The 288,358-nt window shown below is 40.4% G+C and overlaps 1 long non-coding RNA gene across 1 annotated transcript; it reads right to left on the bottom strand.

The window, feature by feature from the left end:
• Positions 1-150,432: 150,432 nt before the first annotated feature.
• On the bottom strand, positions 150,433-278,166 carry LOC134758677 (uncharacterized). Its single transcript, XR_010134116.1, has 5 exons — positions 278,052-278,166; positions 277,757-277,908; positions 152,249-152,381; positions 151,366-151,485; positions 150,433-150,512 (listed from the first exon to the last, which is right to left on the bottom strand). It is a non-coding gene; the product is annotated as an uncharacterized lncRNA (long non-coding RNA).
• Between the last annotated feature and the right edge of the window lie 10,192 nt (positions 278,167-288,358).

Genomic DNA, 288,358 nt, shown 5'->3' with positions numbered 1-288,358 from the left:
AAAAATATAGGCATAAAAAATTAAAAAGCTGTAGGAACCCCCCTGGATTTTTGAATATAGGAATAGCAGCTTCAAATGGTTGGACTGTATCCTCTCAATAAAATGTAACTGCCTACAAAGGCCCTACCTCACTGAAGGTCTTCTTAAGCCAATAAGAATTTCCTTGTGTTAAGGGAAGAGTGGTACCCATAAGATGTTCTATTTTAATAAGAAGAATTTTAAAAGCCATTGAAAATTAAATAATATTCTAGAGCAATGTGGTTGGCATTTGTGACAGGAATAAGTATCACATTATGAATAAGTCTTGATAGAAAGCATATGGTACTTTCATATTCCTCTATTTGCAGGGCTGTGTAAACCACATTTTCTAAGATTGAATAAGGTCTCCTATCTGTAGTTATTCAGGTTATAGATGCACAGCCTCACTCAGCTACATGTGCCCAGATTAATACATGAAACAGAATTTTAGAATGTACCTATATCATTGAGTTTTCCCCACAGCTTTTGTGATCATATCTTTTGTTGTTTTTTTTTTACTTTTGAGTCCATGGTAAGAACAAGTTCTCTCATTTCCCTTGGTTACTGAGGAACAAGGTCTATCCCACTGTCCCATTTCACTACTTCTCTACCGACTCCCACTCCAGACTCAACTGCTTTCCTATTTTGTCTCCCTAATACCCCTAAAATAGATGTGCCCCTTACCCTGCTTTCTAAACATGGATTCCCTGGTGACAAGCCTGAATTGTCCTAATTTCTGAACTCAAAGGTTCCCCCAGAGTCTCAAATTTACAGTTTCTCCATCTAACTCACTCTGTACCACCACCACAGCACAAACTGTACAGTGTGTTACATCTTCCATGGTTTCAGGATATTTAACAAGCTATATAAAAGTCTACTACCTTTTGACATATACAGCACAATTATACCAGAGCTTTTACACTTTTCACACATGTAGATTAAGGAGAATCATAGAACTGGATATCTTTAGAGTCTTTAGGAATTCTTGCATGGAACCACTAAACATCAGATGCACCTAAATTATCTTAGGATTTTAATTTTACTTTCAACCGTCTAATAACACAGGACAGGCATTCTGGGGAAGAGTGCTTTGGAAGCAGGTAAAAATACAAGTTGTACTTCCCAAAACTCATAGGTACTTACCTTAAAAATTCTCTAGTTACTTTGAGGTGTGAGTAAAGATTTTGTTCCAAAATGAGATTTTTTAAAATAGCATTATTGAGACATAGGCCATACAATAAGCTGCACACATCTAAAGTAAAGAAGTGCAACTTAAAATCACAATGAGATACTACTTTACCTCAGCCAGAATGACCATTATTTAAAAATCAAAAACAATAGATATTGGCATGGATGCAGTGTAAAGGGAACACTTACACATTGTTGGTGGGAATGTAAATTAGTACAACGTTTATGGAAAATGGTAGGGAAATTTTTCGATAGTAGATCTATCATTTGTTTCCGTAATCCCAGTACTGGGTATCTACCCAAAGGAAAAGAAGTCATTACATAAAGAAGACAACAGGCACATGCATGTTTACTGCAGCACAATTCACAATTACGAAGATGTAGAATTAACCTAAGTGTCCATCAACCAATGAGTGAATAAAGAAAAGGTGATAAATATATTCACACATACCATGAAATATACCATCGAATAGCCAAAACAAAGAACAAAATAATGTCTTTTGCAGCAACTTGGATGGAACTGGAGGCCATAATTCTAAATGAAGTGACTCAGGAATGGAAAACCAAATACTGCCATGTTCTCACTTATAAGTAGGAGCTAAGTTATGGGTAGACAAATGCATATGGAGTGGTATGATGGACATTGAAGACTCAGAAAGGGGGAGGAATTTTTAAAAATTACCTATTGGGTACAATGTACACTATTTGGGTTATGGGTAGAGTTAAAGCCCAGACTTCACCACTATACAATTCATCCATGTAGACAAAACACACTTGTGCTCCTAGAGCTATTGAAATAAATTTTCTTAAAAAAAGAAAACGTAAAAAATAACAAAGTATAAAACCATCAACACAATCAAGATAGTGAAAATACCTGTCACACCAATAAGTTTCCTCATCCTCTTCTCCTCCTTATCCCTCCGTCCTTGTCCCTAGGCAACTACTGATCTGCAAGAGAACATTTTATGGAGAGAACACTACTCTTCCATTAATACTTGTAAATTTTTACTGCCTTAAGAAGACCTGCAGAGAGGTAGGGCCTTTCTAGGCAGCTACATTAGAGTTTTATGTAAATGGAATCATACAGTGCATATTCTTTTGTGTCTGGCTTCCTTCAGTCAGCAACACTGAGATTCATGTATGTTGTCATGTGTGTTAACAGTTCATCCCTTTATATTGCTGTGTAGTGTTTCATTGTGTGGATAATATCACAATTTGTTTTTCCATTCACCTTTTGCTGTACTTTTGGGAGATGTTTCCAATATGGGGCTCGCAATGTTTAGACTGTTGACATCTAACCAAGAATATTGATTGGTTTCTACAAACTAAGAATATTGGTTGATAATTATCTTGTAATATCTTTGTCTAGTTTTGGTATCACTGCAATGCCGGCCTCATAGAATGAGTTATGGAATAGTCTCTCCTCTGCAACTTTTTGGACAAGTTTGTGTGGAATTGGCCTTATGCTTCTTTAAATGTTTGGTATAATTCACCTAAGAATTATTGTCGCGGATTTTTCTTTATGGGAAGATTTTTACCTACAAATTCTATTTCTTTAATATACCTAAGGCTGTTCAGGTTATCTGTTTCTTCTAGAGTGAGCTTTGGTAGTTTGTGCCTTCCACGGAATTTGTCCATTTCATCTAAATTACAAAATGTATAGTGATAACAGTGTTCATAATATTTTCTTATTATCCACTTAATATCTGTAGAAACTATAGTGATGTTATCTCCCTCATGTTTGATGTTGGTAACCTATGCTTTCTCTCTTAGCCTGGCTAAAGGTTTAGGAAGTTTATTGATATACTCTCAAAGAACTGACTTTTGGTTTTAATTACTTTATTGTTTTTATGTTTTCTAGCTTATTGATTTCTGCTTTAATTTTTATTCCCTTTTCTCTGCCTACTTTAGTTTTAATTTGCTCTTCTTTCTCTAATTCCTTACAATGGAAGATGAGGTTGTTGATTTGAGATTTTTCTTATTTTTTAAATATAGGCATTAAGTGTTATACATTTCTTCCTGAGTCCTATTTTAACATTAGCCCACAGTTTCTGATATGCTGTGATTTCATTTTCATTCAATTGGAAATATTTTTTAATTTTCATTTTGATTTTTTTGACCCATAGGTTATTTAGAAAAGTGGCATTTAGTTTCCAAATATTTTTTAATTTTCCAGATAATTAAATGTCTGCTTTAATTGTGTTATGGTCATAGAATATACTTTGTAAGACTTGAATCCTTTTAAATTTGTTGAGGTTAGTATTATGGCCTAGAATATAATCTATATTGGTAGATGTTCCATGTGCACTTGAAAAGAATGTGTATTCTGCTCTTGTTGGGTGGAGTGTTCTATAAATGCCAGTTAGGTCAAGTTAATTGATAGTGTTGTCAAGTCAACTATACCATTGCTGATTTTATGTCACTAGTTCTATCAATTGTTAAAAGAGAGGTATTAAAATCTCTATGTGAATTTTTCTATTGTTTTTTGCAGCTCTATCCATTTTTGCCTCATACATTTTGAAGCTCTATTATTAGGGGCATACATATTTAAGATCTTATGTCCTCATGATTAATGATCTCTTTATCTTATGAAATAATCTTTTTTATCCGTGGTGATATTCTTTTCTTTGAAATATGTGTTTTTATATTAAAATAAGCAATCCAGCTTTGTTTTTTTTAAACTAATGTTAGTATAGTATATATTTTCTTTCCATTTACTTTTTTTATTTTTGAGATGGAGTCTTGCCCTGTTGCCCAGGCTGGAGTACAGTGGCACAATCTCAGCTCACTGCAACCTCCGTCTCCTGGGATCAAGTGATTCTCCTGCCTCAGCCTCCCGAGTAACTGGGATTACAGGTGCCCACCACCACACCCAGCTAATTTTTATATTTTTAGTAGAGACAGGGTTTCACCATGTTGGCCAGGCTGGTCTCGAACTCCTGACCTCAGGCAATCTGCCCACCTCAGCCCCTCAAAGTGCTGGGATTACAGGTGTGAGCCACAGTGCCCAGCCCCCATTTATTTTTAACCTATTGTGGCTTTATATTTAAATTGTATTTTTGGTAGGCAACATATAGCTACTATGTATTAAATTAAACTTTTTATTTTGAGACAATTGTAGATTTACACACAGTTATATGAAGTAATACAGAGAAGTCCTTTGTGTGCTTTATCTAGTTTCCCTAATAGTAACATCTTGTAAAACTACAGTAAAATATCATCCAGGATATTAACGTTGATATAGTCAAGACACAAAACATTTGGTTCACCTCAAGGCTCTTCATGTTGCCCTTTTATAGCCACACTCGCTCCTCTGCTGCTCTAACACCCTCTTCAGCCACTGGCAACTACCAATCTATTGTCCATTTCTATAATTTTGTCAATTCAAGAATGCTATATAAATTTACGGAATCATAGAGTATACAGGCTTTTGAGATTACTGTTTTTTTATTCCATGTAATTCTCAGGCTAATGTGTGTAGCAATAGTTCGTTCCTTTTTATTGCCAAGTAGTATTCTATGATATGAATGTAGCACAGTTTGTTTAACCATTCACCTATTAGTGGACATCTGGATTGTTTCTGGTTTTTGGCTATTACAAAGTTGCTATAAACATTCATATACAGATTTTGTACGAATATAAATTTTCACTTCTCTGTGATAAATGCTAGGAGCACAGTTACTAGGTTGTATGAAAAGTATATGTTTACCTTTTAAAGAAACTGCTACATTGTTTTGCAAAGTAGCTGAACCGTTTTACATTCCTGCAAGCAATGTATGGGTGATCCAGTTTCTCCACATCTTTAACAACTATTTTTTAAATTTTAGCTGTATTGATAAGTATATGATATATATTCCAAATGTTGTACTAGTCCTTTGTCAGACATGTGGTTTGCAAATATTTTCTCCCTGTCCATTGCTAGTTTTCCATCCTCTTAATAGAGACTTTCACAGGCAAAAAAAAATTAATTTTGATGAAGTCCAATTTATCATCTTTTACTTTGTTTGTTTACTTTTGTACTTTTATTTTTGTATGTTTATCTTGTATCCTTTGAACTTGCTGCATTCACTTATTAGGTCTAGGTGTTTTTATGCAGATTTCTTGGGATTTTCTACACAATCATGTCATATGCAAATAGGAACAGTTTTAATTCTTCCTTTTCAATCTGTATGCATTTTATTTCCTTTTCTTGCCTGACAGCACTGGCTAGAACTTTCAGTACTAGGCTGAATAAGAGCTTTTTGTTCCTGACCTTGGGAGAAAAGCATTTAGTCTTTCACTATGACGTATAATATTAGCTGCGGGTTTTTTGTAGATGCTCAAGATGAGGCAGTTCCCCCATTCCTATTTTTCTGGGAGTTTTTAAAAATTAATCATTAATGGGTATTGAATTTTGTCGAATGCTGTTTCTACATCAATTGAAACGATCATATAATTTTTTACCTTTAGACTTAATATGATGAATTACATTGATTGATTTTTGAATATTGAACCAGTTTTGCATCCCTGTTAGACTCCACTTGATTATATAGTATAATTCTTTTTTTTACATATTGCTGAATTTGCTAATATATTCTCAAGGATTATAAAATCTATACTCATGAGAGATAATTGGTCTGTAGTTTTGTTTTGTTTTCATTTTTTTGGTTTGTTTTGTACTGTCTGTGTCTTTTTTCAGAATAAAGCTAGCTTCATAGAATGAGTTGAGAAGTACAGTTTTCCTTTAGTTTCAGGAGGCATTGGTTCCAGGACACATTTTCTCTCTCTCTCTCTCTCTCTCTCTGTCTCTCTGTATTATTTTTTATTGTTTCTTTTTTTAATTTGTTTCAAATATTTTTGATTTGTGATTGGTTTAACCTGCAAATGCATAACCTGCAGATAGGGAGGACCAACTGTATTCCCCCAGTAGAATTTTCCAGTGAAATCATCTGGGCCTGGATATGTCTTTTGGGGGAATTTTTAAATTGATTTTTACAAAATCAATTTCCTAAATGGCTGTAGGGTTATTCAAATTATCTATACCATCTTGGTGAGTTATAGTAGTTTGTCCTTTTTGAGAGATTAGTCCATTTTGTCTAAGTTGCCAATTTTATGGGTGTAGAGTTCTTTGTAGTGTTCCCTTGTTATCTTTTTGATGTCTACAGCATCTGTAGTGATAGCCTCTGTTTCACTGTTAATATTGATAATTTGTGTTTTCTTTTTTTCTTTGTCATTCTTGCTAGAGATTTGTCAGTTTATCTTTTCAAAGAGTGAGGTTTTCGTTTTATTAATTTTCTTTATTTTCTGTTTTGAGTTTTACCCATTTCTTTATTGTTTCTTTCCTTCTGCTTGCTTTGAGCTTATTGTTTTCTTCTTTTTCCAGTTCCTTAAGGTGGGAGCTTAGGTTATTCATTTGAGACTGTTTTCTTTTCTAATATAAGCATTTAGTGCTATAAATATCCCTCTCAGCACTATGTAAGGTGTGTTTCTCAAATTCTGATATATTTTCATTTTTATTTAGTTCAAAGTATTTTTTAATTCCTTTGAGACTTCATTTTTGACCCACGGATTATTTATCAGAATGTTATTTAGCTTCCATATGTTTGGAGATTTTCCTGTTATCTCTCTGTTATTGAGTTCTAGTTTGAGTCCATTGTGGTCAGAAAACACATTCTGTATGATTTCAATTGTTTTAAATGTGTTGAGGTTTGTTTTATGGCCAAGATATGTTCTATCTTAGTATATGTTCCATTGACTCTTGGGAAGAGTCTGTATTCTTCTGTTGTTGAGTGGCATGTTCTCTGTCAATTAGATGCTGCTGGTTGATGGTGCTATTAAGTTCTTCTATGTCCTTGCTCATTTTTTGGTCTGGTTGTTCTATCTATTGCTTAGAGATCGGTGTTGAAGTTTCCAGGTATAATTTTAGATTTGCTATTTCTCCTTTCAGTTATAACAGTTTTTGCATCACATATTTTGCAACTTAGTTGTTTGGTGCATACACATTTAAGATTGCTATATCTTCTTGGTAGATGAACTTATTTATCATCAGGTAATGTCAGCTCCATGCCTTCAACTCAGAGAGTGTGCCAGGTTCTTCCTGGCTTCACCCTCCCTGCACCACAGCCTGCAAACTCTCTTAAGGCAATATTCTGGGGCAACTGTAAGCCTACCTCATTGTTTCCCATCTCTAAGGGATCACTATACTTCATTGCCTGATGGCCAGTGTCTTGCAAACTGTTGTTTCATAGTTTTTTCTGCTTGCGGGTAGGGCAGACAAAAGAGTGAGTTGCTAGACATAGCAGCGTAAAACCAAGTATTCTTATTCCATCTTTGGCATTAGCCAAAATCTCAATGTATGTTCTAATGGTCTTGGATGTGGTGGCTTCCTTCCCTGTCCCCCTATTTCATGAATAAAAATCTAGGAAATTCAGATATTCAGAAAGCTCCAGTTGAATATCATGAAAAAGGAGTTAGTCCAACTTTATATTACAGTTCATTTATGAAGTCAGATCTCTCAAATAAGGCTCTGAAATTTTCTTTTGGGGGCCACATTTTCCAGCTTCTCTGAGCCCCATCATTTCCTACATATCAAATATCACTTTTGATTAGTGACTAGAATTGATTAGTGACTAGAATTCTTCTCTGAATGTTTATCATTAACAGACTAGTACTAGTGGGGAGAGTAGTTTCCTTACCCAAGGATTTAGGGAAGTGGCCAGAAGATATCATTACTAGCTATCATTATTATACATCATTTCTAGGCATTAGATGACTTTTCCAACCTTCTGGTGGCTTTTTCCCTAGTAGATCTGGGGACAGGCCTTTATGTAGGTACTGAGTGATACTTAATTCTAAGTACCTTTAAAATAAATGAATCATGTATACTTATAACCTGAACTTTACATTAGTATTCGATTTAATAAAGATGCCTCTGTAAGGAGAGTGTCACAATGGCATTAGTCCCTACCCCTCTGTGAAACTTGTATGAGTGCGGTATAACATGATAGGGACATTATCCATTTTTGTCAAGGGTTTCTAAGATATTGTTCATACCAAACTTGAGACCAGTTGACTCAAATTGTGCAACAATTCCTCTTTTTCTTTTTTAGCCATAGAATATAGTTGATGGAATTGTAAATACTAAATACTGTTTTCAGTTTGTACATAAAACTCATCTTTTATTTGGTCTCTGAAGTCTTAGATTAATCTTAAACAATTGCTCTTGACAAGTAGAAAATATTTATGTCCAAGAAGATCTAACAATCCTAAACATATATGCACCTAACAACAGGGTTTTGAAATATGAGGAAGAAATTGATATAACTCAATGGATAAATAAATCCACTATTATAGTTGGACACTTCAACATCCCTCTTGTCAAGTAATTCAGAGATGAAACAAGCAGAAAATAAGTAAAGATAGAATTGGCTTGAACAGCATTATCAGTCAGCTGGACCTAATTGACATTTATACACAACAGAACACATGTTGTTCTCAAGCTAACCTGGAACATTTATCAAGATAGAATACATTCTGAGCCATAAGACACCCCATCATAGATATTAAAAAAATGGAAATCATGCAAAGCATATTCTCAGACCACAATAGAATTCAACTTAAAATCAATAAAAGAATGATAGATGGAAACTTACTCAAATATTTGAATGTTAAACAACATACCTCCAAATAACACGTGGGTCAAATAAGAAGTCTCAAGGAAAATTTAGAAATATTTTGAAAATACAGTTTATCAAAATTTGTGAGATACAGAAAAAACAGTGCTTAGAGGAAAATTTAAAGTATTGAATGTATATATGAAAGAAAAGAAAGATATAGCATCAATATCCTAAGCTTCCAACTTCAGAAACTAGAAAAAGAAGAACAAATTAAGCCCAAAGTAGGCAGAAGAGAAGAAATAGGCTGGGTGCAGTGGCTCACACCTATAATCTCAGCACTTTGGGAGGCCGAGGAGGGCAGATCATGAGGTCAGGAGATTGAGACCATCCTGGCTAACATAGTGAAACCCCATCTCTACTAAAAATACAAAAAATTAGCCGTGCGTGGTGGTGGGTGCCTGTAGTCCCAGCTACTTGGGAGGCTGAGGCAGGAGAATGGTGTGAACCCGGGAGGCGGAGCTTGCAGTGAGCGGAGATCGCACCACTGCACTCCAACCTGGGCGACAGAGCAAGACTCTGTCTCAAAAAAAAAAAGAAAGAATAAAAATTAGAGCAGAAATCAATGAACTTGGCAAGAGGAAATCAATAAAGAAAATCAACAAGACTAACACCTGGTTCTTTGAAATGATCAATCAAATCAATAAACCTCTAGCCAGGCTAACTAAGAAAAAAAGAGAATACATTAATATAAGAAATAAAAGATGGGTCATCACTGCTGATTCCATGGAAATTAAAAGGTTAATAAAGGAATCTTCTGAACAACTCTATGCCCACGTATATAACCCAGATAAATGAACCAACTCCTTGAAAGATACAATCTACCAAAATCCACACAAGGAGAAATACACAGTTGGAATAGGCCTATATCTATTAAAGAAATTAAATCGATAATTAGTAGCCTGCCAAAACAGAAAGCACCAGGCCCAGATGGGTTCATTGATAAATTCCACCAAAAATTTAAGAAAGAAATTATACTAATTATCTATAATCTTTTAGAGAAAATAGAAGCAGAAAGAATACTCTCTAACATTCTATGAGACCAGCATTCCACCAATAGTGAAACCAAAGACACTGAAAGAAAGGAAAACTGCAGACCAATATCTCTAACCATCTCTCATGAATACAGATGTAAAAATCCACAACAAATTATTAGCAAATAACACCCAATGGTGTATAAAAAGAATTATACATCATGAACCAGTGGGATTTATTCCATGTGTGGTTTCAAAAATCAGTTAATTTAATTCATTACATCAACAGGCTAAATAAGAAAAAACGTGATTTTATCAATAGATGCAGAAAAAACATTTGAGAAAACCCAAAACCCATTAATGATTTTAAAAAAAAAAAATCCTCAGCAAACTAGGAATAGAGAGGGACTTCCTCAACTTGATATAAAACATCTACAAAAACCATACAGCTACTGTTATACTTAATGGCGAGAAGCAAGATCTACCCCTAAGATCAGGTAGGAACAAGGCAAGAATGTCTGTTCTTACCACTCCTATTTAACATCCTACTGGGAAGTCCTAGCTGATACAATAAGATAGGAAAATAACATAAAATGTATACAGATTGGAAAGGAAGAAATAAAAATGTATTTGTTCATAGATGACATGACCATCAATGTAGAAAATCCCAAAGAATCATCATCAGAAAACCCTGAAGCTAATAAGCAATTTTAACAAGATTGCAGGATACAAGGTTAATATATAAATTGCTTTCTTATATACCAGCAGTGAAAAATTGAAATTTGAAATGAAAACATAATGTCATTTACATTCACACTAAAAAGAAAAAAGAAATCTGTAAAAATAAGCACAAAATTTATATGAGGAAAATTGTAAGACTGTGATGAAAGAAATCAAGGAAGATAACACATGGTGAGACAGTTCATGTACATGGATAGGAAGACTTAATTTTTTATTTTTATTTTTATTTTTATTTTTATTTTTACAAACATCTCCAGGCATTACACCTTTCACCCTGCAGGGAGACATTGGCATCTCTCCCTTGGACTCTAAGCTTTTTCCCACCACTGGATCTTTGTACTGGCTATTCTCCCCTGCATGGAAAGCTCTTCCCCTTACCTCCATTTGCCTGCTTTCTTCTTTTCATTCAAATGTCTCTCTCCTTCTCATAGAGATTTTCCCTGATCATTCCCTCCCAGTCTCCTTCCCTGTTACTTTCTACCAGACTATTCTATCAGCTTTCTAGCCAGTAGCACAAATGGCTCAAAACCTTGAACTTGAAGACAGCTCCTCACAAGGAACCACATTATCTCTGCCTTCCTGTCCTTAAATTTTCGTCTTCACTCACTCCCTGAAGCCACAACAGCTTCTGTTGCTCCTCCTAAGTGCCAGGCATCCCCAGCAAGGCCTGCACATTGGCTGTTCTTTAGCCTGAGCACTGTTTTGAGACAACCTCTGTGAACTTCAGTGTTTGCTCAGGTGTCACCTTCTTAATAAAGGTTCCTCTAACTCCTCCTCCCCTGTGCTCTATCCCTTGCTAATCTATTTTTTTCTACAGCATGAATCACTTAATTATCAACATCATTCCTTGCTAGTCCCCTACCCAGCCACCTCCTTCAGGCCTTTAGAATGTGAGCTACTCCAGGGCAGGAATTTTTGTTATCTTTTCTGGTGTCTCCTAAGTGCTTAGAAAAGAGTTTTGCACACAGAAGCGCTCAATAAACACTTGAATTACTCTGAAATTACCCAATATATTGATTTACCTGTGTCTTTTGTCATTCCAGATTGTGAGCCCCAATGCAGGGTCTGGTTCAGGGTGCTATCTACTCACTGACTGTACCCCACTGTGGTTGCCCCCAAATCCAGAATGCCAAAGAGCTGGAGTAAACTTTTCCTATAAAAGCCTTTTTGAATTGCTATTAAAAGGCCAGACCACAGGCTACTCCAGACCCTACTAGTCGACACCTATCACCCTAAATGTTTTAACATGTCAATTCTTCCCAACTTGACCTGTAGATTCAATGCAACCCAATCAAAGTCCCAGCAAGTTACTTTGTGGACATTGACAAACATTCCAAAGTCTACACGGAAAGACAAAAGACCCAGAACAACCAAGACAGTATTTAAAGGAGAAGAACAGTCAGAGCACTGTCACTATCTGACTTCAAGACTTACTCGCAAGCTACAGTAACCAAGACAGTGTTGTATTGGTGGGAAAAAAAAAGACAAATATTTCAACAGAACAGTAAAGAAAACCCAGAAATAGACCCAACCAAATATAGTCAACTGATCTTTTACAAAGGAGAGAAGACAATCCAACAGAGAAAGGGTGGTGATTCTATGATCACACTTCTATTGATATGATAGATCATGCAAATGATATAAATCAGTACTTAAAAATTCCTTCTTTCTGTCAATACCTGGTGAAAATCTACTAAGTAATGAATTTTTAATAAAAGAATAAACTCTTTTATTTTAGTTTCCTAAAAAATAATTTATCTTTTAAATGGCAAGTTAGACAATTAAAATAAACTAGACTTCTTATGAAGTCCATTGATTCCAGGTCTTTAGAGAAACTCAACCAATTTACAATCAGAAAATCTTTGCAACCACCTATGACCTGGAAGCACCCCCACACCCACACCCGCCACTTCATACTTCAAGTTGTCTTGCCTTTCTGGACCAAACCAATGTATATCCTACATGCACTGATTGATGTCTTACATCTCCCTAAAATGCAAAAAAAAAAAGCTGTAGCCCAACCACCTTGGGCATATGTTCTCAGGATCTCCTGGGGCTGTGTCACAGGCTTTAACATTCCTATTTGGCTCAGAATAAATCTCTTCAAGTATTTTACAGAGTTTGACTCTTTTCATCAATAGACTTTATTAAAATTTTAAAAACTTCTCTGTGAAAGATGCTATTAAGAACATGAAAAGACAAGCCACAGACTGGAAGAAAATATTTGCAAAACACATAAGGACTGATAGACAAAGAATTCAACAAAGAACCCTTATAACTTAACAATAAGAAAACAAACAACCCAATTGAAAAATAGGCAAAAGTTCTGAATGGACATCTCATCAAAGAAGATATACAAATGGCAAATAAGCATAGAGAAAGATCCTCAACACAACATGTCACTAAGATATTGCAAATTAAAACAACAATGATAAACCACCACACAACTAAAACTCAAAAACACTAAAACACCAAATGCTGGTGAGGTTGTGGAGCAAGAGGAACTCTCATGTATTGCTGATGGAAATGCAAAATGATATGGCCTCTTTGGGAGACAGATTGGCAATATTCACAAAACTAAACATACTCTGACCATATGATACAGCAGTTTTGCTCCTTGGTATTTACCCCAATGAATTGAAAACATGTTTATACAAAGCCCCACATACAAATGTTTATGGCAGTTTCATTTTGTTTTGTTTTGTTGTGGGAATGAGGAGGACTAGAGAGACTACGGGGTGAAATAGTAGGATGTTTATTGAGTGCACTTAGACTTAGCAGATTAACATCCAAAAACTGGGCCTAGAACAAAGACAGCACCTGACTTTTATACACACTTCTAAAAGGGGGTGGGCCAGCTTGGAATTAGCTTATAGTAGTGCGTAGTGGTGTGAAAGCAAGGAGACAGAGGCAGAACAAAGGCAATTAATCAAATTGTGACAGGTTCATAACTCAGGATTACATGCGACTCTTGCTATGCGGTCTAGATGGCTGTTATCCAGGCTTGCTCTAGTGCCTTGGACGGATTTATCTCATAACCTTTGCTATGGCACCTAGATGGCTGCAGCCTAGGCCTGCTCAGACATGTCTTATAACTTTCACTGTGCTGCTTAGATAAAACAGAATACTTGAAGTTACTAGTTACAGAAAACAGGAATCTATAAACTCATAAGTTTACTCATATCATAGGGGAAAGGGAAATTTGTTTTCTTCTCCGTATTTTGAGGGAGTGCTGGGAGAGTCTCTAGAGCACATTCCTTTGAGCCCTGGCTTCTTTGATAATGTTATTGAGACTTTGCCTGGGTCCAGGCTTTGCCTGTTACTGCCTTTGGGATGAGTCAGCCTAATATAGAAAGTTTGTTTTTCTCTTTTTAATTCTATTTTTTCTTTTTTTCTTTAATTTCCTGCCTCAGTTTTTTTTGAATTATAAGTTTTATCTTTATTTTTTCTTTCCAGCTTTTTTTTTAGGTTCCAGGGGTGCAGGTGCAAATTCATTACATGGGTAAATTGCATGTCCCAAGGGTTTGGTATACAGATACTTTTGTCACCCAGGTAATCAGGATAATACCTGATAGGTAGTTTTTCAATCTTAACCCTCCTCTCACCCACCACCCTCAAATAGGCCCCAATGTCTATTGATCCTTTTTTTGTGTTCATGTATACTCAATGTTTAGCTCCCACTTATAGGTCAGAACATGCAGTATTTGGTTTTCTGTTTCTGCATTACTTTGCTTAGGATAATGCCTTCAGCTCCATCCATGTTGCTGCAAAGGCCAGGATCTCATTTTTTTTTCAGTAGCTGTGCAGTATTCCATGGTGTATATGTACCACATATTCTTCATCCAGTCTGCGGTTCATGGCATCTAGGTTGATTTGATGTCTTTTGTTTATAGCAGTTTATTCATAATTGCTAAAACTTGAAAGCAACCAATATAGGTAAATAGGTAAACAAACGGTGGTACATCCATACAATGAAATCTTATTCAGTAATAAAAAGAAATGAACTATCACACTGTGAGGAGACATGGAGGAAACTTCCTAAGTAAAAAAAGCCAATCTGAAAAGGCTATATACTGTAAGATTACAACTATATGACAGTCTGGAAGAGGCAAAACTGTGGAGACAATAAAAAGATCAGTGATTGCTAGGGGTTCCGTGGAAAGAGGTGAAGAAAGGATGAATAAGTGGAGCACAGGTGATTTTCAGAACAGTGAAACTATTCTATATGATACTGTAGTGGTAGATGCATGTGATAGGGTTTTTGTCAAAACTCATAGAAGTGTATAATACAAAGAGTGAACCTTAATGTAAACTATGGACTTTAATATTAATGTATCAAGATTGGCTCATCATTTGTAACAAGTGTACCACACTAATGCATGATGTTAATAATAAGGGAAACCAGGAGGTGTGTTTGGGTTGAGTGAGTATTTAGGAACTCTCTGTGCCTTCTGTTCAATTGTCTTTTAAACCCAAAACTTATCAAAAAATAAAGTATATTATTTTTTAAAGACTTTATATTGTTTAGAGCAGTTTTAGGTTCACAGCAAAACTGAGTGAAAGATACAGAGATTCCCCATCTATTGTCTACCGCAACACATGTGTAACCTCCCCAACTATCAACATCAAGCACCATAGTGGTATATTTGTTACAATCAATGAACCCACACTGGCTCATCATCATAACCTAAAGTTCATAGTTTACATTAGGGCTCACCTTTGGTGGTATACATTCTATGGTTTGGACAGATGTATCATGCCACGTACTGTATTCAGCCTTATAGTATGATATAGTTTCAATATATGTTCCCACCAAATCTCATGTTGAATTTTAATCCCATTTAATTTAATCAGCATTGGGGAATGTTGCAGGGGGAGCCTGGTGGGAGGTGTTTTGGTCATGGGGGAAGATCCCTTCTGCTTGGTAGTGTCCTCACAATAGTAAGTGAGTTCTTGCAAGATTTGGTTAAGTGTGTGACACCCCCCTCCCACTCCTTCTTGCTCCTGCTTCCTCCATGTAACATGCAAGCTTCCTGCTTCACCCTCTAACATAAGTAAAAGCTTCCTGAGCCCTCCCAAGAGCAGACGCTGATGCTATACTTCCTGTAAAGCCTGCAGAACCATGAACTAATTAAATCTCTTTCTTATAAATTACCCAGTCTCAGTTATTTCTTTATAGCAATGCAAGAATGGCCTAACACAGAAAATTGGTACCAGGAGTAGGACATTGCTATAAGGATACCTGAAAATGTGAAAGCAACTTTGGAATTGGGTAACGGGCAGATATTGGAAGAGTCTGGAGGGCTCAGAAGAAGACAGGAAGAGGAAGGAAAGTTTGGAACTTCTTAGAGTAGTTAAATGATTGTGACCAAAAAGCTGACAGTGATATGGACAGTGAAGTCCAGGCTGCTGAGGTCTCAGAGGCAAATGAGGAACTTACTAAAAACTGGAGCAAAGGTCACCTTTGTTGTGTCCTAGCAAAAAACTTGGCTGCATTGTACCCATGCCCTAGGGATCTTTGGAAATTTCAACTTGAAGTGATGAGCTAGGGTGTCTGGCAGAAGAAATTTCTAAGCAGCCAAGTGTTCAAGGTGTGGCCTGGCTGCTTCTAACAGGATACACTCAGAGGTAGGAGCAAATAAATTTTTTTAAATTGGAAATTATATTTAAAAGGGAAGCAGAACATGAAAGTTTGGAAAATTTGTAGCCTAGATATGCAGCAGAGAAAGAAAAAGCTTTTTGGGGAGAGAAATTCAAGCAGGTTGCAGAGCAACCACTCGCTAGAGAGATTTGCATAACTTAAAAGGAGACAAGTGCTGATAGCCAAGACAATGGGAAAAAGGTCTCAAAGGCATTTCTAAGACCTTCACAGCAGCCCCTCCTATCATAGGCTCAGAGGCCTAGAAGGACTGAATGGTTTCATGAACCAGGCCTAGGGTCCTGCTGCCCTGTGCAGTCTCAGGACACTGCTTCCTACATCTCCTCTGCTCCATCGTCAGCTGTGGATCAAAGGGACCCCAGTACATCTCTGGCTGCCACTCCAGATGGCAAAAGCCATGAGCTTTAGAGGCATTCATGTGGTGTTAAGCCTGCAGGCCCACACAGTGCAAGAGTAAAGGAGTCTTAGTAGCCTTTGCCTAGATTTCAGAGGATGTATGGGAAAGCCTGGGTGCCCAAGCAGAAGCCTGCCACAGAGGCAGAACCCTCACAGAGAGCCTCTGCTAGGATAGTGCCAAGGGGAAATGTGGGGTTGGAATCCCCACACATAGTCCCCAGTGAGGCACTGCCTAGTGGAGCTGTGAGAAGGGGGCCACCATCCTCCAGACTCCAGAATGCTAGGTCCACTGGTAGCTTGCTCCCTGCACCTGGAAAAGCCCCAGGCACACAACAACCTGTGAAAGCAGCCATGGGGGCTGAACCCTGCAAAGCCAAAGAGGTAGAGCTGCCCAAGGCCTTGGGAGCCCACCCCTTACACCAGCATGCTCTGGATGTGGGACATGGAGTCAAAGGAGATTATTTTGGAGCTATAAGATTTAAGGACTGCCCTGCTGAGTTTTGATCTTGCATGGAGCCTCTAGCTTCCTTTTTTTGGGCCAATTTTTCCCTTTTGGAAAGGAAGTGTTTACCCAATGCCTATACCCCCACTGGGTCTTGGAAGTAAATGGCTTGTTTTGATTTTACAGTCTCGTAGGTAGAAGGAACTCATCGTCTGATGAGACTTTGGACTTGGACTTGGGACTTGGGACTTTTGAGTTGATGCTAGAATGAGTTACATCTGGGGGACTATTGGGAAGGCAATATTGTATTTTGCAATGTGAGGACATGAGATGTGGGGGCTAGGGGTGGAACGACATAGTTTGAATATATGTCCCCACCAAATCTCATGTTGAATTGTAATTCCCAATGTTGGAGGTGGGGCCTGGTGGGAGGTGTTTGTGTCATGGGGGTAGATCCCTCATGCCTTGATGTTGTCCTTGTGATAGTCAGCTCACTCGAGATCTGGTTGTTTAAGTGTGTACCACCCCACCCCCTGTCCCTGTTGCTTCTGCTTTTGTCATGTGGCATGCAAGCTCCCTGCTTTGCCTTCCACCATGAGTAAAACCTTTCTGAGGCCTCTGAGAAGCATATTCTGGTGCTATGCTTCCTGTACAGCCTGCAGAACTGTGAGCCAATTAAACCTCTCTTTTAATAAATTATACAGTTTCAGGTATTTCTTTATAGCAATGCAAGAACAGCCTAATGCAAGTATCATACAGAGTATTTTCTCTGCCCTACAAATGTTAATTTTAAAAACTGTTTCTGTAGAAAAAAAAAGAAAGAACTGAAGTAGAGGAAACAGTGATTCTAAGTCTGCCCCAACTTTTCCCGCACTGTTCATGGTGGGGAGTGACCATCCAGACAGAGGCTTCAATTATCTCCAGTGTTACTCAGAAGATCACGGAGCACAATATCCCAATACACTTGTTGCCCATTTATGGTTTGGATCACAGAAGATACATTGGGAAATTTTGCGCTAAGAAAACAAGATAGAGAAAGTTAATTTTAGTTATAGTTTCAATTATTTTTGATTGTGGAAAAATAATGCTGTATGCTGATTAATAAATTTGGAAATAATTATTTCTATTGCTAGCAAGATGTGTTGAAACTGGAATGCTCAAACAATGCAGGATTCAAAATAAATTGTTATAGGCTTTTTCTAAAACAACTTTATCCATAAGTGTGTATATATTATAGGTGTGCTTTGTAAAATATTATATATATTTATATTCAATAATTTGATTATTGGTAATTTATGCTATGAAATGAATTTGATGGGTCAAACTATACAGACTGCACAAAGATGTTTATTACTGCATTATTTATAATGACAAAACATAGAAATTATCTGAATATGTATCTAATAGCAGAATGATTAAATAATGTTTTTGCAGCAATTCAGTAAGATATGTTACAGTCATTACAAATCATGATTAGGACATTTGATTATAGCCAGAATTATTGTTACTAATTATCATTACAATTAGCTCAACATAGCACTATACAAAAGAGAATGAATACAAAATCTTCAAACATTACATTCTTTCCATCTAACCTCCATAGCTTTGTCCATGTTCACCCTATTGCTTGGAGAAAATGAATGATTGTACAAATACAAGTATGTAAACATCATGTGTGAATATGCAGAGACTGGCAGCTCGTTGAAATTGAAAGGCCACATGATGAGAGTTAGGATTTTCTTTTTAATTTTTAAATTTCTACTGTTTGCATAATAAATAATTTATCTGTAAATAATGAGCAATACTTTGCCTATCCTAATTCACTGGGGATTTAAGAGACTTGAAAGCTTATTCTTGAGCAGGCATCATGGCATGACCACACGGGCAACAAATCTGAGAATGGAAGTACTTATCCATATAGTTCAACATCCTGACCATTCTCCCTTCTACCTCCCTGATAATCACTTTTTAAAAACTATATAGAGAATTGAAACAGATTTCTTCCTTTAGATAATTGTCTCAACTCTCAACTCACTTGCGTAGTTAAAATCTGTTACAGAAATGCTTCTCAAGCTTTAATTGTACATGAATCACCTGGGGATCTTGTTAAAAGGCAGACTTTGATTTGGTAGGTTTGGGGTGGGGCCTGAGATTCTTCATTTCTATCAAGCTCCCAGATGATGCTGATGCTGCTAGCCCTGGACCATATTTATGTAATAAATAATATAGCATTTGAGTAATCTACTTATCTAGTGAATCCAGATAATTCATATACTTATATGTGTGTGCATATGTATGCATATATATGAGTCATATACTTAAAAGTATGCATATATATCACATATATACACACATATACACACTTTATGTATACATTTATACATACATACTTTATATATGTACATATACAAATATACATATCTATACATACAGACTATATATACATCTATAAGTATATATACTATATATACATATACACACACATACATAAAGTATTCCATCAGGTTTGACCATCAACATGAAGCAAATTATGGCAAATGGCCAGTTTACACTGTAATTTATACTATACAGACTGACTAGTTTCCTTAGTTTTCTCATCTTTGAAACAAAGATGATAAAACAGTTGGTAAGTTACCTGCTATTTCTAGATTCTGTGAAGGAAAAAAAGAAAGAAATGGAGTGTTGAGTTTGATCATGCTTGGCAGAGGCATGACTTGTTTAATGATAGAAGCAAAACCTGGTCGTAAATGTTCAAAAAGCATCAATAAGCTCTAGTAACTCTTGCTGATGGAATTGACATCTAGCACTCTTCTTACTCATAGACTATGCTCGAAAAATATTTGTTCAGTAAATGCCACATGAACAAATTTATGAACACCTACAGCCTATGCTACTATCTTCAGCTACTGGCTGAAAATATTATTTTTTTCATGGTGTTCTCAAGTGATAAACCTGATTAACTTCAAATATGATGATAGTATTCATTTTTGTGGAAAATCTTAAATCATCAAGATGCTATTTTCTGTGACATAGTATTTGAATTGATGACATCTTCCAGAGTCAGTCAGTAGCTCTCAACAAATCTTATTTTCCAGACACTGTCCTCAGCAAAAATAATACTGAGAGGTCAGGGTACATCAATCTGCAGGGCGTAAAAAGGCGGCATCTGAAATACTCTTTTCTCACTTCTTTCTTTGCATAGATAATGCATTGCTTTCCCCCACTGAATAGGGATTGTTGCCATAGTAATGTTTTAAGAACACTCCTAGATCAATATTAGAACTGCAGAAAGTGTCTGAGATATTCCATGCCATTTGTGAGTCTAAAGCTATGTCCCCACTTTTGTTTATTTGCTCAACTGTAAACTAAAGATTTGAGCAACTCTCACAACTGGTCAGTTCTGTGATGTGAAGAATTAGTCAGTCAACCAACAAGTGTCCTGTGAATGCTCCCAAGCAGAGGATTATGCTAAGCATTAAACAGTAACCAGCAATGTCAAATGCAAAGGCTGTGTATCTGTCAATATGGAAAAAAAAATGCAGTGTTTACTGCACCAGAGGGCCAGGATCCCAGCTGTCCCTTAAAATGCACACTTTGATTTTTTTTCCATATTATATTTCAAAGCTTCCCTAAGAAAATTAAATATGTTTCTCTTTTTATTGTCCTATTCATCTTTAGCTTCCCATCACAATTCCCAACTTGCCCACATAAATAATATCTCAGTACCACACACTGCACAAAATATGGGAAATGAGTTGCAATTCCTTACATTACAGAATGTTTAGAAACATTCGGATGGTTTAGAATCAACAGTTAGAAGGAAATAAATATATATGCCAAGTATGTGTCTGCTTCCTTCTGTAACAAAGCTACACATACACAGGCAGTGCTTTTTATGCCACAAGGTAGACATGTATTCCAAAGACCCCATTAACTTCAAGTGCTGTTACATAAATCTCCTCAAGTTATCCCAGTAATGAATGTCCTTCTGAGGAGCTGGGTAAGAAGATGCCTGGGCTCCAGCTGCAGCCCTGCTTCCAGCCGTGTGACCCTGAGCAAGTCATTTCACCTTGCTTGAGCCTGGTTTTCCATGTTTAAAAAAGACAGAACTGTACTTCCCAATCTGAGTCTCCGTCTGACTATAAAACCTGTAGCACCATGAAACAGAGTCAAATAAGGGGTCCCTTCATCCTTCTTTGGTCTTTTGCTCCACTTTCATATCCCTTGCTGATATAGCAAAGTACTCAGTATCTGTTCTTATGGAAGTTTGGCGGCAAACACACACCATCTGTCGAAAAGATTGGTGGTGGCTCACCCCTGTAACCCTAACAATTTGGGAGGCCAAGTCAGGTGGATCACTTGAGGTCGGGAGTTCAAGACCAGCCTGGACAACAAGGTGAAACCCCGTCTCTACTAAAAATATAAAAATTAGCCAGAAATTGCTTGAACCCAGGAAGCAGAGGTTGCAGTGAACTGAGATTGTGCCACTGCACTCCAGCCTGGGCAAAAGAGAGACAGACTCCGTCTCAAAAAAAAAAAAAATTAACTCAGTGTTTTCCCAGTCATGCATATTATAGGAATGAATTCAAGGATTCGGTCTGGAAGAATGAGGACACTTGTTATTTCAAATTAAGAATATATAATTTATGGGAGGCCGAGGTGGGTGGATCACGAGGTCAGGAGATCGAGACCATCCTGGATAACATGGTGAAACCCCGTCTCTATTAAAAAATACAAAAAATTAGCCAGGTGTGGTGGCAGGCGCCTATAGTCCCAGCTACTTGGGAGGCTGAGGCAGGAGAATGGCGTGAACCCGGGAGGCGGAGCTTGCAGTGAGCTGAGATCACGCTACTGCACTCCAGCCTGGGCAACAGAGTGAGACTCCGTCTCAAAAAAAAAAAAAAAAGAATATATAATTTATATATACACATATGAGTTTAGAAAAAATATATAGGTTAGGTAACTGAAAGATGAGCATTACCAAGTAATTGGTCAAGCTGTCTTAATTTTTTATACAACCATATTTAGAAATAAAATAATGCCCTGATATAAATGGCTTCTAACTACCTGTCCTATATTATTCCTCCATTGTAACCATGAGTGAAATTGCATAAAGTTAATCCATTGACCTGTAAAGTCAGGTTTGCCCTCTAAAATGCAAGCTATTCTCAATATAAACAATCCTTTTTGTTTAACTATTTGTAACAGTCATTTTAGCTATATGAAAAGTGCTTGAAGTGTACTCTTAGAATGCCAAATTATAATTTAAATTTAAACATTATTTGGCATAGGGTTGACTGCCACTCAGTGAATTCCTGGTTATCTGCATTGTGGCAAAATGCTCGTCTGCCCAGGTAAGTGAAAATTGACTATATTTTTAGTACTGTGAAATTTCCCTTGGCCTGCTCATTGTCTCCCACACATCTCTGGGAATTTAACCTTTCCTCATCGGGATCTATTTCTTTAGTTGCAAAAACTCCAGAAACAATCTTATGTGGGAACCCTAGATATCCAGATGTTAGAGAGAAGTAGTGTTATTACATAAGAGGTGTACTTGGGATCTTTCTATTTACACAGATTAAATGGAATGAATGGTTGTGACAACTTCCATCATTGAACACCAGTATACTGTTCTGGGACCATCAGGAAACATAGCAGAATGAGCTGACATAAGCAGGTTACCTCCCTGCATCACCATCTTACACCCCGCTCCCAAAACATAGAAATGCTGGATAAAATAGGACAACACCACAATACAATTTTACTACAAGCCAAGCACAAAAGAATGGTAAAAATGCAGGAAGCAAAAACAAAGGCAGACGCCAAAGTCAGAGCAGCACGCAGTAGCAGGGTGATGCAGCCACAGCCCATAGGGATTGAATGGAATGGAGGCCCTTGGGACTGCTGATTCAAGGGCAAGAAGTTCAGCCTAGGCTCTATATGAGGCTGGGAGCCTACCTGGGCCTTGGGCATGAAGGTCAGAGCTGTGAAGCACTGCCTTCTCCAGGGAAAAGGAGCCAGGAAAACTCTCCACAAGTCCAGGAAAGCCTTGAAGAAAGTTACTGTCCTTCTGGGGCCTTGGGTTAGAAAATAGTCACCAGAAATCAAAATCCCAGTTCTGTGACATATTTGGGTGTATAACTTGAATTTACATCATTTGCATGGTAGGGAACCTCCAGGCCAAGAAACAAGCCCAAAAAGTGGCCCAGGATCACTGGAACCCGAGAACCCAGAGAAATAAACTGCAACTGAGGGCATCTGGGAGGTTTCTAGGAAATGTGGGCGTGGAAGGATAAACAGAATTTCAATAGACAGAATTAGGGGAAAGGTGTTTCAGGTGGACACCTACCTGTGCAAAAGCATATGAGGGAATATGTGGCCTAAGGTAAGAAATCTGTGAAGGAGTAGAGTGAGAAAAAAGGCTGGATAAGAGGGGCAGATTAGAGGAATAAGATGATCAACTTTTTTATTGTGAAAATAGCTGGTATTGTGCTCAAGCTGATTGCGAATGTCACAATGTGTAAAGCTAATAACTAGGTTTATCCCTTTCCACTCGATAATGAGCAATATGAATAATGAATGGTATGAATGAGTGAAAGGGTTGCTTAATACTAGCTAACCTCCCCTGAGTTCTCTTGGCCAAATAATTCCCCACAATCAGATAAATAAATCCTTGGTGCTACTTCCCTAGAGCTTCCTACACAGAAGGCCAAATGAGAAGTAGTTCAGTTTTCACATAATTTGGTGCATTGGTCCTTGTTACTTCCAATTTGGGGCCATTTGCAACCATTGTCTAGCAGGTCTCACTCAATCATAAAGTCTCTCACTGAATCTCGGTTTCAGCTGCTTCACTAATTGTCTTTTGAGATCTTCTCTGGGCTCTCCCTAAAGAAAATTTCATATAGTCTACATGGCTTATACTTAAAGTCAAACCATACCAAAAGAATTTCTAAATTAGGAAGACATGAAGCTTGCTGTTTTGCATGATGTGGTGTCACATGAAAACAATTTTTTAATAGAAATCATGGTTAGGCAAACTTTTCAATAAAGATCCAGATAATGAATCTTTTAGGCTTTGTGGGCTATATACAGTCTCTATCACATATTCTTCGTAGTTTTTTTCATTTGCTTTTATAACACTTAAAAAGCCTAAAAACCAGTCTTAGCTCACAGGCCACACAAAAACAAGCTAGGGCCAGATTTGGCCCACTGGCTGTAGTTTGCTGAGCCCTGATATAGATTAATCCAAGGAATACAGCATTTTTGGCATTTAATTACAAAGAAGTCCGGAGCTAGCATGAGTGAATGACTGAGACCCTGAGGGATGGCTGTTGGAGTGCTGAGACCAGCTGAAGAGAATGTTAAAAACACAAGACCATGCTCGCCTGAACAACCAGAGCATCCATCAAAAGGAAATCATTTTCAAAGTGAAATCATGCTTGCATGACGAACAGCAGAATATCAATCCAAACAGATGTGTAGGAGGCAATGGAAAGTCAGAACCACGGAACAGTAGATTATTTAAAGCAAATGAAGTCAAGTGCCAGAGAAGATGTATAAAGGAACCCAGAATGGGATTTTAAGGAAGATCCTACCTCAAAACAAAACTACTCTGCTACACCACCCTTCAATTTCAAGTCATTTAAGACTAGGTAACCTCCTGTAGTATAACTCCTATTATAAACTAACACATAAAATATAAAGCTATTATTCTGGAGAAACAGAAGAGAGATAAGGAAGTAGGGGAGATAGAAGAAAGGCAAAAAGAGGAAAGGTAGGAGGGTGTGATGGTAAATTTTATATGTCAACTTAACTGGGCTATGGGGATGTCCAGATAGCTGAAAGAACATTTCTGGGTATGTCTGTAGGGGTGTTTCCAGAAGAGATCAGCATTTGAACTGGTAAACTGAGTAAAGCAGATGGCCTTTCTCAATGTGGGTGAGCATTATTTAATACACTGGGGACCCTGAATAGAAGAAAAAAATGGGGGAAGTGGGAATTATCTCTTTGCTTAAGCTGGGCATCTAACTTCTCCTACCCTCAGACATTGGTGCTTCCAGTTCTCAGGACTTGGACTGGGTCTCCTGGATCTCAGGCCTTCCAGCTTAGACCAGCATAACATTATTGACCTTCCTGGGCCTTCAGTTGGCTGATGGCAGACTGTAGGACTCCTCAGCCTTCATAATCCTGTAAGCCGATCCCTCATAATAAATTTCTGTATATCTATAAATATCCTACTTGTTCTGTTTCTGGAGATCCCTAATACAAACGGGAAAAGAAAGGAGGGGAGAGAAAGAAAAGCCAAGGGAAAAGGGGAAGAACAATAACATAACATTTAATAAATCTTTTTTTTTTTTTTTTGAGATGGAGTCTCACTCTGTCATCCAGGCTGGAGTGCAGTGGCGTGATTTCGGCTCACTGCAATCTCTGCCTCCTGGGTTCAAGCAATTCTCTGCCTTAGCCTCCTGAGTAGCTGGGATTACAGGCACCCACCACCACGCCCGGCTAATTTTTGCATTTTTAGTAGAGACGGGGTTTCACCATCTTGACCAGGCTGGTCTTGAACTCCTGACCTCGTGATCCAACCCCCTCAGCCTCCCAAAGTGCTGGGATTTCAGGCTTGAGCCACCACGCCCAGCCGGCATTTAATAAATCTTTAAGTATAAAGTAACATGTGGCATCTGTTTTAAGCCTAAAAACTCTGACTACAAAAAAAAAAAAAGTACTATCTTTTTTCTTTTTCTTCATATATGTCCCACAAGAAGTTGACAACTTGTTGTCCAGGATTAACCACATGGCCACACCCAGCTGTGAGGAGGGTGGGAAGTATATTTCAGCTAAGCACATTGCCTCCTCTGATAAAATCAGTAGAAAAGGGATAATGATGTTGGGTTAGGCTATGGCAGTTCTTGCTGTATGGAGCTAATGTGACTTTCACCTTACTGTGGTTATTGGAATATTTTTCAGCCAAGTCAGGGATCTGAAAACACAGAAAATTTAAGGAGCATTCAGAGCCACAGGTATGTAATTGGCCAAAGCATTTTGGAGGATGGACATTGGTAAACACCAGTACACTAAATAAGCAATAGAAATAAATGTGTGTAAAACACACTACCCTTTTAAGCTATCCAGAAGCATATGATACAAACCTTGAAAGAACAGCAATGGCCTTCAACTAAGCAAAACATAATTTATTAGAGGTGAGCTCTTTTGAAATGAAAACTATTTAGAAAGTTAATATTGTTAGACTGGGAAAAAAATATTCCAAAACACACACCTGAAAAAAATTTGTACCTAGATTATCTAAAGAACTCTTAGAACTCAGTAATTAAAGGCAAACAACCTAATTTTAAAATAGGTAAAAGATTTTAATAGACTAAAAAAGAGATGCACAAATGGCCAATAGTTACATTAAAATATACTCAATATCATTAGTTACCAGAGAAATGCAAATTAAAACCACAATTAGATACCACTACATCCTCACTAGAATGGCTATTAGTAAAAAAGCTGACAATACCAAGTGTTGTCAAGGAGGTAGAGAAACATGGAACTCTTCATGCTGATGGGAATGTAAAAATAATACAGCCACTTTGGGGAACAATTTGGCAGCTTCTTATGAGGTTAACACACAACCCAGCAATTCTACTCTTATGTATTTACCCAAAAGAAATGAAAATACATGTCCAAAAAAAGACATGAACATACACAGCAGTTTTATTCAACATTTCAAAACATTGGGAAACAATCCAAATGTCCATCAACAGGTGAATGAATAATGAAATTTATCTCACAATTACAATCCAACAGCACTAATGTTCTTTTAAAATCAATGTATCATGGTATATTCCCATAATGAAATTCTCCCAGCAAGAAAAAAGAAGACAACTGCATTCAATGACATAGATGAATCTTGAAAACATTACACTTTGTGAAAGAAGTCAGGCACCTAGATACATACTGATAATCCCATTTATACAATTCTAGAATAGTTAAAGCTAATCTACAGTGACAAAAAGCAGAGCAGTGGTTGTCTAGGCTGGGAGTGGTGGTGGGCAAATTGACTGCAAAGGAGGCCAGTGGAATTTTTGGAGATGTTGGAAAAGTTCTGTATCTTTATTTTGATAATATTTATGGGTGTATAAATTTGCCAAAACTCATTTAAAAAACATAGGGGTTTTTTTTGTTTTTGTTTTGTTTTGATTTTGGTTGAGATGGAGTCTCACACTGTTTCTCAGGCTCCCAGGCTGCAGTGCAGTGGCGCGATCTTGGCTCACTGCAACCTCTGCCTCCCAGGTTCAAGCGATTTTCCTGCTGCAGCCTCCCGAATAGCTGGGACTACAGGCGTGCACCACCATGCCTGGCTAATTTTTGCATTTTTGGTAGAGACGGGGTTTCACCATGTTGGTCAGGCTAGTCGTGAACTCCTGACCTCTGGTGTTCCACCTGCCTCAGCCTCCCAAAATGCTGGCATTACAGGCATGAGCCACCATACCCAGCCTACATAGTTAAAATTAGATTATTTTATTGTAAGTAAACTATATCCCAATAAATTGATTTTAAAAGAGCATTAGTGCTGTTGCATTGTAACTGAGATAAAAGTGGTGTTTGTATGATAAAAAATCGCATTCTTGGAATATGATTCATTAAGTAATTGATTCATCAAATGAATTAATCCTTGGGTCAGAATCAAACATGTTCACCAAACACCTGCTGTGTGGTAAAAATCATCCTAGTGCTGGGGATTAATGGATACATGACATAGTTCCTACCATCAATGAGCTCAGTCTCATGAAGGATGTGGGCCTATAGACAAGTAATGTCCATACAGGGTAATGGGGACTGTAATAAAAGTGAGTACACAGTGCAGTGAGTGTTCAAAGGAAGAAACCACCACTTCTGCGTGAGGTAATTAAAGAAAGCTTCACCAAAAAAGTGTTTGAGTTGAGCCTTGAAAGATGAGTGTGAACTTCTCAGGAAGCCCGGGGTGGAAGAATGCTGAAAGGATATTCTGCCCATAACCAGAAAGAAGCATACTGAAAGCATACAGTTGAGAAATAGCTCCATGCAACAAAGTTTTGGGGTGGATCTTAGGCTTTGTGCAAGTGATGGAGGGTGGTCCCATCAGAGAGGACCTTGTGTGCCATGTTAAACAGTCTAAACTTTGTCCTGCATGAATTGAAAAACCAATGAAAGGTTTTAGCAGGAGAGGGAGGTGGTTAGATTTGCATTTCTGACAAGCAAGATGAATGGATTGGAGGGGAGCAAGTCTGAAATGGGGTTCAGTATTGTTAATTTTTTAAAGAACTGGACTCAGTTGTTAGTCAAGACAGCAAGAACAACTTACTTTATCAGAGCCCACAGTGCTCCACATGGCCTGGCCACTGCCCTACTTTCCAGTCTCCTTTCCCCCCACTGGCCTTCTTACTCGCTGTCCTCTAGTCACACTGGTCTCCCTGCCTTTCCTCAGACATTCTTGGTTCATTCCTGCCTTGGGACTTTGCATTAATGTTTGTTTCTGTCTTGCTCTCTGCTTCCTTCTCATGAGCCTGCTCTGCATTTAAATGTCACCTCTCTCAGAAAGCCTTTCCCTGATTTCCTGGTCTAATGCTTCCTTCTTTGCCATTCACTATTTATTACTTCCCTATTGGATCTTTTTCCCAGTGTCAAGAACTGTGAAGAGTCTGAGATATTACCCTACTTGCAAGTTAAGAACTTGGCTTGCCACATTATCTCATGGATGCCAAGACAAGACACAAGACTCTTGGGTCAGAAACAAAGGGCCTTATTACTCATAACACAACAAGTAATCATGAGCTTTATGTTTGTATCAGTACTTCTTGCTATCCAAGTTCCAGGGGTAAACAGTGTGACCCAGAGAGATACCGCACACACAATGGGTTTGTCACAGCTGAGGAACCTAGTACTTAGGGAAGTTTGATCTTTTATATTGGATGGTAAACAAACATACCCAGCCATATTAATAATTATTTATTACACTGGACAGTAATCAAGCCTACCCTCTGCTCCAGAGAGATGCTAGCTTCATCTTCCAAGGCTGTTTGCCATACAGACATCCTTAAAAATATAGTCTAGAACAAAAGGGCAGTTTGTGCCCTTTTACTTATAAGACATGCAGGAACTTGAGAACCTTGGAGTATTATCTCCCAATAATATCCAACCCTCATTTCTACACTGGTTTTTTTTTGGTTTCTGGTGAATTTTCCCAAGAGTATAGTGCTCCATCAGCTACTGTGTACAAATTGAGCAAGAACAGCTGGGATCAAATCCATTAAATTTGTTTTATACCATATTTACTTAGGTTACTATCAACAGAACTCCAAGAAAAAGGATAAGACCAACTGGCAGCATAAATCTCAGCCATGTCCTACTATTGTCCCAGACCTAACCTGCTGAAAAATCATGTAAGTCATCAGGGTCTACATTAGAAATCTAAACGTAGGGCTAGGGCAATTTAAGTTTTCATATTGACATTTGTACTTAGTCTGAAGCATCAACCCAAGTATACCAGAATGTATTGGCAATAGCACAGATTTCACCATGGCCCACAGGGAAGAAGTTTAGGGTAATTCTCAGCAACCATTCTCAGCCCAGTGAATTAAGGCTGACCTTAATGCCTTCCAGGGCCAAAGTAGTATTTCCTTAAACACTTGAAGGTCTCTTATGACTATCCATAAGGCGCAAGTCACTGTATTTTCAGGAGAGAGGCACATTAATGCTGGCTTCCTCCATCAGTGAGGAGCACAGGTTGACAGTGGCCTCCAATGTGGCCTTATAGCCAACTGGCAGGTCTTGGGGTGCCCAATCTAATTGGAATAACTTATGTTACTCTTAATTTTTGGAAAGACTAGCTGAGAGCAATCAGTCCACCTGTTCTAGTTTTCCAAATCACCAGTCATGTGGCATTCATAGGCCTCATGGAATGACCCAGAGGTAGAAAAGACATCCAGAGGTGACAGGTGACACTTTTGCAGGGGAAGTGAACGAGCTAGGGCAATGCCCTACTGTTTCTGGTAGACTTCTCAGAAAGTTTGAAAGGAATAATGATCAAATAGCAGTTGGAATCATCTAAAGCAGAAATGTTTGCAACAGTTTAGGAGAGGTATGCTAGGTGTTTTCCTTCATGAGGAAGGCTCATGGGGTGAATCTAAAAAACAAAGATTATTAGTGCCCCTTTCCTCTGCACCCTCAGGTCTAAAGTATTTGTATTAGTCTGTTCTCACACTGCTATGAAGAAATACCTGAGACTGGGTAATTTATTAAGGAAAGAGGTTTAATTGACTCACAGTTCCACATGGCTGGGGAAGCCTCAGGAAACTTACAATTATGGCAGAAGGGGAAGCAAACCATTTTCACATGGTGGCAGGAGAGAGACTGAGTGCCCAGCAAAGGGGGAAGCCCCTTATAAAACCAGCAGATCTTGTGAGAAATCATTCACTATCATAAGAACAGGATGGGGGAAACCGCCCCCATGATTCAATTACCTCCTACCAGGTTCCTCCCACAACACATGGGGATTATGGGAACTACAATTCAAGATGAGATTTGTGTGGGGACACAGCCACACCATATCAGTATTCCTTCCCCAGGTGCTGGATTCTTGCTCTCCCTCCACAGTCTCAAAAATCAACGTGTCCCACTGCAATAGCTACAACATCCTCTTTTCTCTAAATATCCCAGATCTTTCATCTGATGGGGATCATGTATAAGAAGGAAAAGGACACTTTTTAAAACTTATAGAGATCTACAATGTTCCCTACTTTGGCCTGTGAGCCACCTGCCCCCACAAAAGGGAGACTTAGCATGCAGCATACTCAACTAAATTGTCATTACCTTACGATCTAGGCCCACATCAAACCAGCAAGAGAATCCAGGTGACTGAAACAGAATTAAGCTTGAATTTCCTAGGCCACCTTTTGGCCAGGCTGCTAACCAAAGAGTGTACCAACCAGATTGGCCTGTGGTTGCCATTAGGGGAACAAAAAAGTATCAGGCCCAGGAAGCGTCAGGACAGAATCCAAAATTTTAAAATAGAGCTATACACTTCCCATTCCTTTCATCATTGACTGTTACCCAAGAAGTTGCTAAAAGTAGAAGATTCCTGTCTGGGACAGCCGCATTAGTGATCAACTGCCTTGCTGAGGGGTGTGGACCAGAAACAGTTAAGGGAGGTTGTATTAGCTTCTTAGGGCTGCCCTAATGAATTATCACAAACTGGGTGGCCTAAAACAATAGAAATTTCTTCTCTCACAGTTTTGGAGGCCAAAATCAAGGTGTTATCAGGGATGTACTTCCTCTGAAGGCCCTAGGGAAGGATCATTCTTTACCTCTTCCAGCTTCTGGTAGCTCCAGGCATTCCTCGGCTGGTGGCTGCATAACTCTATTCTCTATCTCCATCTTCACAGTCTTATTCCCTGTCTGTGTTTCTTCTCTTCTCTGTTATAAGGAGATTTGTCATTAAATTTAGGACCTACCTGGGTAATTCAAAACATCTCATTTCAATTTGCTGAATTTAGTTACATCTGCCAAGACCCTTTTTCCAAATAAGGTAACTTTCACAGGGTCTGGGTATTAGGACATGCAGATATTTTTGGGGTGGATTTAACCTGACACAGAGGTATAGTCAGAAATCTTTCTGAGTCAATTTTTGAGGAGGCCATTCCAATACTCAACAATACCACATGCCTGTGAATGGTACAGCATGTGGAAGGACCACTGGATAACTTAAATATTATTAGCTCATTCTTGAGTGGCTTTTGTGATAATAAATGTATCACTATCAGACTGCAAATAGTATGGAAAGCCAAACACATTATGCATATTAGTTTCAAGGGCCACAACAGTGTGGCTGGAGTCTGTTGACCAGACTGCAACAGTAACACTGTAACCTGAAAGAGCATCTACAGCAGAGAAGCACCATTGATAACCCCAACAGAGGAATCAAAGATCCAAAGTTGAATGCATATCAATCACCAGTGCATGGAAGGCAGTGTGGCAGCCTACAGCATGAGACAAATGGATCAGCTTATGGCAGGATTCACAGGTCTGGCATGCAGTGGCAGCCTCAGAAACACTGAATCCTTTACTTTGTTCCCAGTCTGTGATGGTGGATGTATTGCCATGTATGGTATGAGGATGGATTCCAGCAGCAATGGTAGCAATCCAAGCTGTGCAGGCTTGATCAGCAGTTTGATTTCAGTTGATTTCATCAAAGAATAGGTTCTTATGATGAATATTTACTTGAGTGAGCCTGACTGTTCAGTTAACACAGTTCATGATCCCAAAGAGGGATATCTCTAAATCTGCCAGTCTTTGGTTTTCCAGGTGGCAGACCAAGTAGCTAGGCCATTGGCAACACCCCAAGAGTCAGTAAAAATATAACAGAGTCTGTCAAGGGGAATATTAGGCAGAGCTGTGGGAAGACCTTGAGTTCTGCCCCACCGATAGGATCAAATGCATCCATTTTGCCTCTGCATAGCTGAATAGCTATAGCAGCTCACTGGACAGTACTGGATTTCAGCTTTGCCAAACCATCAGTGACTCAGGCCCAGGCATCTGTAGCAGGAATCAACAAACTTTTTCTTAAAGGCCCAGAGAGTAAATATTTTAGGCTTATGGGATGTGTGGTCTCTTTTGCAACTACTCAGCTCTCCCACAGTAACACAAAAGTAGACAATACATTATGTTCTATCCACGTAAAGAAAAAAATAAAAATAGACAGTACAGGAATGAACGGGTGTAATTGTGTTTTAATGAAACTTTATTTGGGGATACAAAATTAATGTACAAAAAGCAGTAGCATTCCTATACACTAACAGCACCCAAGCTGATAGCCAAATCAGGAATGTGGTCCCATGCACAATTGCCACACACACAAAAAAATACCTAGTAGTACAGCTAATCAGGGAGGTGAAAGATCTCTACAATGAGAGTTACAAAACACTGCTCAAAGAAATCAGAGATGACACAAACAAATGGAAGAGCATTCCATGATCATGGATAGGAAGAATCAATATCGCTAAAATGGCCATACTGCCCAAAGCAACTCAGAGATTCAATGCTCCTCCTATCAAACTACCAATTACATTCTTCACAGAATTAGAAAAAGCTATTCTAAAATTCATATGGAACCAAAAAAGTGCCCAAATAGCTAAGGCAATCCTAAACAAAACGAACAAAGCTGGAGAAATCACACTGCCTGACTTCAAACTGTACTATGAGGCTATAGTAACCAAAACAACATGGTACTGATACAAAAACAGACACATAGACCAATGGAACAGAATAGAGATCCTAGAAATAAAGCCACACACTTACAACCATCTGATCTTTGACAAAGCTGACAAAAACAAGCAATAAGGAAAGGACTCACTATTCAATAAATGGTGCTGGGATAACTGGCTAGCTATTATATAATACATGCAGAAGATTGAAATTGGACCCCTTCCTTACACCACATACAAAAATTAAGCCAAGATGAATTAAAGACCTAAATATAAACCTTAAAACTATAAAAACCCTGGAAGATAACCTAAGGAATATCATTTTGGGCATTAAAAACTGGCAAAGATTTCATGACAAAAATGCCAAAAGCAATTGCAACAAAAGCAAAAATTGACAAATAGGACCTAATTAAACTAAAGAGCTTCTGTACAGCAAAAGAAACTATCAAGAGTAAATAGGTGATCTACAGAATAGAAGAAAATATTTGCAAGCTATACATCGGACAAAGGTCTAATATCCAGAATCTACAAGAAATTTAAACAAACATACAAACAAAAAACAATTAATCCAATTGAAAAGTAGGCACAAGTGGGCAAAGGACACGAACAGACACTTCAAAAGAAGACATACATGTGGCCAACATGCATATGAATAAATGCTCAGTATCACTAATCATTAGAGAAATGCAAATCAAAACCACAATGAGATATCATCTTACACCAGTCAGAATGGCTATTATTAAGAAGTCAAAAAATAACAGATGCTGGCAAGGTTGCAGAGACAAAGGGAATGCTTATACACTGTTGGTGGAAGTGTAAATCCATTCAGCCATTGTGTAAAGCAAGTGTGGTGATTCCTCAAATAACTAAAAACAGAACTACCATTTGACCCAGCAATCCCACTACTGGGTATATACCCAAAGGAATATAAATGGTTCTACCATAAAGATACATGCACACATATGTTCACTGCAGCACTATTCACAATAACAAAGAGGTGGAATCAACCAAAATGCCCATCGATGGTGGACTGGATAAAGAATACATATACACTATGGAATACTATGCAGCCATAAAAAAGTACCAGATGATGTCCTTTGCAGAAACATGGATGGAACTGGAGGCCATTATCCTTAGCAGACTAATGTGGGGACAGAAAACCAAATATTGCATGTATTCAATATAACTGAAACTAAATAATGGATACATGGATACATACAGGGGAACAACACACACGGGGGCCTATCAGATGGTGGGGTATGGGAGGAGGGAGAGATTCAGGGAAAGAAAAAAAACTATCAGGTTCTATGCTTGGTACCCAGGTGACAAAATAATCTGTACATAAAACCTCCAAGTCATGAGTTTACCTATATAACAAACCTGCACATGTATCCCTGAAAGTAAAATAAAACAAATTTTTTTAAAAAGAATATTTTTAAATGCATGTTCCCTCATATGCTTCTTTGCACTGTTTACTTTTATCATGAAAAACATAGTTTTGTTTTATTTATTTAAAAAAAAATGAGTGGCCAGCCTGCAGGCCATAGTTTGATTGAGGGCAGAATTCTGTGAACAAAAGGCCCTATTGAGCCAGTGACTTTGTTTCAAATGGTAGAATAGAGGAGATAGTTTCTCCCAGAGAAAGCTGCCAGTTTTTCATGTGAAGCTGAGATGCAACTGGGGCCAGGGTGCCTGCATTCTTGAATATACCATTTCTATTTGAAAACAAGGGTTACTGGGCTCTTCATAGCTCGTTACCAGTTGAGTCCAAGTTGACCTACCCCACAATGAGAACTTCAGACTGGAAGTCCAAAAGTCTCCATGAATTAGGCATTCGATGTTGACAAGAGCCAGAGAGCAAGTTGTTAATAGCTGCTTTTCAAAAGAAATGTACCTGGTAGCTATGTCAGTAAGGTAACAAGACCAAAATCCCAAGGAGCACCTCTAGATAAAGGCTGCCTCTCTTTACCAGAAGTTCCCATCAGCAAAATCATCAGTCATGGAGATTTGTAGCTCACAGGGGTAAAAATAGACTTCTTGGTGGTGGTGGTGATCATTGTTGTTGCTTTTTTTTTTTTGAGTCCCATTTACAGGGTGCTGATTTTCAAGTTACCCCATGTACAGGACCAAGAAAAATGCCCAAGTGAGGCACATACTGTCTCTAATAACCAAAAAAAGTACAGTAAGGTGCTGGGTCTTCTTTTTGGTGGTGGTTGGCTACAGGCAGTAGTTTTTTTCTTGACTGATGGAGGGATTGAACATTGTGAATCCATACATGGTCCCAAAAACCTTCACTCACTGAGCAGGCCTCTGAATTGTGTTAGGATTTTCAGCCACCCCTGCTGGCAGACATGGGATAATACCACAGTCAGGATCTTCTCAGGCTTCTGACTTGCTAACCAGGAGGATATCATCTGAATAGTGAAAACTGGGCATCTGAGAATGGACACATTCATGCTAAATCCCAAATCACCTGCTGGGCGCAAATATCAGGATGGTTTATCCCACTAACACTTCTATACATTAGCCTCTCTTTGATCAGGGGAATCCCCTCTGGCAACTTCTGGGACAGGGAAGTATGGGAATATAAAACATCAATTCATACTAGAGATTCATCCTATCCACAAGGTCATGTTAACTTCCCTTCCCTACTGTATATCCAACCCACCCCGTCACTTGGGACTTTGGGGTAGGTTGTCTATGTCCAATAGAACTTAAAAGTTTGAGGTCCTTCCCTCCCCAAGCTTTCCCAGCATATTAAGATAAGTGCATAAGGCCTCCAGTTGCCCTTGGGGACAGGGAGACCTTGGCCCAGCCCCAATCATCCTTCTCTTTGAAGCAGCTGAGGTCAAGGTCAAGAGAGAGGGAGAGATCACAGAGGTACAGAGGAAGAGAGTGATTCTGCACCGGAAATCAAGGCTTTGTATTTACTTTCAGTTTTAAGCAGTCACAGTGCAGTGCAACCAAATGAACTTCTAATGACTTTAGCCTGTCTAAATCTCTGCATCTTCATTGCTGACATCGTTTATTTCAGCATCACTGCCTCGGTAGCTATAGCCATATTGTCTTTTGGCTCTGGCCACAGGACTTGCTGCCTCATTGTCACTATAACATTTCTTCTTCTTCCCACCTGAGGCAAGCAAGCAATGTCAAAAACACTGTTCTAATTGCTTGTTTTATTCCTACGCCCTTTACTTGGCCTTAAAACATATATTAACAGGCAGGACCATGGAGACCCTTACGAATCCCCCTACAATCCTTGTTCACCAATTGGATAAGAGTGTTATCACTGGATTCTAGAAAATCCTTTCATATTCCTGAACCTGGCCCATATGGTACTTATCCTTTCTTTTTCAGAAAGCAATGTCTGTGTCAGCATCTCATATTCTCACCAAAAACTGCTGAGAACTACAAAGGGTCTGAGGTTTTACCTGCTTGCAAACTAACAAAGTAGCCAGCCATGGTTTCATGGATGAGGCCAGAAAACACTAGACTCCTGGTTCAAAGATAAAGCACCTTATTAGTCACAACACAGCAGATGGCATGAGCTTCATATTTATGCTGCTTCCTTTTGCCCCTCAAATTCAGGAGTGATCTGGGGAGGGCCTTCATGAATGCTGCACACACACTGGCGGAGGAACCATGAGCTCAGGTGTCCCAAATCTTTCATACTAGACAGTAAGCAAACCTACCTACCACCTGCTCCTGAGGGGGACACTATTATCTTCCAAGGCTGTTTGCTATACAAACATCCTTGAAAAGACAGTTCCAAACAAAGGGACAGTTAGAGCCCCTTCTCATGAAACGTGCAGAAATGCAAGGCACCCAAGTAGAATTGTCTTTGAGCATCCAATCGTCTCCACTTGATATTCCCTCACTTGTTTACTTTTTTATTTGTCTTTTGCTCCCACCAGAACATAGCTTTATGGGATCAGGGACCTTCTGTGTGTTGGTCTCTGCTCTTCCCCTACCATCTAAAGCAAGACTTGGCATATAGTAGAAGCTCAGTAGGTATTTGTTGAACAAATAAATTTCTCAAAATCTTACTTGTTTCTGAATACCCAGCTTAGATGACCTGTCTTCAGAGGAGCCATACCAGATGCTGTCACTGAGATTTATTAGTCAGGCATTTGAGCTTTCACAATGCTTGAACTTTTGGCATGGCACTTGTAATTGGACTTGTGTTATGGTTCCTTTTTTTGAGACAGAGTCTTACTCTGTCACCAGGCAGGAGTGCAGTGGTACAGTCTCAGCTGACTGCAACCTCTGCCTCTCGGGCTCAAGTGATTCTCCTGCCTCAGACTCCCGAGTAGCTGGGACTACAGGCACGTGCCACCATGCCCAGCTAATTTTTTTGTATTTTTAGTTGAGATGGGGTTTCACCATGTTGGCCGGGATGGTCTCGATCTCTTGACCTCATGATCTGCCCACCTCGGCCTCTCAAAGTGCTGGGATTACAGGCGTGAGCCACTGTGCCTGGCCAGTTCTTTTTTATTCATGTTTGTCTGGCTAGATTGAAAAACCCTTGAAGGTGGGGATGGAGTCTTATTCATAAGGCTGAGACTAGGGTGAAGCAACTAAAGAACCTCAGCGCAAAATTTAAGGAGGTACCCTCAAGCACATGCAAATGTGCCCTACACACTTTGCTTGCCTGACCCTAGTCTAGTCCTGCTTACTTGTCTTCACATCTTCAGAGCCCACTAAAGTGGCTCTCATCTAATAGATGTTCCACCAGTGTTTATTCAGTTAAAATGAATAGGATCACTAACTGAAAGTGTTCGACAACCATTTGCTTAGTACGTAATATTTGCCCTTTGACCCTTTAGAGGCATGTTCACCATTCTCCGCCCTGCTTTGTGCCACAGAAGGCTGACCTGTGTGAACTGTATCAAAAGGCACTCTTGCCTCTAGCTTCTAGTTGGATGTGGTCAGTGGGAAGTCCCAGTAGAAATTGGAAGGGCAGAAGGAGGATGATTTCAGGGCCCCAGCTCCCTTGCTGCAAGGTCACCTTGGATTGGCTATTTCCTCCAACAAAGACACAGCTCCTGTCAGTCAGACCTCTCTTACAGGTACAGTCACTCTCTTCAGGTTACAACAGTTGCTCCCACTCCTTGCTCCTTCATGCCTAAGACAGGTGATGCCTCCCCATTGTGTCTGCCTCTGGAATGTATTCCTATACCTTTTTGTTTCCCTCCATTCTGACTGCATCTTTTTTACATAGTTCATTTATTAAAACTCTTTCAGGCCAGGCACAGTGGCTCACGCCTGTAATGCCAGCACTTTGGGAGGCTGAGGCAGGCAGATCACTTGAGCCCATGAGTTCAAGATCAGCCTGGGCAACATGGCAAAACACTGTCCCTACAAACAATACAAAAAAAAAAAAAAATTAGCGGGGTGTGGCAGTGTAAACCTGTAGTCCCAGCTACTTGGGAGGCTGAGGTGGGAGGATCACTTGAGCCCAGGAGCTTGAGCCGGGGAGGTTCAGGCTGCAGTGAGCTGTGTTCATGCCACTACACTCCTTCCTGGATGACAGAGAGAGACCCTGTCTCAAACAAACACACACTTTCAATTACTTCATTTGATACGCTATTTTTTTTTTCCTATTGAGACACTTAAAGAACACGATATTGGACCTCAACAGATATTTTACAATAAATATGGGGAAAAGCAATGATAAAATATATCACTTAATTTTTTAAATATAAAAGATATCATTTTAAAAGAAAACTTGACAGCAACTATATGGTATTTTATTGGTTTCAACCAAATGAATTTAATTTCAATGGATCATGATACCTAAAATTGATAAAGTAATAAAATTAAGCCAAAGGGAAACCAGTTTGAAGGCTGGGAAGACTGATGATGTATTATGGATAATGAATGCTAGAGGGTGCGGTATTTTTATAATTCACCTTTTTGTCATTAGTAAGTTAATCGCAAATCTATGCACCAAAATGAAAATGCTCAATCAAAGGAATACATAAAGCCTTAGATGACTCCAAGAATTACTAGGGCATAAAGACTTAAAAGAGTCTGAAAACTAAAGGATGCCTAGGTAAAATAATTTCAATTATCTTAATGATTTAACAGCGTAAGTATGAACATTTCTTGATAACAAAATGGCATTAATGATTCTGGCTGGCAAAAGAAAAGCTTTAATTTACTAGAAAAGGGTTAAAGTTGATATACTGTTTCATCTGGGAAACTCAATTACTGAAAAGCAGAAGAGCAAATTGATTAATAGGTGGTTTTAACAATGGTTTCATGCTTTGGTCACTACAAATAGAGGGAGGAGTGATGGAAATCCTACTAAATTCATAACATCTTAATAAACCTAGAGGATTTTGGATGCTAATAGCAAGTTTATTTTGAGATGGGACTGACATTTACACTAGATTTCATCTCTTCTAATAGTGCCTTTAAAAAAAAAAATCTTTGAACAAAATGGGATGGCAATTCCTTAACCCTTTCATCCCTGGAACTAATTACCTAAAGAAAGAATATGATTGTGTGTTAAATTCTAAGCTTATTTAGAAGATGCAGCACAGAATTGAGTAATTATACAGATAATTGAATCCCCAAGCCTTTCTCTTTACGCAGAGTCTAAATAATTGACGCAAGGATGAATTATCCAGATTCATTATCTCATTTCTGGACTTCATTTTAGTAATTACAAATTAAAATTCAGCCAACATTTATTGAACAGCAGCTGATTCCAAGATTTTCCATATGCTGTTCCAGTTAATCTTCCTAGCACCTTTGTAGTGTAGGTGTCATTAATTCCATTTTACAGATGAGGAAGCTCAGATTCAGAGAGGTTTATAACTTGCATGGAATTGGATTTGAAACCGCATCCCCTTACTTTAAGTCTGGCAAAGTTTCCTTTAAACCACGTGGATAAATAGATGAGAAATGAAATTTGATCATGGTGTGAAAGCCACATATTCTGGGAAACAATACTAGCCAGGGGATGAGTTTGCTGTTCTGAAGTTCTAACTGAACATGCCTTGAACATTTCTGAGGATCCTGTCATCAACCACACTGGGAGCAGAGCAGGACTAAGTTTACACCCAAATTGATTTGTTTTCTTCATCAGTTACCTCTCACTTTCTCTGGAAATGATTTATCTTTCCTACCTGATTTTTGAGTAGAGGAAACATTATGACATTAATTGGTCACCAGTTAAACAGTGACTCATGATTTATGTAAGGAATATAGAGCTTTTCCAGAAGACTACATTTCCCTTTGCCAGTGTTACAGAAAAACATTTCGTCTCACATATAGAAGATCAAAACTCGGAAAGGGAACAAGCATTTAAAAATCCAGTGCCTGTGGGGAGGAAAATGTATCCAAAGAGATAATCCCTCAGGCACTTACTCTCTCTTATTCACCAAGAAAAGAATGCACACGACTGAAAATATATGAGAAAACTGAAAGAAGCAGGAGCTGGAGAAAGCCATAACAGAATAGCTGTTGTCTAGAAAAGAGCAGTTGGTTCTTGGTTGGTAAGAATACCAATCGCATTCCAGTGGTATGTGACTTAGTAGAACCAAAATAAGTGACATACTGGTCCAGAGAGAAAACTGCCCCAGGTCTAAGGTGTTAGGAGAAATGAAGAGCTACAGAATGTATTCAATGAAACATGACTTTCTTTTGCATTTTCCCCTTGATTTGACTTTGTACTTCACACTTCCAGCCTTCTACACATTAAACAATGAAATGAACTTATTTCTAGACCCTCCCTCAGGAATCCACACAAAATCTATCTCAGGCAGTGCCCAGCAGAAACCAACCTGTATAAAAGCCCAGAAAACCCCAGCAAGATTTTTCCCATTTTTTATCCCACATCCCTCCTCGCCTTTCTCAGTCCATACATTGTTATAGCCTCATTAAGAATAGTCTTGAGTAAAACCTACACTTTCATTTTTTTCTCCAAGAAACCACTAGAGCAAAACTCATACAAAGAAGAATCAAGCAGTCTTTTCAGATAAACGTATTAGAAAAAGGCAGTTTCTATGTTCACTCATTCATTCCACATTGTTTTAGCAGTACCTACTCATTTCCAGCCCCTGTGCCAGGTGCTGGGGATTTAGAGGAACGATGTGATCTGGCTGTCAACCTAGATGAAGAGACAGGACACACAGTACATTGTAGTTAGGGTACCTCACAGATAGGAACGCCAATCTAGGATAGCACAAACATAGAAGTTTTAAAACTTTATTATCTAGAATATGCTGTTGCATGATTTGTTGATGGTGTTTCTCGCAAATAAACGGGTTACAAATGCAACACTGTGGGCTCTGGCCAGTGCTGCAACCCTCCCCCTGTCTATAATTCTGAGGTTACTTCTGGACAAACTGTAAGTAGTCTTTGTTGTCTGGGGTGGCTTAAAGGGATCTGAGGGATGCTCCATTACAGTAAAGAGATGTTCTCTTTACTTGAGCAGTTTCCAGGTGAGCAAACCTTTGACTCAATTGTCAAAGCCTCTTGCTAAGCCCCTCTAAATATAATGAGCTTTTTTTTTTTTTTTTTTTTTTTTTAACAGAGTCTCACTCTGTCACCCAGGCTAGACTGCAGTGGCGCGATCTCGGCTCACTGCAAGCTCCACCTCCTGGGTTCCCGCCATTCTCCTGCCTCAGCCTCCCAGGTAGCTGGGACTACAAGCGGCCCGCCACCACGCCCGGCTAATTTGTTATATTTTTAGTAGAGATGGGGTTTCACCTGTGTTAGCCAGGATGATCTCGATTTCCTGACCTCGTGATCCGCCTGCCTCAGCCTCCCAGAGTGCTGGGATTACAGGTGTGAGCCACCATGCCCGGCCAATGATCTCCTTTTTTTTTTTTTTTTTTTAAAAAAAAAAAAAAAAAAGCTGTTTGGTGGGGTAACTCTCAAATCAAATCAAATAAGAAAAAAATGCACACGAATATTTAACATTGAATGTATTCTCATTTGTATCATATGCCAAAGGAGGTATCACAGGAGACGAGCAAGACGCCAAGTTTTCCCTTTCGTTAAACTTGCAAGAGTCCTGTAAATGGCAACTCTTGAGCACAGAGGAGAGGGTTTTCTCTTCATTTCCTAAATAGTTTTTCCTTCTGTTAGGCTTTCAAAGTGGAGAACGTAATCGCTACCAGTGCTATCCCCCATTTCCCAAGCGTTGGCTCCTTCGCCCCTGGAGGGAGGAGGAGCCTGGCGGGAGAGGAGGGGAAGCAGCGGAAGGGTCTCATTCAGCTTCTCCTCCGGGAACCTTCCTCCTGCTGCCGGGATGGCAGGCGTGGCAAATAGGGGTATTCTGCTGCCTCTTCACCACCTTTTCATTCTACTCTCCCTGCCTTGCAAAAAGTCACAGAAGGTCACCAAGCACACAATCCATCATGGCGTTTTGACAGAATACCCGCAGCCCTGCTGAGGGAAGACATGAGGTCATTAAGGGCTTTCAACGCAGACGAGGAGGAACCAGATTATATATGAGCCAAATTACTTATCTCTTGGCCATGAGGGATATTAACGTTAAAATTAATTTCCTAAAGGCTATTGCAGAATCGTCCTGTCTGGGCACCTTGAGAAGAGAAGGGGTAGTGTCTGTCTAATGCTAGATGGTGGGAGAAGAGCTTGGGAGGAAATGGCATAGCCCCCACTTTTTCTTCCAGCCTTAGACTTCTATTAAACTTCTGTTAGATACTGGCTACAAAGTGCATTTTGGAAAGTATTAGATTTGAAGTGAAACAAATTGCTGGTCATTTACTTACACTTTGATCGCCTTTGGGTATACACCAATTGTTGATGAGAAATAACAAAATTAATGGAAATCGTCACTGAAGAGAAATCTCTACCTACCTTTCCTCTCCCTGTAGGCTTCCATAACTGAGAGAAACAGTTACCAGATTCTGCTGGGGAAAATACAGTTAAGGCATAAACCAAGAAGAAATGATGTTGTAAGTCAGTGACCCTGTTTTATCTCCTAAACAACCACAACCACACTCAACATTTCAATCGACTTAAGTGAAAACGTGAATTGGGCCCCTAGTTCTCATTGATTATTCACACTGGGAGACAAATCAGCCAAGAAACCAATTGAATTAAAAGGCTGAACAAGATAAATAAAACCTGGGAACAATCCTTTAACACAGACAGCTATGACTCAGTTATGAACGCTCAGCACAAAATGATCCTGAGGAGAGAGAAATGACAGTTATCATTATTATCGTTAACATTATTAGTTGCTATTATTACATTTTATTAAAAACTCATAAAAAATAGATGTGCCATTGTAAAAATTATGTCAAGAACTTAAAACATAGCTAGAGAAAAAAGAAAATTTCAGGTTTTCATGATTGTGCTTAAATTAATGTTTAATACATCCTGCTAATTTAATTTTTTTTTTTTTTGCTTGTGACTCAACTAAAAGACTAAAAGGATTTTTACATTTTCAGAACAGGAAGATAAAGAAATTAGGATGCTGCAGCAAAATAAGCAACATTCTAGTTGATAATTATCTATCACACAGTATAGTAACTTTTAATTAATTTTGTCACAGTTTAATTAAAACTTAAGTTTTATTTGATCAGATCTCCAGGAAGCTAGTGATTCGCATTTGCATTGTGCTTAGAATGCACATTTTCTTCACCTCCTGTTATCACCAGGTAATTCAGTAATGATTGCCTGCGACTAAGCTAGGCCTCCATATCGGTCACAAAATTTATCACCTCACTGTAGAGTGACCTCTGCTTGAATCTCCTTAGGTTTCTCTAACTTGTTTTATTCATGAGGCACTCTTGTTCCAGGAGGCCAAATACAGTTATCAGCGGCAAAGGTCAGCACCTGTCTTTAGATAGTCTCATAAGTCAGTGGCTCTACAAGGGATTATTCCACAGCATTATACATCTGGACTGAATGTACAGGAAAAACAAGGAAACAAGGAAAAGCAAGGCATTTCCCTTTCCCTTAAAAAGGCTGTGATCTGGTTTAGGAAATCATGTTCATCTCTTATCCCCTCACAAGTGCCTCCAGCTAATCTTGCTGCCTTCTAGCTCCTACTCCCTACCACAGATCTCCCCAGCATCCTTCAATTTGATCAACATCTTTCTACAACCACTTTGATTCTGTCACTCTCCTCAGGAAAGCCGAGTCCAAATTCTTCAGTCACCAGATTGCACAACACTGTGGCTGCATTACATAAATCTCTTCTGCAGCCTCACCCCTAATGCCTCACAATGAAGCTGGCTCTGGCCATCGTCCCCACCTGAGCCACCACCTCCCCTCTCTGTTTAGTTACATTCCACCTGTACTTCAAGCTCCAGTTCACCTCCACAAACTTGCCAGCATATCCTAGCCCTTAGCTCTCTCTCCCTTTCCTATTCATGGGACTTTCTGCGTCGGCAAAGATTTCATTTAGCAATCAATCTTCCAAATTAGATCATTGGCTTCCTGAGCAGAGGCCAGGATTTACACCTTCTTGGTTATCCCCAGGCCCTACCCCAGCATTATTTTTTCCTCAACAATTGTTAGTAAGTCATGATGGACAGTGATAAAAGTGGTAAAGAATTGATGGTGTAATACCTTAAAACATTTTTAATATGTCAACATGCACAATCATTATATATTAAAATTACTTACATCTTGCCTCTCCCTACTATACTATATTTTCCCCAAGAGTCTAGATCAGGTTGTCTACTTTTTTGCTTTATTCCAAATGCCTAGCATAGCACTGCACACATTGTAGAGATTTATTAAATAGTTGCTGGTTTAGTTTAATTAATTTGATATAGCTGACACAAATATCTACAAAACCAAATATAAATATCTGTGCCACCACTAAATACTATAAGTTAATTGCTATTCTTCAGCAATTTTAGTAGATTGTCCTTGTACTGACACTTCACTTCTCAGTCTAATGGGTTATTTATTTAATTAATAGCTTTTGCCCATTAGGATCCATTAACATATCAAATTGTTTTCTCTGAGTCTTGCCAAAAAATAAATTGTACGTGTTACTCTATGACTCTTGATTGTATTATTTTAACATCTCTTTGATGATCTACGAGTCCCTAATTAAGATAACAAATTAAATATACAAAACATTAAGTTTATAACTCCTTTGTGAAGGCAAACCTAAATATGAATTTGCTGATATTTTAATTTTTTTTCTAAAGTAAATCAAGGTAAAGTAAATCAATTTGATTTTGTAGGACTTTGTCGTGCATAAACAACAAATACACAAATGCGCAGACACACTTTGGCTAATTCAAGTTGTGTTTCCAGGAGTTTCTGTGATTTAGTTTCAGGTTGTTTATTTGCCCCTTAGAATTCTTCTTGGTTGTTGCTTCTGGCACATCAGAAGATGACTTTGGGTAATATGTCCTTCTTAGCTGTAATAAAGTGCTGTGCTGGAATCAAATCGGCTTCTACTTCCTACAAACTGTCCATGCTCCATTGAGATGGGAACCTGCTAAGAAAACAGAAAGCTAAATAGCAGCAGGCAAAATAAATCAATGTTCAAGCTTACCTAGTAAGCAAATGAACCAAGCCGTTGCCTTGAATGTGGGCAGACTGAACTTAAAATGGCTGCTATGAGACACTTGGAAGAATCTGATGTCGTTTGCCCTATTTCTTAGATTTCACACACTGAAAGACTTCCTTTTATCTTGAAGCAAACAAAATAGACAAACATGAACAAAAGTAGACCATGGTCTTATTTTTATATGAGACTTAAATGCAGTCCATGGTCAGGTATCTTGCCATCTCTGTTTTACTTAGGACCAGATCGTTTAATGAAATTATTGAATTATTAAAGAAGCACTTCTCACCAGCCCATCCGTCATTGTTTAGGGATTTATATTTCACAAACAAAATCAATAGTCTCGTGAGGACATTGCTGCTTATATTGCAGAGTAACACCATCTGTCAACACTGAAACTTGGGAATTTTTTCTATGACTTGCTATGGAAGCATCTTATATGCAGAGACCTTTAAAAAAAAAACTTTTTACGAGTGCCTCTTAACTACACGAAATTTGACATCTTTAATACTCCAAAAAAAAGGGCATAAATAATGAAACTCACTGTAACATTCTCAGCAGTCAAAGCCAGAAAGGACGCATAGTATTCTTACCATCTGGGCCAGCCACAGGTAGGAAATGTCCACTGCAGAAAACTGCAGAATCTCATTCTTCAAAGGACCAACCCACATGCCTCTACGCACACCCACACACATACATGCATGTGCACGCTCTATGTGCAGAACCAAGACTATAGATGAAAGGTCCAAGGATACATAATCACATTACCCATCACCAGTTTATTTTCTTACTCCAATGCCAAAAACCATAAGGAGATGTATATATCCCTCAGTAGGAGCAGAGAAGGTGACTTGGGAGATAGAATTTTTGCTGAAGAAGTGATGTGCAAGGTTGGAGCCAGTTCTGGTTGTAAAAATTCTCAAAATGGTAGATGCTGTCCACAGAGGTTTTTGTCAAAGACCACTTGATGACAAGTTCTTTAAATTCTACTGTGTCATTCAAGATAAGAGTGTCAGATGTTTTGGGCATTAGGTTTGCACAGCTCATCCCTATGAAAACATTTTCTACTTTTTCAACCAAGGAAGTAGGTTAAAGAGATTCTCAGGAAAGAATTCTTGGAAAAGAATTTCTTTGCTCCATTGATAATTTGTGGAAACCACTTTAGGTATTAGAGCACTGTGGCTTCAGATGGGTTTTAACAGATATTCCGAAATCTCTTCATTTTGTTTTTTTGTTTTGTTTTGTTTGAGACGGAGTCTTGCTCTGTCGCCAGGCTGGAGTGCAGTGGCGCCATCTCAGCTCACTGCAACCTCTGCCTCCCAGGCTCAAGCAATTCTCCTGCCTCAGCCTCCCGAGTAGCTGAGATTACAGGCACGCGCCATTACACCCAGCTAATTTTTGTATATTTAGTAGAGATGGGGTTTCATCATGTTGGCCAGGATGGTCTCCATCTCCCAACCTCGTGATCCACCTGCCTCTGACCTCCCAAAGTGCTGGGATTACAGGCATGAGCCACTGCGCCAGGCCCTCGTTTTTTTGTTTGTTTTTAATATTAATGGATGCAGGGTCTCACTATGTTGCCCAGGCCAGTCTTGAAACAAAATCTCTTCTAACAAAATACAAGTGTATAGGGTAAGATGGTGTCCATCCTTTAAACTTAGTCATTATACTTCTGTCTTTAAAGAAAAAAAAGACTTAACGTTCTCAAACTACTCAGACCTAGTCAGTACACTATACCAATGTTAGTTAGCTGTAAATTATTCATTCTTTTTTTTTTTTTTTTTGAGACGGAGTTTTGCTCTTGTCGCCCAGGCTAGAGTGCAGTGGTGGCGTGATCTTGGCTCATTGCAACCTCCGCCTCCTGGGTTCAAGCGATTCTCCTGCCTCAGCCTCCTGAGTAGCTGGGACTACAGGCACGTGCCACCATGCCCGGCTAATTTTGTATTTTTAGTAGAGACAGGGTTTCGCCATGTTGGCCAGGCTGGTCTCCAACTCCCGACCTCAGGTGATCCGCCTGCCTCGGCCTCGCAAAGTGCTGGGATTACAGGCATAAGCCACTGCGCCTGGCCAGATTATTCATTCTTAATGGATGTCTACACTGTGTCAAGGCACTATTCCAGATCTGATAACACAGTAATAAGCAAAACAGACACAATACATGCCTTCGCGGAGCTTCATTCTGGTTGGGGAAATGGACAACAAGTACATTAATAAATAAATAAAAGACTGTCTGACATTGACAAATACCACAAATACAATGAAACAGGCTAATGAGGCAATGGCATTCTGAATTCAGATAACACAAACAGACAATAAAATTTCCTTGAGAAAAAAATCCATGTCCTACTTATCCTTCTTAAGACCCCTGGTATCTAATGCAATGCTTGATATTTGGTAGATGTGCACTTTTTTTGCAGTTGAATTAATTCTAAATGCAAAAATAAATAAATAAATAAATAAATAAATAAATAAGACATCGCTGAAGCAAGAACTTTGAAATAAAGGATTAGAAATTCACCAATAATGCTTAAACTCTTTTGCAGTCAAATTTCTAATACAAATGGCAACCTGCACAGGAAAAGCACTCAGAGTTGCTCTCTGCCAAAGGATGGAGCTTCCACCCTTCTGATCAGAGCACTGCACGAAATGCTCCTAGTCTGTCTTAACTGATGTACTCTGCTCCCTGGAAGGAAGGGGGTACTGGCTTCACTTTGATTCAGATTTATTATGGCAGGACATACAATTGCTTCATTACTGCTGGGACTTGAGGGAGATTCAGAATGAAACCCAGATGTTAAAAGCCATTTGATGCTGAACTCTCAGCCATACCTCCTGAGGGGTCAACTGAGACACCAAGTGGAGAAAGAAGTCATTCTCTCATGGACAGCAGGCTGCTGAAACAGTGTCCCTTCCGACTGGCCAATCAATGGCACATTACAAGAACAGGCAAAGAGAGGTCACAGGTTCCAGCAGGAGGTGTTAGGTCATTTATTTATTTCTTTAAGTTGTTGGTTTAGTTCCTCCAGACATGTCTATTAGAGAAAGAAGGGTAGGATTGGTTTTTGTAGTTTGTATTTGTGATAAAATTCTGTATTTGAGTCACACTGGTCTCTGCCTATTTATAATTATTTTTTTAATGCAGTGTCCATACAGCAGAAATAAAATTTGTAAAATCATTCATTAGAGTAGTATTTACATTGTACTGTTAGTAGAAATTGTTTATTTACAACTTAGATTTTCTATTTATTAGGATCATTAGTAGGAAACAACATTCTCACTTCTACAGGGCAACTTGATGTCACAGACGGAGCACTGGGATCTGAATTTCTATCTGAGCTCACTCATGCACTGGCTCTGGGACTTCTGGCTTTGTGGTCACATCTGAATTTTGGCTTTTTCCTCTCTTAGCAGAATGAGCTTGGCAAATTACCTGTCTTCCCCGAGCTTCCACCACCACCTCCATAAAATGAGGATGACAATATGTACTTCAAAGTTTTTATGATGACTATTAGCATCATAAATGTCATCATTTATGTATCACCATGTCATCATATGATGCCAATATGTATTAGTTTGCTAGGGCTGCCACAATAAGATGCCCCAGAATGGGTGGCTGAAACAACAGAAACGTATTTTCTGACAGTTTTGGAGGCTGGAAGTCCAAGATCAAGGTCCTAGCAGGAGTGGATTCCTCTAAGGCCACTCGGCTTGCAGATGGCCATCCTCTTGCTGCTTTTTCATATGGTTGTCCCTTGTATACTTGTGTCCCTGGTGTCTCTTCCTCTTCTTATAAGGACACCAGTCATATTGGATTGGGGCCCCACCCTAATGGCCTCCCTTTAAATTCTTGCAAGGACTTGTCTCTAAATATGGTTAAATTCTGAGGGGTGGGACTGCAACATACGAATTTTGGGAGGACACAATTCAGTTCATAACATAATGTTTATAAGGTGTATAATAAATTAGATTCCTTTCCTTTTCCCTTAATTTTACAAATTGGCCTAAATCAGCAGGTTTCAAAGTGTGGCCACAGATCCTTGAAGGTCAACAAGATCCTTTCGGGGGATTTGTGAGATCAGAACTATTTTCACACTAATATCAAGATGTTATTTGCCTGTCAGGGTTGACTTTTGCACTGATAGTGCTAAAGCAATGGTGAATAAAACCACTGGCCCCTTAATACGCATCAAGGCAGTGGCACCAAACTTTGCTTATAGTCATGGTATTCTTCAATATCATACACTCGTAGCAAAAAAAAAAAAAAAGGAAAAAAAACACCAGTTTAACTAAGAGTGTCTTTGATGAAGCAGTTATTGATTTTATTAAATTTCAACCCTTGAATACACCTGTTTTAAATATTTTGTGTGATGAAATGTGGTGCACACATGAAGTACTGCTTCATACCAAAGTACAACGGTTGTCTCAAGGAAAACCACCTGTGTGGCTGAGTTGCAGCTGACCTAGCCACCTTTGTCACAAAGCACCAACCAGTTTTCTGTTAAGACTTTCAGACTTACAAACTTTGATCTGAGGAAGTTTAACTTGCAGACAAACTATGATTATTGAGACTTTGGTATGTAATGACATTTTCTTGAAAATGAACTAAGTGGACCTCTCAACTGAAGGGAAACAAAGAACCTGTGTTTTTCAGTATTTGTCCTAAATAATAAAGTGGGAGCTTTCAGGTAAAAATTAGAATTTTGGAAACTTGTATCTGCCACCATGAGATTAACAGATTTCCAAAGTTTAAATACTTTCCTTACATGGCTGGTGGTGATATTAAAAAATATGATTTTTTGCCAAAATTTGGAAGCTCTGCATAGCCCAGCGAAATAATGTTTTCCAAATAATCAATGCATCCTTTTACAAAATGAGGCATGGGTAAAGAAATTCATTCAAAGTGCAAGGTAGACCAATAGATTTTAAAGTGAAAGTTCATTGATTTCGTTTCATAATCTATATTATTGAGCTTTGTTGCAGAACCAAAGAAGAATATCTACAGTTTTCTAAGATGATGAAAATATGCTTCTTTTCCAAGTACCTATCTGTGTGAGGCCAAATAGAATGGTTCTGAGTTTCCTCCCCCTACCTCTAAAAAATATTGATAACTGCTAGCCTAGACCAACGTCTCCCAAGGCACAGTATACACACTGCTGGTCTTGCATAAGATGGTTCTAATAAAAGCACACATAAACTTTTTAAGGTTTTTATAATTGCAAATTTACTTTAATTGATTTTGGCAAATTATACTGGTTTTCCACTTTATAGTTTTACAAAGCTTTCTTTTTTCATACATTTACTTATATTAAAAAGTGAATTTAATGGAAACATGCAGATATGGTAAAAATGGTGGCAGTTGTATGTGAATGACTGACGTATGGGAAGCTCTGGTCCCAGGATACATTTTCAAAAGCATGTATTGCACTGGGTTATTTTTTTCTAACTTGGGCCTTCTCACCCAACATTTTTATTTTTATTATTATTATTTTTTTTTATTATACTTTAGGTTTTAGGGTACATGTGCACATCGTGCAGGTTAGTTACATATGTATACATGTGCCATGCTGGTGCGCTGCACCCACTAACTTGTCATCTAGCATTAGCTATATCTCCCAATGCTATCCCTCCCCCCTCCCCCCACCCCACCACAGTCCCCAGAGTGTGATATTCCCCTTCCTGTGTCCATGTGATCTCATTGTTCAATTCCCACCTATGAGTGAGAATATGCGGTGTTTGGTTTTTTGTTCTTGCGATAGTTTACTGAGAATGATGATATCCATTTTCATCCATGTCCCTACAAAGGACATGAACTCATCATTTTTTATGGCTGCATAGTATTCCATGGTGTATATGTGCCACATTTTCTTAATCCAGTCTATCATTGTTGGACATTTGGGTTGGTTCCAAGTCTTTCCTATTGTGAATAATGCCGCAATAAACATACGTGTGCATGTGTCTTTATAGCAGCATGATTTATAGTGCTTTGGGTATATACCCAGTAATGGGATGGCTGGGTCAAATGGTATTTCTAGTTCTAGATCCCTGAGGAATCGCCACACTGACTTCCACAATGGTTGAACTAGTTTACAGTTCCACCAGCAGTGTAAAAGTGTTCCTATTTCTCCACATCCTCTCCAGCACCTGTTGTTTCCTGACTTTTTAATGATTGCCATTCTAACTGGTGTGAGATGGTATCTCATTGTGGTTTTGATTTCCATTTCTCTGATGGCCAGTGATGATGAGCATTTTTTCATGTGTCTTTTGGCTGAATAAATGTCTTCTTTTGAGAAGTGTCTGTTCATGTCCTTCACCCACTTTTTGATGCGGTTGTTTGTTTTTTTCTTGTAAATTTGTTTGAGTTCATTGTAGATTCTGGATATTAGCCCTTTGTCAGATGAGTAGGCTGCAAAAATTTTCTCCCATTTTGTAGGTTGCCTGTTCACTCTGATGGTAGTTTCTTTTGCTGTGCAGAAGCTCTTTAGTTTAATTAGATCCCATTTGTCAATTTTGTCTTTTGTTGCCATTGCTATTGGTGTTTTAGACGTGAAGTCCTTGCCCATGCCTATGTCCTGAATGGTAATGCCTAGGTTTTCTTCTAGGGTTTTTATGGTTTTAGGTCTAATGTTTAAGTCTTTAATCCATCTTGAATTGATTTTTGTATAAGGTGTAAGGAAGGGATCCGATTTCAGCTTTCTACATATGGCTAGCCAGTTTCCCCAGCACCATTTATTAAATAGGGAATCCTTTCCCCATTGCTTGTTTTTGTCAGGTTTGTCAAAGATCAGATAGTTGTAGATATGCGGTGTTATTTCTGAGGGCTCTGTTCTGTTCCATTGATCTATATCTCTGTTTTGGTACCAGTACCATGCTGTTTTGGTTACTGTAGCCTTGTAGTATAGTTTGAAGTAAGGTAGTGTGATGCCTCCAGCTTTGTTCTTTTGGCTTAGGATTGCCTTGGCGATGCGGGCTCTTTTTTGGTTCCATATGAACTTTAAAGTAGTTTTTTCCAATTCTGTGAAGAAAGTCATTGGTAGCTTGATGGGGATGGCATTGAATCTGTAAATTACCTTGGGCAGTATGGCCATTTTCATGATATTGATTCTTCCTACCCATGAGCATGGAATGTTCTTCCATTTGTTTGTATCCTCTTTTATTTCCTTGAGCAGTGGTTTGTAGTTCTCCTTGAAGAGGTCCTTCACATCCCTTGTAAGTTGGATTCCTAGGTATTTTATTCTCTTTGAAGCAATTGTGAATGGGAGTTCACTCATGATTTGGCTCTCTGTTTGTCTGTTGTTGGTGTATAAGAATGCTTGTGATTTTTGTACATTGATTTTGTATCCTGAGACTTTGCTGAAGTTGCTTATCAGCTTAAGGAGATTTTGGGCTGAGACAATGGGGTTTTCTAGATATACAATCATGTCATCTGCAAACAGGGACGATTTGACTTCCTCTTTTCCTAATTGAATACCCTTTATTTCCTTCTCCTGCCTAACTGCCCTGGCCAGAACTTCCAACACTACGTTGAATAGGAGTGGAGAGAGAGGGCATCCCTGTCTTGTGCCAGTTTTCAAAGGGAATGCTTCCAGTTTTTGCCCATTCAGTATGATATTGGCTGTGGGTTTGTTATAGATAGCTCTTATTATTTTGAAATACGTCCCATCAATACCTAATTTATTGAGAGTTTTTAGCATGAAGGGTTGTTGAATTTTGTCAAAGGCCTTTTCTGCATCTATTGAGATAATCATGTGGTTTTTGTCTTTGGCTCTGTTTATATGCTGGATTACATTTATTGATTTGCGTATATTGAACCAGCCTTGCATCCCAGGGATGAAGCCCACTTGATCATGGTGGATAAGCTTTTTGATGTGCTGCTGGATTCGTTTTGCCAGTATTTTATTGAGGATTTTTGCATCAATGTTCGTCAAGGATATTGGTCTAAAATTCTCTTTTTTTGTTGTGTCTCTGCCCGGCTTTGGTATCAGAATGATGCTGGCCTCATAAAATGAGTTAGGGAGGATTCCCTCTTTTTCTATTGATTGGAATAGTTTCAGAAGGAATGGTACCAGTTCCTCCTTGTACCTCTGGTAGAATTCAGCTGTGAATCCATCTCGTCCTGGACTCTTTTTGGTTGGTAAACTATTGATTATTGCCACAATTTCAGCTCCTGTTATTGGTCTATTCAGAGATTCAACTTCTTCCTGGTTTAGTCTTGGGAGAGTGTATGTGTCGAGGAATTTATCCATTTCTTCTAGCTTTTCTAGTTTATTTGCATAGAGGTGTTTGTAGTATTCTCTGATGGTAGTTTGTATTTCTGTGGGATCGGTGGTGATATCCCCTTTATCATTTTTTATTGTGTCTATTTGATTCTTCTCTCTTTTTTTCTTTATTAGTCTTGCTAGTGGTCTATCAATTTTGTTGATCCTTTCAAAAAACCAGCTCCTGGATTCATTAATTTTTTGAAGGGTTTTTTGTGTCTCTATTTCCTTCAGTTCTGCTCTGATTTTAGTAATTTCTTGCCTTCTGCTAGCTTTTGAATGTGTTTGCTCTTGCTTTTCTAGTTCTTTTAATTGTGATATTAGGGTGTCAATTTTGGATCTTTCCTGCTTTCTCTTGTGGGCATTTAGTGCTATAAATTTCCCTCTACACACTGCTTTGAATGCGTCCCAGAGATTCTGGTATGTTGTGTCTTTGTTCTCGTTGGTTTCAAAGAACATCTTTATTTTTGCCTTCATTTCATTATGTATCCAGTAGTCATTCAGGAGCAGGTTGTTCAGTTTCCATGTAGTTGAGCGGTTTTCAGTGAGATTCTTAATCCTGAGTTCTAGTTTGATTGCACTGTGGTCTGAGAGATAGTTTGTTATAATTTCTGTTCTTTTGCATTTGCTGAGGAGAGCTTTACTTCCAAGTATGTGGTCAATTTTGGAATAGGTGTGGTGTGGTGCTGAAAAAAATGTATATTCTGTTGATTTGGGGTGGAGAGTTCTGTAGATGTCTATTAGATCTGCTTGGTGCAGAGCTGAGTTCAATTCCTGGGTATCCTTGTTGACTTTCTGTCTCGTTGATCTGTCTAATGTTGACAGTGGGGTGTTAAAGTCTCCCATTATTAATGTGTGGGAGTCTAAGTCTCTTTGTAGGTCACTCAGGACTTGCTTTATGAATCTGGGTGCTCCTGTATTGGGTGCATATATATTTAGGATAGTTAGCTCTTCTTGTTGAATTGATCCCTTTACCATTATGTAATGGCCTTCTTTGTCTCTTTTGATCTTTGTTGGTTTAAAGTCTGTTTTATCAGAGACTAGGATTGCAACCCCTGCCTTTTTTTGTTTTCCATTGGCTTGGTAGATCTTCCTCCATCCTTTTATTTTGAGCCTATGTGTGTCTCTGCACGTGAGATGGGTTTCCTGAATACAGCACACTGATGGGTCTTGACTCTTTATCCAATTTGCCAGTCTGTGTCTTTTAATTGGAGCATTTAGTCCATTGACATTTAAAGTTAATATTGTTATGTGTGAATTTGATCCTGTCATTATGATGTTAGCTAGTTATTTTGCTCGTTAGTTGATGCAGTTTCTTCCTAGTCTCGATGGTCTTTACATTTTGGCATGATTTTGCAGTGGCTGGTACTGGTTGTTCCTTTCCATGTTTAGCGCTTCCTTCAGGAGCTCTTTTAGGGCAGGTCTGGTGGTGACAAAATCTCTCAGCATTTGCTTGTCTGTAAAGGATTTTATTTCTCCTTCACTTATGAAGCTTAGTTTGGCTGGATATGAAATTCTGGGTTGAAAATTCTTTTCTTTAAGAATGTTGAATATTGGCCCCCACTCTCTTCTGGCTTGTAGGGTTTCTGCCGAGAGATCCGCTGTTAGTCTGATGGGCTTCCCTTTGAGGGTAACCCGACCTTTCTCTCTGGCTGCCCTTAACATTTTTTCCTTCATTTCAACTTTGGTGAATCTGACAATTATGTGTCTTGGAGTTGCTCTTCTTGAGGAGTATCTTTGTGGCGTTCTCTGTATTTCCTGAATCTGAACGTTGGCCTGCCTTGCTAGATTGGGGAAATTCTCCTGGATAATATCCTGCAGAGTGTTTTCCAACTTGGTTCCATTCTCCGCATCACTTTCAGGTACACCAATCAGACGTAGATTTGGTCTTTTCACATAGTCCCATATTTCTTGGAGGCTTTGCTCATTTGTTTTTATTCTTTTTTCTCTAAACTTCCCTTCTCGCTTCATTTCATTCATTTCATCTTCCATCGCTGATACCCTTTCTTCCAGTTGATCGCATCGGCTCCTGAGGCTTCTGCATTCTTCATGTAGTTCTCGAGCCTTGGTTTTCAGCTCCATCAGCTCCTTTAAGCACTTCTCTGTATTGGTTATTCTAGTTATACATTCTTCTAAATTTTTTTCAAAGTTTTCAACTTCTTTGCCTTTGGTTTCAATGTCCTCCCGTAGCTCAGAGTAATTTGATCGTCTGAAGCCTTCTCTCAGCTCATCAAAGTCATTCTCCATCCAGCTTTGTTCCGTTGCTGGTGAGGAACTGTGTTCCTTTGGAGGAGGAGAGGCGCTCTGCATTTTAGAGTTTCCAGTTTTTCTGTTCTGTTTTTTCCCCACCTTTGTGGTTTTATCTACTTTTGGTCTTTGATGATGGTGATATACAGATGGGTTTTTGGTGTGGATGTCCTTTCTGTTTGTTAGTTTTCCTTCTAACAGACAGGACCCAGCTGCAGGTCTGTTGGAATACCCTGCCGTGTGAGGTGTCAGTGTGCCCCTGCTGGGGGGTGCCTCCCAGTTAGGCTGCTCGGGGGTCAGGGGTCAGGGACCCACTTGAGGAGGCAGTCTGCCCATTCTCAGATCTCCAGCTGCGTGCTGGGAGAACCACTGCTCTCTTCAAAGCTGTCAGACAGGGACATTTAAGTCTGCAGAGGTTACTGCTGTCTTTTTGTTTGTCTGTGCCCTGCCCCCAGAGGTGGAGCCTGCAGAAGCAGGCAGGCCTCCTTGAGCTGTGGTGGGCTCCACCCAGTTCGAGCTTCCTGGCTGCTTTGTTTACCTAAGCAAGCCTGGGCAATGGCGGGGCGCCCCTCCCCCAACCTGGCTACAGCCTTGCAGTTTGATCTCAGACTGCTGTGCTAGCAATCAGCGAGACTCTGTGGGTGTAGGACCCTCCGAGCCAGGTGTGGGATATAATCTCGTGGTGCGCCGTTTTTTAAGCCGGTCTGAAAAGCGCAATATTCGGGTGGGAGTGACCGGATTTTCCAGGTGCTGTCCGTCACCCCTTTCTTTGACTCGGAAAGGGAACTCCCTGACCCCTTGCGCTTCCCAAGTGAGGCAATGCCTCGCCCTGCTTTGGCTCGCGCACGGTGCACGCACCCACTGACCTGCACCCACTGTCTGGCACTCCCTAGTGAGATGAACCCGGTACCTCAGAGGGAAATGCAGAAATCACCCGTCTTCTGCGTCGCTCACGCTGGGAGCTGTAGACCGAAGCTGTTCCTATTTGGCCATCTTGGCTCCTCCCCCAACATTTTTACATATTAATGATTATCATGAATGTGAAAAAACATTTTAAATGGTCCATTTTCAAGGCATGATAAATCTAAGTACTGGCTGCCAGCCTGTGGATGTAACAAACCGCACATCTCGTGCACCTAGAAGGTCACGATAAGTGAAGAGAATGTAGAGGAGGGGTCAGCCCTTAAAAGGGAAGAAAGTTTCATTATCGGGTAATCGAAACTTAAGCAGGGAGGGGGGTGGGGTATACCTTATAAGGGGGATCATGAAACTTAGGCAACATCCGGGAAGATTGTAACCCCACAGTACTCAACCAATGAGGAACTAAGGGAGGGACTTGCATGCTAGGAGATAAATTACCTTCTGTAACTGCCCCGGATGTGCCTGCCTACCAAACACCCCATCTTGCAAGACCACCATTAAAAGTCTTGCTTTCGCTGTTCTTCGTGTCTCTGAGTCCATTCTTTGGGTTTGGACAGGTCAATGTGTGTTTCTCACAATGAAGAAACAGAATTTACTTACAGTACAAATTATTCTCCATCTCATTCAGACCACAAAGTTCTATTCGAGGCCCGGATAATTAGTTTGATTTAGCTATCTGCAGTAACAATTTGAAGTCTCCAATTCATTCTGGATTTTGTAGACATAGTTCTCATTACACAGCTGGTAACATTACTTGATGAAATAGAAAATATTACTTATCAGTTCTTTTACTTTAATCTCATCTTCTGTCTACAAGCTATGTGAAGCCCTAGGCTTCCTTTAAATTAGAAAACCCCCCAAATTCATGCTGTATGGACAATGACTGATACCTCCATTCACTTTCTAACTCCATGGAAAGTGGTTCAGGAGCCAGTCTTGAGAAACAGGGTAGTTCAGGGAACAGAGTGCTGAAGGCAGCATCTGGAGATTTGGGTTCTTCCCATGACACTGACCCAATTTTGCATTGAGGCTTTGGGCAAAACTCAATCTCTCCGGACCTGGCTTTCTGTATCTGCAAAACAAGGAGTTGAACTAAATAATTTTTCAGTTCAAACATCCTGACTCAGAAGAGGGCTAGAAAGAGCTTGTCAGGGAGCCATTTCTCTAGGGGACTGCAGAGGAAAGGGAGCATTCAGCCCCTCAAGAGGCACCACTCAGGACACTGAATGCCAGGCTCTGCCTTTTGCAGACATGGACTCCATTTCCATTTGAACGGTGTTATTTTATCTTAATCTGTTACTCTGCAGTGGCACTGAAACTTAATATAATTAAAAGAAGGGGGTGGACATATTGAATGGGTGGCAAGGCGTGGCTGCCTGAGCCCCAGGAACTGTGAATTCTAATCTTGGCTCTGCTGCTGTCTCAGGACACATCATGTACTGTTTCTAAAACCTAGACAGCTTCTGGACAACATCGTTAGCCTATCTCACAGGACTGTTGTGGGAAATAATTTGCAAAAATAGCAGTGTAAAACAGTTTGCAAAATTAAGTGCTAAACTGAAACTTGGGCAACATGCTGAGTATTCCTATTCTGTCCAGCTAACTAATAAATATAAATTTGCTATTAGTTGAAAAGTCCTTAAGAATATAACTACTTAATCAATACAACACCAGCAGCCTGACAAATTAGCATGAAGCCACAAGCCTGAGACCTGCAAGAAATTAAATTGGTGCTTAACAGAAATTGGACTGTGAGCAAGATAATTTACGGAAATTTAAATTTCAACCCACAAAACCTGAACCACATTATACACTTTTAGGTCTAGGTGCACGTAATGGCTAGGTCCACATTGCTGTTACACATATTACAAGCAAATGTGAGAAGACAAACAAAAATGTTTTGGGGAACCCAGAAATTTTTTAAATCTATCTGCAAAATTGACATGCAAAATATGCTTTTATAATGAATTTTAAAAGATACTTTACAAATTTTTTAAAGTTGCTATTATTGCTCTAAGTAAATTTGTCTTTTAAAATTGTTTCATGGCTGGGCGCGGTGGCTCACGCCTGTAATCCCAGCACTTTGGGAGGCCGAGGTGGGCGGATCACGAGGTCAGGAGATCGAGACCATCCTGGCTAACATGGTGAAACCCCGTCTCTACTAAAAATACAAAAAAATTAGCCGGGCGTGGTGGCGGGTGCCTGTAGTCCCAGCTACTCGGGAGGCTGAGGCAGGAGAATGGCGTGAACCCGGGAGGCGGAGCTTGCAGTGAGCGGAGATCGCGCCACTGCACTCCAGGCTGGGTGACAGAGCGAGACTCCGTCTCAAAAAAAAAAAAAAAAATTGTTTCATTTAAACTAGGGAATTTAAGAATTAAGAACTGGAGAGAAAGAGAAAGAAAGAAGTTTATTTTGATGCTCATTTCTCTTTCCTCTAAGTCCTATACAAGCAATTGAACAAGAGACTTGCAAAACTGAGGTTGACAAAGGTGTGTGTGTGTACATGTATGTATACACACAGAAGTCAGGAAAACAGCTGGAATGGTTGAGTTGTGCTAGACCTCTCCTGAGCATTGTGGTTGGTCATTCCTCTGGTGGGTCTGTTTTTCTGTTTACCTTTTCTTGGTCATAAAAGCTAGCCAGATCTTTAGGGCAGCCTCCTTAAAGGAAGTGCTTCGATTCTGGCATAATGAAAGGTCTGAATAAATGAATGCTAAGAGTTTTTGTCACCTCTGTGTTCCTGGGGACTCCCCGTCTGCCAGCCTAACACGTCTTGCAAACTTACCAACAGTCTGTCCCCCGAGGGCCAGCAGAAGGTTTCCTTGATTGCCCTGTGTTCTTTTGCTGGATGCAAAGGTTTAATCATGGTCAGATTCCCTTGCCTCATTTCCATGGAGTTAAACTAAATGACAATCTGGCACTCCATCTTGTCTCGCAGTCAGCAGGAAATGGCAGATCCACGGAGACTGATCTGAAGGGAAAATAAACTTTTTTGCTAGAAGCAGCCAACCCAGACATTTCTTATTCCACAGGTAGTCGATAAAGTATTAATGACTGCAGAGATTTGAAAGGCCCCAGACAAAGAGGCTATTCTAGGCTTTCCCTTCCTGGTTTGCCCTTTAGATCACTTTGTATCTATAGGCAAATGTAACTCAAGAAACAAACTCCAGAATGAGTTATCCCAAATGACACAAAGAGAGTAGACTTCCTGTTTCCCATTATTTCACTGTAGGGAGCTGAAAAACAGCAACTCTTTGCAACTTTCAAGGCTATGACAAAAGAAAAGAAAACTCATGGCAAGAGGAGAATGAGAAAGAGAGAAAGGAGAATTAAACTTCCCTGATTATCAAGTGGAAATAAGTCAAACAATGATACACATGCCAGGTATACTCACAAAGCTCTCTGTGGAAATCTTCATTCCTTTATGGCTGTTAAGCAGGATCATTTTAACAGCTGTTTCTTTGACATTACTTATTGGCATCTAAAAATATGCCAGAAGCTGTAATGCAGGCCAGAGATGAAACTTCCATTTTTTCCAAGTGTTTTTTTCCCCTTCTGTTTTGAAACCTAGTAACCAACAAATGACACATTAATTCCTTGAGCAATGAAATTAAACGAAGTAGGATTAATGTCCACTTCACTAAAATGAATCAAATGAAATAAATATGTGATTGAAACTTGTCAGAATTAGAGAAAATAACCTGCTTATATGCAATTTTTGAAATGAGCACCTCAGGCACATTTAGTGAATTTTGCTGGAAGAATGTGAAAAACGAATAGTTCTCCATGGAATTTCTGTTAGATGGTCTCTAAAACAGCACCCTGATCAAACCGTCCCTCTCCCATTAAAAAAAAAAAAAAAGTCAAAGCCAAAGGAAGAATTCCGAAAAGTTAGGAAACTGAATGTTTATTTTTGCTATTGTTTTCATACTAAATAGGAACATGAAAGAAATCTTTCACTCCGCAGCTGCATCTAATTTAAAATGAAGATCCCCAAAGAGGAGTGAAGAGGATGTGATGAGGAGCAGTTAAACATGGATGCTAATATTTTGTGAGGCATCTGGTACTGTTCCACCACCTAGAATTCTAAGAATCAAATTAGTAGATTCAATTCTGCCAAAGTTATCAAATTATTTGTCCAAAGGATTGTGCAAAGCAGGCCCCTCCCTACCAACATCTGCTCTACCCATCCAGTGAGGACCAAAGACGACCATCTATTTGATTTGTGGAGACGGTACGTTTCACCCGTTGCTGGTCTGGCTGAACACTGCACCTTTCATCATCAAAGTCCTCAGTTATTGCATGAATATGCAGAGAACAGTAATAAACTACTTCATCTTTAGGTCCATATAGAGATAATTCAAATATTTGATTTGAATTGTAAGATACTTACATATTTCACAAATATGTTAAAAATGTTTTAGCACCTGTGTCACCATTTTAAGTGAACACCCAAGAACCTCACCAGCAAATAAATGAATGTAGTACTTTTTTGGGGCGTCGAGAGAACACAAAAGGAAAAGTAGTAAGGGTTTTCTTACTACTTGTTACATTCAGAGCCTTTTAATTTGTTTGAGAAATATTATTTAATACTAGAAAACGTGGTAATCCTATCAAGTCTGACTGTCCATCCTTGATGCATGTTGGAATCAGATGACAGACAATGGGCAAAATCTGTTAGGCTAAAAAGCTGAAAGGAAAAGTTGCCAGGGATTTTACTTGCCAATGTCTCGCAAGAGGTAAAGAACGAATGACTATTTATCAGTCTGGGATATGTGCAATTTGGCTTTTGCACATAGGAATTTCTCTTCCCTCCTACCAAAATGAAAACTGGAGTTTGAGGGTGCATTAACCATACTGGATTCAAAGACAACTGACTGGAACCTGACCAGCGAGGATGTGGCTGTGTAGCTCAAATTTATGACGGTGCATCTGCTGTGAGTGGTGTCTTGAATGGAGGCCAGGCCCTCTTCCGTCAGCCGCATCCATATGCTACGCATGTGTTCACTGTACGCACACTTTTTAAATTTAGCTCTTGTGGGTACATGTTCTACACTTTCCCCCTGTACATGATTTTTTAAAAATATGCTTTAGAAAATATACACAATCTTTTCAAAGTCTTTGCTGACTCACTGGGGGTTCTTTTGAATGTTTTCCTTTTGAAAGCCTTCAATTTAGGTAGTCAAAAGTGTGTGACAAAAGCCACCCTTAGTCTACTAAGATTAAAATCTACTGCTCATTTTAAAATAGCTGTTTTGTGATGGCCTGTCAAAAAACTTCTTTTTTTCTATCCAGAAGCAGACTACAGCTCTTTCTGATAGACTACAACATGGTGAGAAAAGATAGGAAGACAATCATCCTGACCAGTTTGGGCCAGTTTATGTGTTAGTCTTCCAAACATCTTGCATTTTACAGTTTAGTGACAGGACAACACAGGTTTCAGTACTACAACTGTCAGTATGACTGCCTCCAAAGTGTCTCCCTTAGGAAGATGGAGATTCAGACATTTCCGATGTAAAAATTCAAACAACTATGTTGTCCATTAGATTAATTTCCATAGCTCCTTTTTCTAATGTCTCAGTTGTGAATCAAAGTTATCACCTGGGTCAGGCACTCCTGGAACAAGATTGTGAAATTGGTTGGCTGCAACTTTCCTGGAGGCTTGTGTTTTCATCTGACTTTTCGTGATTATATTTTATCATCTTCCTTGCACCTTAGAAAACAAAAAGGCATTATTATTGTGGGTGTTTATAAATATATTCCTATTTAGCACTTTTTTTTCTTAAGATGGAGCCTCCCTCTGTCGCCCAGGCTGGAGTGCAGTGGCGAGATCTTGGCTCACTGCAACCATCACTTACCGGGTTCATGCGATTCTCCTGCCACAGCCTCCTGAGTAGCTGGGATTACAAGTGCCTGCCACCACTCCTGTCTAATTTTTATTTTTTAATTTTATTATTATTATTTTTAGTAGAGACAGGGTTCCACTACATTGGCCAGGATGGTCTCGAATTCCTGTCCTCAAGTGATCTGCCCACCTTGGCCTCACAAAGTGCTGGGATTACAGGTGTGAACCACCGCGCCCAGCCCCTATTTAGCATTTAAATGCATACTTTCAAAATGTTCAATTTGTACTTCCCTTGATCCTGAAATCACGGGTTCTATTTTTCTTTTTCTATAGACAGATAAGATAGACAACTATGCTTTCATTTTATTATAATTCCTGGAAGGCCAGGACAATGCTTTTTTTCATTTTGATTTTTTTCTTTCTTCTCTTTTATCTTACTCTCTTCATGACATCTATAGTCTTATGCACACAGAAAGCATTCTTTTTTTTTTTTTTGGTGAGACAGAGTCTCATTCTGTCCACCAGGCTGGAGTACAGTGGTGTGATCTCAGCTCACTGCAACCTCTGCCCCCTGGGTTGAAGCGATTCTCCTGCTTCAGCCTCCCAAGTAGCTGAGATTATAGGCACCTGCCATCGCACCCAGCTAATTTTTGTATTTTTAGTGGAGACAGGGTTTCACCATCTTGGCCAGACTGGTCTTGAACTCCTGACCTGGTGATCCACCCGCCTCGGCCTCCCAAAGTGCCGGGATTTCAGGCATGACACACAGTGCCTGGCTAGAAACCATTCTTAATTGGCTGTGTTTCCCTCTTCTCTTATTACCAAGCATAAGATTTGGGAAACAATAGCTTCCGAAGTAGTTTTCATCTAATCTCTTAAATCATTAGAAAAATGCACCCAATAATACAATGTGAAATACAGGATTTACATTTTTAATATATATTTGGATACTTATCTCCTCTGAAACACCCTTTGAAAGACAAACTACCTCAAAGTTTTCGAAGTCATTCTTAGCATTATTGGAAATGTTCACACTTTTGGAATGGTTGACAGGAAAATAATTGGATGACAGTCACATAATTGATTAATTCAGTAAATTCAGCCTGTAAAATAAACCAATTTGGGATATCATATGAAACGAAACATCTAAATATTTCACATTCAGCCAATTAGCTTACCATCAAATAGCCAGCCGTGAATTAAAGGAGAAAATAAATTATCCCTGAGAAATGGCTTTGTACGGTGTATTTCCACCTGTCTTCCTTGAGGAAGGGTAACCCTCTAATTCAATCTAGCTGATAGCTCTAGGTCACTGCAGTTGATCAAATGATAAAGAAAAAAAAACCATTAAGGGATTTTACCCAAGGCTGGGAATAATTTAGAACTAACACTCTGAGACTAGAGTTTAACACAACACTCGCTCATGAACCTTTCTTAAGGCTACTATATGAATTCAATCATTTTCAAAGAAGCATTCAGGGTTCCATGAAACATCACATGCCTGAGAATCTGTGAGTTCCTGTAGGGTCTAGTGACTCCTCTCACATTCTTCCTACTTCATACACAAATTCATGGTGCTCACATAAAAAGCCCTGGACCTCCTCTGGTCTTGAAAGCAGCCGTCCTGCTGTGTATTCTCTTTTGGTAGAGGGTTGGACACAGTTACACTTCACTTGAAAATCTTACTCAGCTAGAAGGCAGTCATTCAATTTCTTCAAACACCCTCTAACATGTGGTCTTATCTCACATCTGGTTCAAAGTTAAATTTCTTTCTCCTGCTAAAGGAAGAATATTATCACTTCGTGCAAGCCTTGTCCCTGTAATGGCTCCATCTCCAGCCTCATCCAGTCACTGAATCCTGACTCCTCTCACTCCTAAATTTCTCTCATCCACCCTCTTCTCTCCTCCAGGCCTTCTGCTGTGGTCTGATTTCAGACCTTCCTCACCCCAGATTACCACAATACCCCCCTCCAGCCTACTTCTCTACTTCATCCTCCACACTGCTGCCAAAAGGATATTTTTAACTTTCAATTTTGAAATAATTTTAGACTTACAGAGAAGTTGCAGAATCAGTACAGAGTTCCCATAAACCATTCATCAAGCTTTTCCTAATGTTAATAGGAAATGTTTATAATCTCTTATATGACTATAATACAATCACTGATTTTTAAAAATGAATATTTTTCTTTGAAAATTCATAATTTTATACATTTGTGAGGCACAATGTGATGTTTTCATATATGTATACAAACTGGAATAACTAAATCCAGCTAATTAACATATCTATCACCTCACTTATCATTTTTTGTGGTGAGTCATTTTTTAATTTACTCTTAGTTACTTTGAAATATACAATACATTATTATTGATTCTAGTCTCCCTGCTGTGCAATAGATCTCAAAACTTATTCCTACTAACTGAAACTTTGTACCCTTTGACTAACTAACAACTTCCCATTTTCTCCCCCATCCCGGCAGCCTTTGGTGACCTTCTTTCTACGCTATGTCCAGGAGTTAGACTTTTTTAAGTTTCCACCTATAAGTAAGATCATTTGTCTTTCTGTGCCTGGCTTATTTCACTTCTCATAATGTCCTCCAAGTTCATCCATATTGTCACAAGAGAATTTCCTTTTTTGAAAGGCTGAATAATGTCTCATTGTGTATTCATACCACATTTTCTTCATCTGTGGATCCATTCATGGGTACTTAGGTTGATTCCACATCTTGGCTATTGTAAATAATGCTGCAATTAACATGGGAGTGCAGATATCCCTTCAACATATTGATTTCATTTCCTTTGGATATACACTCAAATATGAGATTGCTGGATCATATAGTTCTATTTTTGGTTTTTGTAAGGAGCCTCCATACTGTTTTCCATAATAGCTGTACCATTACATACCCAACAACAATGTACAAGGGTTCCCTTTGCTCTGCAGACCCACCAATACTTGTTATCTTTCATCTTTTTGATAACAGCCATTCTAACATGTGTAAGGTGATATCTCATTGCGATTTTAATGTGCATTTCCCTGATGATTAGTGATACTGAGCATTTTTTCATGTACCTATTTGTATGTCTTCTTTTGAGAAATGTCTGTTCAGGTCCTTTACCCACTTTTTTTTCCCTTTGAAAAAGAATTAACTTTTAAGTTGAGGGGTACATGTGCAGGTTTGTTACATTGGTAAACTTGTGTCATGAGGGTTTGTTATACAGATTATTTCATCACCCAGGTATTAAGCCTAGGACCCATTAGTTATTTTTCATGATCCTCGTCCCTCCAAGCCTCCACCCTCTGATAGGCCCCAGTGTGTGTTGTTCCCCTCTATGTGTCCATGTGTTCTCATCATTTAGCTCCTACTTACAAATGAGAACATGCGGTATTTGGTTTTCTGTTCCTGAATTAATTTGCTAAGGATAATGGTCTCCAGCTTCATCCACGTCCCTGCAAAGGACATGATCTCATTTTTTCATATGGATGCCTAGTATTCCATGGTATATATGTACCACATTTTCTTTATCCAGTCTGCCATTGAGGGGGGCATTTAGGTTGATTCCATTCTTTGCTATTGTGAATAGTGCTGCAGTGAGCATACACATGCATGTGTCTTTATAAAAGAATGATTTATGTTACTTTGGGTATATACCCAGTAATGGGATTCTTGGGTCAAATGGTATTTCTATCTTTAGGTCTTTGAGGAATCGTCACATTGTCTTCCACAATAATTGAACTAATTTACACTCCCACCAATAGTATATAAGCGTTCCTTTTTCTCCACAACCTTGCCAGCATCTGTTATTTTTTGACTTTTTAATCATAGCCATTCTGACTGGTGTGAGATGGTATCTCACTGTGGTTTTGATTTGCGTTTCTCTAATGATCAGTGATGTTGAGCTTTTCTTTATATGATTGTTGGCCCCACATGTATGTCTTCTTTTAAGAAGTGTCTGTTCATGTCCATGGCCGACTTTTTTATGGGTTTTGTTTTTTCATGTAAAGTTGCTTAAGTACCTTAGAGGTGCTGGATATTAGACCTTTGTCAGATGCATAGTTTGCAGAAATTTTCTCCCCTTCTGTAAGTTGTCTGTTTACTCTGTTGACATTTTATTTTGCTGTGCAGAAGCTCTTGTCTAATTAGATCCATTTGTCAATTTTTGCTTTTGTTGCAATTGATCTGGAGTCTTCATCATGAAATATTTGTCCGTGCCTGTGTCCTAAATGGTATTGCCTAGGTTGTCTTCCAGGGTTTTTATAGCTTTAGGTTTTATATTTAAGCCTTTAATCAATCTTGAGTTAATTTTTGTATATAGTTTAAGAAAGGGGCCCAGTTTCAATCTTCTGCATATGGCTAGCCAGTTATCCCAGCACCATTTATTAAATAGGGAACCCTTTCCTCATTGCTTGTTTTTGTCATGGTTGTCGAAAATCAGATAGTTGTAAGTGTGCAGCCTTATTTCTGGGTTCTGTATTCTGTTCCACTAGTCTATGTGTCTGTTTTTGTACCAAAACCATGCTGTTTTTGTTACTGTAGCCCTGTAGTATAGTTTGAAGTTGGGTAGTACGATGCCTCCAGCTTTGTTCTTTTTGCTTAGGATTGCCTTGGCTATTCAGGCATTTTTTCAATTCTATGTGAATTTTAAAATAGTTTTTTTCTAGTTCTGTGAAGAATCTTAATGGTTGTTTAATAGGAATAGTACTGAATCTGTAAATTGCTTTGGGCAACATGGCCATTTTAATGATATTGATTCTTCCTATCCATGAGCATGGAATGTTTTTCCTTTTGTTTGTGTCATCTCTGATTTCTTTGAGAAGTGTTTTGTAGTTCTCCTTGTAGTGATCTTTCACCTCCCTGGTAAGCTGTATTACTAGGTATTTTATTCTTTTTGTGGCAACTGTGAATGGGAGTATGTTCCTGATTTGGATCCCGGCTTGACTGTTGTTCAGGTATAGGAATATTTGCCCACTTTTTCATCAGGTTATTTGTTTTCTTGCTATTGAGTTGTTTGAGTTTCTTATATATTTTGGATATTAACTCTTTATCAGATGTATGGTTTGCAAATATTTTCTCCCACTCTGTGGGTTGTCTCTTCATTTTGCTAGTTGTTTCCTTTGCTGTGCAGAAGCTTTTTAGTTTATTATAGTCCCATTTGTCTATTTTTGCTTTTATTTCCTGTGCTTTCAGAATCATATATAAAAAATTATTGCTCAGATCAATGTTGTAGAGCTTTCCCCCTATGCTTTCTTCTAGTAGCTTTACAGCTTCAGGTCTTATATTTAGGTCTTTAATTCATTGTGAGTTGATTTTCATATATGATGTGAAATAAGGATCCAATTTCATTCTTCTGGATGTGGATATCCAGTTGTCCTAGCACCATTTATAGAAGAAGCTGTCCTTTCCCCATTATGTGTTCTTACCACCTTTGTGGAAGATCAATTGACTGTAAATATGTGGACTTATTTCCAGGCTTTGTATACTGTTCTGTTGGTTGATACCTGGTATTATTCCAACTGTTTGGTTAAAATAGCCTTATAATATATTTTGAAATCAGGGAGTGTGATGTGCCCAGTTTTGTTCTTTTTACTCAAGATTGTTTTAGATATTTAGGGCCTTTTGTAGCTCCATAAGAATTTAATGACTGTCTTTTTCTATTTTTGCGAAAAATGATATTGGAGTTTTGATGGGGTGGCATTAAACTTGTAGATTGCTTTGGGTAATATAGACATTTAACAGTATTAATTCTTTCAGTCTATGAACACAGGATGTCTTTCCATTTATTTGTGTTTTATTCAATTTCTTTCAGTAGTGTTTTATAGTTTACAGTATACAGATCTTTTTTTTTTTTTTTTGAGACGGAGTCTCGCTTGGTCGCCCAGGCTGGAGTGCAGTGGCACTCGACTCACTGCAAGCTCCGCCTCCCAGGTTCATGCCATTCTCCTGCCTAGGCCTCCTGAGTAGCTGGAACTACAGGCGCCCGCCACCACGTCCAGCTAATTTTTTGTATTTTTAGTAGAGATGGGGTTTCACCGTGTTAGCCAGGATGGTCTCCATCTCCTGACCTCGTGATCTGCCCGCCTTGGCCTCCCAAAGTGCTGGGATTACAGGCGTGAGCCACCGCACCTGGCCAGTATACAGATCTTTTACCTCCTTGCTTAAATTTTCCACCCCTAAGTATTTTTGTGGCTGTTTTTGCTATGTAAATGGGATTAATTTCCTTTTCAGTGGTTTATTATTAATGTATAGAAATGCTACTGATTTTTGTATAATGATTTAGTATTCTGCAGTTTTACTGAATTCCTTTATCAGTTCTAACAGTTTTTTAGTGGAGCTTTTAGGGTTTTCCATACATAAGATCGTGTCATCAGCAAACAGAGATAAAATTTTGCTTATTCTCTTTCTATTAGAATGTCTTTTATTTCTTTCTCTTGCCTAGTTTCTCTGGCTAGGATACCCAGTACTACATTGAAAAGAAATTATGAGAGTGGGCATCCTTGTCTTATCCCTGATCTCAGAGGAAAAGCTTTCAACCTATCACTGTTGAGTTTGATGTTAGCTATAGGTTTGTCACATATGGCCTTTATTTTTGTTGAGGTACATTCCCTCTGTACCTAATCCATTATGGTTTTTTTTTTTATCATGAAAGGATGCTGAAATTTTTCAAATGCTTTTTCTGCATCTATTGAAATAATCACGATTTTTATTCTTCATTTTGTTAATGTGATGCGTCACACTGATTGATTTACATATGTTAAGTCATCCTCATATCCAAAGGATAAATCCCACTTGATCATGGTGAATGATTCTTTTAACATGTTGTTGAATTCAGTTTGCTAATATTCTGTTGAGTATTTTTGCATTTATGTTCATCAGGGATATTGGCCTGTAGTTTTTCTTTCTTGTAGTGTCCCTATTTGGCTTTGATATCAGGGCAATACTAGCCTTGTAAAATGAGAAGTATTCCATTCACTTCAATTTTGCAAAAGAGTGTGAGAAGGATTGGTATTTGTTCTTCTTTAAATGTTTGACAGAATTCAGCCATCTGGTCCTGGGCTTTTCTTTGATGGACATTTTTTATTATTGATTCAATCTTCTCACTCATTATTGTTCTGCCAAACAATAGACTCATTATTGGTCTGTTCAGGTTCTCTATTTTTTCATGATTCAGTCTTGGTACATTGTATGTGTCTAGGAATGTATTCATTTATTCTAGGTTATGCAATTTGTTGGCATAGTAATTTCTTATAATCCTTTGTATTTCCATGGAATCTGTAACAATGTCTCTTCTTTCATTTCTGATTTTATTTGTTTGAGTGTTCTCTTTATTTCCTAGTTAGTCTAGCTAAGGGGTTTGTCAATTTTATTTATCTTTTCAAAACATGAACTCTTGGCCAGGTGCAGTGTCTCATGCCTGTAATCCCAGCACTTTGGGAGGCCAAGACGTGCTGAACACCTGAGGTCGGGAGTTTGAGACCAGCCTGACCAACATGGAGAAACCCTATCTCTACTAAAAATACAAAATTAGTCAGGCATGGTGGTGCATGCTTGTAATCCCAGCTACTCGGGAGGCTGAGGCAGGAGAGTCGCTTGAACCTGGGTGGCAGAGGTTGCGGTGAGCCAAGATCATGCCATTGCACTCCAGCAACGAGCGCAAAACTCCATCTAAAAAAAAAAAAAAAACAAAAAAAAACCTTGTTTTTATTCATAAACCTATAAACCTATAAAATGAATAAAACCTATTTTATTCATTTCTGCTCTGATCTTTGTTATTTATTTCCTTCAGCTACTTTTGTGCTTAGTTTGTTCTTCTTTTTCTAATTCCTTGAGGCATAACATTAGATTATTTATTTGTGATCTTTCTTCTTTTTTGATATTGGTGTTTATTGCTATAAATTTCCCTCTTAGGACTTCTTTTGCTGCATCCCATAAGTTTTGCTGTATTGTATTTCCATTTTTATTTGTCTTTAGGTATTTTTACAATTTTCTTTTGGATTTATTACGTGACGAATTAGTTGTTTAGGATAATGTTGTTTAATTTTCACATATTTGTGAATTTTCCAAGATTTTTCCTATTATTTATTTCTGGTTTCATGCCATTGGGATAGAAAAAAGTTCTTGATATGATTTCCATCTTCTTACATTTGGTAAGACTCATTTTATAGCCTAACATAAGGTCTGTCCTGGAGAATGATCCATGTTTGCTTGAGAAAAATATGTAATCTGTTGCTATTAGATGAAATATTCTGTACAGGTCTGTTAGATTCATTTAGTCTACAGTCTAATTCAAGTCCAGTGTTTTCTTATTGATTTTCTGTCTAGATGATCTGTCCATTATTGAAAGTGGGGTATTAAGTTCCCTAGTATTATGGTATTGCATTCTGTCTCTCCCTTCAGATAATATAGTAATTGCTTTATATATTTTGGTGCTCTGATATTGGGTGCACATATATTCACAATTGTTATGTCCTCTTGATGAATTGACCCCTTTATCATTATATAATGACTTTTGTTGTATCTTTTTACAGCTTTTGACTTATATAAATATAGCTTCCTCTGCTCTCTTTTGATTTCTATTTGTGTGAAATATCTTTCCCATCCCTCCACTTTCAGTCGATGTGTGTTCTTACTAGTAAAGCGAGTCTCTTTGTTGGAAGCATGTAGTTTTTTTTTTTTTTTAATCTATTCAGTCATGCTATGTGTTTTGATTGGAGAATTTAATCCATTTACGTTCAGGGTAACTACTGATAAATAAGGACTTGCTACTACTATTTTGTAATTTGTTTTCTGGTTGTTTGTAGATTCTTTGTTTCTTCCTCACTTGCTGTTTTCCTTTGTGGTTTAATGGTTTTCTGAGATAGTATGCTTTGAATTCTTTCTTTTGATATTTTTGCAACTAATATGCATGCTTTGTTTGTAATTACCATGAGGCTTACATAAAACATCTTATAACAGGCTATTTTAAGCTGATGACAACTTACCTTTCATTGTATATAAGAACCCTACACTTTGGGGGAGGAGCCAAGATGGCCGAATAGGAACAGCTCCGGTCTACAGCTCCCAGCGTGAGCGACGCAGAAGACGGGTGATTTCTGCATTTCCATCTGAGGTACCGGGTTCATCTCACTAGGGAGTGCCAGACAGTGGGCGCAGGTCAGTGGGTGCGCGCACCGTGCGCGAGCCGAAGCAGGGCGAGGCATTGCCTCACCTGGGAAGCGCAAGGAGTCAGGGAGTTCCCTTTCCCAGTCAAAGAAAGGGGTAACGGACGCACCTGGAAAATCGGGTCACTCCTACCCGAATATTGCGCTTTTCAGACCGGCTTAAAAAACGGCGCACCACGAGACTATATCCCACACCTGGCTCGGAGGGTCCTATGCCCACGGAATCTCACTGATTGCTAGCGCAGCAGTCTGAGATCAAACTGCAAGGCGGCAGCGAGGCTGGGGGAGGGGCGCCCGCCATTGCCCAGGCTTGCTTAGGTAAACAAAGCAGCCGGGAAGCTCGAACTGGGTGGAGCCCACCACAGCTCAAGGAGGCTTGCCTGCCTCTGTAGGCTCCACCTCTGGGGGCAGGGCACAGACAAACAAAAAGACAGCAGTAACCTCTGCAGACTTAAATGTCCCTGTCTGACAGCTTTGAAGAGAGCAGTGGTTCTCCCAGCACGCAGCTGGAGATCTGAGAACGGGCAGACTGCCTCCTCAAGTGGGTGCCTGACCCCTGACCCCCGAGCAGCCTAACTGGGAGGCACCCCCCAGCAGGGGCACACTGACACCTCACACGGCAGGGTATTCCAACAGACCTGCAGCTGAGGGTCCTGTCTGTTAGACGGAAAACTAACAAACAGAAAGGACATCCACACCAAAAACCCATCTGTACATCACCATCATCAAAGACCAAAAGTAGATAAAACCACAAAGATGGGGAAAAAACAGAACAGAAAAACTGGAAACTCTAAAACGCAGAGCACCTCTCCTCCTCCAAAGGAATGCAGTTCCTCACCAGCAACGGAACAAAGCTGGATGGAGAATGATTGTGACGAGCTGAGAGAAGAAGGCTTCAGACGATCAAATTACTCTGAGCTACGGGAGGACATTCAAACCAAAGGCAAAGAAGTTGAAAACTTTGAAAAAAATTTAGAAGAATGTATAACTAGAATAACCAATACAGAGAAGTGCTTAAAGGAGCTGATGGAGCTGAAAACCAAGGCTCGAGAACTACGTGAAGAATGCAGAAGCCTCAGGAGCCGATGCGATCAACTGGAAGAAAGGGTATCAGCAATGGAAGATGAAATGAATGAAATGAAGCGAGAAGGGAAGTCTAGAGAAAAAAGAATAAAAAGAAATGAGCAAAGCCTCCAAGAAATATGGGACTATGTGAAAAGACCAAATCTACGTCTGATTGGTGTACCTGAAAGTGATGCAGAGAATGGAACCAAGTTGGAAAACACTCTGCAGGATATTATCCAGGAGAACTTCCCCAATCTAGCAAGGCAGGCCAACATTCAGATTCAGGAAATACAGAGAACACCACAAAGATACTCCTCGAGAAGAGCAACTCCAAGACACATAATTGTCAGATTCACCAAAGTTGAAATGAAGGAAAAAATGTTAAGGGCAGCCAGAGAGAAAGGTCGGGTTACCCTCAAAGGGAAGCCCATCAGACTAACAGCGGATTTCTCGGCAGAAACCCTACAAGCCAGAAGAGAGTGGGGGCCAATATTCAACATTCTTAAAGAAAAGAATTTTCAACCCAGAATTTCATATCCAGCCAAACTAAGCTTCATAAGTGAAGGAGGAATAAAATACTTTACAGACAAGCAAATGCTGAGAGATTTTGTCACCACCAGGCCTGCCCTAAAAGAGCTCCTGAAGGAAGCGCTAAACATGGAAAGGAACAACCGGTACCAGCCGCTGCAAAATCATGCCAAAATGTAAAGACCATTGAGACTAGGAAGAAACTGCATCAACTAATGAGCAAAATCACCAGCTAACATCATAATGACAGGATCAAATTCACACATAACAATATTAACTTTAAATGTAAATGGACTAAATTCTCCAATTAAAAGACACAGACTGGCAAGTTGGATAAAGAGTCAAGACCCATCAGTGTGCTGTATTCAGGAAACCCATCTCACGTGCAGAGACACACATAGGCTCAAAATAAAAGGATGGAGGAAGATCTACCAAGCAAATGGAAAACAAAAAAAGGCAGGGGTTGCAATCCTAGTCTCTGATAAAACAGACTTTAAACCAACAAAGATCAAAAGAGACAAAGAAGGCCATTACATAATGGTAAAGGGATCAATTCAACAAGAGGAGCTAACTATCCTAAATATATATGCACCCAATACAGGAGCACCCAGATTCATAAAGCAAGTCCTGAGTGACCTACAAAGAGACTTAGACTCCCACACATTAATAATGGGAGACTTTAACACCCCACTGTCAACATTAGACAGATCAACGAGACAGAAAGTCAACAAGGATACCCAGGAATTGAACTCAGCTCTGCACCAAGTGGACCTAATAGACATCTACAGAACTCTCCACCCCAAATCAACAGAATATACATTTTTTTCAGCACCACACCACACCTATTCCAAAATTGACCACATAGTTGGAAGTAAAGCTCTCCTCAGCAAATGTAAAAGAACAGAAATTATAACAAACTATCTCTCAGACCACAGTGCAATCAAACTAGAACTCAGGATTAAAAATCTCACTCAAAGCCACTCAACTACATGGAAACTGAACAACCTGCTCCTGAATGACTACTGGGTACATAACGAAATGAAGGCAGAAATAAAGATGTTCTTTGAAGCCAACGAGAACAAAGACACAACATACCAGAATCTCTGGGATGCATTCAAAGCAGTGTGTAGAGGGAAATTTATAGCACTAAATGCCCACAAGAGAAAGCAGGAAAGATCCAAAATTGACACCCTAACATCACAATTAAAAGAACTAGAAAAGCAAGAGCAAACACATTCAAAAGCTAGCAGAAGGCAAGAAATAACTAAAATCAGAGCAGAACTGAAGGAAATAGAGACACAAAAAACCCTTCAAAAAATCAATGAATCCAGGAGCTGGTTTTTTGAAAGGATCAACAAAATTGATAGACCGCTAGCAAGACTAATAAAGAAAAAAAGAGAGAAGAATCAAATAGACACAATAAAAAATGATAAAGGGGATATCACCACCGATCCCACAGAAATACAAACTACCATCAGAGAATACTACAAACACCTCTACGCAAATAAACTAGAAAATCTAGAAGAAATGGATACATTCCTTGACACATACACTCTCCCAAGACTAAACCAGGAAGAAGTTGAATCTCTGAATAGACCAATAACAGGAGCTGAAATTGTGGCAATAATCAATAGTTTACCAACCAAAAAGAGTCCAGGACCAGATGGATTCACAGCCGAATTCTACCAGAGGTATAAGGAGGAACTGGTACCATTCCTTCTGAAACTATTCCAATCAATAGAAAAAGAGGGAATCCTCCCTAACTCATTTTATGAGGCCAGCATCATTCTGATACCAAAGCCGGGCAGAGACACAACCAAAAAAGAGAATTTTAGACCAATATCCTTGATGAACATTGATGCAAAAATCCTCAATAAAATACTGGCAAAACGAATCCAGCAGCACAACAAAAAGCTTATCCACCACGATCAAGTGGGCTTCATCCCTGGGATGCAAGGCTGGTTCAATATACGCAAATCAATAAATGTAATCCAGCATATAAACAGAGCCAAAGACAAAAACCACATGATTATCTCAATAGATGCAGAAAAAGCCTTTGACAAAATTCAACAACCCTTCATGCTAAAAACTCTCAATAAATTAGGTATTGATGGGACGTATTTCAAAATAATAAGAGCTATCTATGACAAACCCACAGCCAATATCATACTGAATGGGCAAAAACTGGAAGCATTCCCTTTGAAAACTGGCACAAGACAGGGATGCCCTCTCTCACCACTCCTATTCAACATAGTGTTGGAAGTTCTGGCCAGGGCAATCAGGCAGGAGAAGGAAATAAAGGGTATTCAATTAGGAAAAGAGGAAGTCAAATTGTCCCTGTTTGCAGACGACATGATTGTTTATCTAGAAAACCCCATTGTCTCAGCCCAAAATCTCCTTAAGCTGATAAGCAACTTCAGCAAAGTCTCAGGATACAAAATCAATGTACAAAAATCACAAGCATTCTTATACACCAACAACAGACAAACAGAGAGCCAAATCATGAGTGAACTCCCATTCACAATTGCTTCAAAGAGAATAAAATACCTAGGAATCCAACTTACAAGGGATGTGAAGGACCTCTTCAAGGAGAACTACAAACCACTGCTCAAGGAAATAAAAGAGGATACAAACAATTGGAAGAACATTCCATGCTCATGGGTAGGAAGAATCAATATCGTGAAAATGGCCATACTGCCCAAGGTCATTTACAGATTCAATGCCATCCCCATCAAGCTACCAATGACTTTCTTCACAGAATTGGAAAAAACTACTTTAAAGTTCATATGGAACCAAAAAAGAGCCCGCATCGCCAAGGCAATCCTAAGCCAAAAGAACAAAGCTGGAGGCATCACACTACCTGACTTCAAACTATACTACAAGGCTACAGTAACCAAAACAGCATGGTACTGGTACCAAAACAGAGATATAGATCAATGGAACAGAACAGAGCCCTCAGAAATAACGCCGCATACCTACAACTATCTGATCTTTGACAAACCTGATAAAAACATGCAATGGGGAAAGGATTCCCTATTTAATAAATGGTGCTGGGAAAACTGGCTAGCCATATGTAGAAAGCTGAAACTGGATCCCTTCCTTACACCTTATACAAAAATCAATTCAAGATGGATTAAAGATTTAAATGTTAGACCTAAAAGCATAAAAACCCTAGAAGAAAACCTAGGCATTACCATTCAGGACATAGGCGTGGGCAAGGACTTCATGTCTAAAACACCAAAAGCAATGGCAACAAAAGACAAAATTGACAAATGGGATCTAATTAAACTAAAGAGCTTCTGCACAGCAAAAGAAACTACCATCAGAGTGAACAGGCAACCTACAACATGGGAGAAAATTTTCGCAACCTACTCATCTGACAAAGGGCTAATATCCAGAATCTACAATGAACTCAAACAAATTTACAAGAAAAAAACAAACAACCCCATCAAAAAGTGGGCGAAGGACATGAACAGACACTTCACAAAAGAAGACATTTATGCAGCCAAAAAACACATGAAAAAATGCTCATCATCACTGGCCATCAGAGAAATGCAAATCAAAACCACTATGAGATATCATCTCACACCAGTTAGAATGGCAATCATTAAAAAGTCAGGAAACAACAGGTGCTGGAGAGGATGTGGAGAAATAGGAACACTTTTACACTGTTGGTGGGACTGTAAACTAGTTCAACCATTGTGGAAGTCGGTGTGGCGATTCCTCAGGGATCTAGATCTAGAAATACCATTTGACCCAGCCATCCCATTACTGGGTATATACCCAAAGGACTATAAATCATGCTGCTATAAAGACACATGCACACGTATGTTTATTGCGGCATTATTCACAATAGCAAAGACTTGGAACCAACCCAAATGTCCAACAATGATAGACTGGATTAAGAAAATGTGGCACATATACACCATGGAATACTATGCAGCCATAAAAAATGATGAGTTCATGTCCTTTGTAGGGACATGGATGAAACTGGAAACCATCATTCTCAGTAAACTATCACAAGAACAAAAAACCAAACACCGCATATTCTCACTCATAGGTGGGAATTGAACAATGAGATCACATGGACACAGGAAGGGGAATATCACACTCTGGGGACTGTTGTGGGGTGGGGGGAGGGGGGAGGGATAGCATTGGGAGATATACCTAATGCTAGATGACCAGTTAGTGGGTGCAGCACACCAGAATGGCACATGTATACATATGTAACTAACCTGCACAATGTGCACATGTACCCTAAAACTTAAAGTATAATAAAAAAAAAAATTAAAAAAAAAAAAAAAAAAAAAAGAACCCTACACTTTTATTCCCTCCCCTCCATCTTCTATAATATTGATGTCAAAATTTATGTCTTTATGTTATTTGTGCCTTAACAATTTATTTTAGCTACAGTTTTTTAAAAATAGTTCTGTCTTTAACTCTTACAGTAGAAATTAAATTGGTCTATACTCTACCCTTACAGTATTAGGATAGTCTGGATGATTATACATTACTTATACAATTGAGTATTTTTACTTTTACCTGTTTTATTTTATTAGCAGTCTTTTATTTCAACTTAAAGAATTATCTATAGCAACTCCTATAAGGCAGGCCTAGTGGTGATTAACTCTCTTAGCTTTTGTTTATCAGGAGAGTTTTTATTTCTCCATCATTTCTGAAGGATAGCTTTTCCAGGTAAAGCATTCTTGCTTGGTAGTTTTTTTTTTAACTTTACCACTTTGAATATGTCATCCCACTCTGTCCTGGCTCGCAAGGTTTCTGCTGAGAAATCTGCTGACAGCCATATGGGACTGTCTTCAATATTATATGTTTCTTATTTCTTTCTGTTTTCAGAATTTTTTTATGGTGTTTGATTTTTGATAGTTTGACTATGATGTGTCTTGGTGAACTCTTTTTTGGATTGAAATTTATTGGAGACTTCTGAGCTTCCTGTGCCCAGATTTTGTCATCTGTCCTTAGATTTGGGAATTTTCTGCCATTATTTTATAAAATATTCTTTTGGGGCCTTTTCTCATTCTAGAATTCATATTAGGCAAAGTTTCGTTCTCTTCAACAAATCTCTAGGATTTCTATTTGTTTTTTGTTTGTTTTTACTGTTTTTGTTTTTGGGGGAGGGGATCAAACTTCTCATTTTGCTCATGAATGTTTTCAAAATTTCATTGCATTTCTATTTGTATTTTCTTATGGCTTCCCAAAGAATTCAGAAGATTATTCTGAATTATTTGTCAGTCATTTCATAGATCTCCATTTCTTTGAGATTCATTATTGGAGCTTTATGAGTTTCTTTTGATGATCTAATATTTCCCTGGTTCTTCAACATCCTTGTGCCCTTGCATTGGTATCTGCACATTTGAGGACATGGCCACCTCTTCCATCCTCCAGGTGTCTTCAGTGGTGATAGACCTTCACTATTTATTCTAGCCTGGGATTGGATGCAACTCCAGGCAGGCAGACCTTGCTGTTGGGTTCTCTAGTTGGGCTGAACCACTGTCTGTGTTCTGAAGTTGAGCAGAACTACTGGATGTGCTCTACAGTTTGGTGAGAACAATGGCTGGATTCTGATAAGGTGGGGCTGCTGACTGGACTCTGCAATTGCCTCTGATCAGCCTGGGTTGCAGGCTGTCATCCCTGGCTGGATGACATCACTGTTTGTAATCTGTAGTTGGACAAGGCTGCATCATAAGTTCCAAGGTTGGGCAAGGTCTCTGGGGTTGCTGTGGAACCACTAAGGATGAGCAGAGCCAGAGGCTATGCTCCACAGATATTCATGGATATACAGTTGCCTTGTAGCTTCAGAGAGCCTTGAGCAGAGCACTGAGGCTTGGTGGAGTTAATACTTGGCCACTGGGGTTGAGCAGGACCAGAAGTTTCTGCTTGCAGACCTGCGCTTACCTCCCAGCTAAAGGATATTTTTTAACTGAAATCTGGTAATGTTATTTCTTAGCTTATAATCCACCCATGGGCCTCCAACACCTTCCAGATATATGCAAACTCCTTGGTATGGCTATGGGGCCCTCCACAGTCTGATCCTCTCACCTCTTCAGCTTTGTCTTCCAGTGATTTTCTATTTGTGGTAGTTAATTTACAAGTCAACTTGATTGGGTCAAGGGATGCTCAGATATTTGGTTAAACATTATTTCTAGCCATATTTATGAGGGTATTTTTGGATGAAATTAGCATTAAATCAGTAGACTGAGTAAAGATTACCCTCTGCATTGCGAGTGGGCATTGGACATCGCTTAATCTGTTGAGAGATTGAATAGAACAAAAGGGTGGAGTAAGGGAGAATTTACTCTCTCTTCCTGGCTGCTGAGCTTGGACACTGGTCTTCTCCTGCCCTCAGACTGGTACTTACACCACTGGTGCCCTTTGTTGTAAGCCTTCAGACTTGGACTGGAACTACACCACCGGCTTATCTAGATCTCCAATTTCCAGACGACAGATCATGGGACTTCCTAGCCTCCATAATTGCATGAGCCAATTCCTTATAATAAATCTTTAGATAGATATAGAGATAGAGATATACTAACAGTAATGTATATACATTATATATATTATAATATATGTAAAATTTCCTATTACTTTGGTTTCTCTAAAGAACCCTAATGAACACTACCTGATCTCTAGTCATGTGTAGGATACTAGGTATATGTTGTGGAATTTGTTCTTATTCTTTTGGGCCTTGGCGCATGCTTGCTATTTTCTCTTCCTTGGATGTCCTGCATGCCACTCTATGCCCCTACATTCCAAACCTTCCTAGTTTCATTTGGCTAACATCTACTTGACCTTCAAGACCTGACTCTTTCCTGTTCTCTGATACCCTTAGCACCTGGGCATCTGTTTATCATAATATTTGTCACACTGTCTTATCATTTCTGCTCACCAGATTCTTTTCTGTACTAGATTCTATGCTCTAGTATCTAGGGCAGTAGCTAACACATAAGGAGTTTTCATTGTGCCTAAAGCAGGGGCCAGCAAACTATGGCCCACGTGCAACATCTGACCCTCTGCCTGTTTGGTAAATAAAGTTTTATTGGACCACAGCCATGCTCGTTGATTTTTGTATTGCCTGTGGCTGCTTTTGCACTGCAGCAGCTGAGCTGGGTAGTTGAAACAGAAACCATATGGTCCACAAAGTATAAAATATTTATTATCTGGTCCTTTCCAGAAAAAGTCTGTCAACCACTGATCCAGTGGATAAACCAGGAGTCAATTATATTTAATATTTTATATTTGATTATCAATGGCAATGTGTGTTAGAAATCAATAGATTTGTTAAAAAGATACCTTTTTCCGGGCATTAATAACAATCATCATAAATTTAAAAGTGGAAATTGGCAAAGATGTTTTAAAACAACAATTCCCTGTAAGCGTCCAGGGAAACAGTCACTCACACACTGCTGGTGTGAGTGTAAATTACTACACTATTTCTGGAGGGAAATTTGACAATATATTTCTAAAGTATTAAAGTCATGCATAAAATTTGTTCCAGAAATTTGAATTTTAGAAATTTGCCCTAAGGAATAATCAGAGATGTACACAAAGATTTATGTCCCGTGTTCATTGGAGCATTATTTACAATACTGGAGAAAATACACCAGCTAAATACCACCTAAATAGCTAGCAAAAAAAAAAATGGTTAAATAAATTGTACTCTATCCAGAGCCTGGGAAATAAATGTAGCCATTGCAAATCATGCATAGAATACTTTTCAATATAGGTAAATGCTCATGAAGTATTGTTAACTGGGAAAAGCAAGTTTTAAAACTGTCAGTATGACATAATGCTATGTTATTATTAAAATATATATAATACATGCATCGAAACAAGCAAAAAAGATGAAAAGAAACATGCCAGAAGGCTAACAGGAGTATCTCTACTATGTCTGATATTTTTTGTTGTTGTTCACTTCTGAATTTTCTATAATAGAGTTTATTGCTTTGGCAATTATAATCTTTTAGAAAGAAAAATGGGCAGTTCCCCCATTCCCTATGATTTGGATGGGTTTTCACACTTTACGTTACAGAATTTCGAGAAAAGAAGGCAAAACTAAAAATGCTGTGGTTGAACCGAGGTCAGGAGCTCAGAAATGCCTTTTTTCCCCCAATCACTCCCACTCTCAGGGAATCAACCAAGAAAAGGGATAACATCCCCTTAGGTTGTCAATATTAGGGTAATTTATTGCCTGATGCTAATATAATGAAGTTTAAACAAAAATCAGTGGCAAAAAAAGGTTGAAATGTATAAACTTTTGGGGATACAAGGAGTAAAATGAATTGTCCACATAATTTCAAGGAACCAGATTTATTGATTTTTTTCTCCCCTATTTTCAGCTGGATATTCAATATCATGTAGACATGATCATTAATAACAGCCTCACCCATAGGTGACCCTTTGAGGGACACGGAAAATTAGAACCTAATATGCCAAACAACTGCAATGAATGGTGTGTGTGCGTGTGTGTGTGTGTGTGTGTCTGTGTGTGTGTGTTGTCAGGGTTCAGTGGGAGGAATGGGGAAGTAATATGGATACAGATGAAATTTTTTAATTAATAAATCTGTGGACTCAAGTTTTATGTCTGTGGGTGATTTGCATAGCTTTTATAAAAAGACATTGGTGGAATAATTTGTCACTATTTTCCAGGACCCTCAAGTATTTCCTGATTTGCCCTAAGTTTACTCTCCGCTGCTCTAGCCAGGCTCCTCACATTGTCTCCTATGCCTTGTTTCTTGCTATACCCTCCCTACTTCTCCACCTCTTTACTTAAAAAAAAAAATTGCTTGTGGCTGTGACCTGCTCATGGTCAAGGGCAGGAGTTCACCTGAAAACTTGTTAACAGAGGATTTTAAGGGCAGTGAAACTCTATCGTATGATACTATGCTGGTATATACACATACATTTATCCAAGCCCATAGAATGTACAACATTAAGAATGAATTCTAATGTAAACTATGGACTTCAGATGATAATGATATGTCAATGTAGGTTCATCAGTTGTAACACAGGTACAAATAGGGGATGTTGATAATGGAAGGGGCTATGTATGTGTTTGGGCAGGCAGTCTCCATACCTTCTTATCAATTGTTGTGAACTTAAAACTGCTCTAAAAAAAATAAAGATGATTTTTAAAAAAGAAAGAAAAGCAGATCCCTAAACCCCACTCCACAAATAGCAAATCAGAATCTCTGAGGCCAAACCCAAGCATCTTTATCACCACCCAGCTCCCCAGGTGATTCCCCTGCATATTAAAGTTTGAGAACCCCTAGCTCAATGAGTGTTAACATTTCCAGGTAGATCCATTTTTGATGAGGCTTTGGAGAGATAAGATAACTCAACTTAAAAACATAAACGTAAAGGCTAAAATTTCAAGGACTGGTGAGCAATATTTTTTTAGGGAGGGGGTTGGTATCTTTTAGCTTATCCTCCTACCTGTCCCCTAAAAGTCACATCTCCTCTGCCTTAAGATGCTCTGCAGAAGTGATCATTCTCTTATTATGATCATTTATGGGGGAGAATAATATTGGTCCAAGGGTGAATTAAATATTAAAGCCACAATAATTGTTAATGTCTTTAAGAATTTTGCACCCTTGAAGTACTTGAACATTTCAATTTTTTCTTGTTTTTAGTTCTAAAATATCATTTCTAAGTCTCACAGGGATTTTTTAAACTATCGCACTTCTTTATATTTCTGAACTTATTTTTTAATCAACACTTTTCAAAAAATCTTTTGATTGAAATACTGCCTTGGCTGTGACTGCTGATTGGAGTTTTATTTTTAAAACTTAATTCAAATGAATGTGCTACTAGCTGGAATAGGGTATGACATTAAGTTTAAAGAAACTATCCTTGTTTCTTTAGTCTGATATGTGGTGATGGGCAAAAATGGTTCTCTTCTGAGGGAAAAACGTCTCTCATTTTCCTTTCATATGCATGCATATCCACATCAATTTCAAGTGCAGTAATTATGACTGAAATATCTCTTCAGCCTCAGTCTACATTTCTGAGGGGGAAAAAGTTGAACATATAATGCGATATTATTTTAAATTGCCAGCAGAATCTATTAAATATTCAACTGCTGCACAATAACCTCTATCTAGCCACCATCTTACTTATTCTCAAAGGTTTCAAAGGTGATCTATCGCTCTTCATGAATATAATGGTTGACAAGGTACAGACTGCTGAGTTTGATCTTAATAGAAGTTGAAAGATATTCATCAGACTTGAGCCTCTCTAAGGTTCCACAGTAGATAACAGAATTGTGAAATGCTACGTTTGAAAGAACAAAGATTGACAAGCTCACAGCTATTCCCATTTTCTTGGTTCAGAGGACATTTTGGTATTGCTCTGATGGAAACATCCCTGCAAATGAGGGTCTTGTAAAAGCTCTGCCTAATAAACTGTAATGCTTTCAGACCCCCAGGTCAGATTGAAGCACTACAGTTTCTGTTGCCATATAAATGTGATGAGTTGTGATGGGAATTATAAATTCATCCTTGCTGAAGATACTACATAAAATGGGTTCTGCGTGTGTGTGTTTGCATGTGTGTGTGTGTGTGTGTGTGTGTGTGTGTGTGTGTGTGTTAGGGTGGGTGATCATTAGAAGGATGATATTAAAAAGGAATGAAGGGGCCCAAACACTATTTAAATGAAATTTTATAACAAATAGGAACTTTAAAACATTATAGACCTCTATGTGTCAAATATTTGAAGAAAGTGTGTGTGTGTGTGTGTGTGTGTGTGTTTGTGTGTGTGTGAATTGTTTAAAAAATTAACAAACACCCTCTGGTCTTCCATTAGGAACAAGAAAGACAATTTTCTGATTGGTTTGTCCCTAGATATGTATATACTGTGGGCGTTTTTTTTTTTCTTTCAAGCCCTTTACATAGAGCCATCAACTCTTGGAAAATTCTGGTGAAGTGGGAGCAGTTAGTCCTCTAATGTGTATACTCAATCCAAAATAAAATTAAATTGGGAGTTTCTATGCCTTTCTAAAATTGAGCAAAGTCAGGAGGTGAGGAGGAGGTGAGGTGGGGGTGGTAATGGGGGGGAATTTAGAACTCTGACTCTTCTTTGAATGCATTACAGTCTAATGTGTGCCTGCCAGCAACAGCCCCGGAGCTTGAAGGAATAACATAAATAACTCTCGAATACAAACTCAAAGTAAACTTGACAGACGGGATGCTGGGCCAAGACCAACAAGATTAAATTTCATAGGATATAAAATCCTACATTTGGTTTCAAAAAAATCAATTAAGTAACCATAGACTGCAAGAGAGTTGACTAGGCTGCAGCCCAATGGAAGAATATCTGGGACTTACACTTGACCACACTTTAACATGAACTAATATTAATGTTGAGATGGCAACAACTTACAATTTTATAGTAGTCTACAGTTGGCAAAGCACTTTTGTATACATGATCTCATTTGATATTCCCAAAGATATTATGGGATAAATATTTTAATACCCAAGCACAAAGATTCAGAAAACTAAACTTAGGGAAGATAAAGAGCCTGATCCTGAATAACACACCTAAAAACCCTGCCTAGAAGGCAGGATAGGCCACTAAAATGTATTGAGCACCTAATATGTGCTGAGTCCTTTATAGATGCTATCTCATTTAAAACTCAAAACAATGCTGTAATGTGGTAATTGTTGGTTCCAATTTATAGATGAAAAAAATCAAGGCACATACACTTCCTTAAGCTCATAGTAATAATAAGAGGTTGAAATGGACTGAATGATGTCCACCAAAGATATCAGGTTCTAATCCTAGAACCTGTGAATATTTTCTTATTTAGAAAAAGATTATCAGAAGATGTGATCAAGGCCAGGCATGGTGGCTCATGCCTGTAATCCAAGAACTATGAGAGGCCAAGGCAGGTGGATCACTGAGGTCAGGAGTTTGAGACCAGCCTGGCTAACGTGGTGAAACCCCATCTCTACTAAAAATACAAAAATTAGTCGGGTATAGTGGCACACACTTGTAGTCCCAGCTACTCGGGAGGCTGAGGCAGGAGAATTGCTTGAACCCAGGAGGCAGAGGTTGCAGTGGGCTAAGATTGTGCCACTGCACTCCAGCCTGGGCAACAAAGCATGACTCTGTAAAAAAAAAAAAAAAGAAGAAGAAGAAGATGTGGTCAAGTTAGGAATCTGGAGATTAGGAGATAATCCTAGTTTATCAGGGTGGGCCCTCAATGTGGAACAATCACAATTGTCCATGTATGTAAGAGAGAGGCAGAGGGAAACTGGACACCACACATGCAGAGGAGAAGGTAACATGAAGGCAGAACAGTGAGAGACACAGTCACAGCCAAGGAATGCCAACAGCCCTCAGAAGATGGAAGAGGCAAGGAAGGTATTGTATCCCCTCCCAAAGCCTCTGAGAGAGGAGAGCCCTGCCGATACCTTAATTTCCAACTTCTGACCTCCAAAACTGTGAGAGAACAAATTTCTGTTGTTTGAAGCCACCCACTTTGTGGTTATTTGTTACACAGCCCAAGGAAACTAATTCAGAGGTAGAGGCCAAGTTAAAACTCATGTTCGCTAAATCTAAAATTCATGTTCTTTGTATTCTGTAGATGCCAGGGAAAGAAGATTGTGAGGAGGGGGAGAAGGCTGAGGAAAAGGGAAGAGGCTAAAAACTCTCTCCAAGGAGGATATCCAGGGCAGAAATATGGAAAATAGGAGTGCTTTACACCTCTTTCTAGCAATCAGTCCCCCACATTTACAACTAAAAGAAGGAGAAACAGGACCCAGAAGATGAGCCTCAAAGACAAAAGGAAAATCTCAAATTAAATATGAGTTCAATAAATACATGTAATTTTACAACCATAGGAGAAGAGCAAATGAACAATAACTAAGAGAAGAAATCCAACAACAAACAAGTGAAAACTCACAGTCAAGGGTAAACTAGCATACTCGTGGTCTCAAACGAGACCTAAGGAGAAATGGTAACTGTAAAAGAATGAGGCGGTGTACCAAAAGGTGCCAGGAATGCTGGGACCACTATAGAGGAATGAAAACATCACCTATAAGAAGAAACACCGCAGAAAAATAAAGAACTAATAACGCATTCACGGTATCAGCACAGACACTCCTAATAAGAACAAAATTACACAGACAGATGTCAACACAAGAAAAGATGATGGACTTAAAGAATTATTTTCATGTAGAAAGAGATTCAAGCCAAGACAAATCATTCAACTTGTTCTGTTTACTTCCAGAGGTCTCAACCAGACTAACAGGAGAGAAGTTACAATAAAGCCACTTTGGCTCAATAAAAGGAAAAAATGTTAAATAACCAGAACTTTCAATAATGAAGTGAGTCTTCTTGTGTGATGGTGATCTCATTATAAGAAATATGACAGCAGAGGCTGGGAGACCATCTGTCAGGGATGCTATGGACAAGATTTCAGCATCTCCACATCTTAAGGTCTCTTCCAACTGTAGGAATCTATGGCTTGAAAAAATATACATAAATTATAAAAATAAGTCATAAAAATGATTAGAGGACAACTGATTTTGATGATGTTTAACATTTCCCTAAAGAGAATGAAATATAACTTAAAACTAAATGTTTAATTTACCCTTATAAAACACAATGGTGGCTAATCAAAGTTCTCCAATAGATACATAGTTAACATATTTCAATGAAATTTAACCTGCAGATAGAGATTAAACAGCTATTCAACTACACTAATGGAATCTAAATTTTGCAGAAGCATTAGAAGTCAAAGTACAAGTCTTTCTTGGCTAGCAGCACCTGAGAATACAGTGAGGAGGTGGATTCAGGTGGGGATTTGGAGAAAGAGGTTGGAATTAAAAGCCAGAGGCACCACTTCCTAGCTTTGGCTCATGGCAAGGCATTAAGCCCCACTGAACTTCAATATCTTTGATGTTAAATAGAGATAATAATAGACATCCTAACTCACCAGTGGTTGTAAGAATCTTATGAGAAAGTGAGTATGAAAGTGCTTTGTAGGACATAAACAGACACTTTTCAAAAGAAGACATACATGCAGGGCCAACAATCATATGAAAAAAGCTCAACAACACCGATCATTAGAGAAATGCAAATCAAAACCACAGTGAGATACCATCTCACACCAGTCAGAATGGCTATGATTAAAAAGCCAAAAAATAACAGATACTGGCGAGGTTGAAGAGAAAAAGGAGCACTTATACACTGTTGGTGGGAGTGTAAATTAGTTCAACCATTGTGGAAGACAGTGTGGTGATTCCTCAAAGACCTAAAGATACAAATACCATTGGATGCAGCAATCCCATTACTGGGTATGTACCCAAAGGAACATAAATCATTCTACCATAAAGACACATGCACGTATGTATTAATTGCAGCACTATTCACAATAGCAAAGATATGCATGGAATCAACTTAAATGCCCATCAAGGATAGACTGGATAAAGAAAATGTGGTACATATATACTATGGAATACTATGCAGCCATAAAAAAGAACAAGAACATGTCCTTTGTAGGGACATGGATGGAGCTGGAGGCCATTATCCTTAGCAAACTAATGCAGGAACAGAAAAACAAATATCGCATGTTCTCACTTATAAGTGAGAACTAAATGATGAGAACACAGGGACACATAGAAGGGAAAAACCCATACTGGGGCCTATCAGAGGATGGAGGGTAAGAAGAGTGAGAGGATCAGGAAAAATAACTAATGGGTACTAGGCTTAATACCTGGGTGATGAAATAATCTGTACAACAAAACCACATGACACAAGTTTACCTATGTAACAAACCTGTACATGTACTCCTCAACTTAAAATAAAAGTTAAAAAAAAAAGAAAGTGCTTTGTAAATAGTGATATGTACTCATGATTACTATAGGGTCTTCAAAGCCCCATTATCCTATGATACTCTTATAACCCTTATAATGGCCTTAAGTTGGGATGGCCCCAGTGCAGACCCTATGACAGGCATTTGGATGCGAATGGTTTTTTTGGATGGTAATCCCAGGCAGCACAATTAGAAGAGCTGGAAAGCGAGACAGGGAAGGAAAGAAGTCAATACAGCATATGTGTTACCAAACAAACTACTACTGCAGATGACTGAGGTGCAATCCTACTAAGGACTGCTGGGAGTGAGGCTACATAGAAGAAGGGGCACAGTGAGAGAGCTGAGGTCCTGTGCCACCAATTCCCATTAGTGTTTCCTCGAGGTCTACTCCTGAGACACTAGCAGCCCAGGCTTCTAACCTCCCCAGCTCAGGCTGAGCACGCTCCAGCAGTCAGAGAAACTCCTCAGGCAAAAAGTCACAGCTGCCTACAGTAGAAGGCACTGAGCCTTTGAGCTCCCAATGTAAGGAGCCCAGGGGAATGTGCACAAGCCATCAACAGCATCCACTCCATACTCTTTTCTTCATTTTGAGAAAACTAAGGCACAAATACTTTCTAAGACTTGGCTATAAGTACATGATTGCAAATTAGAAAGATACATCCCAACCTAGTGAGCTAACTGGGACTGTCAGATTTCAGCTTTCCAGTTCATCAGAAGTTAGTGGTTTTCTTAAAGGCCATGTTCATAGGAGTTGACAGTATGACAACATTTTGGCATTTTTTAGATCAAGGGAGCATCATATTGATAAATATGGAGATAGGAGAAGTGTAAAAAAGACTGTTAAAATCAACACTGAATGGTAAAGAATAATGCAAATATTTATAAGAAAAGTAAGAAGGCATCAATGTTCAGATTCAAGATGCTCATCAAGCAAAATTTCCTAAGCCTGTCTTTCTCCACCACTACCCGGATTCCTATCTCACTGTCTTTGGAAATCCATAGAGGTGATTTCACCCATGCCAGGTTCCACTCTTCCTTTTCCAGGCACGTCTTACATCACATTGTCCTGCAGAACATAGTTTTCTCTCTTTTCAGGGCCAGCCCTAACCTGCCAGAGACAGCATGCTAATCCTCACTTATCTTGGTTGTAAAGTCTAATCTGTTACAGCACTGGCCTGTCAGTCAGACTTCTTAGCAGTACATGGAGTGAGATTCGGTTCAGCAATGTACAGTGAGGTATGGGACCTGGGGATTCCTTCCTTCTGAACGTTTTATGCCATTGACTTCCAGTGTGGCCTTTGAGCAAGTCATTTAACCTCCTTGGCTCAGTTAACCATACGGAAAATGAACATGATAATATCTCACAAGGGTATTGTGAGATTACTTAATGTTTATAAAGTGCTTGGGAAATGAAAGGCCCTGAATGGGCCTAGCAATGTCATTAATCATGTGGCCAGTTGAATTCAAGTAGGTGGAATGTTACAGAACTCTTTACTTTCTGGATAATTTCATTGCAATACCTCACAAATCATGAGGCTTAACTCTATGAAAATTTAGACAATGAATTTCATGCCGTAGTGGAGGATTTAGAATTTTTCTAAACACTTGCTTTTGAATTGCCTTTTCATAGACGTTGTTTCTTCCTCTCTCAAGAGCAGAAAATTGCTGAAACACTCATTGCTTTATTTCAGGAGCTCTACTTCTTTCTCAAGCACAGTGGGCCTTTCCTTGTCTTCATTTCTCTATCACTTTGTTTGTTTACTCATTCCACAAATGATCATTAAGCCCTAGCTACATTCCAGGTACCCTGCTAAAGGCTGGAAAAACACAACTAAGACATGTTTTCCACATTGGAGGAGCTCCCAGTCCGGAAGGAGAGAAAGACATACAAACAAATAATCATGAAGGAATATGAACTCCAAAAAGCTATGGAAATTCAAACAAGTTTTTATACTACCTGTCAGGTAGTCAATGAACTGAAATTCCCCTCCAGGAATGATTTCCTCCTCAAAACTCACACTTGAATTACATGAGATTGCACTAGCTATCCTGGTTCTATTACTATCATTGTTCTCCCTTATCGGTTTGTTTTTTCTCTTTAATAAGAGTAGGTATTATCTAAGGTTTTATACTTGGTTTCTCCTCTGTCTGTCTTCCCTTTCTCAGTATAACATCTATTCCCTGATGTCAGTTATTGTCAGTATGAAGCTCTAACTCTGACCTCTCTCCTAAGTTTCCAATTTACTTGAAGATCCTTAAACTCGACATCACCCACACCAAATTTACAACATTCCTAACACTGACTTCCTCTGCTTGATTTCTTGAATTCTCTGAATGGTTCCACGACTTCCCTTATCCATGCTTTAAACCCAAGCATCACATGAGACTCTTAATTCTTACTCATCCTCACATCAAAATGAGCACATATCCTCTCTGTTTTGCAAAGGGTAGAAGATGAAGTGAGCCTCAGAAAATTCAAGATCTCTCAGATACTATCTTCCACTGCTAGCACCTCCCATCTACAATCTTGCAATCTCCTCTCTGCTATCCCTATTGTGAAGTTCTCCTTTTCCCGGGCAATCCCTATAGGCTAACAATCCAAAATTTCTTTAGCATTCTTCTATTTATATGACTCTTCTGCTCAAAAGTATTGATTGCTCCCCAATGCCTGCTAACTTAAGTCAAATTTCCTCATTCTGGGACTAAGTACCTTTTGCAAAATAGCCACAAACTTGTTTTTCAGCCTCCTCTCCCACTACTTCCCCATACTAGGCATAAGATGGAGCCTGGTGGATGGTTGATGGTTTCCAAGTGGATATCCTCTTAGTCACCCCTAGATCTTTACACACACTGTCCCTCCTGCCTGGAATATCCTTCTTGCCCATCTCTGCCTAGCCCATCAAGGTCAATCGCGAACATTGCCACTTCCACACAACACCTCTTCCTAATCCCCAGTTACATTTGGCTGATTCTCCCTTCAAACCTCCAGAACTCTTTTTTGTTCACATCTAATGGCATGAATTTTGCCCTTTTTCTACTCTGTTTGCCTTATCCCCTTCCAGATTGAAAGCTCCTTGAGGAAACAGAATGTATCTTATTCCATCTTCATTATTACCCCCAGCACTTAGAACAACACTTGTTGAATCAAACGAAATTAATCCTAGAAACACCAGACTTCTTGCTGTTGCTTCAACTACTCTTCATTTACATAAATGGGCATTGTTCTCCAAAATATTTTAAATACAAGAGCTGACCTCATTATTGCAAGGAAAAAAAAGCAACAAAAATCTCTGCAGTGTCTGCCTTAATAATATTAACATTTACTCCCTATTTCAATTAAACCATGAAACAATTTTTTGTGTCACTGAGTCTGTGCTGTTTGTTTACTGCTGGAATACAGAAATCAATAAGACCTAGTTCATCACCTCAAAGAACTCAGAGTCAAATGGGAAAGACAAACTAATAAACAAATGCACTGCAACACCAGGTAATATGTACAAGACTAAAAATATGGGCAAAGCATGGAGGATGGAGGCAATACCTTAATCAAGGGGATCACGAGTGTTAGAGAAAACACACGTAGATGGAGCCAGAGTTGTCCCAGAAAGTAAAGAGGGGGAGACAGAATTTCATGCATTTGCATCTGCAAAGGCCCAGGGGCATGACATAATACAGTGTCGTAGCAGGACTGTGGCCAATTCATTCCTGCTGCCACATAAAATACATATGGCAGTGTCTCATGGGAAGAAGATAAAGAAGTAGTTGGTAGCCACACTGCAAATAGCCCTTCATACCTTACTAAGGAGTCTCTATTTTTCCTATAGATGATAGGGAGCTGGTAAAGAGTTTTAGGAAAGGCTAAGATTCTGACACTTAAATTGGATTTTCTTAAAATTGACTCAATTCTGATTTTTTAAAAATACTAGCACTGGCTAGAAAAAGGAGGTCAAGCCAAGATCTGGAGAAAAGGACTGCATTTTCTGAGGAATATGTATGCTTAAATTTATATTAGAATTTGTATGTTGAGGGCCCATTTCCCGGTAAACCTACCTTCTACAAGAGCTGCGGCAGCAACAGTGTGGAGAGCTGATATGCACGAGGTAGTTATTCCAAACATTTTTATACATTATCTCATTTAATACACCCAACAGTCATAGGAGGTTCACTGCTCAGAGGGAGAAACTGAAACCCAGAGGAGTCCAGCAGCCGTCCAGGATTCCCCACCTAGTGAGAGGGAGATCGGGGAGGAGGGGGCCCCCTAGGTAGCCTGCGTGTCACAGCTCCATGCAGTGCTGCGAAAACTGCGGAACATATCTGCGCCTTGTTTGTTTTCCTCTTCTTTTTAATGTGAGAACAATTATGTTTACTATGTACTTCAGAAACCGGTCCTGCAGCCCAGTGTTGATAAAGAAGGGCTCTGAGACAGGCGCTGCTAGCACCGCAAAAGCCTTCCGGCTGGGAGGGGCTCCTTGCTACTCAGCAGAGCGCCTCGCGCTGTGGAAAAGAACGCGATTGTTATTCAAAACAAAAATATTCTTACCAGCACTGAAAACTACATTTACAAGTTAAGCACACGTTTTCTAAAAGTAGAGAAGATTCCAGGAGGGAGGGAGCATCTCTCGCAGCCTGGAGGGAGGAGACATCTAATTGCCTATTCATGAGGGAGCCGGTCTCTCAGGAACTGTAACATTTCCAAACAGGCTGTGCAGAGAATGGCAGCGACTGTGAAAACCGCAGGTCGCTGAATTCAAAACCTTGATGTAAACATATACAACACAAATCTCAATGCTCGCTTTTCATCAACTGCAGAATCTGTAATGTTAGCACTTTGGATCTTATATTGTGAGCTTTTGTGTACGGGTGCATGTACACTTACAGGCGTGGAATTCACGTATGTACAGTCCGAGATATTAATGTAATAAGAAAGGTTCCAAAAACCACGTCTGAAAATCTGCTACATTACTTTGGAGTCACAAGTCACACACATGTGTGCATGTTCATGCATGCATGTGCACACCTACACACACACACACACACACACAGAAAATACACATCTCTGGCTTTCTCTATTTGGGGGTGTGGAGGTGTAGAGTAAATCTCCCCTCTCTTCCTTGTATTTTCCCTCAAATTGCCCAAATTTTTGTACCTTTGAAAAAGCTCTGGGTCTCTGTGTTACCTTTGTACCTTTACAAAGGAAAGAATATGTCAGAAATTAATTGAACCAAACCTGCTGCAGAAAATGGACCTGTGCCTTGCACGACAAGATTCTTGCCTCCTTCTCAAATTTGAAATTTTGACTGCCTAAAGTTGTTGTGTAATGGAACAAGAATTCTAGTGAGACTAAAATATCTGCATAGCCACTTCAGTTTCATCCTGTTCTGTCTGAATGTAGAAAAAGCTAGCACTCCTCTACGTGAAGCTTCCCCAAACCCACTGCCTTCCATTCCAGGCTCGTTATAATGAGGGTCAAAGTGAGCTCAAGAAAGGTGCCATGTGTGAAATGGTAAAATGCTCTAAGGTACAGCTCCTCATTCGCGAATATGGTTTTGCAGGGCAAGGACAGGCATAGGGACTGCCAAGTTTTGATGCTGGGTAGGTTTCTAGGACCCTTATGCAGGGGGCGTGGAAATGAGGTTCTAGGGAGAGCCCAAGCTGCTAACTGGAAAGCTTTGAGGTTATAAGAAGTGAGAATGATAAAAATGATACCCTCTAGATTTGGAGATGACAAATGAAGGTAGGATGGTGCCTTGGGCACAGACATAAGGAGCTTGAGACCATGCCACGCTTCAAAAGTGAGAAATGGCTAAATTCCATTAAGGATCGTGGAAACTACACCATGATTTGCTAAAAGAAAAAAAAAAACTCAGCTGGCTACGTATTTTAAGAAACCAAAAGTTGCTGCATGGGACTAGCCTAAAAAGAGAAGTCAGGAGGTGAAGAGGGAGAAGGCAATGATCAGTTCAGGAAATAGTGGAGTGTCAGAAGAAAAGCATCCTTTGGAGACCTGAAAGCAGGGTCAGCTTTTCAAGGATGATCTAAGCTGATACTGGAAAAAGTTAGTTTGAATGCCATTAAACATAATCCAGTGGCTAGGATGTAAGTGGGCTCCTGATGTGAAGAAGAAAGAAGTCAAAGTTAGTCTATGAAAGTAAGCGGCTTAAGGGGCCCCAACCAAGAGCAAAAGATGCCCTTGATCAATAGCTAACATATGTGCCTCCAAATCAGCTCAGTGTCTCCATCATGTTTTCAAGGTATTAGCCACCACTGACAAGCCAGGTATCAGTGTGGACACTTCACACACACTGGCATGAATACCAAAAGGTTTGTCTACACTTGAATTTGATGGGGTAAATTCCAGTTGATCTAGTGACTGCCTGTGCAGTGGGGCTCAGAAACCTCAGGGGGCATGGGAAGAGATTGTGTGAGGCAGTCAGCCCACTTTGACTCAGAGCCAAACCCTCTCCACACTCAATGTCTGCGTTCAAAGCCAACCATAGCAAGCAGGAGGGCAAAGGTCTGTTGTGTACCTCAGTACTAAAATGTCTTGCCTAATCCTCAAGGGACACACCAGTGTGATAGTGTATGGATTTCTCACCACCCAGAATCAATTCTTGGTCATTTACTAAGGACTGGGAAATATATAGCTCAGACAAATTAAATCCAGAGTTAATCTCAAACCTCTTATAAGCCAGCAGTTACAAATACTTGCTGACAAAATCCTTCACCAGAACTGTTTTGACAAAGGCAAGTTTCCTCTGATCCCCTCTTTATTTCATTCCCTCTAAGAAGATTTACTAATGAACTGAGCAAAACCTTAGCAAAGGGTAGAAGATGAAGTGAGCCTCTAAAAATTCAAGTGCTGGGCCTCACTGGAAATGAAACTCTGTTACAACTTCCCTCCAGAACTTGAAAATTAATTATGGTCATTTTTAAGGAGGATCAATGTATTAGTTCATTTTCACACCGCTATAAAATAAAGAACTGCTATAAATAAAGAACTACCTGAGACTGGGTAATTTATAAAGAAAAGAGGTTTAATTGGCTCACAGTTCCACATGGCTGGGGAGACCACAAGTAACGTACAATCATGGCAGAAGGCAAAAGGGAAGCAAGGCATGTCTTACATGGCGGCAGCAGAGAGAGAGAAAGAGAGAGAGCAAGACTGAATGGGGAAGTGCCACTTTTAAACCGTCAGATCTCATGAAAACTCACTCACTATCACAAGAACAGCATGGGGGAAACCACCTCCATATCCAAGCCCCTCCCACCAGGTCCCTCCATTGACATGTGGGGATTACATTTCAAGATGATATTTGGGTGGGACACAGAGCCAAACTATATCAGTCAATTAGTTAAGAACAGAGTTAATCAATTAGAAGGTACTGTGGCCAGGTGCGGTGGCTCACACCTGTAAGTAATCCCAGCACTTTGGGAGGCCAAGGCGAGTGGATCACCTGAGCTCAGGTGTTGAAGACCAGCCTGGCCAACATGGTGAAACCCATCTCTACTAAAAACACAAAAATTAACCAGGTGTGGTGACAGGTGCCAGTAATCCCAGCTACTTAGGAGGCTGAGGCAGGAAAATCACTTGAACCCAGGAGGTGGAGGTTGCAGCTAGCCGAGATTGCACTATTGCACTCCAGCCTGGGTGACAAGAGCGAAACTCCATCTCAAAACAAACAAACAAACAAAAAAGATTGCACTGAGCCCCAGAGGGTGCCAGACACTTCTGAAACAGGGCAGGTGTTGCATCCAGGACCTCTCTCGCACCTGAGTCAAGTCAACAGGTGTACAAGATGATTTTCCAATGCTCAGCCATAGCCCATCTCAGTAAAACAGTAGACACAGCAAAGTGAGTCTTTGGCCTCCCCCCTCAACTCCTCCTACATTCTTGCTCTTGACTGAATGTCAACAAATCTTTCCAATGTTTCTTCTTAACTAAGGTAATTAGAATTCAAGGTGTGATCCCTCCTGGGAAGGGGGAAAATGTGAAATCAAAAAAGCTAGCAGGACCAAAATAAAGGCTAAAACAGTGGGCTGACAAGCAATGGAGTTGATGTTTTGAAGTAGAGGTCCTCAATTTTACCAGGTAGACAAGGTTGACATGACCCCAGCAGCTAGGATGGAAGAGAGAGAACCCTGCAAGAATAGGCATGTTGTAAGAAGCTCACTCATCACTCCCCTCCACATCATGGGTTTTTTGGAGGGGAGCTTAGCAGGTAGTAGGCTGGCAGTGTCCTCATCCCACTCAGCACAGTGGGAAAGGTGTCTCCCATCCCCTAGTGAGACCTTTGTGAGATCATTCCTAACACTTAGTCTCAAAGCATATACATATTAAAGTCAATGTTAAAATCATTTCAGATTGATTAAGGACACACTCAATTGACAATGCTCTCTGTAAAACTTTGTGCCACTGGGTGTCAGAACCTATTTCCTGCTTATTTCAAAACCAAACCCCAGGTGTAGCTGCCATGACTTCCACTGAATTCCAATTATTTCATTTTGAAAGATGCCACCCATGAACAGTACATTGGGAACCTCACTTTGAAGTTAAGACTTTTCTAAACCATGCTGGTTTAAAATCCCAGGGAATTCCTTTTTGCAGCAAAGCTCCTAGGGTGTTTTTACACAAGGAAATGAAAAACTAAAATTACAGTATAAGGTATTCAACTGATTTCCCTAGGGGATTTTGGCTGGGAAGAAATACACTACCGTGAAAATTTTATCTATCAGAGGCTCGTAAGATTCATCTCTTTCACTCCTAAACCCACATAGGCTGTTCAAAAACCTCAGATTTGGGGCATTTTTGCTTGCTATTTATTATTCAGAAATAATATATTTTATTAAATTATCTATGTTTTAACTTATTCGTTTTAGATGTGCTCATAAGCTTTTTTGCTTTGGTATGAGTTTTAATTCTTTTTTTATAAATAATCATGTCCATGGTACAAAATTCAAAAAGCACAAAATGAGACACAGGAAAAAGTAAGTCTCCTTACATCTCTGTGCCCCAGCAGCAGAGGCAACAACTGCCACTATGTTTTAGTGTAACTTCTAGATATATTCCAAGCATTTCCAAATATAGACATATATGTAAAAGTGGAATTTTTTTTTTTTTTTGAGATGGAGTCTCGCTGTCACCCAGGCTGGAGTGCAGTGGCGCCATCTCAGCTCACTGCAAGCTCCATCTCCCGGGTTCACGCCATTCTCCTGCCTCAGCCTCCTGAGTAGCTGGGACTACAGGCGCCCGCCACCACGCCGGGCTAATTTTTTGTATTTTTAGTAGAGACGGTGTTTCACCGTGTTAGCCAGGATGGTCTCGATCTCCTGACCTCATGATCCGCCCGCCTCGGCCTCCCAAAGTGCTGGGATTACAGGCTTGAGCCACTGCGCCTGGCCAAAAGTGGATTTTTTTTTAACATAAATGATAGTATATTATACAAGGTGCTCCAAATCTTACCTTTTTCACTTAGTGATATACTTTAGAGCACACCCCATATCAATATATTATTTTTAACTGCTGCAGAACACTCCATTGTATTACTATACCAAATTTCATTCAATTAGTCCTTTCAGGATAAAAATTTAGGTTGTTTCCAATCTTGTGATATTACAAACAATACTGCAATAATAAGTCATTTAACAGAAGGTGAGCATATCTGTAAATGAGCATATCTAAATATAGAAGTATAACTGCTGGGTCAAATGGTATGTTTGTTTTTTAATTTTAATAAATATCATAAGTTGCCTTTCATAGAGGTTACTACAACAATGAATGCCTGTTATTGTGTATTTTCAAAGTGTATTATCAATTTTTTAAAAAGTTTTGCCAGTGTGGTAAGTGAAAAATAATATGTCATTGTAGTTTTATTTTGACTTCTTTTTGTTTAAATGAGGTTGAGCTCCTTTTCATATGTTGTAGAGCCATTTGTATTTACCTTTCTGTGAACTGTCTTCATATCCTTTACCTAGTGTTCTAATGGATGTAGAATCTTTCTCTTACTGATTTATTAGCTCTTTACATGTTAAGAAAATCAAGCTTTTGCTGAGATAGGCTTTCAAAATGTTTTACCAGCTTTTCATCTGCCTTTTTATTTCTGTAAACCAACTTATGTTGTTTTTTGCCACACATAAATGTTTGATGTTTTTCAACAGGATTTTAGAAGTATCTTAAATGCTTGAAAAATTACTTACCAAATAATTTTTAAATATCATAGGCTTGATATCTATCTTCTTAGACCAAGACTAAAAGTTCTACATTACACCTGTATTCATTTTCTGTATTGCTTAACAAATTACCATAAACTTAGCAGCTTTAAACAATTCCCATTCATTATCTCAAATTTTGTTTTCATCAGGAGTCTGAACATGTCTTACCTGGGTCCTCTGCATAGAGTCTCACAAGCTGCAACTAAGATGTTGGCCAGGGCTGGGGTCTCAGCTGGGGCCTCAACTAGAAAAGGATTTACCTGCAAGCTCATCAGGTGTTTGGAGAAGTCACTTCCTTAGGGGTGTAAGATTCACGGCAGCTCCATCTTCAAAGTCAGCAATGGAAAGGGAGACTCTAGAGCCAGCATGCTGGCAAAATGGAGTCGTATATAATGTAACATAATCATAGGAGTGACATCCTATTACCTTTGCCATTTTCCTTGGTAGAAGCAAGTCACAGTCCCACCCCCACTCAAGGGGGGGTGGATTATATGAGGGCATGAATACCAGAAGTCAAAAATCACCAGAGTCACCTTAAGATCTGGCTGTCATAGGCATAATATGAAGTTCTGTGGAAAAGTATAGAAATAAAACAATTGGGCAATATTCCCTCAGGAACTTAAAAGTCTAGTAGAAAAGATAAAAATAATTTTAATATAAGCCATAATATGGTATCTTTTACCAAAAGTGGTACAAAATAAAACATTATGCAAGTTTAGAAGAGGAAGAGAGACTTTGAGAGATTTTGAGAAGTCTTCTCAGAGAAGGTGGTGGCATTTGAGTTGAGCTTTTAAAAATTTATTTTTAATTTTTAATTTTGTGTAGAGATGAGGGTCTCACTATGTTGCCCAGGCTGGTCTCAAACCCCTGGCATTAAGAGACCCTCTCACCTCAGCCTCCCAAAGTGCTTTGGGATTACAGGTGTGAGCTACTGCTCCTGACCAGGTTTTCTAATGGTGGTGGTTGTTGCTGTTGCTATCCTTATTACTTAACAGTTAGCATTTACTAAATCTATGCCAGGCAGGATGCCATGCAGATGAGAGTCCTCACCTTCTTTCCAGCCAGAACAGCTCCATTTTCATCTGTTTTACATATTTCACTATAAGACTTTTATTTTATCAAAGGCTTTTTATGGCTGAAAAACAGATGTGAAACAATTGATTGGATTGGGTAGGGGCTTTGGAGAAGATCAATTCAATGTCAGACCAAAGGTTCCAAACTGAGTTTAAAATCTACAAAAACTGAGGCCCAGCAGACAAGACCAGAGGTCCATGCAGTGACCATTACATCATAGGGAGACTGTGCCTGGAGAGCAGAAAATCTGACCCTCATCTGGTCCTGGCCTAGGCTTGGTCACAGGAGAAATGAGTTGTCCAAGTTAGTGAGATGAGGAGCAGAACTGAATCAATGCTAAGCCCTAATTTAAGTGCTTGGGGCAAAGAGCACAGACTGTCCCTAGAGTCTAACATTGGGCCTAGTGTTAAGTGACGGGTTAGAGGGGAATGGAAAAAGAGTACAGGGCATCACTTGTGAAAATTAGGAGACTGCTGTGGCAGGAGAGCAATATGGCAGGGTGAGTTTGACTTTCCTGGATGGTCATCTTGAAAGCCTTCTGACTAGGGTAATAATAGAGAATAACTCATTTATTTCTTGATGTCACTCCTTATATCCTACTTCTGATTCAGAAAAGTCTTTGATAATTGCCATGTACTGTTTGAGAGGGCTATGGATGACCTGCCTGAGAATGTTGTATCTTTTAAAATCTATTTTTTAAAATAATATCTTTAACTTGCTATCATCTCAAGCAATGGTTTTCTAACTGTACTCTTGTGTGGAACCTCAAGGCCATCTCAGGAATTCAAGGTATGGGAGCAGGGACCCAGGCTCCAGACACCCCCTTAACCAAAGCAGCTCTGCTTTTATTGGTTTCATTTGCTTAAAATTCCATAGGTTTGTTGACTCAAGAAACAGTTTCTTAGATTTAAAATATTTTTAAATAATTTTTAAAGTATCTATTTGTTTCTTTATCTTTACCAAGAAAAATCAGCCTAATTTCTTTTTAGTCACATTTCGTTTTTGACCACAGATGGTATTACCCAGGGTGGCTCCCCTCTTTATTCATCAGACTTAACTCAAAATCATTCTGGTGCTAGAGTGCTACCAAAAAAAAAAACAAAAAACAAACAAACAATAAACTCATATCTTTGCTCAAAGAATAAAGATTAGTCATTAATGTGAAGATTTAACAGAATGTGCCGTCATCTCTGAAGAAAATTCCAGCAGAGGAATTCTGCAAATGTTTCCAGCAGGTGTATCATCTTTGCAATAAGAGTACAACTCCTCAAGTACTTTAAAAGATGAAGTATTGAATAGTAAACATAATGAAGATCCTCATTATTCAGAGTTCACATTTATAATTTACATTCTTTTTTTAGATGGATTTTTGCTCTTGTCACCAAGGCTAGAGTGCAACGGTGCGATCTCTGCTCATTGCAACCTCCACCTCCCGAGTTCAAGCGATTCTTGTGCCTCAGCCTCCCGAGTAGCTAAGATTATAGGCATGTGCCACCACATCCAGCTAATTATTTTGTACTTTTGGTAGAGATGAGGTTTCACCATGTTGATCAGGCTGGTCTCAAACTCCTGACCTGAGGCTAGGGACAAAGCCAGCAAAAAGATGCATGGCAAACAATCCCCATAGGTGACATAGGACAGGAATAATTCCTGTTGCCACCAGCTGGAGGGGAAAGCCTCATAATTCATGGCGCACAGAGTACTCAGAAAGGATTTGCCTCTGTAATGGGGAAAAATTAGCCATATTACTTAGGCAGCTTTAGTCCCACCTAAAAAAAAAAGCATAAAAGCAACACTCAAAAGCATAAAGCTGTTTCTGTAACTCAATTACACCCTAGAACAGAATTAAGTAATATTTACAGAAATAAAAACACATCCCACATCTAATAGGGTAATATTGGCAATGTCTGGTATCCAGTAAAAAATTATCAGGCATGCAAACAAACACAAAAATATAACCCATAATGAGAAAAATTAGCACAACTCAGTAATAAAACAGATGATAGAATTAATAGATAAGGATATTAAACATTATTATAATGGAATTCCATATGTTTAAGGAGCTAGAAGAAAGATTAAACATGTTAAGTAGAGACATAGAAGATACTTTTAAAAGATAAAATAAACTTCTAGAGATGAAACCTATACTGTTTGAGGTTAAAAATACACTGGATGAAATTAAAAGATTAGTCACGGCAGACAAAAAGCTTAGTAAACTTGAAGATTAAGTAATAAAACCTATCCAGATATGGAACAGAGAGACAAAAAAGAATGAAAAAAAAGAAAAGAAACAAATATCAGGGACTCATGGGAAAAGTTCAAGCATCCCAGTATACTTGAAGTTGGAATCCTCAAAGAAAAGGAGAGAATAGCAGGGATAGAAAAAGTATTTTATGAAATAATTGGCAAAAATTATCCAACTTTGATGAAAATTATAAACCCACATATCTGAGAAGCTCAACAAATCCAAGTTCAAGAAACTCAAAGAAAACTATGCCAAGGTATATTATGACTAAGTTTCTTAATACTTGTAATAAAGAAAGTATCTTAAAAGCAGCCAAAGGAAAATAACATATTATGTACACAGAAACAAAAATAAGGATGACAGCAGATTTCCGTTTAGAAACATACAAGCCAGAAACAGTGGAGCAATATTTTTAAATACTAAAAGGTAAAACAAAATAAAACTCAAATATTGTCAACAAAGAATTTTTTACCCTGTTAAAATATCTTTCAAAAACAAAGTGAAATAAAGACTTTTTCAGAAGAACAAAAGCTAAAAAAAAAAAATCAAAAGCAGACCTACACTTGTGATGGAAATATTAAAGTCCTTCAGGCAGAAGGAAAATAATAACAGACAAAAATCTGAATCTAAACAAAAGAATATGTAGAAGTATTAGTAAACAGAAAACTATGTGAGCATATACAAAGGACTTTTTACTTACTATTTAAATATCTTTAAAAGATAATTGATCAATTAAAATGAATATAATAATTTGCTGTGAAGTTTATAATGTGTAGAAGTAAAATACATGACAACAATAGCACAAAGGCTGTGAGGGGGGAAATGGAAGTATATTGGCATAACATTCTTATGCAGTATGTAAGTGGTATTCTATCACCTAAAGATAGATTGAGGTAAATTGTTGTATGTACTACAAACTCTAAAGCAACCACTAAAACAACACAAAAAGCTATTAGTAATAGCTAATAAACCAACAGAAGAGATCAAAAGGAATCATAAAATATAGTCAATCAAAAAGAAGGCAGAAAAGGAGGGAAAGGGAACAGAGAACAGATGGGACAAATGGAAAATAAAAGCAAGATCATACAGATTTAAACACAAATGTATCAATAATCATATAAAATGTACATATTCTAAATATCACAATTAAAAAGCACAGATTCTCATATTGGATAAAAAAGCAAGTCCAAGTCTTTGCTGCCTCATGATACCCACTTTACAAACATATTTAAATAGGTTAAAAATTAGAAGGGTGGAAAAAATATACCATGTTAACATTAGTCAAAAGAAGGCCAATGTGGCTATTTTAATATCAAATAAAGTAAATTTCAGGGCAAAGAATATTACCAAGGATAAAAGGAGTCAAATTTATCAAGGGAATATGACAATCCTAAATGTTTATATAACTAATAGTAGACCTTGAAGATACATGAAGAAGAATGATAGAACTATCAGGAAAAACACACAAATCCACTATTATAGATGGAGACTTCAATACTACCCTCTTACTAGTTGATAAAATAATTAGACAGAAAATCAGTAATGATATAGAAGACTTAAACAACACTATCAACCAATTAGACCTAAGTGTCATTTACAGAACACTCTACCCAAAAGCAGCAGAATACACTTTTTTTTTATTGAAGTTCACCAGGGACATTTACAAAGATGGACTCTATCCTGAACCATAAAACAAGTATCAATACATTTAAAATTATTCAAACCACACAAAGTATGTTATCTGATCATAATAGAAAAATAAAAAGATATCTGGAAACTTCCAAAATATTACAGAAACTAAATAACACATTTCTTAATAGCCCATTGGTCAAAGAAGAATTCCAAAGGGAAATTAGAAAGTATATTTTGAATAAAAATGAAGACACAACATATTAAACTTTAAAGGATGCAGGTAAGCAGTACTTATTGGGGGAAATGTATACCACTTATCACCTACATTAGAAAAAATCTCAAATCAATAATCTGTTTTTACCTTAAGACACAAGAAAGAGCAAATTAAACCCAAAGTAACAGAAGAAAGCATATAATAAATACAGTAGAAGCCCATAAAATAGAAAAACAATAGAGAAAAGTAAATCACAAGCATGCTCTTTGAGAATATCAATAATATTGATAAATCTCTAGCCAGATGGATCAGAAAGAAAAGAAAGAAAATACAAATTACCAATATTAAGAATGAGAAAGGTGATATCACTAGATTCTACAGGCATTAGAAAGATATTAAGATATTAAGAGAAATATTAGTAATTTAACGTGAATCACTATTTATACTTTTATTCCTATACATTGCATCAGTGATTCCAGACAGTGCAATAAGTCAAGAAAAAGGAAAAAATCATTCAGTTGGAAAGAAAATATAAAATTGTCTCCACTCACAAATGACATGATTGTCTATGTAGAAATCTAATAAATGAGCTTGAGAAAGTTGCAGGATACAAGATCAATATACAACAATTAATTGTATTTAATATTTCCACAGAGTAACAATGAACCTTAGAAACTGAAATTTTTTAAGTGTGTTATAAAAGCATTGAAATATGAAACGCTGTGGGATAAACCTGACAAAATATGTGATGTTCTATACACTAAAAACTATAAAACATTGCTCAGTAATAGTAAAGAACTATCCCTTCAAAATGAAATACATTCACTTTGTTTATCAGTCAGAAGACTCATATTGTTAAGATGTCTACTCTTCTTAAATTTTAGATTCAACGCAATCCCAATTAAAAAAACCCAGCAAACTTTCTTTAGGAATGGACAAGCTGATTCTAAAACTCATTTGGAAACAAAAAGGACCCAGAACAACAATAACAACAAAACCTTTAAAAAATATGAAACTTGGAGGGCTTACAGCACCTGATTTCAAGACCTAATTAACTATCATAATCAAAGCAATGTGATATTGCAGTATTGGTATAAATATAGAAAAATACAATCATCTCCCTTTATCCACAGTTTCACTTTTCCATAGTTTTAGTTACCTTGAGTCAACAACGGTCTGAAAATATTAAATGGAAAATTCCAGAAATAAAATCATAAGTTTTAAATTACATGCCATTCTGAGTTATGTGATGAAGTCTCGTGCCATCTCACTTCGTCCTACGTGGGATATGAATCATCCTTTGTCCACCATATCTATGCTGTAGACGCTACCTGCTTGTTAGTCATTTAGTAGCCATCTGGGTAATCAGATCAAAAAAACATTGTATACATAGGATTTGGTACTATCTATGGTTTCAGGCATTCACTGGGGGTCTTAGAACATACCCCCCACAGAAAAGGGGGGACTACTATAGATCTGTGAAACAGAAGAGACTCACCACATAGGGACAACTAATTTTTGACAAAGGCAATTCAGTGGAGAAAGGGTAGTCTTTTCAACAAGTGGTAATGGAACAATTGGCTATCCATAGGCAAATAAATAAACTTTATACCTTTCACTACATTCAAAAATTAACTCAAAATAGGTCATATACCTAAATGTAAAGACTAAAATTATTAAACTTGTAGAAGAAAACATAGGAGAAAATCTCTGTGGCCTTGGGTTAGGCAATACTGAAAGCACTATCCATAAAAGAAAGAATTGATATATGGGATTTCATTAGAATTAAGAACTTCTGCCCTTCAAAAGACACTTTTACGGGATTGAAAAAACAACCAAGTCACAGATAGGGAGAAAATATTTGCTAATCACATAGATAATAAAGGACTTGGACCCAGGATATTTTTAAAAATCTCAATATTTAATTTTAAAAATCTTTAATGAGCAAAAGATTTGAACAGACACTTCATCAAAAAAGACATACAGATGGCAAATAAATACATGAAAGATGCTCACAACCATTTAATCATTAGGAGAGTGCAAAATAAACCCGTAATTAAATACCACGACACACCTATTATAATATCTGCAATTAAGACCAACCATACCAAGTGTCAGCAAGGATGTGGAATGATTAGAATGCTCATACAGTCTTAGGTGGGAATGTAAAATGGTGAAAATTCTTTGGAAAACAGTTTGGCAGATGCTTCAAAAATTAAACATGCACCTACTACATGACTCAGTTCACTACTAGGTATTTACCCAGTAGAAATTAAAACATGTGTCCATACAAAGACTTGTACACAAATGTTCACAGAAGCTTTATTTATTATAGCCAAAATCTGGAAACAATCCAAATGTTCATCAATAGGTAAATGGAGAAACAAACCATGTTGTAGTCATATAGTGAAATACTACTCAGCAATAAAAAGAAATAAACTATTAATACAATAACCTGGATGAATCTCGAAACAATTATGCTGAGGGAAAAAAGCCAGGCAAAGAATAAATACTGTATTATTCCATATATATATATATATATAATTCTAGAAAGCATGCAGGCTAATATACAGTGATAGAAAGCAGATTAGGGGTTGTCTAGGAATACAAGGCATGGTGAGAGGGAGGAAGGAGAAATTATAAAAGCATAGAGTAACTTTTGATCACGTTTATTATGCTAATTGTGATTATGGTTTCATGAGTGTTTACATATGTTCAAACTCATAATATTACATATTTTCAATACATATTATTTACTTTATGTCAATAAAGCTGTTTTAAAATGTCTTGACCCTTGAAACTCATATGGGTTCTGTTTTTCCCTCCCTTTCTTCTGTAGTAACTCTTGTCTAAGGCAATGGATGCCACCAACTGAAGGGCAAAGAATACAAGGACATGCACAAGGGAAATAAACCTAAGTTTGTATCTGAAAATACATTATGTTATACAAGCACCAGAGTCCAGTGGAGGGAACAGTGTACAAATGGTGGCTAATCTGGCTATGTGACATAGCTTCCATTTTGAAAGGGTTCTGTTGATATCATATGCATGTCCAACTTTGTTGTGAAAATGTTAGGGGTCAGGGAGCTTGCCCATAGCAAAATCGTGAGGTGAATAAATCTTGTCTCTAGCATTCCTCAATTCTTCTGGAATTTCTCCTCACCTATAACTTTCCATTATTATTCTTCCTCTTCTCCCATCCTTGCTTCTGCTCTAATCAAGACCCGCTGCATTTATGCTTCCACCAACCATCCCACTCCCTTGTATTCTGGCAGACACTGAAAAGTTATATGATAAATTTAGCCTGACAAAGATATTAGTAATTTAATGTGAATCACTATGCATGGCATAGGATTTCAAAGCATAGATGCTGGAGCCAGGGTACCTGCATCCAAATCCCAGCTGTCACTGACTAGCTGTGTGACCTTGGGCATGGTACTTAGCCACTCAGAGTCTCAGTGTCTTCATCTGTAAAATACACATAATTTTACCTACCTCACAGGTTATGAGGATTAAATGAGTCAATAATTATAAAGTACTCAAAACAGTATTTGGCCCATGGCAAGCACAATGTAAGTGTTTATGATATAAATTAATTAAATACCACTTCCCATGGACTATTGTTTTAAAATGAAAAAGAATGCTTGCATCAAGGAAATGAACTCTAAATCTGTCAAGGGGTAAAAGCAACTTTCTGACCCATCTCATATCCCCCTACCTGGGTGCCCACCACTTCTGCCTCTGCATCAGCCCACCATGGGATTCTCAACACCCTCATTAGAAATCTATGGAGATGCTAATGTCACTCTTCCTGATTTGGGTCAATGGAACTCACTGCTGTCCTCAGAGCTACCATCCTAGTGCTCTGCTCTGCTCAAACATCTCAGAGCCCTAAGCCTAAAAGCCGCCAACCCTTGGCTGAAAACGCAGGAAACCTGCGGCTGCAGATTCAGGCAGTAATAAGTACACATGCTAATGCAGTTCCACAACCTCCTGGGTGAAATATTAACTCTTTCAAGGATATATAAACCCGGACAGAAGCACTCATTAAAAACATTTCAGGGCCAGGCGTGCTGGCTCACACCTGTAATCCCAGCACTTTGGGAGGCCGAGGCTGGCAGATCATGAGGTCAACAGATGGAGACCATTCTGGCCAAGATGGTGAAACCCTGTCTCTACTAAAAATACAAAAATTAGCTGGGCGTGGTGGCATGGGCCTGTAGTCCCAGCTACTCGGGAAGCTGAGGCAGGAGAACCGCTCGAACCCGGGAGGCAGAGCTTGCAGTGAGCTGAGATTGTGCCACTGCACTCCAGCCTGGCGACATAGTGAGACTCTGTCTCAAAAAAAAAAAAAAAAAAAATTCAGAGCTATTAATCACAGTAGCTTTTAAAAGGCAGTGGAGCCGCAGCATCATTTGAAGGAAACCCAAACTTTCTCAGTGTTATTTATTCCTCCATTGCCTAAGTCCTCTTGAGGAAGAAACTATATCCAGGAGGATTAGAAGATTTCTCTTGAAAATCTATTAACCCAGTAGAGGCAGGAGTGGGATATATACCCTGAGCTATTTTACTCTTTTTTAAGTTCATAATTAGGGTGGTCTTCAGGCTTCTGGCTCAGTGGTGTGTCATTATCCTCTAGGACAGCAACCCTAGTTTATAACATGGCCAATTTCCATCTGGATCCTGGAGTCCAAGACCACAGGGACACTTTTACTCAAGATTTTTCCCACAGTCCTTTCCTGAGCATCTGCTTTGGGCAAGACTCTTACAGCACAAGCCTCTTCCTTCCATAACACAGTAACTATTGGGGGAGGGGGATACCTGTCTTTCCCACAGACTAATTCTCAAACCTCCTGTTGGAGGGGAAAAAGCAATGTTTACATATGTGACATGCCCCCATGAACTGCTGATTTAAACAGGGTGGACATCCAAACCAAAACTAACCCATCTAATGGTCAACTGGTGCCTAATTATTCTCTCTTCTACAAGAATTAAAATTGACAGGGGCTGGCCGGGCGGAGTGGCTCATGCCTGTAATACCAGCACTTTGGGAGGCCAAGGCAGGTGGATCACTTGAGGCCAGGAGTTTGAGACCAGCCTGGGCAACATGGAGAAACACTGTCTCTACTAAAAATATAAAAATTAGCCGGGGGTGGTAGTACATGCTGGTAATCCCAGCTAATCAGGAGGCTAAGGCATGAGAATCACTTGAACCCAGGAGGCAGAGGTTGCAGTGAGCCAAGACCACACCACAGCACTCCAGACTGGGTGACAGAGTGAGACTCTGTCTCAAAAAAAAAAAAAAAAAAAAAAAAAAGAATCAAAGAATCAACAGGGGCTGTATTTAGCTGGCCCTATGGAAGACACATTGATCTGGGCTGCTGGCCATTTGGAGCCATGCAGGGAAACATGGAAAGAGGGTTGAGAGAACAAGAGGGAGAAGGGTTGCAAAAGCAGAGAAAAGACCACACGGCCTGAAAGAGAGAGTAGCTTCTGTGCCCAGAGCTTGCCCAAATATAGCTCCCATGAGTCTTAGTTGTCCTCAGTGCCTACATTATGAAGTCACCTGTTAGTTTGTGAGCTTAAGTGAGCTCTTATTCCTATCAAAGAAGTTCTGAATAAAACTAATAAGCCTTATGACTGGTTTTTAGCCTACACTACGTCTGGGACTAAAAGACTCACAGATTGCCATCTTCTATATGTAGCAAGAGTTCCATCTTAGGACTAAGCCCTGTTCAGCTAAACACTGAGATATGTTTGGTGGGGCCTATCTACTGTGTATCTATTTCTATAAGAAGCCTCATTGCCTCCTGGGAAAGAATTCATCCTAAAGAATTAAGGCATAAAATTCTGGTTCAAAAACAATGCTCAGTAGAGAGCAGATGCTGAACATTTTAGTGCGATAGTAAAGCATCTGTTGCAAAGCCCATTCTGAATCTTCTGAAGAGGGGATTGAAATAAAAGGCTTGTTTTCAAAAACTAAACAAAACAAAAAACCTCTTTGATTTCTAGGTACACGAGCAGCACTGTTCTGTATCCTAGTAACTGAGGAATTCCCACAATGGGGAGAAAGACTCTGCCCCGTTCTTCAGCACGAAACCCAGTGCAGCTTATGAGGGTCTGGGCCACTTAGTAGCAGCAGTTACAGCCCTCCAGATGGAGATCTGTGGTCTCAGCCTAGGAGCTGGTGCCCGGTGCCCACATGGGCCTGCATCCCTAGCTCAAGAGGCATCAGTAGCCCAATCACAGGCATGGGGGAAACAGAAAACACAAAGTAGTTGAAAGCACCTCATCCATAAATGTACATGAGACATCCCCAGAAAGGCTCAGAAATAGGAGATGAGTTGGAAAAAAAGAGTTTCAAAAAAGTTTTGAAAATTCTCTTAGGTGGTGGGTGCTTGAGGTAGAAGGATACTGTTCTTATTGCTATTGTGGCAATCCTTCCTCTTTCTCACTGTTTCAAAAGAAAATTTCTAGGTTGGGGGCGGGGGCCACAAAGCAAAGGTTATATGTGGGAATGAAAATTTCCTTTTAATTGTGCCTTTATCTTTGAGGAGTACTTATTGTAGTTCTTGTTGAACAAGGCCACCCAAACTCTTCATCATGTTGCAAACTTTCCCACTTTCTCCACCCATCACACTTTCTCTTTGAGGACTGAAGTTTGCTGATGTATTTTCTTCATATTCAAAAAAATTTATTTTCATAATGGACAATGGTGATGACATATCTAATCAAAGCCCCCATAAAATTGGGGTTTCATTAGAATTCTCAAGGGCTCTACCTCCTGAAGGGAGAAAAGTGTCTAACACAGGACAGCAGCCTGGCAGAGAAAACCTTTGATTATATTCAACATTTTACATCTAAAGTAAATGATAAACTCAAGAGCATTTTCAGCACCTTCACTATGGATCTTTGCTATGACTGTGGCTCAGCAAAGCACTGAGGCCTCGGCTTTCAGTGGGTGGGGTCTTCCTTACTATGCTAAGCACATGTGGGAGCCAATGTGAAATCTGAATAATACTTTGAAGGAATGTAGTTCAGTCTAGGAAGATGAAAGCACTTCACAGATAGCATTATCTCTTTAATTCACATACATTCTCTATGCAAGCAGTAGATGGGAAGTGGGTATTTATTCCTGGATTCTGACTCCGTTAGTGTTGAATGATTTGCATATTTATGGGAGCAGAAGAACCCCTGAAATTAACACAGTGAAGGGAGAAATGGATGGGAGTGAGGTTAGCCACCATCAAGGTGATGTGGTGGCCAGTGGATGACTCTGTTTTCCTGCCCCAGGGCAATGGCACTGAGATGGGAGGGCATGGGCTCATTCATGAAAAGCAAATTGTCTAGCTTGAAAGAAACTCTGGGTGTGTATAGAGAAGGAGTGCAACAGGGGGAATGGAAGGGATGAAAGGAACACAGGAGGGAGAAAATGTGGGCAAGGAAGGCGGAGAGGAGCTGGAATAGAAAGAGCTTTGAACACCATATAAGCAAAGAGTTTGAACTTAATTTAGTAAACCATTGGAAGTTGTTGAAGGTTTTAGAATAAGGGGTTGACATGTCAGAACTAACTTGGGCGAACTAACCTGGAAATAGTAAATAAAATGTTTGAAAAGGGAGAGAGACCAAAATAGCAAGATAGGCCCAGTAAAGAACCAGGCTTTGACCTTGAGATCTTGGCTCCTGAGCACTGATGAACCAGCCTTCCCCAAGCACCTCAAGAGCCGCTGAAGGTATGAGCCTTCGGTGCTAGAGGCTCGAGGAAGTCCAGGGGTGCGGAAAGTGCCAGGACCAAGTCTATGGGCTTTATGGCCTCTACTACATTTTCCTCTCACGTTGAGCTGCCTTAAGTGGTGACAGCTGATCCTTACATCTCTAAACATTTGGCTACTCTCTAGACAACCAATCCCATGAAGTCCTACAGCCTAATTGACCTGCCGGCTCTGTCCTACCCTCAAATTTCGTGACATTATTTTTCCTTGTCCCCTGCTTACCAGTTAATTAAGAGTCAATTTCCTATTATAGACACTACAGTCCCAATTACAATGCTTACTTTAGGAAATATTCATGAAGTATGCCATGCACCAGGCACTGTGCCACAGACACTGGCTAAACCACAGGGAATGCCCTGCACTTGCAGACCCAAGGCCTTGTGAACTCACTATAAAGCACAGGCCTTCAGATGAAAGCTGTTTGACATTCTTATCACTAAAAAGCCTCCTTTCAGCAAACCTAAACAAACTGCACTCTTCGTGGGCTTGCCTTTATGTTTTCCTTTGCTTTGCATTTCATAGGGAGGTGTCCTGTGCACTACAGGATATTTACCGGCATTCTTGGGCTCTACCCATCTATGGTAGTAGCACATCCCCTGCTCCAGTTGTGACAAACAAAAATGTCTCCAGACATTGCTAAATGTCCCCCTGGGGACAAAATTGCGTAGAGCTGAGAACCACCATTTTAGAGGAACCACGTACGTTTATATCTATAGATATAGGCTGCGTGGGCTCCCAGCCATCTGGGCAAGGCAGGCAGCATGGAACTCTACACACCACAGAAGATGCTGCTCCCCAGACCCTGCAAAATGAGGATCTGGGCAAGGAACAAGATCGTCAGAGGAAGGGCAGCACCTTTACTGTCTAGCCCAAATCAGGAATGGAAAAACTTGGGGAGAGGTGCCTTGATTAGTCAGTGGTCATCCTCCCTTTCCTCCTGGCTTGATTGCAACACCCAGAGCTGTAATTGCTCTCACGGTTGCTCTCTGTGGGTGACGGTCTTCATTGGGAAGGAGGCCCTGACTTCCACCATCCACCCATGAGGGCAGGGAGGTGTGGAAGGGGAGGGTGTCAACCTCAGGACGCTTTTCCCGCATTGGAGATTTTGTTCCACCCGCAGGAATGCCAAAGGTTTCCAGCCACTTGGCTCCAAGGCAGAGGCGAAGTGGTAGGAATGAGGTGAGGATATCCACAAAAATAATTGCAATTTAAATCTGCATTTTAAGGTGTGCATGTTGAATTTAAAAGAGAAGAAATGTTAATGATGTTTTAGTTCCTCGAAGCCTCATAAAAGTATCAAGGTCTGTAATCTGTCCTCACCTTTACAGACTGAAAAAAATACATTTGTCAGTGTTCCTAAAGTGAATGCACATCACATGGACCAACTTAAACTAATTAAACTTACCAGAGAAAGATGCATGAGCCCAGTTAGAATATTTACTTCTATTCACATGAAGTGAAGAATATGCCTCTCAGGCCTGGAAATATTTGTATCTGCTCTCTAGGCTATCCCTTTCTTCATGTCAAAGTTCTAAGGTTCTTCTTTTTTTTTTTTTTTTTTTTTTTTTTGAGACGGAGTCTCACTCTGTCGTCCAGGCTGGAGTGCAGTGGCGCAATCTCTGTTCACTGCAAGCTCCGCCTCCCAGGTTCACGCCATTCTCCTGCCTCAGCCTCCCAAGTAGCTGGAACCACAGGCGCCCGCCACCATGCTCGGCTAATTTTTTGTATTTTTAGTAGAGAGGAGTTTCACCACCTTAGCCAGGATGGTCTCGATCTCCTGACCTCGTGATCTGCCTGCCTCGGCCTCCCAAAGTGCTGGGATTACCGGCGTGAGCCACTGCGCCTGGCCCAAAGTTTCTAAGGTTCTTTAAATATGCAAATTCTTTCAACAAATTTATTTAACAAATTTTTATTGAGTGCTTGCTATGTGCCAGGTTCTGTGCTAGCAAACAAGATAGGAGTGGTTTCTGTTCTCTTGGAAGTTTCAACCTAATTATATTAGTAACGATAAGCTTCCCTGCTGGCTAGTAAAGCAGAGAAAAGAATATGAAATGGGTTTAAGGAATGTATTCAGGGCTCAGAAAATCCGATAAGCTATTTTAAACCCACAACAGAAGACAGACCTGGTATCTCTTATTGTACAGTGATGCTTAAGTTAATTAATTCCAGCATCAACACTTACTTGCTTAAGAATAAAGGCAAATTATCATGCCTCCATAAATGGTGCTTCTTCGTTTGTAAAATGAGGTAGAAACATATTTTTCTGTCCTCTGTAGCACAAGGTTGTTGTAAGGAAAACACACATGAAAGTCCTTTGTGCTAATGGAGGGGCTGGTGGTGAGTGGTGGTGGTCAGAGTAGTTGCCTGTGTTCTGTTTAATTCCATTGAATACATAGGTTTAGGTGACTACTCTGTGTCCAGCCCGAGCTTCAGAGAAGGAAATGGAGCTAGTGTAAACATTTCCAGTACGCATGGGTTTTTGTGAGTCTGCTGATGGAAACAGTAGTAATGACTTATCACAACACTCTAAGGGATCATTTTTTCAAGAGGGGTACTTTGAGAACCTTGGTGTGCCAGGTACAATGTGTCTGTTTACAGAATTAAAAGAGAAACACTAGGAATCATTTCTGTGAATCCAATAACAAGCCTGCCTCCTGCTACCTGGTTCCTGTAGATTAGTTGGTTATGGCTGATAAGTTGCTAAGTATGTGCCAAGTTCTGTAACATTATCCATTTGTCCTTCACTAAGAATTAGGGGAAGAAAAAAGGGGTGAGCGGAGCCTATCAGATTGCTCATCCACTAAAATAGCAGAGTAAAATTTTAAAACAAACAAAAATAAAACCCTTTCTCCTCTCAAATCCCATTTCTAAACCATTTCAGAGGGCTATTATTAAACTTCAGAGAGTTTGAAATATTATCCTATGTTAAATTTCAAAGATCCATTAAGTGCCATTTTGCTGCAGTGAAAGGCAAGAACTAATTCAAGAAGGAAAAAAAAAATCTTGGAAGAGAAATTATTTTTAAAGGTCAGTTTTTCTTAAGAAACAGCTGAAAACCCCTCCATAGGGGCTAGGCTTTCAGCAAGTTCACTTTCTTCTGAATGTTCAGAGCCAGGGGAGACATCCTCGCGTATGGCAGGACATGGTTAAGTCACGATGATTTGAAGAAGTGTCACACTCTGTATTCTCGTAAACTACCACCTCACTTCTGTCTCATGTCTAAGTATCATGTTCTCATTGTAGCTTTACAACAAGCTCCTGTCAAGTAAGTCACTGGGAAAGGAAAGACATGAGACATAAAGAGGGGCTACAGGATGTGTATTATTTACTGTATTGCAGTGGTCCCCAACTGGGGGCAACTTTGCTCCCCAGGGGACATTTACTAATGTCTGGAGTCATTTTTGATTTTCACAACTTGCGGAGAGAGTGCTATTGGCATCCAGTCAGTAGAGGCCAGGTATGCTGCTAAACACCCTACAATGCCAAAGACAGACCCCCCCAAAACCAAGAATTATCCAGCCCAAAATGTATACGGTGCTAAGACTAAGAAACCTTGCTGTAGTGCTGTTCTGTATTTTTTTCACCCCAAGTTCTGCTTTGTTGATAATGAACTAATATGTTGCTGGTTGCATGATCTGTTGAACACAAGGTAGCCGTGTCAAACCCTCTCAATTAACAGACAATCCTAATTAATTTGTTATTTTTTCCCCCTCATTCATTCTTTATTCATCTTGGGTGGAAGCCCAAGTAGCAGCATATGGATGTCTTACAGCCACCAGCTCACATAAAGAAGGGTAAGCATGTTGCTGTAGTCACACCGTCTGGGCTGCAATCCAATCAAGTTTCAGTATTTTGCATGGCATTCTCACTGCCTCACTTTGCCAGGCATCGTGGAGTTGAAAAACAAGTCCCAACAGAATTTGCTCAAATATATCTCATCGTGTGAAAGGAATCACAGAGAACTGGATGATGTAATATTGACTGCCTGTTAGTAAAGAGAATAAGCATGTCCGCCAAAGAATTAAGCCCAAGAGCCAGAGATGCAGAGGAAATGATGAAAGGGTTGAAATGGTAAATGAAGATGTCAAGTCATATGATGTGTGGACACAGGCACTGCGGCAGAACCTGGAACCTTTATAAACACCTCTTCCAGAATGGTACAGATTTTCTCTCACAAAATTTACGACTATATATCACACTCTTCTGTTTGATCATCTTTATTTTCGTATGTCTACATGCTACCATCAAGCAACATCGTTTGAGCCAGAACAAAGGCTGCTGCCTTCCTTCAGTTAACAGCAGGTTTTATTTCTCTGCCCCGAATCCTATGTAGTCAAATAAATACTTTTGTCACAGAATGTGTGTTGATGAAGAAAGGGATCTATACCAATGCTCAGTGGATTCTGTGCTGTTTGATTCGGTGTATTTTATACACAGATATTTTTAAACTGCTTTACCTCTGAGAAGTACTATTTAGAGGCGATTTTCAAGTGTACAAGTCTCTTTCCTCTTCAGCACATTTTTGCTGCATGGTTTGTTTCCATCCAATCCCTTGATGTTTTCAGGCAAAAGAGAAGGGCAGGGAGGGAATGAAGCTGAGCTGCTGCATCTCAGAGTTTATTTACAGCTGAGTAAGTAACTGAGCTCTAAGAGCCAGACGCCAATGCAGGAGTGAGTGTTGGAAGATCAGCCTACTTTGTTCTGACATCTTCCCTGCACCGACCCTGCTCACCGCCAAATTGTCATCATTAAAACACCTAGTATTTATGGAGTGACTTAGAGCTTAACACTTTCCCATACTGATTCTCTCTGTAACTCAGTGAGAAAGCAGGTATTATTCTCAGAGCTGGTTGGAAGCCTGCGGATGTAGTTTACCACGACCCATTTCACCTATTGAGTTCGCTGCATGTTAACACGGTCAAGCTTTTTCGTAGAGGCAGAACATCATATTTTCTTAAATATTGCCTCTCTTTTCACTCTGGAGTTCCAGCATTCTCCTGTGGTAACTGTATTCCAAATATGCCATGCTTAAAAACTCCAGGGTATATGAGGAAAACAGAAGAAAAAAACCTTTTCTGCAAAATTTGACCTGGAGGACCTGGAATTTAAACTCACCTCCTAGATCTCTCTTCTTTTACCTCTTATATGCTGCTTTATCTTCACCCTCTGGCCCTGGCCTGATGGTGGAGCCTCTGGCACGTCTTGACAGGCCTTCTCAGTGCTGAGAGCCATCAGCATGAGGTCAGTGCTGGTGGCATGCCGAGCTCTCTGTCTAGCCGTGATTTGCACTGAGACAGTCACATTTTTAGTCCTTTTTTTTCCCCAAGATCATATCTCCAGCTCAACTGCAGCATGATAAATACCCAGTGTAAACATTTTAGTCACCCCAGAGAGTCACCTCCCTCCTTCTGTCATCATTAGTTAATCACCAGATATCAATTGGCCACTTTTGTTTATAGTAAAGCAGGTTTCAAGGCATGTTGAGAGCTTGAGAGAGAGAGAAACTCAGCTCATATCCTAAAGGAAAGAGGCTTCAATCATAAATTGGATGAAGGACTGGGCACAGTGGTTCACGCCTATAATCCTAGCACTTTGGGAGGCCAAGGTGGGAGGATTGCTTAAGGCCAGGGGTTCAAGGTTACAGTGAGCTACAATCACGCCACTGCATCCCAGCCTGGGTGACAGAATGAGACCTGTCTCTGAAAACAACAACAAATTGGATGAAGAGAAACACTGAAGTATGCACTGAATGTGTCCTGTACTCCAGGACCTGGGTTGGGTATTTTATGTGTTCAGGGTTATTCAGTTCGGGGCAGCCATGTAAAAGCTTACATTATCCTTAATTTCAAGAGAAGGTGATAGACTTGTCCAATATCACCCAGCAATAAACGGCCTGCTCAGGACCAAGCCAAGTTTTTTTGTTTCTATCCCTTCACGCTGCTTCTCAAAATTAGCGCACTCTAGATGGGACCCAAACCCCCAAATCCCAGGAAAACACGGCAAAAACAGCACCTTTGAGCCCTGGGTTAAGTTTTTACACACACATATCTTGACAGGATGACTGTCCATTCCTACTGCTGAAGACAAGAAATCTCAACTTCTTGTGTCACGCCAAAGGACAACATGTTAATTCTGGGCTACCCAATGGGCAAGTAGTAAACTTCCTTGCCTAGAGAGAAAAGCACTGGTCTGAAAGTTAAGAGATGTCCCAGGTTTGCCCTAATTAGATCCCAGCAATTCACCTCATCTTTGTGATGCTGGTTTCCTCATTGACCAAACTGAAATGAACTCAGTAAATAGTTTTTTAGTGTCTCCTGTGTGCCAGGCAGTGTTCTAGATGCTGGGAACCTAGCAGTGACCTAGATAAAGTCCCTTCCTTCACTGACCTTTCATTCTACGGGGGAACAGAGGCCATGGACCAATATATAAAGGCAATGATTCCGGAGAATGGTAAGGCCTTTGAAGGCAATAAACAAGGTAAAATAATAGAGAAGCATGTGTTGGGGCAGGGGTAGATGAGGGTAGTGTTTCTTTAAAGTGGCCAGAGAAGGTTTCTTTGAGTAGGAGGAATTTCAGTTGATAGCTGTATGGTGGGGAGACAGTCATTTAAAGACCCAGGGGAAGAGTGTTCCACAGAGGGAACAACCAATGCAAAGGTCCTGGGGCAGGAACTACAGTGATGTGTTCAAGAAACAGAAAGGTCAGTGTGGATAGAACCTAGGAAGCAGAGAGGGCACACTGCAGTGTGGTATAAGATGGTAGGGGACCTTGTGCGCCACCGTTAGGAATAATACTTGCCTTCCTGGCCTGACAGCATTATGGTAAGGCTCATATTTGATACAACTTTAGATGGGAAAGTCCTTAAGGCACTTACAGCCTAACCAAAGATTACGTGCTACAGAAATTGGTGGTGTACATTTGGTATGTGTTTCCTAAGTGTGTTATATGTGTTATATGTTGCCAAATTCTTTACTAGTGCTGCTCATGTGCAATCTTTATTAAATCATTCTTAGCAATCTTTATTAAATCACTCTTAGCCCTCAGATTGCTTTGAGGAGTGGGATTGCTCCATCTGGATGAAGCCAGGGATGTTAGGCCCCTTCTCTTCCGTCTAATACTGTTTTCTGAATATGGAGGGCAGAGCAGGAACTGTAGGCTCAGGGAAGGGAAGTTACTCTCAGTCTCTAAATCCATTGTAAGCAAGTAGCAGGGCAAAAGCTGCACTGCTTGCTTTAGGCAAGAAACAAACACATACTCCTGTTTTATCTTATTTATGGATTTTTTTAACAAGATACATGTAGCTGGTAATTTGTAGAAATAAAAACCTCCTGAGAGGAGATTACTTCTCATATCCTGTCTTCTTATGAAGTTAAAATGCATATGGAGACAAGAAAACAGGCAGGTTGCCCTGTGTACCCACGAAGGAACACAAAACAGAACCCGGGCTGCTGGGAATAGCAACAGAGCTCTGGGAACAGGGAGATTCATTAAAAATGTAAAATGAATGCAATGATTGCATGTGGTTGTCTTTGGGGGCATTTTGCTTTAGACCTCATATGTGTTGGAAAACACTACTACAAATGCCATAATTATTTTAAGATATAAAATTATTTAAATTGGCCAATGAATGCGGCCCCTGACACCAGTCTGCATAAATCTGGATGTATTTGTGTGTTCTTGCAGAGTGGATGGGGTTTAGAAGCAGCTTTATTCATTAGCAGCATTCTCTTCACTTTCTTCTCCTCCTTAGCCCATTCGAAGACACAATGTCCTAAACTGCATGACCATCTAGAGGCAAAATACACCTTCACATACATTAGCTCAATTAATTATCATAACTGATATATGTTGCCATTTTCTGTATTTTACCCACAAGAAAGCTAAACTCAGAGAGGTTAAGTGTCTTGCCTAAAATCACACAGCCAAAAATGGCATATTTACTTGAACCCAGGTTTTCTGTCATCAAATCCTCCCTTCACTATTTTATGGCAATGGAAGAGTACCAGTTAGCAGATTGATCTAAAGTGATGAGTCATGTTAGGAGGGAGAAATTTTTTTTTTCATTTGGGTGTCCAGTAGTTTCCAGGAATAAAAGAGAATCTGTGTGGAAGAGCAGTTCTGTATATCGAAGCCTTTGCTTATTTATCAATGTGTCAGATTGTGTGGTTTATTTGTTTGTTTGTTTTGCCATGGGCATTCTTTCTTCCTTCTTCAGCCAAACTGAGCTTGCCATGATTTTCAAGCTGATACCTGGCCATCGTCTCCTTCAAAGGGCAGAAAGTCTTGCAGAGGTCATGGAATTCTGTAGCAGCTGTCCTCACTCAGACCCTTTCAGTTTGAAACTTCCTGAATAAGATGCTATCTCTGCCATCTCTTTGTTTTCTCTCTTAGGAATCTTCGTATTATTTCCATTTCTGTTTTCTAGCAAAGGGTAAGGATTACATCTATTCAAGGCAGTGCCAAAAAAACATATTTTTCTCCATTTCATGATTATAAACATTATCAATTGACATTTATTAAATACCCGCTGATGCATGATACCAAACAGACTATGGATTCTGTTCTCTCCCAAGGATTATGTCTCTGACATTGATTTGGCTTAGAAGGATGTAAATGCTGTAAACCAAGGAGGAAGTCAAGATAACATGAATGTTGGGACCAGCATGAAGTTACAGCTCCAACTTATGGGCAAGGTCCCCCTGAGAGGAACTTGGCAGCCAAATATGGTATGGCTAGCTCTAATCTATCTGTTGCCACCCAGCAAAATTCCAGAAGACTTCATCCTCTTTTTCATTTGGGATCAGTTTGAGGAAAGCTAGATTAATCCCATTGGTTGTTACACAGAATAGGGACCGGAAGAGATCAGAAAATTAAGTGATGCCCAGTTTCATACTAGAGGGGACATCACAGCTTCTCTATCCCAGTGAGCAGGGATCTCTGTCATTCCTAGTTGTTTCTCTAGCACTGCCTCTTTGAAGAGAAAAGATGTGATATTCATCACCTCCCCAGGAGGCTTGGGCAAGATGTTAGGCAGGACAGAAGGATGGGAAAGAGACCCAGACTTCCACAGAAGAATGAGCCTCCCTCATCCATGTAACTTGTACAGGCAGATCAACCCCTGTACAATACCCATTTGTGGGATTGTAGGCGCTGGAATCTCTCTCTCTCTTTTTTCTTTTTCTTTTTTTTTTTTGAGGCAGAGTTTCACTCTTGTTGCCCAGGCTAGAGTGCAGTTGCATGACCTCGGCTCGGCTCACTGCAACCTCTGCCTCCCTGGTTCAAGCAATTCTCCTGCCTCAGCCTCCAGAGTAGCTGGGATTACGCCCACCATCACGCCAGGCTAATTTTTTGTATTTTTAGTGGAGACAGGGTTTCACCATGTTGGCCAGGCTAGTCTCAAACTCCTGACCTCGGGTGATCCACCCACCTCAGCCTCCCAAAGTGCTGGGGTTACAGGTGTGAGCTGCCATGTCCGGCTATGGATTCTTAATAGTTATATTTCTCCCTCTTCATTTGAAAATCATCCCGTTTTCTATTTCACCTGGGATTTATTTTTTAACCCCCAAGTTACATCTCATCTTCTTCCTAACACAACTGAAAACAACTGAATTTAGTTGGAGAATATGATCACGAATCTGGTGAATTTAAAGAGCACCAAAGGTATCATTGTCCGTATTTCCAAATACTAAAACACCTGGTTTTAAAGGGCAAACTAGACAGCTCAATTCTGTTCAATAAATATACAATAAATCTGTATTATGTCCTGAGTAGTAAATACCTATTTTATTCTTACCGTTTTCTGAGCACCGTGCTAGGCTAACGAAGATGAGTACCTTAAGTCCCTTGAGGAACTCCCACTCTAGTTGGGGGTTACACTTTGTGGATAATAGACTTGGTTATGTAATTAATGAAGCATTGCACCAGGAGGGAGAAGCTCTAACCCAGTCTTTGGGCCTGGGGAGGCTTCCTGAAGCTGAGCTGGGTCCTACAAAGCAAGTAGGAGAATGTCCGTGAATAAAGACAAAAAGGGGACTGTGGGCACAGAGAATAGCCTGAACAAAAGCAAGATGTGGGAGACAAGATGGGATGTGACAAGACAGTAATGCACAAAGTTGAGTGCCACTAAAGCATGGAGTACACGGCAGGGGATGGAGCCCTTGTAAACCAAGCTAACCAGCTTGGATTTTATGCTATAGGTGATAAAGAGCCCCTATAGTGTTTCTCTAGGAGAGTGAAGTAGGGAGGATGAACTTAAGAGGTGCAACAAGTTGGTGTGGAGTGCCTCTCACTGAAGGTACACATTAGAATCTTCTGTGGAATACTTTAAACTAGAGATTTCCTCAATTCATCTCAGATTTTTAAAAACATATGTATTTTTGACCCACCACCGGAATTCTAAAACATTCCCTTAGCTAAGGACCACTCAATTGGGAGATTATTACATCGTAATAGTCTAGATAAAGGTGATGGGGACCAGGACTATGAGAATGGGAAAGAGGATGAAAAGACATATTTGAGAACCATTTAGGAAGCAAAATCAGTGGAACCTATTTATTTACTCACTCACTCATTCAATAAGTATTAGGCCAAGTACTGTGCTGGGTGGCAGGAACTCAATGATGAAAAGAACTCAGTCCCTGCTACTAATGATTGCACAGTCTAGAGCAGAATTTCTCCAACACAACATTAATCTTTTTAGCAACAGGAAAAATAAGGGTAAAAAATACTCCTGAAACATTCTGGCCATGAACTACCTCTGAGATGATTTGCAGGTTGGGTACTCCAGGGAACCTCCAAAATTTGGTATAGGCACCAGGCAGATCACTAACAAGTTCTCCTTGGAGAAACACCTTTTAATCCCAGGCCTCAAAGAACTGACACAGACAGTTTTTCAAGAACAATGAGCTAGACACAATTAAAATAATAAAGCAAAAAGAAATACAAAGAAAATATATTTACTTAATATTTATTACTCAGGACATGATACAGACTAATTGTATATTTATTGAACTGAATTTAACTGTCTAGGTTTGCCCTTTAAAATAAAAAATTTTAGTATTTGGAAATATGGGCAATGATACCTCTTGTGCTGTTTACATTTGAAAGATTTGTGCTCATATTCTCTAAAAAAAAGCAGACTGCAGAAACCAACCTGTAAAGACTAAAGATATTAGACATATCACATTGTTTAAATATTCAGTCTCTCACAGCTTTGGAATTTATGTTTAACACTTTTTTAAAATGCTATATCATCAGGGACAGGAAATTGTAAATAATACTAATAATGACCTGCCAGATTTATAAGGGTTCATTTAAAATAAAAAATGCAATAACCAATATGAAAAACTCAGTGGACAATGTTAGCAGCGGAATAAAGACGGAAAAGAGAATTTGTGAACTGGAAGATAAGAAATTGTCTACAAGAGGGAGCAAACTTCTTCTGTAAAGGATCAGATAGTGAGTATTTCAGGCTTGTAGGCCCTATGGTCTCTGTTGTATCCACTAAACTCTGTCATTAGAATGTGAAAGCAGCCCCACACAAGATGTAAACAAAGCAGTGTGGCTGTGTTTCAGTGGAACTCTTATTTACAAAAGCGGGCAGTGGGATAGACTTGGCTCAGAGGTGGTAGCTTGCCAACCTCTGGTCTAAAATGAAGCACAGAAAACAGAAACATGCAAAACAAGGAACAAATATTAAGAAACAAGAAAGAAGAAGAAGGTGTGACATATGTTTAATCAGAGTTCCTAAAAGAAAGTGGACAGAGAGGCAGAAGCAATATCTAAAGATATGACTGACAATTTCCCAGAATTGATAAGAGATATTGATTTGCTAATGACAAAGCTCCATAATTCCCATGTAGAATAAATGAAAAGAAACACACCTCACGCCCGTAATCCCAGCACTTTGGGAGGCCGAGGCGGGCGGATCACGAGGTCAGGAGATCGAAACCATCCTGGCTAACACGGTGAAACTCCGTCTCTACTAAAAATACAAAAAATTAGCCGGGCATGGTGGCAGACACCTGCAGTCCCAGCTATTCAGGAGGCTGAGGCAGGAGAATGGTGTGAACCTGGGAGGCGGAGCTTGCAGTGAGCAGAGATGCTGCCACTGCACTCCAGCCTGGGCGACAGAGCGAGACTCCGTCTCAAAAAAAAAAAAAAAGAAAGAAAGAAAAAAAAAAGAAAAGAAACACACCTAGATACCCATCATGAAACTGAAAAATCATAAAAAAAAAAAAAAAAAGGCCGGGCGCGGTGGCTCACGCCTGTAATCCCAGCACTTTGGGAGGCCAAGGTGGGCGGATCACGAGGTCAGGAGATCGAGACCACGGTAAAACCCCACCTCTACTAAAAAATACAAAAAAAAATTAGCCGGGCGCAGTGGCGGGCGCCTGTAGTCCCAGCTACTCGGGAGGCTGAGGCAGGAGAATGGCATGAACCCGGGAGGCGGAGCTTGCAGTGAGCCGAGATTGCACCACTGCACTCCAGCCTGGGCGACAGAGCGAGACTCCGTCTCAAAAAAAAAAAAAAAAAAAAAGAAAGAAAGAAATCTAAAATGCAAGCAACAAAAGAATGACGCATAGACATAGCGCAAACTCTAGGGGCTCCCAATTAAATAGACTAGAGGGGCCCCCTGGCGTTGTATAAGATGGACGCCCTGGTTAAGCCATTAGCTGATTTTTCAACAACAATACATCATGCCAGAAAGTAGTGGGATAATAAAACCTGTTTTGAGGCATGAGAGTAGCAGGGAGAGTCGCTATATGGGTGACTGGGGGCAGACGCAGGATTTGGAGGCCATGAGGCCTGTATAGTTTGGGAGACCTTTTATGAAAAAAAAAAACCAAAGAGAAAATTAAGTACAAGGCCTTGAAGGAGACCTATTCAAGTGAGAGGCCCTAAAATTTAAGCTTTATTAGCTTCATGGTAAATCTTCCTCTGACTTACAATGCACTCCCCCCCTTCTGCCTCCAGCATCCCTCTTCCCCAACACAGGCAGGAGAGCACCATGCCGGTCCTGGAATGGCCTTGGAGAGTGCCCGCAGTGCTCGTGTTGTCTCACCCTTTGATAGGTTTTGGCTGTGTCCCCACCCAAATCTCAACTTGAATTGTATCTCCCAGAATTCCCACGTGTTGTGGGAGGGACCCATGGAGGCCTGTCTTTCCTGTGCTATTCTCAAGACAGTGAGTAAGTCTCACGAGATCTGATGGGTTTATCGGAGGTTTCCGCTTTTGCTTCCTCCTCATTTTTCTCTTGCCACGCCCATGTAAGAAGTGCCTTTCACCTCCCGCCATGATTCTGAGGCCTCTCCAGCCATGTGGAACTGTAAGTCCAATTAAGCCTCTTTTTGTTCCCTGTCTTGGGTATGTCTTTATTAGCAGCGTGAAAACAGACTAATACACCCTTGTTCAGAGATCTTCTGAGTCAGCCCAGAGGGGCCCTTGATCCTACATCTCCATCATATTCCAGGGGCCTATTAATCAGTGGGGTTCGTAAGTTTTGAACAAACGTATAGAGTGTTAGTAGACAGCCACACATATCCTTACATTAGGTCTGCGCACACTTGTGTACCTCATGTGATCTATTCTGTGACACTTTCCATATAAAAAGACAGTAGCTGGCGTTCCAGGCCTCCTTCCCCATTCTCACTGCCTTCTGCCTCATCCCGGCCCTCTTCACTTTATCCATCTGGTGAGGCACCCAGATTTGCCTCACCACCCTCATTCTAAGTTAGACACTGCCACCAAAACTGCTTCTGTAAACGTATTCCCTTCAACAGTTTTTCTCAACCACCAGCGGAGGAATATGATCAGGGTAAAAAGCAATAAATCTCAGCCCCTGCAAATTTCTCCCTCAGGCTCAAAAGATGGGATAATACCTGGAGCATCTCCTCAGTTTCTCCACAGCCTCCAGCTTCCCCGTTGCCAACACTGCAGTGGGATCCCGGGAGAATATGCATGCTTCCCAGAGAACCCACACCTGCTCGTGCAGTCACTGCAGTTGTCTCCAAGCAAGCCACACTTTGGTGTAGGTCCCCAGCAGGAGCTGCAAGGCGTTGCAACTCTGCCCCCAGGAAGGCCGGGAGGCCTATCCTATGCTCTCTAGTTCAGAATCGCCTCCTGGGTGCACCCTGGTCACTCATTTACAAGCAGAAACCTGCCCTTTGCAGCCCTTTATTCTCTCCCTCACCCAGCATTTTTACTGCCCCCAGTTTCTCTCCTCCCCACGCACAGCTCTGGGGCGCTGCAAGCTCCAGGTGCCAGGTGGAGCGATTACGCCGCTTCCTGTTTCCTCCTAAGTCCATTCTCCCAACTCCAGTCCTTTCATCTGAGAATCCAGTGCTTTCCTTTTTCTAGAGAGTGAGGGCTTCGGCAAGATCATTCGGATATCCTGGACGCTTGAAAGAAAATGCTTCTCTGAATGGTTAATTCTGCACGTGAGTTATATAAGATCTTTATTCCAGAACCTGCACGCAGTTATTTTAAAAAATAAGCTCCTGTGACTGACTTGAGAGGCCCCCCACCTACTTTGAATGCACCCTTCCCTTCCATGCCTACCTCCAGGAACCCCCACCAGTCGAAACTGGCCACTCACCAACCCCATTTTTCTGTCTCCTCAAGCCCCTGATTCCTTTCTAGACTTCCTCGGGTGGTTTCCTTCCCCCACTCTCCACTTAGCCAAACCTTTTCCATCCAATCCAAGGTCTCATTATTTCTCAGAGGTACCCTGACGGTTGTAGCCCGATCTTGTCTTTACACCTGGAACTTTTGAAGTTGCTACTGTGAATCCTGTTACTTTGCAACTGTGGTTCTCAACCCTGGCTGGGCTATTTTTTTTTTTTTTTTTTAATACACATGCCTGGGCCTCCAACTTTGAAGATCCTTTTTCTGGAAGCTTCTGGAGCTTTGGAAAGCTCCCTGGGTGATTCTGATATGCAGCCAAGGATGAGAAACACTGCTTTAGAAACATGCTATCTTGTGATTTTATGTAATGCCTTTTATGTCTAAGCCTTGTTTCCCCAAATAGACTGTAAATTTATTGAATACAGAAGCCACAGTGGCAGTTCTTCTGTATCCCCCACATCATCTTGCCTACCAGGCATATAGTAGGTGCTCGGTGACAACTTGAATGATGGATTGATTGATTGAGCATGATATTGAATAACAAAGCCCCTGGACGGGAAGGAGGAAACCTTCTATCTGTTCCTGACTCCATAACTAGCAAGCCACTATCCTTCCTGGATTTCTGCTTCCTCATTTGTAAAACGAGGGTGATAATTAGGTTTCCAAACTCCTGGGAGCTCAAAAGAAATTGTAGAAGCTCATGAGTTATTTTCAACATTTCAAAAAGTCATTGAAAATTATATATTTCATATCAATTTTCAGATTAGTAATCTATCAAAATATGCATTAATGAATGGCAGTGGGCAGAAATAATATAAAGGAATCTTTAGTAGTGAAAAGGTTTAAAACCGCTTTTAAATTACAGGATTTCATGATTCCATTTGCTTGGTATTTATGATCCAGATCCCCTGGGAGAGGGAGTAAAACAAAGTAAAAACTTTGGAGTTAGGCTAACCTGGGTTCAAGCCCCAACTCCACAGCCTGCTAACTGTGAAGTTACCTTAGGCAAGTTACCTTAGGCAAGTTCTTAACATTTCTAAGCTCATCCCTTCATCTGTAAAATGGGCATATTGATAGTACCCATTCCATAGAGTTGCTTAAGCATAGATAAGTTGATACATGGAAAGCCTTTAATGCATTGCCTGGCACATAGCAAGTGTTCAATAAATGTTAGCTATAGTTACTAGGAATATACTTGGGATGAGAAAGACACTCAGAGCTATGCCGAGGAGAGAAATGATAGTCAAAGTCACAAGAGGGTCAGGCATGGTGGCTCATGCCTGTAATCCTAGCACTCTGGGAGGCCAGAGCGAGAGGATCACCTGGGACCAGGAGTTTGAGACCAGCTTGGGCAACAAAGCAAGACCCCTGTCTCTACAAAAAATTTAAGAATTAGCTTAGTGTGGTGGTGTGCATTGAGTCATGATTGCACCACTGCACTCCAGTCTGGACGACAGAGTGAGACTCTGTCTCAAAAAAAAAAAAAAAAAAGCCACAAGAAATATTTCTTCTAAGCTGGGGAAGGATTATAACAGGCTCATGGTTGGGGAATCGTCCTTCCACTCTAGAAGATGTGATAAACGTGTTCGACAGCAGTCACTGTGGTACAGCCTCCATCATAGAACACGGAACTGTAAGAGAACCACAGCTATTCCCCAAGGCCAGGTTTCTCCACTTCCGTGGACTTCCAGATCACCTGGAGGACTTGGTAAAGTACTAGTTCCCAGGCCCAGCTGCCAGATATTCTGAGTCGTTCAGGAAAACTGCATTTCTGCATTTTTAATAAGCCCACAGAAATACAGCTCTAAGGAAATTATTCTAGAAGAAAAATCCAAAGCCCAGTAGAGAGGCAGAGGGTAGGCTGATTATGATGGTTACAAAGCTCCAATGCCTGCTGGAGCCAAAGTGTTGGGGTGGAAACCAATGTGTATGTGATCAGGCAGCTCATCTGCAAGAGGTAGAGAGACCAGGCATGGGTAGGGAGAGCCAGGAGGCCAGCTGGGGCATGGATATGGCAAAACAGAGGGCACAGGGGGACAGAGGAAGGTTGACATGTATATGACTGCCTTCGAAGCAGGCCAGCCCTCCACATCCTGGATGCCAGGGTGCCCAGGCACTGGTGCTGAAGCTGTGGGGCTCAGAAGATTCAGGAGGGTAAATCAGTCGGTCACAGCAATTCCCCAGCTTTGGTTTTCTTCCAGGTGGCTTTGTTTACTTCTGAACTAACATTTTTTTTCTGTTAATATCAGCCCAAGTAGAGGCAGTTACTGACACAACGTTGTCTGATGTTCAGGGAGTTGGGGGTGCTGATGATGACAGTGGGGGTCTCCTGGCCTGGCACCTGCTACAGTAGCATCTGGTATCTAGACCTGAAAAACGGCAACATGACCCAACAAGAGGAAGCTGCCATTATCATAAAGGCACAGTTAGTTTCCCTGGACTACTTTTCTCTATTTTTATTTTCTTGTCAATCTGTGGTTAGATTAAACTCTCCCCTGATGATTGAATGTCATGATCACAGGCAAGAGAAATATTTGATGGTTTGGTTGATTGTGGTATACATGATACAAACTTTGTCTGTCTTTCCAAACTTATTTTGCAATTACTAACAGTCCAGGTGATACTGAGGGAGAATTCTTAGCCCAGTATTTTGCCCTCACTCCTCACCATTAGGGTTTCTATAGTTCCCATATTCACTTTGACATGTACTTTTCTGAGCCATGTTAGGGAAGGAAATGTCTTATATTGAAATACAAAGAGACCATTAGGACTTCTGAACCTATTCTCAACCTCAGTCCTTATCTAAAATGAGATCCAACTTAAGGATTTTAAAGCTCAACAACAACAACAAAATCAGGAATAAGTGTTACAAATTCTCCTTCCAGAGTTCATGTTCATTTAAGGCTGCTAAAATGAAGCTATTCTTCATTAATGTTCAGATTTAATCAGATGGACAATGCTCTGGGTTACATAAGTGGTAACAGAAATGTCAAGGAGGGCATTTGTTTGAAAGAACTTTCTTCCTATCTTGTTGTTTCCGCCTTCATTATACACACAGCACCCTGTTGCTTGCTCATTTACACAAGAGGAAGAGTTGCTAATCTGCTCTCCAGCCCTGACCTTCATCGGGTAAGGGCACAGCGTTGAACAGTGATAGGCAGCTGCAAGCACCTGGTCTTCTACTCGCTGTTGCTGACTGAGGAAGAACCAGCCTGCAAGGGCAGGCCTGTGTCTCCTTATCCGCTTCTTGCTGTATGAACTCTTGTTCTTGTGTGGGAATCAGGACAGTCAGGACCTTCCCTGTTAGGAAGAAGCTCTTTGGCTCCCCTGTGGCCTTCAGCCTAAGCCACATGCTAGGTTTCAAATTAACCAGAGACACTTTTCACAGGGCAAGTGGGGTAGTATTGTTGTAATTGGAAGCTTGCTGAGATGTTAATAAATATGGTTAGTATTCTTCACTTGGCTGCTGATCTTTGCAGATACAATTTTTTCAGAAGGGAGCATGAGTCTTAGGATTTAGACCCCAATTTCTCTACCTTGACTATTTATTAGAATTCTCCTACAGTGGTTGAATATTTACTAAAAATCACTTTGTGGCCCTTAGATCCTGTGCAATTCTGTCCTCTGCACTCTGAGTAAAATCCATACTCTGCATTATAAAAAGTCTCAGGTATTTTCTACCACTTTAGCTTTAGGCTGGCAAAGACTAAAGGCAGGGATGGTCCATTTCCACTTAGAACTTCACCTGTAGCTGGATGCATTATTCCTAAATGATTTGTGGAAATTTGGGTTTTAGTCTGTAATGAGACTGTAAGAACCTAGTTCATTGCAAAGGCTTCATTTAGATGTTCACCATCTTTGCCAACTTGGAAATGAGGTCTACCCCACCACTGGGAAGTTTCCAGAACATGAAGATCTTAGAGGTGATCTTGTCAACATCCCACCCAACTCAGCCAATAAGCACATATTGAAATTGTGACCAAAAATTTGCCCATTTATGCAAGAGGAAGAGAACCTATTTTCCCCAAACTAACATTCCATAGTTTCTTATTACTTACCCCAAGAGACTCCCACAATCTTTAGAATCAAAATGGTGCTTCCTTCTAGGGTGGATCTTTTGTTTTAGTTCTCTCTCTCTTTTATCTAACAGTTTCTCTCCAGTTGATAGGCCTTCATTTATTTGACAGTCAGTGATTAAGCCATTCTTTGTCTTTCTTTTCTCTAGAAAAGATACAGATTCTGTTCATCCTAAGTATGTACAGGGCCTTTAAAAATCACTCTTGTGGGCCGGGCGCAGTGGCTCACACCTGTAATCCCAGCACTTTGGGAGGCCAAGGTGGGTGGATCACCTGAAGTCAGGAGTTCGAGACCAGCCTGGCCAACATGGTGAAACCGTGTCTCTACTAAAAATACAAAAAATTAGCTGGGTGTGGTGGTGCACCCCTGTAATCCCAACTGCTCAGGAGGTGGAGACAGGAGAATCGCTTGAACCCAGGAGGCGGAGGTTGCAGTGAGCAGAGATTGCACCATTGCAGTCCAGCCTGGGCGACAGAGTGAGACTTTGTCAAAAAAAAAAAAAAAGAGCACTCTTGTGTATTCCTTTTCCCTAAGAGAGCCATATCTAAACTAGTCCAGATCTAAAACAATGCCAACATTTTCTGGGGGTAACTCACCAGGAATGAACACTTCTCAGTGCTAAAAAGTCTTTTCTATTTTCTTGCTCTAGGTAAAGCTCTTTTCCTCTTCTACTCTGGAAACAGGGAGTAACTGAGCATTGTTCTCTGTAAAAATAACCCTTCATATATTATATATATTCTTTTTTCAAAGTGGCTAAATTACCCTCAAAGTATTGCTTTCTATAAAAGCCCCACAGTAGATCCAGCTAAAAGAGGAAGGTTAAATAGAATGTGTGAGCATAGTGATTATTTTAACAATTAGAAATTATTCTGATTTATAAATGCCCTTTCCTTATATATGGTTGCAAATGGTCCTTTTTTCCTTCATCTTCCTGTCTTAGCTTCCCCACCATCAAAACCATCATCCCAAAACCTAACTATTCTCCCTAGACTGTTGGTTATCAAGTTAAATTGTTGGTTTTTCCATATAACCTATCTCTCATCCTCCTACTGACTTCACTACGGTGGGTTTTTTGTTTTCCTGAAGACTGGGCCTTGTGCACCTTCGTGTACTTAAGCCATGCAAAGGGAAGAGAACCTACTCCATATATATTCACTGGTTGGAAACACAAATGAACAGATGAATGAATCAGAAACACCTGCATACAACCTCTAGATTAGTCAAAAATGCCTAAATAACACCACTGGATTGTGTTCAACCCAACCAGATAGTAACTATTTTAACAGCTACCAATGTTAAGCTCCCCAACCAGGCTTGTTGCTTTACCTATGATATGTCCTTCAGCTTACAACCCCCCTGTGAGGTAAGGGGTTAAGGGAGAGGATTACAGAGGTTGAAAGACTGACTGTAATGTCCCCATCCTTTAGTGTCACCCTGGTCTTGCCCTCCTCCCTGCCTCCCTGTCTTTAATCATTGAGGTCCTGCAGTCCATGAAGATTTCTGTAGTCCTCATGGGCAGCATTCAATCCGCCAACACTGAGGAAGTCAGCCAGCTGGCCTTGCACGAAATCCTTCCTCTCCCATCTCTTTGTCCTGGGCCACAGGAGTGTGTAGTCTGGTTCCCATGTGCCACCTGCTGGTCTCCTGAGTCACTGCTTCCAAAGTGCCTGAGTAGTGCCGAGTAGTGGCTGAAGAAAGGGAAGGAGCGGCCTTTTCACGGCATATGCACGAAGTGACCCAGATGCTTAGACTGGGGTGTGAATTAGTTCATTCTGACTGCACGGCAGCAGTGGAGACTAGGAACCTGAGGCACTGGGGAAAGAGGTCTCTGCCCAAAGCCATAATCTGTGTTTAGGAATTCTTAGTCAAAACATTCTTTAGCCATGCAATCCGCCGAACATCCAAAAACAAATGTTTAAAACAGAAAACAAAAGTCTCTGTGCTCATATCATAATAAATACATGTACAAGATGAATGGGTCAGATAAACAAGAAAGGGTTATTTGGGTATTTGGTAAACCTATGGCAGTCTCTCTGGAATAAAATAAAGAGAGGAGGGAGGCAGGAAGAGAAGGAAGGAAGGAGAGAAAAATATACACCTTCACCAGAAAAATATTGCTTAATATACATGTAATTATTCCTAAAAACTCTCCAGCTGAAAATGTTCAGGATTTTTTTTTTTTTTACTTGAACTAGCCTTTTGGAAATTTATACAAAATAATAAAAATCATTGATTACAAGCTTGTTAAAAATTAGATGCAGTCGCAGAGATATAAGGTGGGTGCTTATAGAGATAGCAGTATTGATTCGCTAGCAACAGCTCTTCGCTCATAGCTATGATCCAATGAGCTGCTCTGGTGGTTTCCCAAGGGTGAATTATGGCCTCAGTCAGTTGGGTTTCTGGGCAAACATTTACATGAATGATTCTGTACAGAGGCTCTCATGTCTCCTCCCATATATTCTTCATCTAGATCACTAAATAACACTTCTGAATTTCCAGAGACATGTACCTTTGCCTTCTGCTTTAAGAGGTCTTTATTTCAGCTGGGTGTGGTGGCTCATGTCTGTAATCCCAGCACTTTGGGAGGCTGAGGCAGGCGGATCACGAGGTCAGGAGATCGAGACAATCCTGGCCAATGTGGTGAAACCCTGTCTCTACTAAAAATACAAAAATTAGCTGGGCGTGGTGGCACATGCCTATAATCCCAGCTACTTGGGAGGCTGAGGCAGGAGAATCGCTTGAACCAGGAAGTCAGAGGTTGCAGTGAGCCCAGATCGTGCCACCGCACTCCAGCCTGGCGACAGAGCGAGACTCTGTCTCAAAAAAAAAAAGTCTTTATTTCTCACACACGTTACCTTTGTGTAAAATAATTTCCCTCCTAAATATCTTCCCCTGCTCTGTTTTCTTCAGCCTGAGGCTCAAAAATTTTTACACGGAAGCCATGTCAATGAATGATTACAGAATTCTTTTCATTTCTTCCTCAAAGGCCAGAAGAATACTGAGGAAGACAATCCCTCCCCATCGTCCTTTTGCCTGAGCTTCTGCTTAAATGCAGGTCTGAGCAAAGTTGAAAACCATGGGCCCTCAGGCAGAGACCTCATAAGCGCTGTATTTAAGGATCTGAACAGGAAATAAAGATTTTAACTTTTTTCTTGGCATTGTGCTTGGCCCTCTGGTTTCTCCTAAGGGCAAGCCCATTTCCTCTGTATCTTGGAGTCTGTTTTGTTTTGTTTTTTATATTATTTTTATTATTTTTTGAGACAGAGTCTTGCTCTATTTCCCAGGCTGGAGTGCAGTGGTACGATCTCAGCTCACTGCAACCTCCGCCTCCTGGGTTCAAGGGGTTCTCAGGCCTCAGCCTCCCAAGTAGCTGGAATTACAGGCTTGCACCACCATGCCCAGCTAATTTTTGTATTTTTAGTAGAGACGGGGTTTCACCATGTTCACCAGGCTGGTCTCGAACTCCTGACCTCAGATGAGCCACCCGCCTCAGCCTTCCAAAGTGCTGAGATTACAGGCCACCGCACCCAACTGGATTATCTGTTTTTAAAATGGGGCCAGAAATTTTGGAATCAGAATGTTAATAATATTATACAATGATGGTTAATACGCACTGAGTGATGACTATGTACTAGACACTGTGCTAAACATTAACAATGGGTTGTCTCATTTAGTGCTCATAAAACCCTATGAGATAGGTAAGAACTCTTATTATCCCCATGTTATGAGTAAGCATAGGTGAACTACAGTGGATTAAAGTACCTTGCTTATTGTCTCTTTAACATGAAATTCCTTCAACATAAGTAAACACCTATTATGTGCTAGCCAATAAACTGGATGCTGGAGCTCAGGACTAAACACAAACATAATCCTCACTTTTGAGATTTGCATAGGCTCTAAGGAGCCCATGAAGGTAAACTTACAAGACCAGGAAAGCTTTGCAGAGGTTTCAAAGAAGTGTACTTCCAGTGGAATGGGGGCTCCTGGAAGGGAGTGGAAAATCTCTGGGGGTAGGGAGTAGGGGGTTTCAGGGAAGTTCTTAAGATAAGCAGTGCCTTAGGGGAATCTTCAGCAGAAGGAAGAAATGAAGTTCAGACTCCTGGTGATCAGAAGGCCTTCAAGATTTTCCATTTTCAGAGGACTCTGAGACCCTGGGTTGGGAGTCCTGATCTGCCAGAGTGCACATATTCCTATTAATGGCAGGATAAGGCCAATGAGAGGGTCCCCACCATGTGGCCTCGAACCTCCCATTCATCCTCCAAAGTCCAGAAGGAGCAGTCAGGAAAAGGAACCAGCTAGCCTTATATTTGTGAAAAAGAAGTGATTAACAAGTAGCCCTCTATGATTTCTATGTAAACTCAGATAGCAAAAGGCATTTAAATACTTAATGAAAGGATTTCCTCTACCTAGTTTTAGTCCTGCTTATTGATTGAATTCCCTTCTAATGACTGGGCTTTCCTATGTTTGAGCTAAGTTGTCTCTGGGAAGGGAGGTCATCTGAGCGCCTTCGGATGTCATGTCCTTCTTGGCAAGTACAAGAAACAGGTTTGAAGAAGCCTGGAGGACATTTACCAGTGATCTGGTCTGGGAAGTTGTGGTTAGGCCACAGCAGAAGGGGACCAATTACCACCATGTACCATCTGGGGGCCAAACACTCTTCTGGGTGCTTTATATTTGTGACCTCATCTCAGGTGGACAATGACCTAGCCAAGGTGGCTCTCATAATCCTTCAGTCACAACTCAGAGAATGGAGTGACTGCACAAAGGACCCAGTGGTGACTGGCAGAACCGGTACTGTGAATCAGCTGTCTTTGAGCCTGGGATTATATTCTTCTGGAAATGCCTCTCTTTACCCAGGCCAGGCAGTTCCCAAACAATTCCCCAAAAGATGCCAGATTTGTGAACAGATATTGGTTGACTAAAACATGTTCCCCCTACAGGAAAAACAACTCCAAGTGCATGCCTTAATGACAGTGCTTCTGCAGTGTCCCCGCTGTACCTGGGGACAACATACTATCCACAATGGATAGTATGTACTGAATATCTACTTTGTGCAAGGGACTAAGCTGACAACTCTGTATACAAGAGCTCATTTAATCTTATTATTATTCCTGTTTTATACAAGGTTAAGTAACTTGCCCAAAGTCACAGCCAGAACTGGGATTTAAACCCAGATCACTCAACTCCAGAATCCATGTTTCATGACTATTTTCCTAACCACTGTTTTTCACTGCCTCTCCCTGAGGGAAATAAATCAGTGGGCCCTGGTATCTGAGAAACACCACCACAAGACAGCCAACCTCAGCGCTTTGTGGATTTCTCTAATTCTAATTTCCAGTTCCTGTTTTTGTCACCTGTGTGAGGGGTAACGGCCTGCAGCACTGGTATTACTAAGACAGGTCCCCCATCCCCTAAGCAATCTTGAGGGCTGTGACGAACTATAGATAAATGAGGGTAGGTTGAGCACTTCGAATTGGAAAGCATGAAATTGGTTGGATTTGTAATCAGATGAGAGAAAGCAAAGGCTTTAGGAAAGCCCACTTTTCCCCGTAGTCCCTTCTCATGGCCATGAGGCATCATCAACTCTTAATGGAAAGGGTATAAATGCTGGAGTTGGGCAGACCTCAGGTCAAGCCCTGGCTCCATTCCTGGTCAGCTGAGTGACTTGGGCCGGGTAACTTCATCTCCCTGAGCCTCAGTCTCCTCATGTGTAAAGTATGTGCACCAGTAGCTAGCAGAGGGCTGGGAACATGGATGGAGATGATCCACAGGAAGCACCTGGCACTATGTCTGGCACGTGGGTAAGGATCAAGTACATATTAGTTAAAAATAAAACTGAGAGCATGGTTTCAGGGCCGTCGGGGATTCCCCAGTCACCAGACTGTGAACATCTGCCCCAATGCTGCATGTGGGATCCTCCAGATCCTACACTGGCGTTGCATCCCTGTGTCTGGCAGGACAGGTGGCTTTTCCTAGCCACCTCAGGAGAGTACATTTGTCACCATGGATGCAAACCCTGGAAGCCAGTGCAAGCTGCTTGCTACAGCACTGGTGTGGCCAGGCCCCTGCTCTGCCAGAACTTGCTTCTAGAGAGAAATCTCATTTCTCACCCCTCGGTCAGGTGGACTGTGGTGGGAGGAAGAGGTTGGGAGCAGAAAAGGTGACAGTTCTGGTCTCAGAGTTGATGGCTTCAGATCCCGCAGGGGTTCAGATGCCTTCAGATTTATAGGCCCATAACAGCAGAAAGCTGCCTCCTGGCTGAGCCTGGTGCTGCTTTGGGGCCCGGGGGGCTCCTGGCTGATACTGTTTGTGAACCTCTTTATCTCTCTAATGCCATGTTCTCTAAATCTTGGTATTAGAACGATGAGAAAGGGCGGAGGAGGGTGATTCATGCCCTGGTTACACTGACAACGAAATTCATCGAAATCAAATTTCTCCTAAGCATGCTAACAACATCCCGGCTGGTGCCTGCCTCGGCTGTAGGTCTGGGTTTGTTTGGTTTCTACAACAATTTTTCTTTTTAATGTCATTATTTTTATTATTTCGCCTAATGTTTTTATAATGTGCTTACTGTGGAGGTTGTTCCACAGAGCCCGCCAGCTCTCTGGGGATAGGGTGGGCCACGCTTGGTAACCCCAAAGGCTGCTGTTTTGCACAACCCTCCAATCACTGAAGGAAATAGAGTCTTCACCCTCCCCACTTCCCTAGACCTGTCTTGACAAGGAATCAAACACTAACCATAGAATTACTAACCTGTTCAACCCCAGTCTGAGCAAAGCTCCAATATTAACTGATGAACCCAACCAACCCTCCCCTTCTTCCACCCACCTTTTATTCTCCCAGTTAAGCATCTCTGGTTGCATCAGTCCTTTTTTCTATGTCATGGCTTCTGGCTCCACTTCTGCCATCCTGCCCTGGAACATCATCCCCTGCCCTATTTGCCCATATCCCTCTTAAATGTGACATTGATTAAGGGATGAATAAATGATACCACTTCCATATTTCTGGAACATTAAGCATTTTAAAATTAATTTTGGAGAGGTGTCAATGATGTATCCTTAAGTGAAGAAAGATGGAGAAAATGGGTTTGTCCACCTTATGAAAAACCAAAAATCCCAACAAAAATCTTATATACTTGTGGTTTTGTTTTGATATGTTTGTCTCAGCATGAGTAACAGCACGGAAGGATACACACCAAGTTGTTAACATGGGTTATCTGTTTTGGGGGATGTTAGAAGGAAGAATTTTTTTTTAATATACCTATAATGTTTCATTAGCTGCAGTTAACTCTTGTTACTCTGATTTATTTATTTATTTATTTATTTATTTATTTATTTATTTATTTTTGAGACAGGGTCTCACTCTGTCACCCAGACTGGAGTGCAGTGGAGCAATCTCAACTTAGCAGAATCTCAGTCTCCTGGGGCCAAGCAATCTTCCCATCTTAGCCTCCCAAGTAGATGGGACTACAGGTGTGCCATCACACCTGGCTAAATTTTTTTGGTATTTTTTGTAGAGATGGGGTTTCACCATATTGCCCAGGCTGGTCTCAAACCCCTGGGCTCAAGCAATCCACTAACCGCAGCCTCCCAAAGTGCTGGGATTGCAAGTGTGAGCCACCACGCCTGGCCTCTGATAATTTTTAAGGAGGAATTTAAAATTGTTTTCAATCCATCAATCATCAATCAATCAATAACATGTTTGTATTTTTATCTTCAATGTGATAGACACTCGGAGTCCTGCAGATGTGGGGATCTGTTCAGGGCCTCTATTCATGCAGCCTAATTTGCATCACCTTCTTCGTTACCTCATGGTAGAGCTGACATCTACTAAAAGTCCTTAGTTGTTTTCCCTAGAACTGCTACAAAGAAAAGTCTCTCCTCCTATCCTATATACTTTTGAAGCAGATTTTTATTTACCCAAGTACAAGACCTTAAGTTTCTTATTAAATTTTTTTCTGTTGGTTTGGCTTTTTGTTCCAGTTGTCAAGATCTTTTTAAAATCTGCTCTTCTTATCTAGCCTATTAGCCGTCCTGCCCAGCTTTGTGCCAACTGCAAATTTGATCAGCAGGTCTCTTAAGTCTTGATCCAAGTCCCTAATGAAAATGTTCAACAGGACAGAGCCAAGGACACAGTCTTGCACTGCCCATTTTCAATAAATAAATACAAATATTTTTTGTTTGTCTTTCGGTGTGTTCCCTTCATTGTGTACAAGGCTCCTAATAAACAAAGAGGTTTGTGCTAGGCAAATCAATAACCATCACCATTATCTGACCTAGTGATAATAGCAGTAAACACTAATCACAATCCAACTTGAGCCAACCTAGAAGCACAGCAGCATTAGTCAGAGCGATGGAACATATGGCTGTGTCCACATCTGCTCTGAGGCATCCAGATGGAAGAGGAGGTGGGCCAGGGGGCAGGGGTGAGTGAACAGTGGGGTAGGAAGGAGAGAGGAGGGAGCAGACAGGTGAAGGCTGATAGGGGAGCGGGGCAGGGACTAGGCTCTCAAATCAATCTCAACAATTGTGTGGTTAATGTGCAAACAGCACACAACAGCTGCTGGTGGCTCCCATCCGTGACAGTACAACTGTATGACAAATACTTCCTGTCACACTTAGAGAGCTGTGTCTTCTGCTTTTTGGTTAATGGACCTTTGACATGCCTACTCAAATCACTTCTTCATAGGCCTTACAAGTCTTTGTCACAAATATATGCTAATGTTTTTCTTCTCTGTGTGGCTGTTTCCTTTGAGCTATCACCAAGCATGGGTCCTATGCTACCCTGGTCCTCCCCATCTCTCCTCCACAGCCTCCCAGAAGCTGGCACACTCCTGACTTGTGCATCTCCCTACATAAAAGAACACTCACCTAACTGATAAAAGATGTAAATTCAAGCACAGTTCTTGCTTAAAGCAACATTTAGCCCTCCCTGTGCCTTGGTTTCAGAACTGAAAAAGGAAAGTCATGACTGCAGCTTTTTTGTAAGACTAAATAAGATAGCATGTGGCAAAGAAGTAGATGCTAACTAAGTATTAGCTGAATCTGAGTCCATACCTGCAGAAGACATGGGCTTGACTTACTCCAAACCTCTGGCTTTGATTATTTATAAACATGGGCAGGGTTAGCAAATGGGTTTTGCAATCTTCAGTGTTTTGCCAGTCACCCTTGTTGGCCTCCTGAGAACATGTTGAGGACCTTTTACAGTATTCTCACATTTGCACTGATTCTTTCATTCACTCAACATTTGCTGTCAACTCTGTGCCAACGCTGGGCTGAGCCCCAGGCATACAAAGATGATTGAGGCAAGATCCTGGCACTAAAGTATCTCACGGTCTAGTGCCCATCACCCATAGTAACAACCCCCCCTCCCCCCCCCACACACAGACACACACACCACCCAGCAGCAACACCAGCAGCAGCAGAAGTTCACATACCAGACCCTTACTATATGCAATATACTCTGATACTTTATGTTCTATTTTACTTTTTAAATTGACTTCACCACCCACTAATGGGATGTTGACCCACAGTTTTAAAAGCTCCATTTTGGGGTTGGATATGTGTGCTAAGTTCTATTATCATTTACTAGATTGCTATGGGAATGCCAAAAAAAGAGCTCCCAGGCCTAAGAGAATCAGCAGACCTAACACTTAAGCTGGAAGGATAGTCAGGTGTGCACAGGGTATTTGGTGTTCTCAGAAGAGGAAACATCACGAACAGTGCATGGAGGAATGAAAGCATGGCTGTTCAGGGAATTTTTTTTTTTTTTTTTCTTAGATGGAGTTTTGCTCTTGTTGCCCAGGCTGGAGTGCAATGGCATGATCTCGGCTCACTGCAACCTCCCCTTCCCGGGTTCAAGGGATTCTCCTGTTTCGGCCTCCCAAGTAGCTGGAATTACAGGCGCATACCACCACGCCTGGCTAATTTTTGTATTTTTAGTAGAGACAGGGTTTCATCATATTGATCAGACTGGTCTCGAACTCCTGACCTCAGATGATCCACCCACCTCGGCCTCCCAAAGTGCTGGGATTACAGGCGTGAGCCACCACACCTGGTCAACTGTTCACAGAATTCTAAGAAGTTTTGAATGGTTAGAACACAGGGAACTTTAGGGGAAATGGGGGAAATATGAGGCTTTAGAGATAAATAGAGATTTTTTGTTTAAAGCAAATATTACAGAGCCAATGACTGAGTACTCGGGGAAAAGATTTTTACTGCCAAGCAGGAAACTCAATCCAGCACAGAGTCTAGGCTCTGGGAAAAGAGGTTTCAGGAGAAGAAGAAACAAGATAGGTTTTTTAAAGCCAAGAGACCACACCCTGTATTTAAAAAGCAAACTCTCTTGAGTATTGCTGATTGGTTGGAGGCATCTTGGTGTTGTGGATTTGGTTAAGCACTGGGCTGGGTGGAGAGCTCTGCTGTGTACCAGAGCACCCACCTCAGGACTGTGGCACCCAGAGGTTGTTTTAGCAGAAGTCATGTCTGCACCACTGACAGCTGATCCAGCAGCCCAGTTGCATCTGTCAGGAATCAGATCATGAAATTTGTGGCCTGCTAGAGAGTTCGGGTGTTATCAGCCATGGAGGCCAGTGGAAGATTTAAAGTAAGGGAGTACCTAAAAATTGGTAGAAGCATCAATATCACAGCAGAGTAGCAGATAAGATTGGAAGGAAGAATTAACTGGAGGAACACAAACCAGAAAAGCAGCTAAGGTTAGTAGTTCAGGAGATGGTGAAGGTGGGCTGAAAGAGAAAAGAGCTGATCAGGAAGAAAAGAAAAGGCTGGATTAGGAAATGGAAAGTTGGAGAATCAATATGATCCAGGGGCTGATTCAATGTAACAGGTGAGACACAGGGAAAATCCACGATGATGCATCAGGTTACTAACTTGGGTGATGAGAAGATTGTGGAGACCCCCGAAGAGAAAATTTGGGGTGTTTGGGGAGAGAATGGGAGGATCAGGTCAGCACAAAGACACTGCTAGAGTACCCAGACTTGTCTCCCATGTATTACCATGAGCAGAGAAATCTCCCATTTACAATGTTCATGAACCCAGGAATTATAGAGCTACCCTTCTCTTCCAGATGCCTAAGGAATCATCATTAGGATCAGGGCCAGGAGGAAGAGGAAGTGTCTGCCTGCTGGTGTGCATGGCGTGAAGGTCATCTCTGCCATCCAGAAAGCAGACTTTCTCCCACAGACACCAGATACGGTGGGGACTCTTGGGGCTGCAGAGCAACTCCTCCCTCTAGTTGAGCATCGAGCTGGATGAAGAGAGGTGGAAGGATGCATTTGTCAGCTCTGGCTCCAGAAACACTTGCTGGCCATCTCCATCTGGAAACCCAAGTATGCATTGCCCAGTCACTATCTCAGCTTCTCCTCAGACCTGAGGTTGGAAGAATGATATCTGTAGTGGGTTGAATTGTGTGTCCAAAAGGATATATCCAAGTCGTAATCTCTGGTACCTGTGAGTAAGACTTTATTTGAAAATAAGGTCTTTGCAAATATAATTAAGGTTAAGAGAGATGAGATCATCCTAGATTTAGTGGGAGTTCTAAACCCAATGATTGATGTCTTTGAAAGAGAAAGCAGAGGGACATTTGAGACACAGAGATGCGGGGAGAAGGTGGCCATGAGAAGATGGAGGCAGAGACTACAGTTACACAGGTGCAAGCCAAGGAACACCAGTGGTGGCCGGCACCCATGAGATGCTTGGAGAATGGCATGGAATGAATTCTCCCTCTGAGCCTCCAAAGAGAACCAACCCTGCTGAATTTGGACTTCTTGCCTCCAGAACTGTGAAAGAATAAGTTTCTGCTGTTTGAAACCCCCCGTTTGTGGTAATTTGTTATAGTAGCCCTAGGAAACTGAGATAATATCCCATTTAATTGCTTTTATGGCACTTGGGTACAGGAAACCTAGTGACCATCCCAGAAGTAATCACTACTCTCTGGTGGCTTGCCTCTTCTCCCCCGCCTATTCCCCTCAGATAGACACCTTCTCAACCAGCTGTTTTCCATCTTTTCTTCATTCTTTCTCTAGAGCAGAAGCTGTTCTTCCCAGCTTAGATGCTATTCTGAACTCAGGGTAACAGCCAATTAAGCAGGTCTTTACTGAAGTCTTGCAGTACACCAGATGCTAAAGGTGCCCAGTAGAGCCCAAGTGTGACAAGGAGCAGAAAAAGCACATTTTTCTCGGGCATTTAGTAAGAAAAGCCTTTCCTGTTTTATGTTTTTTATTTCTACTATCCAGAACAATATTACATTCCAGGGCAATAATTCTTACATTTCAGAAAACATCAAAAAATAGCTTATCCTTAAAACAAGGTTGGAGAGCTCATCCTATTCTAAGGCTTGGCCTGAGCCTGTAGATCACAGAGGGTTCCATGATCTTAGGAAGTCACCCAGGACTTCTCATTTCCACTTGAATACCTAACACTATACCAAAGCAAGTATTTCCCCAGATTGCCCCAGTTCATGAACTGACCCTGTAGTGTGATGTTGAAGTTGCAAATTTTGGTGAGCCCTGGAATTAAAATGTGTCTTCCTTTCTGGAAATTTTAAAAAAATAAATGAAAGGACTAGCCATATCCACATATGGTTCTGCCCTAGTCATTTAACCTCTGTTTGGCCCAGTTTGCTTATTTATGCATTAAGTGGAGATTGTGAAAGGACATCTTATGAATTAATTAATTAACAATTGAAAGGGGCTTTAAAAGTGCTATGCAAATGATAAGCATTATTGTAAGGCCCATGGGAACCTGAGACAAAGCAAGGAGCCAAACTCCAAATTGAGGATTATAACCAAGAAGCAAATGTCAGCACTTTGGAATGTGAAAGAATGATTAACATTGGTTACGATGATGTTGGTTTTTTCTAATCCAGATAGAGAGGTGAGAAACTGTTAAAATGTGGATTCAGTTTGAAAACCCATACGAGCCCAGATGCTCTGTAAGTGGTTACACTTCAGCAAACGCCTGCACATTAAAACAGAATCAAAAGATCGAACCAAACTGGAACTGGAGAAGAAGCAGGTGCATAAAACAAATGCTGTCAGCATATGTGTGAGCACAAACAATTCATTGTGCCCACATAAGTCATATGATTGGCATTTGCAGATGTCTACATATATTTAGTTCAAATATTACAAAAATAAAACCTCTTGAACCCACCTAATTTTAATATTACACTCGTTAGAGAGATAAAACCTCTCTCAAACCATTAGCCCATGGAAGTTCTCCAGGCAAATCAGCTTAGTTTTCTGTTTTCTATTTCTCAGCAAATGGACTCTTGGCTTTACAGAGGCCTGAAGCAGCCATTGGTCCTTATAATTATAAACAAAATGTGGTAATTCATCTCTTTAAAAAAATTATTCAAATTAAGCTATTGAGATGTGGCTGTATTGTCTTCTAAAAGAATAAAAAGCTATCTTAATAATAACAATAAAAATGAAGAAACAGTTTACATTTTTTTCCAGTTTAAGCAACTTCTGGCTTCAGTAATTATAGAAGAATAGTTTTGCAGATGGAAAAAGCAGCTGTTAGTGTCCAGGCCTGACTTAACTTTTATTTTCCTGCCTGAATGGCACTTTAAAGCGTCCAGCATCCTGTGGTCTTTAGCTTACCAGGCAAAAGCAGAGCTTTCTAGACTGGCAGCTTCTCATTTCCAAATCATCATGATCTATGGGTAAGCAACAGCAATCATAGAATTCAGGACTAGGTAATGAAGTTAGAGACCAGGAAAAAAAAAAGACACTCCAGAAAATCTGTCTTCCAAAATATTTCCTCTGGAAATGAGAACAAATGTGTGATCTTTATATTTCTGTGCTGCCTTTGTTACTGATCATTCTTGTCCAATTGACTAACCAATTATGGCAAAGAAGCATTCAAGGTTGTCTGGGCAAATAATAATGGTCCTACCGTGATACAAACTACTTGAGCTAACATGGTCCTTGACAAAGCCAAGCTGCTTTTTCCACATCTCTGCTATTGATTACATGATGAAAATGTTAAATGCTCAAAAATTTGGTGAGCCCCATTTATAGGCATTCATTTTGAAGAAGTATTATCGTAATGACAGCCGACCTAGGTGGTCTTTGGGCACAGTGACTCAGCTGCATTTATTTGGCTTCCCCAGGACCTTCCTGGGTACCAAAGTTTAGTTTGTAGGATTCTGTTTCCTTGATGCACACACACACACAAAAGTAAGTATGGCAGGTCTGTCTAAAATAAAACACCCTTTTATATTCTTTTCTAGTTCTTTTAAGTGCCTAAAAAGGCAAGAGAAGTGAGACTATCCGAATCTCCTGAAAGGTTAAAATAATTAAGGGAAGTTTCAACAGAAAGGAAAGAAGGTTTTTAAGCCTTGCACTAAATGTAAATTTTTTATATTCCAAAAGAAAAATACCCCAGAAGTTAAATTCTTCATAAAGGTCATCTCAGAAAATCTCAGATCCTAACTTTGGTCCCACGTCCTCATGTATTCAAGAGCAACCTCCTTCTAACCTGCACTCCTCTCTGACTACCTTTTGAGAAACCCCTCTCTACTTATGGTATCTACCTCCTCTGCAGCAGCACAATTCCTAGGTCTGAGATGCTCGGTCTGGAATAAGAACCAGAGGCCTTGAGGATAATAGATCACAGTCACCTGGCACTCTGAGGCAGGAAATTTTCCCTGACCCCTTCTTGGGCCTTACTTAGCCTGCAGCTCTCAATCCCTTGCAGGAGGGAGAGCATGCAGGTAAGTGGGTGCAGGAGTCGGAGCAAGTGCTTTTGGGTGCTGGCAGGAGCAAAACTCCGTGTGGGCCCACAGCAGCATCTGGGGGGGAGTATCTACAACCCCCAAAGCCCCAGAGGGCGTGTGTTACAGTGCTCTTTTAGCTTTGCCATCTGCAGACAGCTTAAGTGTTAAACAGCTCAGTGGGGCTTCTGCCTTTTTGCATAAGGCAGTTGCTCTCCACCAGTGAGGGCAGAGGGTCAGTGTGACAGCCTTTAGCGTCTGAACCTATGGAACTTAAGCTCTTGTTTGGCATCCAGGAAAAATGAGGTCGCACAATGAACTGAAGGGTGGTAAATGCAGAGGATTTTGTTGCCAGTGAAAGTGGCTCTCAGCAGGAAGGGGAGCTGAAAGGGGGACGGAGCAGGAAGGTGATCTTCCGAAGCAATGCTGTCAAGCCGTTCCTCTGAAGTCAGGCTGCTTTTCTCCACATTAAACCACATTCTCTGACTTTCAGCTGCTTCTCCTCTCTCCCCTTCTCTGTTCTCTGTCAGTGGAGCCTGGGGTTTTTGTGGGTACAGGAGCAGGGCAGGGAGGGCCAGGGGTGGTTTTGGAAAAGGCAACATTTGAGTGAGAAAATGGGGAGTAAAATTCTCGCTTTGGGCCATGGTTCCAGGCTTGAGGGTGGGGCCCTCACCAGGGACCCCGCCCTTTCCTGCCCAGAATTTCTCTGCCTCTTGTCCCTATCAACTCCATGTCCCAAGGGGTGTGTTCTGGTTTTGGCACTTAAGTCCTGCAGTGGAACACTAGATGGATGTAGGCTCTTGATTTAGTCATCTTTAAGAGGTAAGCTGAAGACACACCTATCCCTGTTGTCCGACACTCTCAGAAAGTTGTAATGATCTAAACCAATGGTGAATAAGAGAAATATTTTCCTAACTCAGTCTTAACTCACAATAAAAGCAGAACCATATTATTGTTCAAAGCAGTCTAATTCTTTCTTTTATCTGTCCTTCCCTAAGCCTTACCCCCACTTATAAATTGTGTCCATTGAGCTTTCCTGGCGTGAGAAATTGCCCCATTAAAAATCAGATATCTCTTTAAAATCCTTAGTCACACATAGACCCTGCTGAATGTTTCCTTTATTCATTCATTCAACAGATATTCATTCACTGCCTATAGGCACCTTGCTAGGCATTCAGAGTACAATGGTGAGTAAAACCCCACATAGCCCCTTGCCTTTATTAGAGCATAATTTATAGGGGCACAATCTATTTTTTTCAGCAAGGGGCATCCTCTTCCCCATCCTCTGGGCAGAAAAGATTGAAGATCTTTCTCCTAGTTACATTTGTTAGAAGCCCACAGAGAAAGCACTCCCTAAATGAGTTATCATTTTATCATTGATTTAGACCAGGTTGCCTTTATCCTGTGTGCTTTTGGTACAGAATTACTATAACGCAAAGCAATGAAATAGCAAGTCCTAAGAGGGCCTTTCAAATTGTTCTGATTCTATAATGAAATAATCAGAGTGTGAAAGCTCAGAGCTTAGAGATTATCTACCCACCTCCCACCCTCCACACACACATATGCACCCATTTCACAGATGAAATATCCCTCAAGGCTGAGGGAGAAAGGTGTGCCATGTCTTGTCTAAAGCTAAACAAGTTGTTAGCAGAAGAAGCAGAACAAGCTGGGTCAGCTGCCTGCTAGTTCTAGACTCTCTCCACCACATCCTGCCACCTTATAAGGAACATTTGGCTTCTAGAATCTGACTACTAGCTGTTCTGCTGCAGCTGCTAGTCACCACCAGCCAATGAGAGGGTAATTTGATATCCTCTGCATTGCCCTCTTTCTAATTCTACTCACATTCAGAAACAGAATCTAATAAATATGGTACTCACAGTCTCACAATTCTCCCTATGATGGAAACCAGCATTCCTTTTCCAGAGGAAAATGCAAACATGTATACAAGCCGAATGACAGGAAGAAAAATCACTTACATGTCAGCATTGGAGAACATGTACATGTTTCATTACATTGAAAACCAAATTCCCTCTGAAATTACCTAAGAAAAAAACTAAGAAAAATAGCAAAAAGACAATGTCAGCAAGTTCTCAGAAAATATAATATATTTTCTATATTTTTCTTTATTAGCAGGTGAGGATAGTGACAGATAAACTGTGCCTCTGCCCTGCCATAAGATATATGTCATCCAAGGTTATAGAAGTTGACACTCTAATTTTTCTCCATGTAACTCTTAATTCATTAATTAAAATTAGAAGACATGGTTTGGTCATCAAATGTTTACATTTTTGTACAGATTTATACTAGTCCCCACATTTTGAAATAGAGAAAGTGTAAATCAGGTATAAACAATACAGTCAGCATGAGTGTTCACCATTTAGGAAACAATGTGGGGGGAAAAATAATGTTTAGAGTTTGAAAATGTCCTCTAATTCCAATTTTGTAGCTCCAGTTTCATTTTTTCATCTCTGGTTCTTGAATCCTAGTCTTCAGGGGTTAGTGGAGGTTAAAGATTGCTCTACCTACCAGTCTCGGAACATGTGTGTTTTAACACATTTTAAAGTTTTTATTAGGTGCTCTTTTATTACCTTTACGCTGGAATCCCTGGTGGCCATACTCGATTTTTAATAAGGTAGAAATCCTGTAAAGTGATTGTTCAGTGGTTGCATTTAACCAGCAGGCCCGTCGCTGAGCCAAAAGGTCGGCTGCTAAGCTCACGGAGGAAGCTGGAGAGAAAGCAAGCTGGCTCAGCCTCCCCATTTTAAATGAAGGCCCTTTCATTCTGCTGCTCATTTAGAATCAAAAAGGTTTCAAAGCTCATTCACTACCATGGGAGAAGGGGGCAAAAAGGAGAGGGTGCATTTTGCTACTCGATATCAGAAAAACAGAAGCCTGAGCTGAGCACTGGTATCCTTAGACAACACAGTCTTATAGTATACTATTATTCAGTGTTGTTGTCATACTTTTGCAACGAATATGAAGTTTTATTCATAAAAATAAACAGGTCACTCAGCCAGGAGGCCAAGAAAACCCAGTAATGTATTTCCTGCTGTAAAGGCACAGTGGGGGCCCCTCTCTGTCCCCACTCTTTATCTCTTTTACACATGGAACCATCTGGGTTGGGGGGCAGGCACAGAGTTCAAGAGGCCCTCACAGGGATTCTGAACAATCCCAGTTCTCAGTGTGCCTGCCATCAGAAAGGGAGAAAGGTGGAAATGTTTCCAATAGAGGAAATAATTAGTGAGAGATACAAAACCACTAGGCTAGAGAGGTGCCAGCCATATTTTGAAGAATTAGGTGTGTGGCGGTGTTGCGGGGATGACCTTTGGGACAAAATGCCAGTTTTGAGATATAGCTATGTGCATGGGGGGTGTATGCTGAAATGCATCCTTCACCTCTGAAAAGGATAGTAACTAACTTAGGGTCTATTTTCTTCCAGCACTATGCTGGTAACATGTCACTAACAACTGTTTTGGAGGAAAACCAGGATGTGGAACATGTTGCACATGTAGGCTTTGCCGCAGGATAAGTGGGAGTACAACAATGCCTGAGATTGGCCAAGAGGATTTGGAGGGAGCTAAATAATATAGATGGATACAAACTCAGAAGCGTCTTCTTCTTCTTTTTTTTTTTTTTTTTTTTTTTGGCAGAGTATCACTTTGTCACCCAGGCTGGAATGCAGTGGCACAATCTCAGCTCACTGCAACCTCTGCCTCCCAGGTTCAAGCAATTCTCCTGCCTCACCCTCCTGAGTAGCTGGGATTATAGGTGTGTGCCACCACACCTAGCTAATTTTTTGTATTTTTAGTAAAGATGGAGTTTCACTATGTTTGCCATGCTGGTCTCGAACTCCTGATCTCAGGAGATCTGCCCACCTCGCCCTCCCAAAGTGCTAGGATTACAGACATGAGCCACCACGCCCGGCCAAACTCAGAAGCTTCTTAGCAGGTCTTGCACAAAGTAACAGGGTCCTCTTAAAATCAGTGTAGGCTTCAGGGTCTACAGTTTTGGTAACCTAGTTGAGAATCTCACCCCACTGCTGCTCTCTATAGCCATGGGGATGAAAACTCTCTATTACACACACATATAGAATGCACTGTTGCCCACCTAAACCATTACTTCTTAAGATATAGGGCAATCTTAACTAAAATTGCACAACCATCTGGTTAACCCAATTGTTGGACTTATCTCATGCTAGGGGTTTAAGGTAGTGTTTGGGCTCCCAAACTTCTACTCACTCTCCTTCCTCTCCATTGCTGTGGCCAATAGAGCAGACATGCCCAAACAGACATCTGAACAAGAATCCAAATATTGGACTTATAACAGACTAAGCAACTATCTAAATACACCTCTGCCCAAGGTTTAGGCTTCCTGGGAACAGCTAGATTGGAGAATGTGGTTTGGCTACATATCTCCTACCTCAAATTGAGGACAGACAGACTGATGGGAAAGGGCACACCTGAGTAGCACCCTAGTTGTAGTTAGAAAAGCTAGAACAGAAAGTGAAAATCCCTGTCTCCCCTCATCAGTATCATCAGTATAGGAAGAGCTTGCTTTGGTGTACAAAGCAAGGAGGAGGTGGTCCTTTTAACTGATAAATGAGACGGAGCCCGCTTTATTTATTTATTTATTTATTTTGTTTTTAGAGAGATAGACATATGTCCATTCTCTATTGAGAAACATACTCTCATCCTTTTATAATTTTCCAAAAGAAATATCGATCTTTGACCATTTGCATTAGCCATTCATTCACCAAAGGGGAGGAGCAGGGGGCAGATTAAAGTGTCAGGAAGGTTGATTCCAATACACTTGTATTTGGGAAGATATTCTCCTTCCACAAATCACAGCTCAGTGAAATCTGGGGAGGCCAGCAGAGAACAGAAGGATACTTTTAAGGTTCCAATGCAACTGTAGATGCTGTGCGAGATGCCAAAGAAATAGAAAGAGTTCCTGCCTTTGTAGATCAGGACACCAAACTTGCATAAGATTCAACAAGAAAAAAATAAAATAAAAACACAAAATAATAATAAAGTTCAAACTGCATGATATTATCCACTTCCATCAGGTGAACTTCCAAAGATGAAGGGGGAGAAATTGGGAGGAAAAGGGAGGTCACAGAACAACAATCTTCCCTTCCAGGAAATTGCTCTCTGCTGGGGAAGCACCTGTAGTGTGAGGTGCCCAGTCTCAGCTCATGGACCAGCATTTGGGTACTCTTTGGGAGCACCCATTGAGCCCCAAGTTTTCTGAAGCAAAGTGATGACAGATAATCAAGCAGTCACTAGTTGGGCTGCTCCTGAGCTTTGGTTTTCTGCAACTCTGGTACCATTGGTGCCTTAGGCTGGCTTGTCAAACACTCCTGCCATCATTCCACCATTCTCATTTACTCTTTCCCTTCTAAAAGCCTTTTCCAACCAAACAAGTGCCTTTTCTGGCCTTGATCATCACCTGACATCTTTTTAACAACTTTGTTGAGGTATAGTTTGCATGCCATAAAATTCACCTGTTTTAAATGTAAAATGTACTGCCTTTCAGTAAATTTACTGAGTTGTGTAACCATCACCATAATCCATATTTAGAACATTTCTAGCATCCCAATAAGATCCCTTATGCCTGCTTTCACCTAACATCTTAATGATATTGTTTGGCAGGTAGCTAAAAGTAAGGCTAAGACACAAAGGGAAGCAGAGGGAGTAGTGAGCCTTAGAAGGCAAAAGAACACCAGAGAGGAGCAGGTGAGAAATGTAGAAGAGATCAAAGGCTTCACATGGCTCACAGCTCTACTGAAGGCTTCAATGATGGAATGCATGCCAGATGTGGCAATCCTTCATCTCCACTCCTCAACGAAAAGCCATAAGAGTGCACGGCCCCACTAAATGCAACATGACTGACAGCAAAGTGTAGACAACCTCTTTTTCAACATGCCCAATATCTAAAAATGCCTCGTGCAGAGTTGAAACTTAATGTTTGTTGAATTGAACTGAAATGAGTTGGAGAGATGAAAAGTTGGAAGAGGAAAAATGTCTTCTCATGGACAATTGTCTCCCAACATCCTTTCTCACTTCCCAATGCCCCTCCAGTTTCCTTTTTGATAATTACCTCTTTCCATCATGTGTGGTGTTAGAGGGATGATAATTCCTGGAGTGTAGTAAACCATAGAATCAGATTTTCCTTCTTCCCATCTCAACACATCCAGGGACAAAAAGTGTCATTTTGACACTATAAACCAATGATGCAAAGTCAGAAGGAATGATTAGACATCATCCATGGCGACAGTTGTCCTGGCCCCAGCCAGACTCAACCTGTGTGAAGCAGATGCTATGCTTCCTGCTTCCTGGCCTTCCAGAGGTGCCCTGTTCCTACCTATTTGCAAGCCCAACTGTCCATCCTCCTGCTGATTCTGTGTCCTCCCAGTAATTCCATTTTATTACCTAGAATTGGTTTCTGTTGCTTGCAACTGAGGAATCCTAACCCCTTCATGCCCTTTAATGGCCATGGCATTGATGAGGTGAGAGGTAACAAGAGTCATGGTGTCACTTCCATAAGAGGCATTCGGGGCAAAAATGGGGTGACTGAAGAAATTATTTCCTGGCAGGAAAGGAAGAGCAGTCAAAGTTGACCCTAAAGTTTTATATTTCAAATGTGTTTCTACCACACAGGGTTTTTGGTCATTTGAACTTTCACCCAGGTGAGCTAAGAAAACTGGTGGCACATTTCTCATAAATGGATCAACAGTGCAGGCTATTTTAAGACCTAACGTGTGAGGATGAGTAATTTTCACATGCTTTTCACTTCACTGAGAGAACAACCAACATGGCTTGTCAAGCAGTTGGTCTCACTGCTCAACCTCACGCACGTGCCGCCTGGGCCGGTGATTCAGTCCCCCCAAAACACTGCTTCCTTCTGAATTGGAGAGCCAAGGTTATGAGTCAGCCCTGCTCAGAGCCAAGACACTTCGATTCAGTGTTATTTTTTGCCTTACCACACAAGGTTCAAAATGTCCAATCTCTTTTCTTTAATGCCAATGCCCCAATAGTTAGGAATCACAGTCCAGAGCTGCTTTATTAAAAATGTTCATTTTCAGAAATCATTGATCCTAAAATCATTGCACTCTTCTGAAATAAAAAATAAATAAAAAGAAAAATCAATCAAGGAAATAGCAAAATGGTAAGCGGTACAATATGACATGTTAATGCTAAATGCCAGCTTCATGGTTCAACGCCCAATTCATTATGTTGAAAGCACTAGGCAGAAGACAGGCATCAAATGAAATGAGGACTGAATAAATGTGCTACTGCATAAAAACTATTTATGAATTTCCATGCTGTTTGTCATTGAATAAAAGCTATAATCATTTGATAGATATACATTTTTGTCAGTGCTACTTCAAACTGATACTTCATCAAATTGCTACAACCCTTTCAGGTGTGAGAATCATAGAGCTTCTTTGACGGAAATCGTGACTTAATGCATGAAAGCTGAAAGACCAGCAAAAATTACAGAGCAACAGCCCATTACTAAAGGGCCATGGTATGAGAGACACATAATGCATTTCAGTTGGAAGGGATTTCTGAGTTCACCCCTAAGTCCAATCCCTCCACCCAGAGCTGAAGCCTGCCAGTTATAACACAATCCAGATAACATGCAATGGTGTCATATCACATACGAATGCTATAGTAATTCTCCTAGTATTTCAAAGACTGGGAATCTGAACCAAGAACAGGAATAGATTAGTCAAGTTTATTCAGCTTATGCCTGCATCCTCTCACTGCCCTCTTTAGCATGGAAATATGTCATCATAGTTCAGTTTCCTGAGGTCGCAAAGATAAGACAATATCTACTTTGATTTCAAACAGAATCATCTGTAGATAAAAGAAGGCTCCTCTCTCAAATAAAACAGCTTTTCAAATAGCCTCTCACCACAGTTAGTAATAATTTATGCTTGGTGAACAGGAAAATGTGCTGAATTTATTCATTTTACTGTGTGCTGCCTGTCAAAAGGGCAAGCTGATAAAGACAGAAGTAGGGGTGGGCAATTTATTGGTATTTGCAAATCTGATATAAAAGGTTTTTGTAATTCCTCCTGATTTCAAAAGAAGAAGAAAATTAACTCTGAAAGTGGCAAAACAGAAAATTCCTGTTCTTGTCAAAGCCATCATATCTGACATTTTACCACGTGGATAATTCTAGAGGCGGGTTTTTCTTTTGTCCTCCAAAATAAATTTTTGCTCCATTTTTGAACCCTAATCAAAAAATTATGCCACAGGAGACACTCTACTTAAGAACCTAGAGTCTAGCCCAGCTTCAAGGGCATAGTCCTACTGTGTCGCATTTTCCTAAACACCTGTAACAGCTGGACAGCTGTTCATTCCCCTCCTCTGCCAACCCAGTCATTTGCTTTAACCAGGACAAGTTTATTTTCAATCTTAATTATTTCTGAATTGAAACTTTATTTTCTTTCCTGGTTTCAGGATGTGTTTTAGAGTGTTTTGGGTTTTGAAAATTCACTTTGAAATGGGATATGGTTTTTACGTCCTCTTCTTATGCTGTCTCTCCTCAGGAGTTGTTGAAACTCCTTACATTTAAATTCCTTAGGGGGCACTTGTAGTTTTGTGCCTTATGTAGCAGACAGGGTATCAGGTACAGCTGGAAGTTTGGGAAATTAACTTGACTTGAAGCTCAGATAACCAGAAGTCTTAACTCATATGCCACTCTCTTTTTTCCACCATAAAAGATAATAAAGTCTTTATCATAAATTAAAAGTATAGCATGAAGATTGGGGCATTTTGAAGAGAAGAAAGTTGTTTGAAGTTCAGAATTTAGCAAGTTCATTTTATAGACTTCATGTATGGGTTGCTTTTTTTTAAATAGAACATCACAAAATTCTAGCTGAAAGCCATGAGATAATATAGCTTAACGATACTAAGGTTCATTTATAAAAATTATAATTTAATCATAAAAATGCATTTTAGATACAAAAGCTTCTTTCCGAGCTCACATCTCCCATTTATGTCTGAAAGAGCACAGGCAATGCCACCCACTGAGCATTCTTGGTGGTAACTGGTTCTAAACCTCAAATTTCAAAATAATCACACTCAGACACACCACAACCACATCCTGGATCATCAAAAGCCAAGAAAATCCAGTGATGAAAGTTTTTCTTAATCCCACAGGCATCTATGGTGTGGGGAAGAGGACTGTGTTGCTATAGCTACTGATCCCCCCCGTTTTTGGCTTCTTTGACCTTTCCTCCCCTTGGGGGAGGAAATACTGCTGCAGTAGCCTGTGGAGGCTATGGGGAGAGCAGATCCACCTTCGAGTTCAAGAAAAAGACATTCTCCAGGAAGCCCTCCTCTCCTCACATTTGGCGACAGTTACAAAGCAGAATTGTCTCCTCTTTAAGTGGCCGTCATGAAGCCCAGAGGCAGTGTGGGATGCTGAATGAAAAACAGTTTCCAAAGTACCATCCGATCAAGCCTTCCCATATTCTCCTGAGATTCCTTTCACTACTGCTCAAAGACTTGGGGGTCTGGAGTCTTTTGTTTTGTGTGTTTGGTTATTTACCATTAGATGGTAACATAGGGATGGGGCCTGGCTATATTTCCACTCCTTGTTCTTGCTCCTGCATAAGTCATGGAAATCCTCACCTTAAAAACTTCTTTTGACCATAACCTTGACTTCACTGTGAGGCATTTAGAAAAAGGCGTGGCCTATCCAAGTAAAGGGCAGGTACTCAGCTTACCCACCAGCTACAACTTGTCACAAACTGACACATAACCTGGCTCTCTATCCATCTCCATTGGTTTTTACACTCACTGAGGAAGCATCATGGTATACCAGAAAGTCTAGGCTTTGGATCAAACATATTTGGATGTCAATTCCAGCTCCTGGATCCAAACATATTTGGATTTAAATTCCTTGAGTAAATTACCCCCATCTTCAAATCTGTTTCCTCAATTAGAAAGGGCTGTTAGGAAGAGGCAATGCAAAATGAGCACTTAGTGTGCTGTGCCAGGCACATACTAAGCGTGTAAAGGATGTTAGCTATTATTATTGTAATTTACTTCATAGGGATGCTGTGCAGAATTAAATGAGATGACATCTGTGGACGGCCCGGCCCATTTGGAAGAGCTCAAAAAACACTAGCTCCTTTCCTCTTAAGAACAATTAAGTTCTTTCCAAATCTGCTTAGGTTTCAGGTGAAGACCTTGGATTTGAATCCAAGGTGCTTCCCTGCAGCCACCTAATGATGCACACCTCTCCCTGTGCCTGCAGCCCCATAGGGGGAGCATCCTAAACACCTTTATGACATCTTTCCCCCTCCCCGCCTTAAGTCCAGTTCTGTTGGGTCTTCTTCACCTCACTGTCTGGCCCTCTCTTCGAATACTGAAATGTTTTCCCTCCTTCTGATTTCTAGGTTGGATCATAAACCTTGCCCTTAGCCCATCCACTCCTGTTTCCTCCTCTACTGCTCTGTTCTCTCCCATCCATCCCTGAGGGGCTCATTACCCAAGCACCATGTACAATGACAAAGCAAATGCACTGCATTTAGATTGATTTTTGTCTTAGTCAAACTGGGGTACATTTGTAATACAGAAAAGGATTGGTGTGTTTCATCACAAGGAATTAAAGCTATTATCTCACAAATCTGATTGATGTGAGCAGCCAAAACAAATATGTTGAGTAATTTCTTCCCTTACTAACTAGTTCTTTGCTTGAATCTTCCAGTTAATAGTTACGCCTGGCAAATTCTCAAATGGTATATATTATATTCATCCCAGCACTTGCGTTCTGTTTTGGATATGATTTTGAAAGAAGACATCTTAGAGAGTAAATTCTTGAGGAAAGGACATAAATAGATAAATATCAGATATAAATAGATAAACATAAATAAAAATGCATATTTCAGAAACATTGTAAAAAATAACAATAATAATAATAATATAATGGCTGTAATTTTTCAAACATCCTCAGACCACAAAGGTAATGCAGACAGAAAATAGGCGTATTTGTTTTCCTCTTGCCTTATGGCTGAAAGAGCAAAGCATGCATGATTTTTATGACCTGGCTAGTGATGTGTCCCTTCAGGGAGCTATTAACTCTATCCTTGTAGATGGTGCCTGATCCCCTTCAAAATTAGAAATTGCTTAAAACCAGAAAAAAAAAGCATTTCATTCCTAAATAGGCCATTAGTGATATTGGATAGTTTGTTATGCTGTAATGCAATATTGAAATTCCTAGAGGCAATGGATTTTCAGTAGTGAATTAAAAAGACCAAACTAAACCAAGGATTTGAGGAATGAGTGAAAAGAATCTTGGGTAGCTAACTATTTTATAGGTTGTGTGTCAGCAAGTGACCTTTTGAAAATAAAATTATTAACTCTCCCCAGAGAACTAAATGCAAATTGAGCCCAGCTGGATTGTGTGGTAGGTATGAAAACATATCTATTTTGATGCAGGGGAGCAGGGGGTGGACATGTATGTCACAAAATGTCAGAATAATGACCATCACCCTCAACAGAAAGTAAGTAGACTAAAAATAGCAACATACAGTTTTGGTTCTTAAAAATTATCAGCAAAGATGCAAAGGGTAATGACAGCAGATGTGTACAGCAGGGTTTTAACCTGAGTATGTGCCTGGACATGCTGTGCTGCCTCACTGCACAGCTAATACAACCTTTGACAACCTTTTCCCAGGAATGCAGAAGTCCAAGAATAATGCACATAAACTAAATAGCATCATTTCGTAGCATAAGTTAAAGGGAAGCTAATTTACTGGCTGCATGTTACAATAGATAAAATGAATTTCATTGTCTCCATGCCTGTACCTATCATCAGGCTTAATGTAAATACCCCTTTGAAGGACTATAGCTATCAGACGTGACATTAGAGTGATTCACAAACAGCTCTAATTACATAAGTACAAAACTATATTGTACTTACAGGCTTGCAGATACTAACTAATTTCTCATCATTTGCATCCAAAAACCCTGGTAAATTCCCTTTTCCTGAATATAGTATCTAAATTTTAAATGTATAGGAAAAGTCACTATTCTACTAAGTGTATCTTTCAATAGATACTTAATTTCCTTTCTGAAGTTACTGTAATTATTTCAGGAACTGAGCCTTTTTGTCCTAGAATTTTTGTTCTCATCAGGATAGACAAGCTCGCCAAGGACATGCTGATATTTCTCCTGGCTAACCTCTGGGGACATTATCAATGCATGGTACAGTAAGTTAATATTTCACCAAAGGTTAAAAAACAATAGAAGAATACAATTTGAGGAGGGGGGATTGTTAAGAATCATATTCAGGTTAAAATATTACATTCATAGGAACTTTAAAAATTTTAAATCAATATAGATGATTTCAACACAGTATATAAATCAAAGCCCTCCTATTTATTCCCTGGCCTGATTGATAGGGTTTCTCCATTAAAATTGCCCATTTCATCCCAAATATGGATAATATATAATTTGAAGTTGAAATCAGGTCCCTTGAGTTTCTTGAGATTGGATAAATGCCTGCAAACATCAACAAACAGGCCTTAAAGTAAGGCAGTAATCTATAAACCATCCTGATGACTTGTCAATAGGAGGAGGGAGACAGGATGAGACTGTAAACTCAGCAACCTCTTCCTGACCTTAACCCTCCCCCAACCTCTGAAAAGTAATGAGGACTGTTCCTTGGGCCTTTGTTTGAGGAAGCTGAGAATAAGAATTGTGAGCTCCTGTATTCCCACAGAGACTTAAAGTATCCACAACCCCTTCAGTTCAAAATTGCTTTATATTTGGTGACCTGAGGTTCAAGTAGATAAGTTTTGCTACATTCAAGAATGCAGAAATAATTCACCCTGTCACTGCACTGAGCAAGACAACCAACCAGGGCTGGTGTGGCCCAGGAAAGGTCTAGGGAAACAGGGAACCGAGGATGTATTTCAAGGGGGCAGGTGGACTGGGGAACAGGAACTGTTTGAATAATTTTCAGAGACTCTGAGATTTTAGCTGCCACCAAAATGAGAAAAAAAGCACCAGATGTAGAGTTAGTAAGCCAAGTTTCTAGTCAGCTCTGCCGTTAATTAATTTTGTTATCTTGGACAAGTTTCTTAATTTCTCTAGGACTCAGTTTTCCCATCTAAAGACTGGCTGAAACAATGTCTAAGTTACTGTCATCTCTCAAAAGTCTGCAGTTTCGCGACTGTTACTTATTCCTCAGAGATATAAGAAAACTGATGTTAACTATAATCACACAAGTGGAGGAAGAAAGAAAACAAATTGAGTTTTCTCAGCCTTGCTAATAACACTGCAGCGCAGCACTCGAACGGTCAGTGAGAGGCGATGGAACGAATCAAGATCCTTAGACTAATTACATGTGGAAGACCTCCGTGCGTCACCATGGAAACCAAGGGAAAGGTGGCCCCGGTAAAGGTCAAAGACTCGAAAAGTAGACATGGCATTATGAGAGATTCCTACACGTCAACCAGATTCATCCCCAGGGCAGTGAGACCGTAATTATTTTCTAAAACAGTGTCTCCAAGTAGGGTGTGTGCTTGAGAATCACCTGGTCAGTTACTCATACAGACTCCTTGAACTCACCCAGGCCCACAAAATCAGAATTTCTGGGAAAAGGACTAGGAAATCTGCATTTCTAAGCAATTCCCCTAGTGTTTGTACAGTAGCACTTGAGCACTACTGGTCTAACAAATGGAGAGGAAGAAGTTGGAAGAAAAATAATGAAATGCCCAGCATGTAGGCTCACAGAATACCTCTGGAAGTGGAGGAGTCACTGATAACAGTGGTTGCCTTCAAGGAGGTCTGAGGTACACAGAAGAAAAACTTGCTTTCACTGTAAATGTGTTAATGTTGTTAACATTTTTACAATGAGCAAGAATTACATAAATATTTCTAATCCTAAAAAAGATTTTAAGTGCAAATTAAATGTGGGTGCAATTTCTCAGATTTGAAAAAAAATGGGCACTCTTTTTAAAGTTAAAGGATAAAGTGATAACAACAGTTTAAAATTTTCTCCTTTTTTTTTTTTTTTTAAATCAAATAACCCAACTTGGAAAGGTTAAGCAAAATGCAGCCTTAGTTTTGGATTTTATCAAATGAAAGCTGGCAAAGAAGAGTGTCAGGAAGGGTACTTAACAAAGGTATCTCCCCTCAATTCAGCTAATTTCTGGTTTATATCCTAGAATTAGTGCCTTGTTACTCACTGTACTATTTTTTGTTTCCTGGATGATTAGCAGTTCTTGCTAAGCAGAGACCATAATGTATGTCCCTTCCTGTTTCTCAAAGTCCCTTTCATGGTACACAGTACATGGTACTTGCTCAATAAAATTCTTATGAAATGTTTTCTTTTCTGTAACATGTAACACTTCCCTTTTGCAAGAAAACCTTGAAATTTAATCAAATTAAACATATTTTTAACTCCAAGGTAGGCTATAAGCTGTGATTTCCAACAATTGTAAAAGATGATGATGCCTGAAGAGACCAAGAAGAAAGAGATCAGGATCAGAGGCCCAGCTGAAACCACCTTTGCAAAAATTATAACTGAGACAATTGTGACAGTGAAAGAGATCTAACCTAACCGACTCCATCTTGCTTTTAACCTCCAAACTGTCCTTGTTTATTCCTAGCCTCCCAAGTAGCTGGGATTACAGGCACACACCACCACGCCTGGCTAATTTTTGTATTTTTAGTAGAGACAGGGTTTCACCATGTTGGCCAGGCTGATCTTGAACTCCTGACCTCGTGATCCACCCACCTCGGCTTCCCAAAGTGCTGGGATTATAGACGTGAGCCACTGCACCCAGCCATATCTTTGAAACAAAGATAACAGCCCTTTCTGAAATAAACCCCCTTCTAGCCAGGGAACTAGACTGCCTTTGCAGGACTAACAAATTAGCCACAAGATTAGAAATTATACTTTAGGAGTCAAGCAGCTGAAGGCTGCAAGATTATGAACCGCCCCAAATTGCTCCTGGGGATAACATTACTATTGTAAAACCTAAGATCAGTGCTTGAGATATTTTGCAGACTCTGTACTTGATGGATCAGCTGCCACCACCCAGATCAATAAACTGGCTCATCTGGCCTTGTGGCCCCCACCCAGCAACTGACTCAGCACTGGAGGACAGCTTCGACTCCTATGATTTCATTTCCCACCTGACCAATCAGCACTCCCCACTTTCAGACCCCCTTCCCACCAAATTATCCTTAAAAACCTCAACCCCCAAGTTTTAGGGGAGACTGATTTGAATAATAATAAAACTCCAGCCTCCCATACAGCCAGTTCTGCATGAATTAAACTCTCTCTATTGCAATTCACCTGTCTAAAGAAATCGGCTCTGTCTGGGCAGGGGGCAAGGAGAAACTGTTGGGTGGTTACACCAGGACCATTTTCACATATGCTCAGGGGTAAGGCAGTTTGCTTAAGAAAACCCCAGGACCAAGAGGCCTACGGCTGAGAGCTATCAGTGGAGGAGACACAGAGGCCTTCTGCCAAGGCAATTGTTTCATATGAAGCACCACGAGCTTACCTGGAATTCACTGGAAAGTGTCCCACCTCACCATCTGAGACAAAGAGAACCAAAGACACAGCATGTGCTATGCCCTCTGTGGGAAGGGGTGGGATGAGCTATGTCTGGTGTGAGAGTTAGAACTGCACCACCAGGTCCCCAGCCAGGGCTCCCCACACTCTGCTGTTAAGTACCTGTTGGAGAGGTCAGCTTGCCCTGCTCCTGCCTAAGACAGGCAGAGACAGCTGGGAGTGACATGGAAGGAGGTAGGGAGATACTGGGTAGAAGAGGGCAGTTACCCAGCAAAGGCCTGGAAACCCACAGCCTTAAATGGGAACAGGCATTCCTGTTTTTGTGCCCCAATGTTGCCTTTTGGCCCACGATGCCCCCTCTATCTTGTACCCATATAAACCCCAAACCTCATGCTCTACAAGCAGGAGAACAGAGAGTGGCAGCGTGGTATGGCAGAGAAGCAGAGAAGAGAAGGAGCGTCTGAACATCAAGAGGAGTTTGGCTGGGGATGGTCGGAGAGGAGATAGGCCACGGGGTGGCCAAACTCCAGGGGAAGATCATCTTCCCACTCCATCCCCTTTCCAGCTTCACATCCATCCCACTGAGGGCCACCTCCATCCAGCAATAAAACCCCCCGCATTTACCATCCTTCAATTTGTCACTGTGACCTGATTCTTCCTGGACACCAGACGAAAACTCGGGTACTGAGCGGGCACTGAGTTGGTTAACACTTTAGCCATCTGTGGATGGCAGGGCTAAAAGAGTACTGTAACACACCCACTGGGGCTTTCGGAGTCACAGGCACCCACCCCTAGACACTACCATGGGGCTGGAGCCCAAAAGCACTCGCCCTGGCTCCTGCACCTGCCCGTCTAAGTGCTCCCCCTCCCATAAAGGGTTTGAGCACATGGCAGCCGAACAGATGAACCACACCCTGTTAGGGAAGTTAGGTAGCTCTCCTGTTTCAGGAGCATGCTATGGTGCCTACTAATTACCTAATGGGAAGCAAAGGTTGCTTCAGTTAGTTCAACAGCACTGAGATGAGTGGTGTGCAGTGAGCAGCAGAAAACTATTTGACACAAGATGGGCATCTAGGCCATTGCATGACGAATGATGCAAGAAAAGTGGCAAAGCAACCTTGGTGGCTAACCAAACCCAAAATTCAGAATCCCTCTTTTATGGTACAGAGTTGTGAGTCGTCTCTGGCAGCTGGGAAGCAGCTGCCCAATCAAGGACTACTTTCCTAACCCTCTTGCATCTAGAGAAAATATAATATGAACAGAAATGATGTGTGTCATTTCCAGTCAAAGGCTTTTAAGCAATTCTTGTACCATCACTCCCTCTTTCCCATCCACCGGTTGGATGCAGAAGATGCCAACCCCTAGCTGTTGACAGAGCCACAGGATGGGGGAAGCCTGAGCCAGAATCGTTTCATGAAAGAGACACCAAACAACAAGGAACCTCTGCTTTGGACTGCTACCTTAGCAATAAATAAACTTCTGTTGCATTTGAGATGGTATACATTGTGGGATATATTAATATTTGTAACAACAGCTACCGCTACTCTAACTCACGTATTTGGCTATGCCAAAAGTAAGTGCTGTATTTCCTGGGACTCAGGAACTTTGTCTAAACAAGGCCCAGTCCAAGGTCTAATTGGCAGAAGCCCGGAGCCACCCTACTCTGACTAGGCGTTTGCAATGGAAAGAAGACTCTTGTATAAATTTTGTTTGGCTTGAATGAAAAGTATTCCTTCTTTGGATGTTCATCTCTCCAGGACACACTAAAGATAATGCCCAGAGGAGATATATGTTCTCTCCATTTCTTTCTCCATCATATGCCTCTTAGAGAGGGTTTCCAAAGCCTGGAACACTACCTGATTGCAAAATGGTTTAAGACCTGATGAATTTCCTTTTGCAAAAAGCATCTTTATAAAAGAATAAGTCCAGAGAATCCAGCCACAACCCAGAGCAGAGCCTAGAGATTCCCCTGAGAATGCTGAGTGACTTGTGTTTTCATGCAATAAAAACAACTCTTGAGGATCTTAATAGAAAATTATAATTTATCAGCATACAAACACACGTCCATGTGCACACACACACATGAAAATATTTGCCCTTTGAATCCCAGACTTGGGTTATATCTATAAGAGACACAGTGGCTCATGTCTGTAATCCCAGCACTTTGGGAAGCCAGGTTAGGCGAATCACCTCAGGTCAGGAGTTCAAGACCAGCCTGGCCAACATGGTGAAACCCTGTCTCTTCTAATAATACAAAAATTTGCCAGGCATGGTGGCAGGCACCTGTGATCCCAGCTACTTGGGAGGCTGAGGCAGGAGAATTGCTTGAACTCGGGAGGTGGAGGTTGCAGTGAGCTGAGATCACGCCACTGCACTCCAGCGTGGGCAACAGAGCGAGACTCCATCCCCCTCCCCCCCAAAAAAGGAGACAAAGTCTCACATTTGGGGCATTCAGGTGGTTCAAAAATAAATAAGACATGGTCCCCTATCATCAGGAACGCACAGAATATAACTCTTAGTGTTACAAAAGAGAAGGATGAAGAATGTGCTATAGGAGCAAGAGAGAGGGAAGGGGTAATTCCACATGGGGCATCCGGGAAGTTTTCTGGGGTGGGGAGTATACAATGAATGCCATGTGTGTAGAAGGAGTACCCAGAACAGCAGGCAGAGGTAATAGCTCCAGCACAGGCCCTGGGACAGGAAAGGACAGAAAACTTACACTGGATCCTCTTGCTTGCAAAAGCATTTAGTGCCATAATCTCAAGGCAAGGGAGTAGTGCACTCTTAGTAACAAAGCTTCTTAACTTTTTCCTTCCAAAAAGATAAAAATGCAATTTTTAAGCAGTAAACCTGCCACTAAGCACTGTCTGGAATAATGGGTAGATGAAGGGAAGAACACATTCAGAGGAAGTAGAGAATCAGGATATAGGTGAGCCCAATCCACAATTTGCCAAGATTATATGATGCTCAAGTTACCAATGAAAGCTAAGAAGATATTGAGTGAGGAGACAGAAATGAAGGCTGGGCCGAGTGTGGTGACTCATGCCTGTAATCCCAGCGCTATGGGAGGCTGAGGCAGGAGGATTGCTTGAGGCCAGGAATTTAAGACCAGCCTGGGCAACATAGCAAGATCCTGTCTCTAAAAAAAATTTAAACATTTCACAATGAAGGCTGGAAAATTCAAATAGCTTTTGGACAAATGACCTATGAAACAGGGTGGGGCCATATCTCAGAGGTGCCAGACACCCAGTAGGCCTTCAATAAATGTTTGTTGAATGAATGGCCGCTACGTACACATACACTTTGCCATGATAACCTGTGTCAGAAATACTCTTCAAAATTCATCGGTTGCCCTAATGCAGTGACTCATCCTCCATCCTTCCCACCCACGTGCAATCAGAGCCAAGAAACTTCCTAGGGCTAAGCTAGAAAATATGTACAGATATAAAAAATTAATATTTAAAAGACTATGCAAGCCAGGAGTCCCATGCATACCAAGCAATGCTCTCCATTCAAGCTCCAGCTCTGTCTGTCTTGCTTTCTCAGTCCCAGAAAGGAGTGGGAAGGCACAGCGATCTAGATAGCTATACACCTTTTCATGAGGACAATTTTAAAGTGCCTATCATAGTGAGAACTATAAAATCAGTCTCCAAGTGTACATCTTTAAAGGTCTATATGCATAAATTAGTTTTCCATAGCGCTGCAGAACTCTAATTATTTTTTAATTTATACAAATACATGCAATTAAAGTGCAATTACAATGCAATTAAAATGCCAGTATAATTTAAATGCAGAAAGAAGAAAATTTATAAATCTACTCATGAATCCCCTTGATTTCTTTTTTGAGTTCAATTAATGCCACTTATGATTTACAAATTGTGAAAAATCTTATTTCAGTTCATAAGGCCACCCCGTCAATCCATGTACCTTAGGATGTGAAGTCTCATCTAGACCCACAATGGGTATCTTTATCATGAATATGGGACCAGAATCGGCCAAAACAGAGTTGCTTGACAAAGAGGTAGCCAAAAGAAGGCGGGTAATTTAGAGTCCCTGCCTTACAGAGAAGTAAAGAATGTATGCAAAATTCAGGTCTTGCATGCAAAATTCAGGCCTTCTTAAATGTTGGCAGGATACATTTACATATTTTCCTAACAGGAGTTACAGCCCTCTTTACCCTAATTTCTCTGTAGATGAAGATACTCAGTAAATAGAGACTTATCTGAGCTGCCAGCAGTATATCACAGGCTTTTGAAAACTGAAGATGATTTCTGCTAAAGGGCCTCCCCTTTTTTTTCAGCTTTTTATAGATAAAAGCTTTCACTGGGAAGTGGCAGGGGAAGACAAGCAGTACGCAGTCCAGTAATATGCTAGAAACTCAAACTTAAAAGGTTGGCTCACATTCAATTATGTTTCATACACCAAACATTGAGCACTTCCAGACTCTTAGTATAAAAAATAGCCTGAGGCTCTAGTCTTCTGGGAGGACGTGGTTTGGAGGAGAGAACAGATATGTAAAATGTTCATTGCTATACAATGGGATAAAAGCTACAGTGGTCACGTGCATTTCGGGGTGCGAAAGGAAATGGCCAATAATAAAGAGTTCTTCAGGAAGGAGGACATGTCTGAGTTGGGTGCAGATTGAACAATGGTTTTCATCCCCTAAGGGGCTTGTGATGGTTAATATTGAATGTCAACTTGATTGGATTGAAGGATACAAAGTATTGATCCTGGGTGTGTCTGTGAGGGTGTTGCCAAAGGAGATTAACACTGGAGTCAGTGGGCTGGGGAAGGCCCACCCACCCTTAATCTGGTGGGCACCATCTAATCAGCTGCCAGCAAATATAAAGCAGGCAGAAAAACGTGAAAAGGTGAGACTGGCCTAGCCTCCCAGCCTACATCTTTCTCCCATGCTGGATGCTTCCTGCCATCAAACATCGAGCCCCAGGTTCTTCAGTTTTGAGACTCGGACTGGCTCTCCTTGCTCCTCCAGCTTGCAGACAGCCTACTGTGGGACCTTGTGATCATTTAAGTTAATACTTAATAAACCCCCATATATATATATATATATATTATAACATATATATAAAACATATATATACATATATATACACATATATATGTAATATATATATTACATAACCCCCATATACATATTGTAATAAACCCCACATATATATATATATATATATGTATATATATCTCCTATTAGTTCTATCCCTCTAGGAAACCCTGACAAATATGGGACTTTCACTGTTATCTCAGTGACCGGGGCACAACAGGCATTTAGTGGGTAGAGGTCAAGGCAGCTAACCATCCTCACCCAGGGTCAGTGCCCCACACAAAGAGTTGTCCTGTTTTCCACACGACTTTTAAATGTCAAGTGTCATGCAAGGCATTTAGGAGGTAAGAAATCTGTTTATAATTATCTGAGCCTAGAGGCTAATTCGGTTTTACATATAAACCACAAAGAATATGTTATGTTTTCTTATGTTTTTGGCACAATTCTAATACCGAGGAATATTTTTGAATTTTCCAGGAATGCAACTACTTTGTAAAATAAGGGAAAATTGCATTTTGTTTTGTTCAGAACATTACATTATTTCATAAATATAACAATGTATATTTATGCTTCAATTTTTAAATATAGGGCAAAAAATTTTTTTCCTCAGCATGTGTCTTCTGATAGGAGTCATACAATGTATTTCTTACATAAATATCAAAATATGTCTACAATTTCCAGTTTCAGCTTCTTGAAACTAGAGTGGGGCCAGAAAGACACTCTAGAATTAATATGAACCCCAAATCCCAAGTTTGTCCTCCAGTTTTTTAGAATGGTCTCTTTGTGCACGTTGATGAGAGTTTCTTTAGGATACAAATGGCTGTTCATTGCACAGTTCCAAGGTTTGTGCAATGCAGTGACCCAAGTAAGTATGTACAAGTGGAATTGCTGGATCATAGGGTCTGCACAAGTCCAAATAGTTCTTCAAAGTAGACATGCTTTTTATGGTCCCACCAGCGATGTTCCCACAACCTCACTAACACTTGGAGTTATTCAACTTTTTAAATTTGATAATCTTTGTAGTAACAGAATGGTATCTTGTTGTTTTAACTTAAATTTCTCAGATAATTAGGAAGGTTGGACATTTCTTATGTGTTTATTGGTCAGTCAGGTTTCACTTGCTGTGAATGATGTGTTTATATTTTTCCTCCATATTTCTCATAGTTATTTTCTGTCTTTTACTTATTGAGTTATAAGAGTTCTTAATCTTTATGTGTATTGCAAATACATTCCCTAGACAGTATGTTGACTTCTCTATCTCTCTCTCTTTTTTTTTTTAAACATTTTGATGTAACCAATTTTAACTATCTTCTCTTTTTTGGCTTGTATTTTTTGTGTCTTATTCAAGAAACTCTTTTCTACACCAAAATTATGAAGCTCCCTTTCTACATGTTTTTCTTGATGTGTTTAATATTTGCTTTTCTCACTTCGGTCTTTAATCCGTGTGTGTGCATGCATGTGTGTGCGTAAGTGTGTGTGCATGTATGTGGTATATAAAATTTTTTTCATGTAGACATTCAGTTGTCTCAGCACCATTGTTTCAAAATTAATATTTTCTTACTTGTTTGTAATGCTGCTGGTGTCAATGATCAAACTCCCATATGTGCTTGATTCTGTTTCTAGGTCTAATGGTCTAATTTGTCTATCAGTACATCAGTACCACTCCTTCCATTACTAGAGCTTTATAATAAATATTGCTAGCAGATAAGACCACTCCCCCTACTTATTCTTCTTCAAAATTATCTTGACTGTCTTTGTCCATTTGCCCTCTGTGTAAGTTTCTGAGTCAGATTATCAAGTTCCCTGAAAAATCCTGCTTAAATTTTGACTTTATTCATATGGAATACAAATATTAATTAGATAATAATTTATGATACCAAATCTATTTATCGAGAAACATATGGTTCTCCATGCATTTGTGTCCCTTTTCTGTCTTTTAATGAAATTTATTATTTTCTTCCTAGAAGTTTTACATACAACTTTTGTTGGATTTATTCTTAGGTGACTTAGAATGTTTCTTGCTATTATAAATAATATATTTTTGAAATTATATTTTCTAATTATTCCCTGCTGGGATAAAGGGACCACTTTGGATGTTTTGATACTGTTGACAAAGCAAGCAGTATTGCTTGCCTTGTTGATAAATTCTAATGGTTTGTCAAGTCTTGTATTTTCTGTATAGATACTCATAATTTGCTAATGATGACACATGCAATCAATCTTTTTTTCTCTTATTGCACTAAGACTTCTAATACAATGCTTAATATGAGCAAGAATAGAAAGTATTTTTGTCTTGTTCTTACCCAGAATTCTTCTCTGGTAGGTATAATATTCACTGTATATTTTTGTTAAATACTTTTATCAGATTAAAGAAGTTTTATTCTATTCAAAAATTTGCTAAGAGACTTTACCAATTCAATTCAATTTGATTCAATTTGATTTGTTGTGTATACCCAACATCATAAAAAGAGGGGGTAATCTCCCCAACTATTTTTTGAAATTAATAAAATTTTGATAGCAAAATTAGACGAGTATGTGAATAAAAAAATATAGGTTATTCTCACTTTTGAATAGAGATGAGCATAAAATATATAACAATGATCAAATATGATTATCTCATAGGAATATTTAATATATAAAAATTACTACAATATTAAGGGAGAACAACCATGTAGTGCCTTGACATTTGCAAAAAACTTCCTTTTTTTCCCTTTCCTAATTTCTGCCAAATTAGTTACTTGTTTTATTCATTGTATTGGTTTGGAAACTATACCATCTGTTATTATTTTTAATGATTACATTTAAATTCCTTAACATATATTGGACTTAACAAATTATAAAAGTAATCAATATTTCTTAACTTTTCCAAAACATAGCAAGCAACTTGGAATTTATTTTTTTATTTTTAATTTTTTAAATTTATGTATTTATTTTATTTTATTTTTTTGAGACGGAGTCTAGCTCTGTTGCCCAGGCTGGAGTGCAGTGGCACGATCTCAGCTCACTACAGCCTCCACCTCCCGGATTCAAGAGATTCCCCTGCCTCAGCCTCCTAAATAGTTGGGACTACAGGCATACACAACCATGCCCAGCTAATTTTTGTATTTTTAGTAGAGATGGGGTGAAACCCATGTTGGCTGGGCTGGTCCCAGACTCAAGTGATCCTCCTCCCACCTCAGCCTCCCAAAGTGCTGGGATTATAGGTGTGAGCCAGAGCGCCCAGCTATTTATTTATTTTTTTTTTAGACAGGATCTCTCTCTCCCAGGCTGGAGCACAGTGGCACAATCATGGCTCACCACAGCCTCGACCTCCCAGGCTCAGGTGATCCTCCCACTTCAGCTTCCTGAGTAGCTGGGACTACAGGTGCATGCCACCATGCTTGGCTAATTTTTGTATTTTTTGTAGAGATGGAGTTTTGCCAGGTTGCCCAGGCTGGTCTCGAACTCCTGGGCTCAAGTAATTTGCCTGCCTCAGCCTCCCAAAGTGCTAGGATTACAGGCATGGGCCACTGCACCTGGCCTAACTTGAAACAGTTTAACTCTCATATCTTCTTCAGTCTTACATTTTTTTGTCCAGTATTCAAATTCTATCTTGTTTTTAAACTCCCTCCACATTTTATCTTCAACACCATTACTGTTTTATACTGTCTAAGTTTGTTTACATTTATTCATATTTTAGTAATTTATTGGGTCACCAATTTTTTTTTTATTTCCCGCTTCTTCCTTTGAGTTGAGTTTCCCTCTTGCTGAAGTATAATTCTTCATAAGTTCCTGTGGGGAAGTTCTGTGAATGGTAGACTAACCCCATCTTGTTTTTCTAAAAATGTCTGTGTCCTGACCCTTGAATGATAATTTAGCCTTGTAATTCTAGATCACAAATATTTTCTTTCATTATTTCGTATATCATTCTACTGGCTTCAGGCTTCAGTTGTTTATATTGAAAAGTCTGCCATTCATTTGATGGTCTATTCCTTTTGTAAGTTGACTTTTCTCTTTAGTTGCTTATAAAATCTCCTTGTTTTCTTTGTTGTTTAGTTTCATTGTAACGTGTCTGCTTGTGGATTTATTTCTATATTATTTGTTCTTTTTTATATTCATTGTGCTTTCAACTCATATTCTTCATATAAGAAACAGGATAAATTGATGTAAATTTTGGAAAATCCTCAGCCATTATATCTTTAAGGATTGCCTCTTCATTATTCTCCCTTTTTTCTCTTTCTGGAACTCTTACTAGATCTATCTCAGACCTTCTAATTTTATCTTCAATATTTCTAAATTTCTCATTTATATTTTTATTTGAAATTTCTTGCCTCAGCACCATAGCTAACTTACATAATTTACATTTAACTTCTTGGCCAGTGTCCTTTGAGAATGGCAAGTAAATATGTGACACTTCATTCAGTGCTATAAACTTACAGTCAACTTTTAAAAGAAATTCTGCGTATGTTCTAAGGAAATGCTTGAACATTGCATTGTACCAGAATCCCTGAAGTCTCCATGTAAAACAGCTGGGGTTCTTTCTCAAAAACTTCTCCAAACAACAATACTACAACAGGATGAGATTTAGCACTTGGAGCTTCAATCATGTTTCAAATTGCAGAGCTAGTTTGGACATAGCACAGGTCAAACTCTCCACTGTCATTATCTCACTGTAGGCAAACCAGTAGTCTTGGGTCTCTACTATGTCTTTATCAATTAAAGTCTTAGCATCACAGTGATACTAGCCATGGTACAACCTGTGTGATCATGAATCTCTTCAGTTATTCCAATGCTACTGCACTCCATGAGAGGGAAGGTATTTCTCTCTTCCACAGCTAGCACACACCCTGTGATGTGTGACTCCTAGCAGCTATGGAACTAAGCTTTTCAAACCTCAATAGCATAATATATTTGGAATAATCTTTACACTGCTGTTGTAGTCAGTCATACCATATAAAGCACATAAAAATGGCAAAAGAAAGCAGAAGTTGCCTGTTAGGGGTTTGATATCTGACACAGCTATAGACAACCATTGGCTTTGTTTTTGTTTTTTTAACAATGATTATAGTGGCCATTTCCACTTGATTCATTTGCAAATGTCTGATCTTTTCATTGTATCTTACTTTTTATTATTTTATTTTATTTATTTATTTTTGAGATGGAGTCTCACTCTGTCTCCCACTCTGGAGTCTGAGATGGCTAGAGTGCAGTGGTGCCATCTCAGCTCACTGCAACCTCCACCTCCGAGGTTCAAGCCATTCTCCCTGCCTCAGCCTCCCGAGTAGCTGGGATTACAGGTGTGCACCACCACAACCAGCTAATTTTTGTATTTTTTAGTGGAGATGGGTTTTCGCCATGTTGGCCAGGCTGGTCTTGAACTCCTAACCTCAGGTGATCCACCTGCCTTGGCCTCCCAAAGTGCTGGGATTACAGGCATGAGCCACAGCACCTGGCCATTTTAATGCTTTTTTATAGCACTTGTTATTGTTTTAAATGTATATAGTTATTTTATTATTTCCATTGTAGCTTTCTATTATCTGAAAGTTTGGGAAATTAATTCTATTTATTGTGCTAGGTGGCTCTCAATTGTGATATGTTGTTTCCTCATTTGTATTGTAATCGTGGATTGTGAGCTCATCTTTACCAAGTTTTATTCTGTTGAAATCCTCTGCTGCAGGGGTGAAGATATGGTCCTCCAAAGTGAGTCTACATTTGCTTCTGTACAGTATCCTAGGGACATCATCAGCTCACAATTTTTATTGAACTTCCTGGCTTAAGGGTGCCAGACTATGTGGATATTGTAATTTCAAACCTTGGGTTTCAGGTTCTCAGAAATTTTTATTTTCTTTTTTCTTCACCCACAAACACATAAGCTTTCGCGTCATCTCCTGTGTGAGTGTGTGGACTGTTTTTTAGTCCACCTTTACACAGAAGGTGCTGTCTTTCAAAATCCAGGCATTATACAAGGGTTTTATTTCAAACCCACTGCGTATATAGGACCAGTCCTCCTTTCTTCTCCCTTGCAAGCATTAAAGCTCTCCTGCCCCAGTCTCCAGGGAAGGCTTGCCATCAGCTCAGATTCATACTTCTTTGATTTATAGTTTCCTCTTTATCCCCAGGAACTGGAGGTTTCCATTTTCTCCTAAACAGTTATACATTTCTAAAAATTTTTATTGTATTTCATCTGGTATATATAAAAGCTATAAGAAGGAGAATTTTCTGATTGTTTTGTAAGTTTGCTGGAACCAGAAATTCTCAGTTTTATCTCATATAATAGTCTCTTTTTGCACAAATATTTTAGTGCTTTATATTTCCTTATATTTATAATTCCATATATTTCCTATATGGAATTATAATAGGTTTAACAAAAATAAACAGATTTGGAAACACACACACACTCACACCCCTCATTCTTTTAAGCATATAACTCCAACTGGTGTAAGCAGAAGTTTAGGGCATACTGGAGAGTGTCCTGCTAGCTAAGTATATTTTGCAGGCTGTAGACATCCGTTAGTATGTTTTACAGAAAGAATGGGGAATCTCTTAAACCCAATAAGGGAGTTAAATGCAGATCGAGGAAGAGTGTCTCTTATAGCTTTTAGAAACTAGAGCGTAAGAATGGATGAAAAATGATTCCAGAGAAATATGTTGGATCCATGCTCTGAAAGCATGTAAGTCATTCTGAGAAATTTGGCCTTAATCCCTAGGACATCATGGGAGAGAGCATATCAAAGTATCTAGGCCTGTCAGTTTTGAATGAGAAAACATACGAAACCTTCTGTGTAAAGTTTTACACAAATGTAAGACATTTTTCCTATTATTGCAACATCTATAAAAGCTCCCCTTAAAAACTAGATGTCAGTGAAGCAGTCTAAATGTTCTCTAATGCTTATATGAATGTAAGTTCTTAAGCTGCCTCAAGGTCTTTGCAGATGCTCTTGCCTAAAACACTCAGCCCACTCCCTCAGCTGTGGCACCTCAGTGACCATCTCCACCATCCAGCAGACCTCAATTATGTCCTCTCCAAAGAGGCCTCAGCTGTGGTGATAGTGGGGAAGGGAGTATCTTTCAAATTGTTTGTTCCCTATGTACTCTACTCTACCTCAACCCTAGCAAGAGTGGCTGTTCCCTATATTGTTTTCTTTTGAATTCTTTTTAACTGTTCGTAGTGATGGCCCATCAGTAGTTAATACTCCTTTATATTAAACTTTCTATGTTCTAATTACTGTGTTGATTCTGTCTCCAACTTGGACCCTGACTGATACACACACTGAAATCTGAGGACCATGACCCTAGATCACAAAATTATCGAAGAGTTTCCAGTTATTTTCACCAAAAGTAAACGAATGACTCCAATGGCTATAAATACCTGTTCCTCAAAGGTTGAGAATCATAAATACCAGAAACTTCTAGGCTCGAGTAACTATTTCCTCAAAGAAATTTTGACATACAGGTAAATGTTGTGCACTTTTAGGGCAATATATGTAATCTGTACTTGTATGCTAGTGTTTTTCTGATTGTAAAGCCTATAAAATATTTAGTTAATTTAATTGAAGAAAAAAAAATCCCAGGTCACCATGATTCAAAGCAAGATTAATCATCTGTGGAACTAAGAGATAATATTAATAATTATAGTTCAAAGTTGTTTGAAATGTGTTATAATTATTCAGTTATGGAATTCTATTTTAGCCATGGAATGAGTGCAAAGGTCAGGAAAAGAAAAAATATTTTTAATGGGGCTTTGTAAGGAAATACCCTTTTTTAAAAGAAGCAGGAGATCTCACACATAACCTATTGTACCACATTGTAGTAAGATAAACATTGCTCACAGCAAAAATTCTGATCTTAATTTACTTATTGAATTAAAATAAAAACACCTATTCAATCAAAGTGACCTGTCAGTGCTGCAGTTTCTACTGCTTCAGTGAGTACCTTTCTTATAAAGATCAGTAGAAGGTCCAGAAGAGAAAGTGGTAATTGCACATCAAAGCTATAGGTCACAAAACTCCCAAACATCAGCTTTTATTTTGAAGCTAACTTTAGCTATACAAACCTAAATTTTTATGAGGCTTCAATTCCTTTCTCCCAAAAGTGAATAGATTGTAAAAATCATTCTCGATCCAGAATTCTGAAAGATTTTTATATTCTTTAAGGCATTTTTTTTTTTTTTTTTTTTTTTTTTTTGAGACGGGGCCTCATTCTGACACCCAGGCTGGAGTGCAGTGGTGCGATCTTGGCTCATTGCAACCTCCATGCCCCAAGCCCAAGCAATTCTCTCCAGCCTTCTGAGTAGCTGGGACTAATGGCACATGCCATCATGTCTGGCTAAATTTCTATATTTTTGGTGAAGATGGAGGTTTCACTATGTTGCCCAGGCTAGTTTCGACCTCCTGATCTCAAACAATTCACCCACCTCAGCCCCCGAAGTGCTGGGATTACAGGTGTGAGCCACCGCATCTGGCCATTTTAAGGCACATTCTTAACAACAGATTCACCAAAACACAAAAATCACAAAGGTATTCCCATCTTTTAAGAAATTTTCTTGACAACACTGACATTTATGTGAATGTCTTTAGGTTTGACATTATTCTGTGTGAGAAAAATGACTCTTAAAAGGGAAGGTTTTCTTCTGGTGGCAACACAGCAACTTATTCAGTATCAGAACCTCAGTATCAGAATGAAACTCCAAACTCTTCCAGTCTTCCTGGTATGTAAATCTAGAGTAAGTTGTGGAAAGCACAAACTTTAAGATTCTAATGCTTGCTTCCAGTTTCTTTAGAATTTTAGTCACCTTGATTCTTTGTCAGTATAGCAAGATCTCAGCCTTAAACCCACTTGGAAAATCAACCCACATGGAACCCATTTTTCTCGTCAATCCACTCAGTGTTTGACACTTTGCGTCTTGTAGTGTTCACCCTCCTACCTCTTTCACTTTGTAGTGGCACTCAGACTGGTGCTTACTTATTTTCCTTGTTTATTCACTCATATTTTAATTGGTTGATCTTGGCTTCTCAGCAGCTGATGACCCACATCTCAAACCCTGTAAGTATATCTGGAGCCAAAAATATCACTTTATTTGTTTTCAATCATTCCATGGATTTTAGTTGTTTAACCAAGAACATGTTCTTTTTCTTTTCGAGAGAATCTACCATGGTTTTTTAAAAACCGCTTGGTAACCTCAGAAGGATTTTAGACACATACATTTGATATATTTGAATCAGAAAAGATAAATCTGGATATCCAATTCACATCCTCAAACTGCAAACCTAATTTCTGCTTATTTACTTGCACAGAGGGCTTCAGAAACTTCTGATTGTGTTTATTTTGTCTTGAAAGGTGAGGATGGGGAAACATATTTATGTGTTTCCTCGACAGGAAATCTAGTAAAGAAACAAAAGTTAATGAGCTGTTTTGGTCACTCTTGATGACCAGGATATTCTAATTTCTTATATTACTGAACTTGGATCCTCTTAACCTATAGCTTGTCAAATATTAATGTGCAAGCTAATCCTCTGAGATCTTTTTAAAAGGCAGTTTCTGATTCAGTAGGTCTGAAGTAGATCTCAGAATTCTGCATTTCTAACAAGTTCCTAGGTAACGGTGATGCTTCTGCCTGGGGGCCCACTTTGAGTAGTAGGCGTCTAGACTATATAAAGCAGGGGTGTCCAATCTAACAAATGGACCTTGAGAGTAAATAAGTTTGTAAGAAGAAAGCATTCTTTTCTGATAGAGCAACTTCCATGACCCACATCTGGAAAATGGGAGTCAGAGGAAAGATCCTTAAAATGTCGACTCTGAGTCCCAAGCGAGAGTTACCACAATATGCATTTAAGTCTGCCTATTCAGATAACAACACATGGAGACTAACTTGCACCCTTCACTATTCCCTGGAGCAAGCAGTGGAAGAATTTCCCATCATGTATATTACCACCTATACCCCTGAGGATCAAAGATGTTCAGGGAGTGAGTTCATGGCCCCTTCATGTCACAGGTGGGAGATCGGAGGAATGGCAAAAATTAGTGCCAGTATTTTCTTCTTTTTTGTTGTCCATTGCATCCTTGATAAATAGGCCCTTTTCAAGGGACTTGGTATTGTGTGTTTAATTCCTTTGGCCCAGATGGGCAGGGGAATACCTAATAGTATTAGATGTGAGGGAGGTGTAAATCTTGGGCCTTCTAGGGGGATTACACCAGGATTACCTCCTCACCAGGAAAAGTGATCGGGAAAACCAACTTTCAATCTTCTCATTCTCCAGAAAAGTGCAGGGGTCATTAACCATTGCTTTCCTGGAGGCGGGCAGGCTGTGGCCCATCTTCTGGACCGCTGAGGCATGGTCAAAAGAGTACACACCATGTCATGAGAATTGCAATGGGAGCCTCAGAGGACTTGATGCCCTAAGGAATCCTCACCCCAGTTAGGTGGAACCATCTTCAATGGGAGCCTCTGTGGGGCATGAGGGCCAGAGAAATTCGTCCTTCCAGTAGGGAGAAGGGTGCTATGTCTCCCACTTCATGTAGTAGCAGCTGACTGTGTTCCAAGTTGTATCCTTTGCCTGTATTAGTGGTGTCTGTTATTTGTGGCTATCTTTGAGTCAACTGTCCAACCCTTTCTTTATGGCTAGCAAACCTAGGTGGTATCCAGAGCCTCATTCAGTTATTTAGCAGACATTTATAGATTTCCTTCCTTGTACAGGCACTGCATGGCCTTGTCTAGCTGACATCTTCACAGACATGCATGCAGTGGTGGCAAAGAAGGGAGGGGGTGAGAACATAGGCTTTGAGGCTGGGCAGACTCCACTGGACTCCCAAATCACCTACTGGCTGTGTGACTGCTTGTTTTGCCATCTATAAAATGAACACTTCACAGGATTGTTGAAAGAACTAAATGAAATAATGCATGAACATGTGTTTGGCATGTCATAAGAGTTCAATAAATTGTTGATATTTTGTTGTTATTGCTATAATTATTATGTTTAAATATCCCTTCTGAACTCCTAGCCAATATTTTCAACTGCCTTTAAATATCTCTCCCCAGACAACTCTTATGAATACATCAAACTCAATATTCCCAACACTGAACACTTTAGCATTCTTGGGAAATGTATTACTCTGTCTTTTTCCTTATCTTAGTATCTCCACCTGCCATTATCTTTATGGACAGATAAAATATCTGTTTCTTCTTCACTCCCCTATTATATATGTCACCTACTCTGTCCTTTTAAATTCATAAGTGCCTCCCTTTCTCTCCATTCTAATTGGCACTGCCCTGGTTTACACTGTCATTCTCTCTTTCCTGCATAGCCCTGAGCTAGAGCTTCTGTAAATGTTTCTAAATGACCCCAATTCTAAATGCTCTGTTCTGTTGTGTCTGTAACCATATTAGTACTTGTTGAACTTGTTCTAATTTTTGATTCAAGAAATACAGCCTCCCCACTCATCTGTGGCCTCTAGTCCTCTCTGTCCCCTCTAAATCATGTCACTCTGCCACCAGAGCAATCATTTTAAATAACAAATCTAACTTCAAAACATAAATACTTTCAGTGGCTTCTTATTATGCCAAACTCCTCTCAAAGTATAGAAAAGCATCCACTCTCAATTCCCAACCTTGCTTTTGAGGCCTATCTCTTGCCAAATGCTAATGTCCATTCTATGTACACTCTAGCCAAACAGAGCCAGGTTTTTAAAAAAACATGGAGCCTTCCACTTGTCACCTCCACCTAGGATCCCTTCCCCATCCTGAGCCTTCATCCTGCCTTTTCTCCAAATGCCAGCAATCCTCTCTCATTCTTCAAAAGTCACTTCCTCCATGAAGACTTCCAAAAGCTTTCTCTTGAGAACACTCACGCTTTTGGCTTTGGCCTCATCTGGTAAATACCCTACCATGGGCTTGTTACAGAACAGTTCCCTCCATATCTTACTCTTCCACTAGAGTTTGAGTGTCTCTCCCACTGGACTTTGAGCTCTTCAGGGACAGGTCAATAGTTTACTTCTTTATGTTGACAACATGTAGTTGGTCTTTGATAAATGGTTGATGGATGAATGAAAGAATGAATGAATGAGCAGGTATGGAGGGAAGGAGCATGGGCTCAATTTGGAAGGGAGATGAAGGACACTCACTGGTATTTTTCAGTAGGAAGGAAAGTAGCATCTCAATTAGTAGCAGCGTTTGCAAATCAAAGCATGTCTTTTTTTCGCCTACAATGAGAAGGGCACTGAGACTTACACAATCACCATTAGAAACTCAAGTAGCCAAAAGCCTGTAGGGTCTTAAGACCCCACAGAGTATAAGACAGAGTATAAGAGAAAGGCCCCAGTGAACACTATGTGCAGGCCCTTAGGAACACTTATGAGAGGAAGTGATGGCCAATATCCAGGTCATTTACATAAGGTTTTAGACAACTAGTAGAACTATTCGGTCACTTGAAGACTCACAGCGCCGTGTAGAAAGGAATGAGTGTGCGTTCTATTAAGAGTGAGAATTAAGAGGGATGTCATCCTGAGCTTAAGAGGTGCCTTTCTTTCCAGCCAGTCATATTGTATCAGGGGTGTATTCATTTGCTAGCGCTGCCTTTGTGGTACCACAGACTGGGTAGCTTAAACAACAGAAATGTATTGTCTCACAGTTCTAGAAGCTGAATGCCCAAAATCAAGATGTCAATAGGGTTGGTTCACTCTGAGGCTATAAGGAAGAACGGGTTCCACACCTGTCTCCTAGCTTCTGGATTTGCTGGCAGTCTCATTGGCTTCTGCTGCCACACTCTAAGCTCTGTCTTCATCTTCACATGGCATTCTCTCTGGGTGTGTATGTGAGTCCAGATTTTTCCTTTTTATAAGGACACTAGTCAAATTGGATTAAAGGCACATCTTACTGTGGTATGACCTCATCCTAACATATCTAGTTATAATTGTAATGACTCTATTTCCAAATAAGGTCATATTCCGAGGTATTGGGGGTTAGGGCTTCAACATATGAAGTTTTAAGGGGATATAATTCAACCTACCAAGGGGTTAGGTGGTGTCCATTCCAGAAGATTCTGTTCTCCCAGCATCTTGGGACAATTTATGAGGAACCCACGAGGACAAGAGCTGTGATACTGATGGCTCAGGAAGAGAAGGGCTAGGAGATTCCTAGAAAGCACTATCAATGCACCACTAAGTCACTGTGACCCTGTGCAAGGGCCTTTAGAAAGCAGACACTGGAAAGGACAAACTATAAAAGGAGGAGACAAAGGGTCTTTAGGACGAGACCCACCTCCTAATGGCTGTTTTGGCAGGTTGTGGAAGACTAACACCAGCAAGCCCTGAAGGATAAAATTGCCACCAGAATTGAGGGTCCCGGGATTGGGAAGGCATTTTGCCAACTGGTTTACCAAAGTCCCAAGGTGTTGATGAATCACTAAAATTAAAGTCCTATCTAATTATTTGTATCCAAACTCCAGTTATGTTTAAAAAACAGATTTTTTTTAGAGAGAGAAAGAAAAGAATTTGACAAAATACTGTAGTCTCTCTGTCTTAATTTATAGAAGAAACTCAGAGGGGCCATATATGCTATGATTTAGAAAAAAGAACACCAGATGGAGAAGGAGGAGGACTCTGTTAAGTCCATGTTCTGATGCTAACTAAAGGACCTTAGGCAAACCACTTCATCCCTCTGAACCATACTGTGCTTATCTTAAAATACCATACGTCTTTCACAGGATGGTCAATTGATTAAGGAGGTAATGGATGTGAAAACGTCACTCAACTCTAAGAAATGCTTCTGAAACCAGCCCAATTGTCCCAGAGAACTGATGTTTATGGTTTCTTTGAATAAACGTACAAATTGATCCTCCCAGTCTTAAAATTTTAGAAAGTTATATTTGTCTTCTATGAGTTCCTTTCTCAGAAAGCCAACCATCAGGACTCCCAGATAGTATCAAGGAGCTGAAACTTACTAGATCACTGTATCTGGAGAATGAGACACCATATTTCTCACCAATCATGATTGCCTAACTGACCACCTGCTTCCTGTTGACCAAGTTCTCTTCCTTACCCCTCCCTAATTCCTGTTTTCCCACACATTTCTCCCCTGCTATATAAGCCCCTAATTTTAGTCAGTCAGGGAGATGGATTTGAGACTCATCTTCCATCTCCTCTGCTACAGCACCTGATTAAAGCCTTCTTCCCTGGCAATACTCATTGTCTCAGTGATTGGTTTTCGATGCAGTGAGCAGCAGGACCTAGACCAGACCCCTGGTGTTTTGGTAACAGTTCTATGAATTCTTAAGTGCAATGCTCAGATTCTATTCCTTTTTAAGTCTATAGTTACTAGCACATAGTAGGTGTTCAGCAAATATTTGTTGTATGAATGAATGAATGAATTCAATCTAGTCCTTACTTGTATTCAGAAAACAGTGTCCAGATCTCAACTCTGAATACTGACTTCCTGAGGCCTTGAAGATGTCCTGATTTACAATCAGGCAATTCCATAATCATAGGGACAATAGGTTTTCTGAAGGCAGCATCTCAATCATCCTAAAGAAACTATCTTGCTATGGTTGCTGCTTGCGTTCTAAGCAGCCTATTGGAAAGACTACATCCTCTGGCAAAATTCAGCAGAGTTCTCTGGACATCAGCCTCTCAGGACTTGAGAAAGTCTCCCCCGGGTATTGACTGCACATCTGTTACACTCCTCAAAAATAAACAAGTAAACCCAGAAAACAAATTCATTACAGCCAGCATAATCTCCAGCAGTTATTCTTCTGGAGCCCTGTGGCCATGTGGGAGATCTTTGTGCACGTTATTATAACCGGTGTTATTACTGTATATTGCAAGCTCTGACATGGGAATTTTTTTTGTGTCTGGTGACTCACTCTTTTTCTTAGTACCAACTACATTGCTTCTTTGTAGATTGATCAAAATGTTCACATAAGATTTCTTACTTTAGTACCTAACCAATAGTTGGGGGCTGGGAAAAGGAGAGTTAATTTCAAGGCAAACAGGAGAAACTGGCCTGATTGTAACACTTATTGAAACATCCAAATAGTACATTGTAAAGGGACATTTTTAAGGGAAATTGTGATAAAGTGGTACTCACCACTCTGAATCTGTGGCTTCAGTCATTAGAATGATTGGACTATGATGTTTTATCCTAACAAGTGATATTTAGGAGCTCATTAGATCCTGGAGGGATGTACTTTACAGCATTTAAATAAACCTAAGTTATTGGACCCTAAAGAGCATAATTGATCATCATTTTTTATTTGATCAAAATGGTTTGCAATTATTCCTGCTGGGAGACTTATCTATTTGCATCTTGCAGTCAGTTTTAGAATTTTATCCCTTTGATCTTGCCATAATATCATGATTAATTGATTGATTCCAGGGTTCAAGAGTCAATAAACCCAGTATTTGTTATTATTTATTATTAAACTGTCCCCAGTGTGCCAGTTGGTATTCAGAGGCTAAAGAAAATACAATTCAGCTCTCACAGCTTCTTAAAGAATTGATTATGCAAGGGGAAAAAAAGAAGAAAAGAACTCTTTTTGTTCCATCGTGTGAATACCAATGGGGGAAAAAAATAATGAAAAAAAATGCATTCTGTATGTATATTAGCCATTATTTACATGTTCTGAAAATCTGGATTGTTGCTCACTTTTAATTTTTTGGTTTCCATCTACTTATATGCATCCATATCTGTATTTGAACCTGCATCTAAGATGAAAGTTCCCACTGTACTTATTCCTCACATTGTAAAAACAATTTTACTTGAGCACTGTTTAAGAAACACACAGGCTTGGAAGAAAATGCACAATAAAATTGTCCTGAGTTAAGAAGAATAAAAAATATGTAAGTCCAGGGATATTGATTGTGTCCTGGTGCCCTGGGTGCTTTACTTAGATTAGGACTAAGGCTTCCTTCACCTGAATAAACACTTCTTCACAAGATGGATTTAGCAGTAGCAAAGAATGGGCCACTGAACCCAAGAAAATATAACCATTTCTTGACACCCAGATTTGTTGTCAGACCCCTGGGCAAGTAAAAATAAGACAAAATTGGCCAAATGGGAGGTATCGCAGTAAATAAATGTTACCAAATTTATGCTGTAATTCTCAAATTACGCATTTTAAAATAAACTATCACTAAAACACAGAGCCTAAAAGGGGGTGATTTACATATAAATAATATCATGCTTGGGTATTATAGCCTCCATCAATGATTAACACAAAGCCAGGATGATTATTTGGTGGCTATTTTACAATAAATAAAGATGTAGAAAGCTTAGTGAATTCTTCCCAACACTGCTAAAATGAAGTCAGTATTAACACTGAGATGTAGCTATCCTAACGGAAAATTTCCAGGAAAGTGTCTCTTCCTAGGCCACATTTTTACCCAAAAACTATACATTCTGTATAATTTGAAGTCAAATTATACAGAATGCTGTTACAAAAATATGCTACTCTCACTTGAAGCTCCAGGAGAGATGTTTGCATAATCCAAAAAAGGAATACATCACCAAAAGCCCAATAAAAACCCAAAGGTGTAAGGATGCTACTGAGCTAAGATTGATGGTATGTCCTAAAAGCACCAGCTGTGTAAAATATGAAACCATCCACTATGCTGACGTCCCGAAGGAGCCTGATGAGAGGCACATGCAATACCACATGTCCTGCATGACAGGCGAGACAACAATGGTCGACCAGATGTTCTTTTCCTTCTCATTTGCATGGTTAGGACATATGGTAACTGGGAAGAATGAAGTCATCACTTAAGAAGTGATATGAATAGCTTGAAATATAATTGTTTCAAATCATAGACCCCACACCTGTCACGGATTAATGATGTTTGAACCTCTAAAAATAAACATGTTAAGTATAACCTAAACACCTCATGTCATGCAGTGTTTTTTTAATGCCTTACCACACATTTGCAATCCCTGAAATAAATCATACCTCTTTGGATAGTTTTAGATTGCTAAGTTCTATCTGGAGAAAAGGTTTGGTTTCCTTACACATGTTAAACTTGGGAGTATTTCAACACTTGCAATAGCAATATTTGGATGTCAGTAAGATCTAGATTTCAACACCCATGGATGATTTGGTATATAAAACATCTGGTGTGTTTGTGAGAGAGTATCAGATTTAAATCAGTGATAGCCACAGTCCTTCTCATTAAATAAGCCCTTTAGTAGTAAGTTTAGTTTCTGGTCTCTGTACCTAATGCCTAAAGTAAGACAAACATATATTTTTAAAGGTTGCCTTAAGTAAAATAACAGCAAAGAAGAAAGCAAAATTGCTTGCCATTTTGAGAACATGAGCAGCCAGACAACCCAGCTCCAACTTATTGCAGCCGATCTCATACTCAGGAATATTGAGGATAAAATTTTGATAGTGACGGTGGAGCACAAATAAGACAAAAACCTTGAAATTGGACATGCCGAGAATTCCCAAGGAATACATAGAGTTGGGACTCTGTTTTCTTGGATTTGAAGAAGGCAAGAAAAACTCATTTATTCTTTCCTCTTGCAACATAATTGATTTCTATAATACAAAAGGAAATTTTTGCCCCACCTATGGTCTTAATGCTTCTATTTTGACAGATCTCCTAAAAATCTAGTAATGTCAACATTCCTTGTGTATTTGAAGCAATACTACAAACAAGATATATTAAAGGAGTCTACCCTGCTGTAAAACATATTATAATTGATTTTTACGAAGCATCCCTTGGTCATCACACAGCAGTATTTTGGAGTCAGTATATGAACCACATCAAAGAAGAGAAATAAGGTTTGAAGTTTATTCTATGTAAGATGTGGTTCCTAATAAGTAGAGCTTCTGAGTTGAAATCATATCTCTTGTCCAATGAGGATGAGATTTTGGAAAGATAGACCAAGAGAGACACTCAGGGAAAATATGCAACAGTGTCTGTAAGAGAAACCATAGAGGAGAAAGAACTTAACTGTATCAGACATATCATAATTGAACGCTGTCAGATCAATCTCTGCTGGGAGCAGTCTTACACATTGCATATGTAATCTTCACTGTCTTTAAGTTAACACATAAATACGGACAATACGGGCAGAATTCTTGGGTCAAATCGATCCTGAAATCCAGTTGGATAGACCTACGAGACTGACCCTTCTATTTCATGGGCTTATCGACATAATTTTCCATGTCTAGGTATAGTTATGTCTAGACCAGAAGGCAACACCAATATCACAACAATGCTATGTCCAGCTGGCTCCAGGCAAAATTGTGAATCGGTTGTGAGTTTGACCAAACACAATCACCATTTCAGCGTTCTGCTTTCCATTTTCAGTGTCTCCACCAGTAATGGTCAGTGGTTTTTCTACCCCTCACCTCACCCCTCACCCCCAGGATGCCAGCTCATTATGCCCCTGGCAAAACAGTGCTGCCCACCCAGCCACACTGTCCCATGCTGTAGGTTTTTTGTACATGTTCTTTAACTGAAGAAGTTTCCCTCTGTTACTAATTTGCTGAGAGTGTTTTTAAAAAATCATGAATGGGTGTTGAATTTTGTCAAATGCTTTTTCCATGCTAACTGATATGATTATTTAATTTTTCTTCTTCAGCTTATTGAAGGGTGAATTACAATGACTTTTGAAAGTTGGAGCAGCCCTTAATTGCTTTTTAAACACCAATAGAAAAACAAAATTCTATTCAATGAGTATAATAAGTAATAAAACCCACCTCAACATTTTCTGACATGAGATAAAGATTGAAAACATTTATTGATGTCATTGTTTTAATGTGGAGAAGGCATAAAACCATTTGCATTTATAAAAACATAAAATAATATTGCTAGACATAAGGAGTATTTTAATTCTTATGTGCAGTATGGAAGCTCTAGGATTCTTTACATTCTCTCTTTTTATAGAGAAAACCTCTAACTTCCTAGGCTGGAATATCAAGAGTGTAAAGTGGTATTTTTACTTTAAAAACCCACAGAAAATGTTTTTTTATTTTCAGCAGGAAATGGCTCACTTTGATGGAGCTACATCACTAACTTGTGATTGAAGAATATTACTTCTAAGACTTTTAAATCTTGTTGCATTTCCCAGCTAGATGCATAAAACAGGATCCTATTTGGTGTTTGTTCCACAAAACAGATAAAGTGGAGCCCGTATCTGGGTTGGTTCACAGGATTCAAGTCCCTTCTGTTGAACTAACACATGATGAAATATTAATAGGGGAATTCAAGGATATTAACATACCAGAGAGTATTTCTATTTTGTTTTCTTATATTTAACACTCTCACATGAAAGTTAAACTCTGAGTCAGGTGTTCAGGCACTGGACAGAAAACCTGGAGATTTTGGTCAGTAGGCTGCATTTGGGGTCCCTCCTCAATATACTATGTGGTTGATTGCCTCCTTCAACTACATATAATGCTTTTCAGAGCCCTTGAGTAGCTGCTGTTGTTGTTGTTGTTGTTTAATTTTATCCTGAAGATTTAGTTGCAATCAGTGGGAGGGATGGGACATAGAGAGCTTATGCCACCATAGCAGAGCTGAAATTCTCAACAACTCACTTCATGATGAGTAAACTGAGGCCCAGAGAGATGAACAATGATGGCAGCAATTCCTCGTATTTGATGTAGACTTTATGGTTTACAAAGCACTTCCTCATATTACCCATTTCATGCTTACAATAATCTATTGTGAGGGTATAGTCTAATAATGCCACAGATTCCGGCAAGTTACAATTTATGCTACAAAATTATGACTGTGCTTAAAATTTCATTTTTATTTCTCTCTGCTGTTTTTCTGGATTTATACAAGTAATATAACCCAACAGACAATGTAGGAGGACATGGATTTGCAGCATTAGAACATAAATCTGCAATTAAATAGAAAAATTTTGAGAGGCCTCAAACTGAGACCAAAAAAAACACTAGACACAGATGATACTTTCCTTGAAGTGCCCAACGGTGATGGAGGGGATGAACCCAAAAGTCATGCTAAGATGAGCTGCACTGATGTGAAAGAAAAGGAATTTGGATCAAAACAAGTAGAAAGTTTTGAGCTGAACCCCCTCATCCATATGCTGCACACACCAACGTAGAGGAAGCCAGGATATCAGGGAGAAGGGGGCTCTTTGCCATGTGTAAAAAGATTCTGTTTTTTAGCTTTACTCATGATGCCTTCCATTTTCATCCCACCTTTGTTTTTTCCAGAGCATTCTCACATGTCCAATCTTATTTCAGCCACATAGCAACATGAGATTGGCAAGACAGACACTTGCTTTGCTGTATACAGATTCTTACCGCTGCCTTTACAAATGAGAAACTGAAGCCCAGTGCGTTTGAGTGCCTTACTCAAGGTCACACAGCTGGTTTGGAAATGAGCAGGAGCTTGGACTCTCACATAACATGAGTCAGGCAAGGTCTTCAACATGCAGTAAAGCAGGTTAAACACTCCAGATTGACGCATACATGACTGTGTCCTAAACTCCATCAACTGACAGGAAAGGAATTTAAAAGATTTTAGCCCACAAGAGAAATGACCTGTTGGGGAGATATTAGCAGAGCAGAAATTTCAACAAACGTTTGAAAAATGGCAAAGGAATGGAAGTATGGTTTTGATTCAGCAAGGAGGAGACACATCCACGTTGCTAAAAAAAAAAAAAAAAAAGTGGGGGAGAATACTAAAAAGAAATGAGACCACTTGCTGCACAGAACCACAGCAAATCCATTACATAGTGGCACAAGTTATCAGAAGAGGCAGGAGGGCATCTCAGAGCAGACAACCATGCATGGTCCCAAGCCCACACACAACCTGATTAGAATCTTCCATCATTCTCCCACTCCTTGCAACCAGCCAACTATACCTTCCCTACACTACTCCCTACCTACCCTCTGCACACAAACCAGAGGATTCTTTTCTGGGGAAATTGATCCCAAGTCTCAGTGGTCACCACATTCTATGTGGGAGGAGGAAGGTAGACATGAGTACAAATGGGGAGATTAACTTGTGAAGGGTGGGACTCCCCCGTCTCTTTTCCCAATTCTGATTCCAGTAAACCACCCTCCAGGCTTAACTCCTCAGGCAAGGAATGCAATGATCCTTCTCTAGAGAAACTGAATAGCTGGAAACACATAACAAACCCCAAAAATGGCAACAGCAAAAGCAAATAAGAACAAAAAACTCCTCAGGTATTGGTGGGGGGAATAGTTATGTCTCCAGCATCAAGCCTGACTTCCTGGCCACCAGAATCTACACAGGAAGGCCCGAGAGTCTACAACCCCTGTCCTCCTACACATACAAACCAGTACACACCGAGCCCTCCCACATTTGAAAGTGCCACTCTAAATCGAATGGACAGCCTAGGGTAACCAGACTTTTTTTTTTTTTTTTTTTTTTTTTTTTTTTTTTTTTTTTTTTTTTTGAGACAGAGTCTTGCTCTGTCGCCAGGCTGGAGTGCAGTGGTGTGATCTCAGCTCACTGCAATCTCCACCTCCCGGGTTCAAGGGATTTCCCTGCGTCAGCCTCCCGAATAGCTGGGACCACAGGCACACACCACCACGTCCTGCTAATTTTTTTGTATTTTAGTATAGACGGGGTTTCACCATGTTGGCCAGGATGGTCTTGATCTCCTGACCTCGTGATCCGCCGGCCTCAGCCTCCCAAAGTGCTGGGATTACAGGTGTGAGCCACCACACCCAGCCTAGGGTGACCAGACGTTTGAGGAAGGTCTCCAATAGGAGAGGGACCAAAATAGGCAAACAGAATATAGGAAACTGAGCAATAGGGGAAAAAGAGCAAACTGATGGACGAATGGAGAGAAAGTTAAGAAAATTTAAAAAATCAATCCAAGGACCCTAAATGTGACTAATAGGAGCTCTAGAAGAACAGAACAGAAAAAACAGTAGGGAAGAAATTATGAATGACATAATTTTCTCATAACAAAATTTCCAGAACTAGAGAACACGAGTCTGTAAATTAAAAATGGTTGATCATAATAAAAATTAAAAGACCAATACCAAGGCACCATTGGAACTCATTCCATACCCCAAAGTACAGCACCACAGCCTACTGAGTACTTTGAACTGAAGGAGGTGGGAAGGGCTCAGAAACAAGGTCGATCTGCCCTTCTCCTGCCCTTCTGCCTTCCTCCCACCTTTCTCCCCTGAAATAAATCACAGAAGCCACAATTCCTCTTCCTCAAGGCAGGTGGTAGAAACTAGACCTGCCCTCCCCCAAAGCAAGCCATAAAACCTAGAAAGCTCACTCTCCCTCCCTCTTCTCCCTTGAAGACCCTCATTCCAGAGGGGTTCCACCCCATACCCAGGAGGAAGGAATGCTACCCAGAGAACCAAGAAGCATCTGAGCAGACAGGCTTTGCTGGGCTTCCCCGCTCAGTCTGTTACCATTAGATCTTACACTTTTGTCCAATCCCATTTCTACACAGCTGTCTATTCTTCATTGAACCTAAGCATAAAAACAGTTTTCCCTGGGTCTTTCGGTCTTCATTTCTGAAAGTTCCTCTGTCACATAAAACTTTGATTAAATAAATTTGTTAGGCTTTTTGCTTGTTAACCTATCTTTTGTTATAGGAATGTTGGTCGTAACTCCTAGGATGGGTGACGAATAGGTATCACACCTTTCTGCCCCTGCAGGGCATTGTTGTGAAATTTGAAAATATCAAGAATAAAGAGAAAAATATTTTAAACTTCCAGAGAGGAAAAAGAGGACACACACAAGAAATTATGAATCAGAATAGCATCAGACTTCTCAACAGCAATTACGCAAAGTAAAGAAAATGACTTCATAATTCTGAGGAAAAATGATTTTCCAAATGAAATTCTATACTCAACATATCAATAAAGACATTTTCAGATGTTCAGATCTCAGAAAATTTACCTTCTTTATATAACTTTTTAGGAGACTGTTGAAGAGTAAACTATTCTAGCAAACCATGAAAAGAAGACATTGGAACCACACACACACACACACACACACACACAAAACAAGGGATCTATCCCCAAAGAGCTGCATGTGGGGTTCAAATATAGAGCAATGCACATGGATTAGGGGGAAACAACAAAGAGCTCTGGGAGAAACATTTTTAAGGGGAAACAGCAGAGTTGATTTGTTTGCATACATGGCAAATATTAATATGTATGTTGTGACAGAAACATTGGAGGCATTTGTGGGAAAATGGCAATAGTTACACAAATATGAAGCAAATGAAAACAAGAGAAAAGTATCAGTTCCAAAAATGTACAAGGTAAGAGCCATGGCTGTAGTGTATTACTGGACTCGGCAGTTGGCAATACTTCCGCAGTCATAATATTCTAGCACTGATTATTAATTTAATCAAAATTTGTGGTGTTACTATTTGAGGAGTCTGAGGACTATGAAATGGGGATGTTTATACAAGAGTAGGTCTTCATTTACTATGATAATAAATTAACAGGTGATGTCCAAACCAACAAACCAAAACCTTGTGGTATAAACATATTAGTTAGAAATATGACTATATTAGCCGGGCGGGTTGGCGCATATCCATAGTCCCAGCTACTCAGGAGGCTCAGGCAGGAGGATTGCTCGAGCCCAGGAGTTCAAGCTATGATTGTGCCGCTGCACACCAGCCTAGGCAACAGAGTGAGACCTTGTGTCTTAAAAAAAATTAAAAAATTATTTTAAAAAAAGAAATGTAACGATAAAGGCCAGAAGAAACAGCTAGATTCATGGTGGTTACCTCTGGGGTTCAGATTTGGGGTTGGGTGGGATGGGACAGAATAATGTAGTTTTTCATTTAAAGCCTTAATGCATATATTTAGGCAAAATAAATACGAGTAAGGAGAGCCACCGCTTTCATCACACACAGGCACCCCTTAGAACTGTTCTCATCCCAGCCTCCCCCCTGAACTCCTCCTTACAGGCTATGGAAGGGAAGGTACAAGCAAAAATCACAAGAGCGAATTCACTAAGAACTCTGTAGGGTGCTCAGACCAAAGACAGCCCTACCTTGGAATCCCTCTAACACTGTATGCCTTCAAGTGGGGAACAGCTTCCTTGTGTACAGACCCTTTCCCAGCTGGGCACATCAAGGGCTCCAGCACATTAGGGCACTGTCCAGAGGGAGACTAAATGCTGCAAGTGGACATGCCTTCAGAGACTGCGCAGAGCAGGGCATGAGTCTAAATGGACGCGCTTATTGCCGACTGAATTTGCTCATAAGCACAGGCCAGGCATACCCTGCAGACTCCCAAATCGCTGCAGGGCACTTTGCAGCCATGGATAACCTGTGTGAGCAGATGGGGTGACACAGGCAAGCTCAGTGTCTTTCTGTGTGTGTGACCCCGCTGCTCTCTTGGGCTAGGGATCTAGAGGAGCAGACCTCCCTGAATGGGGTTCAAATGCGCCGGATCACGCACCTGGCTTGGGAAGAGAGGCTCACCTAGGAATTCTCTTGCCACAGGCAGCCTTCCCAGATCCAATCAGGAAAAACAGAATGCTGAGCAACTGCCCAGGCCCCCCAGAAACTCCCACCTCACATTGTTCCATCAAGTCTGAGAAAGGGGCTGTGAGCAGCAGGCTAGGTCATGGCTGTCAGCTCCAGGAACGTGGTCTGAGCTTCACAGTTTAGGACAAAGGATCCTGGGGAAATGAGTTCCGGGCTTTGGTGCCTGCTTTTCCCTATGGCCATGTCATCCGCCTTGGGCCACTAGGCACATCCTCACCTTGAGCAGCCAAGGCGTGCTCTTGGTGCCTGGGTACCAAAGAAGAAGCTCCTATCACTTCCTGGAGGGCAGAGCAGCATTTCTGTGCCTCTTCCTGTCCTCTGGCTGTTCTGTTGTCACAATGGACAAGGGGAATTTTTCCCCTTAAAGGTCATTTCAGCCTCTAAGACACCAGGGAGCCCTCATTTGTGCAACTGCCCTGACCTCTCTAGCCCAGATACTCCAAACCACATGTCCATCATTTAATGAGAGATCTACAGATCCACTTCTAAGGAAGGTCCCTTATGCTTTTCCATAGGTTGGTCTTTCCCTCTTAGCTCAACATTCCAAAATGGCAAGGACCAAACCTTAAACATCTAAAGTCCCCAAAGAACCAGCCCTAGCCCAAGTACCCATCTAGTACTCAATAAATATGGCTTCACTAGCTATTTCAATCCGAAGGGCTAGCTTTATAAGGAAGCTGAAAATGTCATGTTGGAGGGGAGGAGGAAAACAAAAAAAAATCAACAGGTTCTTCAAAGTGCTTTTGAGAACCCCTCCTTCCTTTTCAACTCCTTTCTACCCCCATGCTTACTAAAAATACATAAGTAAGATTCTCTTAGAGGCCAAACATTTAGAATAATATATTTTCAGGAGATTGTTTTTTTCCCAACAAAGCTTGGATGCCTGTGCAGGTTGTAAATTTACAGCTGATGATTCTCTGCCAGAAGTTCTTTTGGGTGTTTACAGCTGTGAAATACAATCTTTAGGTGACAAGCATTCCACTTCGTTCTCCCAGTCTGATTCCAGCAGTCTGCGTTCCTGACAACATAACTCATCACAACAATAATGAAATAACAAGAATATTTATTCAGATTTACACACCACCTTTCACCTAAGGATCCCTCAGCAATTTCAAACACAGCTGAAATAATTCCAAACTGTGTATCTCTCCAACTTTGATTTAGAAGCTAAAAAAGGATTCAGTCTGCCGTGTGTAATTCCTTGGCAAAAATCATATACTTCTCCATAAATGGAAACAGTGAATCTGGCTCTTTTTCAAAAATCTTCTCTCTCCTTCTTGAACCTTTTTTGTTGGGAAATAAGCCATTGCCATAACCTAGACCCCACCCAAGATTTTCTTATTTTGTGCTTTCAAGATTTTTTGCAAAAGATAAATATAATATATAAATTAAGTGCCTTTTCTGCTTGGCAAGATTCAGTGAAACAACTTTTAATTGGGATAACTAATAAACAGGAAATTCTAAATAATTTATAGTTTTAATCAAGTAGAAACCCTCCCTCTCCCATTCCTTTATTTTTTTTTCAACACTTGCGCTTTTATTTTTCTATGAATTACAGCTATTTACTAACTTTCTTAACTTCCTAACCAGGAGTTTTTTAAAAAAATAAGGCCTTGCATCTGTATCACTTCTCTTTGTACACCAATATTTCTCATAGTGCCTCGTGCAGTGTGCAGATCTGTGATAAATTGTTTTTGTTTTTGAGACAGGGTCTCCCTCTGTCACCCAGGCTGGAGTGCAGTGGCACAATCTCCACTCACTGCAACCTCCACTTCCCAGGTTCAAGTGATTCTCATGCCTCAGCCTCCCGAGTAATTGGGATTACAGGTGGGTGCCACCACACCCAGCTAATTTTTTGTATTTTTAATAGAGACAGAGTTTTGCCATGTTGGCCAGGCTGGTCTTGAACTCCTGACCTCAAGTGATCCGCCCACCTCGGCCTCGCAAAGTACTGGGATTACAGGCCTGAATCACCGTGCCCAGTCTAAATTGATTTATTTCTGAATTGCATCCATGAGTTAAAATATTTCCAAAGTAATATGACCACAATGTCTGCATTAGGGTACAAACGAAGGGAGAAAACAAGCAAATGTCCAAACCCTATCTTTCACCCCACTATCAGTGGTGCTACCCACCCTTATCACTGGAAACCAGATTACTAGGCCTAAGTTCAAAGGCCTTAGAGCTCTTGCCACACAGAACTAAAGGGAAATTCCTCTGAGATCTTGGATAACTTCAGCCCTATATCTGGGCAGAGAAAATGTTGACCTTCTTGGAAAACCTTGGCCTATAGTCATTCATTAAATCTAAATTATGAATCCACTATGCATCAGACATTGTGCTAGGGGCTGAGGGCATAAGAATGTAAAGGGCATTGTCCTGCCCCCAAGGGATGTGTAGTCCAGGGTGGGAGATATTAGAGAAACAGATAAGAGAGATAAGATCAGGAAAACACTTTGTGTCATGACATAATCACCCATAAGACAGAGGTGGCTCCATCTGAACCCAGTCTGACCTCCCAACCACAGACTAGGCCATAGGCATACTTTAAAGACACCAGGCTCTAAACCCACCTGCTCACTTCCGCCATGTTCAGTTCCCATCCTGTTGCATCACATGGGGGACACTGCCTTGTGTCTTGGTGTCCTCAGAGTGGCGATTTTATCGCCCTCTAGGAGCTTTCTGGCTTCTTCCTTGGATGCCACCTTTCTGCTCCTTCTTGGATCCACACTCTGTAGCTCACAGGCTTGCTCGCCTTCTCTTCTTACTTTAATACTGTGGCTAGATAGTATTTTAAGATATTAGCCTTTTTTCCTCCCTGTATTTATTTCCTTCCCCCAGTTCAAGCTGGTGGCAGTCTTGATACTCCATAACCTCAGGAAAGCATCCATCAGGGTCAAAACCAACAATAGCCAGCAAGTCCATCTGGCTTTTATTTCCCTGAAAAACAATGTTTAGCCCTAAAGAAGAGTTGGTGGTTTGGGGAGAAAGCGGGAGCTAATGTGAGAAGTAATACAGTGGGGGCTTCATCCTTTCTTCCCTCTTTCCCTTTTCCAGACTAACAAGAGATGTCCCTGGGTGAGAGGAGGGAGGAAGGGGAAGAAACATGCCAAAGGGTTGCAGAGAAGCCCATGCTCCTTTTTAGTCTACAGTGTTGACAGCAAAACCCCAGGTGGAAAGGCTGGGTGGAGTGCATGCCAGGCAGACAAAACTACAGGCAGCCTAACATGGCATAGCTATGGCAGAGAAGAAGGAATCCAGGAGGTTGGTGGCAGCTTTAGCAGTAATCTCCATAGATGGATGACCAAAGACCAGACCACCAATCTGCACTCTGAAGACTCCACACCACATAAGAGGAGGATAAACTCAAATCAGTGAAATTAGGTTTTCCCCAGACTAAAAAAAGGGGTGCTCAGCATGAAGTGAAGTTGACTTATAAGCCATAAAGACATGTGACATTTCCAACACACCTGAGTTGTGTGGGTGACTTATTCTGGCACCATACTCTTCCTGGAGGCACCCAACCATGCCCAGGTCTTTATACACTGTTTAATGCCAGATCTAAATCTCAGGTTTTGTTTTCTTTCTCTGTTAAGAAAAAGACCAATATTTTAAGCTGCTTTCTAAATATCTCATTTCAAACTTAGCATGTCCTTAAAGTGACTTTATCTTTTTGAGTCTCCCTGCCCTACCCCACCAACTCATTTCTCTCCCCACTCTTCTCTTCCCAGGTAATAGCACTAGAGTCCATCCAAATTAGAAACCGCACAGATATCGCTAGTTCCTGTGTCTCTCTTTCCACCCAGCCCAGTCTATTCTACCTCAGAAATCTCATTCAAATATGGCCTTGTCCTTTCTATTACCTCAGCTATGCCCATTTTCCAGACCTCACTATCTGTCTGCCATGTTCATGAAACAGCTTCCTGTGTTTTCAGACTATCTTCTACATTATTCAAAGGATCCGTGGTCCTAGATTACTTAGGCTTCCTAATAGAGAAAATCCATATTCCTCGGCAGAGAATGCAGGACTCTGTCTAAATATGGCCTCTGACTACTTCACTCCCCATCAACTTTTACGTGTGTCCACACTCATGCACACACACGAGACTTACCACCCTCCCATGACTCAAGAGGTACTATTGCTAAGCAATGGATCACGTAGCAGAAAAGGAAGCTGTGGTTGGGTCTGGATGCTAAGCTGGTAGAGCATAAGTAAGCAGGAGGGAAATAAGAGCAAGGAAGGGAAAGTCTTGTGATTTGCTTCTAGAATTTTCTTATGATGCAAAAAGAAAAACCCAGGAAAGGCTGTCTGAGTGGAAAGAGAGACACAGGAACTAGAGATATCTGTGCAGTTTCTAATTTGGATGGACTCTAGTGCTATTACCTGGGAAGAGAAGAGTAGGGAGAGAAATGAGTTGGTGGGGTAGGGCAGGGAGTGTTAAAAAGATAAAGTCACTTTAAGGATAAAGTCACTCAGGATAATGATCAAGGTGAATAAAAATTAAGCTTCTGAAATCTGTGAGGCTGCTCTGGTCAGCCTTCCAGGAGTCCTTGTGAGATGGGACAGGGACTCCTTTTTTAAGGGGCCTGTGGACCCAAACCATGGAAATCAAGAAAAATCCTGAATTCCTTCAAAAAATATACCGGGTACCTAGCTAGTCCCAAAAGTAAGTAAGCAACTTGTTAAACAAGAGGGGAATAGTAGTCCAAAACAACAGCGAAAAAATTAAGAGTCCTGGAGATATTGTTTTCCCTATAGAACCCAAAGATAACATTTTAGCATATGTCCCTGAGTTGTCTTTCAGAAACTCAGACCTCCACCGGGGACTCCCACCAAAGGATCCCCTGGCACACCGACCTCAGATATGGGGGAAATAAATACTACACTTTAACCACCATCCTTTATTCTAAGTTTCTTTCTGAGAGGCTTGGAAAAGGTCACTCCCTGTAGCCAGTTAACATTCTTTCATTGACCTCAAATTTTAAAACAAAGCTTTTCTTCCCCAACCAATCACAAATCAGAAAGTCTCTGAATCTACCTATGACCTGTATATCCTGCCCTTTCAGGTCTAAACCAATATGTAACCTCCATGTATTGATTAATAATTTTGCCTGTACCTTCTGCTTTCTTGTAATTTACTCCCGCCTTTAAACATCCTTGCCTGCAGTCGGCCGGGCGCAGTGGCTCACGCCTGTAATCCCAGCACTTTGGGAGGATGAGGCGGGTGGATCACCTGCGCCCGGAAGTTCAAGAAAGCCTTACCAACAGGGGGAAACCCCGTCACTACTAAAAATACAAAATTAGCCGGGGTGGTGGCGCATGCCTGTAATCCCAGCTACTCGGAAGGCTGAGGCAGGAGAATTGCTTGAACCTGGGAGGTGGAGGTTGTGGTGGGCCGAGATCGTACCATTGCACTCCAGCCTGGGCAAAAAGAGCGAAACTCCGTCTCAAAAAAAAAAAAAATCCTTGCCTGCAAGCAATCAGAGAGGTCAGGATTTGAGCATTCAGCTGCCTAGATCTCCTTGCTTGGCACCCTGCAATAAAAGCCTTTCTTTTTATTGCTGCAAACCTTGGTGTAGGTATCTGGTTTTACGTTGCGGGATGAAGGACACTGGTCACTTTTGTGGTGCGTGTAATACTGCCATTCTCATGGGATTTTTTAAGTACAAAAATGATAGTCGGAGGGGGAGTTTTCTGCAAACTTCAAAGTGCTGTATAAAATAAATAAATATTCATTCACCTTTATCTTTTTCAACTCAACATTTCTTAGAAAAATACAAGTCACAGAGGATCTGTCTTATGCAAAAAAGAAATGCCAAATACTCATGATGGTCCAAATAATTTTTTTACTGAAAGAATGTTGGGAAATGGCAGGGTATCTTTTACTGAGAACATGGGAATCCATATGAATTCAAAAACATTACACCACAGTTGTTATCATCAGGGTAGCCCTGGTGTGTCTTGGCTGAATTTTTAATATTCTATCTTTTTAATCTTGCATGACTCTCCTTAGTAAAGTCGCTCCAAAAGGAGCAGACACTTAATAAACATTTGAGGCTGGAGACTAGCTGTTTGTAAAACTCTGTCCATTAAGTAATTGTAGGTTAGGCTGAGTAAGATGTTTTATGGAGGCTAAAATAGCTACAGTGAGGCCTCATTAAATATGTTACTGTTTTTATGGCCCCTTCAGCATAGAAAACGAATAACTTGTCCTTGTCCTCCAGAGAGTGCCCTGTCCCCAAATCTGCTTTGCACTTGCCTTGCATGTAAATAAGATGTCAAGGGCTGAGTTTACAAGGTAAAAGGGTGGAACTAGTTCTTTGTTGCTTACCAATGCTCTGATAACACATGATGAGGAATGATATTTTATACCAGTATTCTCCAAACTGTGTTCTGTGAGATGGTAACATATATTCTGAGAAAAAAAAAACAAAAAACAAAAACAAATGAAGGAGGCAGCCATGACAGGAGGCTCTTCCACGAGCAAACAGATTTGAAAAACAATCAGTTAAACAAAGGTAAGAAGTTTTCTTTCCTGCAGAATATTTAGTCTTTCATGAGCCGAAGTGCTTTGTGAATCTCCAAGAGGGGAATATCATACACAGAATGCCACCAAAAATATTCGAGCATAGAACTTTTTTTGTAGAATACAGTGCAAAAGACACTAATGTTCCACAGAACACAATTTAAAAGAGTCTGCTTTATTTAATAAAGCCGAGTAACCAATGACAACCAGTTCAATCGTTTCCAGAACATCATATTTCTCATTGAAGGTCCTAAACAAGGGAACTCCTCCGCGAGCAATGTCATTACAAGAAGCATGAAACAGAATCATCTGCAAATGAAGTTTTGCGTAAAACACATTAAGATTTCACTACAGCCTGAGGATCCATAACTCAATATTTGAAGTCATTGTTCCTCTCATTGAGACTAGGAAACAAAATTGACAAAGGAGCCTGCCATGTTTTCTACACTTTGCTACAAGATGACAATCCTTACTAAAGCACAGGAAGAAACATATGACACAGAAAAAAGCCAAGTATATGTGCTGTCCATATTTTCCCTTGCAATTATAAAAAGAATCATAATAACGCAAGCTTACTAAGTAAATGACTACAGCAAGAGCAGTCAGAGGGACCAAGAACAGCAGCCACATTGTGAAAAGCCTCCCACATGACTCCATGTTGTCATAGTGTAATGAATACTGATGGTGCCCCTCGTAGATCCCCTCTACCTGGCTGGTGCACCTATCCCCCAGCTGCCATGAGTGTGGGTTGCTAGTGGCTCCAGAGGCTTCCTCCCAGGGGAGCTGCCCTGTGTAGAATAGGGATGGCCTCCTCCATGAGGTTACATCACCCATCCACCCCAGGGCAGCCTGTAAACAGTGACTGACATGGGATACAAAAGTCTGATTGACTTCCCTCAAGGTCTATGTGGTGGAATTCATGCCCCAGTGCTCCCCATGGAATCAGGCTAAAGCCAGCCTCCAACTGAGACCATAGCCTTGCTTAGCTCCTTGTCTTGCCCTTGCCCACTTCCCTCACTCCCTTTCTCCTAAGACCCCTCCAATGAATCACATACAATTTGTTGCCTGTCTTAGGCTCTGCTCCTAGGGAACCCAGCCGAGGACATATAGTTAGAACTTTAGATCTAAAGAGACATCTTTTCTCTTAGCTATGATATGAACAGAGTTCGCCATGACCAGTCTTCTTACCTGCTTCAGCAACCGTTCCTTGTGGTATAATAAGAAGCCCTGGATCTGTATTTCATACAATGTGCTTCTGTGGTATGCACATCACAGGTATTGGAATGCTTGCTAAAAAAAAATATAGATCACCAAAAACAAAAACAGATCTCAGTCCTACTAAATCGGATCTCCAGAAGTGGAACCCAAGAATTATATTCTATGACAAGATCCCCAGGTACCTCTGATGTACACTAAAGTTTGAGAATGACTAGCAAGGGGCCATAGGTTAGCCAACACGTTCCTCTCCTGCGCTGTAGTAACTGAGAGATACTCTCAAGGCAAACTAACTTGTCTTCTTATCTTCTGCCTACTGACAAAGTCCTCTGAGAGAAAATAACATATGAATGTCCAGGTGAAAATTTCCAATATGGTCTATAAAGGAAAAAACAACAAAACAAAACAAAAAAGAAACCCAACCAGATTTGTCTTAGCTAATGACAAATTATTTCAAAATGTGAATTTCATTTTATTTCTTTAAAATTGGAAAATGTGATTTGAGATGACACTCTATGTAAGTTGGAGCAGTTATGTGTAATCATTGAAAATCAATTATGTCCAAGTACTTAGGAGTTACGGAAAGAAAGAAAATCTGAAAACAATTTTTCAAAGCATCATGCAGAAAAGATTTACAGTAGCTCATAAATGTCTAAATTACCACATTTATTCCTCTCACAAAAGTTGACTGTTGCTTGAGTTTTTTACCTAAAAAGTCTCAGATCTCTAGACACACATTGATAAATATCACCGAATGCTGTATTTTTCCATACCTCTAACAAGCATGTGACAGCCACAGCTGAACACAAGTACCTCAACGAGCAGGACAATCAAAATTAACCACAGGTATAAGTTAGTGACAGAAGATCAAACAGAGCTCCAATAGTAAACCTGCTGTCCACTATGGAACAAGATGGGTCAAGAGAATCAGAGGGTGGGCAGAGACGGCCTCCAGGGAATGATGTTTATTGAGCAGCAGTTGGTTCAAGCCTAGATTGCTTGGCAGGCAAACTTCTCTCTTCATTGTTGTTGTTTTGTTGAAGGTTGAGGGGAGTGTTTCATTTGTTTGTTTGGCTCAAGAGAAATAAAGTTGTCTTGATTCATGTCAAGCAGAGCATGCGCCCAGCTCTTCACTGGCTGACACTTCTTAATGACCGTCTGGGCAGGGATCCCAAAATTAATCAGGCCACCTATGAAACGCTCACCCACCCCTAGAAGATTCTTAATAATTATCTGGTGCTTGGTTAATAGAGAATAACAGAACACACTTCTAATCAAAGTGAAGCACCTTTTCAAATCCCAGATGTCCAGAAAATTACCTGGTAGAAGGAGATTGGGTTGTTCAATGTGGTTTTCTCCTGAATGTTAAAACCAAGGACAGTGTGATAGCAAATCTAAGTACAAAACTCAAAGATAAGTCTAAATCTGTAAGTTTTAAAAATATATTAGGACCAATATTCTTAAGAAAAGATATACCAACTAAAAAGCATAGCAAATAACATACTTCTTAAGAAAACTCTCCAGATAGTTTCCAGAACATGTAGTTTCTAAAGTTCACAGTGGTTCTAATGCATCATTTTTAAATAAACTCAAAGTTCCCTGAACAATGTATTATTAGAGTGGCTCCCTTTTGGGAGAAATAATAATATATCATTCCATAAGATTACCAAGCAGATACCTGGGGACACCTTCCAAAAGTCAGCATCCTTACCTCGAATTTCATAATCAACTCCATTGGTGGACCACAGTGAACTGACTAGTGTCAGGCCTCTGAGCCCAAACCAATTCATTGCATCCCCTGTGACTTGCACGTATATGCCCAGATGGCCTGAAGTAACTGAAGAATCACAAAAGAAGTGAAAATGCCCTGCCCTGCCTTAACTGATGACATTCCACCACAAAAGAAGTGTAAATGGCCGGTCCTTGCCTTAACTGATGACATTCCACCACAAAAGAAGTGTAAATGGCCGGTCCTTGCCTTAAGTGATGACATTACCTTGTGAAAGTCCTTTTCCTGGCTCTTCCTGGCTCAAAAAGCTCCCTCACTGAGCACCTTGCAACCCCACTCCTGCCCACCAGAGAACAAACCCCCTTTGACTGTAATTTTCCTTTACCTACCCAAATCTTATAAAACGGCCCCACCCCTATCTCCCTTCGCTCTTTTCGGACTCAGCCCGCCTGCACCCAGGTGATTAAAAGCTTTATTGCTCACACAAAGCCTGTTTGGTAGTCTCTTCACACGGACGCGCATGAAAACTAGCATCAACAGGATGTTGGCCATCTGAAAAGCTTGGTATTTTTAAACAGACACAACTAAAAGGAGAAAGGATTGTCTGAGATAGAGAACCTTGGAAACAGTGATGTTAAAGCAACTAACGTTCCAACCTCCTGCCAGTATAGAGTCCCACTGCCTTGACAGTTTCAGGGAAAGGAGGAAGACACATGAGACTGACAATTATAATTCATCCTTTAACATTAATTCCTGTGGATACACAAGGACAAGGACAAATCATCAAACTATCTATTTGACATGACTCAGAGAAGCACTAGGTTCAAATAACCTTGCATGGATCCACGAAGAACAGCCTGGGAGGTAGTTCTTCTACTGCAGGGTTGATCTACATGTTATGTGGATAAGGGAGGCAGAATTAGAGCTAATTTCCTCCAGAGATTCAAGTCTAGTCTACATGATATTCTCATTAATTACTTATCAAAATATGGCTTAACACTTAGTCAAAGGCCAGACCGAAGTATAATTGAGCCGAGTGGCTCGATGTCAGTCCAAGCACCATAGAGTATCATTAAAATGAAGACTTGAATTACAATGCACAGCTTAGTCCTTCAGATGACACAAAGTAGGGTGGAGCTGTTTGGCAGTCATGGTATCCTAATTAAAAGCCCTGTAATTTTAAAAATAGGAAAAGATGCTCAACTTCATTATCATCAAGGAAGCACAAATTAAAGCACATGTGATGCAATTACATACCACTAGAATGGCTAAAATGAAAAAGACTGACAATACAAAGTGTTGGTGAAGGTGTGGAGCAATAAGCACTCTCAAACTCATGGGGGTTTAAATTGGCCCAACCAGTTTGGAAAAACTGTTTGGCAATATCTAGTAAAGCTGAGCATACACATACCTGATGACTCCACGATCCCATCTCTAGGTCTCTACACAACAGAAATGGGTATGCATGTTCACCAAATCACTTCCACCTTTAGGCTATTGTAAAGAGTGCTGCTATAAATATTCTTCACAGAATATTCAAAAGTTCGAAAACAGGCAAAACCAATTGATGGTGTCAAGAAGTCAGAATAGTGATACTATTGGGGCAGGGAGAGAAGGTTGCTGGTAATACTCTGTTTGTTGATCCAGACATTGGTTACACAGGTCTGCTCACTTTGCAAAAAAAAAATTTTTTTTTTTTGAGACGGAGTCTCGCTCTGTTGCCCAGGCTGGAGTGCAGTGGCGTGATCTCGGCTCACTGAAAGCTCCACCTCCTGGGTTCATGCCATTCTCCCACCTCAGCCTCCCATGTAGCTGGAACTACAGGCGCCCACCACCATGCCCAGCTAATTTTTTTGTGTATTTTTTAGTAGAGACAGGGTTTCACCGTGTTAGCCAGGACGGTCTCGATCTCCTGACCTCATGATCCGCCCGCCTTGGCCTCCCAAAGTGCTGGGATTACAGGTGTGAGCCACCGCGCCTGGCCCACTTTGCAAAAATTTATTGAGCTGTCTACTTATAATTTGTATACTTATAATAGTATTGTATTCTATATGATATGGCCGAATTTTGTCCCCACAAAATTATATGTTGAAGCCCTAATCCCCAGTGTGATGGTATTTGGAGCCAGGACCTTTGGGAGATAAATGGGTTTAGATGAGGTCATAAGAATGGGGCTCTCATGATATGATTAGTGTCCTTATAATAAGAGACACCAGGGAGCTTGGTCTCTGTCTTTCTGCCATGTGAGGACACAGCAAAAAGGCGACTGTCTGCAGTCTAGGAAGGAGGTACTCATTGGAACCAAATATGTCAGCACCTTGATTTTGGACTTCCCAGCCTCCAGAGCTATGAGAAATAAATGCCTGTTGTTTAAGCCACATAGTCAAGGGTATTTTGTAAGAGCCTGGCAAAAGGAGGAAGCTAGGCATGTGTGAGGCCAACTTCATCATTTTCTTCCTATAATCAAATTGGACACAGGAAACGATTTCCTTATAAAAAGAAAATTGAAAGAGGCAATATAAGTTCCCCCAAGTTATTCCTCCTTGATTATTTGGGTCTGTCAAGTGAAGTGCTTACAGTTTTAATGGCCAGACAGTGCTTACAACTTTAGCTGTGTTTTGCCTGTGTAAAGACAAGTTTGGTATTCAACACTAAGACTAACAAAGTTATAGAAAAATGCATTAGTGCAATTTTAACTCTATTAGAGATGCAAACCTTTGGGAACATGGATATGTGTTTTTACCTATTTTAAGTGTGAAAATGGAATGTGATTAAGAACAACCACCCTGTTAGATAATATGCATCTTTAGAAATGGACCTGTGATAAGCTTTTAGTGGTAATTTAGTAACTAGCTATAAATATTGACCATAAAACTTAGTTAGCAGAGCATCTCAGAATGTTTTTATTTATTAATAATGAAAGTTTATAGAGCTCTTTCTGGAATGGTTGTTTGGGCCCAGAATCTAACTTCACACCACTCTTTGGTGTGTGTCTGCCTGAGGCAGTGATTCATCTTAGACATCCTCTGGAGACCCCTCCAACTTCTGTGGTTATGCAATAAAGAGATAACCTACAAGAAAGAAATCAGCATGCAAAGAAAACATCTCCATTGGAAGACTCGTTCTGGTCTGGATTCTCCAAATTATCTTTTCCTAGGAATTCGAGACTATTGTTCCTTCTTAAATCGGGAAAAAGAATATTTAGGTATAAATCTCCTACCCTTCCTGATCTCCACAAGAGAAAAAAGAATCAAACAATTTATCACTCTGATACTGAATCAAGAGTGGTTAAAAGTAGTAAATTAGTAGAGAATCTTATGGCTGTACAGAGCCACAGTAAAATAATCAGCAAGATAAGAAAAGAGAAAGAAAACAAGCAACAGAGAGAGAACCAAGGAGATTCCAGGTAAATAATTCTCATTTTTTTAGGATATCGGCCTGAGGCATTTTTGTGAATTTTAGATAAAGATATTCAGCCTCTGCAGAAACCTTTAATGAAACACCCAACCCAACAATAATGTATTTTCCTGCTGTGGCAGAAGACTGCAATTCCATTTTCCAATGGTCATGATCTATATTTCTGCACAAGAAAGAGGGCCAAGTAAACAGGATTTTTCCATAAGGCAATTAAGGTAGAACATGGATTAGGATGAAAATAAAATGACTCTTTATCTTCTTTTATGTAAATATTTTTCCTAATATACCACCTGCTAGAAGCCCGTGGCAGAATATGATTGCAAGAACACAACTGTGAAGCAATTTTCTGAATTCCTGAATAATTCAGTCAAAAGTGGGACAGCCCTTGAGTTATCCAAGATGTTATCTCAAGCCACTGCTCTGCCCTACTTTTACAGACATGCCCCAGAAATTTCTATGTATCCATTTTTCTATTCAGTGAGATAAATTCCTTTGGTTTTCTCATTGAGTCTGAAATTTAATCAGTTAACAACCTTTCCACTGCCAAGTCTAAGTCCTCTTGGATCTCCTCACCCTCTCACCTTCATGCTGACCAGCCCCATCAGTCCTGCTGCACACACATGCACACATGACACACTAAAATGTGCCTTTGAATAGGTGCCTCTCCCTGTGGGCAATGCCCTGTTTCCTCCTCTGTGCCCACTCAAATTCTAGGCCTTCAAGACAGAACTCAAACACACCTTCTCCAGGTAACTTTGCTAGATGAAACCCACTCCTCTCTCTCTCTCTCTCTCTCTCTCTCTCTGTGTGTGTGTGTGTGTCTTTCTCTTTCTCTCTTTGAGACAGAGTGTCACTCTGTTGCCCAGGCTGGAGTGCAGTGGCACAATCATGACTCACTGCGGCCTCGACCTCCCCAGGCTCAAGTGATCCTCCCACCTCAGCCTCCCGAGTAGCTGGGACTACAGTCACACACCACCAAGCCTGCCTAATTTTTGTATTTTTTGTAGAGATGGCGTTTCACCATGATTCCCAGGCTGGTCTTAAACTCCTAGGCTCAAGTAATCTGCCCTCCTTGGCTTCCCAAAGTGCTGGGATTACAGGTGTGAGCCACTGTGCCCAGCCTTCACTCCACTCTCTTAACACATAAAAATCAAGGTCAAATCCTGTGAAAGTAAATTCCAGGTATTTGGCTGTTCTAGACTTTAGTTCTTTTTAACATTGCTTGAAATAAAGCAACTTTTATGTGAGCATTTGGTTCTTGGTTCTCCTAGCCCCAGCCTGTATTTCCACTGCTACCTACCCCCGACCCCAACGCCCCACACACACACTCAAACACACGCATACACACAACAAGTTGATCCAGGGCAGCAGTCTCTTTGATTACTTTGCAGCATTTGTTCCTTGCATTTCCCTCTATCCTTCCTAGGTGAGCAAGAATACTGTTTTTTTTTTGCACTATAGTTATTGAACAAATAACTATAAATAAATGGCAAATTTATTTACAGTTAATTTGCCATCTATTTATAGTTAAATAAATAAATTGGCAAATAAGTGTTTGCCATTTTTTTGATAGCTAGAGATAAAAGGACATGGAAACTAAACTGCCCAAATAAATACTTGATCCAGTAGGCACCTAAAATGTCAACATCAATGGTTTTCTTGAGGGTGACTATCTTTGGAAGTGGGAGCTGGAGTGGGAAGGATTTTAATTAATCTACATATGGAATTACATAGCATTTTCATAAATCCCTGCTTGATTTTCCCCATGGATCAAAGACCAGGGAACCATGAAGATCCTAGTTCTCTGACCCGTCAGCCTGGAGATGTGTCCTTTGGTCAGGCTGCCCCTTCATCCCCTACCAGAGTTTGGTTGTTGTTGTTGTTTTGTCTTTTTAATCTTGTTGCATACCAACCCAACCAGAGTTTCTTGTCTGTGAACACCACAGAAATAACTGCAGGAATGTTTTCATGTGCCCGTATCACAGCATTTACCCACTGTCATGTGATGATTTATTCATATGTCAGTCTCCCATGATTAGAGTTGCCAGAATTAGCAAATTAAAATACAAGATACCAGTTTAATTTATATTTCAGATCAATAATGAATAACTTATTAGTATAAGTATAACCTGAATATTGCATGGTACATACTTACACTTTTTAAACATATTCATTGTTTATCTGAAATTCAAATTTTATCCTGTATTTTATCAGTTGTCCTATATTTTAGCTGGCAACCGTATCCACAATAGACCAGGATCATTCCTTTACCTGCCACACCCACCTTATGCCATGTCTTGTGAGCACCTCAGAAATGATTATCTTGGATGTATATAAATAACTTCCTTTTTTTTTCGAGACTGAGTTTCACTCTTATCACCCAGGCTAGAGTGCAATGGCATGATATTGGCTCAATGCAACCTCCGCCTCCCTGGGTTCAAATGATTCTCCTGCCTCAGCCTCTCAAGTAGCTGGGATTACAGACACGTGCCACCATACCCAGCTAATTATTATATTTTTAGTAGAGATGGGGTTTCACCACGTTGGCCAGACTGGTCTCGAACTCCTGACCTCAGGTGATCCACCCGCCTCAGCCTCCCAAAGTGCTGGGATTACAGGCGTGAGCCACCACTCCCAGCCTATAAATAACTTTCATTCAGAGTTTAAATGGCATCAAGTTGCACTGAAAGTTAAATTTTCACAATAGAAAGCACAAAAATATTAAATGTTCATTTAGCCTGGCTTTTAGCATGAGTAGATCCAGCAAAAAAGAAGGATGATGTTGTTTACAAAGAGTATATGAGGGGCCAGGCATGGTGGCTCATGCCTGTAATCCCAGCACTTTGGGAGGCCAAGGTCGGTGGGTCACTTGATGTCAGGAGTTCTAGACCATCCTGGGCAACATGGTGAACCCCCGTCTCTATAAAAAATACAAAAATTAGCCGGGTGCAGTGGCATGTTCCTGTAATCTCAGCTACTTGGGAGGCTGAGGCAGGAGAATCACTTGAACCCAGGAGGCGGAGGCTACAGTGAGCCAAGATCATGCCACTGCACTCCAGCCTGGCAACAGAGACTCTGTCTCAAAAAAAAAAAAAAAAAAAGAGTAAATGAGAACATTTGCCCATTTTGAACAGCAGCATTCATCAACTGATTCCTTCAACTCACATTATAAGGATATGTAGAACCAATGGTCCAGGTCAGAGGGCAACCACTGTCAGGCATGCAACAACCTACACTTGTAGCTTTCCAAACAGACAAAGCTTCATGGCCTCATTTCCCACAGGGCTATCTTATCTTCCTTCCTCCTATCCCAAAATGTTGTTTGTTGATACAAGTCATATTTCTCAAAAAAAAAAAAAAAAAGGGAAGATGAGAAACAGGAAAATCTACCACCAAAGAGTTGGAACAACATAAGAGAAATAAGCTGTCTAGATTCTGGTTTAGCAATGGAGAAAGGAATTAAGAACCTGATATATTTCGTAAGTGGAAAGGTGAATATGGAGGATAAAGAATATAGAAAAGTTTCTTTAAAGCTGAAATACACACTAAAAAAAGTACATAATACAAAGCAAAATATTCAAGGCTACAGAGATCAGCAAATACCTCTTCATTGTGAAAATACATTTTTATAGAATTGTGGATCAAAGGTTTCTTCAGGAGGACTTTACTAATTTTTCAGATACCTGAGCCTTCTTGTTAGTAAATCTGTTGTCCTAACAATCCATCTTTTGTATTGTTACTGAGCAAAAGCTACTCTTAAAATTCAAATGTTTTATATAAATTGGCTGGGCATAGTGGCTCACACCTGTATTCCCAGCACTTTGGGAGGCTGAGGAAGACAGATCGCTTGAGCCCAGGGGTTCAAGACTAGCCTGGGTAAGATGATGAAGTCTCATCTCTATAAAAAATACAAAAATTGGCCGGGCGTGGTGGTACATGCCTGTAGTCCCAGCTACTCAAGAGGCTGAGGTGGGAGGATCACTTGAGCCCAGGAGGCTGAGGCTGCAGTGAACCAAGATGGCACCACTGCACTTCAGCCTGGGTGACAGAGTAAAACTCTGTCTCAAAAAAAAAAGAAAAAAAAATTGCTGGAAAAAAATGGTCTTCAGAAAGTAGAAAGAATGAACTTATATAACTCACTATTTAGAACCCATTAAAATATTGCTTACTTCCCTTTTAAAAAATTAGTATGTATATCTAGGAAAGGAACATCAACTGGCATGTTGAGGAGCATGGATTATATAACAGCCCTTCTTCTAGTAGCTGCAAATCCTTGAACAGGTTTTTTCACTTCTATGGCATTGTCTTTAAAATGGAGATATGATACTTATCCATTTGGGGCGAACATCAGTTAACATCTATGGAACACCCAGCATGATTTCCACAATTTATCTATTTCCTTATTCATTCACATTGAGTGCCTCACTGTCATGATCATCATCATCGTCATCTTTATCAATTTCAGTTATTGATTGCCTGCTATGTGCAAATCGTTTTTCACACATAATCAAGCATGGCTGATCGAGCATTCTAGTCCCTATTTTGTTGATTCTATAGGCCCTGCCCTGTTTATGATACTATATTGTCTCTAAGAATAAAAATTCTTTCATGTAAATCCTTTCGCTTCAGCATTATACTCTCTCTGTATTTTGGAGAGTCAGAGATTTATTGACATTTAATAGCAGCAAAGCCAAGGCCTTCAGAGGTGTGATAATGAATCACACTCTCTCCTGGAAATCAAGTGGTAAATTCTTAGTCTTCTGAATTTCATTGAACAAGAACCTCCCCAAGAACAAGGGAGAGAGTTGCTCAAATCTAGGCCCTGCTGATGCAGACAATTCTGGGAGTAGGGAGGACAGCTCAAAGAGGAATGGCATCATCGTGAATGACTAGGGCCCAGGAGAAGAAATGAATTGGTAGCCTTGACAGTTGACCTCTAGCTGCTACAGGAAGTGTTTGCTTTCTTCTTCTGGGCCCTAGTCATTGCCAGCGCGGTGGCTCATGCCTGTAATCCTAGGACTTTGGGTGGCCGAGGCAGTGGATCACCTGAGGTCAAAGGTTTGAGACCAGCCTGGCCAACATGGTGAAACCCCGTCTCTACTAAAAATGCAAAAATTAGCCAGGCATGGTGGCGGGCACCTGTAATCCCACCTACTCAGGAGGCTGAGGCAGGAGAATCGCTCAAACCCAAGAGCTGGAGGTTACAGTGAGCCAAGATCATGCCATTGCACCCCAGCCTGGGCAACAGAGCAAAAACTCGGTCTCAAATAAATAAAAAATAAATAAATAAGTAAAATAGTGTTTAGGCCGGGCATAGTGGCTCACACTTGTAATCCCAACACTTTGGGAGGCTGAAGTGGGTGGATCACCTGAGGTCGGGAGTTCTAGACCAGCCTGGACAGCAAGGAGAAACCCCGTCTCTACTAAAAAAAAAAAAAATTAGCTAGATTTGGTGACAAGCACCTGTAATCCCAGCTACTCAGGAGGCTGAGGCAGGAGAATCGCTTGAACCAAGGAGTCAGAAGTTGCAGTGAGCTGAGATTGCACCACTGCACTCCAGCCTGGACAACAGAGTGCAAGACTCCGTCTCAGATAACTAAATAAACAAACAAATAAATAAAACAGTGTTTACAAAAATTAAAAAAATAACTCTGCAGTTCAAATCTTTTAAAAATCAATGTATTTTGTTTCTCATTTGAAACCACCTGTTTCAGAATCTCAAAAATGGTGCCCCCAAACTTATTCCTCAGACGGGCTCACACAGGTGCACAAAAATGTTTAGACAAGGACATTTCTTTTTTCTAAGAGGAAAAGATTAGAAAGAATCCAAATGTGCACCAACAGGAAACTAGCTAACATATTGCTTATCCATTACAACAAAATATTCTGCAATGATGAAAAAGAGTGGAATAGGTCTCTATATGCTGATAAGGACATATTTCAGAGCCTAAGATGGTACCTTTGTGCAAATTGAGAAAAGGTGCCCTCTTCCACGCAGGCCCAGGCCCTGCCAGAGAACACAGTTTACTGAATTTCAGCTTCCATTCTCCCCTCAACCAAGTGCCTGTGCACAACTACATATGACAACTCTGCTAAGACCTATTAAAGGGGAAGAAGGGAGGTGGGTATAATTTGATACCACGTGTGTGTTTCAAAGACCATACACAAAAATATTAAATATATACTTTTATCTTTAAAATATTTCTGGAAGAACACTCAAGAAGCTGGTAACAATGGTTGTCTCTGGGGAGAGAAATTGAGGGTTGTGTGGAAGATGACTTTTCACTGTATTCTCTTTTGTACATTTTTTACCATGTGCATGTAACTTTCTCAATTGAAAAAAAAAAAAAAGGAAAGTTCTTTTATTTTCTAATGGCATACCCAGAGACTGTTGAGGCCAAGGGCCATGGCTACTGCTGCTATGCAACCTGTCCTCCCACACACCTGGACCTCTCAGCAGCCAATATGCGGTGTCCTGGCCCAGTTCAGCCCACGTGGCTTCCATTTATCTATGTGAAGTACAGATTTTCTAAAGCATATTTTGTTGATGGAACATACTTTGCTTTTATACATTTTTCAACAATGGCAACACATCTCCAAATTATTTTCACTAGGCTCTTTTCCTTTTAGCCCAGTACCCACCCTGATGCAAACCAGCCATGAATTCTTGTTTTACTTCTGCCAACCACAGTGGGAAAATAACACACCTACACCAGTGTGTGCAGCAGTCACTGAAAATTGCTGCAATGGCAGGTTCCTAGCTAACATCTGTAGACTGTGTTTCTAGCATCTTGCTTCTGGCACAGGATAAACCACTCTGAAAAGTGTTAATCAATAAAAGTCAAAGCTTCCCAGATCCCCGATTAAGAAGTGCCCTTGATATGGTCCATTTGCTAGCAGCGTCATCCTAGGCAAATTCCATGCACACTGTATGTCTCTAGAAAATTGGTAATACTGTAATAATCATACTTCCCTCAGAGGATTAGTGTGATGGTTTAATGAAACAATGCATGTGCCTCACATAGTAACCACCCAATAAATGGTTTGCTCTTGTGGCTTTTGTGGCGAGGTGGTTGTTATATGATTGGAGAGATGAGACTGAAACAATTACATGATAGGTAACAACATCTATTATCATCTGAACAATCTACACTTACCAAATGTGATCTCATATGGTACATTATCTTTAGTAAGTACAACAATATTTGTCCTTTGAGCTTTAACATAAGGTACTTTGAAATATAATGCCATGTCCTTTATGTTGGTGCTTGGTTATGGTTTTTGCTTAATTATAAAAGCTACCCATATTAAAGTTTGGTGGAAGGTAAAAAGTACACAAAAAGATCATCATTTCCAATCCCACTCCAGAAAACCACTATTAACATTTTAGCATATTTCCTTCTAGTCTTTTTTCCATGCATTTTAATAATTGAGATCATATGATATATATACTTTTCTATCCTTTTTCCTGTTTAGCATTTTATCCTAAATATTTCTGCATATTATTAAAAACTCCATCAATATTATCATTTTAATAGGTGGTTAGCATTCCATTGCATTTATTTATTTAACAAATATTTATTGAAAACCTATTATGTGTTACATACTCTCTTTGATGCTAGAGCTACTATAGTGAATAAAACAGACAAGCTCTCTCTTCCCATGAAGTTTCTGTGTAGTGTTAATGGTTGTGGTACAAGTTAGAGTAAATTAAGGAGAAAATAGGAGGTAGAAAAGTGGAGGCAGTGCTTATGGACAGTGTTTTCAAGAAGGTTAGCTGTAAAGCAGCCGTAGCTGGAGGAAAAGGAATGGTCAATGCTGTACCTAATTTTACTCAATTATTGCACTGGGGAAATACAAATGTGTATTTTAGATGATCTCTTGGGCATTTTGGTAACATTTAAAATTGAGTTTTTAATAAAAGTTGCTAGTGTCATTCCTAAGCTGGTTTTGGTGAGTCTATTGCGATTTTCATGTAGTAGCTGCAATAATGTCGTGGTCTTTAATGCTGTATAAGCAGAGAAATGAGCTTAAGGGCCATAGCCACTGATACTAAGTCCTAATGCAGGATTCTCCTCTGGCTATCATGTTATCACCTCACAATAACCATTCATCTCACCATGGGGAAGAATTTGGTAGAAACCCTCTCTACCTTGGATCTCATCCAACTATTTTTGGTGTGTTTGTGTGTTTTTTAAGGCAGGGGAGAAGGAGTATTGTTCTTACAGATTTTTGTACTAGAAATGTTTTCTGTTTCCTTCTCATACCCTCTTCTATGAGAAACAACCTGCTCACAGCCCTGTTAAGGAATGGTGGCCATGTTCTGAGCACATGGCCCTACCACTCCCCCATCCCAAAACACACATACGCCCACTGACCACACTTGACTGAACCTAGTGTAGACGCTGACACAACAGCAGCAATCAAGGACCTATGAACCTGAATGGCTTGACTTGAAAATTCGATTCCTCTCTTAATTGGAGTTGAAGTGACAGGGGCAAATGGCAGTGACAGTAGAAACTGAAGTAGAGTCAGAATCAAAGAGGCCTTAGTCATGGAAAGCCACAGTAAGTTGGAATTCTGGAAGGCTGGAAACTTTGACTAAGCAGGATCAGCTGACCTAGTAGAGAAGAAGCACAGAGAGATGTTTATATTGAAGTAGAGACACTGGAAGATTAATTCTCAAGCTTCCAAACTCCCCAAATGAGGCAACTAAAATGTTAGCTAATATTTTAAAAAATGATTTAAATGCACCAATGAGCTGGCATAAAGTAAAGGACTCTATAGTTGCCAAAATATGATCAGATCAGGAACCCTGGCTGGTAAGTGAACATCAAAGCTGGCTTTCATCCTGAAAGTTTCTGCCAATCCCTGGAGGATCTGAGCTTCTGCTTTGAGGGGTTGCACAGAGATATAGGGACCCACCCAAGATGGGTAATCTAAATGATGACCTCCCACATAATATTGAAACCCAGAAGTCTACACCTCTAGTGCTTAAGTGAATGAGAAAGAGACCCTGATCTACAGAAGGTAGCAGCAAGGAATTATGTCTCTCTTGATCTCAGTGCTGAACGAAGGGTTAAACCATCTCCTATGTGTATTCAGAACCACAAGCTAGTCCTCACATGGCTTGCAATCCAAATGCTATCAGTGTAGTCTGAAATACCTTAAGCACAGAATATAATTCCTAGAGTGCCTGGGTTGGTAGTCTCAACTTCAATCTAGGTCTCAAAGGATTCCACAGATAAAGTTCCGAAAGAATAAGCAGCTCTCAGGCAAAAATCACAAAAAAGAAAAACCCACAGAGAGACACCATGAGAGAAAAAAACCCGTGTAACGCTTGAAAAAGAATCTTCTTCACCCTGCAGTCCCTGTCCTTGGACAGCCATGAGATTCATTTTAATGATGCAATAAAGTCTTCCCTTATTTGATAAATTTTACAGAAATTTTGTTCTTAAAAAAAAGTCACAACTCCCTTGTTATCAACTTTTGTTTCTAAACGGTGGCTGAGAGCATGGATCTTAACAGCAGCAGTAGCAGAGCTCTGCTGCCTTGACTTACCTTTATCTTTACTGTTACTGCATTGGTTTCTGAGCCTCATGCTGCAACCTCACTCTTTTGTCATCATCAAGTGCCAATGATCTTATGCATCTCTCTTTGGTATCTATTTGAATGACACACTGGATGAACAAGAGGAGCTTACTGTGTCCTACTGGGACTTGATTGCAGAAGAAATGTATCAGGAGACTCTTGTGGGAAATCTAGCTTATGCTAATCAAACCCAATTTGGATGGTTGTAAATGCCTGGGAATTAAGGAGAGTAAAACCAAAGAGACAAACGAATGGCCAGCTAATTCCTCAAAAGGGTTGAATGTAAGAAATAACTAGTCTTATCATTTTTAGACACAATGGGAAATACTCCATAGCCGAAAGTCTGGTCTATGCAGATAAATCTTTCACATAAAGGTGAATAAAGCAACCATTAACCAGCTTTAAAAGACATTACATGGCACTATTACTAAAGACGGCATTTTGTAAACCTGTGCTCCCCTTCCGGGAATGATCACACTGTTTCAAATCCCTAGGCCTACAGACCAGGATAAAAATGTCTTTGATTCTCCAGAGAATTCTATGTTGGCTGGCCGCCAGCTGCTGCTAAGACTGGTTTTTCTTGAAAGTTTCACCAGCACTTTGGTTTGTTTTCCTGTTAAACAAGCAAACCACCTGGTTGTTGACTAGACTCTGATGGTAAGACTTCCAGGTGAGTGGCAGGAAGACAGAAGGAACCAGAACTCCTGACCTTGGTCTCAGGCTACATTAACACTTTTTGGTTAATACAATTAATCACAGAGAAAGAAGATGCAATCGGGAGCTAAAGCCTATGCCTTCTTAACCTTTTCTCTTAACTCTGTGAGGAACTATTTTGAGCTTAATTGGACTTTTATCTGGAATGCTCAGTTGTATGACCCTTTCCTTGCTCTGCAATGAGCCAGCCACAGTACAATTATTTCCTGTGACGGTCAGGTATACAGTGATATTTGAAAACAATTCATCATTAGGCATTAAGGAAATGAGAAGAGCATTTCGATTCCTCCTTTCCTTGTTTGGAAAATCATTTTCAATTTCAGATTAAGTGAAAATTTAAGGGCTAGTAGTGGTGATTTAAGGTCTAGTAGTAGCCAAAACAGTAAGTCAGGTATGCATCTACTGCAGATGAGCTTGGTGAAAATTAATCCAATCTGAACTCTACAAAATCATTTTGGAACTGGGGCATTGAGGCTATCCAGGAGTTATTTAATATCTCAATTGATATTTCAGCAAAAGACCTTTACTTCTGCTTTCTCAACTTGCTTCATTTGAAAAGGTATTTTTTAAATGCTACTTGGAGTTTAGCCTTAGTAACTTCTGATTGAGCCAATTATAGTAGTTGACTAATTTAAATCACCAAGTATTTATTGAACATCTACATGGTCAAGGCATTATGCTGTGACAATTAAGCCAAATGTCAAGCAAAAGGAGGCATCTAAAATCAGTTGAATTTCACAAACTTCATCACTGAGGGTCTCAAACAAAACATGATAATATTTTTAATTTTGTGAATTCTGACTTTGTTTAATTGAAGGCTTCTTATCTAATATTTATCAGAGAATATATTTAACATCTTTATTCATTATAAGATATTTATCTTACTGTAAAACAAAATGCCATCTTTGTCCTCATTATCATCAATAACAATCGACTTTTACATGGTGCCCACTGCCTATAGGGCACTGTGCTAGAGAAATACAGTATCATAAAGCTGCTACTTTCACAATGTTATTTAGGTTGGTGCAAAGGCAATTGCGGTTTTTGCAATTTAAAAGTAATAGCAAAAACCACAATTACTTTTGCACCAACCTAATACAATCTAGTGGAGGAGTCAAAATATACAAGAGGGTATTGGGAGAATCTGGATACAGAGTGGAAATACAAGGGGTTCTTTGGTGTGTTGAACCGTGCTCTGTACCCTGTCAGTCATAGTGGTTACAAGAACCTATGCATGCATGTGCAAAAACTCATAGAACTGTAACCAATAAAAGTCAACTTTACTGCTATAAAAAAATTAATTTTCAGTGCACAACAGGAAAGCAGAAGCAGATTTCCCATAAAGCTAACGAAGCTAAAGCTTCAGGGCTCTCACAAGCACATCTCCTTTCAAAGCCTGGTACCTATTTATATTCTTTGTCATAAAGAGAGACTTTATGAAAATGTGGAGTGTTTATGCCACACTCCAAAATGTTTAAGCCTCACGACCTATAAAACTTGGATTCACCCCTTGGAGGTATGACTGTAAAGTAATTAAATTTATTTCCATAGTTGAATATAGAGAAGGGTAAATAATAGGATGAGGCAGCAAATGCTGAATGCTGGGAATTCAGAAGAAAGAATGATGACCGAGGACCAGGAAAGTCAGTGGGATTTGGATTGGGTCTCAATAATAAGTAGTCTGACTCTATTGTTAATGTTTGACTGCTGAGAGCTTTCAGCCCCATTATAGCTATATGCCTTCTGCCCCACATCTGAGCAAGCCAATAAGAAACTTGGCTTGCCCAGAGAAACCCCTCCTTTGCTGTTGGCAGTAAATTCAAACCACACAAGCCCCATCCTATGTGGGAACTTTAAACCAAACCCCACTCCCTAATCACAATAAAATCCAAGCCAGTCTACTTTCCCTGCTCTCTCAATGCATTTTTGGACTAGCTTGGGAGCCTTGCTTGCTTTCCATGCAAAGCCTCATTATGTGAGTAATGAACCTTTTCTGTCCTCTTGGTAAGTATGTGGCATCATCAATGTTGACATTCAAACCAAATTTTGGGTGGGAACCAAATATTGGGTAGTGGATCCAGCCAGTTCTGTTTTTATAACAGTCTTGAAAATTGATATAATTTAGATGCAAAAAGAAAAGGACATTTTAGGGAGTGAAATTGCTTATGCGAAGATATGAAAGAAAAATATGAAAATTGTGTTTACAGGGTAGGTTAATTGAAGCTACAAGTTTGCATAGAAGAGTCAGAAGGATGGTGATAAGACCAAAGTGGTAGGTAGGGGTCATTGAATAGGATGAGAAATATGGATTTTATCATTTGGACAGTAAGAAATACTAAAGATTTTTTATGAATGGGGAAACAACAAGGTCACATAGGTATTCTAAGATTGTCTATCTAGTTATGAAATGTAGAATGGCTTGGAGGCAGGGAGGTCAAGATAGAAGAAAACCAGTTAGAAAACTGTCTTATTATTCAAGCATAGGATGTCAAGGGCCTGGTTGTTGTGATGCCAATGGAATGGAAAAGGAGGGGTTAATATAAAAATATAGTGAAAGATATTTCACTATAGATGTATATCTACATTATAGACGTTGGATCAGGTCTGTTTCCTCATTTTGAATTGGAAATATCATTACGAGCTCCTAATTTTCTCTCTCTCAGACCTGATCTCTTTCTGTCTTCCTTTTTTTTTTTTTTCTAGAGATGGGTTCTTGCTATGTTGCCCAGGGTGGAGTGCAGTGGCCCTTCACAGGGGCAATCTCACTACTGACAGAACCAGAGTTTTGACCTGCTCCGTTTCCAACCTGGGCCGGTTCACCCCTCCTTAAGCAAGCTGGTGGTCCCCTGCTCCCGGGAGGTCACCATATTAATGCTGTATTTAGTGTGGACCCCCAATTGGCATATCACATTTCAGCCCAGAACTCCTGGGCTCAAGGGACCTGCCTGCCTCAGCCTCCTGAATAGCTGAGACTATAAGCATGTGCCACCATGCCCAGCTTTCTTTCTATATTTCCTAGCTCTGCCCACTGAAAATGCCCAAAATAATGATGACTTCAGTAGCAATGAGTATCCTAACACCATATTTTTATCTCCAAATATAATTTTACACTAAAGTGAACCAGGGCTCTTTGGATAAATGTTTGATTCCCAGTCTGGGACAAGAAAGATAGAAATTGGTCCTGAAACATCTTGTCAACACAGATAGCAATAATGTTATCAAAGACTATTGGAATGTCAAAAGGACCCAGGAATATACCTGAAGAGGCTCCCACTGGCCAAAGAAGGGAAAATTTGAGTATCAATGAGGATAATAATGGCAACACATTGAAACATTAAAAATTCTTAAATCCATGAGTTTACTAACATACTATAGGGAAGAAAGAAGAAAACAAATTGCCACTATTGGAGGATGCTAAGGAACCAAATTTTGTTTAGAGAATTGGTCAATAAAGGGAAGAAAATCAAGCATGTATCCCCTTTCCTATATGAGTTGTATCGATGGATAACCAAAAGTAGATGACAATGAATCTCTCTTTATGAAAGTATTCTAGCTAACAATCAAACTAACAAACAAAATATTCTAGCTAACAAACAAAAATGATAGAATTAGAATATCAGCATTCTCCAATCCCTAATGAATTAATGGAGCTAGACATTTTATACTAACAAATAATAATGTCACAAAGAGACACAGCAGATATTATAGGACTCCTAACACAATGCCACCTACAAACTTGCCTTGCCCAAATACCTGAAGGTGAATTGGGTCAAATCTCCTGATTTAACTACTAACTAACAGGATGTACAGGGGACAGATGCGCATGGTAAATAACATGCTTGGGATGCAATCAGCAAAATCCAGGCTGAAAACTATACAGGACAAACAACCTGGTTTCTTTTTTTTTTCTTTTTCTTTTTTTCTTTTTTTTTTTTTTTTTTGAGACGGAGTCTCGCTCTGTCTCCCAGGCTGGAGTGCGGTGGCGCAATCTTGGGTCACTGCAACCTCTGCCTTCTGGGTTCACACCATTCTGCCCCCTCAGCCTCCCGAGTAACTGGGACTAGAGGCGCCCGCCACCACGCCCGGCTAATTTTGTTTTTGTATTTTCAGTAGAGATGGGGTTTCACCGTGTTCATCAGGATGATCTCGATCTCCTGACCTCGTGATCCTCCCGCCTTGGACTCCCAAAGTGCTGGGATCACAGGCGTGAGCCACCACGCCCGGCCAACAACCTGGTTTCTTTAACAAATAAATTATAAAGAAAAAAAGAAAAGCTGGACGGGAAACCTATAGATTAAAAAAAAAAAAAAAAGTAAGAGACATTTCAGCCAATAATATGTGTACGAGGCCGGGCGCGGTGGCTCACGTCTGTAATCCCAGCACTTTTGGTGGCTGAGGTGGGCGGATCACGAGGTCAGGAAATCAAGACCGTCCTGGCTAACACGGTGAAACCCCGTCTCTACTAAAAATACAGATCAGCCGGGCGTGGTAGCGAGCGCCTGTAGTCCCAGCTACTCGGGAAGCTGAGGCAGGAGAATGGCGTGAACTCGGGGAGGCTGAGCTTGCAGTGAGCCGAGTTCACGCCACTGCACTCCAGCCTGGGCGACAGAGCGAGATTCCGTCTCAAAAAAAAATAATAATAATACTAATGATAATATGTGTACTTACGTGGATCCGAATCCAAAAGAAGACAATTAGAAGTATGAACCCTGATGGATATTGATGATATGAAGGCTCCAGTGACTCCTGTGTATATTGTGTATATTTCTAGCCAGTGATTCCGAATTTTAATTAATTTCATAAGTATTCAGCAAGTTCAGTAAGATAAAAATTCAAAAAAATTCTTTGTTTAGCTGTTATTGCCTATATCTATATTTTTTATAAAATTTTTTTCTGTTTTCAGTTTTGTTCTTAATTAACAAGTTTTATTTTTATTTGTTAACAAAATTGCAAGGATATAGTGTTAGTAAATTTTATTTTAGTTCTACAATATAGATAATTTAAAATTAATTAGCTTTAATTCACTTTCAAAAAGAAAATAATATTTAAAAACCACATGTGTAAAAAAACTAGATGGGTAGATACATGATGAAAAGAGTCAGTATCGACAAGATAATTATCCTCCAAATTAATCTACAAACATAATTCAAGTCCAGTCAAAATCCCAGCAAGATTTTTCATGTGACAAGGTAAATCTTTAATTTATATAGAAAATTAGAGGTCTAAGAAAAGCCAAGATAATTCTGAGCAAAGAGCTCTTCCCTGCTAGGTAACAAAATTTATTATAAAGCTATAGTAACTAAGACAGTGGGATATTGGCACAAAGACGGATAAATGGGTTAAGGAAACGGAATAGAAAGTACAGAAAGAGACGTATGTATATATGGGAACTTAGTACAAGTGGTCAAAATTAATGGGGGAAAGGATTAGCTAGTCAGTAGTTGTGTTATATTCCTAAAATTATAATAACAGTAATGTAGGTTGTTTTGAAAAACACAGTTCTTTACAAATACATCTATTCACAACAAGCAAAAGTGTAAAACATGGAGTGGATACCCATAAAATATATATAACTCATGGTTTCTGGGGGACAGAATGTCCTAAACCTTACTAGTAATTTTTTTCAAATCTTTAAATATAAATTGTATAAGATGTTACAGCTTTTAGTGTTGGATAGTAAGTAAAATTATATTTGCTACATTATCTTTTGTTCCTTTACAAGTTGACATCAGTGTATGTTATATAATTCAATATATAATAACAGCACAAATCGTTGGGAATAAGAAAGATTTACTCCATAAATTGTTTAGGGCAATTGGTTACTATAATGGGGAGAGAGTTAGATTGACAACTTGTATCATATACCAAAATAAATTCCAGAGATAAATGTAATAATTTAGATCATTAAAACAAAATTCTATACTGTTTAAAGCAAAACTTTCTAAGGATAAAACAATGGAAGAAATCACAAAGGGAAATATTAATAGATTAGACTAAGTAAAAATATTAAATTTCTACATGTCCTAAAGTGTCACCAAAAAAATTCCAAGGCAAATAAACTATGAAATATCTTGAGACTAATATAACAAAATGTTGATATCCTTGATTATAAATTAACAAGGAAGATATTAAAACCTTGGCCAAATAATGGACAAAGGACACAAGCAAGCTATATTTAGACAAAGAAATACAAACAATAACCATAGGTACAAATACTCAACACAACAATTAAAAAATACAAATTAAAATAAGATGCTCTTCTTATGTATTATTAGCAGTTATTTCAATAATTTTCATTGTTGGTGAATCTGGGTTAAACTGGCATTGACATACCTCTAGTAGGTATATAAATATATTTGTCCCCAATTATTCCTGCAAATAACATCACTTTCATAGTCTTTTCAGGTTTTTGTATTTCTCATGACTGAATGGCTCCACCCAGGCCCGTCAACCAGTCCTGTGGCCCCTACCCAGGAACCAACGCAGAACAAGTGGACAGCTTCGACTCCCTATGATTTCATCTCCAGCCCAAACAATGAGCACTCCCCAGTCCTTGGCCTCCTACCTGCTAAACTGTCCTTGAAAAACCCTAGGCTTCCATATTTTTGGAGACTGATTTGAGTAATAATAAGAATCTCCCATTAAGGCAACAACAACAACAACAAAACTTTCAGGCAAGCTTTTTATCAATAGACATCAAAACTAAGATTAGGACCCTTTGATTTGTAAATTTATTGTGTACCTTCTATGAATCATTTAAAGGAAATAATCAGAAACTTAAATAAAGGATATGAGGAGTGCTGAGGCAGTTGGATCACTTGAGGTCAGGAGTTCGAGACCAGCCTGGTCAACATGGTGAAACCCCGTCACTACTAAAAATACAATAATTAGCTGGGCATGGTGGTGCACGCCTGTAATCCCAGCTACTCAGGAGGCTGAGACACGAGAATTGCTTGAACCCCAGAGATGGAGGTTGCAGTGAGCCAAGATTGTGCCATTGCACTCCAGTCTGGGCAACAAGAGTGAGACTCCATCTCAAAAAAAAAAAAAAAAAAAAAAAGACCTATTGAGTAATAAATACAAATAACTAGTATTTTTCTAAGTTCTCCATCACCGGAATGTTCTATGTGAGTCATCGCAGTGAAGACTAGAAGCAACCAAAATGTTCAAAAATTGGAGAAAAAGTATGATATATGACTTCTAGTTTCAAGATAGACATTAAGTGCTCCCTTTTCATAACCACCAAAAGAACATAAAACTGAAACATAAATCCCATCTTTGATAAAACTAGATGGTGATTTGTATTCATTTCTTAGGGTTCTGTAACAAATTACCAAAACTAAGTGGCTTAAAAAAGAAATGGGCCTGAGTGCAGTGGCTCACGCCAGTAATCTCAGCACTTTGGGAGGCCAAGGTGGGCAGATCACTTCAGGCCAGGAGTTCAAGATCAGCCTGGCCAATATGGAGAAACCTTGTCTCTACTAAAAATACAAAAATTAGCCAGGCATGGTGGCTCACGCTTGTAATCCCAGCTACTCAGGAGGCTGAAGTGGGAGAATTGCTTGAACCCAGGGGATAGAGGTTGCAGTGAGCCGAGATCACGCCACTGCGCTCCAGCCTGGATGACAGAGTGAGACTCCATCTCAAAAAAAAAAAAAAAAAAAAAAAAGAAAAAAATTGTGGCCAGGTGCGGTCACTCACGCCTGTAATCCCAGCACTTTGGGAGGCCAAGCCGGGCAGATCATGAGGTCGAGATCGAGACCATCCTGGCCAATATGGTGAAACCCTGTCTCTACTAAAAATACAGAAAAAAAAAATTAGCTGGGGCATGGTGACACGTGTCTGTAGTCCCAGCTACTTGGGAGGCTGAGGCAGGAGAATCACCTGAACCCAGGAGGTGGAGGTTGCAGTGAGCCAAGATCACGCCACAGCACTCCAGCCTGGCGACAGAGCAAGACTCCGTCTCAGGAAAAAAAAAAAAAAAAAAAGTATTCTGCCACAACTCTGGAAGCCAGAAGTCCAAAACAAGGTGTTGGCAGGACTGCCCTCCATCTGTAGACTCTAGGAGATAACCACTCTTTGCCTCTTCTAGTATCTAGTGGCTTCAGCCCTGCCTTGGTTTGTGGTTGCACCATTCCAATCTCTACCTCTGTAGACACATTGCCTCCTTCTCTTCCTATCTGTCTTCTACTCTGTGTGCCTCTTGTATAAGGACACTTGTGGTGGCATTTAGGGCCCATCTAGATAATCCAAGGTAATCTCCTAATCTCAAAATCATGAATCTACTCACATCTGCAAAGACTTCTTTCCCAAAAAATATAATATTCACATATTCTAAGATTGTGACCTAGATATCTTTTGGGGGATCATTTTTCTGACTACCACCACAACTAGATCTCAGCCCCTTATATATGAAGATTAAAAACAGGAGCATGATAAATGACCATGCAGGGAGAAAAGAAGGTCAAACCAAAATATCTACACAATGTATGGCAATAAATTACAACAACAATACTATAGTATTAATAACTAACATTAATTGAATAGTGATTTGGTGCACAGAACCTTGGAAGAGCTCAGAAAATAGGAGAACTAGAGACCTTTGAGGACAGGTGTGAAACAATGAGCTGAAGATGAGGATTCGTTGATAAAAATATATAAAGAGCAATTAAGCCACTCCTAAATTAGGTTCTCATTTTTATTCTGTGTGGTCAGGTAGCTACCCCTTCTTTACCCTATAGTATCTGGAGGAATCAAACCAGAAAGTCTTCGGAATTAAGAAACTGGGCAAAAAGGAGGGTAGAGACGCAGTACTATGCTGAGAACAGAGGGATCAAATGAAAATCTGCATCCTGGATTTTTCACTGTCAATTCTAGAGCACAAGCAGCCAATCTTACATCCCAGGCAGGAGATGGTTAGTAGCCTTCTCTGAAGACAATGAACCTGAAGACACCAATATATGCTAACATATAAGGAGTTCAATTCAAAAGCTCTCTGCTCATCACTTGTTCCACAGCAACCAACCCCACACATGCACACACAGCTTCCAATCAGCTTTTTAGTGCTCCATTCCTAACTATAAATAAATAGATAGACTCTCATGTACCAGAAATTTGAGGAAAGCCTCCAAAATGAGAGAAAAAAATAAACAATGGGGGGATGAGGGGAATGGTACATAGGAAAGTGAAACAATGCTGAGGGCAGAAGAAAATTTGAAACATACTACCATTCATAGCTTCAGAGAAGAAATGATGATAGCAAAAAGGACAGACTCAATTGGGGGACTGGGAAATAAGGTCTAGGAAAGGACAAAGAATTCAGCAACAACAAAAAAGCAAACAAAACAAACAAATACACAAAGAGATTGGCATTAAAAAAGATAATTAGAAAATAAATTCAAAGATCTAAATTAATAGGAGAGAAGGTAGAAAACAATAGAGGGAAATTATCAAAGAAATCATATACTTTCTAGGACTACTAGTCATGAGTCTTCAGATTTAAAAGCCAATTAATGAAAGAAAGAGCTGCGTCACCACAAAAGTTCAAAACACTAAAAATAGAAAAGATTTTGAAAAGGTCCAGGGGATGGATGCGAGAGAGAACAGGTTATACTATGAATCACAACTTAAAATGGCACAAGATTTCTATCAGCAACACAGAAATGTAGAAGGCAATGGAGCAATGTCTCAAAAATTCTGCATAAAAATTACTTCAGTCTCAAATTCCCTACCCAATCAAATTATTCATGCAACATGAAGATAAAATTAATAGATATTATTTTTAGAGCACTGTTAGGTTTATAGAAAAATTGAACAGAAATTAAGGAGCACTTATACATCCCTTTCCCTACACTTTTCCCCCACCTTCTGCCACAGTTTTTTCTGTTATTGACATCTCACATGGGTATGATACATTAGTTACAATTGATGAATGAATATCGATACATTACTATTATCTACTAAAGTCCGTAATTTATATTAGGGTTCACTCTATGTTGTACACTTCCATGGGTTTTGACAAATGTATAATCAAATGGATCCACTATCATAGTATCATACAGAGTAGTTTCACTGCCTAAAAATCCCATGTTCCATGTCTTCAGCCCTCTCACCCTTCCTCTTGAACCCCTAACAATCACTGATCCTTTTACTGTCTCTGTAGTTTTGCCTTTTCCAGAATATCATATAGATGGAAGCACACCGTATATTGTCTTTTCAGACTAGCTTTTTTCACTGAGCAATATGCATCTACATTTCCTCCATGGCTTTTCTTGGCTTGATAGCTTACCTCTTTTTATTGCTAAATAATATTTTATGGTATAGATGTTCCATAGTATGTTTATTCATTCAGCTATTGAAGGACATCTTGGTTGCTTCCAAGTTTTGGCAATTATGAATAAAGCTGCTATAAATATTCATATGCAGTTTTTTTGGTTGGATATAAATCTTCAACTCATTTGAGTAAATACTAATGAGCATGATTGCTGAATTGTGTAGTAATACTATATTTACTTTTATAAGAAATTACCAAACTGTTCTCCAAAGTGGCTGTACTGTTTTGCATTCCAACCAGCAATGAATCAGAGTTCCTGTTGCTCCATTTCATCAACAGCATTTGGTGGTGTCAGTGTTTCAAATTTTCAGGTTCTAATAGGTGTGTAGTGATATCTCGTTATTGTTTTTTGTTTTTCTTGTTCTTGTTTTTGTTTGAGACAGAATCTCGCTCTGTCACCCAGGCTGGAGTGCAGTGGCACAATGTAAGCTCACTGCAGCCTCTGCCTCCCAGGCTCAAGTGATCCTCACACCTCAGCCTCCCAAGTAGCTGGGACTACAGGAGCGCACCACCGTGCCTGGCTGAATTTTTTTGTGTTTTGTAGTGACAGGGTTTTGTCATGTTGCCCAGGCTGGCCTCAAACTCCTGGGCTCAAGTGATCTGCCTGCCTTAGCCTCTCAAAGTGCTGGGATTACAGGTGTGAGTCACTGCGTCCAGCTTCATTCTTGTTTTAATCTGCAATTCCCTGAGGACATGCAATGTCAAGTTTCATATGATACAATATCTTCTTTGGTGAGATGTCTGTTCAGATATTTTGCCCATTTTTAAATTGGGTTGTTTGGGTTTTTTATTGTTGAGTTTTAAGAGTTTTTGTATATTCTGAATACAAGTCCTTTATCAGATATGTGTTTTGTAAATATTTTCTCCCAGTCCATTACTTTTATTTTTTATTCTTCTAAAAATAAAGATGTTTTAGACAGGCAATACCTCAGAAATTTGCCTCCCTTAAACTTTTTCTTAGGAAGCTACTAGAAGGTGTGCTCCATCAAAATGAGGGTGAGAACTAAGAAGGAAACATTAAATCCAAGAAATAATACAAAAAAATAGACTAAAGTAATTTCTAGATTGATGGCAAAGGAAAATCCCAAGACAATCATTGTGAGTAAGCCTAGAGCATTGGTCTCCCACCCCAATGAGTGAAAGACAACCACTAAGGCACAAGAAGGAAATTAATACCTTTTAAATTTTATTTTAATGTTAGCCTTTAAAAATTTCTAATTTGTTCATGTTTCACAATGTGCATTCTACTTTATTATAGAAAAATGATATATTTTATAAACATTAATAATACAAATATTGGAGGCATGTGCTTTTTAAAATAATTGATAACAGCCTATTATTTAAAAATCTAACCAGGTGCGGTGGCTCACGCCTGTAATCTCAGCACTTTGGGAGGCCGAGGTGGGTGGATCACCTGAAGTCAGCAGTTCAAGACCAGCCTGGCCAACATGGCGAAACCCTGTCTTTACCAAAAATACAAAAAATTAGCCGGGTGTGGTGGTGCATGCCTGTAATCCCAGCTACTCGGGAGGCTGAGGTAGAAAAATCGCTTGAACCCAGGGGGTGGAGGTTTGCAGTGAGCCAAGATCACGCCATTGCACTGCAGCCTGGATGACAGAGCAAGACTCTGTCTCAAAATAATAATAATAATAATAAAATAAAAATAAAGTAAAATATAAATCTAGAGACACCTGGCCTAGGGAGAACAAGTCCATAAGGGAGCAGGAGGTCAGAGGGCTTCAGAAGGAATTTTACACAATAAAATAGAACTGATAAATTAAATGACAGATTTGACTGTGTAGAAAATGATATAGAGTCATTTTACAGAGCTGTTAGAAAGTAGGGAGACACTGTGTGTCAAGAAATTTAAGCAAGCAAAAATGACAATTATTAACTCCAAGAAAAAATTAAAAATGCACAAGAAAATATAATCACAGTATATCACTTAGAGGTTGACAGTGAACAATATTCACAAAGTAATAATCATAGACATACTGAATATGTACTTAGGTAAAAATTAAAATATAATTACATCAGGAAGATTCAAGAAAGAAAGGAGGGTAAAAATAAGCAGAAGTCCTCACTATATGTACTAAACTTGGTAAATGAAGAAATAATAGGATATTAATCATGTTTTTAAATATGGAGGCAAATTTCAAAATAAGCTGCTAGTGAAAACTGAAAGTAGCTCCTCTTGACAAGGACAAAGCAGTTGAGGGTGAGTAGAGAAAGCATCATTCATTCTGTTTTTATGCTATTTAGTACTATTTCATTTGTAGAATATTTGCATGCAATATTTGCATAGTACACCTTAATAAAAATTACTTTAAAAATTAGAGTAACCCATATGGAATATGTATATTAAATAGTATTTTCAATAATAGTTAATAATATAGGAAAATATTCAAAATAGGGTGTTAAGTGAAACAGGGAGAATAAATTGGGTAAAATTTTTATAGCAAATATAGGTATTTAGATAAATTTAGCAAATTCCAAACATGCATCTCTCTTGTTAGTTTAAAATCTAACCAGTGGCATGGCATGGTGGCTCATGCCTGTAATCCCAGCACTTTGGGAGACCAAGGTGGGAGGATTATCTGAGGTCAGGAATTCAAGACTAGCCTGGCCAAGATAGCGAAACCCTGTCTCTACTAAAAATACAAAAAAATTAGCAGGGCATGGTGGTGCATGCCTGTGTTCCCAGCTACTTGGGAGGCTGAGACATGAGAATCGCTTGAACCCAGGAGGCAAAGGTTGCAGTGAGCTGAGATTATGCCACTGCACTCCAGCCTGAGTGGCAGAGCGAGACTCCGTCTCAAAAAAAAAAAAAATTCTAACCAGGCATGGTGTCTTACACCTGTAATCCCAACACTTTGGGAGGCTGAGACAGGCAGATCACTTGAGGCCGGGAGTTCGAGACCAGGCTGGCTAACACGGCAAAATCCTATCTCTTCTAAAAATACCAAAATTAGCCAGACATGATGGCATGCACCTGTAGTCCTAGCTACTCGGGAGGCTTAGGCAGGAGAATCGCTTGAACCAGGAAGGCAGAGGTTGCAGCAAGCAGAGGTCTCACCATTGTACTCCATCGTAGGCAACAGAGCAAGACTCTTTCTCAAAAAACAAACAAAAAAAATTAGATGGAAATACATCAAAATACCTTTTAAAAATACATCAAAAGTAAATCTCATTGTATGATAAACTAAGGGCTACTTTAATCTAATTTTTTATGTTTTTCTATTTTTTTAACCACCCACAATGAGATATGTTACTTTCTTAGGCAAGAAGTGAACTTTTTAAGAACTTTTCAGACCTTCAATTACAATGGAAATTGCCAAATTGAAGTCAGGATTCTGATGTGCCCCAGACTACAGCAACCTGAAGGATACAAATTGGGTAGCATTAGGCCGTAACCTTCCTTATGCTGATTTTCACCCTGCCTGCTATAGTAGGACTCCTCTTCTGCAGAGAAGCCCCACCCACCCAAAATTTCTGGGTGTTCTTAGAGGCTGTCTCCAATGTCCTCATGAACAATCCTCTCTGGAGTGTCTGCCAGGGACCTCTGCCACCCAGCAGAAGCCCTGGGGACCTGGAGGTGATAGTATTGACCTGCGGTCTCTGGAGCTGTCAATCCTCCAAAATCTCAGCCCTACACCCATCATGGGCTACAATCTATCTAGGGGCTATAAAAGCAATTCTGCCGAGACCTTGGGGTCTTACAGATATTTAGGTGAAATATCTCTAACACACACACACACACAGACACACACACACAAACACACACACAAACCCCACTGCAGGAATCAGGACACAGAACTGGGCCAAAGTGACAGATGCTGTGTCTTGCCTCTGCTTCTTCCCTGGGGCTTCAGGGTAGAGCCAGACATGCCAGCCTGACTCTGTCTTCCTTAAGTTTAGCTCAACTTCTTTCCTTGGGGGCTCCTTGGTGTGTCCGTGAAACGAATTTAGTTGGGCTGCCCTACAGAACTGTGGAAATGCCCAGTCATGTCTGATTTCCACAGGAGAACATAGATAGGTGCTATTATGTACCCACATTTTATAGATGAAGACACTGTGACACGGAGAAGTTGAATAAGTTGCTCAAGGTCACACAGCTAGTGAAGTAGCGGCCTGGATTCAGGACAAGTGTTCTCACCTACTATACTACACTGATTTGGCAGCATAGAGTGGAGCCTCTAACTCTGTGCCAGGCACCGTGTGACTACAGAGAGACCACTGCCCTCAGAAATTTTACCGTCTACTGATAACAACAACCACAGCTACAGATATTTGATGGGAAATTGTAAGAATAATCTTATGCCTCCTTCAAGTCCCAACTAAATTAGCACCTCTTCCGTGTTAAGTGTCAGCCCTTCCATACAAGTGCCATCCCAGCAATGAACCTTCCTGGAGTCCCCCAGTCAGGATTGAATCTCATCCTCTTTCATACTCCCACAACATTTTAACTGTAGAAAACATAACACTGTCCAAGTGATTAATTTTACTTTCTCTCATTGGAACATAAGCTCTGTAAAGACAGGACCTCATCTAGCTGACCCTAATGTTTGCTGCAGTACTCACCGAAGCACCTTGCAGAGAGTCAATAATATATCTTTGTTGAGTTGCACTGACATTGTGCTGAGTGCTTAGTGGGCAGGCAATGATTGTTGATTGATTATGAAGTGGTGAACAATGCCTGTAAAAGACCTCTTCACAGAAGGCCCTGTAGCATAAAGTATTAGGTTGAACTCTGTAAAATGGCCATTTTTATAAGCCAAATTGTTCAAATATTGACAATTTCACACGAGCCAATTCAACATAAGAAAAATAACCTGGCGGGGCATGGTGGCTCATGCCTGTAATCCCAGCACTTTGGGAGGCCAAGGTGGGAGGATCACCTGAGATCAGGAGTTTGAGACCAGCCTGACCAAGATGGAGAAACCCCGTCTCTACTAAAAATACAAAAAGTAGCCAGGTGTGGTGGTGGGCACTTGTAATTCCAGCTACTCAGGAGTCTGAGGCAGGAGAATCACTTGAACCTGGGAGGCAGAGGGTGCAGTGAGCCAAGATCATGCCACTGCACTCCAGCCTAGGTGACAGAACGAGACTGTGTCTCAACAAAAAAAAAAAGAAAAGAAAAGAAAAATAATCTAACCGGAATAGCCAATAAACCCTGGAAAGTGTTCCCTTGGAAGGTTTTGAAATCTCCCTTCTTGGATATCTTTTATAATCTTCCTACAGCTCTTAATATTAGGTTGGTATAAAGTAATGGCAAAACCTGCAATTACTTTTGTACCAATCCAATACTGTTTTTTTGAAATATCTAAAAAGTTCAAATTTTAAACTATAAACCCTCAAATATCCCAAAGCCCAAATAACAGAGATGAAACTTGATTCTGACAACTTTGGTGAGCCATGAGACCCTAGGGTCATGAGAACGGGGCCAATTGCCAACAGGCCACCAGAAGAGAAAGTGGTTTACCTAGCTGAGTATCTCCCATTCTTGGCCAAAAAGGAGGCTAGGACACTCTGGGGCCTGAAAAATTGGAATTTCTATGTGCAGTAAATCCTTCTGTTCCCTGGCACCCTTTAGCAGATTGATCTGCCTGTATATTGATGTTTTGGGTGCCATCCTGACCTTTGGAAAGGATGTCAATAGTTGGGGGTTAGTCCAATAGATGAGAGTGTTCTGGAACTGGCAGCTTTCTTTTGTGTGACTGGAGCCTCTGGAACTGGAGGCAGCAAAGGTAGCTGACAATGTAATTTATCTACATTTCACCTGGAAACAGTAACATGTCTTTGAGCTCCCTGGAGACCCTAGTATGGAAAAAGGCCCAAGATACCTGTCACACCAAACAATGCCTATCATATTTTATTACGTGGCATGAAACGTAAGACTTTATGCTCCATTAGCAGAAGGTTTCATTTTCACTCCAGGAAGGTAGTTCAACATTACAACATCTTATCTTGCTCTTTCTTGTGTTTTTAATATAAACGGCCTTAAAATTTCCCACTTCATCCCCTACACCCACTGCCCCAGGCATCTAGAAGCTATATTATCAGATTTTACAGTCTGAGATAATGTGTCATTGTGAGATTCCCAATATATACGTGGTGTGTATTTTTTTAAAAAATAAAACTACGGCCTGATAAAAAGAAGAAGTTTGCTCTCTAGTGGCTGACTTATAAAAGGCTCTGAAAACCACACAATAGGTTATCTTAGAAAAGGAGGACATCTAACAGCGGTATCTATGTAACAAGGTCTGAGTAATCATTTTGTTTCTATTGATTTTTTTAATTTTCCTTACACTGAAAAACTACATGATAGCAACTATTTGTGGGTAGCTTTTCCTATTAAAAAAGTTTATATCATTAAGCTAATTTCAATTCTAAATTCTGAGAGTAGCAATTAGGTTTCTGGTGTTATATTAGCCTACTGTACCTTTAGAAAGCTCTATGGATTGGTTTAATGCTGTATCATTAATGTCTATTACAGACACATTGCTAAATAATATAATATCATTAGAGCTTTTTAAGCCATTTTTAGCTCTTTGCAGAAAGATTATATAAATTCAGAGAGAAACAGTATAATTATGAATATGATCCTAATTAATATCATTTTATTATTCCTTTTTCTACAGAAACTAAATTTATAAAATTTTACTATGATATGAATTATAAAGCAAGGAAAAGATTTATCCTGGGTGCTTCTCTTTTTAGCTCCCCCTTCCCCACTCTGTTTTACTTTCCCATTTTATTCTCTCACAAATCCATTCCTTTCTCCCCAAGTCTATACTATTTTTTTCACTCTCTTCAGTATCCTTCATCAGATAGTAGAAAACTGACAACATCACTTGTCCCTGAAGTCCCAGTCTTTGTTTCAAAAAAAAAAAAAAAAGAGGTTACCTAAGAAGTTTTCTACCTCCTGCACTGTAATAAATACTTTAAGGAATTTTCAGATCCATAAATATTTTTATTCTTACTTTATCTGTGGGAAAGAAACTATATAGCATAAAAGAGGCTTGAGCTTTTCAGGAGGTCAGTACTACAGCGGAAATAATGCACTAAAGAATGCAAAGAAGAGGGTTTTATGGGCTCGGGGAGGCGGACATGGGGCAGTGCAAAAGGTTATTAAGAAAGGGAGTGATGCAATCTGATTTACATTTTTGAAAATTATTCTGGCTGCTGTGTGGAGGAAGTACCATAACAAGCACAACAGTAGACACAGGAAAACTTCTTTGGAAATGACTGTAGTCTTACAGGCAATAAAATATAGTTGCATGGACAAGGGTGATAACAGTAGTATTGTAAAAAGGGAATGGGGCCAGGTGCTTCTAGTCTCAGCACTTTGGGAGGCTGAAGCAGGTGGATCACTTGAGCCCAGGAGTTCAAGACCAGCCTGGGCAACAGAGAGAAACCCCATCTCGACAAAACACAAAAAAATTATCCAGGCATGGTGGTGGGCCCCTGTAGTCCCAGATACTCAGGAGGCTGAGGCAGGAGGATTGCTCAAGCCCAGGAGGTGGAGGTTGCAGGGAGCCAAGATCTCGCCACTGCACTCCAGCCTGGGTGATGGGAGTGAAACTCTGTCTCAAAAATAAATAAATAAAGGAATGAATTTCCAATTTATTTTAGAAGTATAAATGGTAACAGATTAGAGGTGGGCGTGGAGTGTGACTTTTGACTGAGCTACTAAGTGGATGGCAATACCACTTACCGGAATTAGAAAAGCTGTGAGGAAGGCATGTTGGGAGGGGGTGGCAGTGAGAATAATTTCTGTTTATGTTGCTCATGGCTCAGTTTGCTATGTCCATTCAGGAGAAGATGTCAGGAGACGTCTGCACAAACAAGATCTCTTCTTGTTAGAAATCTGGAGATTAGGGGAGAGGTTAGGACTATTGATTTATACTTAGACGTCTTCAAGGCCAGGTGCAGTGAATCAGGCCTGTAATCTCAGCACTTTGGGAGGCCAAAGTGGGAAGATCACCTGAGCCCTGGAGTTTGAGGCAGCAGTGAGCTGTGATAGTGTCACTGCACTCTAGCCTGGGTGACAGAGAGAGACCCTGTCTCAAAAGAAGAGGAAGAGGAGGAGGAGGAGGAAGAAGAAGGAGGAGGAGGAGGGAGGAGGAGGAAGAAGAAGGAGGAGGAGGGAGGAGGAGGAAGAAGGAGGAGGAGGAGGAAGAGGAGGAGAAGGGAGAGGAGGAGAAGGGAGAGGAGGAGAAGGGAGAGGAGGAGAAGGGAGAGGAGGAGAAGGGAGAGGAGAAGGAGGAAGGAGGAGGAGGAGAAGGGGGAGGAGAAGGAGGAAGGAGGAGGAGGAGGAAGAGGAGGAGAAGGGGGAGGAGAAGGAGGAGAAGGAGGAGGAGAAGGAGGAACAGGAGGGGGAGAAGGTGGAGGAGGAGGAGGAGGAAGGACAAGACAAAAAAGAAAAACAAGAAGGAGAAGATGGAGGAGGAGGAGGAAGAGGAGAAGAAAAGGAGAAGGAGGAAGAGGAGGAAGTCTTCAAGATATAAGTGATATTTAAAGATGAGATCCTCAAGGAGAGAATTTGGATAAAGAAGAGAAGAGGCCTGGGTCTGACCCTAGGGCACAGGCAATTGAAACAGAGAAGGGAGGAAGGGTGAGTCAGGAAGCATAAGTGGCCAGCAACAGAAAGGAGAGCAGAAGACAAGTGAGGCAACCCTGGAGAGAGGTCGGCAAGAGGAGGACACAGAAGACATCAAAGCTGGCAATGCAGAGGTCACAGGTAACCTTGACAATAGCCCCTTCAATGGAGTGATGGGGACAGAGGCTCATCTTATTCTGGCACTAACCCAGCATATGGGCCAACAGAATTCTTTCTCAGTGCAAATACGCAAGACAGAAAAGAACTAGTAATTGACGCAAAGTATCTGGGAGACTTTTCTTTTGATAGATAGTTAAATCAACTCAACTTTTTATCCAAAATCATCCTCTTTGAACCCTTTTAAAGTCAAATTAGGCAGGGAAAGGGATTCTTGGATGTCAGAAATCGAGTTATATACCATTGCACAAAGTAAATCATCTTCCCCACAGAACAGATAATGAAGTAAAAGGAAACTGAGGGCCGGGCGCGGTGGCTCACACCTGTAATTCCAGCACTTTGGGAGGCTGAGGCGGGCGGATCACGAGGTCAGGAGATCGAGACCATCATGGCTAACATGGTGAAACCCCGTCTCTACTAAAAATACAAAAAAAAAAAAATTAGCCAGGCGCTGTGGCGGGTGCCTACAGTCCCAGCTACTTGGGAGGCTGAGGCAGGAGAATGGCGTGAACCCGGGAGGCAGAGCTTGCAATGAGCCAAGATAGCGCCACTGCAGTGCGGCCTGGGTGAAAGAGAGAGACTCTGTCTCAAAAAAAAAAAGGAAACTGAGATACAGAATAAAATAAGTAGGGAAGGGGAAATTCGACCTAGCAAATGTAAAAAGACACAAGGAAGAGAGAAGGAGAGGGGGAAAAAAGAGGAAAAAAGAAGATATAAATATGAAAGGAAAGAAGTAGAGGTGGAGTTTTTATCCTTTAGGCATACCTCAAAATGAAATTTGAACTATCTGTCAATCTCAGAGGAAACAGTACCAGACAGAATAAATATGGAAAACATTTCTACTTCAGACCATAGGCCAAGGACTGGGGAACAAGGGAAGGGAGGAGCACATTAAAGGTGAGGCAGGCAGTTAGTGAGGAAACAGGGGATGATTACTTGCTTTTTCGCACTCCTGTAATGGGTCTTTGTTCAATTCACATTGCAGTTTATGCAATGTAATGCCCAGTAATTATATGATGTTGAAGACTACTGGGCTTCACTGTCAATGCTTGTTTGTGCCAACTCCACGGACCTTAGAGGCTCTCGAAGATACCACCAGTAAACGATGGTCAAGCGGGGGTGATGCCAGAACCCTCTAACTGGTCTTAAGATCACACTTCTCATTTCTACCCTGGCCTCCACCACCAGGCAACACCATCCTTCACAACCCCAGTCTCCTCTCACCAGGGGCCCCAGCTGGGGTGCACCTGAGACCCAAAAGTGGAAGCCTCTCTTTACTTGGTTTCCATCTGATGTTGAGCTGCTGTTTCACCTGACCATTTCTCTATCACTCCAGAAACTCAAAGACATCACCCTTCAGGCTCCAACTTGTTTCTCTTTTTTTGCTTTATGGCCACCAATTGTTTCACTGTTATTATAAATTTCAGCCACCATAATCCCAGCACTTTGGAAGGCCGTGGCAGGATTGCTTGAGCCCAGGAGTTTGAGACCAGCCTGAACAACATGCCGAAATCCTGTCTCTAGAAAAAATTTAAAACTTAGCCAGGCATGGTGGTGCATGCCTGTAGTCCCGGCTACTCAAGAGGCTGAGGTGGGAGAATCACTTGAACCTGGGAGGCTGCAGTGGGCTGTGTTCATGTCACTGCACTCCAGCCTAGATGACAGAGAGAGACACTGTCTCAAAAAAACAAAACAGCAAGCAATAATTCAGAGCGCTCTATAGGAGTGGGAAAGCAAGTTGCACACCTCAGTTCCCTGGACCAAACAAGCACATGCATAGTCAAAGGACGTCAAGTGTGTTTTCCTTCTCCTGCAGAGAAAAATGGGATGGTGACAGGAAGCTTCCTCTTCCAGAAGGAAGGCTGTGATGTGCAGTTCTTAGTAATGACATCTTAAAAGAAAATAATGGTTAAGGAAATGCCATTAAAATTGTTTCGTAGGCCGGGTGCAGTGGCTCACGCCTATAATCCCAGCACTTTGGGTGGCCGAGACATGCAGATCACTTGAGGTCAGGAGTTCAAGATCAGCCTGGCCAATGTGGTGAAACCCCGTCTCTACTAAAAAAACAAACAAAACAAAACAAAAAATTGTTTCGTGACTTCTGTCTCTTATGCAGTTTAGAAGGGAAAAATTAAGAAAACGATTAGGATTAACATTATTTGGTGGACAACTGCCCAGAATATACCAGCAATATTGCTTTTCCCAGTCTACTGTGCTCCCATTCCTGAAGCAATTAGGCAGGAGAGACTATCCCTAGAATCTTCAGTCAGAATGTTCAAAATTCAACCAGATTGTTCTTGGGAACTCTTCTGGTTTCTTACTAAATTAATTTGAAGAAGGGCAAGCTTAGGCAATGCCAAGTCATACCAGAACATTATGTTACTGGATTTTTTTTTTTTTTTAGACTGTCACCCAGGCTGGAGTGCAATGGCACGATCTGAGCTCACTGCAACCTCCACCTCCCGGGTTCAAACAATTCTCCTTCCTCAGCCTCCCAAGTAGCTGGAATTACAGGCATACGCCACAACGCCCAGCTAATTTTTGTATTTTTAGTAGAGACAGGGTTTCACCATGTTGGCCAGGCTGGCCTCAAACTCCCGACCTCAGGTGATTGACCTGCCTGGGCCTCCCAAAGTGTTGGGATTACAGGCATGAGCCGCCGCACCCGGCCTATATTGCAAACTAATTCTAGCAAGTTGTGCTAAGTCTCCTCTCCATCCCAGAAAAAATAAAAAATTAAAATAGCTATCTCATATTGCAGAAGGTTGGCTTGAAAAAGAGATCAAAGGGGGCAGCCAGGGGTTAGCAATTACTTTATACAATGACAGTAAGACTCACATTCTCTCCCAGTCCTTATGGCTCCAAGTAAACATCTGATTTCCCTCAACATTTACACACTGTGGTTTCTATGGTTTTGGATGTTTGTATTTCAAAATGACATTAAGAAGGAATAGGCATAAGGGTATGGAAGACCAGGAAAGGTAAAGGAAAACAACTTTTACAGGTCATTCAGATTTCTGAAGTTCCAAGGAAGAAATAAGCCAGGTAAAAGCATGGGCTTTAATACAGCACCCAAACAGCAGTGAAGTCACCACTATGTGAGGCACATATGTAGAATCCCAGTTCACCCTCCAAATTACAATAGATTCTTAAGAGAGGTTGGTCCAAAGGTAGTGAGTTATCTCAATTGGCTGTTCACAGTCAGTTACAGATCAAACTCCTTTTTCTACTCTTTCCTCCCATCTCACTACTGCATGTGACTAGTCTTAAAAAAAGAAAAAAAGAGAGAGTGCATGATTCTGTATTGTCTTACAGTATAGAAGAAAAGATGAAGTATATAGGCTAGGGACTAAATTTGGGAGTAATCAAAGTAGGGGAAAATCCACATTCTGTGATATATTTTGTTTATTGCAACCGTTGCTAAGGAAACCACTTCCTATCCATACACTGCATATATTTCCCCTATTTGTTATTCTCACAAAGTGCACAGTACTACGTTTAAAACATGAGAACAAGAGCCGGTAACATACACTGAGGGACAGTCAAAGCTCTTAAATAATAAAGAAGACATTAATGAGGTTGTCCCAAAGGTCAGGGACCAAAGTACATATAGCAGAAAGACAAATCTACTCTTTATTTTTAGTATTTATAGTCCAATCCAAGCTAGGGACACTTTCATGAATGCCTTTGAATATCAGTGAAGAGGTGTCTATTTCCATGGCTCTCTCTCCATCAGGCAAGGGTGGTGGAACTCATTCTTCATACAATCACACAGAATATGAGAGCTGGAAGAGCACCAACCTAATCTACACTCCTCGTTTTACAGGGAGAAAGCAGAGACTTGCCAAGGTAACAAGGCCACTTCATGGCTTAACCGGGACTTGAAGTCATTTTCTGACTCCTAACACAGGAAACAGAATTCAGGGAGTGCTTTCTGATGGCTGGAATCTAAAGACTCATCGAATCTTAGAGTGACATAACTTCTTCAGGTCTTTCAAGTTCAACTTGCCCTAAATTGCCAAAGTTTCATTTTTATTCACACTACGAATTCAAACAATTGTGACTCCTTGCTTAATCCACTAAAAAATATCTATGCAGAGCTCGCTGTGTCTGAGGAGACAACAGAGGTTAAGTGTAGTTCAGAACTCACTGTAACAGACATAATCACAAAACTTGTTCAACTCGCAAGAGTACATTAAAGCTGGCAGAAACATGCTCCCAAAGCTTTTCTTAAGGCTCTAGAAATTGTTTAGCTCACTCTTTCTCTCTTCCTCTTCTCTCTCCAGTTTCCTCTCATTGTGACTTTGTGACATCCAAAGAGATGTCTTCTACAGGAGAGAAAAAATAAGGGAAGGAACTGGAAACAGCCAAGAAACAACCTAGAGAAGAACCTGACCCTTGATGTGATAACACAGTTGATGATGATGATGATGATGATGATGATGATGATGATGATGATGGTAGTGGCGAAAATAATTTTGTACCAATTTGTCTTTCCATTGCTGAAATTCAGTATTGGTTTGTTTTTGTTTTTGTTTGAGATGGAGTCTAGTTTTCTCTCCAAGGCTGGAATGCAGTGATGCAATCTCGGCTCACTGCAACTTCTGCCTCCCAGGTTCAAGAGATTCTCCTGTCTCAACCTCCCAAGTAGCTGGGATTACAGGCACCCGCCAGCATGCCCAGCTAATTTTTGTATTTTTAGTAGAGACAGGGTTTCAGCATGTTAGTCAGGCTGGTCTCGAACTCCTGACGTCAAGTGATTCACCGGCCTTGTCTGCCCAAACAGCAGGGATTACACGCTTGAGCCACCACACCTGGCTTCAATGTTATTTTCCAAAGCTATGACAAACTGTAGTTATCTAATTATTTTTTTCCCCTAAGAAATGCCTTAGACTCCTTGAAGTTAATTAGAAGCTCCCAAACATTAAATATATACTCCTTTTATTTGCTGGAATTACTGCATTTTCCTTTTCACAAATGCTTGGATTGAATGTATTTTAGTACAGTGATATTTACCAATCTGTCAAATGTCCATCAGCCCTGGGAAAGCAGTCCTGTTCATATGTTGTCTGAAATCCATGAGTCTCTGTACTCTCTGTCACCCACCCACTCCACCATTAAATGCACACAAACACCACAGAATACCATTCTGCCTCAACCTCCTGGAATTTTTTTTAAATCCAAGAAATATGTTGCATGACATACTAAAACACTCATGGACTTGAAATATAATTAAAATTTCTCTACAGTGGATGTTTTTCCTTTATGGCCCCATCTCTGAATTTGGGGCAATAAACCTGCTTCCCTTTATCAGCACGCTTGGCCTTGGGCTAAAGCAGGGGGACACACCAGAAGATAAGACAAAAGCAAGAGAAGCCTCAGAAACCAAGCTGACTTTGAATTATTTTGTTTTTTTACACCTGTGCTTTCTTTTGTTTTTTTGTTTGTTTGTTTGTTTGGTTGGTTTTTTTTGAGATGGAGTCTCGCTCTGTTGCCCAGGCTGGAGTGCAGTGCAGTGGCATGATCTTGGCTCACTGCAACCTCCACCTCCCGGATTCAAGCAATTCTCCTGCCTCAGCCTCCTGAGTAGCTGGGATTACAGGCATGTGCCACCACGGCTGGCTAATTTTTGTATTTTTAGTAGAGAAGGGGTTTCACCATGTTGGTCATGCTGGTCTCGAACTCCTGACCTCAGGTGATCTGCCCGCCTCGGCCTCCCAAAGTGCTGGGATTACAGGCGTGAGCCACCACACCCTGCCACACCTGTGCTTTTGAGATGACGTACCACTAGTAATACCATCAGCTGTTTGTTCCAAACGTATTTCTTATCATATGTTCAAAAACGTAATGTTGGTTCTTAGAAGCCAACTGAGAAACTAGTATCTCTGTGGCAAATGCAGCCAGAATGACTGTAGTTTCACTTCATTAATCACTGGAAGATGTGTGATATAAAACATCATAAAATATATAAAACCTTTCCTCAATAGCGGTTATCCATAAAACAGCATCTTTTATTTGTATAAAGATTTGTACTTTTGGGCCTGGCGCGGTGGCTCATGCCTGTAATCCCAGCACTTTGGGAGGTCAAGGCAGTGGGAGGGATCACCTGAGGTCGGGAGTTCGAGACCAGCCTGACCAACACGGAGAAACCCCGTCTCTACTAAAAATACAAAATTAGCTGGGTGTGGTGGCACATGCCTGTAATCCCAGCTACTAAGGAGGCTGAGGCAGGAGAATCGCTTGAATCTGAGAGGCGGAGGTCGCAGTGAGCTGAGATCGCACCACTGCACTCCAGCCTGGGCAACAAAAGCGAAACTCCGTTTAAAAAAAAAAAGATTTGTACTTTTGAAAATGTTTTCTTGGACCAGGCACGGTGGCTCACACCTGTAATCCCAGCACTTTGGGAGGCCAAGGTGGGTGGATCACCTGAGGTCAGCCTAACCAACATGAAGAAACCCCGTCTCTACTGAAAATACAAAATTAGCCAGGTGTGGTAACGCATGCTTGTAATCCCAGCTACTCAGGAGGCTGAGGCAGGAGAATCACTTGAACCTAGGAGGTGGAGGTTGCAGTGAGCCAAGACTGCGTGATTGCACTCCAGCCTGGCAACAAGAGAGAAACTCTGTCTCAAAAAAAAAAGAAAAGAAAAGAAAAGAAAATATTTTCTCATAATAAATAGTTAACATTTATTGAATACTTATTATCTGTCAAACATTGTTTTAAATGTCTTACACAGCACATTTAATTAGCTTGTCCACATTTTAAAGAAGAGAAAACCAAGACATTATTTTCTATGCAAACTTTAGTTGCCCTTGTATAAATTAAGAATTATTTCACTTGAGTCTTCATCAATTCATAGAAAAGATCTACAGCTTTGGTCTCATGCTATTATACTTCATCTGAAACTACAAGAAACCCAAAACCAGCTTATTTTCTCTTGGGGAAGATATTATATATTCAGTTTATTTGTTTGAGTATGAAAATATAGAGAAAGTCCCAAATTTTCATATATAAAGGCCAAATGCCAATTACTATCTGTAAAAGAAAAGAACAGTTTGCAAGTTAAAGGCTTATGCTTCTATTGGTTCTATCTGACTTCAGGCAAATTGTTATTGTAAATAAAATCTCTGCCTTGAACAGAACAGAAAGAGGATTTGTTTAACATAGATCTTGAGCAAACTACGAAACTTAGGAATTCTCTGACTAAGCAAGCCAATGGACTTCTCTTAAAGAACTGGCCTTCAAGATAGTAGGCTAAAAAAACAAAACACATGTATTTCATCTATTTTTCCTCTTCTCACTGCAAATATTTTGGATATGACCTTTAGCACTAGCTCATGTGTGTCTGTGTTTATGTCTGTGTGTGCAGAGAGATAGAGAAACAGATGGACAGTAAGAATACCAAGCCCTGGGAGAGATAATCTGGCCATTTGCAACTGGAAGTCAGATTATTTATTTTAAAATTCAGGGAAATATTTAGGGTAATTCTAAATTCATAATATTATTAATTTTAACTTGAGATATGTAAAAAAAAAAAACCCTCCCTAATACTAGAGAAGTTAGTGCTGCTGACTTAATTCATCAAAGTAAAGTTGCTTAAATACCTTAATTTAGTCAGGTTCTCAGTTTGCAGAAGTGCAGGGGTGTACCTTATTTATCCTTTTATCTCCTGTGATGAATAGCATCACAGCATGACTTGGAGAAAGCACAAGGTAAGAAAATTGAACAGCTGAGTTCCAGTTCTTGGTTGTCCAGCTAATGAGCTGGTCCATGGAGACCCTACTATAACACAGACTATGACACTCTCAAAGCTGAGCACACCATCTTGACATATAATGAGGATGCAGTAATTATTTGTATTAATAAATGAATGAGGAAATCTATAATTCTGGTAGGTAATCACAAATATTTCTCTGAATTGGAGTCGGGGTGATATACCATTTATATTCTAATACAGTCAAGATGAAAATTGTCCTAGGCCTTCAGAATGTGTTCAGGAATTTTTGGAAAGAACTCAACTGGTCATTTGCAGATAAATGCTCCTATTTATAAATAGGGATGAAAATTAACATTTCTCATTAAACTCCTCCTCTTCCCTACCTTCAAGCCTGCAGGAAGATTTATAGCCTCCATTTTACTAAATAAGAAATTTGGCCGAGCACGGTAGCTCACGCCTGTAATCCCAGCACTTTGGGAGGCCAAGGCGGGCAGATCACTTAAGGTCAGGAGTTCAAGACCAGCCTGGCTAATATGGTGAAACCCTGTCTCTACTAAAAATACAAAAATTAGCCAGGCATGGTGGCTTGCGTCTATAGTCCCAGCTACTTGGGAGGCTGAGGGAGGAGAATTGCTTGAATCCGGGAGGCGGAGGTTGCAGTGAGCTAAGATCGAGCCACTGCACTCCAGCCTGGGCGACAGAGAAAGACTCTGTCTCAAAAAAAAAAAAAAAAAAAAAAAGAAAGAAAGAAAGAAAAAAAAGAAAAGAAAAGAAAAAGAAAAAGAAACTAAAAATCAGAGAAGTTCAATAATTTGCTCGAGTTCACATTAGCTAGCAAATGGGTGAACCATAATTGAACCCAAAACTGACAGATTCCACAAAGACCAATTTCTTTCTACTATATTTTGCCACCTCGACATTTCTGTTAACATGTGTACTAAGGGAATACAGCTCCTGGGGGGCAGGAAATGAGTTCCGTCCACCATTATATAACTAGGGCTAGCACAGTGATGAATAAAAATCTATTGAATGAAGCTACTCATGGTCAACAACACCCAGCCCACCTTAGAAATGTGCCCTGGACAACGTTCAGTCCTCAGGGCAGCTGGACAGAGCGCTATCCGTAAGTAACCTCTTCTGTTACCCAAGTTTGTCTACAAATGTTATCATTTTCTCGGCATGCCACACTGTAGGAAAGACTGGGAAGGCTTGCACAACTTGTCAATGTCAGTAAGGCAAGTTATGTGCTCATAGCAGTAAGAGTGATTTTCAGGGCTGCAAGCAGTGGCTCATGCCTCTAATCCCAGCACTTCGGGAGGCCGAGGCTGGTGGATAGCTTAAGCCCAGGAGTTCGAGCAGCCTGGGTTACATGATGAAACCCTACCTTTACAAAAAATACAAAAATTAGCCGTACATGGTAGCATTCGCCTGTAATCCCAACTACTCAGGAGGCTGAAGTGGGAGGTTCCCTTGAGCCTGGGAGGCGGAGGTTGCAGTAAGCCAAGATCCCTCCACTGTACTCCAGCCTGGGTGACAGTGAAACCCTGTCTCAAAGAAAAAGAAAAAGAAAAAAAAAGAGTGGCCAGGAAGAGAGGATTTCTTCACTTTTTGAGTTCTAAAAGTTAGGCCTGTCCACAGTGAAGTGGAAACCAAGAAAACCAATGGAGGCCGTGATAATGGATTACCTGAATCAGAAATAGAGAAAGGGTTCCTTGGCAAGGGTGAGAGAGAAGAAACTGCCTACCCGAAGCAAAGAAGTCAGAAATGGGAGGGGATCATTAAATTTGTTAAATGGAACTTAAAAATTTTCTGGTGTGGATGGTAAAATAATTATCCCATCAGAACTGTGGATGGGATTGGGAGACAGGAAGAGGGGCAGCAATGTGAGCTCTCTAGGACTAGGGCTCAGATTGGTTTTGCCTAAGTAATACAGAAAACTATGATGTATCTTAACAGAAGATCCAAGCCCCTTGCATTATTCTTCACAATGACAGTAGTTGCCATTAGTTATGTATACAGTATATCATGTACCAGGCATCTTTACATACACCTATAATCTCATTTTTAAAATCTCACATAACTCTCTAAAGTGCATAAGTCCCCACTTACACATCAGAAATCTGCATCTCAGAGAGGCTGAGTAACTTGCCCAGTGTTAAATCCCCGATGAGGAGCAGCCAGGACTCCACCCCAGGCTGTCCGACTGGGAAACCCATAGCTTGCCATCTCTCCCACAAAAGCTCTTTCTGAGAGGCAGATATTCCCCCTCCATCTACCTGAACAAACATCTTCAAATGAGAAAAAGTGGGGCAAAGACTTATCTAATTCCCAAAGCCCTGTTATAACTTAACCAATTAATGATGGCGGAGTGCTTTGAAAATGCCAATGCTGCCACTCTGACTGCCTGGGCTTTGTTGGGGCTTTGAGGCCTCCTCTTCCCCAACTTCATCCTCAAACGTTGGGCTTCTTTGCTTATTCTAAACTCTCCCTAGGCAAGATTCCTTTTCCCTATCCATCTTACCGACCATGTCATACTAGATGTCCCACAAACATTTTAACTTAACACTTCCCAAGCCAAACCTATTTTCTTCCTCCTCACAGCCTCCCATCTTAACTGATGGGATGAAAGGCTCCACAGAGCTTCTGTTTCCCACAATGGCCTCTCATAAGGATATCAAGAGGAGCAGGGAGCCCCATTCTTGGGAGGAGCCTTCAGAACCCTTGTTTGATGGGATAGTTGAAAAGCACTTCACATTAGCACTGTCTCCTGCAAAGCTCCTGGTTAATAAAGGGTGGGAGATGGACCTTAAGCTAACAAAAGTGTCTCAATAATTTTTATAAAACATGCTGAGCAGAAAAACGGGTAAGAGAAAGCCTGTTTCTTTCAAAGAATCATGAATTGCCTTGGAATGATTTGAGTGGCATAAATTGAGTCTCTGCTAAAAGACTAGAAAAAAAGAAACAAAATTTCCCAAATAAATACTGATGAATAATTAAAAGTACCTATCACCGCCTAGGCTGCTGAGCCACCAGCTTCTTACCAAGTTATAATTTGACCACAAACTTCAAAAAGCCATCCAGAAAAAAAGAATGCTTGAAACAGAAGCCTTTTGTCTTTCTTTCTTTTTTTTCTTTTTTACTATCTCTGAGACAAACCCAAACAGGGACACATCTGAAAAGACAGATTGATCGAACAATATACGGTTCATTATGTGTGCTGGAGGAAGACAGTGTACTGATACAAGAAGGTGGAGGAGGGAGAAGCCTGGAGACACACAGTTACAGGAATTGCTGTGCTGTGCTGTGCTGCAGTCAATTTTAATTTTGCTTCCATGTTTATATCAGAGCACAATTCATGATGGCATGTTTTCCCAAGTTCCATCTCTCATCTTCCGTACTCTTCCCCTACTTCATCACATTACCAAGCCCAAAGTTGTGTATTAGTTAGCTTTCAGTATGTAATCACTACTCCAAATCCTAGTGGCTTAAAACAACAGCCATTTATTTAGTTCATAGTTCTGTGGATTGGTCAGCAATTTGGGTTGGACTCCACTGGTTTACCGTCATGCTGCTTCCTAGCTAGGTGGCTCTATTTCTGAGGCTAAGGTGGTCAACAGAGGCTACAGGGATATCTGACCCATCATCATCCTGCAGGCTAGCCTAGACTTGTTCTTGAATGCCTCTCATGGTTCCAAGAGGAAGAGCAGAAGTACATAAGGCCCCTTGAAGACTAAGCTCAAAAGTGGCTTAGTTCACTTCCCTAGCATTCTATTGGCCAATGCATGTCACAAGTTCAGCCAAATTCAGGGGTCAAGGAAATAGACATCATCTTTGCATGGGAGTAGCTGCAGCTACATTGCAAAGGGTCATGGATTTAGAGAGGGAAATAATTATGGCCCTTTTTGAAAAAAAAAACAAAACAACTATGCATCAGGGGTTTGGGGAAAGGGCCGCCATTCCTGTTCCTTTCCTTACACCTTACTCTGCTTTTCTCGCCCCTGTCTACTCAGCAGTTCACCCAAATCTCCTCATGTTTTTGCTTCTCAACTCTGCAAAACTCTTCAAAATGATCTGGTCAACAAGATTTTAGACAGCTATCTCTCTCTGCTTAGCATTTTTCTGAATGTCAAATATCTTGCTGAGACAAGACAAATAACATTAGGAAAATAACAGACTTCCAGAGCCTTAGGAATCCAGTGTGGGTTTATTTTTTTCTAAATTAACAATACAGTTTTCATAGAGTCCAAAACCAAAACCACTCGGATATTCTTGGCACACTATTTGTTCTCAATAGCTTCAAGCTTACTTTTAAATCCTTTGTGATCCTACTGGAAATCATTAAACAGTGAGTCATAGAAACTCTCTGATGGCCTCCAATAATTATTTTACCATCCACACCAGAAAATTTTTAAGTTCCATTTTACAAATTTAATCTATTGCTGAGATTATTTGTTGGGAGGGTCTCCATTTTTTCCTTACTGTGTCTCCATGAGGAGCCTCAGGGTCAGTGAGTCCCTGGCACTCAAAGCCCCTTGAGGGCCAGCTGCTGCAGTATGATAAACCAAGATGCCTCCTGAAAAACACTCATTGCTGCTGCTTCTGCCCTTTTGTACATACTGGAATTTGTTCTGAGATGTCCCTCGCTTCTCCTTTTATAAATATCCATCTTTCAGAGCTTCAAAACAGAAGATCATACTTAGCTCAAAGCTGGAGCTTGTGCTGGGGAATTGAGCTGCTTAAACCCAGGTCTCCATGTATATCTGAGTGCTTAATAAACATTGAAAATGCATAGCACCAAGCTCCACAATTCAAGTCATAGTAGAAATTACTTGAAAGACTTGTCGAATTTCTTTGCAAGTTTTTAACATATCTTCATCTCCTTTACCAATTGTTATCTTCCTTCTTGTCCCAAAGAGGCAGCCCTACTCCTCTTAATGACCCATCCCACTGTGTCTTTATATCACCCCATCCACACCACAAATATCACAGCAATAGTTTCCCCTCTCTTCTCTGAATTTTAATCTCTCCTACCTTAGATCTATGCCATCTGCCTACAGACATGATCAACAGTTTCTGTGCCCAAAATAAGCTTTCTTTCAACTGACCTGCTGCCGTATTTTGGCTACCTCTCTACCCTTCACACCCCCACTTCACCTCCTATCCACAACTAAGCACACTATAATTTGTCTTCAGCTCCCCACCACTCCACTGAATAGACAATGTACAAATCAAATGACCTCTTCTCAGTCTCCCACTTGTCCTCTTGGCAGCATGTCATTCTTTATAACAGTATGGGGCTGGCGTGGTGGCTCACGCCTATAATCCCAGCACTTTGGGAGGCCAAGGTGGACAGATCACCTGGAGTCGGGAGTTCAAGACCAGCCTGACCAATGTGGTGAAACCCCGTCTCTATTAAAAATACAAAATTAGCCAGGCATTGTAGCACATGCCTGTAACCCCAGCTACTCAGGAGGCTGAGGCAGGAGAATCACTTGAACCCAGGAGGCAGAGGTTGCAGTGAGCCAAGATTGCACCATTGTACTCCAGCCTGGTCAACAAGAGTGAAACTCCATCTCAAAAAAATAAACTAATTAATTAATTAATAACAGTCTACTTCGTTAAGCTTCATTAAGAACTCAAGAGACTTCTGAGACACTGCCTTCTCTTAAGTCTCCTCCAACTTCTCTGCTCTTTCCTGGTTTCTTCCAGAGACTCCTCTTCCTCCACTTCAGTCTCAAACGTTGGCCTTCTTTGCTTATTCTAAACTCTCTCTAGGCAAGATTCCTTTTCCCTAACCATCTTACTGAACATCTCATACTAGAAGTCCCACAGGCATTTTAACTTAACACTTCCCAAGCCAAACTTATTTTCTTCCTCCTCACAGCCTCCCAGTTTAACTCATTTCTCTTCTTGCATTCCTCATCTTAGTTAACAGAAACACCATTGATTGTCTCCCCAGTATTCATTCACTCTTTCTATAGTAATAAAAGTTTTATCTGTGTATACAGCTATCTAGTTAAAGACCACGTTTCCCACAATCCCTAGCAACTAGGTGTGATCATGTGACTAGGTTATGGCAAATGGGATATGAGCATAAGTAGTGCAACTTCCAGGTCATGCCCTATTAGCCAATGTGTATTCTGTTGCCTACAACTAAGAATCTTGAACAATACAGTAATTGGTACTAAAAGTAAAGTTTATGAGTTTGGGATTCTCAGTCATCAGCTCATCCCAATTGTCCACATTCCAATCCTGAGGGTCCTACTCTTCCCTGTCAGTGCCCTTATCTTTACTTGAGAGACCTGGCAAGACTGCATTCAACCTATATTGTAATTCAGCAACTCACAGGATTAGACTCTGGATATGATTTTCAGCTACATAAATCCTTTACTATAAAAGATTTTTAAAATTCTTCTAGGATAATATTAGAAATTTCTTGGTATTGTTGTCATCTACTGAGCTGAGAATTTAAAGCTTGAGCCTGTTACTTTCTTTTTTTTTTTCTTTTGAGACGGAGTCTTGCTGTGTTGCCCAGGCTGGAGTGCAGTGGCGCAATCTCAGCTCACTGCAAGCTCCACCTTCAAGGTTCATGCCATTCTCCTGCCTCAGCCTCCCGAGTAGCTGGGACTACAGGCGCCTGCCACCATGCCTGGCTAATTTTTTGTATTTTTAGTAGAGATGGGGTTTCACTGTGTTAACCAGGATGGTCTTGATCTCCTGACCTCATGATCCACCTGCCTCAGCCTCCCAAAGTGCTGGGATTACAGGCTTGAGCCACTGCACCTGGCCTATTACTTTCTTTCCTTACATTCTCCAGGGCACTTTGAAGAAGTAAGCCAAACCCACAGGTCTTATATTCATCATGTTCCCTCCATAATTATTTCTTGCAATGAATAGCCACTTACTCACAAAGATTAACACAGGTGATAATTTAAGTAACTCTTTTACCACAGGTAACAAGAACTATCAATATCTCATATTTTAATAATAACTGACAAGGCAGGTAGATCACCTGAGGTCAGGAGTTCAAGACCAGCCTGACCAACATGGTGAAACCCCATCTCTACTAAAAATGCAAAACTTAGCCAGGTGTGGTGGCGGGCACCTGTAATCCCACCTACTCAGGAAGCTGAGGCAGGAAAATCACTTGAACCTGGGAGGCGGAGGTTGCAGTGAGCCAAGATCGTGCCACTGCACTCCAGCCTGGGCAAAAAGAACAAAATTCTGTCTCAAAAAATAATAATAATACTAACAATAATTTTTATTGCCCTCAAAATCTAACCCAGTATGTATTCAATTCTAAATTTCCCATTTCCTTGTAGGTTTGTCTAGAGTGAGTGTGTAGGAAAAATGGTGTACATGAGTGTCTGGGTATCAAAGGAATAGACTACAGTAAAGAATGCTAGTTCCCTATCCCTGCATACATTTTTCCCCTCCCTCCTTAGTATTATTTTTGGGATGGCAAAATAGACAGCTAAAAGCCACATTCCCAGGACCTCTAGCTGCTGAGCATGGTCACATGTCTAAGTTCTGCCCAGTGAAACAAAGTGGAAGAATCATTTGGGACTTCTGGGAATCCTGCTTTGTGGGAATTGTCTCAGTAGGGTAGAATCCTTTTTTACCCTTCTGTCTTTCCTCTTGTTTCTGGCCTGCATCACACCTGTGATGCCCGGTCCCCCAGCAGCCATCCTGGATTCTAAGGTGATCTTGAGAATGAAAATCATGGACTAGAAGAGTGGGATAGAAAGATAGAAGACACCTGTGTTCCAGATGCCTGTGGATCCTCAATGCCTACTTTGACACTTCACTTACATGACAGATAAATTAAATCCTGTCTGATTTAATATTCTGTCATTTGGGGGGTTTATGTCATATGCAGGCTCACTTAATCCTCGCTGATACATTGAATAAATGTTTTAAGGACAAGAAGATAGAGGAAACAGCATCTTAGTAATAAAAGAGGGCAGAACTAACAGCAAAGCTGCTCCAACCCAAGAATGTCCCTCACCTAAAGAATGACTTTTGTTTGACCTTTTAAAATTAATCCTATAAAATGATTCCATTATATCATCCTCATCTTTCAGTTGAGATAATCCAGGCAATAAGTGTTTAAAGGAATACTTCTAGAATTATGCAACTATGTGGCAGAAACATAACCAAAATGCAGAGTACATTTGCCTATATATGTAGTCCCCATAGTCACCCAATGCAAGTATCAAAAATATAAGAAGAAAGACATAACAAAAACAGCTACTCCCCTCCTATATGACTAGGACCAGTTAAGATGATTTACCTCCTGCATCTGTTCGATAGGCTATTTTCTATGAAGACTTATCAGGCAAGTGGTTCTATGGTCATAAAAGGAAATGAGTGGATGACCCTGAAGTCATTTTAGTCTTCCTTCCACCTTCCTGAGAAGCTCTGGAAGTGCTACTCGGGTGGCTGAGGCAGGAGGATTGCTTGAGCCCAGGAGTTTGAGGTTACAGTGAGCTTCCACTGCTGGGGTTAAGTCTGAATGCATTTTTCAGATGCAGCAAAGTCAGCTTCTACAGTCTGGTTTATTCACCTGGGTGGATGCAAAGATTCAGCATCCCCCACTGCTTTAGAAGGTTTGAAAAGCTCAGTCATGCATATTTTAGAATACATTTTGGACATCGTGAGTCCTAAAGGAATAGGCCATGGCGAATAATAGAAAACATCAAACAAACAAATGTTACTTTCAAGACATACGTGTCAACAAGTCACTGATCATAAACTTTCTGCTAGAAATCAGCTTACTGCCACTTCACAGAGGGTTCGGTTTTCTTTCTTGCAACTCCAAAGCAAAACTTTCCAAAAGAAGATCAGAAAAGCCCCCAGAAGATATTGAGGCTCTGGCAACAATTGATTGTTGATGAATCTGATCCTACTGGGGAGTCTTATAACCATACACTCTCAGACACATTCTTCAGAGGAGCCAAAAAATGAGCAATCCTAAACTCTGGCTTGAGGGCAGCTGTGTTGCCATGAAAAAAAATCTTTCTGTAGAAGAAAATCTTTTTGGCCATCAAACTAATTTGAATGCATGGTCTCCAACAGTCCACTCACTGAAAATCGATTCTGCATCGATCTTCTTCATGCCCTGGGCTTCCCACTCTCTGTGCTACTCACAGTTCCCTAATTGCACAGTACTTGCTGAAAACCCTATGCCTTTGCCCATACTAGTCTCTCTGCCTGTGCCATCCTGCATCCCCCTTTCTTTACCTGGCTACTTCTTACTTGGCAACTGTGTTATGGAACCAAACTGGGGTCCACTTGCCCGGTGCGGCAAAGCCAGATACTGACATCAGGGTTGCAATGAGAGAAAATGAGGCATTTACTGCAGGGCACCAAGCAAGGAGAATCAGGCAGCTAATGCTTTAAGACCTCAATTCCCCAATGGCATACAAGTAAGGGTTTTTAAAGGTAGAGAGGTGGAAGTGACGAGCAAAGTCATAAATCAATATATGAAGGCTATACTTTGGTTTGACCTAAAATGGCAGGTTACCTTGAAGTGGGGCAGCACACAGGTCATAACGTGGATTCAAAGGTTTTCAGATTTGCAGTTGGTTCAGGAGATGAAGGTTTGTCAGAAAATCTGGGATCAGTAGGAAGGAATATTAGTTCTGGCTGGGAGGCATGATCTCCTCCAGGTACCTCAAGAAGAAATTTAGAACAAAGAACTGACAGCAGTCAGGGTTGAGTCCTCAGTCCTCCCTTATCTGAGGTCTCCATGCCAGTGGATCCATTGGATGGGGATCTGGGTTTCTGAAAAACAACTCAGGGACACGTTAAGATGTTATCTTCAGTTTCTATAAGGGACAAAACAACTGTGATTCTAACTTTCTTGTCTATTGTTTTAAGCTACCATTACCTTCTTGGTTATCAAGTTGCTCATTTACTTCTTAGGACTAGCTAAGTGCCTGAAATTTTCCTTGAAGGAACTCAAGATTTTCCCCTATTTCCATGCTTAGGGGCCCACAGACCCCTAAGAGGGGTCCCTGTTCTGTCTCAACTGCTTCAGGCATCACTTCCTTCAGGAAGTTTTCTCTGACTACCTCCGAATCAAGGCAATGAGCCTCCTCTGAACCCCGTACACCCTGGGCATACCTACACCACGGCATTTATCACACTCTATTGCAATTCTCAGGTTATTGGAAGGCAAGTTCTGTTTTTTGAGATATGTGTTGTTATAGCACCTGTCAAAGTGCCATGCCCTGAAAAGATGTCAAGACAACAAATTGATCAATGCCTGGGTGGTAGGAGTATTGTACCGCAGGATGCCAACAGCACAGGGCTTGGCATCAGAAACCCTGCCTCCAAGGCATGACTTCATAATTTATTTGCCAAATTATTTAAAGTCTCAGACTCAGTGCCTTATCTGTAAAATGAGGATTATAATTCCATAGCATGGTTGCAGATTAAATAAAATTATATAAATAAAAGTACTTAGCTATATTTCTAATAACAACTTAATAGATGCTATTCAAATATCATGTGAGGCCAGGCATGGTGGCTCAAGCCTGTAATCCAAGCACTTTTGAAGACCAAGGTGGGCAGATCACCTGAGATCAGGAGTTCTAGACCAGCCTAGCCAACATGGTGAAACCCCATCTCTACTAAAAATACAAAAATTAGCTAGGCATGGGGGCGTGTGCCTGTAATCTCAGCTATTGGGAGGCTAAGGCAGGACAATCGCTTGAACCTGGGAGGCGGAGGTTGCAGTGAGCCGAAATCACACCACTGCACTACAGCCTGGGCTCAAAAACAAATAAACCATATATATATATGTTATATATATGTTATATATATGTGTTTGTTATATATATGTTACATATATGTGTTATATATGTTATATATGTGTGTTATATATATGTTATATATATGTGTTATATATGTTATATATGTGTTATATATATGTTATATATGTGTTATATATGTTATATATGTGTGTTATATATGTTATATATATGTTATATATGTTATATATGTTATATGTTTTATATGTTTTATGTTATATATGTTATATATGTTTTATATATGTTATATATGTTAGATATGTGTTATATATGTTATATATATGTCATATATATGTTATATATGTCATATATATTATATATGTCATACATGTTATATATGTTATATATGTTATATGTTTTATATATGTTATATATGTTATATATGTTATATATGTTATATATGTGTTATATATGTTATATATGTTATGTATATGTTATATATGTTATATATGTTATATGTGTTATATATGTTATATATTATATATATGTTATATATTATATATGTTATATATTATATATGTTATATATGTTATATATATGTTATATATTATATATGTTATATATGTTATATACGTTATATATTATATATTATATATGTTATATATATTATATATGTTATATATGTTATATATGTTATATGTTTTATATATATGTTATATATATGTTTTATATATATGTTATATATATGTTTTATATATATGTTATATATGTTTTATATATATGTTATATATGTTTTATATATGTTATATATGTTTTATATATATGTTATATATATGTTTTATATATGTTATATATATGTTATATATGTTATATATGTTATATATATGTTATATATATGTTATATATGTTATATATATAACATATATAACATATAAAATATATATATAACATATATATGTTATATATATATATATAATTCGAGCATTAGTATTAACATCAACATACAATTTGCCCCTTTCTGCTGTGAAAAAGGACTTGGTGGCAATACAGGTAAGAGGAGATGCTTCCTATTTATTCTAAACTTTACTCAGTCTAAAGGAAAAGATTCTTCAGTTTGACTCTTTCTTGTACTTTATTACTGACTGAGTTCCCCATGCCACCTACATGCTGCCCACCTTACTGTTTCTTATCCACAATTACAATTCCCAAAGGAAGAGAGGGCTCAGATTCCCCATTTGTAAAATAAGTCAGACTAGACTACCATTCATCTGCCTTTAATTTCTAATCTGTACACTTCAAGGTTCATATGGGCTAGGTCCTTATGTGTTCTTTACTGTATCCCCAGCACCTAGAAGAGTGTTGGGCACACAGTAGGTCCTTAAAAAATACTTCTTGAGGCCAGGCGTGGTGGCTCACGCCTGTAATCCCAGCGCTTTGGGAGGCCGAGGCGGCGGATCACGAGGTCAGGAGATCGAGACCATCCTGGCTAACACAGTGAAACCCCGTCTCTACTAAAAATACAAAAAAATTAGCCGGGCCTGGTGGTGGGCGCCTGTAGTCCCAGCTACTCCAGAGGCTGAAGCAGGAGAATGGCGTGAACCCGGGAGGTAGAGCTTGCAGTGAGCCGAGATGGTGCCACTGCACTCCAGCCTGGATGACAGAGCAAGACTCCGTCTCAAAAAAAGAAAAATTATTGAATGAATACATGCATGAATAGATGAACTAATAATGCTTAGAATACGATGATGACCATATTTGTTAATATCTTCCATAAATTATTTACAGCACTCTGGAATAAATAATTTGACCATATCAAAGACTACAAACTTTCATTTATAAGATGAATAAGTTATGTAGATTTAATGTAAGACATGATGACTAGAATTAATAATACTGTATGGTATACTTAAAATTTTCTGAGAGTAGACCTTAAGTATTCTCTTCACACACAGCAAAACAGCAATTGTGTGAGGTGTTGTTAATTAGCTTGATTGTGGTGATCGTTTCACAATGTATGCATATATCAAATCATCACATTGTACACCTTAAACATACAATTTTTACTTGTAAATTTTACCTTAATAAAGCTAGCTAGAGGGGAAAAATCATTTGCATATACTTTAAATCAGGATCCCGGCAGTAATGGCTCTCCAAAAGCAGTAGCAGTTGCTCCATTTGTTCTGTTAAACTGAGGACAAAATGGTGTTTGGGCTGAAATGAACCAAGTGAATGTCGAGGGTCTTCTCACTATAAGGCACCACCACCTTTGCCAAGTTGCAGAGATAGGGTCAACACCTGTTCCCTCAACCTCCTATTCTGTTCCCACAGATGACCTAACTGCCCACAACCATCGTGTTTATGATAGTGAGATAGTTGAGAGCACCAGACATTAACTGCTTCCAAAAAACAGTCCACAGTGGGATTTTCTGGGATTATATATAGCCTGCTTCCCCAAACAACCCAGATTTGAGAACAAAGGAAGAGGCCCAGTCCTCCCACAGCAGGCAGGAGAAACAGAAAGTAGACCGCCCCCTCCTCTCCCTTCCCTTGAGATAGGAGGAAATTTTGAACTCTAGTCTCTGCCTCCAATTATCAGGGTGTTCCACAGTCTTAGCCTTGCAATTTAAGAGTCTTTTCTGTTTTAGATTTGTCATGCCCTGGGAAACGAGTTCAAAAACAGTTGTATAGTGTTGCACAATGCCATTTTCCTCACCTTATATAAAAGAGTTAGGATCAGGCCAGGTGCGGTAGCTCACGCCTGTAATCCCAGCACTTTTGGAGGCCGAGGAGGGCGGATCACCTGAGGTCAGGAGTTCAAGACCAGCCTGGCCAACATGGTGAAATCTGTCTCTACTAAAAATACAAAATACAAAAATTAGCCAGGCATGGTGGTGTGTACTTGTAATCTCAGCTACTTAGAAGGCTGATGCAGGAGAATCGCTTGAACCCAGGAGGCAGAGGTTGTGGTGAGCCGAGATCACGCCATTGCACTCCAGCCTGGGCAACAAGAGTGAAACTCCATCCAAAAAAAAAAAAAAAAAAAAGAGTTAGGATCTCTGAATCCAAGAGGAAAATGAGTGTAGTAACGGGCTTCGGCTGTGTAGCCAACCTCATATTAGAGTCTGCATTCATTTCCACGCCACCCAGAAGGGGCAGGTGTATTTAAGCGGCAGGTGATTGTGTTGGAGGAAGAAAGTGCTTTAAGGCACAATACTTACATGAAAGACTATGTAAACCCAAGTCTAGAGTCATTACCTCTGTTGCTCCCTTTCCTCTGCTAAAAACTTGTAAAAGGCATTTATACCATCTGAGTCATGAACCCATTCCTGTGTACCAATTCATTTCCCTGAATGAGTCTTAATCAGTCATACTTTGAAGGGAGTAGTCAAGTCGTTAGACCTGACTAATGAACCTTTCCAAATCATGCACACCATTTACTGTAAACCACGCTAGTCCCACACAATGAAATTACATGTCATTTTATCTCCCAAGAAGCAGGGAGCTTGAATAGATGGGATACGGCTCTGAAGCACTCACTTAAACGTTGACCCTATAATCTTGGTGTTTAGTTAATATTCAGAAAAGAGAATAGCCATGCAAGTCATTGAAGGCTGCCCAGTAGGTTGGAAACTGGTAGGTGTTGAACACAAAGTATATGATTTCACACCTTTAACTGCAATAATTTACATTTTTGCAATGTTGTGACCACTGTGCATAAATGAAATACCTCATCTAATGGTTTCTCAGCTACCAAGAACATAGGCAAAACTCTGCCTTCATTTCAGAAACATGTCTCATAGTACATGCTATATAAAATTCATTCTCATCTAAGGGCAAAGCCATGGATCTGTGGGGCACTGCGGGGCACACAAAGTTGGGTCCACCATGGTTCCTTCTCTTTTGGAACCCACTTTCTAGTGGGAGATAGACATAATATAAGGCATAGCAGAGTAAGGGCCTATTGGAGAAATGATTTCTGTGGCAGACCAGAGGATGAGGACCTTAATTTGAATTAGCAGATTAGGGAAGGTGACTGTGAGGAAAAGAACCTGAAGAATAAGAAGGATTTCAGGTGGGGGAGAATGAGGATGATGGCATTCCAGCATGATGGAATAACAGCAATGATAGCATGAAGGCATGAAGCCCTCACCAACACAGAAACTCTATAATTACATAGGCTCCTAAGTCCCACTTACGTTTCTTGCCTACACAATGCTCAGCCCACAGGGGTCTTGAGAGAAGCATAATACTTCCTCTTTTTCTGTACTCTAAAGATACATGAAGAATCACCAGCAACCCTTTACAACAGTCATAGTCAGAAGAAGCTATTCAGTGTCTGTGTCGCTCCACCTCCTTGGCCACTGGTTCTTGGTTTCCAATCCATTCTGCACACTGAAATCTTATTAATCTTCCCGAAAGCTGCATTTCTCCAGACAAGAAGAGCTCATAGAGAGGAAGAACTTATAATACTCTTCTGAGCATTCTAACGTTCACCAAATAAAGCCCAAACTCTTCAACGAGGACCTGAAATTTCTCCATGATCTGGTTTCAATCGTCCTTTCTATCTTAATTTTCTGCTACTCCGCATGTAAGCAATGATGGCACCTTATCACTAGGAAACTACATGGAACCCGGGAATTAAAAAAAGGAGAAAACTCTGTAAGAATTAGTCTGAGACAAGGAAGGAGGTGATACTGCTTCCAGCAACACGACTTCAGATGGTGGGTAAGAGAGAGGGAGGAGAGAGGGAAACTTGCTAGGAAAGAGCTGCCGATGAGAGAAAAAAATTGTTTTATCTCAGTGAAAATTGTATTTCAAATTTGAACTTTATAAAGACAAATCAAAATAAAACTTTAATAAGATTTTAACTCACACAATATTTGATCTTGTCAACCTCTTCCACGATTATTTAAAACAATCATTTATTTGTTCAGCAAATATTTACTGAGTGTCCACACTGTTCCAGACATTGCTCGAAGTCCTTGGGGATACAGCTGTAAACATGATGGATGTGGACGGCCGTGTAGAGTTCAGTAAAAACTAAAATTATGATACTAAAATAAAGTGGTTAGGCCAGAAGATCTGTGTATGATGTGCATTCACACACCCACACTCCAATGCAACAAAGCAGTGACTCTACGTAATTAGATAAGGCAATAAAAGACAGACTCTCCTATGTTCCATTGGCAGATTGCCCACCTACCAGGTTTTGCTTATCCTTCTGAACCCAGTGATATCTCTAAAGAATGTTAAAATTTCAATTAGGGATGACTTGATCTATCTCTTTATTAATGTCCCTGTTCCTTCTCTTTTAACAAATTATTTTCAATTTTTTTCTAAGATATTTTCAATTGCACCTTTGAACAAGAGAAACATGCCCTGCCTCCATGAGAATTTCAGCTTTTCAGAAACTGAGTGTCTCAGTTAATATCTGTTTGGTTGACAATAAAAATCAACTTGAGCTAGCTTATTTGGAAGGAGGAACTTATTCTAAAATCACAGTGGTAATTCACAAAACCCATGAAGGCAGCCAAGCTTGAGAAAATGACCTGGAAAGCCCCTGGGAACCCAGACAGTGTTCCCTCTCTGTTCTTCCTTGTTTCTCTCAGTGCATCTGCTTCTTTCTTCTCTTTTCACACCATCTTTCTGTGAATGCTCTCCCACTGCTTGGGTTTTCACCATTTCAGTTCCAGCTGTAAAGAGCTACTAGCCATCACTGAATCCTAGCAACAAATTCCTGGGCATGAGAATCTAATTGGCTCACTTTAGGTTTACTCTGCTCCAACCAACTGTGACAGGGCCAAACATGTCCACCAAGGTCTGTCACTATGAGAAGCATTGTCATCCAAAATGTGTCTCCCATACCAGGAAAATGTGTACAGAGATTCCACAGCTACCTCCCACTGAGAAATGTATCTTTCAAAATGAAGTTATAGGACGGGCAGTGGCTCACACCTGTAATTCCAGCACTTTGGGAGTCTAAGGCAGGCGGATCACCTGAGGTCAGGAGTTTGAGACCAGCCTGAGCAACATGGTGAAACCCCCATCTCTACTAAAAATACAAAAATTAGTCAGGTGTGGTGGCGCATGCCCGTGATCTCAGGGAGGCTGAGGCAGGAGAATCACTTGAACCCAGGAGGCGAAGATTGCAGTGAGCTGAGATCACGCCACTGCACTCCAGCCTGGGCAGCAGAGCGAGACTCTGTCTCAAAAAAAAAAAAAAAAAAAAGAAGAAGAAGAAGAAAATAGGTTTGTCCACACATGAACCTGAAAATGAACCTAAAAGAGTTTTCCTCCAAGGGTCTCCAGAACACATTTTGAGAACTGTTACATTAAAAATTGCCTACCATCAGCATGTAAGAAAATACTTAAACAAAGCATCTTGATTTTATAGGAGTAACTTCTTTCTGCCTCCATATTAACTAACTCAACCAGTTTAGCTTGCTACATTAATCATATTATTTTGATTAATCTGATTAATCTAGGAATCAATTGAATTTGATAAATTGGATTGATAAATAGTATATAGTAGTTATTGAAAAGCTTTGCAGAAGGATAGATCTGAAATGAATACTTGGCTCCTCCACAAATTAGCTACATGACCTCAGGCAAGTCCTTTAAGCATCAGTGTCAGTGTCCCCATTTTTAAATAGGCATAATAATGATACTTACTCACGGGGTATGAGGGTTTCATGGAACACTATAATAAAATGCTTAGCATAATGCCTGATACAGTGAGTGTTCAAAATGTCAGCTGTTTTTATTTTTTGTTACTTAGCATATCTGTGCTCACAGCCACTAAAGATGAATCTTTTCTTACGCTTGAAGAATTAGTCCTACAAGTAATGACTTATGTTTTGTATCCTAAGTGTCCCTACCCCACAGGAAAATGTGCTAAGTAACTACCCCACTAAGACAGTTACAGGGCACACAAGTGTTCTGGGTGCAGCTTGAGAAGGAAATCTCAGGTTACCCTGAGTCCATGTGGTGGTTTAGAAAGTGATTGGTCTCACTGAGAGGTTATGGAGAATGCCTTTAAATGTGTCTGGCTGGAAAAATTAAAATATATTTGGACCTAATTATAATAATATTAGATCTATTCCCAAACTTTTTTTTTTTTTTTTTGAGAGACGGAGTCTTGCTCTGTCACCCAGACTAGAGTTCAGTGGCGCGATCTCAGTTCACTGCAACCTCCACCTCCCAGGTTCAGGTGATTCTCCTGCCTCAGCTTCCCAAGTAGCTGAGACTACAGGTGTGAGCCACCACGCCCAGCTCTTTTTGTATTTTTTAGTAGAGATGGGGTTTCACTATATGTTGGCCAGGCTGGTCTTGAATGCCTGACCTCAGGTGATTCGCCCGCCTTGGTCTCCCAAAGTGCTGGGATTACAGGCGTGAGCCATCGCACCTGGCCCATTCCCAAACTTTTATTTTGTTCCTTAAAGATTTGTTTCTTGAAGCCTTAAGTGAAATTTCCCTTTTGGTAAAAAAAAAAAAAAAAAAAAGCTTTCTAATTGGTTACTAATAAATCCAGTTCTATGCTATTAAATTTCATCTTTGTCTGTTCCAAATTGACAGAAAATGAGGAAATCATCAAGACATGGATTAAAATTTCTTGTGTAGCCCTGGAGGTCCCATCAATTCTCACATAAAATAAGAAGTATTCGAGAAAATGGAACCCTGACCACTGCTCTCTGGCTTACCTATGACTATCTTTACCCTCATTTCATACATTTTGCTGAGAATACAAAATACATAAGCTATTTAATTTTCTTTATCCAATGCCAGTATTTTCTTATAAAATGAAACCAAAAAGCATTTCCTTAAAGCACATGCTGGGTGGCCACATATAACAAGTCTTTTATAAGAGGCAATATGTTTGCGTAAGTGAGAAGGCGGAAAGAGAAGACATCATCTTATGTGGCCACAGTAAGTTTTACACAGATCCTACTGCCTCTATATCCTGCCAAAGCTTGATCAAGCGTCTGAGTCCTAACAAGCCATGATAAAGAGCCAGGAAATAACCCAGGTATTTGGCAAGTTGTGATCACTCAATTTGAAGACTATTTTTTTCTTCAGTTATTTCTCACTCTAAAGCTCTTTCCCATAAGCTTCATAGGAAATATTTAAATTCCTCACGACTCTAAAATATTTAAAATAAACAACTAAAATCCAGTACCTTTGCTTAACTTTACTGAGAGAATGCAACAAAACATCAATCCAAAATTATATAAATCAGAACAACATTTTGAAAAAAATTGTAATCAGCAGCCTAACAAAGTACACACTGATAAGCCAATTAAAATGTTCATGTGTAGCTCAAATAATAAAATATTTATGATTTTTATCTTTTTCATAAAGGCAAAAGATTCACATTTTTGTTAGATGATTTTCATAATGGGAAGTCCACAACTTGTAGCTTCTCCTGGGTCAGTGATTTGGCAGGATATAGGTCTAGAGTTGGCCACAAATCTTTGTCACCCAAGCAAGTTTGGCCACAGTTAAAACACCAGGACTCTGCTCATTTTATATATTTTAAAATACAGAAAAAGTTGGGGACCCTTAGCACATCAGGATTCATTACTGAGCAGAGCCATGAAGTATTTCAGCATCTTCTTTCCCTGCTTCCCAACGATAGCACTAACCCTAGTGTTCCATGAGGACCTAAATACTAATCAATCAAATGGAATGATAAATTGACCAAAAGAAACATTACAGTTTCTACAGGATGGTGTTGTATAATGTGGAGAAAGAGAGAATGGGATTTTTAAAAAATTCTTAAACTTTTTATTTCTGGTCTGCACCAAAAATAAAGACAAGGAGAATCCTTCCAAGATCATGTCATAAAGTAATGAAAATTCTCTATTTTTTCCACTCAACTCTACTCTTTTGCCACAGTTTCTACAAACTTTATAATCTACTTCAGCACCCACACTTTGAACAAATTAATATAAGGAGGATTCTGGAGGATGAAGTTTAGAAATGGGCAAAATAAGAAGAGTTTTCATTTTTCTGTGGAAATAGAAAAAATAACTAGAAAAAGTTTATTAAAATGTTTTAGTTATTTTTAAGCTTCTTGTCTGTAGAAACTATCCAATTTGCAAAGAAACATTATCCGTAGATCCTTGTAACTAGAACACATTTCTTACAATCATGATTTTAAAATAATTATGTTATTATTATTATGAACTATTTTTTGAACACTAGAAGTACTCCTGATGTATTTCTTATCAGTGGCTTTACCATATTATTTTAACAAAACAAATTTAAAAAGCAAGCCGTAAGATCACTGGACAAGATTAGATGATAAGTTTCCATTTCTAGAAATGGCAGAGTAGCTCATATTACACCAATCCTCCCAAAGTAACAATTATAAACCCTGGAAAACACACACACACACACACAAAGCTGAAGCCATTTGAGAGTGTCTAAAAGCAGGCAAAACTAGAGGTGGTCAATATTTAGAGGAGGATGGCCAGGCTCAATGTGCTTATAACCCCAGTGCGTTGGAAGGCCAAGACACGAGGATGGCTTGAGGTCAGAATTTTGAGACCAGCCTGGGAAACGTAGAAAGACCCCATCTCTCCAAAAAATATATAAAAATAAAAATATTATCCAGGATGGTGGCATGTACCTGTAGTCCTAGCTACTTGGGAGGCTGAGGCAGGAGGATCACTTGAGCCCAGGAGTTGAAGATTACAGAGAGCTATGATCATGCCACTGTGCTTCCAGCCTGGGCAACAGGGTGAGACTCTGTCTAAAAAAAAAAAAAAAAAAAAACCCCACTGGATAGTTGCCAATTTTTTCTATTTCTTTGTCTGAGAGTACTCCCAATTGGTCCCACAAAAAGGTGGCTAAAACTTGCACAGAAACCTTGCTAGCTAAGAAATCAGAAGACAAAATTCAAAGCAATAACAGCAGACAAGTGAAAGGAGAAATAGTGGAAAGGAAATAGCCGCAGAAGGGAGACTCAAATTCTACGTATAAATTCTGCCCAAATCTCTGGCCAGCCTCTAAAATATACATATGTTGGATAGATACCAAGAAATCTAGCTCGAGCTAAAAGAACTAAACAGATTTCAGTTGCCACACACCACAGAGGAAAAGAATTTAGAAATTGAAATCAACTAGGTTAATTGCCTGCTAAAACACAAAATCAATACTCTTTAGAGTAACATAAGAGAATCCAGAGTCTCTATAATATATCATTCACAATATGCACAACATGATCCAAAATTACAAGACATAAGAAAAAATGGGAAAATATGACTCATAAACAAGAAAAATGACAATCAATGGAGACTCCTAAGATGATTTATATGTTGGAATTAAGAAACAAAGGTTTTAAAACAGCCATTATAATTATGCTCAAATATATAAAGGAAATATACTCATAACAAATGAGCAGAAAGAAAATCACAACGGAGAAATAGAAAAGAACCAAATGAAAATACTAGAATTACAAAATATAATATCTGCAATTTTAAAAACTCACTGATGGGCTTAACAATGAATTGGAAATGACAAAGGAAAGGGTCAGTAAATGTGAAGATAGATCAAAAGAATTACCCAATCTAAAAACAGAAAAGTCTGGGGGTGGTGGCTCATGCCTGTAATCCCAACACTTTGGGAGGCCGAGGCGGGCAGATCACCTGTGGTCAGGAGTTCAAGACCAGCCTGGCCAACATGGTGAAACCCCGTCTCTGCTAAAAATACAAAATTAGCCGGGCATGGTGGTGAGTGCCTGTAATTCCAGCTACTCTGGAGGCTGAGACAGCAGAATCACTTGAACCCGGAAGGCGGAGGTTGCAGTCAGCCGAGATTGTGCCACTAGACTCCAGCCTGGGCAACAAGAGTGAAACTCTGTCTCAGAAATAAATTAAAAATATAAATAAAAACAGAAAAAAATTGGAAAAGAGGAGAGCCTCCAGGACTTGTGAGAAAGCAAAGAATAACATGTATAACATACATGTAATTATAGTCCCAGAGGAAGAGAAAAGAGAAGGAATGGGGCACAAAAAATTTCTGAAGAAATAATGAGAGGAAGATTACCAAACCTGGTAAAGGACATACATTTACAGATTTAGTAAACCCCAAGCAGGATAAATACAAAGAAAACTATACCTATGTACATCTTACCCAAACTGTTGAAACCCAAAGATAAAAAGAAAATCTTGGAAGCATCAGAGTAAAGCACTCATTATATACAGGAAAACAATACAGATGATAGCTGATTTCTCATTAGGAAAAAAAAAAAAAAAGCCGGAAGAGAGTAAAAAAAAAAATTTTTTTTTTTTTTTTGAGACAGAGTTTCACTCTTGTCACCCAGCCTGGGGTGCAATGGCTTGATCTCGGCTCACTGCAACCTCCACCTCCCAGGTTCAAGTGATTCTCCTGCCTCAGCCTCCTGAATAGCTGGGATTACAGGCACACACCACCACGCCCAGCTAATTTTGTATTTTTAGTAGAGACAGGATTTCACCGTGTTGGCCAGGCTGGTCTCAAACACCTGACCTCAGGTGATCTACCCGCCTCTGCCTCCCAAAGTGCTAGAATTACAGGTGTGAGCCACTGTGCCCAGCCAAGAGTAAAATATTTTTAAGGTGCAAAAGGAAAAATTGTAAAACCTAGAACTAGGATTCTATATCTAGTAAAAATATCCTTCAAGACTGAAGGCAGAATAAAGACGTTTTCTTATAAATGAAAACTAACAATGTTTGCTGTCTGCACCACAAGAAATGCTTAAGAAAGTTTTTCAGGCTAACAGGAAATGATAGCAGATGGAAATTTGGATTTCCCAAAACATTCTTTACAAATGGTAACTAGATGGGTAAATATAAAAAACAATATTTATTATTTGTTTTCTCTAAAATACGTATCACTGTTGAAAGTAAAAATTATAGCGTCATAATTGAGGGGTTTAAATCATGTGTATATGAAATATATATAACACCTGTAGTATAAAGGAGGAAGTTGATGGTAAAGCACAGATGGCCAGTGAAAGCGAAACTCCCTGGCAGACTTCATTTTTTATCTATAACTTACATTTAGTAAAGTGCAAAGATCTAAGTGTGCACTTGATGAATTTATGCGCATAACCACCACCGAGATCAAGATTTAAAATATTCTGACTCCCCCAAAACGTTCCCTTGTGTCCCTTCCCATTTGATGCCACATCTCACCTCTATCACCATAGATTAGTGTTACCTGTAGACACCCATTTTTTCCATGTTTCCTTTTCCCACTTCTCAGTCCTCTGTTTTCCCTTGTTGCCTTTAGGGCTGTATTGGCACCTCTGTCAAAGGCTCATTAGAGGGATATGTATATCTATTCCTCAGAGCTACATAGATAAATTAATTTCTAAAACAATTTCTATTCCTCAGAGCTACATAGATAAATTAATTTCTAAAACAAGAGGCATGGAGCCGAGGAAGACAAAAGGGAGTATGAGTAGAAGAACGGGATTCTTCCCTGAACATGCCCTGGTTACCAGCTACATGGAATGAAAACAAGCACCACTTATGTTTCATTGAAACTCCACTTTCTCCAACAAGCCTGTAAAAGCCATGGAGTCTGCCTGTCATGATCCAGTAGGCAGGACTTCTGGTCCCAACTTTCTCAGATTTTACAGCCTCTGTAAGTGTGCTTCAAAGCTCTTCCCCAGGGCTGTTCCAGCAGCACCGAGTGCCCACAGCAGCCAAAGGCACCCTCACATCAAGTCCCAGAACTTGATAATGATGATGTTGGCCTTGAGTGGAGGGTTGCTGATTAGGAGACAGTAGGTGGGGGAATGCAGCAAGCTCTGAACAGAAGTTAATTAATGACCACAGTGTGTGCAGTTAATGCTAACATCAAAAGCCAGCAGCATGAAGGGCTCTTTCATCTCCAGTTCAGTACCCTTTCAAGTTGTCCCCTTTATCTTGCCCAGAAAGTTCTTGCTTCTTTCTGCCTTGATTTTTAGGAAGAATTTTAATAAGAATGACCTCCAGCCCCATCCACATACCCCATGGCAGGCAGGAAATGGGCTAGAGCAGCATCCTGAATACACAGTTAGATCCCTGCATCTCATTGTTACCAAAAGGCTCCAGTTCCCAGTGACATAAAGTGGAATCACAGCTGTCCTTTTAAAAAAAGCTTGTGCACAGGAAACCTGTATAAGAAGGTTCTCAGCAGCATTCTTGATAGGAGTCAAAAGCTAGAAACAGCTAAAATGTCCAGCAACAATAGAATGAATACATTGCTGGGTGTTCTAACAATGGAATAATATATATCCATGAAAATGGACATGATACAGCTCCATGTGACCACATGGATGTATTTAACAGGCATAATAATGGATGAAAGAAGCCAGGAGTAAAATAATAAATGCTATATAATCTCATTTATATAAATTTAAAAACGTGCAAGACTAAATTATAATGTTTCTAGGGTGAATAGTTAGGCAGCAAAAGCATAAAAGAGAAGCAAAGAAACAATTACATTAAAATCAGGGAGGACAAGGGCCTCACTCCTTCAGAAGAAACTAAAAGACTTTCCGTGAAAAAAAATTAATGATACCCAATGTTAGCAAAGATGTAGGAAAAGAGGCATTCTTGTACAATTCTAGTGGGAGGGTGAATTGGTACATCATTTCCATTACTTTTGTAATCTAACTATTCACCTAGAAACACTGTAATTTAGCCTTGAGTGTTTTGAAATTTATATAAATGGGCTCATACAGCAAGTTGGCAATGTGAATTAAATGTCTTATAAAATGCACGCTGGTTGATCCACGAATTTCCTTTTGATCTCAAGGAAGTTATCAGCTGGGTACTTCAAGATCTATACACAAACCTGTTCATTTCAACATTATTTATAAAAATGGTTTCTAGTAGCACACCCAGATATTTGGATCTTACCAAATACCTTGCAGCAGAGCTATATGGAGATGCAAATATTTTCACCAAATATTATTGAAAACATTTCTCATGTGGTCCATTTTTAATTATAGAAAGCATAAATACATATTTAAATGTGTTGTAGGATATTTCACAAAATGTTAACATGACCCTGGGCAAGGAAAAATCATGGGTGATATATTTTTCATCAATAGTCTGTATTTTATGTATTTTTTCCCAAAAATGGACATGCATTTTAACTCTATAAAAAATTCAAGGCCGGGCACAGTGGCTCATGCCTGTAATCCCAGCACTTTGGGAGGCTGAGGGGGGTGGATCACCTGAGGTCAGGACTTCGAGACCAGCCTGGCCAACATGGTGAAACCCCATCTCTACCAAAAATACAAAATTAGCTGGACATGGTGGTGTGTGCCTGTAAACCCAGCTACTCAGGAGGCTGAGGCAGGAGAATCATTTGGACCCAGGAGGCGGAGTTTGCTGTGAGTCGAGATCATGCCATTGCACTCCAGCCTGGGCAAAAAGAGCGAATCTCCACTTTAAAAAAATAATAATAAATATAAATAAATACATACATACATACACATCTTTAAATGGAAGAAAAAGTAAAATCGGGGCAGAGTGGGGGTGTGACAGGGAAGGGGTGTATGGAGGAGGGATGTGTTCTGGGAGCTAGAGATGCTCTATTCTTGATCAGAATGATAGTCACCAGGGTGTTCCCTTCATTCTGCTGTACATTTATTCTCTAATCTTTTCAGTCACTCTACCATATTTCACAACTTTTAAAAAGGGGAGGGGGTTAAAAAAAGAAAAGTCTGAGAATTTTAACACAAGCTAGGGGAAACTGTAGTTTCAAAAAAAAAAAAAAAAGGAAGAAGAAGAAAAGCCTGTTCAGTTGCTGCAATGCCTAATAAAGCTGCAAATACAGCCCAAACCCACAGGCTGTCAGATTCACAAAGTGTGAACGTAATGTAGGCAGGGGAGATGAAGCATTGAATTATGTTTCTCACACACACACACACACACACACACACACACACACACACACACACACGAAAATCTGTCCTTCTGGCCGCCCACCCTTCACCTAATCAGCACCAGTCTAGGCTGCTCAGTGGTGTGTATTCTCACCAAGGTGCTGCCCAGAAGATCCACCTTGCTCAGGGAAGCGTAGTTGGTCCTGTTCCCTTTCACCTTTGATGGTGCCAGAAATCCTGACAGAAGCAACAGTCTCTATGGTGCCAGAAGAGGAGGCTGTAGCGCTGCCTGGAGACAAACCCTTGCAGAATATATGCTTCCAATTGGAACATGTTGCTTTTAGAGCCTCAGGGACCTGCAAGGGCAGGATGTGCCGCTCTGATTCCCAGTGTGTGACAGCAGGGGATTCCTCCCAGTTATTCTCAGAGTCAGGCTGTGGTTTGTACTTTCTTTTTTTTTTAGAGACGGAGTCTCGCTCTGTTGCCCAGGCTGGAGTGGTGCAGTGGTGCGATCTCGGCTCACTGCAACCTCCGCCTCCAGGTTTCAAGTAATTCTCCTGCCTCAGCCTCCTGAGTAGTTGGGACTACAGGCGCACGCTGCCATGCCCGGCTAGTTTCTCTTGTCTTTTAGTAGAGACGGGGTTTCACCATGTTGCTCAGGCTGGTCTCAAAACCCTGAGCTCAGGCAATCCGCCCACCTCGGCCTCCCAAAGTGCTAGGATTAGAGGTGTGAGCCACTGCACCCGGCCGGTTTGTACTTTCTATCAGATCATTCAACTAAACTTTGTGACACCGCAGATAAAACAAAGCAGATTAATGTCGCTGATCCAAAGAGCCAGGTTCTGCTGCACCTGGACCCAATGGGACCCGAAGAGGCTTCGGCTCTCCAGCAAAGATTGGGGGAGCCAGGTGTGTCCTCACCCGTAGGTCAGGGATGGTGTTGGGTAATTTTGATAAAGTACCCCTTCCTCATAGAAGCAAAAACTCCTTTCTGTTATTTTTTCTTTTAACTTCCAAATTAAAGACACCAACATGTTGTAACAAACAAAATAGAACATGCTTTAATCCAGTAAGTGGCACTGCCAACCATGAAGAAGGTCAGTTCACACACAGACACATACGGCATACACATGGCCTTCCCATTGCAATCTTGGTTCCACCTCTCTCATGGTACCTCACACTCTCTGTCTTGTGTTGTAACTGTCTGTGCACTTACCATTGACTTTATCTCCTCCATTACTGGGCTGCAGGCTCCCAGAGGACATAAATTGTGTGCAACGGATTTACCTTTGTTTCCTCCCTGCCTGGCATAATGCCTTGTAGTCAGTAGCTCCTCTAAATGTTTGTAGAAAAGAAGAAAGGGAATTAGCATGCCTTAATCTCTAAGCTGTACCAGTTACTATACATATGCTTAATGTATATGATCATATTTAACTCGTAAAACCAGCCTCCAAGGTGTTATTATTACCATTTTATAGAAATGGTAAAGAAACGGAGGCTCAAAAAAGTTAGATGCCTGCTTAAGATCACTGAGCCAGTTAGAGTGAGAGATGGACTTGAGTCTGGAACTGTCCCTCTGCAAAATTCCTGCTCTTATTTCTTCATTAACGAGTGAATGAATGGGGGTTAATGATACCTGTGCGATGAGTCATCCCCAGACCCCCAGGTGCTACTAACACTGCTTCCCAACCCTCGCCTGGGGTTGGCAGGGCTTTTTTAATTCACTGGATAGTCCCTAACAGGGCTGGCATTAACCCATAGACAATAGAGAAGTGGCCTTGGCATTAGTTTGTGAGATATTCTCTCTGCTCAGATAACCTCCAGGGCAAAAGTGAATGTCACTGCGTTAATTGTGCCTCCTCTGTCCTTAAGCATGACCACACCCATAAGGGCGAAGCAGACTCCTGAACTCACCCAAGCTTTTTCCTTAGAATGTCTTCCCCGTCATCTGCCTGACAAATGCCTGATCATCCTTCAGGATGCCTTCCTCAGCTCCCTCAGGCAGAGCTACTCACTCATTCTTCAGCTACTGCAAACTGAGTAGGGACTACACATTGTGGGGTCTAAAGTAATCAAAAGTCTCTGCCCTTCAGGAACAGCAAGCCAAACAGGGAAGAAAAGAGGCCAGCTGCAGTGGTTCACACCTGCAATCCCAGCACTTTGAGAGGCTGATGTGGGTGGATCACTTGAGGTCAGAAGTTTGAGACCAGCCTGGCCAACATGGTGAAACCCCATCTCTACTAAAAATACAAAAATTAGCCGGGTGCGGTGGCGTGTGCCTGTAATCCCAGCTACTCAGGAGGCTGAGGCAGCAGAATCACTTGAACCCAGGATGTGGAGGTTGCAGTAAGCTGAGACCGAGCAGTGCACTCCAGCATGGGTGACAGAACAAGACTCTGTCTCAAAAAAAAATAAATTAAATTAAATTATATACATATATGTAATATATATATGTGTATATATATATATCCCTTTTAAATAAGTTTAAATAGAAAGAGAGTTTATTGGAAAAATACATGGAAATTTCCTAGAACTCTAAATTGGGCAACACAGCCAGGCCTCAAGAGAGACAAGAACCAGGTACAGATCTTAGGAACCAAAGCTTATTTTTGTTCTCTCTCTCTCTCCACATGTTCTTTCATCTCTGCTTCTGTCTGTACTTCTCTCTCTTCTCTCTCACTCTGAAAATACTGGCATCCTCTCTTCATTTGCACATGCATGAGCCAAACATAGATGCCCACATCTGATTTGTTTTTCCAAAACAAACAAAAAATTATAGTGACAATGAAATTTTTTTGACATTTTTGCAAATCCCTTTAGTGGCTTGCTTAATAAATGGCAATTGAATCCCTACATCTGCTTCTACATTTAATCTGTTGTGATATATTATTTCGGTTGAAGTATATAAAGAAAATTCAGTCTCACAGAGACATGTAGCTTAAAAAGAGCAAAGTATTTATGGATAATTTTTGACAATACACCAAAACTCAACATGTGGTAGTTTCTTAAAGTTTAATTGCAATGTGGAATCTGAATTCATATAAAAGAAATTGTCTTTTTTACCATAACATTAAAATCCGCTAGTCTGTCTTGCACTTTGATTAGATCTTTAACCTGCACATTTGTTATTCATAAAATATTGGTTCACTGAGTTATACATCTCATCTTCCTAATGTTGACACATTTTATACAAATATATTTCTTAAATCTCATTTGTTGATATCACCACTGATCCCTTCAGAAAGGTCTTTAAGTATTGAAAAGCTATCAAGCTCACAGTGACAGATACAAGTTTTACAAAATTCTAGTTTTCGTTTGGAAACACAAATTCTAACATTGGCACAGAAAAAAAATGTTGTTGGTTGTTTTTCTTGAAGTGACAGGATAATCTGGTTCATTTTCAAGAAAATGTCTGCCAAATACCTGGTTTGAGAAATCATAGTTTGTGCAGTCAAGTAGCAATGGTACTCCTTGAAAAAAAGCCATTAGCTTTAGTTCACCACTCAAGCAATTACTTAAGTGGTTTTCCCAGACAATTGCCTACTTCAGCATGCAGTAGATATGATGTATGCATTTTTTCCATTTCATCACACAGAATGTGAAAAAGACATGTACCCAAAAGTCAAGTTTTAATGAAATTAATTATTTTTACTGCTTCATCAGGGACATTATTAAGTAACACTGGCTTTTGCTTTTATTTTTTCCTTATTTTTTCTTACTGTGAGTGCATGGTAGTGAGAAATGTAATAACCACAGTAAGTGCTATTGCCTTGATTCATGCTAAGATGCCAGCAGTATTCCCCATCACTGCTGTTACTCCATATGTGAAAAAGCACACTTAAAAAAAAAAGGCGGCCAGGCGCGATGACTCACACCTGTAATCCCAGCACTTTGGGAGGCCAAGGTGGGTGGATCACAAGGTCAGGTATTAGAGACCAGCCTGGCCAACATGGTGTAACTCTGTCTCTACTAAAAATACAAAAATTAGCCAGGCGTGGTGGCATGTGCCTATAATCCCAGCTACTCGGGAGGCTGAGACAGGAGAATTGCTTGAACCCAGAAGGCAGAGGTTGCAGTGAGCCAAGATGGCACCACTGCACTCCAGCCTGGGTGACAGAGTGAGACTCCATCTTTAAAAAAAACAAAACAAAACAAAAAGGCAAATATCCTCTTAGCCTTGTTATCAAAATGGTTTTAACTTCTTGGACCCCATGAAAGAGTCTTGGGGTCCCCAGGCGCCCATGGACCACATTTTGAGAACTGAAATTCTAAACCATTCAAATTCAAGTTTCTGTTTTTGTTTTTGTTTTATTTGAGACAGGGCCTTGCTCTGTTGTCCAGGCTGGAGTACAGTGGCACAATCCTGGCTCACTGCAGCCTCGACCTTCTGGGCTCAAGCAATCCTTTCACCTCAGCCTCCTGAGTAGCTGGGACTACAGGCTTGCACCACCATATCTGGCTAATTTTTTATTTTTATAGAGACATGGTCTATGTTGCCGAAATTGGACAACTTAAGTGATTAACAAACTCCTTTGGTCCCAATTTCCATATCTAGACAGGAAAAATTTACATGGCCCAGCTTGGGTTAAGTGTCTGCCCCGGCCCTCAGTGTGGACAGGTGTGTGATCATGTGGGCCACTGTCCACTTAATAAGGATTATGGGACCAGACAGTTGGAAAAGGAGTGAACAAATCTGGCAGAGCTGAGATTCAGGATAGGGTGGGGTTAAGCACCTCCACGAGCTTAAAAAAGAGTTGGAATGGACAGGGAATTCAGCAGGAATATATCTTGGAACCTTGCCACAACACTATTAACAACTGAAGTGTGTATAGTTTTACAGATTCTAAAATGCTTTCACACGCATCACCTCATTTAATCCTTCCAACAGCCCTGTGAGATAAGCATTCCTACCACTCTACAAATATAGAAACAAAAGCTTAGGCTGGGCTCGGGTGGCTCACTTTGCCACCCAGCACTTCGGGAGGCCGAGGCGGGCAGATCACCTGAGGTCAGGAGTTCAAGACCAGCCTGGCCAACATGGTAAAACCCAATTTCTACTAAAAATACAAAAAAAAAAAAAATTAGCCAGGCTTGGTGGCGGGCGCCTATAATTATAATCCCAGCTACTCGGGAGGCTGAGGCAGGAAAATCGCTTGAACCCGGGAGGCAGAGGTTGCAGTGAGCCGAGACCGTGCCATTGCACTCCAGCCTGGACAACAACAGTGAAACTCTGTCTCAAAAAAAAAAAAAAAATAGAAATTAGATCTTTGGACTTTAAGCAAAGGACTCACTCACCTACAGCATAGCTGTCTACCAAGCTGCGGAAATTACACTCTAGGTGATCAACAGGTGCTCAAAAATTTGGAACAAGCATCCTGTACCTGATGAGGGTGGGGGTAAAAGAAGAAAGACTTAGGGCTCCCTGCCTAGAAGTTAAAGTTCAGAAAAGGGAATGGAGCCAGAGAGTCAGGGATTCCCCCACTTTCCTGAATTCTGGACAACTGGGTGCAGTGAAGACCCTGTGGTCTAACTCGTGTTAGGTCACTCCACCAACTCTCACGGGACGAGGAGCCTTCATTCCATGCCATCGTCACTACCAGTAAAGTGCAACTTTATGTGAGAAAAGAATACTGCTCTTGAAGAATCAAGTGTGGAAGTATTATTTTTCTATTAGCTATCTAATGTGAATTATTGTGCTCAGACTAGGAACTAAAGCTTAGACTTTGTTACATTATAAACATTTTTTTTTTCTACAGTAGACCAGCTGGAGGACCTCCCACATGAGAAAGAAATGTCCAGTCTAAACAGAGAGGCATCCATTTAGGGAGCCTGGCTTTGAACATTTCCCTGACACAATCCAGTTTCCCCTAACCCCTTTCACCAAGTATGGGTTTCTAGAATATTATTTGAAGTGTGCTGAGCCAAGAGGAAATGAAGATTAAAGTTAAGAAGGAAACTAACAGTTTGCTTTTAAAATACACAAGCAAAGCCTGGTTTTTCATAAGAGATCCAGGCTCTGAGTTCCAAAGCAAATCCAGTGAAATACCACCATGAAACGGAATTGATAATTTCCCAGAATTAGGGGTCCAATATGGGGATCACGAGCAACTTGTGAATGTTGAGATCTGAAATGTAGCTAGTCTGAATTGAGATTACACTGTACATGGAAGATACACATCAAATTTTGAAGACAGTACAAAAAACTATGTAAAATACCTTATTAATAGTTTTATATTGATTACATGTTGAAATAATATTTTAGATATATTGAGTTAAATAAAATATATTATTCAAGTCAAGTTCACCTATTTCATTTACTTCTTTAATGCGGCTACTATATAATTTAAAATTCTATATGTGTCTCATGTTGTATTTCTATCAACAGCACTTGCCTATGGGGGTCAATTAAACAGCCCTGCTAACCCCTCCACATTCAGCTCTTCCTCATTTTTATTCAGAACCACATCATTTTGTTTTCTCATTAATTTTTAAATTCCTACTTACATTTTGATAAAAAATAATTTTGAAGGGCAACTTAGTTAAATTTAGGCAAGTTGAGATGATAAAAAAAAAAATAGAAGAGGGAAAAGAAAAGATCCAAAGCCCAAGGTCTCTTTGTTTACTGAAAATGTAAAAAACAAACAAACAAAAAAAACCTGCTCATCTGTTTCCCTCTCTTGATAAAGAGAGGGATGTACTTACTCTACATGACAAATTGCCGTCTCTCCTAGAAAATAAATAATATAATCATGACAGATTAGTTCCTGTTTGACATTCATTAAAAATGAGTCTGTTGAATTTAAGATCTCCCACCACATATTAGCAGATGCTCAAAAAGCTAGAACGAATTACCGGCTAAATGCTATGACTTTGTGAAAATAAATCTCAGTAAGTTCTTACCCAGGGAGTTAAACTACTGGATATAAGGAGAATGGAAGGAAGACGAGGTGGGGGTTGTGATGGGAAGGTTTTAGTTGCTGTGCAACTACTCGGTCACATTCAAATATTTTAGAAAAGTTAAATGGTATTTGGGAAGTCTAGAGAAATTTTATGTCTTTGCCTCTAGCCTTAAACAAATCTTCACTTTAGCAGATTTGAAGGTTAGGATAAAGGTTAACAAAGAACCAGGCTAATCATTTGGTGACACTAGCTGGAATACAGAGCAATACCATAGAAACCGAAGGGTTGGGGAGATGTGGGGCAGTCGCAAAACTTGTTGCAATTCTCTACAGGATCATGAGATTGCCCCTCCCAGGTTCCTACTGTCTCAAAGATGACCTTCCCCCACAGCTCCCAGGAGTGACTCATTGCTTTCTGTTGAGCCTCTCCACCTCTCCACGCTCATCAGAGGCTTAATAATTACTTTATTGAACAAAGCAGGAAAACATGAGTCCAGATGAAAGTTCGAATCTTTATTAACCAATCCTCCCAGCTTTGCTTTTACCCATCCTTTATCCTGTCCCTGGAGAGGATTCCTCCTTTTTTATTGTTTCCTACTGCCTGCTGGATTTGCTCAAGGTATGTGAATTGCTGTGCAGTTTTCCCACCTGGTCCATCTTTGGCAACCTCCAGGTAGCATTTTCCAACACCATAACCCTTCTCCTCCTGCCTGTGTCTGTGATCCCTCCCTGCTCCCTGGGCAACGACCCTAGTTTGCAAGTTACTGCTTGTCAATGGGCTGGAGTTTTGTTAGGATGTTTTGAAATGAAACAAATCCCTCCCCCAAGGAAACTGACTCAGCAAAGATTATTACAAATGTCCCACAGTTTACAATCATGGGAAAGGGAAATTAGAATTGAGATTTATTCAGAAGATCCCACTTGTCAGAATTATGCAACTGATTTTAAAATATTTTAAAGAAGCCATTAGAAAAATAAAAATACTCCTTAAATTTAAATGTATATGTGCTACAAAAATACTTAAATCTGTACAAACACAAATTTTAGCACCTAATCACATACTTTCAAAGTATGCTGCAAAATGTATATAATTAATCTTAACTCACGCTAAGATAAGGAAATCAGTATTACCAATCCTGCTACATTTTACAAATGGAGAAACTTCGCCACAGTAAGGTTTCACAAGGTGTCCAAAGCACAGAGAACTAGCATGAATTAGCCAGGGTGGCTTATTGAGGGTCAACACCAGACAAAAGATTATGGAGGCAAAAAAAAGAAAGAGGAAAAAAAGAGGATCAGGGGGATACACGGAAAAACAAAAGAAACCACCCTGAAACCTAAACCATTCCCTGGAGCGAACATGAGCCCAAAGTTTTCTTTCACAGAATGCTCAACCTTGAAGTAAGTGCAAAGAGTACATTCATACAAATGGACCAAATTGGACCAGTGGGTTCTAGAAGACAATCTTTCTTGCCTAAGAATACCCTATCTTAGCCCACATTGTCTTTTGCAGAGCTTTCTTTCCTTCTTCCAAAACATTTTTCTCTTTTCACAGTTCTTTATTTGAATAGCTGTGGGAGACATTATAGGCTGGTAGCTAAGAACAGAAGAATCAGAAAACAGTGGGCTCAAAACCTGGTTCCACTGCTTACTAGCCATGCTGAATGTGGAAAAATTCTTAACCTTCTAAAATTGCTCCTTTACCTATAAAATGGGATGATAATAGTATCTACTTCTTAGGATTGCCAAAATGATTCAACAGCATAATATTCATAAAATGTTTAGCATGGTCCCTGACCTGTTCTCAATAAATGATAATAATTACCATAATTCTGTCTTAAAACAAGAAATTCCAGCTTCTCAGACAACAACAAGGAGAGCAGCCAAAACATACACTGACAGGTTTTAAGGGATTTTAAGAAATTCTGCTGGGCACGGTGGCTCACTCCTGTAATCCCAGCACTTTGGGAGGCCCAGGCAGGCGGATCACCTGAGGTCAGGAGTTCGAGACCAGCCTGGCCAACATGGTGAAAACCCATCTCTACTAAAGATACAAATATCAGCTAGGCATGGTGGCGGGTGCCTGTGGTCCCAGCTACTCTGGTAGCTGAGGCAGGAAAATGGCTTGAACCCAGGAGGCGGAGGTTGCAGTGAGCTGAGATTGCACCACTGCGCTCCAGCCTGGACGACAGAATGAGATTCCATCTCAAAAAAAGAAAAAATTCTAAGTTGGTTTGCAAGTTTGGAACCACCTGGGAAATAGACATACAAATCAGACAGATGGAGATCAGAATATCAATTTGGTTACCAGTAAGAGCATGGATAGTAGAACATGGCTTTGATGAATGGCCACAGCAGGCTTGTATGGCTTTACCTCTGACTTAAGACAAGACCCACCACATGCCTGTTCCTCAAAGGCAGGCCCCTTAAAACACAACAGAGAGCAGAATAGGCAGGAGGGTCTTTAAGAAAGAAAAGAAAAGAAGAGGCTGTATAGAGCAAGCTCAGTTTTTCCTTCCAGGGATGGAGAGGCCAAGAGTACAACTCTAACAAGTTCTTCCACAGGGAAAGATAAACAGTAGAGATAGTGTTCTCACCCTACCCCATTCCCAACGAGAAAGTATTTTCTCATTGGGGTTGCTCTACAAAAAATGTCTTGACTCCCCTGTCCCGCCAAGACATCCTCCTGCCCTAGTGTTCTCCTTTTCTTGTCCCTTCTTATCCTCCATAGTATGATTCTCCAGGTTTATTCAGGTTCAGATCAACACTCCCATATTCTGCTCCTTGAATTCTGTCCTGATGCAGTAATAACATACAAAGATATTCACTTGCAAAGGCTTTAATTTTCATAGTCCTTTGCTCCTCACAAGTATGCCCTCACAACAAAACCCAGTTTAGAAGAACATAGTGAGAGTAAGAATATACCAAAAAGAAAGGAACCTGGAAAATATAGTATTGAGTCATCCAATCATTCCTGAGTACCCGATATGTGAATTTAGGGTGTTGTGAATGTGGCTGTGAACAAGACAAAATCCTGCCTTTTTCCCATGGGTCTTCCACTTGATGTGGGAGAAACAGGGAAGGCTATCCAAAGAGGTTTATCTTCACCTGCATGGAATAAACCAAAGACCTGAGTTCCCTCCCACCTCTTCCACTAACTGCCTGTGTGACAAAGTGTCTCTAGGCCTTCGTCAAATAAGGTATTAAAATCAGAAATAGAGGCTGCTGATTCAAAGTTCTCAAAGGTTTCCCTCTTCCTTGGGTCTTTCCAAAGAGAGTCTCTTCTAGACAGTGGTGAGATCAAATACAAACATAGGTGACTTAGCAGGTGTCCTAGACAGACACTGTTGGGAAACAAAGGAATCCACAAGTCAGATACCACTTACTTTTATTTTAGACAAAACTCCTTCAAGCTCAGTGATCCTTTTTCTAAAGCCAAAGCGGATGGTGCAGCAAACTGAAAGAAGAAACTATAGATGCAAGGACAGAAGAAGCGAAAAACCATAATGGAAATGTCTGACTTAAATATTCCTGTAAAACCTTACCATGTACAGGAGAAACAGAAGGGGAAAGATATGTTTTCAAGAAAATTAAAATTAGAAATGTTTGGTACTTTAAGGAGTAAATTTCTCTATTCTGGAATATTAGTCTGTATTCCCTCATATGCAATTTACCCAGTGAATTTGCAGTTGATTTCTTTCCCAGAAGTTGCAAGCTCAAATGCTTCATGAGTCAAACAAGTAACAAATATGTAAACTGGCTGTAGGGGGTTCAAACTCAAAACACAATAAAAACTCAAACTCAGAGCTGTTTTAAAATTGCCGAGGTCAGATTTCTGACCTCTATCTTTTTTTTTTTTTTTTTTGAGACGGAGTTTTGCTCTTCTTACCCAAGCTGGAGTGCAATGGCGTGATTTGGCTCACTGCAACCTCCACCTCTCGGGTTCAAGCGATTCTCCTGCTTCAGCCTCCCAAGTATCTGGGATTACAGGCGCACGCCACCACACCCGGCTAATTTTTTGTATTTTTAGTACAAACGGGGTTTCACCATGTTAGCCAGGCTGGTCTCAAACTCCTGACCTCAGGTGATCTGCCCACCTCAGCCTCCCAAAGTGCTGGGATTACAGGCATGAGCAACTGTGCCCAGACTTTTGACCCCTATCTTAATCAATGTTTAGGGGAGAGAAAGGTACTCCCTGAACTTGACAGTAACGTCACCCTCTGAGAGTGACCCTAGTAGGAATCAACACATAACAGATGAGATGAACCACGAATACAAATCACCTGTCCTGTAATTGGTCTGTAAATGTATGGTTGAGAAGATCCACTCTCTCTAGTCTTAGTCAAGGTAACTAGGGTAAAGTCTCAGGGAAACAAGACTGATTAAAATTAATGAGGCAGGAAGGGAAATTGCTGGGTTGCCTTTCCTACAACCATTCCTTTCCTCTTTTTCACCAAACCTGCCTCCTGTAAGAGGCTGTGAAAATGGTAGATACTGCCATTCACAGCCTCTCTTGCAGCTAAGAGTAAAAAGGTGATACTGTTCTAGCCAAGAAAACATGAGGGGAAATCTGCAGAGCAACAACTGGAAAATTTATTCTCTGTGATAATAACAACCACAAGAAGAAGGTTTATCCCTTTGCTGGGCACAGAGATTAAGGGGGAAATGGAGACTCTTCAAAGAAAGCACAGGCAAAAACCACATAATTTGAACTTCAAAAGGGTTATTACAAATCTATGTTTACTCTTGGAGAATGTCTTATAGATCAAAGGTTGTATCTAACTCTTTAGACACTCCAAATCAAACACTACAGAAAATTTAAAAATCATGAAACCAGGTTTGGAAAAAATAAAAATTCCAAGAGAAAACTGTCATACTCACTCAGAAAAGAGTTGACAGTGAAGAGTTTGCCCTGGGACATTGAAGATCCCCAGAGAGGCCTAGAACAATCTTTATGGAGATGCTCCAGCTGAATTAGATATCCTGTTTACAGCAAATATCATGATGGATTTTGCAACTGCAGTTGATGATCTCTGTCAAAGTATTAGGTCAAAGCAAAATATAATAAAATTTTAACCACTTCTTCAGCTTTCTCCACATGAAAAAGGAACAGCAAGAGACCATTCCAACATAAGAGTCACCTGTTATTTGCCACTTCAGATCCTCTCAGCCTTACCTTTCTCTGTGGCCTCTGACCTCTTGTTCCAGCTCAGCCTATATTGTGGCAGCCAACTCTGTAAATTTCAACCAACTTCACTCAGTGCATGCCAACAGCACCTCACTTCATGCACACCTCTGACGTGCTGTCCCGCAGCTTTCCCGTTGATGCTGGGTATGTCTGCATATGTACATTCAGAGAGTGCAGGAGGATTAACACCCACTGGAAAGATTCTTTGACCAAAGGGAAACAGGAGCCAACAAATAATTCTCCCTTTAACACATCAGAGGACTGTCCTAAGAAGCAATCATATATATCCCTTTCAATAACAGTTCCCCAAGATCAAGGGATCAGTTGTTCTTAATAGCTATCCTCCAATTGCATTTCCCTCCTTCCCTGCCTCACTCTACTTTTCCCTTATTCCCGATCCCTACTAGGGAATTGCGCTCCCTAATTAAGTTGTAGCACATAAGCCTTGGCCTCAGGCACTGCTTTCTAAGCAACAAAAGCTCAGAATGTATTCGTTTTCTTATTGCCGGTAACAAATTACCACAAACTTTGTTGTGGAAAACAATCCCTGTTTATTAGTCAGGTCACAATTCTGTAGGTCATTCTACCCCAGTGCAGTTGGGTTTATAGCTCAGGTTCACATAAGACTGAAACCAAAGTATAGGCTGAGTTGTGTTCTCATCAGGAGTTTAGAATTCTCTTCCAAGCTCACCTGGTTTGGGCAGAATTCAATTCCTTGCAGTTGTAGGGTAAACGTTCCCATTTCTTTGCTGGCTGTCAGCTGCGGCCTGTTCTCAGCTCCCAGAGGCTACCTGCATTCTTTATCACATGACCCCCTCCATCTTCACAGCCAGCAATGGCGCATTGAATCATTCTTATGTTTCGACTCTCTTATCCCGGCCAGGCATGGTGGCTCATGCCTATAATCCCAGCACTTTGGGAGGCCAAAGTGGGTGGATCACCTGAGGTCAGGAGTTCGAGACCAGTCTGGCCAACACGGTGAAACTCTGTCTCTACCAAAAAAAAAAAAAAAAAGAAATACAAAAAATTAGCCGTGCATGGTGGCGGATGCCTGTAATCCCAGCTACCCAGGAGACTGAGGCAGGAGAATCACTTGAACCTGGGAGGCAGAGGTTGCAGTGAGCAGAGATTGCACCATTGCACTCCAGTCTGGGCAACAAGAGCAAAACTCTGTTGCAAAAACAAAACAAACAAACAAAAAAACCTCTCTTACCTCTCGGCGTCTGACCCCTAGACCCAGATTTAAATGACTCACGTGATCAGTTCAGGACCACCTGGATAATCACCCTATCTTAAGCTCCACTGACTTGGAATTGTAATCACGTTAGCAAAATCCCTTTGGCCATATAATGTAACATACACCCTCACACTTGAAGGGAAGAGGATTATACAAAAGCAAGAGTCATTGGGAATCATCTTAGAATCCTGCCTATCAGACAGTTGGTATCAAGGGGTGACCCTTGAGAGCAGACCCTTAGGATGAGATTTTGGTTCTAGATTACTCAGAGATCTGAAAGCAATAGGGTTTCCAGTATTAGTGGTAAGTGGGGTGGAAGTTCCCAATCTGCAATGATATCACAAGTACTGTCTTTCACCTGAAATTAATTGATATTAGGTGGAGCTAGAAGGTGAGGCAATGGGATAGGCAATGGCTGTGGTACTTAAAAAGTATGGGAGCAGTTATGACTGAAAATTGTGGAATGGCCTTACTGCTATTAACAGAATCAAAAGCCTTCAAAAAATAAAATGATAGCCTCAGGACAAACTACTACCAATTCAAAGCTTGTTTTGAAAGCCAGAGGGCCACTGAGATAATTTTAAAAATACATTTATCTCCTGTTACCAAAGGGCAAAGCTGCTAGGGAGACAAGAATTGTGCCTCATTCTTAGTGGTAGCAGGTGTGAGGTGCAACCTCTCATTTTTTATCTTGGAAGGGATGACCTGGCACGTTCCAGACCACTGGATCCCTACAAACTTCACCAATGTAGCAAGTCCCTGAATATTCATGAGATTTATCTCCCACTCTCTGGTACACATGATTCTACTAGGGCATTGGTACTTGCCACTCTTTGTTCATCAGGTCCATTTAGCAAGATGCCATATGGTGATCTGATGATTGTCAACATGACTGAAGCCCCTATAATAGAAAGCAGAAGAATTTACATAGTCCTGGGGGCAAGGACATGAATGTGTAGTGCTGTTCTTCCCATGAAGGTGAATTACTTTTGATCTTTCCTTTTAAGGGGATTGGGAAGTATGAATTCACTAGATCAATAGCTGCTTATCAAGTGCTAGAGGTTGGGTTGATCTGAATCAGTAAAGATACCATATACAGGAGAGCAGGTATAGTTGGGATTAATACCCAGTTAAGTCTATGGAAGTCTACACTCTGCCATGATCCATCCAGATTTTGCAGGAACCATGCAGGTAAAATGAAAGCAGGAAATGATGGTAACCATAACAACTGTATCTTTTAGGTCTTTCATAGTGGTGCCAATCTCTGCAATTCCTTCTGGCATGTACTATGCTTCTGATTTATAATCTTGTCTTATGGGGCAGAACAGTGGGGAGGAATAGTTTCAGAAGCTTCCACTTGGCCTTTTTAAAGTTCTAATGGTGCAAACTCTACTGATTAGGGAACAACTATGAGGATTCTTCTAGTGCTAAGTATATCTCTAATGCCCTCAGGAACTGAGAAATAACAAGATTGGTTCACAGACCCATTGGACCCACTATGAGATAGATTTGGGCCAGAAGTCCATTTAACACATGGTCCCTAAAAGCACACACACTGTCTGCAGGTCCATGACAGAGTTTGGGGTTCCCTGGTATCAGTGTCCACCTAAATCTCTTATCTAAAAATCTTTGAATCTGAGTCTTCTCTTTTTCCCAGTGTAGTTACTCTGACAAATGTCTACAGGTCTCTCCACAAAAGGAGAGAGGGAAATATTTACCTATCCACTTGTGTTATAAAGTCCTTCCACAAAAAGACTTGTTCTCCCCTTCAAACAAAGGGATCTGGATCTCTGAATTACTTAAATCTAGCAACAGGGTGAGGGACCATAGTTTTCTTTTGCAGTGCCTAAAATAAGCCTTCTACTTAACAGCTTTCAATTCTTTTTTTAGATTAGCAAGTTGAGTTACATCCTAATTAGCTATCTGTCTATCTAATTCCTAAGAACACTGTGATTTATTAGGCTATCACTAGAGAAATCTGCAAGCTATGGTGACCTGTTTGCCACTCTAGTCTTGCTTTCTTTTGATGGTTAAGTTCTCTTTTTCCTCCTAATAGCTAAGTACCAACATCTGACCTCTACCATTCTGGAATACCATCATCCCCATTGATATTATAAGATACAATTCCATGGCAATATGGCCTACAGAAGAGGACCACCACTGAGTTTCTCAAAGACTGGTCTCCTGTAACTGATGAATTCCTTACTGTCTTAATGAAGGGAATCTTCTCAGAGCCCTCAGGGCAACATAATCAGAGGATGAATGTTCAGCTTTTTCCCTGATCTTCTGAAGATCCACTCAGTGTCATGCCAAGGCAGTTTGGTGTCTTCACCAAATCTTCATCGGTCCTTCAGTTCATTATTGTATCCAGCTTTGGTTCAGGGCATCAAACAGATTATTTAGATGGCCTTACATGAACCTTTGCCAGGCTCGATGGCTCATGGCTGTAATCCCAGCACTTTGGGAGGCTAAAGTGGGCAGATCACTTGAGGTCAGGAGTTCAATACCAGCCTGGCCGACATGGTAAAACCCAGTCTTCACTAAAAAATACAAAAGTTAGGCATGGTGGCATGTGCCTGTACTCCCAGCTACTTGGGAGGCTGAGGCAGGATAATCGCTTGAACCCAGGAGGGGAGGTTGCATGAGCTGAGATTGTACCACTGCACTCCAGCCTGGGCAACAGAGAGAGGCTCCGTCTTAAAAAAAAAAAAAGATGACCTTACATGTCCTTCATATAACATTGAATCCCCAAGTTTATAAGTTCCCAGTAAACCCTTCCCTATCCAGACTTATATTCTGCTCTCCATGGCCCAATTCCCTCAAGATTTACTCCCTCATGTTCCCCTAGTCCGTGCTCATACATATTAATCAGATCCAGCAATTCCTCCAGTGCATATTTTTCTCCTGGAACAAGAACTCTGCATCTCTGCTTGAGCTGTGCTGACACCTGACCCTTGTTACTGACCCACAGGCAATGAGAGGTAGCAGGGGTGGCTCTTGAGAACAGAGGCACCTGCCTCAGGCAAGCTCAATACATAGTCTCCAGGCAAGTGGAGGCTCTTCTCCTTAGCAATGAGAAAGGAGATTTTTTTTTTTTTTGCCATCCCAAAAGTTTAAGAGGATTTGAAAGATTCAAGATTTTCAGGCTTGGGCACCCAAATATTCCTATCCTAGATCTCAGGGTTGCACTCATTGCCTATCAGAATCCTGACTTTGACATGAGAGACCTGCCAAAGCTGCTGGCAGAATTGCCAAAGTTACAATTCTGCCTCCCTTACAGTTAAATCCTAGTCCTAATATTCAGCAGTCTTCCCTGCAACTACAGAAGATTAGTCTCCTTAAATTCTACCATAGAGGCCTTCTGTCCCACACCTGTGTTATCCTTTTCTGAAGGTGTCCAAAGAAATCCATAAAGGCCACATAACTTCACAGTCTTTATAATTCTCACTGTTCCTGTATCATTCAAGTGAATAACAATCATGTAACTTAGTGCTTCTCCTTCCATGATATCTCATCCCAATTTACCATAAATGAGTTTTAGTAATTTTGATGCAATCACATGCCAGGATTTATCACCATCCACATACTACCTCCAATGGGATTTTTATTGCCATCTGAGCAGTGAGTGACCCAGCTCTAAATTCCATGTTGACAGTTTGCTTTCTAGTGGCATTTCTGATACTGTCTCACCCCAGGTTTGCCTGAGACTTGGACCCAAAACAAAGTCTGGGTGCAGGTAGTTATTTGGGAAGTGGTCCCAATGAGCAGGATTGAGGAGCAAGAGGGTGAAACCTCCTGAGATGCATCTCAGAACTGTTTGCCAGGTACAAAAGATGGAAGCTTTTGTTCATTGGCTCCCATCCCCAACTGGTCAGAGATGACCTCATGAATATTAACTCCCTTAAACTTCTTGTTTGCCCTGCATGAGTGTCCAGAAATTCTGTGGATACCACCACTCGGTGTTAGAGAAGTTCTAGGGCAGGAACCGGAGACTAAGATAAGGCACTATCAGAATAAGACTGCATGCACCTAGTCTAAACCTACGAGAACTAATTACCAAAGCAGTGGCTAGAGTAAGAGGTGCGGCCAAAAGGATGTAAGATGCATACAAGAAGTGTTCAAAACTATTATATTTGATCATTCAAGCCAAGGTGATTCAGACCAAAAATACTTATGTGTGGGGCTGGGCATGGTGGCTCACACCTGTAATCCCAGCACTTTGGGAGGCCTAGCGGGAGGATTGCTTGAGTTCAAGAGTTCAAGACCAACCTAGACAACATAGTGAGACTCCGTTTTACCAAAAAAAAAAAAAAAAAAAAAAGAAAAACAGCCAGGCATGGTGGCATGTGCCTATAGTCCCAGCTATTCAGGAAGCTGTGGTTGGAGGATTGCTTGAGTCCAGGACGTCGAGGCTGCAGTGAGCTGTGATCACCCCATTACACTCTAGCTTGGGTGACAGAGTGAGACCCTGTCTCAAAAAAAAAGAAAAGAAAAGGAAAAAGAAAAAACTTGTATGTATAACAATGCTGAATCCTAGCCGGGCGCAGTGGCTCATGCCTGTAATCCCAGCACTTTGGGAGGCTGAGGCGGGCAGATCACAAGGTCAGGAGTTCAAGACCAGCCTGGCCAGCATGGTGAAACCCCATCTCTACTAAAAATACAAAAATTAGCCAGCTGTGTTGGTGCGTGCCTGCAGCCCCCGCTACTCTGGAGGCTGAGGCAGGAGAATCGCTTGAACCCAGGAGGCAAAGGTTGCAGTTAGCCGAGATGGTGCCACTGCTCTACAGCCTGGGTGACAGAGTGAGACTCCATCACCACCACCACCACCCCCCCCAAAAAAAAAAAGAAAAGAAAAAGAAAAATACCAGAAAGCCCTCTCCCTCTCCCTCTCCCTCTCCCCTCTCCCCTCTCCCCTCTCCCCTCTCCCCTCTCCCCTCTCCCCTCTCCCCTCTCCCCTCTCCCCTCTCCCCTCTCCCCTCTCCCCTCTCCCCTCTCCCCTCTCCCCTCTCCCCTCTCCCCTCTCCCCTCTTTCCACGGTCTCCCTCTGATGCCGAGCCGAAGCTGGACGGTACTGCTGCCATCTCAGCTCACTGCAACCTCCCTGCCTGATTCTCCTGCCTCAGCCTGCCGAGTGCCTGCGATTGCAGGCGCGCGCCGCCCCGCCTGACTGGTTTTCGTATTTTTTTGGTGGAGACGGGGTTTCGCTGTGTTGGCTGGGCTGGTCTCCAGCTCCTAACCGCGAGTGATCTGCCAGCCTCGGCCTCCCGAGGTGCCGAGATTGCAGACAGAGTCTGGTTAACTCAGTGCTCAATGGTGCCCAGGCTGGAGTGCAGTGGCGTGATCTCGGCCCGCTACAACCACCTCCCAGCCGCCTGCCTTGGCCTCCCAAAGTGCCGAGATTGCAGCCTCTGCCCGGCTGCCGCCCCGTCTGGGAAGTGAGGAGCGTCTCCGCCTGGCCGCCCATCGTCCGGGATGTGAGGAGCCCCTCTGCCTGGCTGCCCAGTCTGGAAAGTGAGGAGCGTCTCTGCCCGGCCGCCATCCCATCTAGGAAACAAGGAGCGCCTCTTCCCGGCCGCCATCACATCTGGGAAGTGAGGAGCGTCTCTGCCCAGCCGCCCATCGTCTGAGATGTGGGGAGCACCTCTGCCCTGCCGCCCAGTCCGGGATGTGAGGAGTGTCTCTGCCCGGCCGCCCCGTCTGAGAAGTGAGGAGACCCTCTGCCTGGCAACCGCCCCGTCTGAGAAGTGAGGAGCCCCTCCGCCGGCAGCCGCCCCGCCCGAGAAGTGAGGAGCCCCTCCGCCCAGCAGCCACCCCGTCTGGGAAGTGAGGAGCGTCTCCGCCCGGCAGCCACCTCGTCCGGGAGGGAGGTGGGGGGGTCAGCCCCCCACCCGGCCAGCCACCCCGTCCGGGAGGGAGGTGGAGGGATCAGCCCCCCGCCCGGCCAGCCACCCTGTCCGGGAGGTGAGGGGCGCCTCTGCCCGGCCACCCCTACTGGGAAGTGAGGAGCCCCTCTGCCCGGCCAGCCGCTCCGTCCGGGAGGGAGGTGGGGGGGTCAGCCCCCCGCCCGGCCAGCCAACCCGTCCAGGAGGGAGGTGGGGGGGGGTCAGTCCCCCGCCCGGCCAGCCGCCCCGTCCGGGAGGGAGGTGGGGGGGTTAGCCCACCGCCCAGCCTGCCGCCCTGTCCGGGAGGGAGGTGGGGGTTCGGCCCCCCGCCTGGCCGGCCACCCGGTCCGAGAGGTGAGGGGCGCCTCTGCCCGGCCGCCCCTACTGGGAAGTGAGGAGCCCCTCTGCCCGGCCAGCCACCCCGTCCGGAAGGGAGGTAGGGGGGGTCAACCCCCCGCCCGGCCAGCCGCCCCGTCCGGGAGGGAGGTGGGGGGGTCAGCCCCCCGCCTGGCCAGCCGCCCCGTCCGGGAGGTGAGGGGCACCTCTGCCCGGCCGCCCCTACTGGGAAGTGAGGAGCACCCCCGCCCGGCCAGCCGCCCCATCCGGGAGGGAGGTGGGGGGGGTCAGCCCCCCGCCCGGCCAGCCGCTCCGTCCGGGAGGTGAGGGGCGCCTCTGCCCGGCCGCCCCTACTAGGAAGGGAGGAGCCCCTCAGCCCGGCCAGCCGCCCCGTCCGGGAGGGAGGTGGGGGGGTCAGCCCACCGCCCAGCCTGCCGCCCTCTCCGGGAGGGAGGTGGGGGGTCAGCCCACCGCCCAGCCTGCCGCCCTGTCCGGGAGGGAGGTGGGGGTTCGGCCCCCCGCCTGGCCAGCCGCCCCATCCGGGAGGTGAGGGGCGCCTCTGCCCGGCCGCCCCTACTGGGAAGTGAGGAGTCCCTCTGCCCAGCCAGCCGCCCCGACCAGGAGGGAGGTGGGGGGGGTCAGCCCCCTGCCCGGCCAGCCGCCCCGTCCGGGAGGTGAGGGGCACCTCTGCCCGGCCGCCCCTACTGGGAAGTGAGGAGCCCCTCTGCCCGGCCACCACCCCGGCTTGGAGGTTATTCCCAACAGCTCATTGAGAACGGGTCATGATGACAATGGCGGTTTTGTGGAATGGAAAGGGGGGAAAGGTGGGGAAAAGATTGAGAAATCGGATGGTTGCCGTGTCTGTGTAGAAAGAGGTAGACATGGGAGACTTTTCATTTTGTTCTGTACTAAGAAAAATTCTTCTGCCTTGGGATCCTGTTGATCTGTGACCTTACCCCCAACCCTGTGCTCTCTGAAACATGTGCTGTATCCACTCAGGGTTGAATGGATTAAGGGCGGTGCAAGATGTGCTTTGTTAAACAGATGCTTGAAGGCAGCATGCTCGTTAAGAGCCATCACCACTCCCTAATCTCAAGTACCCAGGGACACAAACACTGCGGAAGGCCGCAGGGTCCTCTGCCTAGGAAAACCAGAGAACTTTGTTCACTTGCTTATCTGCTGACCTTCCCTCCACTATTGTCCTGTAACCCTACCAAATCCCCCTCTGCGAGAAACACCCAAGAATGATCAATAAAAAAAAAAAAAAAATGGAAAAAAAAAAAAAAAAAGAAAAATACCAGAAAAATCACTAGCTTCTTTTCGCTATTTTTGAAAACATTTGTAAATGTTGAACGTTTTTACCTCTAGAAGCAAGAATTAGGAGATTATGAAGTCCAGTACACTATTGTAGTTTTAAAACTAAGTACAGCCGGGTGTAGTGGCACACGCCTAGTCCCAGCTATTCAGGAGGCTCAGGTGGGAGGATCACCTGAGCCCAGGAAGTCGAGGGTCCAGTAAGCCGTGATGGTGCCACTGCGCTCCAGCCTGGGTGACAGAGTGAGACCCTGTCTCAATTTAAAAAATAAAAAAGGCCAGGCACGGTGGCTCATGCCTGTAATCCCAGCACTTTGGGAGGCCAAGGCACGCGGATCACTTGAGGTCAGGCGTTCGAGATCAGCCTGGCCAACATAGCGAAACCCTGTCTCTGCTAAAAATACAAAAAAAAAATAGCCAGGAGTGGTGCCGGTCGCCTGCAATCCCAGCTACTCGGGAGGCTGAGGCAGGAGAATTGCTTAAACCCGGGAGGCGGAGGTTGCAGTGAGCCAAGATGGCACCACTGTGCTCCAGCCTGGGCAACACAGCGAGACTCCGTCTCAAAAAATAATAATAAAATAAAAAATAAAATAAAATAGATAAATAAAATAAAACTATGTACATGTGCTTACTTTGTAAAAAATAAAAATTCAGTTTTAAACAAAGGCAGTTCCTAAATAATAATAATAATAAAAGCATGTCAATACCAGTGAATTCACCTTTTTGACTCTGACCAGTAAGAGTGAAAAATGCCCAGATATACTCTAGAGTCTGTTGAGACTTAGAAACAGGGCCCCACCTGCCGTGGCTCCCATTTCAGGATCACTGCCCAAGGCCTTGGCAACTGTGTGTAGCTGGCTGAATGCTTTAACTCAGCATCGAGTTCCAGTTGGCTCCAAATGTTTGTTCACCTTTGAGAGACCCCAGTATATATGAAACTAAATTCACAAGGCCATCTTTTTTCCTCAAATATTAGTACTTTGTTGAAAGAATACATTAAATTACCACCTTTGTACTTAATTTAGGGAGACCATCCCAACATTTTGAGAAAAGTAAACATTAATTTAACTTGATCTGTGATGTTATTAAAGAAAAATTAACCCACAAACATAAAGCCACTGTCAGCTCTTTAAAGGCGGTATGTCTCAAACTGTTCTCTAGATATTCAGCCAAAAATTTGAAGTCTTATCTTACCTTAAGGTTAGATTTAAATGTTAGCACATACAGAGAAAAGCACACAGTCCAATTCTCTTTGACAATCCTCAGGAAGACTCTCTCAGGAAATTCTACAGAGACAGGTGTTGCTCCATTGTTGGAACAGATTGCTGTCTCTTGAGTGGAGCACTGAATGAAATAACTGACATGCAGTTGGGGTTGTGAAAATTAAGTGTCTTTAGAAATAGAACTGTGCTCAGTTTGGTGAGATTTTCACTCTATGAGAAGCCCTCAGGTACTGAGCCGAGCTAAGGAATGGCTTTTTCACGTGCTTCCCGGAAGGAATAGTGGGTAGACTCTCCCATAATATT

Source organism: Gorilla gorilla, chromosome 5 (genome assembly GCF_029281585.2).
Source record: "Gorilla gorilla gorilla isolate KB3781 chromosome 5, NHGRI_mGorGor1-v2.1_pri, whole genome shotgun sequence".
Lineage (NCBI taxonomy): Eukaryota > Metazoa > Chordata > Mammalia > Primates > Hominidae > Gorilla > Gorilla gorilla.
The sequence above is the reverse complement of the archived record's forward strand: the minus strand, read 5'-3'. Positions and strand labels throughout refer to the sequence as shown.